This window comes from Corvus hawaiiensis, chromosome 6 (genome assembly GCF_020740725.1).
Source record: "Corvus hawaiiensis isolate bCorHaw1 chromosome 6, bCorHaw1.pri.cur, whole genome shotgun sequence".
Lineage (NCBI taxonomy): Eukaryota > Metazoa > Chordata > Aves > Passeriformes > Corvidae > Corvus > Corvus hawaiiensis.
The window spans coordinates 25,609,739-25,898,096 of NC_063218.1; the positions used below are offsets into that span (position 1 = coordinate 25,609,739).

General features: G+C 40.0%; 5 protein-coding genes and 3 long non-coding RNA genes across 24 annotated transcripts in view; 3 read left to right on the plus strand and 5 right to left on the minus strand.

Moving 5' to 3' along the window:
• Window positions 1–23,465: 23,465 nt before the first annotated feature.
• Window positions 23,466–36,224, minus strand: LOC125326903. Of its 2 annotated transcripts, none has more exons than XR_007204066.1 (3): window positions 36,004–36,224; window positions 25,742–25,859; window positions 23,466–24,967 (listed from the first exon to the last, which is right to left on the minus strand). It is a non-coding gene; the product is annotated as an uncharacterized LOC125326903 (long non-coding RNA). The 2 variants fall into 2 exon arrangements; XR_007204065.1 differs by having other exon boundaries at window positions 25,742–25,862.
• A 1,407-nt stretch (window positions 36,225–37,631) lies between these two features.
• Window positions 37,632–60,416, minus strand: BRMS1L (BRMS1 like transcriptional repressor). Its single transcript, XM_048307630.1, has 10 exons — window positions 60,221–60,416; window positions 54,426–54,516; window positions 50,852–50,979; window positions 48,097–48,176; window positions 44,883–44,979; window positions 44,421–44,504; window positions 42,993–43,057; window positions 41,475–41,514; window positions 40,641–40,767; window positions 37,632–39,177 (listed from the first exon to the last, which is right to left on the minus strand). Exons 1-10 carry the CDS (start codon window positions 60,354–60,356, stop codon window positions 39,054–39,056), a joined length of 972 nt encoding a protein of 323 aa, XP_048163587.1. The 5' UTR covers window positions 60,357–60,416; the 3' UTR covers window positions 37,632–39,053.
• Window positions 47,427–48,685, plus strand: LOC125327758. Its single transcript, XR_007204360.1, has 3 exons — window positions 47,427–47,645; window positions 47,816–47,819; window positions 48,674–48,685. It is a non-coding gene; the product is annotated as an uncharacterized LOC125327758 (long non-coding RNA).
• Window positions 60,417–68,859: 8,443 nt separating the features above from the next.
• Window positions 68,860–199,870, plus strand: RALGAPA1 (Ral GTPase activating protein catalytic subunit alpha 1). 16 transcript variants are annotated; one of them, XM_048307433.1, is made up of 43 exons: window positions 68,860–69,231; window positions 80,364–80,474; window positions 81,003–81,052; window positions 82,477–82,534; window positions 83,180–83,223; window positions 84,113–84,290; window positions 85,865–85,980; window positions 87,896–88,034; window positions 94,106–94,314; window positions 94,670–94,909; window positions 97,101–97,289; window positions 97,755–97,892; window positions 100,163–100,311; window positions 101,544–101,673; window positions 102,370–102,607; window positions 104,816–104,977; window positions 109,119–109,259; window positions 115,405–116,976; window positions 118,901–119,025; window positions 121,105–121,321; window positions 122,469–122,645; window positions 125,904–126,056; window positions 127,556–127,749; window positions 127,874–127,972; window positions 128,086–128,241; window positions 129,685–129,813; window positions 130,807–130,932; window positions 132,120–132,178; window positions 134,198–134,306; window positions 137,699–137,809; window positions 138,787–138,855; window positions 140,130–140,264; window positions 141,013–141,196; window positions 148,902–149,766; window positions 151,203–151,274; window positions 152,224–152,347; window positions 154,002–154,157; window positions 164,650–164,808; window positions 166,713–166,840; window positions 186,742–186,866; window positions 187,497–187,527; window positions 191,403–191,405; window positions 198,510–198,668. In XM_048307433.1, the coding sequence occupies exons 1-41, from the start codon at window positions 69,126–69,128 to the stop codon at window positions 187,502–187,504; spliced, it is 7,650 nt and encodes a 2,549-aa protein (XP_048163390.1). In that variant the 5' UTR covers window positions 68,860–69,125; the 3' UTR covers window positions 187,505–187,527; window positions 191,403–191,405; window positions 198,510–198,668. The 16 variants fall into 16 exon arrangements, with proteins under 16 accessions (XP_048163390.1, XP_048163385.1, XP_048163384.1 ...); XM_048307428.1 differs by lacking the exons at window positions 187,497–187,527; window positions 191,403–191,405 and adding an exon at window positions 187,320–187,322 and having other exon boundaries at window positions 198,510–199,870; XM_048307427.1 differs by lacking the exons at window positions 187,497–187,527; window positions 191,403–191,405 and adding an exon at window positions 196,815–196,929 and having other exon boundaries at window positions 198,510–198,895.
• A 445-nt stretch (window positions 199,871–200,315) lies between these two features.
• INSM2 (INSM transcriptional repressor 2) lies at window positions 200,316–203,341 on the minus strand. The gene has a single exon (XM_048306202.1). It carries the CDS (start codon window positions 203,339–203,341, stop codon window positions 201,971–201,973), a length of 1,371 nt encoding a protein of 456 aa, XP_048162159.1. The 3' UTR covers window positions 200,316–201,970.
• Window positions 203,342–227,509: 24,168 nt separating this feature from the next.
• Window positions 227,510–233,864, minus strand: LOC125327664. The gene is made up of 2 exons (XR_007204341.1): window positions 232,841–233,864; window positions 227,510–231,321 (listed from the first exon to the last, which is right to left on the minus strand). It is a non-coding gene; the product is annotated as an uncharacterized LOC125327664 (long non-coding RNA).
• An 11,164-nt stretch (window positions 233,865–245,028) lies between these two features.
• NFKBIA (NFKB inhibitor alpha) lies at window positions 245,029–248,726 on the plus strand. Its single transcript, XM_048308222.1, has 6 exons — window positions 245,029–245,396; window positions 245,718–245,826; window positions 246,328–246,538; window positions 247,025–247,113; window positions 247,233–247,493; window positions 247,973–248,726. Exons 1-6 carry the CDS (start codon window positions 245,173–245,175, stop codon window positions 248,018–248,020), a joined length of 942 nt encoding a protein of 313 aa, XP_048164179.1. The 5' UTR covers window positions 245,029–245,172; the 3' UTR covers window positions 248,021–248,726.
• A 28,559-nt stretch (window positions 248,727–277,285) lies between these two features.
• Window positions 277,286–288,358, minus strand: part of PSMA6 (proteasome 20S subunit alpha 6) — an 11,160-nt gene continuing 87 nt past the window's right edge. Inside the window, exons 1-7 of the mRNA XM_048307642.1 lie at window positions 288,284–288,358; window positions 284,166–284,260; window positions 283,299–283,380; window positions 282,885–283,040; window positions 279,785–279,963; window positions 279,051–279,145; window positions 277,286–277,492 (exon numbers count right to left, since the gene is read on the minus strand). The exon at window positions 288,284–288,358 is cut by the window's right edge and continues 87 nt beyond it. Coding sequence (XP_048163599.1) covers window positions 277,435–277,492; window positions 279,051–279,145; window positions 279,785–279,963; window positions 282,885–283,040; window positions 283,299–283,380; window positions 284,166–284,260; window positions 288,284–288,358 — 740 coding nt within the window. The 3' untranslated portion in view covers window positions 277,286–277,434. The remainder of the gene's footprint in view (window positions 277,493–279,050; window positions 279,146–279,784; window positions 279,964–282,884; window positions 283,041–283,298; window positions 283,381–284,165; window positions 284,261–288,283) is intronic.

Genomic DNA, 288,358 nt, shown 5'->3' on the forward strand with positions numbered 1-288,358 from the left:
CAAAAACAGCTTCAGGAAAACATAACAGTACCACATGCGACCAGACAGGGGATATATGAGAAAGCATGTTTTCAAATCAAGAAACAAATCTGAAGACTATCAAAAATGCAGATGTAGAAGGAAAGCCAGAAAATCTATGCTCAAATTTAGAAAATCTAATTGAACTTTTTAATAATATCTGACAAGCACATCACAAAATCTCTTACTTGTACAACACAAAAGGCTATAAGCAGAACACCCATTCACACAGTGACCTTGTCAGGGAGTAATGGTGGGTAAAAAAAAAGCACCATTCCCTATCACATTCCCCAACACTGCTATTGCTCTACTACCCTATAGAAATGTCATGCAATTAATAGAGGATAATGCATGTTCAAATGTGTCCCATACATGAAAAAGTATGGGAAAATGTAATTAGTATTAACATGAAGAATATTTTGCACCATAGCTCCACTATTTTAATCCTAGAAAATGAAAAGAAGTATGCCTGCTCTCCCCATCCTTCCTTCAGTTATTAACTATCACCAGTATAATTGCATGCAAGCAGCACTAGATTACACATTTATGTTAAATTGTTGAAGTTTCACAACTAAACACACAACAAACAAATGCATTGTTTAACGCATTCATTTTAGATGGGTATTTAAGAAGAAAATTCTGTCAGCTTTGCTTGAAACTTGAAAGATCTGAATTCTGACAGCAGAAACTATTGCTAAGAGAAAGAGAGCACATTTTTTAAAATATTATAGTCTGAATATTGTTACAAGAACTGACAATTATTTTCCAGTATTTTGTTCCTCAAAAGGAGAGGAGTTATTGTTTATACCTTACTTATATCAGACTCACTTCAGTGGGCCAGCACTTCTGTGACTGTACAAACCAAAAAAACAGCCTCATTTCTGAAGCCCAAAGCAAACTTGTAGGGATAAGTCGCCAAGAAGACAAATTTCTATTTTACCATTCTCAAATGTTTTGAGGAAATATTTCTTCTCCTCATATTAATTTCTTTGTTAAAATAATTTCCAAATTGTATTATCAACTTTAAATACAAAATCATTTTCAAGTATGGTCAAGGTTTACTACCTGCATTTTAACAGCATGAAGAAATTAAGCCTGTGGGTCTTGGATGTTTTATTTAAAATTGCAGAGTAACAGCAGGAACTGAATCCTGCTCTTTCTTTTCACCCAATACTTTCTCTGCAGTAGCCCACGGAAAACAAACCTACACTGATACTATCTCACCTAGACTGATCATGAGGAATTTTTCCATTTTGAGTATTCCTACTCCAGCATAAATGCAGATCCCATTTCTATTCTGGTTTCATGGAACTGTCATTCCAGGAGTTCAATAAGTGAGTTCAGCACATTTCTGCAAATAACTACTTGATTCCACCAGCTGCAAACATACATCCAACATAATCAGAAAGCAATTGGCAGTGGCCATGATGCATCAGACATGACAGTGTGGATGAGAAAAATGTGAAAAGTTCAAGACAGTAATTTTGAAGTCTTATCTTCACTGATACCTGCATTCAATTTGCACCTGAATTTTTGACACAAATTTCTCGAAGCACCTAAACATGGACACTGAAGCACATGCAATGACACCTGAGCTCTGCTCAGGGAGAAGAGAGAATGTTCTCAGAGTCTGTCCAAGTCTCAAATGTCAGGATGTTTATGCAGTGCTCAAGACAGTTCTTCTCTTACACCACAGGCTTACAACCTGACAGGACCATTCAGCCCATTGCCATTGTGCGATATATCCAACACCACCAATATCCACCTCCACGTGGTATTTCCAGCCAGTCCAACTTGCCACAGCAGACGTGCTACTCTTACAGCTGAGCCTGTCCGTCCACACATCATCACATGATGCCACTGCCGTGCCTAATGTTGCCAGACCTCTTATCCTGGAAACAAATGTCAGTACAAGTCCCAGCTCCTTAGGAAGCTGCCTGAGAGGCAGGGCACCCGTTCGAATGAGCTCTGTCATTTTTCAGCTTTCAGAAGTGAATATTCCAGAAAATGCAACAGTACCTGTTCATAAATTTGAAAATAATAGGAGAGCGCTAAGTTCTTGACAGTTCAGTGGTTTTACTCAGTATTTCAGTGGTTGATAGCACCTTTAACAGCCAGCCTTTCCATTTTCTTGCATTTCTCCCATGGCATGAGCTCTAAGGGCTTCATTCTTCCTCATAAATTTAAGTCTTTTTTTTTTCAGCATTCTCAATCGGCAGAGCAAACTCAAACTGTATTTTTCTCAACTTTGCTGTCAGGAGAATCTCATTTTCTCTCGTTGGAAAAAACCCTCAGGGTTTTTCCCTCTCTCTCAGGGACAACTCAGCTAACATTTTGTAGACCTTCCATGTGCCAATTCCAAAGCTGCAGTTTTGTTCATGGTGGGCCTTGACAGAGAAAGAATCATGGTCACATTAGCTTTGAAGATCTGTGAAGACACCAATGTTCTCCAACAAGGCTGTTTTCTGTTCCCACAGAAATCACACATTTAGTGGGAGAAGCCCTTGAAATAAATATTATATTATATTATATTGTATTATATTATATTATATTATATTATATTATATTATATTATATTATATATTCATACAGTAATAAAGGACAAAAACCACCTGGATTACTGTTCTTCTGGTACTATTTTGTAAACATAAAGATACTGAGAATACTTAACTATTCTTTCCTTCCAAATTTTGCTTCACTAAAGCAAAATTAGAGAAACTGTAGAGAAACAGAATTCGCATCCTTTGCTGGATTGTGGAGGTATATCTCTCCCATTTGTCCTTAACCATGCAACACTTATGATGCCATGAAGATTTTTGCCTTTTCTTTTACACCCCTGTTATACCTGTTTACAACTTCTGTATTCCCCGTGCTTTTTGCCTACATTCTTGGACTTGTTTGTCAAGCTAAGAGACTAAACATTTTAGAAGCTTCGCAGCTAGGGATCAGTGTGCCCCAGACCCCAAGGTCCTCTCCAGAACACATTCTGTAAACCAAGATAGAACCATCCAGGAGAAGGTTCCTTGGGGAGGGGGGCTCACTTGAGCCTCTCACTGGGGAATCTTTGATAGATATGCTAATTAGTAAAACCTATAATGTTATACCCAATGCTGGGGGGAGAACTCACACACACACACTCGCCAGGGTGCATCTCGATGCATATGACCTAGACATGTATACCTAAGGATCCTTAAAAATAAATACCGAAGTAAAATCCCTTTTCCCCTTCTAACCATGTATGACTCTTGATATTAAGACCAAGAAAAGGCATCGCTTATTAGGCTCAAGTTTTATATTCTATATCTATTCATTTTTCTTAGCAACATTGAAAATATTTGTAGACCATTACATACATGACAAATGTCTAAAAGAGGATCATTTAATAGAAGGTTTTGGCTGGATTATTATTGACATATTATCGATTCAGAAGTGCTCAGTTATATGACATTTAATCATGCCACCGAAATGACACCAGGTTAGCTTTTATATTGACAATAGGCTGGGATAAAGGATAGCAGAATCAGAGCTTACATATTTAGTTTGAATAAACCATATTTTCTAGGCTGCTTTACATAAAAACAGATATGCTAGATCAAACTAAAAACCAAAAGATTTTTCTCAGCCAGTGGCCTGCAGCTGATGTTAAGAAAAAAAGAACATATGAAAGAGGGAAAGTAGAACAGTAGTTGCCAGCTACTTCTGTTTCAAATCATCCATCTCATGTTTAATAGCTCTTCACAGTCTTTCCTTTACAAAATCGTTTAATCATTTTTTAAACTTATTTGTAATTTTGGTGTCCAATGAAAATGAATCTCAACATGTAATATTGTTATGCAGGAAAGGGCTTTCTTTTGTTTGTTTTAAACCTGCTGCCTAATAGTTTCCTTGGGTACCCCACAGTGAGTAATCACTCCCTATTCAGTTTCTTCATGTCATTCATAATTTGCTATTCCTCCCTCACACCCACATTTTGTTGTCTTTTTTCCAAGCAGAAGAGAACTGCTACACAGTTATATGTCTCACAGAAGTTGTCCCATACCTTTAACCTTCCCTCTCTGCTCTTCTCTCTGCCCTTTCTAGGTCTGTTTGCCTCTACACTTCCACAAATCATTTACTGTGTGTCCATCTCATCGATGTACACATAATCAAGCTTTCTGATGGTTTTTTTTTTAATTGCTATTCTTTCCCAGTGCTTCCTAATATTCTGTTTTGATGGTTGCTGAGATTTGGGCTGATGTCTTACAGGAATTAATCAGAAGAGTTTCAAGATCTTTGCTAATTTAGAGTCCACCACTGTGAGCTTCATCATTAAAACTGTTTTTCCCTCAGGAGGATTACTTAGCATTAATTTAGTCTTTTCTCACCCAACCACTCAACACTAATTCCTTACAAAACTCTTTACAGTAAGATTTGGCTATCCTGAATGATTTCATATCAGCCAAAAATTGTCTCATTATTTGCACCCTTTGCTAGATCAATTAAGAATATATTGAGTGACATACAGCTCCATCCATTCATCTATGAAATCTTTTGGAAAACAATTATCTATCCTATGCTCTTTTTTCCCCCCTGTTTTTTAACCCATTGCTAATTCAGGAAGAAACTTATTCCCTATCCCATTTGTGGAAAGACAGCTGGCAGTAAAATCAGGGGAAACTGAGAAATTATATTCACATCCTAACAGGAGTTACAATGCTATGGAAATTATAGGGTAAAACGTAGCTGCTACTCCCTGGATGGAAAATGGTTGGCATGGTCCACAATGATTCCTGATACAACAGTAAGCACCTGCTAAGGGAGATGGAATGGAAGGTGGAGCAGAGTGGAGACATCGAGGGCCCGGCTCTGTTGGAATCCTTGCAAGGAAGGGAACTCGATGGCACTTTGTAGCTGATAAACTGCTTACCACCTGTCAGCCAAGGGAGACAGGAGATGTCCTGCTGCTGAGCCAACAACTGTGGCGAAATCTCTCTCCTTAGATGCACTTGGTTCATTATAGCCTAACTGTAATGTTAACACACACCTCCACCCCAAAGTTACCCACCCCCAAGGTACAACCGGTACAACCACCCCTCACTGGGCATGGGCTCTATATTGTTTTGACAGTATCTTTAACAGCAAAGCAAGAGAATTTTACACCAATCAGTAACAAAGGTATTTATGACTCAAGTCACTCAAGCTCCACCTAAACATAAAGAAATAGTATAAAAGTAAGTCGAGAATGGGGAAAAAGTTAGGGAAGCCTCCATCGTAACTGCTGGGATCTGTTGATAGGCTGAACCTGTCTTCTCCCCCATGGGGATACCTATTGGGTAACAATCATATTCTATGCATGCAGAATACGTTTACTGGGGATTAGAGCTTCTCTGTATATTGCTTTAAATATGTTTTTGCAGTCAGGTACTATCACTGAAAATCCCCGAACCTTAACCTGTCACAATTTTATATTTACAAACAGTGTTATTCCATAAGCTGTTGGTGGGAGTCCTTCACAGGTGCTGGCAGTCCCTGGCAGGGGGTAACACATGCAAATAAAGAGGAAAACCCACTGAGGGGTCAAAAAGTGGAAAGACCAGCTGAGGGGTCTCCCTTAAGCTGTTGGCGTATTTCCCTGGGCCACCCTCCACTCTGACTTCTGCCCGAAGCCTGCAGCACTGCCTGGCATTATTGTGACCCAAGGGCAGGACTCAGCACTTCACCTTATTACAGCTAACACAGTTGGCCTCAGGCCATGGATTCAGCCTGTCCCGAACCCTTCAGAGCCTTCCATTAACACTCCAGCCCATTAACACTCTCATCCAACTCGGTGTTGTCTATGAACTCGCTGAGCATGCACTCAATCCCCTTCATCCAGATCATCAACAAAGGTATTAAACAGGACTGGCCCTGGGGAACCCTCCTGGTCACCGGCTGCCAACTGGATGTAGTTCCTTTCACCACTGCTCTCTGGGCCCAGCCATCCAGCCAGTTTTTTACCCAGTAGCAGGACAGAGCACCTGTCCAAGCTTCTCCAGGAGAATGCCGTGGGACACAGCATCAAAGGCTTTGCTGGAGTCCAGGTAGACAATATCCACAGCCTTTCCCTCATCTGCTAGGTGGATCAACTGGTTATAGAGGAGCTCAGGCTGATCAAGCAGGACCTGCCTTTTCTAAACCCATTCTGGCTGGGCCTGATCCCCTGCTGCGTATCCCCTGTCCTGTATGTGCCTTGTGAGGTTCTCAAGGTAATCTGCTCCATAGCCTTCCCTGGCACCAAGGTGAGGCTGACAGGCCCATAGTCCCCCAGATCTTCCTTCTTACCCTTCTTGTAGATGAGCATCACACTGCCTAATTTCCAGTCATCTGGGACCTCCCCAGTTAACCAGGTTCACCCAGATCACAATGAAACTGATTCAGGGATACAAATAGGGCTTGATATTTTTTTCTCAATGTCTTTTGTTACCCAGAGTGGCTTTGGGGTCTTTTCCCAGCCCAGTGAGCTCCCTTGAAATAAGATCAGAATGAAGATTTGCTTGTTTAACCCAGAGATAAATTCACTAAGGCTACCCCAGCACAGTGAGGAATAGTCAGTGTGTGGGAGAAGAGGTTCGTATAAATAAACATGTATTGAACAATCTAAAACCACTGTGTCACGAGGCAAATTTTGAACACAATTAAAGGATGAATAAAGGTGACTAAAGACTCTATTTGGGCCTCTTACTTTATTAAGTGAGTATGAAACTAGCAACAATTTCCAGGACTGCCTGAAATTTAAATGATAGGAGCAGAAGAATGTCAGCACTACTGCCAAGAGGAATTTTCCTTCTTGTAATTACATGGATTGCAACCAAAACCCTCTTCTATGCACTTACACTAGAAAAGCAATATTTTTCTTTCAAATACACTTAAAATACAATAAAATATTGCACAAAACCACCTTCTGCAAGAATGTAGAGAAATCAGATTTAGTGACTCTAAGATATAGACAAGCATCCATAAATCTATGGACACAACATTGAAAATAACTTCAACTACATGTAAATCTGTTTTTGAAACAAACTTTCATTAATAGAAAACAAAAAAATCTTTTTTTTCTTTACCATCTTCAAAATTAACACAGTTTTTTCTCCATCTCTCTACACCTTGCTCTGTTGGGATTTTCCTGACATTTTTAGATTTTTTTTTCTCTTCTTCCACATCCCTGTGCATTCTTTTATTTGTCTACCTGACTTTCTTCCTCTTTTTAGCCTCTCTTGATTTATTTCGTTGTGTTCTAACAACAGTGCTACCTGGTACATGACCTCTGCCTAAGCCAACCTCAGCTAATTTACACACATTTCTTTCATAAGAGGGTACCTAGGGAATAAAGGCCCTTCTCCCTGATACCTCAGTATCCAGGTATAATCTTGTCATAGAGTCATCTTAAAGTAGTAAGAATGGGAGACTTAATGGCTTAGGGATCTTTACACCTGCTTGCCTTCACAGAAAACAATAGATATCTTACTGTGATATCTTCTTTCTTCTCTGGTTTTGCATTTGTTTTGTTCAATATTATGTTGTTATAAAAAAAAAATAAAACTGGCTGTCCGTTTTCTCCAAGTGATGCTTCTTATGTCCTCCTCCTGTCTGTACTGGACCACTCATCTGTAACTGAGGTACTTCCCACACAGTGACCAGGAGAACACGGAGCCATGAAAGAAGAATGGAAACCACATTTGTTTTGCAAACCCTATTTTACAATTTCACCACTGAACTTTGTTTGTGGTTCTATGGAATTCATTTTTAAAGAGACAGCCTGTGATGGATATTAAGCCACGTTAACATCACTGAAATGCCTGCAGATGCAATCCTTCACAGAGAAATTCACACAAATACAGACCCAGGTTCCATTTGAGACAAAAGCTGGATAAGTTATCCAGGAATCAAACAATCATTTGCACATCTTTTCTTTCCAACATCATGAGGTTTTCAAGGACAGCACTCCATCCTAGTACTCTTGCCTCTAATTAACTCACATCGTAATTAATGGGATATGTAGCTGTGAAGCTCTGAAGAGATTTTGTCTATAAAACATTAAAATGAAAGTTTTTGTTGTTGAATATACATCTATTCACAGAAGCTAACAGGTGTTTGCTCCACTTTCTGCAATTTAAATGTTTAACCTTCAATTCTATTAAACTCTGTTGATGAGAAGAGGAAGTTCTTTTAACAGAGTGCTAGCAAAGCATTCATGAAGCCTTCTCAATCATACTCTGCCAATTATTTCTCCATGAGGTTCTTGCAAAAAACAATCTGCCTTAGCTTGTGACAAGTTCTGCATCCCAGAAGTACATGAGCTTGAGAAACCCTGCATTTGTCTACATTTAGGTAAAAGTGCTTCTCTTAGCCAAAACCTCACAAATTCACTAATCAGAAAACACATTATAATGTACTCTTTTTAGGGGGTGAAATCACTAGAATATTATAGTTGTCAGTTTATCTAATTTTTAGCATTTTTTTAAAAGATTAAATGAAATTCCTGTAAATATGAGATTTCTTTTTCAGAAATGTTTCAATTAATAACAAAACTAACCATGAATTCTACTGGGAATCACTTCATTGTTGACACTTACTAATAAATCAAGCCATCCAATACATCCATAAAAATAGAATAATTGGCCCAATCTTTTGTTAATAGATTTGTAATCTTCACAAACATCAAAGTCATAACTCAAACTGCAAATGCCATAACAAGATTGGTTGTTAGCCTTTTGGGCAATAAAGTAGTGGATAAACTCCTTGAACAGAGTTCTTCCTTTTATTTTGCCTATTTCTTGGTTTAAGTGTTGGATTGCCACTGATTCCCTTTCTGAATTTTTTTTTTTTTTTTTTGGTGGCCAGGCAGGTTAGGTTATATTTTAATTCTTCTCTGCACACTTATCCAGCTTTTTTAGACTGAAATTCTCTTGCCATTAAGAGTTAGGGAAATAGTATGCACTGCATGGCCTTTATTACTTGTTATTTATGCAGCCATAAATAAAATTCTTTACTACTTGATTAAATAATCACATTTTGTTTCTTTTTAGAGTTCTTGTTATGTTGTCAGAACAGTTTAGTTTTCTTTTGTGTTGATATAATGGGAGTTTTTCAGTTATTTTGGAATACTTTTGGTAAAGAATTGTCCTGACACAGCAGAAAACCCACACAGCTTTACTTTTGCAATAGGCACCTGTACATATTTGCCACATTTCATTGTTCCACCTAGCCTTAATTTCAAATGTGGTCTATTTTCAGTTTTTAGATGCAGTATTTTTGGCTACTCTGCTACTTGCTATGGCATGTTTTTTGTCTAGAGACTCTTCAAGTGAAGCCACATGCCATGACAAAGAAGCAGCAACCATCCTCTGTTCAGGTGCAGCCTAGCACCAGAAAGAAAAGTATATCTTGCTTCCCACAGAGACTTTAATTCTGGATTTATTTTGAGTTTCATGTTTAAAACAAAACTTATTAGGCCTTGGAAGCAGAAGCTACACGTGGAATGTGGCAACATGTTTTCCAATACACTAATAGAAGTTTCTGAAAAATCTTTTGTTAGTTTCTTGTGTTATTTATTACCTATATGCAAAGCTGATTTATGTGGCTATGTGCTTATTATATCCCACCAGACAAGAAAACAGTGATGTACCTAGAAATCCAATAGGATGCAGGAAGAAAGTTGCCCTGGTGAAGAGTGCCAGGACATGCAGAGCTCTGGACCCAGAGAAGGAAGCATCTGCTCCACACAACCATGTGAGGAGGTTCAGTGCTAAATGAGTGAGTGTGAGAGGTAAGACATAGGCAAACCATATCACATCTTACAAAGGCTACTAATAACTACGAGAGGGATCCATGAGCTAAGAAGCACTGTTGGAACATATGTTAGAACTGGCTCACTCAGTAGCAGTGAGGAATGGTTTGATGAGTGTTAATCATTTTTCCCACAAAGAGAGTTGGAAAAGCAATTTGTGCAGCAACGGCTAATATGAAAAAGGATCTGCTAGTCCACTTCAATGCTTACAGGTAGTTTGTCTTGTCTTTTCCTAGTGTTCAAGTACACAGACAGTGGGATCAGAGCAGTGACCATTCTCAGTGCTCAGGAGACCTTGTTTTGACAGACAGGCCAGAAAAAAGGAGACAGCAGATGAAAAGTATGTATCTCCTTTTTAATAAGTCACAAAACAGGCATGGGCAACTTAAGTTGCAGTTAAAATAGAAAATAGAAGATCAACACAAAAACATTCTCAATATCTCCAGAGAAAAAAATAAACTAACAGATCATTTTTAATGTGCATTAGACAGAAAATTGCTCAAAACAAAACTGAATCTCAACAGCATAGTCTAAACAGGCTAATTTTGACAGTTTTAGTAAGGAAGTATCTTTGGGCTGTCCAAAAATCAGAGTTCTAACATGGCATGGTGGGATTAGATAACTATAAGTTTGCTCAAAGTGGCAAAGAGAATATGAAATAGTTGCTCTTTGTCTGAGCATGCCTGTCACCAGAAGGGCTGGAGAGAGGAATCATCATGAAATTGTACTAGACAGAGTATTTAAATACCCTTAACAACTGGCATGGGATCATATTGGTAACTGTTTGTGACAGTGGCACTGCACAGTTTTGCTGATCAGAATAATAACATGCTAGCAACTGCAGATTTTAATTCCCCCCCACCAATCCTGTCAGTGATATTTCCCCTTTCCCTCATCTCCCAAGGTAATGCTGTCACATAACAGAATTGCCAGAGTTGGATGGGAGGTGCTTCTTTTCATTTAGAGAAACTTCAATAATGTAGGTGAAGGCTATCTGGGATGGATGGTGAGATATTTCTTTGGGAAAACACACCCTTTACAAGTTTTGTGATTAAAGGAAATATCCTGAGATGTCCAAATGGAAACAAATTTATTGGCTGAATATTTCCAGAATTATTAAATGCAGATATATCCTTTTTCCATTCCAGTTTGTGTTATAGCAGGTCACTTGCATGAAATCAGAATTCTGCAGGAACACAGAGAACTGAGTTTTACTCCTGTGTCTAGGGCTGTGAAAGAGCCACAAGTCTTGCCAAGGCAAGGCTTTCAATGCAACATGTGACACACCACAGAACCACCAAGCAGAACAAAGAGGATTTGAAGAATGGAAACAACCAGCAGCTCTGCAGCAGCAGGGATGCAAAGGGAGACTTATCTCACCATTCCCCCGCAAAAGCTTTTTTTTTTTTTTTTTTTTTTTTTGGCAAGCCCAAGGACCATTAATGCCATATTTAAAGGTTATAAAAGTGCTTAAAGCACTTCTCAGGATCCTCTGGGATGATATTTCATCTGCTTGCTCTATACAAAGCTCAGAAAAGTGACTGGATTGGAATGGGTGGAAAAAAACAGAACAAAAACCAATTAGTTGGGTTTTCTAGTGGTGAGGAGCAATGTTATTCTATATCTTTCTTCATACTTGTATTGTTCAGTGAAGGATGTAATTATAAGCAAATTGTGTCCCCAAAGCAAACTAAACTTATGCACTGCAGGAAGTGAGTTTCCCAGCTTTGAAGCCAAGATGTGGGATGGACAGATGAGAGGGTTTTAACACTACTGGATCACTTTGCTCCCTCCATCGCATTTGCAGTTACTCAGTGAAAATTAGCCAGCATAACCAACAGTCATCCCTCACTATGGTATCATTTCAAATAGAATAAGTCCAGGTGCAGATAAACACTGCAGATTACTCAAAAAAAAAAAAAAAACCCAAACAAAAAAAAACCAAGATTATCATTCTTATTCTAAAGAAAATATATTTTTATAAGCATATTTTAGTAAACAAGACCATAGCCAGGAAACAGTCTTGTTGTCCTTTTTGGATTTAATCTGAATTGAAATGCAGTTACAAATAACATGCATTTTTAAAAAGACCTTTTCAAACCATACAGCTGTCCTTATGCCTCACACTTAGTTCTTTAATAATTTCCATGAAAAATACTAAGGGCCAGAAAGTGGAGTAGGGCACAGAGGAAAATGAGTTTGAGCTTTACTTTCATTATAATCTCTATTCAGCTAAAGGAAAATACGAATTTGGTTAGGCTGGAAGTCTTTCCTTTCCTGAAGTACAATTTCCATTTCAATTTTTTAAAAACCTCAAGTATGCACCAGAAAATGGTGGTGTTTCTCCAACATTATATTTTCTTTATGCTAATTCGGATAGAAAGCAAACACTGTTTTTCAAGTCAGATAGATGTTTAAGATGTTTATTTTTTTATGTAAATTTTAAGAAATTGCATGCTGTCAGCTTCATGCTTTCTACTCCTTTCTCTAAGTTGATTAATGCAAAAAGTGTATATCTACTTGGTGACATTCCCAATATATAAATGCATACTTTCAACAAAGGCATGTCCTTTCCTAACATTTTTTTGGTTTGCATTTAACAAAATAACCGCAAATGTCAGGTATTAGAAGGGTTGAAACAACCTTTTCTATTTTGTTGTCTTTAGAACTCCATCTTTTATTCATGACTTTTCTCTTAGTGCTGGAAGGGAGGCTGTGTTGCTATAGCAATGCCCTGCATTCCTTGTGGATAGCTTACAGTTTCACTTTTTTTAAGCAACAAAGAGCCATTGATACTACATGTTGCCAAAGGTTACAAAAGTTGAATTCTAAAATGGAAATATTTCTTCTATAAGGCTGCATAGGATATATGCCATGCAAATTCAAATCGTCAAGTAAACATACAGCCCTTTTGTGAATACAGATGAACCTAGGATAATACTGTTTGGCTTCAATACAATATCTGGAAGAAAAGTATTTAAAATATATTTGTTATCTACTCTCTTCAAGACATAAATGTACCAAAATGTATGACCTACTATTACACCTTTCTGACCTGCAGTAGAAATAAAACCTTTCTACATTTTAACAGATCTGGATAATAAAACACAATCTCGTATTCCAATTATGATTTAATAGTAAATACACTTCCAATGTCAGGGAACAGTCACCTTATAGAAGCTTCCCTGCCCACAATGGATATTAAATATAGTTGAGTGTCCTTCAAGACTTCTTCAAGTATGGGGGGTTTTCCTACCCTAATTGATTTCTCTTCTGTCAGATTTGACTCCCACAGATAGATGTTTACATAGTACAAATTCAATAACGGTTCAACAAGTTAAATCAAATAAAGAGTTAGATGGAAAAAATTAGGGTTACAGTCATAAGAAAGAAATTTATACTCGTGATTCAGCAGGCAGCAGCAATTTACTCAGAACAGATCAAAGAGGGTAATATGGGCAAAACATCACCCATGACTACTACAGAGCAGTAAATCAGAGAGGAAATCCAAACTTTCTCACCCTCAAATACCTTCTGTGCTGGTTTTACAGCAGGTATTTACTGCCTCATTCCCACTGCACTGATGGGAGGAACGAAACCATTTCAGGAGGTGTTTCAATTGAGTGATTCAGTTTTCTGTGTAATTGTTCTGACACTGGTGCCTGGCAGCCACAAGGGCCAGGTTCAATTCCCAAACCACTGAAACACTTAAACAAGCCAGACTCTCCTTTCCACAGAAACCTGGCACAGGAAGGCCACCTCTTGACAGATAGGGACAATGCCACATGGAGCCCTTCCTGTGCCTTGCAGGCTCACCCCTGCACTCTCCTTCCTCGCAGTGGCACTGGGGCACTCTGCTGGGGCCAGGCACGAGTGAGCTCAAGAAAACAGCTATTCTGAAACTCAAAACATCTATTTTAGTTTCCAAATCTCAACAGATTTAGAAATGCATGAACAGCTGCTAAAACTACTGCAGGGTAGACTGCAAGGGAATATTCATCAAATATTATCCTGACCATCCTGGACTGTTTGGGTTCTGGACAATCCACCTCCACTATCAAGCAGAGTGGGATGTGCAGAGTTAAACAGGCTTTGTTTAAGTGGAAAAAAAATTGAAAAAAGGAAAAGTAAAAATATATTCACAAGAGCCAGCACCACCTCCCCAATGGAGTCTCTAGCAATTTACCTGACCCTGTCCTCCTCCAGGTGCTTCTGATCCCATGTTCCTTCTGCGAGCGTGGTCTGATGGACCTGGTCCTACTGCTGAGGACCTGGTCTGTTGTGCTGCGCTGCCAACCCACCTTTCACATCAGTCCTGTGCGGCACAGTGGGGCAGTGACATGGCAAATCCACTCAAGGACTTTGTCCCAAGGGGCTTTGGCACCTTTTTTCTTTCCTCTGCAAACCCTGAACTGCAGAATTGGGTTATGGTGGCTCCCTTGTCCCAATGAAAACTAGACTGCTTGAGATTTTCCCAACTTGATTACAACAGTTCTGTTCTTCCTGGTTTTACAGTTTTATTTTGCAGCTTGGAAAAACCCCTTGGAAATTTAAGAAGCTGCCAATAGGGACAGGTTTCACTGCCACATTTTACCAGCCTATGCCAGCCATCGCTTTCCAAAAGAGACTCTCAGAGGGACAGGAGAGCTCTGAACTCAGATTCCCAGAGAAGCGCTGATCTTTGTCCTCCTTTATATCCACAGTCAGGCATATGAGGAAATGTTACCTACCACAAATAAAAGACTAGAGTGCCACAACACTAGCTCATATTCTCCAGACTGCCACAGCACATTTTGTAAAACAAATATGTTAACTATCTTTTTCTTAAGTGATGACAGTGCCACAAAGCTTGCTGCAAGTTCCTTGCTAGACATCTGCAAGAGTGCTGTGTGTGAGCCTGCTCCCCCACCAGAAATGGTCCACAGAAAGAGTCTTTAGGCCATTACTTCATTGCCCCATAGAAACCAGGAGAGTTAGGAGAGCAAACCCTGTTGTACTCCCCCAGACAGTTCCATGCTGCTGTCCTCATGCCCAGGCAGCACCTGTGTGTGAGGCAGAGACTGCCAGCATGGGGATGCAGAAGCCAGAATCCAAGCTTTCTGTGAATCCTGTTTGCCTTATGACGTTTGAAGTTGCATCCTTTTTCTGAAACATTTTATCTTGCAACAAGGGGAAATTATGTGTGCACTGGTGATAGGCCAGGAATGTTGTACTCAGACATGGTGCACATATGTTGCTGTTGAGGTAGGGCCAGGGACAGGCAAAAGAAAATTCACCTTATGCTTCCTCTTGGAAGCTCATCTCAAGGATGTGGTGAAGCCCAGATTTTGTATGTATGTTGGTTGTGACTTATCAGTGATTTTGAATGCAGGCATGGGCTTAACTCTGATGCAAAGACACTCCAACCTCTCCACTGAAATGTGAAGCATCAGTTCCTTTTAGACCCCACAAACTGGCTTAGCACAGCTTTTCTAGAGCTCAAAGTTGTGGGCACTCTGGGCTAATATTTTACCAACAGTTTCCTCTGTCAGATGCCCCTCACAGAAGTACTGTTGGGTAGAAGGGTTTCCAGTGGGATCCATTGCTTTGGCTTCTCACCTGGAGGCATATCATCACAGCACAGATGGCAAAGAAATCCCTGCTTAAAATGAAGTTCTCAGTCTGATACAAGGTGTGCAATACTAAATGCAGCTGACAGACTCTACACATCAGCTCCCCCAAATTATCCTATGCAGCTTTTATTATTTGCACCTCCAAAACCTGGGCCAAGATGTGACCATGAGCCAGAGCTGAGTTGGAATCCAAACAAGTCAGGCTCACAAAGTCTCCAATTGGAAAAAATCCTGCAACTATCACACTAACACATCTGAATCTTTTATGCTTATTATCTAGGGCTCTCCCTACTGGCAGGCTGCCTGTTAAAACCAGCCTTTCTGGGTTACACAAAGCAGCAGTTTGAGGTGATTGGGAAATTTTGTTTTGTGGGTTTTTTGGCAAAAACAATTGCCTTTACCAGCTGTTCAGCATTCATAAGGATTTTTGTTTCATGAATTGTGGGATTTAGTGTTTGAGAAGTTGCTAATTCAGTAACAAATTCATTTGTTGTCTTCCTACTTTAACCAAAATGACAGCTTCTGGGTTAGCCTGCTTGCTCCAGCTTCCACTGTGACAGAACTTGGCATCATAATCTTTTCCCAGTATAGATACCTACATATATCCCTCCCAAATTACCTGCAATACTGATCGCTGCCTGTCCCTTTTCTCAAACCCTCTCTAGTCCTGAGGTCCTAGACCTCACATCGCTAGTCTAACTTTTGACCCTTATTCATCCTTCTTCTCTGACATGTTCTACAAACTTCTTCTTTACCATATGTCTGCTCTCAGAATGCTAAGTCCCACCTCAACATGCTCTTAAAGATGAAGTCTTGGCTTATAACCATAGAACCTTTATGAAAAAAGTACTCTTGGACAACACAAGTTCCATACCAAGATTGGTGCTGAGTAACAAAAAGGTGTCTCAGTCTAGATTTACAAAAGCCTTAGATATAATTGTGTTTGTCTTTAGGGTTTCATGTTGCAAATTATACATAAACCTACATGCATTGGACCTCCCTCTGAGGCAGACATCATTGCTTGTTGACAGATAAAAACTCTGGGAAGGTGGAGCTGAAGTTAAGATGCCTGATGCAATGACTTGGGGTAAAATCATTACAGGGCTGAATTGTAACCATTCTAAAAATCAGATTTATAAACCCCTGGAAAATCAGGGTGAACCACACTTGAAATAAATCCAAATATGTGAAAATATCTAGGGTATTGTTACAAGCCTTTTGTTTTCGTATTGAAGGGCCTTACACACTGGCCTGAAATAACACAAACTAATAATCGTGAGATTCTGATTTGGCAAATATGGTTGTCAAGGCCAAGTTAAGAGACCTGCAGCTATTCCATGGAGTGATATTGAAGATTAGAGTTTTAGTATAGACTTTTGAGAATTTGTTCTTAAATGTGTAACAGTAGATGCTACAGCAGACCATGAGAAAATGAAAAATTTCCACAACTGTAAAGGAGCTCATTGATGGTGAGGGATTTTAATGCTTATATGTCCAGATAAAATCCACTTTTTAAAAAACAATTTTTTTTAATGTTTTCTTGATCTCACAACAGAAGAGGTATTCTTACAGTCATTCACAGAAAAACAAAAGATTTTTTACATTACTCATTTTAAAATTATTTTCAAATTAATTTGCATATTGAAATGCAATATTTTTCAAAAGAAAAGAGCAATCCTGAGTCCATTACATTTTCTGAAGAAAATCTCTGTAGCATTCATACATGAAAGAGGGATTTTTTTCATGTAATTAAGAGGCCTCCAGTGGAGGAGATCCAGGTTGCAACCTCTTTCCTAAATCAAACAACATGGAGATCAGAATGTAGGTTTCTACATTCTTGGTAGGAGTCTTGGTTACTGATTATAAATAGTTTTAGGAGTTTTCTCCTTGGTCTTCCTGTGAATGCTCCCTAACACCTTAAAATTTGTATTCAACCAAAACCAATGGATCAAATTTCACTGGAACGTGCATAGTTTTTCTTTCCACTTTCTACTTTCTTCTCACTTGAAAATTTCAACTGAAAAAATTATCCTATTGGGCATATGCATTATTAACCAAATTAGAGACAGCACCCTCTGTGTTCATTTTCAGCTTTGAGAACCATGGTTAATAACTGAAGAAATATCCAGGTACAAAGAGAGTTCTACTATTTTATAGCAGGATGCTTTACTGTCCGAAGTACTAAAGGATGAAGAGGAATTCTCCTTCATCTCCTATCCTTTTCAGTTATAGCTGATAATAACAACAAAAAAAATCTGACTTAAATCAGCCCCTGGATCCTTCCTTATTCATTGCACAGTTCTAGATTACTGATAACACCATAAGAACAAATATATGCTGGGAATCCCATAGGCCCATTTGATTCTAACTAGGTTTATGGAGTGCCAAGCAGATAAACTGCCCCTCTGGGATTCCAGTAATGTGTGCAGAAGAGATCTCATAACACCCAATACAAAAACCACTTGGCAAGAAGTGAAAAAACCCCATCCTTTCTAAAGGATGGTTTTCCATGTGTCAGGACCCTAATGGAAAAAATCTGTCATGAAGCAGGAAAAAAATTACCAGAAACATTTTTGACAGGTAATTTTATACCACAGTGGTTACAGGAGGCAAGAACGTAACAGAACTGCATGCATAAAACTGGTAATATTTGCAAAGTCACTAGATTTTAAGCAACAAAGTCCCACAATCAATGTATAAAAATAAATTCAAGGTACTTATGGTAGGAAGTCTCGTGAAATCAAAGCCAAGTTTTCAGAAGACTTAGCAGTAGAAGCAATTATTCCTCTAAGATGATGCATGCAGTTGAAGTGCTGTAAGATCCAGGCACGGGAGATGGTAGTGTGCTGCCCCCCAGAGACTGCACTGCTTCTCTTAACACTGACTTTTTTTAGTACTGACAGCAAAATCTTGCCTCCTTGCTTTGCCCTTGGCCCAAACAGCTCTAATCTAGTCAGTTCTGAGCTTTGTATGCTTCAATAGTCATGTGAGGGAAAGGAATCATTTTCTTTACTGCTGCAGCTGAAATTTTATTCTAAAGGCAATAGATAGATGCAGTATCCTCTGCTTTTTGTTACTCTATAACTGAAGGTACCAATTTACCTGCAGTCATTAAAAAAAAAAAAATTTACTGTTTTCTCATACAGAACCACATGCCCCCCATAGTGCTTTTACTGTTTGTGTTTAAAATAATAGCATGAGAGATTTGATGGCATCTTATCTGCTTAGCAATCATCAAAACATACCAAGGTGAGGAAGGCTTCCCACTCATTCTTCCAAAGCTTCTCTTGCTAAGTATTTGTTTGGTCTGGAAAACGCAGTAAATGCTTTTCGCACAACTGCGATGGCACCAAAAGGTGTACAAAGTCATGGATGCTTATGTAGTAGAGGAAATTGTTTTATCACTTAAAAACCAGGGCTAGGATGCAAGACCTCTGGGCTCAAACACAGCTGACACACTGTCTCAGCCATTCCTGCCATTCTACATGTGTTTGTTTTTTCATTAGATCTCTCTAATCTCCTCTGAGAAAAGAAGTCTCAAATGTCTCCTCCTCTGTTTTATCTGTCTCACTGTCTTTATTTTGGTCCCCTTTTCCCTTTGTCTTTTTCAGAAATCTGAAAGGACTTCTTTCCAATTCTTGTCTTTTCTTCCTAGAACTCTCTTCTCATATTGTCAATTTCAAATGTATGTTTCACAGTCCAGAAACCAAAGTCTATTCAAAGTTAATGAAGTGTGGAGTCAGAATGCCCACAGTATTTTTCAACTAAGTTTCACCACTTCAGCATCTTTTTTCCACCTCTACATCCACATTCCTCCCTTTTTCTCTCTGAGGTCTTTAAGGCTAGATCGATTTTGGTAAAACTCAAAAGAAGAAGAAAACCCTGGTAGAGAATATTTGATATTATAAGGTATTATAATATCAAGGGATGAAAATTACTCATTTATTTCCTGTCCTTCATCTTCAGTCAAAATGGAAATTTGATACCAATGAGAGGCTGAGAGCTTGTCATATTATCTGCTGCAGCAGAAAACTCACATGCACCTTGAAGGCAGGAGAAGTGATCTAGAAAAGGCAAGGTTAGCTCCATGGGAGGTGGATTACACCAAGCAAATACACATCATCTGGGTATCAGTTCAGCCCTAAGGGTTTTTTCTGAAGCAAGTGGGAAATGTGGTGCCGGATATGAAATATAAAGAGGCAGGTACATGGTTCCCCCTAGCTGCAGGACATTTATCACCCATACAAATTTTTGAGGGGATATTTTCACAACGTTGAAAGCAAAGATACACATAGGTAAATAGAAGATACGTATCTCCAACCAGTTCATCAAACAAAAAAATTTGACAACTGAACTTTCAACCTCTACTTGGAGTTCAGGATGTTTTTCACAGCTCTGTTAGCTGCTCTAACACAGCTCTGTTAATCTTCAAGGAAAACCATTCTCTCTTGTCCAAAGTAGTACAGGAAGAGCCTGCAAAGATGCAAGGACAGGTATAGTCTTTCATACTGTCCTTATTCCAAGCCAAGGAACAGTTCTCAAGCCACTGATCCAAATCAGACTATCTCAGATGTAGGCCAGTACAGAGCTCAGAGCCACCAACTCCCACCTCCAACTTTTTTCCTTAATTGTTAGAGGAAAAGCTCTCACTACCTGCTGTCCAACTAATGTAACAGAATAGAGAATAGTTTTAACAGTTGTAAATAGCAGCTGGTAATTTCAGCAGACGTAAGCTAGAAGTAAAACAACCACCATGAAATTTTTTAAAACTGTGGTTTGTGATCACCAGCAAAATGCAGTTAAACCCCTCTTTCAGCAGAAGGGATTTTTATATTGAACGTATTTTTTATTTAAGGGAGTGAGAGATACAACACAGTATCTGCCACTTTCCATCTTGAATTCACCAATCTTGGGTGAACATTTGAAAAACATTGCTACCTTTATCAAAATCATACGCACAAATAGCCAGATGAGAGAAATTTCATCCTGTACTTAACTCACTCAGCTGCCTCTGACCTTTCATGTAAGAACAAGTGTGTGTGCACTGTATAGGTGAACAAACAAGAGGGTTATATGCATGCTTAGAAGCAAACTGCAGCAATAATTACTCTGATTGCAAACCTAAGGAGAATGCAAAGCCTGCTGTGAGCAGAGCAAGAGCTCAGTTAGGTGCTCAGAGCTGCCGTGCCAGTGCAGCCCCAAGGCTCGGGTGATGGGCAGAGAGTAGTCCAGGGCACAGCCCCTGCAGGAACGGTGGTCCATGGTGGTAGGCGCCCCCTTTTAGTGGAGCAATCAAACAGGTTTGATTGTCACTATCTGCTTTTGTCCAGCCCTGACCTACACATTGCGCTGAGGGACATCTTTGTCTCACTTCTCTTTGGTCACGGAGTTCATGGAGCTCAATGGGCTGCGGCCGGCAGTCCATTAACGGGGGTGCTGGGCTCAGTGCCGGGCCACCCAGGAGCCCCACTGCATGTTCTCACTGAATGGCTTCACTGGTGGCCCATTCAAATGCGATAATGTCAGAAAAAAGGGTTGAATGGAGGAGCCAATGTACACCATTGCTCAGGCGAAGTGACTGCAGCCTCCAACAAAGCCTCCCCTGTGGCGATGTTAAGCAGAGTTATCAATAGTGCTAAGGCAGAGCAAGAACTAATGCTCCAATCATGTCATCCACAGGTGGCACAGATGGAGCCACTTCAATGCAGAAACCACAGGGCAACATTTCCTGGTAATTCTATCCTCTTTCCAGTGCTAACGTACAGAAAAATGTGCAGATGTCATGCGGATCTCTTGTAGTGTGTCAGACCCCCTTGAACCAAGCTCCAAAAGACGTTTTTGTTTCCTGTTCCTTTTACTATTCACACCAACTGTAGGCAATGTTAAATTCTCATTTTGTGCGAAGCAGAAAACTTGGGTTTTAATGTACACATAAATAAATTCCCATACTTTTTCTGAGCTGCAAGATTGGACCTTGTCAGCAAGAATGGAAACTGCTTTAGTACTCACAACAGTACAGGACACATTATTACACCATTTGATTCATTCTTAGAGGGAACACTAAGTTATTTTGATTATTTAAATAAAAAGAAATTAAATCAAAACATAGTTGCACTCACATCCACTATGAGCACGAATATCTTTTCTTCTCAGCTGAGTACAATGTTCACCTCTAATGTTACAGAGACAAAACAGAACACAATAAAAACAGAGCTTCTAACAATTCTGAATGCAGCATCTATACAAAGTGAATTTGCAAAGCACATCTGAGGCAAAGAACTGCCACAGTTTCTCCTCTAATTAACAACTCATAACTTTGTCTATGAATTTCCATTGCTGTGTTCATAGTAGGTGGTAAATGTGCAGCAGAAGGGAAGTAAACATGTCCACAAAACACATTACTCCTGAACAAGACAGACATCTTCCTTGCTTAGGCCTAAAGACTTGCTTTCATTTTCAAATCCTTCATATGAGACAGAAGGGGAGAAAACAAAAACACTAAAGAAAATTCCTCTGCCTGGGGAAATTCCATCACTCAAAGAGTCTGAGATAGGATTCATTCCAAAAGGGGTTCCCACAATTACAGGCAATCAGTCAGGACAGGCCACAGGTCATAGATGCAGACCACTCACCAGAAAGCTTTTCTCAACTCTAAAACTAACCAAAAACCAAAACCCTGGACCCTGAATCACACAAAGAAATAGAAGAACATACCAGTGTTCTAGGTCTTTGCAGTGAATTGGTTAAGCACAATCCCCAGATGATTTTAGGAAGAAAATTAAGCACAGAACTACAAAGGTGCGAGGAAAACTTCCACAGCAGTCCAACCTGGGTGAAAAAATCTCTTATTTGGACTTTGGCTCTCATTTGAATCACTTGCAGGGGACACCTTCCACTCTATGGAGACAGAAGAGAAACTGTGGACCAGAAACATGAAGTAGGAAGTAGCCAGTTCTGCACAGGAGACAGATTCAACATTTCTCTGCTCCAATGCAAAGCAAATCCACTATAATGACAGAATTGAGAAAGAGTGCTGAGATTAACAAGACACAGGTGGGATATTCCCATTGGCATCACGTGGTCTGGTGCATAGATTTACCATCAGAAGGTGTTTTTTTCCCCGAGCTGCTGTAACTTTTTTCAAAATCCATTATTGCAAATACAGAATTCATTATATCAATGCAATCACTGAACTAATATTTTAGTTTATTTCTATGTTTAACAGTCTGAATATGATTTGCATTACTTACTGATGTGTTCTTCACTTGTGGATAACTAAACTATTACAATCTCAGGCTGATAACATTAAAAATTGTGATACAGAGTGATAACATTTTCAAATCATGATTGTCAACCTGTCTGTGGGATATATGATTACCTATTGAAAGCAGTAGGAAGATCTACTGAACAAAAGGAGGTTTTGCTTTAAATTCTATAAGTATATAGAGAAATCACCATAAGATATAAATGAGCCCTTTATAGACATCTTTCCATTTACATCAGGTTTTCTACAGCCCTTTGCATGAAACTTGACATGTTTGCTTGCTCTCTCTAAGCTTTCAAAAGACATAAAAACAGAAAAGATATCCTGATAAAAAAAAGTTTTCCCTAGTACTTTACTGTTTGCTAATTGATAACACTTGTTTTCCACTTCACATCCAGCATAAAAATGTTCAAGAAAATTTAACAGAAATTTTGTCTAAGAAGATGTCTAACCTGCAGACTTCAAGAACCCCTTAAGCAGTGTTCATCGTCATTACACATTTTGCAATAGCTTCCATTACAGTTGGAGCTTCTCGGAGGTTTTCAATCCAGAAAAAAGTATAATTTTTTTTTTCATGTTTTGGCCTTAAATGCTGCTATACAATTTCAAAGAGATGTCATAAAAGATTCTACTAGAATAACACAAGAAACTTTCTCGAACTAATTTTCCCCAAGGAAAACTCCATTCGCTTAATACAGAATCACCTGCTTTTCATTATTTCTGCCTTCCTTTTGTCTCTATGCCTATGACCATAAAGGCTCTGCAGACCTCTGTGGAACTTTAAATCAGGAAAGAAACTCCTGCTGTTTTGTATGATTTAGTCTTCGATGTCTTTATAAATGTGTACAAAACCACAAACTGCAATAGTTTCACAGCTGGTCTTGTCCTTCCATGTCTCTAATTCTACACTGAGGAGCCTGATACCTCTCCCAGAGGAATGAGCAGGAGGCTTCAGTACTAGCTGGTACAATGGCCCTTTTTACACAACTTTTGGTCTTAATGTATATGCCAAAGTGTTTTACAGGACAACATTTATTTTCTTAATTTATTTTTTTTAGTCTTTCTAAAATTCACAATTAACTAACTAATAGCTCCTACTTGCTTTTCAGAATGTTAGGATTTACAGTGCTGGTTGCTTCTGTTCACCCAGGTCTTCTCACTGTGTTATGTGGCAAGAGAACATATAGTGAGGCCTGGAAGATTGTATGTGTATTGTATCACCCCTACAAACATGCTTAACACTGTCTGTTTACACTTGAAGGAATTCTTCATTTAACTACAGCAGGCTTTGGCTAGAATAATTTTTCTTACACTTTTTAATGTACTTTTAATATATTCAAATATAAAGCCAGATCCCTTCCTACAATACTGGTTGGTACCTTGAGGAGATGAGAAAAAAAAAAATCAAGATTTAATTCTCTCTATATTAATGAAAAAGCAAAGAATATTTGTGTTAAAATATTACAGCTGGCTTACAAATGGCTTCATTTCTACTGGAAAGCAGCATCTTCAGTTCTCCCTAGTGTGAAATTTATCTCTGTGCAATAAAAAATTCTGTGCCTTACAAATTCTATAATAGGCAGGTCAACAACTTAATATCACATCATTCATGTAAACATACACAGCACTTGAGCTTTACATAGATCTCAGATGTTGTCACTTCAAAGGAGCTCAGATTAGAAGCAGAAAGAGAAATTAAGCAGTAAGCGAAAATGTGCTCTTTCTTTAATACAAATGGACTCCTTTTTAAAGAACTGTTTTTAAAAGCCTTCATATCACATTAAAAAAGTTGCATTTTGGCTACCGGAATTAAATGCCTTTACAATTGTCTGATAATTCAAAAATTAAACTCAAAGAGATTGTTCCTAAATTGAAAATGACAACTGGTATCCCTGCTGAAATAACCTCCATTGAAACAGTAGCTGTGACAGAGTTCAGTTCCATTTGGCTTTATTTGCAGGTTGTCTCACGTCGTAAGGATTCAGTCAGCCCACCTGATACAGAGCAAGAAAGTAACCCCTGCCCCAGCATTTGACAATGCAATGTACAATGTTCAATGGTGTACAATATCTGCATTCAATGGGAAAGAAAACAAAACAAAACAACCCCACTCCAACCGTAAAACAATTCTATCCAATGTGACAGTGTCCAGAAAACAAAAGTTTTTTGGCCTTCCAGGATACAAACATGCTGCAGACTGGGGGAAAGGTGCAGTTCTCCCATCAGCACAGACCAGTCAAATCAGGGCTGATCCCATTCTTGAACATTCTGTGATACAAAGGCATGGACAAAAACAAAAAAAAAAACCCTGTTGCAAAGAATGCCTATGGATAACTTGTAGGAAAAACATAAGTGGATTTCTATAATTCACAAAATACTTAAGAAAATGGGCAGACTTTTAAATGGTCACAGATCTCTGTGGGAAAGATGTGATGACCAGAGGGCTTTTCCATGTACTTAGCTAACTGCAAACTGTTAGTATTTTCAGGTTCTAATTCCAGCGCAAACTTGAAACAGGGAGAAGTATTTGACTCCAGCTACTCTGTCCTGAAAGAATTAAATCTGGGAGTGAGTAACAGTTCTTCTACCAATACTAGAGGCAAGCAAGCACTGTCTTAGTTTAGTAAGCCATTGACCCAGTTTCCAGACAGGCAAGGGCTGAGGGCCTTTCACTGCCTCTATAATCTACCAACAGTTCACATAAAACCAGAGAGTGGGAGAATCCCACAGGGATCAAAATTCAGACCAGCATGTAGTAGCAGAGGTCTAAGCCCATAGAGAAGCCATCCCCATCTCTTTTTCTCCCGCTCACACGCAAGAGACTATCAAAATATTCTTCACTAGGCAGGCTGAGAGACAACCAGTAAAGGGAAGGAAACACTGTGGCTGTAGAATGCTTTTTGCAGTGTGATGCTCTTTTCTTTTCACCCCACTTCATCCTAAGGCATCCTGCAACTTCTGTGCCATCCTCTGCTCCAGTGTGCAAAATTCCCTCTGTCATTTCCTCCCGTAGTGGAGCATTGGGGTTATTGGTGATCTTACCTTTTCCTCCTTGTTGGGCAAGGATCTCCTTTTCTGTCACTTCTTTCTCCATCCACACCAGACAGGAACACAGACATGCTCCCATCATCTCTCTTCTTGCAAAGTGCAGCAGTAGCCTCTACTTTAAAGAAAAAGGAACTTGAATCAAACCTCTTTTCTTGCCCTACCCACTTGACAATATGAGCGTCCTGGGTTGCAGTGTATTCCATTACCATCCTCATGAGCTGTTGAAACCAGGTGGGGCAGTGTTTCCTTGCCTCCTCCCTCCGGACTCTCTTCTGTTAATGAGCCGATCAACACCTGGCCTCATGACTCATTATCCCATTGTGAGATGCTCCACCCAGAGGGAGGAACCAAGCATCCCATCCTGGATATAGTCTGAGATTCTGAACACCACAGGCAACCTTTCCACTGGATTCCCAGAGGACAGGAGCTACGTAGCCGCCACTGGACCTTCCGAGGAAGAGCAGACCTCTCTCCAGGATCACCGCTTTGACAGAACCATCGCATCCCGCTCACCGGGAGCCGCCAGCGCCCCTGCCGGCTGCGACAGTAACTACACCAAAGGGGAAAGTGCCTGACAGCCGAGGAGGCTGTCACTGGGTCTGCAGCTCTGTTACTGCCATAGTTGTTGTTTGTTTGCCTTGTTTTATATATATATATATATATATATATATATATCTATATCAGTAAAGAACTGTTATTCCTATTCCTCATATCTCTGCCTGAAAGCCCCTTTCAAAATTATAATTCGGAGGGAAGGGGGTTACATTTTCCATTTCAAGGGTGGCTCCTGCCTTCCTTGACCTGTCTTTCAAACCAAGACAATAGGGCAGAGAAAGGAGAGAGAACAGGACTTCAAGTAGCAACCAAAAGACTGAGATACTGAAATCATGAAATCAAATCAATGAAGTAATGAAATCATGAAAATTCTGGGCTGAAATAGTTTTCAAGAAATTACCTAGCTTAGCAAGGTACATTAAGGAAGAAATCTCTCTGCTGACAATACTGGGGGGGGCTGTTAGTACTACCATTCTAGCCCTGCAACTTCTCATCAGTGTATTGGGTTCTTCATATTTACTCTTTTTCTTTTCCCCCTTTAAATCACACACAGTTTGTGCTATCACTCAGCAAAGCCCCAGATTAATACATATCTCAGAACATGTCACTGGCTTCAGACACACTTTCCTCCTGTATTGCATTTTGATGGGTTTTGGAGACACCTTTGCTCAAGGAATTTCTTCTTCCTGCAAGTCACTCACAGAAGAGAAAGGTTAAGTGAAAGAATAGATGTTTTACTAAGCCCATTGAAATTACATTTGTTACATCCAAATGGATTTTTTTCAAGCAGTGCACTGGATTGCCAAGAAAGCACCTACTCTGCAGAAAACAAGAATGAAAATTAATAGGAGACCAAGGCAAAAGAAAGACTGTGGGTTTTGCTCACCACCATCAAATTGCTGGGATTTAGAAGAGCACCCTTCGATCTCTCCCAGACCAATTACTGCCCTGGGTTTGACTGCTTAGTACATTAGTCGTCCTTCATAGAAAAATGCAACCATTGTAATACTGGAAATAAAAGTGAAAATACAGCATCCAGTAACAAAAAATAGCAAAAGTCCTCTGTCAGAATACCTGTGCCACACAACTTTTTTCAAGTGTTCTTTAGCTGAGTAGCAGCATGTGCACTGACTGTTAAAATGAAATAGTTCTAAAAAGGAAAAGCATGTGTCTAAGAGCAAAATCATACATATTTATTTCTTCATTTTTTTCCAATATGAAGTTGCCACATACTGTTGTTCTAAACTATAAATTGCCAATGTAAGTCCCATGTATGTGGATTTTTTTATATTATAAATTTCTGTACTGCACCCAGGAGTGGGATGTTCATAGAACACATGGCCTTTGCTGCCAGCAGTAAATTGATGAGTAAATTTCAGATACAGTTATGCATAGGCTGTACCTTTAGCTTGTACAGGTAAGGCAAAGGAGGGAGTATGTTCAAACTTTGTTAAGGTAAAAAAGAATAAAAAAAGTGAGATCAACACAACATTAACTTAAACATCCCTTTACCACATTGTACAGCAATACATCATTCAACGTGTTGAAAACAGCACGTCACCAGCAGGCTCCTGTTTTCCTGTTATAGTCATCAGCCAGGGCAGAGATCTGCTGCCCCTTTGGAGCTGGGCACCGTTGCCATTCCACACCTGTCAGAGCATTCACTAGCTCACCTGTGACAAATTCAGACAGCAGCAAAAAGCTCACCATTCCCATTGCCCATATCTCAGGTGGGGGCTCATGTGTCAGCAAAGGCCTGTGTGAAAGGCAAAGCACCACGAGGTACCTGTGGGAAGAGATCTTGGATTTTGCTATGGAGTCACCAAGAAGCACCCAAACTTGTGGTTCTACAGGCAAGCACATCCTGCACCAAGTAACTTTGCTTATGAAATAGTCCTCATAGTAATGTCCTAAACCATCATGCAGTCACAGAAAGAACACTTCATTTCTTGAAATAAGATTATTTTGGAGCTGTAATAAATCTGAACAAATAAACATAGCTTTCCTACACAGATCTTATGCAAAGCATTAAAAGATAAATTATATCTTACACAAAGTCAACAGAAATTTTGATTTGTGCCATAGCTCACACCTGTACCTACCAGCATTGAAGGATATTATCAATAACACAAAGAGTAGCTTTGGTATCACAGCAGTACAGAAGTTCCAAATATAAAATCAGACAGATGGCAGATAGCTCTCCCTCTTTCCTAAACACCAAAAGCCTAATCCTCCAGAAATCACACATCTACAAAAGCCATTTTTATACCTCTGCAGTTCTACTTCCATGTAAGCAAGACCTTCCAGGAATGCAAAGTTCATCCACAGTATTCTCAGGTATGAGAGAATAGGCCTCCTATTTTGACAGTGCCTAATATGTACAGAGCTAAAATAACATCAATAGGCTTATCTACAGCATAAAAAAATAAAAGCTAAATGGTTAGAATTTAATACTAGGCATTCAAAACAACTATAGTAGTACTCCTCTCTACCCTCTGCAAGTCATACTGGCAACACAGACCGGTATCCTTTGAGTTTACATTTCTCTCTCAAAATTAGCGTGCCATTGCTCTGGGCCAAGAGGTCCTGGTTTCTTATGATCCCAATAAGATAGGCACCCAGACACTCTGATTTATCACTTAAAATACCACTCAGCAGAGCTAATACCTTAAAAAAGCTGGGGATAGTATAAAGGATTTTACATCTCTTCAGATACTGGGAATCCTGAGCTGCACAGCATCAGACGGGGATCCAATCGGTGTTCTGTATGCTGCACTGATCTCTACCCCATTTCGGACTTTTAAGCTTTTATGGGCTTTCCTTCAAACATTTCTATTCATTTGTACTGTCAAACAAAAAGAGCATCCACAGGAGAACTTGTTGCCACATTTTCAGGTAAAGACACAGACACCAGGGTGGTGTGATCACTAGTACTGACTGGGAGTTGCCTGCACACTCCATCATCACAGTTCACTGGCAACATTTATCCTGTGGCCAAGGTGCACATGCAGCTCTGAAAGCAAAGCTATAAATGCAGTATGTAAGCTGCTAAAGAGGTGCAGCACAGGCCTGCAGCTCCTCAGGCAAACTCCCATCACTTGGTCAAGCATCACCAAAGCCTGTTTATTTTTCTGCTTTATTAAAGAATTCTTCACAGCACTCAAAAAAACTCAAAGAAAATAATTATCTATTATACACATTTAAACTTCTTGCACCAACCATAAAAACCAAATTTCTAAATACGCTGATGTGCACAGAAAACCCTAAAATACTGCCATAATACTCTTTTTGCAGTTAGATTACTTCCTAGCAGTTTAGAAAAGAATTGATATATTCTGTAGGAACTTTCAGACCACAAGATACCAATAAAACAGCAGGCATACTTTGAGTATTTAGGATTAAATTTATATTTAACGCATAAATCATTATAAAAGTTATGAAAAAAATGCAAAAGGAACAAAACCCTATATCTGACTTCGGTTTCCTTGCTCACTATTTTAGATAATAAATACACATACCTAGTGCAGTTTTCCAAGCAAATGAGCCTGATTCAACTGATTCAACACCTCCTGTTGGTCCATCAGTCCTTTCTCTCTAAAATGTTCTTTATCAGCTTTAATTACATCAGACAAGGCAGCAAGAGGATTCAGGGAAAGCACTTTGCTACAGTGAGTGAGAACATGTGGGTAGGAGGTAACAGCCTACGTTGTTGTTCCCTTTGGAGGCAGTTAGAGGGGACCTGAGGGCTAAGGCTAATGTCATTCTTGCTCCTCTTCCACCAACTACAACATCTTCCACTTCTTGCCTTTAAAGCATCAGGAGTGCTTCTGCTGCCCAGTCCTGGCTAGAGGGTTGTAACCTTAAGGCCAGGGAAGCGGCTTCCCACTCACATTGGAATTGCTCCTTCTGAGGAAGGGATGCCAAATCCCAAAAGCTGGTAATGCTGAAAATTTATCCAAATTATTATCACCAAATATGACTGGTAACATTCTGGTTGTGTATATTTCCAAAGTTAAAATTGGAGATAATGACATTAGCCTGATACTAGGTATCAGGAGATAGCCCTTGCTGTGAAAGCCTTCTTCATAAAATAAAATATGAGTGGGATATGGTCAGTCCTCTGTAACAAAAATCTTTCTTGTATTATAAAGTAGAGTAATAAAGCAACCCACACCCTCAATACTACATAGCAAGGAAAAAAGATTATTCTATACAATTTCAAACAATACTGGGCTATTTATATCCCAGGAAGGGAAAAAACCAAACACCACCACCACCAAACCAACCAACCAACCAGAAACCCACAAAGAATGAGCATTACTTAAAATGAGAAACAAGTTTGTGTGTGAAATTTTTATGATAGAGCCCCATTCAGATGAAGCCTGATTAAAAATGCTCATTTGTAGACAAGTTGGAGTTGGCTGACTACTGCCTAATCATTAGGAATATTTATATGCATCTCAAACTATTTAAAATGCAAACACTGGAACAACTGGGGGAAAAAAAAAAACCAAACAAACAAAAAAACCCCACAAAATAAACCAAAAATGCATTTCATCCCAAAAAGCTTTCCTTTGGTTTCTATTTAGAGATATAATGAATACTCCAGTGATAAAAGCAGCAAGACCACATAATTAGAGAATGAAAGACCCTGGAAAAAGATGAGAATTTAGTAACTGTTGTGCAATTAATAATATATTTTAACACATGTTCTCAAAACTTTTTCCATAGGTGGTGAGTTTTAGGCTGTTCATCACAAGTGAGCTTTGGAGACAGAAATTATACACTCACAAAACAGATTTGTGATTTGATTCTTGCTGCTAAAATGGTAAAAAATTTGAAAAAGTCAGCTATTGTTTACATACCACGCACGGATTTTGCCTTGCTGAAGTTATTCTTTTCTTCAATCCTATAATCATTCCAATAAAATAATCCTTGAGTGACTAAAACTAGATTCTGCTTCACAGTTTCCATGCAAAATAACTTATTTATTATGTTGGGCTCAAAATACATTCTGCGCAATATAACTGTCTGGTTTTGTTAGTTCTAGGATTCCCCACAACCAAATAATCTGATAAATCAATGTCAAACACCTTAAACCTCATGGCTTCCCCACAAGGAAGTCCTATTTTACAAGTGGAGACAGATGAGTGCAGAGGTTAAGAGCCAAACTCTCAATAGTACCTAGGAACCGAGTAGCAACGCCTTACCTAATTTTGAGACAAGAGCAAGGACACAGATGGAGTCATCGCCTGCAGGTGACTACAACACCTCTGATTCAAACACACACCCATTTCTGGACAGGTACTGAAGAGGTGAGGCTGTGTATCCCAGACCTGCAGGGAATGTCATCAGCACCAAACCTCAGGGACTTGTTCAATATGCAAAAGCCCTACATGCTGGTGGTAACCACATACTGAAGCACTTCTAGTAAACATTAATGATAACATATGCAACAACTTCAACAAGTGAAAGTGCAATTTTGCCACTAGACAGCACCCAACACCTTCTGCTGGCTGTCTCCAGCTTCAGAAAGCCTGGCAACAGAGGAAAGAAACAAGCCATGTGGAGTTAGGCAGAAAATAAACAAACAAACAAAAAACCAAACAAACCCCACACGTTTTGGGGATTGAGCCTCCCCTAAATTTCCAATTTCTAGTGCACCACCAGTATTCAGGCAACTTAGCACGGCAGCAGCTGCACTGAGAACAGATTGAGCTGCACAGCTGCTTGAGGCTTGAAAAAGAGGCTGAAAAGAGGCTTGAAAAAGGACCTTCAACTTTGGTCCCCTGGGGGCTGGGGCATGTGCCCTTCCCTACCTCTCATTTTATAAGATTAGAAAGGTTAGAAATTATTTGGTTGGTTAAAACAAAGTCAGGGATCAAAAGAACATTGAAATGTCTCAATTCAACTTTAGGAAGTTGTAGATGGTTTCGGAGTCAAGTAATTTGTAATAACATTAGTAAGCACAAGAACATCAGTGTAGTGTTAGCCACAGAAAGTTAGGCATTTGGTATTTTACAGATCCTGAGCACACTGCTGGAGCACAACATGGTGTTAATATAAGGCAAGAGGTAAATTGTGACAATTTTTCATTACTGTGAGATAATACAAAATTTCTAGTGATAACACTTAAACAGTTTATCATTTACAGTAGGCTTTGTAGTTATGAAAAACTCCAAGCAACTTTGTCTGTTGAAAACCTGAAGAACTGTGCCTTCAGAAGTCTTAGCAGCGGCAGGTATCCTAAAATGTTGCAGATTTAAATGTGCTTAAACACCCCCAACCTAACCTTAGCCTTGCTCCCCCCTCCTCCAAAAAAAGGGGAGGAAAGTCAATGCACTTTTCTAGGGCTTGGGGAGATTTTTTTTTAAACATACTTACACTGATAGGGTTTGTTAGCTGGACTAATGTTTCAGATGCTTTAGAAATCAGTGTAAATATAGCCAAACATAACAACACACTCACCTGAGGATGAGGGGACAGTCTGCTTGAGGAATAAAAGTCAGGCAGATCTCAAATATATTCCTACCCCAGAAAATGCTAAGAATTCAGTCTTCTTCTCCCTTTTCTCTATTTTCCTTTTGGTTTTGAGTGAGGAGGGATGTTGGACACACTTTGCCTCTGCAGCAGAGCTGGCTCTCTGCGTCTGTTCAATGTTTCCTCCTGTTTGTTTCCACCCTGAGGTGCAGAGCCCTGGAAATAGGTGTGCTAAATCAAGGCTGCCACGTCCTCAGCAGGATTGTAAGAAATTATTCATTCCACATAGAAGCCTAGCAAGCAAATGCAGATGCGCCACATAAAGTACTTCCAAGGTCAACATTGTCTGTATAATGTAGATGCTGATATTTTAGCCAGGTTATGGCATAATCACGTGAACTTGAAGTCATACATTGAACTGAGTGCAGGATTTTCTTTTCCTTCTTTTCCTTCACTCTGACCAATAAAGGTAAGAATTATATACCATAATTCTCTATTTTTTTTTTTTTTGGAAGGATGGCGTTGGTAGTGTGAAATACAAAGCTAACCAATTTCCTTCCATCCACCTCCCAGGGCCACACACTGAGATGTGCTAAATAAGAGACCTTACCATGGCAATAAGCCTCCTCGATTTACAGACAGCAGAATGTAGTCACCTTAGGAGTTAAGCTAACAAAGAGAAGTAACAGCCACTGCTACATTTCTGAACTTTAAGCAGTGAAATTTTACGGTAGAAGAATGAAAAAGAGAAGTCCGAGAACTCGAGTTAAACTTTTTTAAGTAAAATAGCGTTTCAAGAGAAACCTCAAAGTGCCCTCTCCTGGCACCTGGCAGTAACTGCGGCTCTGAAACATCCTAAACCCGCAGCACCTACTACCTGACTAAAAGGAAGTTCTTTTGATACACATTTTTTGTTAAGAAATTGTCTCTATTAGCTATAGAGCAAGTGCATGAAACTGTTCAGATAATCTTATAGAATAAGAAGCATTGAAGTGATCTGTTAAAAATTATTTTAAAGTGTAATTAAGCTGTTCATACTGTTTGGCGCTTTTTTTTTTTCCAAAAAAGGCATGTGCTTAAGATTCATTTAATTGTATTATTAGTATCACATAAAATTAATGTTATTAATCTGACACAGTATTGATGTAAATTTTCACTGCATTACTTATTGTTGATTATTATTGACATTCCTTTTTATAGACTCACCCTAGAAAGCAAAACATTTTTGGTTTTAGTTAACCAAACACAAAAAGTACAGTAAGTGAAAATTGCATTAGAAAAATAAACCTGAACCCTCTGGTTATTCCTGGGTTTGGTGTTGCAGGTTAAAACACACATTCCATTGTCCCACCTTTCCTAAGCACTTTCATCAGTGTAAGAGATGTAATATATTTCATTTTGTTTAATTACATATTTTGTTTCTATGGCAACTAGACAGAATCTAATCCATTTCTGTTCCTTCCTAAGCCTTTACATAGCAATTTCCTTTCAGAGTGTAGTAGCAAAAGATAATCCTCCTTTAGAACTCCTAGTACTGTTCTTTCCAAATATACCTTAATTAGTATGCATTAGGATTAAAACCAGTTGTAGTTGTGCCATAACTAAGAGAAACGGTGGAAAAAAATCTAACAGGATCTAGACAGAAAATTCTAAACTACCATTAAGTAACTTCAGCGTAAGTTTACTGCCACCTGCAGGTAGGTTTTCACTGTCACGGATCTCCAGAGCACGGGAGCATGGGGACGAAGGGAAAGCAAATTTCATGCTCGAACTCTGGCCAATTGATTCAGATTTATTTTACGTATAGGAAAAGGAGAATGCACTAATCTTGCCCTGTTTAATTAAATAATACAGATTATTTTAATTTCTGTTGTTCTATTCCAGCTTGCTTCTATTTATGCAGATCGTGGTAATGTCTGAAGATCTTCCTTCTGAATTGACACTGTAATAAAGGACACACATTCTACTGCTGCTAACCACCTCTTGAACAGTGTGCTTTCTGTATTCTTCTATTTTTCAAAGGAATTACTATGTTCTAAAATTTAAGCCAGATTTTTTTAAAAATCTAGCAAGCCAAGTCTTACAAAAATATCATGTCTGTGGTTAAAATACCTGTTCCAGGAAAATTTGGAGATTACTGCCTTACGAAATGGCCTCAGTCCTATACATTTATATTCTTTCATACAGAAAACCAAACTGAAAGAGCAACATTGACACTTGTAAATCTTACAAATATCAAACAAAGTTTACCTACAAGGCCTGTTTTTGAACCCATTACCACCTGAAACAATCCTAACTTACAAAATCATACAGTATTTTCTCCTGTCAGAAACTGATGTTGTCTCAGTGCCTAGGGTAACTAGGGCTAAATTACTCATCTTACCAATTTTTTTTAAATGTTAGTGCTTAAAGCACACTTCATGCCTTCATTTATTCTATTTACCCAACCAATCTTTATACTGCAGTAGGAATTTCTTCCTTTTAACATTGCATTCAGCACCACACTTAACCTCGGGTCCTCTGTCTGCTAGTGAATCTGTCATTATTTCCAGCCTTCAAACCCTTCATGCCACATCCGGTAAAGCTAAATTTCTAGAAGTGAGGTCTGCAGGACTGCCAGCACACTGAAACAGGAGTCAACTCAAAACATCAATTTTCAGCTTTCCAGGCTGGTAGTTCCAGAAAAAAACAGCAATGAGCCTTAAATGGTGAGAGACACATCTGATCCATCACGACCATTTTCCATACAGAGAAACAAAAGCATACATAATGCCATGCAAGTACATTTAGGCTGGCAGGAAATATCAGGTTTACTGAATACATGCTGTGCCTTTGATTCAATTATAGACTGCAAATTCCATTCCAGAGGTAATATACTGGCTACCTGGTCTGAATTGCAGCAGTAACTGTGCCTCTGCCTGAGAATAGCATAGTAAAGAGCTTTCTTAGGAACGATCACATGCCCTCAGAATAGAGCTTCCTTTGCCACATGTAAAGGCTGTTTGGACAGGGCTGTCATCTGTCAATCTGTTATCATAGATTGATAGAAAGGTTTGGGTTAAAAAGGACCTTAAAGATCATCTAAGTTCCATCCCCTCTGCCATGGGCAAGGATACCTTCCACTAGACCAGGTTGCTCAAAGCCTCATATGGATTAAAGCACTGAAGATTTCAGCTATTTAAATGCAAAGTCTATTGAACACATAGTTTCTTTCTCCTTACCTCTCCCTTGTCCTCTAAAAAAGGAGGGGAAAGAAGGCTGTTCTTTCCCACAGCAATATTTGAAGAATTTCTCCAGGAGACGGGAAGCTGTATTAGCACATCTCTCTTTTGATAGAAGTCTAAGCCTGTTTTTTTCTTTCTACTTATAAGAAAAAAAAAAAAAAAGAACAAAACCAAACAAAACCTCGCACAAAACAAACTGAACCTATTGTTGGAAGACAGCACAGGTTTTCAAAATGAATGAAAATTTCAGTACTTAATCATCTCTTACCACTTGATGGGGGTGGCGAACTACTTACGCAGGCCTTGGCTTACAAATATAGAGCAATATGTTCCTGGACTATAAATAGTCAATTTTTATAGTTTAAAAACAAACACACTACAACAAAGTGCCAAAATTCAAATGCATTTGGAAAGTTTAAGACCTGCTTATTATGAAATACCTAAGCTAAATTCCACATTATACTTACACAGTAAGTATTGTCAGGTTAGATCAATTGCATTCCAACTAAATATACCAGATACTTCATTGTGGGAAAGATGAGCAGATCCGTTTGCTGTGTTTACCAAAAACCAAAGCGCATCTCCTCTGAAACATAACTATTGATAGAGAAGCCTTTTCTACACGTGTATAGAAAGTTACTTTTGTCACTAAGTGCCTCTTGTTCTTCATTTCCCTTTTCACGCACTATATATCACAGAATTCCTTTCACCACTTTACAGATCTAAATCCAATTTGTAGGTTAAAGCAATGCTACCAAGGCTTGAAAAGTAGTGGCATAAAAGATGAAACAGATGACAAGAGGCTAACAATGTCTGTACTTCAAAGGACTAAAATCTGTGGAAGACACCCCGTACATTTTATGTTGGATCAAGCAAAACATTAACTATTCAAATATTAAAAAGATACAAAGCATGTACCAAATATTCACCTAATCATGAAACAACTAACCAGTTATAAAGAAAGATCAACCTTACAGCTTTCCCATCACATATGCAGAAATGGTTACATGTCAAAAAGGAAAGCTAAAGCTCAGTTTCCTGTACTTCTAGTAATGGAACAGGTAGGTCCCAGTTGCCTGATCACTAATCCATACTGCTATGATTATTACCTCTCATGTTGATATGAATTATGTTTATTCTGAATTAAGAAACCACACTCACTGAGTGTCAGTCCAAACTGCAGGGCCATACAAAGCAAAGTTCTGCTTCGTACAAGATCAGATCAGCAAAAGCTGCAGGAATAATCAACCGCAGCTAGAGAGATGCAAAATACAGAAGAGGAAAAAGGAAAGGGGTAAATCACAAAAACAGTTTAGAGTGCCCAGCATGGCCTAAATACAAATGATTTCAAGCATGTCAACAGATATGAAATTCTTAACAGTGCTTATGTTCGATTTATAAATGTCACAGAATAAAGCTTCCATAAAGTATTTTGTAAAAGTTTGTAAAAACAAACAGAATCTATACAAACAAACTCTCAAAAATCAAAAGAAAAAAGTGAAGGTCCAAAGTTTTTAAAAAGCTTTAGGCCTTCTGATTATTTAAAAATATTTCCCTGTGCCATTTGGTAGATCAACAATTCCAACAAGACTAGAAAATCAAAAAGCGAAACAACATAAAAGATGTTCACTACCACAGATCATTTATTTATACACTAAGTTAAAAAAATGCAAATATTTAATTACAAAATGTTTATCAAACAACTGTATACATACAGTTCATATTGTTAAAAGCCAACATGTCAATCAATACTTTATGTACATTTGATTTATAATGTCATACAATTGTAGAAAAGCATCACTCAGCAGAAACTGATTTGGCATTTGGAAAGTACTTACCACCCTGCACTAGAAGAGACGATTAATTTATATGTTACAATAAAAGTATTTATTTGCTGTGATCATTTAAAGCAAATTGATGCTTTTTTTTCTCCAAGAAGAATCATCATAAGTGGAGATTAAAGTGCACGTAACCAATGCATTAACAATTCTTCAACAATCCCATCTACCATTCTAGATGCTTGAAGCACATCACAGTAACATCAAGGATTTAGGACTTTCCTCTGTGGCTAAAAGAGCAAGACTTTAAAAGACATTCAGCTTCCTAAGCTGCATGAAATACTTCCGGTGTACAATAAGATGAAATGGGGTACAGAAATTTTGAAAATAATGTTTGGTGAAAAACTCAGTGTAAATTCTCCCAGATATATGATTTCTGGGGAAATATTTTCCTTTTCTAACAAAAATTCATCATATTTCATACAACTGTGGACCAAACATGCAGGCCATGCAACAGCATTTATGTAACCATCCCCGCAGTCGTTCTTTGAGGGCTACATGTAACACAGGTTGGAGCAACACTGTCTACCGTATGCATAAATTTTGCTGGCAATCAAGAAAAAACATCACCAATGATTTGTCTGCTATAGAATAGGGTCCTACACTAGAAGAGTGCTCTTCAAAAAATATAGTTCAAAATATTGGCTTTGTCTCATTACAAGCAATACATTAAACCTTACAAAATATAACACAGTCAGTACTATCAGAGCTGTTGAGGACAATAATTTTAATAAATCAGTACACTTCGGATAAAAGAATGCTTATGCATGTTACAATCTATTCAAAAGCAACAGCTGAGCAGGCTAAATTTACATCCACAAGAGAAGCATGACACAGTCACTGAAAATAAAGTGAGTTGCTGGTAATTATGGTTATCATTTTTTTCACACCAACTGGTCAGCAATGGAAAAAGAAGAATTTTTTTTTTTTCATTTTACAAATATGGTAAGTTTTGAAGCATTATACTTGAAGAGCATACTTCATATCTTAGGCACTGGACCCAATTTAGAGGCAAAATGTCTGTTAACAGGATTTACTCTCCTCAGGTTTCTGAAGGCCGTCCATACGAAGTTTACATACAGCACGACCGATACACATTAGATACTGCTGTATATATATAAGGAATACAAAACACTATTAAATACAATTTTCACCCCATGGCACATCACGCATGGCAACACCACTTGTTTCATATCCGGTGAACAATGGTCAGTTGTGGTTATGCTTTATTGAATATTTTCCTTTCTGTAGCTGAGAAATATACAGCTTAGACTTGCTTCCATCCGGTCTTTTAAACCAAACTTCATCATGGTTAATTGTTGTAATTATGGCACTACAGAAAATGAGGGAAGAAGGGTCAGGGGAAGAAAAACAAGAAGAATTTAGAAAGCTTATAAGCTAAAAATAACCTCAAAACTGCAGCTGTATTTCCACACAGTAAATGAAAATATACATTAGTTCTAAATGCTAGGCCCCAAAGATACTGGCTTCACTCTAAGGATAGTTTTAACAGAATCCCTTGGCAACTGCAAGTGTCTTTAGTGAAGGTAGCTAATGTTTCAGCCATCTATTTTATTCTCTTACAAGAAAACCCTAACATGTACAAATATTTTAATTGTTTAAAAGAACAACAGTCACATAGAGAAAACACAACAATAAACCACCCATAGTAAAAAAACAAGAAAAGCCTTGAAATTACATCGAATATGAAGTACTTGAAAAACAGTTGAACAACCTGAAGCCACAATTTAAAGCACAAAATGTCTTCAACTCTTACTCATTATACCAAGCCCATAAGAAATAAATTGAAAACTGATTTACCAACTCACTGTTAAATGAGCCCTGTTTTTATGCTTCTTGTGGTAACCTTTAACACAAACAGTGAAAAAAACCCCTTCCCCACACCCCACAGAAAAAATATCATTTAAAGTAGATTGATGGGGAAAACAGAAAGGACAAAACCAAAGATTAAAACAGTTCATAGAATAAAGATCTATTGCTTACTGAGCATGACAATTCCCTCTAGTCTTAGAAGTTGCTGGAATCTTGAAAGCCCAGGAAAGCTCCACTGCACGCTTGCCCTGTTAAGCATCAGCTTTTGGCTTTTGTCAGACACTAGATACTAAGATCTTTACTTGGCCCAGTATAACTGCTATGTTCTGCTAAATTAATTCCAAGTTTTTTAAGTTTCAGACACAATCTATAGTTTACTAGAGTACCTTCCTGTTTCAGCCCTGAACAAATACCAAAATCACCAAAATTTGTTCCTCTTCACAACACACAAAGAAAAAGAGAAACAGCCAGTTCTACAGTAAACTACTGATACATGAAATTAAAGTCAAGTTTCCTGAGTACACATGCCTATTTAATCAACACTGGGCTTAGACTTATTTGCCCCATTCAGTAAAAGGTAAGATACACATTTAATTTTAAATACACTCAGACTCTTAGAATTTACAAATATTATCCATATAGAGAAAATACATTTAAATGTTCAACTGAATTTGCACTCTAATATTTAGACTGTTCCCAGGTAGAACCTTTCTTAAGAGAAAGAAATACCATTAAAAAGGTCCAATTCTTTTCTTTCAGACCACTAATCAACAGAAAACAATGCTTATCTTAAACAGTATAAAGTGTTTTTCCATAATTAAGTATGAATTTCCATAATTAAGGTGAACTAGTAAATGTTACTGAGGTGGCAGTATTTCCACATAGGCCTTACTCTTCAATGCCATCATCCTAGTTATTGCTTAACATAAATGTACAGAGCTGCATAAACTAAATAATCTTTACCTTGTAGGACATTCATCTTTCTTATCAATGCATATTGTCTGCCCTCGTCCATACCACTCGCCGTCATAATAGAGTCTTCCTTCTTCAGATCTAGCACTATGTAGATGCTTTTCTAATTTGACAGGTGCTAAATTAAGTAATAAAAGTGATTTAATATTGACTTCACAGAAATCAGTTAGGTGGTTAAATACACTTTCATCACGTTATTTACACAGAATACACATTTTTTCCAACAGTTCGCCTCTTAATAATTGCATGGAAACTGGAAGCAATATACCTTTTTATTTCCAGCCAGATAATTAAAAGTTAGATTTTAATTTTCAAATAGAAACTATCACCTACTTGCCTACTGTCCCTTTTCCTCCTTACTCACCTCCAAATATGTGATTTTACTCAGCACGAACATGCTTCTCACTTCAGTGCCAAATATGAATACCCCTCCTTTCCCATAGCTCTGCTTTTTCAGGGTTGTAGCTTGAAGTCAATTTGAGCATCTTTTGAAATGCACCTCTAAGGTCCAGATGCTCTCAGTTTTCTGCTTAACCTTGTGCAAACATTGGCACAGTTTGCTCATAGGAATTGCTGTAAACCACTGTTGGAAGCCTGAGTTTTTGATGCTAAATTTCTAGAATTTGTGTCAACAGAAACAACAGCAATCAAGCTACAGGTATCAGCACCTGAGAGAGGGGAAAGACAACAGCCACATCTTCCAGCTACTTCACCTCATCCTCCATCACTATACCAGTACTATAATAAACGCAATCTGCCTGGATGCAGTTCGCATCATTCCACATGGCAAGTTCTGTCTTATGAAACCAGACTATATTTACTTACGTTCTGGCTTTACCCTGTGTGGCCCCAGCGTAGCCATTGCCTTGGAACACAAAAGAAAATTAAAGCTAGTCAGCAAGCATAGTCATTTTTTCTTAACTGCCAGCTTTAGCTGTGAAGTAACGTGCAGTGGTATTTACTCTTATATGCAAGTATACACTTGCATTTACATGCAAAAAACACAATGAGAATTCTAAAATAAAAATGTGTTCAATGGTGACTCGGTAGCTAAACAAAAAAGCATTCTGAGGGTGAAAAAAGTCACCTTCTTTAATAAGTTTTGATTTCAAGTAACTCTGAAGTTTTTCTAAATTAAATCCTCAAAATTTCTCTTACGTAATTCTGTCAAGAAAACACAAAATTACATTAACTCATTCTGAAAAACAAAATGCTGCATGAACAATCTAGTCTTTTAATTTATATGTTATAAGCTCACAACTTACTTCATGCAAACTCCAGATCACACATAGACTTGAAAAAAAAAAAAAAGCACTCAGGAGTTTTTGGGGGTTCACTTCTTTGTTTGCTTTTTGGGGTTTTTTTAAATTATTTCCAAAAAAGGCAAAATCCCTAGTAGGTCCTGGGTATGTTGCTCTTGTTTAAAACTATGTAAAACTACGGAAAAGAACACAAGGGAAAGATATTTTATGTCTGTTCCTCTGAAGCAACAGAAAGAGAAAAGTCAGAGAAGTTCTCACGTAAAGGTCACATTTTACTTCTTGTTTAGGAAATAGGTACAAGGTAAAAAACAGGATAGAAACTGACTCAGAGCCAATTCCCCACCAAGTTTTTGAATTCACCTAAGTGGTTTGCTATTCCATAAGCTAGGATGCACCAGGATACTAGGGGAAGCTTTCTGAGTGCAGGTGCCAGGCAAGGATAGCATTTCATTACAGCAAGATCCTTCAAGAGTCTTACAAAGATCTAAAAAAGGTATTACGCAATTAAAAGATGGATGTATTTTTTTCAAATATATCAATTGATCAAACAAATTTCTTTTCCTATAAACCATGATTCTATTACAATCTGAGAAAAACACAGCTTCCCATTTTATGTAAAAATATATAAGAAGAGGTCCAAGGACAGAAATCTTCTTAAAATAGAAAACTTACTATATGAAAACATGCCATATGAGATACATTTTTTAGAATTTTCATATAAAGCAAAATCCTACCAGACTATCCTATAACAGTTTCTATTCAATTAGGCTAGACTATGAGAAAGCAGATCCACTTAACACAGGCTTCAGGCTCGCTTTTTCATGGAAAATTATGGACTCAAGTTTTTAGAGATATCCTCTTGCACACCTTTAATGGATTCCTCTGTATGATTTAGGTAGAAGCAGAAGAAGTAGCAATAATACAGATTAAATTGAAAGGACTAACTGACTACTGAAGAAATAAAAATCTACTTAGTATTTTGATCATGTAAGAAATCCAGTTACATATTTTTAAGTAACAAAAGGACTAGATATGAACCCAACTAAATCCACAGTCATTGGCATTCATCCTTTCATCTTACCTTCCTTATTGTTGTCCAGTCTTCAAGTATATCAAGGTCTTGTAACATATAAACTATATACGGGCGTGGAAATGTTAGGGAAAACTCTTTTAAACAGAAATAATAAAAATATTCTAACTGTAGAAAGATATTAATAGCTCTCTTCTGCCTGTCTTTCACACAAAGAGTACCCACATGAAGTAAAAGCTCAGTGCAAACACATCCATCTTTGAATTATGCAACCTAGAAATGCACTTTAAGAATTATTAAAAGAGGTAATAATAGCATGTAGATATTCAGACTACAGGAGTTCAACAAAGGGATAAGATGAACAACTGAGATATAATCATTCCATTCCTAACAGTTCAAAAATTATTCTATTCACAATAATTCAAATTACAATTAAAATTCATTGCAATTTCAACGTACCACTGCAAAACAGCACCTACACTAGTATCAGCTTAAATGAAATAATTATTTTTACAGTACCCTGCATCATATATCTTAGAGAAAAAAGTATGGTCAGCACCACATATCTGAATATCAAATATCCAAAACACAGGAAGTAGAAAGGCAAAGCCCCCTTCCTTAAACTATCAACTACAAAGTAAAAAATGTGTATTAAGAACAATACATGAACTTCAAATCAAAATTCCATATAGTACAGCTATTCCACTACAACAGTCTTCACTTTTTACTTTGTTTCTCCCCATTTCATCTCTGAAAAACAAGTTTAGAAAAAGGTGCTATGGATGTTTAAAAAAAAAAAAAAAATCTCCTAAAATGGACACCAAGCCTAAACTTAAAATTCCATTTGAAATTTTAAAAATCTTAAACCTCTTTCAAATCTGTTTTTCTCTAAATAGCAAAAAATTACAAATCAAAAGACATGTAAAATGTCTAGGTATTTTCTTTACACAGATCTGACAAGTTCATAACTATTTCTAAACGACAATCAAAAAGAACAAATTCACTTACTTCACGACTGAAAGGATTTTCAGCTTTATAAACTGCGTGAAATTGCTGAGATTTTATACTTAACACTATATTAGTATTTTTGGTTTGGAATATACTCCAAAATAGCAAGGTAGCTCATAATTCACAGAATCCGATGCTATTTATATGGTCAGTTGGTGAAGCTCAAGCGGCCTAACTTAATTCTGCTTTTGTCTTGTAACTCTATTTTTCTTTAAGAGTTAGAAAAATCAACTTTTAGAAACATTTTCTACATAAAACTAGTAGCTAGGTAAGAGAATCTTAATTTCAATTTTCATAATGGGATGTGCCAACATGGTTTCTCTAGTCTGAATTAGAATAATGTCTGCCATGCAAAAATCAGTTTTGATAATTCATTATCACTTCAACTTGATATTAATCACACATGTAATAAAATTAGCTAGAAAACTGCAAACACTACTAGAGAGAACAACGATTTCAGTAAAAGGATATCTGATACAACAACAGGTTTCTTCTTATCTGGGCTAAATGGATCCTTCCTTTTCTTCCTGGACTGGAGCTCATCATTCCATAATTCTGAAAAGATATAATAAGAACATGCTATGAATCAGAAACATTTACATGTTTAGCTCTTTTTATAGCAGAAAACATTGTCCAAAAATGAAAAATAACATATTCTGGTGAGATGCTGCTTCTGAACAGAATAAAGGTGTTACATGATTATGTAGGCATAGATTAATACTCTCAAAACACACAAGGGATGCTGACAATTATTAAAGCAAAGTTTGATTTAAGTTTAAATCCAACCCTCTGCCTGAAGTCTACAGCTGAATAGCATTCTAAAAGATCACCTAAAACTCACCAGACATACTATGTGTACAGTCAACTAATCAGTAGCCAGCAGAAGATTAAAAGCAAACAAATTTTAAAAAAACAAACTGAATTTCCATCCACCTGAGGTAATGTCAATGCTATGTCTGTCTTCTTCAAGTCTTCTAATCTTCTCTTCCAGTTCACTTTGCACAGTATCATACAAGAGAAGCTTCTCACTCTAAAAAAGCAAGATTGCAGATCTTTACATTACTAAGTTCAATAATCTAAATATTGACAATTTAAGGCATCAGTGGAAGATACGTAAGAATAGATTTTCCAGAAGCCACCAAGCATATCACATCTCCCTGTATCCACTTCCTTAGCATGAGATCCTAGCTCCTTAAAGACAGCACACTCGCTTAGCACAAGAGAAAATATAATTACATATTTATCAACTATTGGTACCAAGAATAATTAAGAGCATGCAGCTAGCTCTCCAGAAAAACTGTTTGCATTTTGACACAAACACAGTATTTTTCTTCTGGATAGAAAAGATTTATTCACAACGAGTAACTGTAAAGTAGTGACATCTATGCCACCTTCCATTACAAATTACAAAAGCTAATGTTTTCATGGAAAGCTTTTTATAAAGCTACCTCCTATACTAAATTACACAGTATCTATACAGAACAGTTACTCTTTTAAAGGCAGCATCAAAACCCACTGAATTCTCTAAAAGAGTAACTTGGAATTAAGCTGAGTTTCAAGCCTCAAGGAAATACCTTTACTGCTCTTTCATAAGCTTGCACATTTCCAAAAATATGAGTAGAAAATACAGCCAATTGTTAGATTTTAACATTCAGTGAGCAATGTCTTCAACAACTCTGGAAAACAGAGAGCTTGGACTTACTGAAAAAACAGCATAAGCAGCTCAAGCCACTGCATCCAGATATCTGCTACTGTGTCTCTGTCAGAAGCTGCAGTTCCCTACAGCCAAATGAGCAGATGTCTGCACCTCAACTGCTCTTGCCCACAGCAGAGCACAGTAACAGAAACTTACTTTTACCAGTGTTCAAGCTAGTTTTCTGGAATGAAGCAAATCAGCTGAGGAATGGACAAAGAATCCTATTCCACTAAATGTCTGTCGTGCTTACCATTCTCTTCAAGTTACAAAATATGCAAATTCTAAAAACCTCCTTTCACATATTTTTCAACCCCTCATTATAAAAAACATTTCCCAGGTGAATTTAAAAGGCAGATGCCTCTTTATGTGTATCTGAAGTGCCAAATGAGTGTTATCTCTTCTGAGATCATTTTAAAATTCCATTTTAAAATTAAATAGCATTTGTGTTTAGACGTGTTCTGCTTCAGGTAGCTGGTAACCAATAAGGTGTGAAAAGCTGTTACAGGCATCAGAGGCATTCTTGCTGAATGGTTATACTCCAGTGCAACAGTGATTCTACAAGCAGCATTTCTGACTTAATAGAGCTTTTTCCCCCAAGAGCCTTTTATTGGATGGTGAATATCTGAATTCCGAATGTTTCACATAACAGCAAAACAAGGGACAAAGACCACCTTAAAGAGGAATAATACATAGCCAAAGCAAATCATTCAATCATGGATAAGAGACCCTGCAAGTCTTACAGGATTCTGTCAAGCCTCAGGAGTATCCACAAGAACAAAGACAGCCAATAATGAGTCATCCTTCATAATACCTAATTCTTTCCCAAGGCATCAAGAAAATGGAAAGCTTTTCAGAAGTACACATGCATATTCTTGCTTTATTGGTATAGTAGGAACCAGGAATTCAGGAATATGGTGAACCACTCAGAAGAAAACACCTTTAAGCAACTGTAAGGGGGCTGAGGAGTACTATGATGAAAAACTCAGGATCTAAGCAGCTATGTACAGCATTGGACATACATGTACTTGAGTGTTTGTACTACAGTATCCAGCATTTAGATATGTGAACAGGAATATTTATGTTCAAGGAGAGGAATATTATTTTTATTGTAACTGCTTTTGAAATGACAACTCTATCACTAGCTGTCTAATGCATCTCAAAAAGAATTCTTTGGTTTTGTTATTAAAATGTAAGGTGTTTCTTGCTAAAATGATGTCAGATATTTATTTAATTTCTTGGTAATCTTTTTAAAACAAAGGTTAAAAATCATGTGGGAATCTATTAATAAGAATTTGATAATGAAAAATAAGAAGACTTAGCTATATATATATATATGCAAAGCCAAACTAATAAAAATCTCTCCAACAACTTCATTAACGACTCAGACACGGGACTCAAAGGGGACTAAGCAAGCTTGCCAACAACACTAAATTGGGAGGAACTGCCAACTCCCTCAAAGGCAGAGAGGCCCTGCAGAGAGATTTTGACAAATCAGAAGGCTGGGCAATTGCCAAAAATGAAGTTCAAAAAGGACAACTGCTGGATCCTGCATCTGAAACAGGGTAATCTTGGATGTACAGACAGAATGGGGAATGAGATGCTGGAGAGCAGTGCCATGGAAAGGGACCTGGGGGTCCTGGTCGATGGCAAGTTGAACATGAGTCAGCAGTGCCCTGGCAGCCAGGAGGGCCAAGCGTGTCCTGGGGGGCATCAGGCACAGCATCGCCAGCCTGGCAAGGGAGGGGATTGTCCTGCTCTGCTCTGCACTGGGGCGGCCTCACCTTGAGTCCTGTGTGAAGCTTTGGGTGCCACAATATAGGACAGATATTAAGCTACTAGAGAGTGACCAGAGGAGGGTCACAAGGATGGTGAAGGCTCTGGAGAGGAAGCTGTATGAGGACTGGCTGAGGTCACTTGGTCTGTTCAGCCTGGAGAAGAGGAGACTGAGGGGAGACCTCAGTTTGGTCTCCAATATCCTCACAAGGGGAAGCAGAAGGGCAGTTACCAATCTCTTTACTCTCATAATCAGGGACAGGATTTGAGCAAAAGGCATGAAGCTGAGTCAGGGGAGGTTTAAGTTGGATATCAGGAAAAGGTTCTTCACCCAGAGGGCAGCTGAGCACTAGAACAGGCTCCCCAGAAAAGTGGTCCCAGCTTGTCTGAGTTCAAGAAGTGTTTGGACAACACTCTTAGACACATGGTTTGATTCTTGCATGTCCAGCACAGGGCCAGGAGTAGATGATCTTGATGGGTCCCCTCTAACTCAACATATTCTACGATTCTAATTTTCAGATGCTTTGAATAAACTCTTCCATGGGCTTAAATGTTACATGGCAATTGCACTCAAATAGCAAATAACTAAAATAATAAAAACATGCACTGAACCTGAAAAGCATGACAGACAGTAAAGTTAGATGAGATTAGCTATCAACGTGAAACATCTGGCACAACCTCACAGTGTTGTCGAGAGGCTTGAATTTCACATTCGTATTTGTTCTTCACAGATTCCAGACAAAGCTCTCTATAGATACCTGTAATCAGACAAATTACAGCAATATTACTTTCTTTAGCAAATATCCAACTTCAGAATTCTATTTTAAGACTGCCTGCAAGTCCCAACACATGCACATAGTGGAAAATACAGATATATTACATTAGGCACTTAGAGTGGCTGGCTGCTTTAAAGAATAAAAATAAGAACAAGTAAATCCTTAATCCTGAAGATCTGAGCAAAACTAAATGATATTTTAACTCCTTCTCCCGTCAGTCAAAAAGTACACCAGTAGTCATACTAACTTTAGAAAATATGTCTATTTCATATTTCTGATCGAGCTATCCTGAATATCATCAGTTTCCAAATTTAAGTACTAAATGGCCTCTTCTATTTTCTAATTAGAGTTTAAAATAAGGTTTTGGGGTTTTAAAATAGCTAGAAAACTGATTGAAGGAAAAGGATTTTACAAATTAGTATTTGGAATAATACTTACTTTATAATACATGACCTTAATAAATTAAATTAATTAACAAGACTGATCCATTCTTAAAAATAATCACCTTGTGATACAAAGGATACTGATTCTAAGTATTAGGAGCATTCTTAGACATTTCTGAAAATGTGTCCACTAAACAGCTGAAAAAAATCTGAAACATATCTGAAATGTAATGCCCAGCAAGCATAGATAAAACTTCATTTAATATATTCAATTCATTCAACACAAAATATTTAAATTACTTCAGATTAGAAACATGAGGAGTTAAGTTTGCACACACAGTAGTGGTGTCTTGCAACTGAAGAACTTTCAAAATCAACTTCCCTTATAATTCAACTGACTATAAATGAACACAGTACTAGAGGAACAGTATTACTACCAGCACTTCCTCTGAAAAACAAACCACAAAGTATTACGTCAATCATCTTTCCACAGTGAAGCTATTCTAGAATTCAAAATGTTATTTTCTTACATTGCTGTTATGTTTCTTTTATTTTTTTAATATTTAGGGCTGACTGGCATATTTGGGTCACTGTTTACTTGCCTGAAATTTAACAATATAGGTATCAACAGTTCTAGAAGAAACAGTTGTTTTTGTGACTTGCTATAATAGCCAAGATCCACATTTTGTTTGAATAGTGCCTTAGAGAGCTGAGGAACAGAAGTTTCTTTTCTACCACAGATGTAATTATATCCAAGGTTTAGCTAAATATAGTTTAGTTTGGGGTTTTTTTTCACCACTTCCTCCCCTCTCTCAGGTAACAGTAGGTCCTTATGGGTTACCTGCTGGAACTCAAGTCCTGCTATTACCAACTTCTGTCAAGGCTCTCAAACAGTAAAAGCAAATAAGCCAGTTCTGCAAGCTCTTGCCTTCTCTGGAATAATTTCATCAAGTTTATTCAGTTGGGGACGAAAGGGAAATAACCTCCTGTTTTCTAGTCACAACTTCAAGAAAACTTGAAGCTGGGCTTTTTTTACATTGAAACATGGCTCTTCAATGCTGCTGAAGACCAATCAGGAGAATGTGCAATATGCTGCATATCCCATACCCACCTACATGAAAGCACTGATGGACAGCCACATTTAAAACTTAAAATCAAAAGCCTGGATTAAGGTTGCTTTTATAGCAAACCTTTTTGCAAGTTCAACTGAGATCCTTCTGCAAAGCCCAAGTGGGCTACTTAGGACTAATCATGTAAATTTGGGCTAAGAACTTAAAACCCAGAAATGCTGGGTCAGCAGCTGGGAAAAAGCATTCCAGAGAAGACCTGGAGGGAAAGAAATGCAGTAGATCAAAAGATTTCAAATTCTCAAAGTCAGAAGTACCAATGAAGACATACTGAGTAGTACTGAAAAAGCACTAGTATTATAGAAAGTACAAGTTGGTTTGTCATTTTTCAGTTAGCCTGCACCACATTTCTGCTAAATTTTTTAGAAAAGACACTCGTATAGCTTCTCTGGCTACAGAGATCACAGGTGTCTGTCTTTTGGCTCCCTGACAGCCTATGTTAGGTAACCCTTAGCTGAATCCTCCTAAAGGAGTCAAGCTGTAACATGAAACAAATTTAGGGAAGTAAAGTAGGGAAGTGCAGAACTTTGTCTTCCTATATTACCATTCCATATGGTTATATGGTTGTATACAAGAAGACGAATATTCTTGCTGCCTTCTTCTGAGCACAAAAGCCCGTCTAAACATTAATTTTAATAATTAAAATTGAGCTTAGAGAAAAGCACCAAGGACAAGAGGTTTTTCCTCTTTCCCTAGACAGAACAGAAGGATAGAAGCAGAGGAGTAGAAGAGACACAGACTAGAAGATCAGGAAAAAATGTGATATTAGATAGTAAGCATGTCATGAGATAGCACCAAATATCTCTTCAACAGTGACCATTGTGTAGACCTGATCCCAAACCTTCTGACTAAAAAATCATTAGCTTTTACTCAGTAATTTTGTGCTTACTGCACAAAGACAGGCAGCTGTTAAATGAAAGATAAAAAAAATATCTACTTTTAGCGTGATGTTATCAGGCAACGTATGCACGGAGGTAAGCAACATATTCATTTTGACTTAAAAACCGCCTAATATTTAAAATTATGCTACAGAATTTCTAACTTTAAAACACACTCCTTCAACAATTCTGAAGAAAAGAGAAGATTGACCTTAAAACGCATAGCAAGTTTATACTTTGGAACAGCAATACTCATTTTGCATGCCTACCTGCCACCTTGGTTCGGATTTGCATATTTTCTTGTAAAGCTGCCAATGGTTCTAAATATTCAGGTGCTTTTCCAGCTATGACCTCTTGTAGCTTTGCATCCACTTGGCTTAATCTTTCTTTGTAAAGTCTTAAAATAATAGGAATTATTAGGATTTTATTTAAAATAGAACAGAAGTTAGAATAAATATTTTTAAAATAACTATTTGTCATCCCTTTATTAATGCTATGGAACACTGAAATAAAATGAAGATTTGCTAGCATTTAAATTTTGCAATACATCTTTTCTTTTTGAACAACAACATTATTCATGTCTATTAAGCCTTTCTGAAAAGCAAATGCAAACAACCAGAAGTGCAGAAAGTCAGGATAAAATTAAACATATCTCCATCTCTAAGGAAGAAGAAAAAAAAATTGTACATCTGTTAATAATATGACATAAATCAACATGGAAGAGGACACAAAAAAGTACTACAGTATGTAAGAACAAATTGGGTTATGTCATGAGAGAGAAAGACAAGTTTGTGGATGGAAACAATCAATCATTCACGTTTCTGTTCATGTATCTGCTCCCCTGCTATCATAAACCAAGGAAAAAGAGATGCAGGCACTTAATGAAGCAACTCTCATTTCATCTCCTGTGAAAATCTACCTGTTGCATACGATTATAAATATCATGAGATAATTTCTAACTCACATATTACATTCCTGCCAAAAGGAAGTGTAATTAAAATATTTTTATTTTACCTGAAATTCAGTCATTCCATAAAAGCTGATATTTGCTGGCAGACAATGAAGAAATCTGCCTGCACTTTGAAGAATTTGATGTAATATCAATTACAAACATTTCAATCTCAATAAAGGTCTGCTTACTTGTAACTGATAGTGTTCCATGTTAGAATCATCAATATAACTAACTTTTCCTGTTCTCATTTTTCACTTTGCACCCCACAATCAAAAAGTGTAAAATTAAAGCAAACATGTACAAACTCTGTTACGAACACATCAGATGTTATCTGTTTACACAGACATAAACAGACGTCCTCGGGACAAGGATGCTGCTTTTTACTTATTTAAAGTGCACAGGTTAAGTAATTAATTAGACAAAATAAAGTTCATTTATACTGACACATCAAGACCTCCTTGAGAAATAACTGCCTGTTCATCTTGCCACCACCTTGCTCATCCTCTTACTTTGACTTTAGCTAGGTTAGGTACACACATTTGCACTATAGAGTTGTCATCAGTGATCACTGCCCTCCCTCTTACCTGCAAGAAGTTAAGGGTATGATATGCACAATCTGTCCTGCAGTCAACTGACATAGCCTGCAGCTGATCAAACCCAGTTTGCTGGGCTTAACCCTTGATGAGCATGCCGTGCACATGGTGGTTAACACAGAGCTGCAGCAGAATTATTTAGCTCGAACATAAGCCTGGGTGCACAGTGCACATGACTGGGTCAGTCACTAAAGTTTGATTACATAGCACTAAGTACCAGCTACATAAGAGCAAGCAGCTATGGACTGGGTGCTGTCAGCACTTGGTACCATGCAGCAGCTAACGGACTACAACTATTTATCCAGTACTTTCAAACAATGATTTGTCTAAAGTGAATAAATGCTACCAAACCACTGTAAATGCTACTTACAACATCCAAATTCAGTTTCCCTGAAATGGATGAGGAGGCAGACCCAATCATTACATCATCTCCGCTGTTAGGTGCGACAAAAATCCCATTGTTTATGCATCTTTTTCTACTTCCCAAACATCATCACCTCCCTACTCACAGCTACTTCTCCCTATAATCCTTCTTCCACCATTCTAATGCTCTGTTTCCAGTATTTCCACCAACTGTTCTTCCAGCCCACACAAATACCTCTCTCTCAACTAACCAATGTGTCTACACAACGCCTTCCTCCATATACCACAGCCTTACCACTTCTCAAATACCATTCGTAAGCCCTAAGCCCCCAAAAATACTTGCTTCCTTCCTCTCAAGACCACCCTCTTTCATATTCACTCCTTAAAGATCTGTTTCTACAAATTGTTTTCAGTCATCCAAGCTGTCAAACAGATGGAAGAGTAGGGCTGAACTCAAAAGCTGACAGTTTTCCAAATGCCAAACCAATCAGTGCCAACTGGCTTCAGTACTCATCAGCTGGCTGCATTTCCCAGGTTTTCCCATGCTCAGCCCAAAGAACAGCAGGACAAACAGTCCTCTCTAGACACTACGGCAAGGAATTTCTTGTTGGGCCATTCTTTCCAGACCCTATTATTTCCAGACCTCATAGTGTCCTGTTATGCAAAGCAAGTTATATATCTCTGTTTTGTAGCAGAAAGAAGTATCTCACAATATAAATAAGCATCTGAACCATAATAACAACTGACTAAGTTTTCAATTAAAGCATATGCCCAAGCACAGACCAGGTCTTCTCAAAATTTCACTTAACAGTTACCAAATTGCCACCAATTTAAACCTTGTCTGTGCATGCATGAAAACAAATTTAACTTCACATACATTGCTGGAGCTTGTCCAAAGAAGGACAACGAAGCTGGTGATGGGTCTACAGCACAAGTCCTGTGAGCAGCACCTGAGGGAGCTGGAGTTGTTTAGCCTGGGGAAAAGGAGACTCAAGGGGGATCTTACTGCTCTCTACAACTACCTGAAAGAAGTTTGTAGCGAGGTGGAGGTCAGCCTGTTCTACCTGGTAACAAGAGGCACGACTAGAGGAAATAGCCTCAAGTTGCATCAGGGGAGGTTTAGATTAGATATTAGAAAAAAATTCTTCACAGAACGGGTGTTCAAGCATTGAAACAGGCTGCCCAGGAAAATGGTGGAATCACTGTCCCCAAAAGTATTCAAAAACATGCATAGATGTGGTGCTTAGGGACATGGTTTAGTAATGGACCTGGCACTGTTAGATAAATGGTTGGACTTCATGATTTTAGACGTCTTTTCCAACCTTAATGATTCTATGACACAAACGATAGGCTGTAATACAAACGACAATCACTTTTGAATAACTCTTCTTTTAAGTAGGTCTTTACTAGCTACTTATGCAGGTATTATGGCAAACTACAGACTGAGATAACAGTATTTTCATTTTATCTAGTAGTGGTATCTGGTTTGCAGTAATCACAAGAAACTTTCATTAGTACCAACTATAAAAACTACTGCTGAAAAAAAACCAAACCTAATTTCTTACTTAGCAAAGACAATGCACTTAGGTCTGTCCCACATATATCAAAGTATGAGAATGATATTGAATGAATAAGTAATTAAACAAAATCTCAAATTTCCCTAAAATCACAATTCCTTGGTTCTACTAGTGAGTTTGATGTAATAGACCCAGACTAGCCCTTCACAGGAACAACATTTCAAAACCATCCTTACAGCAAAACAAAAAATACATGAATATATAGAAGTATTCTGCCTGCAAGTAATTTCAGAATTCCCAGTTCCTACTCTTCTCCAAAAGTAGCATCCACATATACGAAAGACAAGAAATACCAGCTGCACGATATTTTCATGGAATGGATCCTCAAATGAGGCACTTGAAACATTAAAATACTTACTGATCTTTAAGGTCTGTAAACTGCTTTTCAAGATTGGACATTTCGTCTAAACATTCCATTCTTCTTCTTTCACAGTCCTCATCATCCATTTCTAAGAATTTTAAAAAAAAAAACGTTAACAATGTAATATATAACCAAATAAACTGGATATTTTGTTTCTAGTGAATGTGAAAGAAACCCAAATTATAGCCATGAGCAGTTTCTCTCATATTATTATTATTCTCACAAAGCAGAATATGAGAAATCACTTGGCACATAAGCTACAAAGTTAGAAACCTCGATATAATTCTAGAATAAACCCCATAAACAGCAATTCTTCTTCCTCAAAACAGGAAACAACAGCACTGTAAGACCTCAAGAGGTGTATTTCATGCCTGATAATACAAAGAATACATAAGAATGCATGAAACAGAAAAACTAAACAATGCATATCACACCAGATGAAAGACACTGTTAAGTGTGAGCTGTTATCAGCCACCACTGAAAATTCAAGTGTATCCTGGGTTAGTACAAACAAAAGCAATCCCTGGAATGCAAGCACGGTTCAGTGTTACATTTGTCATATAAAATTCAAGATTTGTTTTATTAATATTCTTTAAAGAAAAAGTAACACATAATTTTGAAACAGGTTTCATCCTGTCCAGTAGGAAAAGTTCTTTGAAGTTGAAATATTAATGTAAAAATATCTGCTGTTCATTTTAATGACCATTTGAAATTACTCTAATGAAACATTTCTTAACCTGAAAAGTCTAGAACATTGCAGATACTTAACTTTCTATGCTTCTATGCAGCAAGAGTAGTTAATATTAAACTCTTCTCACAGATTTTAATTTATATTCCTGAATTTTTTTCTTAATTTACCTAGGGAAGATAAAGCAACAAAAATATACAATTTTTTGCCAAAACTTTTGACACTGCCATTGAAACATCTGATGTTACTAAGCATCAGTTGTTACCTCCACTGGCCTTTCTTAGACAAGAAAACTGAGAAACTGTGATAAAAAATTCTTGACTCCCAGAAGAAGAGAAAAAAGAGACTTTGTTAAGCCATATTCAAAAGTCAGATACATGAAACTGCTTTATAACAGCAGTATCTGCAGGAATTAGCTCTCTACAGTTACACTACAACTGACCCATTATCAACCAGTAGAAGGCATGCAGAAGGAATGGCCATGCACTCAGAACTGTGACTGAACTGGTGCAAACAGGCCAAATGCTCGAGAGAAAGCACTGTCCTAAGGAGCCCTTACTTACGTAAGCAGTTACTCTGACAAGAAAAACCCTACCTCCTGACAGAAAGGCAAAGTAGGATCCTAAACTGAGCAGGAATCACTCTTTTAGGCTATAAACAACTCTGAGCTTTTTGCTTCCTCCTCACTCACATTTTTCCAACAAACATGTTTAACTGCTTTATGCTGCCTCCTACACCAACTACAGAATGCAGTGTGCAAGTCTCCATTCTTATTGTTTTGCAAAACAGTATGGCAATTTGTAAAGCTCATGAGGTGAAAGGAGTAGCTTCAGGGCCACTAGCTACTTGAAAGGATCTGATTAAATCAGATTGTCAACTCAGACCTCTCAATATTTGAAGCTCTCTGCACTTAACTTCTTCCTGAAATCATCACAAGCTTTTAAGACTAAAAACGACACTAGCCTTCTCTGCCTGGATATGAAAACCAGCAGTCAGCACAGCAAGATCAGTCAGTATTACAATGGCATCTATGAGTCCAAATTAAAGACCCAGTGCAGTCTGTCATACTACTGTTACTACAATCAAAAAAGACAGTGTACAAAGTTTTAAAACACAATATAACCTGGAGTATTTGAAAGCAGAGCAAGAAAATTTAAAGACAGAACTTTAAAAAAATACATTGAATGGGGAGGGTGGGGGAAGAGCATATCAGGCTGTTAAGAGATATTATTTATATTAAAATATTGTTCTCAAAAGTCAGGCAGAACCATAAACCCAAAATAAGGCTGAAAATCATATGAGAGAACAAAGTTTTATTTGACTGCTTAACACAATAACCAAGCCAAAATCGATTTAGCAACTTATAATTTGGCCAGATTTAGGAATGTGGCAATCATATTACTCAGTTGTCTAAAGCATTTCTGTGCTACAAAACTAAAGCCTCTTTAAAATTTGACGGTACCTCCCTGTAAAACCAAACAGGAGCAAGCACTGGGATACCTACAGTTTTTCCCCTTTATTCTCAAACATGTTTCAGATGTGTTCTGCTATGCTTTTGATTCTAAGTATGTTTTAGTAAGGAGTTCATTGATAAGCTTTTCTTAAATTAACGTGGATTTATTTTATTGTTTGTGTATGTTTAGGGAGTACAAAGCAAAGAAAGCTACAACTGTAACCCTGGCTGAGGATCAGTGCACACCCACTGCTGGAGCAGAAGGGGACTGCATCTTACATTTTAACTTGCAACTTGTGTTGCAAGGAAATTGCTATTCATTGGCATCTGAGGGCATAGATGATTTTCTTGTAGATAAAGAAATAACACATAGCTCTCTCCAATCTCCTCTCAGCTGCAAATACCCTCAAAAGTCTTTGATTTTCTGCCTTGCAGTCTACATTCTAGCTATCATTCATACTGAATGTCAATTCACATGCCAAGTTGCTCTTCAATTGTTTCATCTTTATTCTTCCTCCAATAAGATTCATAAAATGATGAAGATTTTCAGAGTCCTGAAACATCTTTAATTCCCCACTTATGGAATTTCTTCATCACGACCTTAAACAATATACAGACTATGTAATATGTATGCATTGCTGAAAAGGTAAAATGTTTTAAGATCAAATCTCATAGCTTTCCAATTGAAAATTTAAATGACAGGAGGTGGAAGATTGCTCATTTCATATTAAAACAGTTGCTGATAGGCCCATCCTGTCTCAAAACTTCAGATTTACCACAAAGTTTCATACTGCAGAAAGTATTTAGGCTACTTTTAAACACTTTCAAAATCACAGTTGTTTTTTCCTACTATACTCAAGCAGTCCAACACAGTAATTAGGGCAACCTGGTTTAAAGATAAAAAAATCCACACAGCAGTTGAAATGTAACAGCACCTAAAATAGCTTTTTTTAATAAGCTGTGGCCTGTACAAAGTGCTTCAAAAAATGGCCAAATTCTCCCCTGGGATGGTAAGCATAACTTGTGGCTTTTTTAATTCATCTCTAACAAACTATTCTATACCCCAGTCAATAAAACACCCGTACTAAATACGTAAGATCAAAATGAACAGGATAGATAGAGTGCCAGCTCTCAAGGACGAGTCATGCTTCCTCTAACTGCACCTTTTGTATTCTCAGGCATCTACTGGAGAAAAAAAAAACAAAAACAGAAGGCTGAATGCAAGTTAAGCAAATGACAAATTTAACCAAAAAAAATCTTTACTAATTTCAGTTATGACTTATTTCTTGGGGTGCTAATCATTTTAAGTCTGTAGGAACAACATGCTTCCAAGGAGTATGTTCATATTGGTCAAGACACTGAGACAAGCATGTAATTTTCTGTAATCATCACATTTTAAGTGCTCCCTTAAAATCATTTCTCCATGGAATGCAAAAGAAATTATCTGGAGAGCTTCCTGTATTGTTTTAAAGAAACACGCACAGACTACATTCACTTAGAACACACTCCTTCCTAATCCCAGAAGAAACCAAGATAAGGACAAAACCATATAAATATTTGCCTTCAATAAAAATCAGCCAAAGTGTCTTAGACGTCAAGTAAACTTCAAAGTTTTCTTTAAAAATAGCAAATAACAGAACTACAAACAGGGAACAAGACAAATTTTGAAAAAGAGCAAACTTCAAGGCTGGAACTAACAGAGACAATTCTCTCTTCACTAGAGCCAGAGAGTTGGGAGAGAAAAAGTTAAGTTTACATATGTTATACCAAACTCACTCCCTCATACAGAAAATTACATTTCCTCAGACATAAATATTGGCTAGAATAAGAAATTAAGAAAGGGCATTCCCACGTGGTATCTAGCTACAATACAAACTGGAAGGCTAAGATCAGGCAAGAAAGTAGTGGATTTTGTTGCAGTGCTGCTCCTGAACCTCATCAAAGAGACCTTTGCAACTCTGTGTCTCACCCACCTACCACCCGTTAAGGTTGTATATTCCTCCTTTTTTCTCTCTCTGTTTTCCCCGAAAGGTGTAACTTCATGTATCAGAACTTCTTGAAAAGCTATCTCCATTAATTTCTTATCCAAAATACAGTATTCCTTTTTCAGGTCCTGTACAATTCTGACAATAGAAGAATTGAAGCATGCTTTCATAAGTCACATCTCAAAGGAATAGCGCAAGTTGCTATGCAAACAAGGACATGTACAAGGATATATCCAAATCAGGTATGCTTTCCCAACACGATTACCTCCAGCTGCTTGCCCTGGTAGCCTCACTCAAGTTCACCTTTTTTTCAGCATAACCACCAGCACACACAGATGCTACCTAGTTTAGGTTTCACCAAAACGAGCCAAGACCATTTGAGCACATCTTTCTGGCCCTGTTTTCCAACAGAATCACTTTGAGAGAATGGGGGTAAAGAAAAACTGATCAGCCTTCCCCAGTACTGGATCTGTAATTGTGTCAGGGGAGGTTCAGGTTGGATATTAGGAAAAGGTTCTTCATCCAGAGGGTTGTTGGGCACTGGAACAGGCTCCTCTGGGAAGTGGTCACAGCACCAAGCCTGACAGAGTTCAACAAGCATTTGGACAAGATTCTCAGGCACATGGTGTGATTCTTGGGGTGTCCTGTGCAGAGTCAGGAGTTCATCTCAATGATCCTTCTAGGTCCCTTCCAACTCAGCATATTCTATGGTTTTAATTTGGTGATATAGGGGCCTCAGCACTAAATCACTACGCTGCCAGAACCACATGTCAGGACTAGGACTGGCCCTGGTCCGCATCCATATCAGGACTTTTCTCACTTCACTAACTCTGTCCACCTTCCTTTCCAACCACCGGCTTGCATCTCATCACTAGTCAAATAAGGCACCACAAACTTCTACCAGTTATCACCTGGAAATATGTTTTACGATCAAAGACAGAAAATAGTAATTGCAAGGAAAGCTTGAACAGATAATAATAACCTTCTTAATAACACAGTGTAAATTGAGCATAGTAAAAGGAATCCTTTTAAAGATCGATTTCAGCTACTAATGTAATTCAAAATCTACAGTCCAGACGAAAGCTACGGAAAAAGGAAGGAACCTTCAGCTGAGCAGAGCCTGAAGTGATCGGCAAAAGAGGCCAGTGGTATTGACAGGGCTTCCAGTATCCCCTCAAAGACAGGTCTCAAAACACCTAATTGAAATTCATGAACTTGCATGGAAATACGTACTTATATGTACGTACACACTTGTTCATGTATGCACACGCCTTTAAGCGCAGACCTCAGCAAGGAGTCCCTCTGCGAGGACGCACTCAAGCCCAGCAGGGCACAACCCACAGCTCTTCCACGGAGCGGAGCACCGCGGCCCAGTCCGCCATGGCCAGTGCCAGCCTGCTGCGGAGCCGGCGGCTCGGGGCTCAGCGGGGCTCCCTGCCCATGCGCCCCGCCCCGTTCCTGCGTCCCAGCCGGCGGCCCGAAGAGGAGCCGCTGAGCCGAAGCAGAGGCTGGGCCGGGGCGGGGTCACGGGGGGGAGGGGAAGGGGGGGTGACACCGACAGCCACCAGAACCGGGGCGGAACCGGTGTGCCCCGGGGCAGCACCGGGCGCTGAGGGAGCCGCCGCGGCGCCCTCTCAGCGGCGCTGCCTGCGGGTGGCCGTGGTACCTGAGCTGTCCCCCTCCTCGGAGACAGACGAGCTCTCGGTCTCCTCCTCCTCAGAGCTGCTGCCCTCGTTCTCTCCGTAGTCCACCTCCATCTCATCGTGATTATTCTCCTTCTTCTCCCGGGAATGGACCGGCATCGTCCCCGCCGCTGCTGTGAAACTCCGAGCCCGCCCTTCCCGCCGCCGCTCCGCCGCTACCACCGGCCGCTCCGCCCCGCCCGGCGCCTGCGCGCCCGCCCATTGGCCGAGTCCCGCCGCCGTCCGGCGTCACCACGCGTGCGGCGTTCTGGGAATTGTGGTCCGCCCGGAGAAAAGAGAGCTGGCGAGGCGCTGCGAGGGGTCGGGCGCGTAGCGGGGGTTCCTCGCGTCCCTCTCCCGTCTCGGGACACTCACAGGACTGCTCGTCACCGGGAGAGGCTTCGTGGCGGCCGAGCAGAGTTCGGAGCGCTTTGTACCTGCCCGCGTCTCGCGCAGGTGGCCGGCCGAGCGAGGCTGTGGCCCTGTGCGGCGCCGGGGTTCGATCGTTGCCGTTCCGGGCCGGAGTAGCGGAGGGACGACGCGGGGCCTCACGTGTGCCCCCACCACCTGCCTGGTTCCTATCGAGGAGGAGCATCCTGGCAAGGCGTCCCTTATGGCTCGGATCTCAGAGGAGAGAGGCCCTTGGGATTATTAAGGGGAAATTCTTTACTGAGGGTGGTGAGGAACTGGAACAGGTTTTCCACAGAAGCTGCGGATGCCTCATCCCTGGAAGTGTTCTAAGCCAGGCTGGATGGGGCTTTGAAAAGCCTGGACCAGTGGAAGGTGTCTCTGTCCATGGCAGGGGGCTTAGAACGAAATGATCTTTAAGGTCCCTTCCAACCCAAACCATTTTATGATTCTATGAATAGTGGCCTCCCCAGCAAAACTTGTTTCTTCCCATTATATGCTGTCCTGTAATCAGTGTGATATGCTTTAAATTAAATCAGACTTAACTAAAGCTGACAGCTGTCCACTGAGAGTGGATAAGAGAAGGGACTAAACAGATACGCTGCAATCTGTGCAGGGTTGGGATAGGTTTTTTTTGGCTTTGAGTATCAGTACTTTTCTGTTCATTTGCCAATTGCTGTTAATTGTGCTACAGAAGATGTACTGAATACAAGTGACACTGGAAAAAGCTGTTTCAACTGTCCCCTTGCTGTGAGGGACTGATTAGCTTCACCTCAGGACATACGCACGTACAAGGAAGTCTGGCAGGGATCCTCAAGTGTCCTGAAATACAGAGCTGGTGGTGGCCTGAAGGTCAATGTGGGTGATATCTTTGGGGCGAAGGTGAGCTTACTTGTACTGCACAGGCTCACTCTGGAAATCTAGGCCAGCACAGTCTGTCTCAGTGATGTGATGTGCTGCTCCAAAGAAGTTCAGGTTGTGCCTGACAGTAGCAGTTCTTCATATTGAGATCCAAATTTGGCCCCTCTCTGCTGTGTGGATGGATGTTATGGAGGCTATATTGTGAAGCAGTTAATAACTTCTGAGTTTCCCTATAGATTTCCACCTCCGTAGCAATAGCTGCCCACCTCAACCACAATAACCATTGCTGTACATTAGTCACTTCTTTTCTTCCACATCTCTGTATATCCAATGCAAATAATTTCCCTGAATCTCCCCCAAGAGCAGTGTATGTAGGTGTGCCACCTCTTCTCCAAGGACACTGAGAGAAATAGTAGACAAAATTAACCTCCCATCCTTCAGTGTGCAAACTCCATCCTTTTTCTTGTCTCCGGCTTTGTAGTCAACCAGGGACACAGCAAAACTTGGCATGCATTCTCCATATCCATTACAATTTTCGTCATTTTTTTCATAGATCCATAGAATGGTTTGGGTTGGAAAGGACCTTAAATATAATCTAGCTCCAACCCCCCTGCCATGGGCAGGGACACCTTCCACTAGTTGCTCAGAGCCCCATCCAACCTGGCCTTGAACACTTCAGGGACGGGGCAGCCACAACTTCTCTGGATAATCCACTACTGTGCCTCACCACCTTCACAGTAAAGAATGTCCTCCTAACATCTAATCTAAACCTACGATTTTTAAAAGAACTGTAGCCCACATGGGAATCCCGAGTCCTTTCCTAGATCCGCAGCAGTGGGCAGCTGCGGAAGGCTTTTCTTTCTTCTGTGTCCACTCCTTCGAGGCACTCCTCCCAGCCCCTCCGCGGGGTCTCTGCTCCCGGCTCCCAGCACGGCGCCGAGGGAAGGGACGGCCCTGCGGCGGTAGCCGCGCATGCTCCGGCCGCCGGGCCGGACCTCGGCGGAAGGGAGCTGGCCCGGCCCAGGGTATTTAAATGTCTCTGGCTACTTGACGGAGCAGCAGCCGCTGACCTTGTCCCCAGGTTTTTCCCGGGGAACTTGTGAGTCCCCGAAGCCTGGGCAAGTGCTGGTTCATATAGCTTTAAAAACTGATAGAGGCAGTTATCAAGGAATATTTTTTCCCTTCCCTCCCCCCCAGGCTGGCATTCTTTTGAGGTAGCCCGGTAATAGTGTTAGTAATGATGGGTGATAGTCAAATGGCTCAAAGGAGCTAGGAGACGGTCTGAAACAAGACCAGAACACATCCCAGAAGAAAACCAGGACATTTCACAAGCTGGATCTGAATTTTTTTTTAAGATATCTAGAGGGATTCAGAAGGGAAAAAACCACAAAACTGGAAATCAAAATGCCTAACAATCCCCAATTCAAGTGCTGCCTTTTGGACTAGCAAGATAAAAAGACTAGAAATCAAAGGTTCTGGACTAGAAAAAAAGCTACTGGAAACAGTTGCCGGGAAAGGAATGGCAGGAAAACAGGAAACCTTTGTCTTGGTTGTCATTTCCTATTCAAACAGTTAGAACTAGGTCTAAAGGAGCTAAAAATAAACCCTAGAAGGAAATCAAAGTTCCCATGCCCTGGTGGAAATCAGCAACCAAGATGACGAGTTAAGCCAGAAACTTTTTTTAATAACACACAATTCTACATGCTTCTCTTCTGTTTATAGCCAGGAGAGGGGGGGATTACCCAGCTCAAGCAATATAGACATCTACTGTTGTGCAGAGAAAAAAAAGCTACTCGTTGAAGTTAACTTGACTGCCCAAATAAAGTGCTAGAAAACCTAAGAGAAAAGGGTACCTCTGGGCACTACATATGGTGGCATAGTGCTAATGGTTGCTTATCATTTTTTTCCAGACTATAAAGTTAATTTATCAGATCACCTATAAGCCCTTAACATATAAAGTGGCAACACCTATCTTAATCAGCTCTCTAGAGGCAAATGCTAGGAGTGGGAAAAGAAGAAATTCTATCCAGCCTTTGAGAGGACTTGCAAATAATTTTGCTTAGTGTGTATACACACATCTATTAATCCAGCCAGCTACCAGAGGACCAGTCTGTAGAATGACTATTTCATCAAGATAAGTGAAAGAAGGTGTTAGGTGCCTACAAAGGTGTTATTTGTTTTGGCTTTTTTTTTTTTTCTGAATCATGATTTATGCCCTTCATTAAAGTAAAATAACCATTAAGAAGGTGATTGTCATCATCCTCACCTGCTCAGCTCTGCATTTAATGGGGAAGTGGGGATTAACAGCGGGGGAGTTTTTTGTGGTATATTCCAACAATTAGAAAGAGACCATTAACAGGGCCAGTTGGCAACAATGTAAAAATTCCAAACTGGAAATTCTGTTGAAAACTGGCATTGAAAAAATTTGGATGCAATAACAATCATTATAAATAAAATGCTGGCTAATACAGATGGTGATATCTCCTTTCCCAATTTGGGACACCTTCAGAAAAAGCTAGGAAGTACAGCTGTAATTTTACACCTAATTTATTGCATAGAGGCAGTGAGTAGAAACATGTATCCCTTTAGAATCTGAAAAGCAGTTACTAACTTTCTGATTATAAACCTGATTGCCAGCTTTTGTTTTAGTGAGTAACTGCATAGTAACTGAGTATTTCTGACAAGAAGAAAATTGTAAAGGGAGAAACCGAAAATATTTATAATGTGAGTCATTAGGATACAGGTATAGATGACATCTTGAGAAGCAGGGATGAAAAAGCTTTTAGCATGTGTTAGAAATACCTTCTCATTAGGAGTCTCTCCCATTTCAAAGATTTAATATGTCTTGGACTGGTCATCACAGGTCTGGTTGCTGGTTTGAGGTCCTCCAAAGGAGACAGAACAGCAACATATTAGCTGAAAAAAGTAGCCCTGGGGTGTTTGGACTCTAGCACACCAGACTATGCCACTTTTTATCACTAAAAAATGATACTCTGAATACTTTATTAACTCTAACTCTTCACCCTCAATTTGAAAGTGCAATATTAGGAGGTAGGTCACAAGAACTCTGAAAATACTATTTTGCATGCAGGTCAAGATCAGCAGCAATTTAAAGTAGCAGTCATGGGGTGCAAGCTATGAGCTATGTTTGAAGGCTATTGGATGATGTTCCTTCCTCAGATCATGTTTTTTTCTAGGCAAAATACTCTGATATGTGCTGCAAAAGGTGTAAAGTTGTACTAATCAAAATAAACGCAAAAAGATATGACCTATTTCTAAAATATCCATTTTACTCCTGCAGGTGACATAACAGGAGAGATCGGGGCAAAATATTTCCTTTGATAGAAAGGAAATAATCTGTACAAAATTGTCTCTCACCTAGAGAGGCTGGCAGACATGCAGGGTTTCTTTTGTGCATTTGCCAATATTGCAAAACTATTTCATAAGTTGGGAAAGAAAAATAAAACATCTCAGTGGTTGAGAGAGTGTTTGAGTACTTCTGGTTAAAAGAAAAGTTGTTGCAACTTCCACTGTATCAGAGTATTCACATTTCAAAAGCTCTTTCATATCAGATATGGGTGCTAGTGCTCACATTAGAACTCAAACATTGTGAGTTGGAGGTGACTTTACATAGCAAAAGTCTAAATTCTCTGGCACTGATGGCCACGAATTAGTAATGATGAATTTAATAACCAGTTTTAAATAACTTCCAAGTGTCCGAAAGTTTCTCATCATGATAGGCCGTATACCCCTTCTGTTCTTTGAGCATGGCTGACACAGTGCTAGCATGCTAAGGAAACAAAGCTTAGGTAATGATTGCGTGGTTGGTTTTGGTGGTTTGATTGGTTGGTTTGGGTTTTGTTGTTTGTTTTTTTTTTTTCAATTGCACTCTCGCTGTTGTTTTTGAAGCCATTGTCTGATTTAGATCTTATATTACATGAGAGCATGAATATTAAAGATGTCTGCATGTTTTGTGAAACAGCATTTGGAACAAATAAAACCTAGTAATGTCCCAGAGAGGGATATGTGTTCACTTAGCTTTTGTCCAAGGGACAACAGCTTGCCAACCCATACGCATGTAGTTAAGACTTAACTGCAGTCCAGCCTCTTACCCATCCCAAATAGGTAGGGGAGGACTAAACAAAGGAAGGCTTATGGTTGTGAAGGGAGGTGGCTCATGGCTTTCAGTGGCTAGAATACAAATTTGGAGGAAATCTGGCTTCATGAGTTCTGTAGTTCTTGGAAGAGTTTATTCAAACCTGGGATTTTTGGTGGTTGGAAAGACTGCAGTGTTCTGACTTTGTATCACACAGAGGTATTAATGCTGATACACTGCTTAACAAAACAAAAGCAGAGTATAAGCTCATGAAAAGCTCCTTCCCTTAAACACAGAAGTTTATAAATTCCAGATTACATCTGTGAGACACAGAGTTGTGCAAATGTAATGGGAAATTATGGGGTTTTTTTCATAGGAAGAGGATTTTGTTGAAGGGACAGCTAGCTGTTCCATGATTCTTATACTAGAAATATATTAGAGCATCCTGATATTTGACTGCTTAGGTGAAAGTAGTAAACATCTCTAGTATCAACACATTACACTAGAGCATTAAATTGTACAGAACTGTGGTTTTGACTATTAAAACTTAAATATCTAATTTTGGGTGCCTTTTTCATAAAGTAAATAGTTGCCAATTAAGTAAAAATTTGTTACTCAGGATGAACAGGAATACTGCTGCACAGGTAAAGCCAGAGGTTCACAGCACACCATTCCAATGGCCACAGCAGAATTTAGAGAGCCTTCTTTCTCAAAAGCAAGACAACCCTCATAGGAAGGACACTGTGAGCTAAATATGAAATTATCAGAAGCAGTGAAACACTTTTTAAAAATTCTTTTAAATTTCTTCTTTTCTCCTGAAGGACCATGTGGGCAAATATCTCTTCAGTGCATGCACTTCAGAGGGGTCAGGTTTAAGATTTATACTAGCTACCTGAAAGATGGGAAATACTTAGTGAAAATCTGAGTAATTTTAATTCACTTTTAATCATGTACACTTATGTGGTTTAAATAATAGTAAGGCAAGAAATCCAGAAACTTAGATATCTGTAGGTGTATGCAAGAATTCAAAACAATGTATCCATTGAACTGTTGGATCAGGCTGCAACTGAAGGGTTTGCACTCTCTAGGATATATTAAAAAATACCTGTATTTTTTTAAGTATTTGGCAACAGCTAAAATCTTAGGAAATCATAAATCCTAGATAAACTGAGAGAAGTTTTTTGATGGTATGAATGTGACCCAATTGCCCCCACTACTTTGACTATCCTATGGGATCCTGTAGAGGTTATAGAATCACAGAATCTGATGAGTTGAATTATCGAGTCCATTTCCTGGCCCTGCTCAGGACCATCCCCAAGAGTCACATCATATGCCTGGGGGTATTACCCAAATGCTTTCTGAATTCTGTCAGGCTTGATAACAGTTAATAGGAGGAGGGAATAAAGTTCTGCAGCACTTAATTGTCTACAGTACTCCTCTAAAAGTTCAGTTAAACTTAGTTATGACAGTCCCCTTGCACCTGGACAAGAATATTTTAAAAGTTCTTTCTTTAAAGTGGAAATGCGAAGAATTTGGCACAGTAATAGCAGCCTGGAATGCAGCAGAACCTAACCTCTGCCTAACTAATCCTGCCATTTTCTAACTTTGTCCGCCATGCATATTCAAAGCAACCGAAGTCACATGCTTCAAAGTCAAGCCTCTGCAAGATCATGGCTTTTCCTGTGCACAGAACATGCCCTTCCTGCCTGGTGTGATCTGCACGAGGAGGTTATCTATAGAAGTCATTATTATCTTGGTTAACACCACTCCCTCCTGTCAGTTAATATTTTCATGATGCCTTACTCTATTATTTTTAATCTCGTCTTGAGTTAAAGATGTAAAAATTAACAGAAAAACAAGCAAATTCTCCAAAGAAAAGGTATCTTTCAAAGTTTTTAAATATGCAAAATTGTGTTTAGAATTAATGAAATTTAGAAAACAAAGCACATAAATCAATGTATCATTGTCAGATCTTACACAGCTAAAATATACTGTGTTATAGTAAACCAAATAATTGTAATACTAGCTATTACCTAACATTGCTAATCTTCAGATCTCATTTACAGAGATGGTAGAATATTAATTTTTGGGGAACAGACCATATAGTCAGGCAGACAACACTGAGTCCCTCACTGATGGCCTGCTGACTAAATCCCACTGCCCTTGTGCTTCTAATACTAACTGTTCTCTGTCATTAATTTAAACACTTGGGTTATGTTATTTATGTGATAGGTCTGTAAATGTTGACAACTCTTGGAATTTTAAAACAAGTCTCAAATAATTAAATATTGCCAATATTAAAAACTCCAGCTGTTGCAATCAGACTCTTAGCTCAGGGAAGCGGATATCCTCAATCCAAAACAGAGCACCACTGACTGTTTAAAAATGTCCAAGCAAAGAGATACTGGAAAGAGTCTTAAATGGTACTACAGCAGATGTCTTTTGGAAAGTCTGAGAATTCTCTGTCTCGTGAATGCAAACAAACATTTAGGAGAAACTTGTGACTTTTCCAATGTTAGTAATTCAGTTCTCAGCAAGAGTTGATATGGCACCTCATCCATTTCCTTGGGTGTTGTGGGCCTCACTGGTGAGGTTGTGCATGGAACTGGAACGAACGTGGTCTCTTGAGCTCATCTGGTTTTGCTGTAGGAGCAGAAGGGACAGGACCGTCCTACAGCACAGAAGAAATGAGGATGCCTTAGACCATGGTGCTGGACCCAGACACGCCTGATGGTTCAGTCTCGATGCCAGCACTGCAGCTGAAGGCGTGGGCAGTGAAATCAGGGAGAAGCAACTTTGGCCAGGAGCTCGGAGTGAGGAGTTGCAGCACTTTGGGGACCAGTGTGGAAAGAGGAACTATGAGACACATCGTTGCTGGTTGCACAACTGAGGCTTGAGTAAAGGTTTGGAGTCGCTGCCGTGGTGAATACGGTCCCCACCTGGATTTTATTTCCTTATTGCTCACAGGATTGCCCCCTTACACTGCAGCGTCTCTGTACAGCCAGAGTAGCTGTGTAATGGGATAACTTTACATTTTACTTACAAACAGTATAAGTACAGTTTCCCACACAGGTACTGTTGCCGAGCTGCTCAGAGGATCCTGCAGCGAGCCCCTAAATGTCCTGCCCTGGGGCCCGCTCTCCATCCTCGGCGAGGGGTTCGAGAGATGGCGCGGCCCCACCCACCACGACTCGGAGGTGCGCTGGGCAGCGCCGCCGTGACGTCGCGACGCGGTTGCCATGGGGACGCCTGGGGTCGTACCTGACGGCTGTCGTGAAGCAGCGGGAGGAAAGCGAGGCGGGAGGAAGGGGGAGTCCAGGCCCAGCCCGGCCCCCCGGCCCGCGGGGAGTTGGCTCCGCGCCGCGCCCCTCCGCCCTCGCCGCATCGCAGTCGGAGTCAGGAGGACGAGGAGGCGGCGCTGCCGCCTCTGGCTATGTAGGGGCCCCAGAGCGGGCAGATCCGGAGGCCGCTGTTCGCCTCTGGAGCGCGGCGCCGGGGCCGGGCCCGGGGCCGGGCCCGGCGGGATGTTTTCCAAGAAGCCGCACGGGGACGTGCGGAAATCCACGCAGAAGGTGCTGGACACCCGCAAGGACCCACTCACCCGACTCAAGCACCTACGCGTCCTCATCGGTGAGGTGGCCGGGAGGGGGGAAGGGAGTGTGCCAGCGGGGGCCGCGGGTGCCGGCGTGGGAAAGACCGGGAATTTGGAGGGACCGGCTGGGCGCTGGGGCGGGAGGCGGACTCGGGTCTCAGCTCCGGCTGGAGACCCCACCCGGCGAGCAGGGGAAGACCCCGCGCCCGGCATGGCGGGGCCGGCGGCGGCGAGACTGCAGCAATGTGCCGGGGGCTGCGGGACCCCGCGGGCGCGGCGCGGGATGCTTCGCTCGTCGCTTTTGTACTGAAACACGGACATTTCCGTCTGAAGGTGGAATTGCTTTGGTAACTGTGGAAGGAGGCGAAAAAGTAGTGTTCTTCGCGTGTGAATTATTCTCTAGAATACACAAACTGCTAAGTTGGTGCGCATGAATAAAAGTGGCTGGTGAGCGCAAATGATGCCTGTAACTCCCGAATCCATTTCCCCTACGTTCTTACAGTAACAATTTATGTTTGGGTACGTTTTCAAGGTAAGAACTACAGCAGTAAGTGCTCACTAGCGTAGATGTGAATGAGCTTCTATAGAGCCAGATTTAAAACACTTTTGTTTTGCCAGTTGGTAAAGGAGGACACACAAGCCCTTACATGCTGCTGCAGTTCTATGTGAGCTGCCATTTAACCTGACCAGTGAATTAGAAATTGTGATTATACAGCATAATTGCCTAATGAAAAAACCAGGGGGAAACAAAAACAAACCTCGAGTTAACCATGCCAAGATATCTGTTAGTTGCATGTGTTTGTTAAAATCTAAGTCATTGTCATCAAGCTGTCCTTGAAAGAAGAAGCTTGCTCTGGAGTCTCTTCTGGGCGCTTCAGTCCTGTAAATGCGTGTGTTGCTTCTGACAGTTTATCAACATGTGAGCAGGGCTGGGTCAAGGGCAACTGCATTCCGTGTTTAGCACAGAATGCTGAATGGATTATTCTGGGTTCTGCCCACAGTCTGGTGGTATTTATGTATCTTGTCCTCCAAAGCTGAATTCTTTCCTTTCAAAGGAAAACGGCTATTTCTCCCTTTTTTTGCCTTGGTGTTTAAAGGAACAGGTGTTCCCATGTTGCACCATCTGCTTCTGCATGAGTTATTTTCTGCAACATAGTAATTATCTAGACTTGAAATGGAGCATAGTTTTGTAGCTAGCTATCTAAGAGACTTCAGTAGTCAGATGCACCCTCTTGCCTCACTCAGAATATACCACTCTTCCTAACTAGCTGTACTGAGCCAGTTGTAGCTTGCTCTGTGTTGATTTTTTGCTACTTCCTCAGTTAGAACTTAAGAGGAAAAAACATTCTAAAGAAGCTAAGTACCTCTGAATTTAGATTTCCTGGCTAAAGTATATTGAATATTTCTAGTTTTGCTTTAGTCTGCAAAACACTCTGAATGATTTTGATCTGATCTGTTCTAGATTTTGTATTTATGTTGCTTGCAATTTATTAACAAGGTTTTTTCCTTCAGCTTTCTTAATAATTGGGTGCCTTCTGTAAGTTGCAAGCCATAAGCAATGTCAAGCGGACATTCTTATCTAATCTAAGGTTTCTGTTTACTGGCTGTAGGACAGACTAAATTTGCTGGGGATGTTTTCATATGATGCCCTACCCCCCCCACCATGTGTATATCTCAGCTGCTGAAGCACGGCTCCCACACATCCTTTCTCCAGGTTTGGGAGAACACAGTGTGTGAGTGACTGCGTAATTAGGCAAAGGTGTAACAGTACTCTTCAGCTTGTCTGTTTTGGATACATCTACAAGATTTTGTCATTATGCAGATATTCTTAGGTTCATGAGGTACAAAACCAGGGGTTTTTTTAGGGCAGAAGAATAAGGTATTTCCATACATATTCCTACTGTAATGCAAGAGAAGTATTTGAAGTCTGTCTTCTGCTGTGATCAGCTCCTTACCTTAATCCTTTCTCTACTGCCTAGAGTGGCTTCCAAAACATAAGATCTATGGCCTTTCTTCTCCAGCTGTTTCTTTGACTAATCTTCAGGACCAGATAAAAAAAATTAAGGTGCCCCCATAAGACAGACTGCTCCCTGAGGTGGCTTTTCATACAGGCACCGTCCCACAGCTTGAGCAGTGAAGTGCTGTGTATCATTTTGTCCTCAGTGACAACTCCCCCAGAAAAATAATTGCCATATTTCCCTGTGTTCAGGGGAGCCAAATTAGCTATTGCCAACAGACTATCTGAGGGGATGGGCAGGAAATCTTAGGTCATGTCTGTTCAGCATCTTCATGAAGGAAAAATGATTTATTTTGTTTATTGCTCTTAGCCTCTGCACACTGGAAACTAAAAGATACCCAGAAGAGAATTTTCTGCGGTTTCACATACAGGAGAAGGAGAGAATTTTCTCTTGTTCTTTAATTTATAATCTTTTCAGTAGGTCTGCAAGGCGTATTGGACCAGAGTTCATTTTTTTTGCTGTACATTTTAGTCTTTGGTTCAGCAACAATAAACAGGTATGGCCTTGGATTCATGGTTAAGACTTGAGGGGAGGAAAGGGAGTTTTAGTTCATTTCCCTGCTATTTTAGCAAGGCATCCAAAGCAGCAGTTCACCAGTAAGCCAAAATAATGGAATAGTCATGAATAGAGGTGAGTGCTCGTGAATTATAGACTGATGGCTGTCCATTAGCCAAAGAGAAATCAAAAAAATTTAATTATGGGAAAACGCTGAGAGTTGCATCCTGCAAGGCAATGGTGCAAGTCAGGCATATCTAAAAATATTTAAATTAGTATAATGCCATTTTTAGTGAGGATCAGAAGAGACTGAACAATATCAAAGAACCCAATACAAAGCTAAGTGGATGGATAGCACAAAGAGCTGTGACTTTTATTTTTAACAAATTAAAAGTAGTGTACATTAGGTGGAATTTTTGAAATGTCTGTTAGAAGATAGCTTAGAATGAAGTGAGTTGTATTCTTTTAAGAAAAAGTATCCTGTCATTGGTGACAACTCAGTTTAAATTTAGTAAAAAATGCAAATGAGTCTGCATAAGGATATATAAAAAACTTTGTGTCTTTTGTAAAGCAGTGGTGTTCCATTGTACCAAATATCATTGCAGCTTTAGGAGCCTTGTTGTTATAGTCAGTGTATAGAAGATTTAGGTATGGGAATGACTTAGATGAGAGTAAAACTTTAATGTGGAAAGACACTGAAAGCTTTACAATTCCTTTGTGTAGGGACAGAGGGTGAAAAATTATATGAAAAAGACTAGGAAATAACATCTATTAAGGCTTATCAAATTTGAAGTTACAAGTTACAGTAAATGATTTTTGTCTTGGGAAGCTCTTGAATGCTAGGCTAGCAATCAGTTATGGGCATACTGGGGGAAAATGCTTTTCTTGTGGTTTGGGTTTTGGTTTTGTTTCTCGGTTTTATTTTTTTTTCTGAAACTCTTTAGTAGATAACTGCTCTTTTCCACTTCAGTCCCGTATCCTGTCTCTGATTCTCTGATCTGCTTCAGTTTGGCTCTATTCAGCCTTTTTTGTCATTCAGGAACCCGAGAAAATTATGTGAAATTCAGGTGACTAATTCAGAATTGATTAAATTATTTGTTAAAGTAAGTACAATATATGATAAATTTATGCATGTCATAGGTATAAGGTTTTTTTAGTAGAAGTTAAAGCCTTTAGGAGACCCCTGAGTAGTAAGAAATATTATTATTGCTAAGAAATGCTAAGAAAAATTGGAAAGATTGAGGTCTCATATCTTGGGACTTAGCAGTATATGAGCAAAGGTAATCTGCTTTTCATTGTTATGTTGCTGCAGTATATTTCTTGAAACAACTGCAGCTATCTGGTTTAATAGATTTTATTCTTCTGAGATGTATTAGTTTCTTCACATAGGGAAGCGTTTACCCCACCCTGCTCCATTTGGTTTTTTCCTTCTCAGTTCTGGGAAGTGCCTTAGAGTCTCATACAGTTCCCCAGTGCTCATTTGGTCAGTGTGTGACTCTTTAACAAACTGTTGTGCTGTCTTGCTCCTGTATGCTGGAAATGCTGTAAGTTTTGTTTGCTGTGTGTGACTGCGGTAGTTAGAGCATCCGAACCTTGGGCGGGAATGGTGGACAGGATTCCCTGGGGGTCTGTGTGGCAGCAGCGAGGCCTTGCTGGAAGGAAGGCTGCCAGCTGCAGTTGGTGCAGGTGTGATCACTGAGGCTTCTCTAGCTGGTGGAAGGGAGGCACATTATGTACCTTACAGAGTTAGGTATTGCCTGTACAATGATTTTCCAGAAAAGATATCTATATATATATGTACATATTTTTAGCAGTCCCCAGTCAATTAGCAGCTGATTGCAATTTTTAGGATCATTGAAGTGGAAATAATATGGCATTATTCTTAAAATGTTGCACTGTTTAATCAGACTTCAACATCAAACTAAAATTCTATGATTTTAAAATGGTCTTTTATAAAAGTTTGTTCTAGTAATCTTTCAAGCATGAGATCTTGGTTTATTTGTCCTTTGCTAAGACAGTGCTTTGAGTTTGAGCATTCTATAAATAATTAAGACAACTAAGTATGTGACCTTTCATAAGATCATACTTTAATAATAGTGACTTTTTGTTTTGATATCACATATGTTGGTGCTGCCTGTTGAATTTGAAGTTTCAGTCAGAATTTGGAAATATATGTATTTTTTTTAAAAGCTAAAACCTCTAAATATTTAATGATTTCTGTGAAATCCTACTGTGCAAGTAAGTCAAATGAATATACTTGGTTTAAAATTTACTTATAGGCCTGAATTTTTAAGATACTTGTTTTCTTGTTGCATGGGTTTTTTTCCCCCTCCTTTTTCACTTTTTTTGTACAGTAGAAGTTACAGGCCTATGATCTGTTAATCCAGAGTAAAGAAAAAAGGAAATACATTGTTTCTCATGAATTATTATATTTGTATCTGATATCTAAAACTATACTGCTTTTATCTCTGAAACCATGGAAAGAATACTTGTAAAATGCAAGAGAACAGAGTATCTAAAGTGTAGGCTGTTTATTTTATTATTTTGTTTTATTATTCTTGGTGGTTGGTTAGTGCTGGACATCTCATGTAAATAGTCTTTGATAGGGAAGAGTCAAATTATATGGGATAGAATGAAATGGACCACATTCAAAGTCAAATGATATACCATTCTGATATATCATTTAATTTTAAACAATATATTTAAACAGAGATTGTATTCATCTAAAGGGATTTTAATTTAAGAAATCTATTTCACTGGCAGTTAGCCCTAATGCTTCAGCTGGATGGCATTCATTGGTGTTGCACATCATCAACATCAGTCATAAATGAAAAATGTTTTATCATTGTTAAAGTGACAGCAAATGAGAAGATGCAACAAAACTAGCTGCCTGGAGTTTCTGTGGATGTGCAAAGATGTATTATTTTTGGCAAGAGTTGTAGACTTTTTTTTCTCTTTCCTGGTTAGTCTAACTACAGAGGTCATGTCACTGCTCATATAACTCACGGATCTGGATGTGGGTTGCATGCAGTGTAAGAAATTGGTCTTTACATTCTGTCACTCTTGACTTAACCCTGAACATGTTATGTTTTGGTCAGGAGCAGAGGGGGAAGATTTACTCTGCTTTAGTATTTTGGTTAATGTTACACTCGACTTGCAGAGTTCAGCAGTGGCCAGGGCTGCTGAATTGCAAGGCTAAGGGCTGGAGCCAGATCAAAGCCCCAGGATAGACAAAAGGGAGGCTCTGACCACTTGGTTGCAAAGGAAAGGTCTGTGTGGGTTTAGCTCTGACAGTTTGGAATGAAGGTAAGTACATTACTATGGAAGTGTCTGAAGCTGCTCAAATAAAAGCTGAAGTTCTGGAACACATGTGAATTGTTGTGGAAGTATTTCTTAAAAGTTTGCTAGTGTAACTCTCAGACTCTGCAAGCACCCTTAGAGAATTAGCTTGGAAAGCTGGCAGCTGCTTCTGCTCGTTCCTGTAGAGCACTGTTATAGTAAGAGTTTGTATGCAGATGATGTTCATTGGTGCTGTTAACCTGCTTATTCATTTGTGATTTTTTTTTCATTTGTATCTAGAAGATTGTGATCAGGAGTTCAGACTTGTCGGATGCAAAATAGAAGTCCATTAGAAGATTTCTTTAAGTCATGTTCCTTTTTCAGTACCAAAACCTTCAAGAATATTTTCTTTGACAGAATTACCTTTTAAAAAAAAAAATGGTTTTGCTAAATAGCTTGTAGTTAGATGTGAAACAGTAAGGGCTAACGTGAAGCCTTTGTTTAATAGATTTGCATTTGTGGTCTGTTATCAGGGCTCTTTCACTTTGACAGTCTGTTAACTATGCCAAAGCTACCAGTTAGTTCCCGAGGTTTTCCACTTAACCTTTCTCAGTTACATGCTTTTCTATTCGAGACAGTCCCTATGTAACCAAATCTCTCTACTGTTCTGCTGTAAAGAAACAGTATTGGTCTAAAAGTCTGTCCATCAATTCAGGTTCAACCCACTACACCCTTAAATTTTTCAGCTTGGAGAATTAAGAATGAATAAGTTTGATTATCCATTGAGGACATGGAAACCTTTGCTTTCTAGTGGCACCAGTTTGTTACAGGGATTAATACTGACCTTGTCAGTTCATAGCAGGCCTCTGCTTTACAGAAATAGATCCAGAAGTCTGGCCATCTTCCAGGTCATTGTTTGCTGCAGTTGTCAGTTTGGTTTGTGGTAAGGGCAAGGGAAAGTGACTTAAAAGCCAGTAAGTCTTGGAAGGAGGCAGGATAATATTTTCATTATACTACCTGCTCTGACAATTTTATGTATAAACATAGTATTAAATTCTAAAACTCTTAAAATAGAGCATGAAATTAACCACAACTTAATCTGTAATCATACAGACTATTTTCTTAATTCCTGCGATGCGGTGTGAACTGATGAAAGTTCTCTTCAGAATAGTTAAAATATATGTCTAAAATCTGTTTTGGTGGGGTTTGCTTTGTTTTAAGGAAAAAGTTGCGTTTAAGCACAAAGAAACAGCATACTGTGTGACATTAAAATATTATAAAGCAAATAAGCTAGTACTTTTCTGCACAGGACAGAACTTTAAAGGTAAACAATTGAAATACTGAACTTAAAACAAAATGGACCCTGCCAAAACAGATTTGGGCTTTTTCTTTTAACAAAAAATAGCACCACCGAACACAGAGTTAGTGTGGAGATCAGATTGGTACCAGTTTCTAAGTTACAGAAAATTATTAAGGAAAAAACTGCAAAGATCCATGTTTATTGCTGTTGTGAAGAAAACTGCATTTTCTTGACAACCAGCTTTCATAAAATGCTGAAAATCTGGATTTTAGTGTACTGAAACTATGCTTTGTACAGTAGAAACTTTAGTTTTTACATCCCTTTGGAATACACTAGTATCCCATTTTTCCCTCTCACATTCTGAGGAACTTTTCCAACTATTTCATATGATGCCAGCTCTATTTCTGAGTCCTTCTCTCCTCCCAATCCAGATTTAGAAGCAAGAACAGAAGGAATACTTTAGTTTGTGTTAGTTACATGACCTGTGGTGGAAGAATGTAAAGTTCTTTTGTTTAAAAAAGAGGAATGCATGGGAAGTTGTAGAGAAAAGCCTCTTTCTGTTTAATTACACTTTACATTAAAAAAAAGCTGTCTCTCTTCTTAAAAAGCCAGAAAATATTTAGCTAGTCAAAGCAGACAAGCAACTTCCTGCAAATTCCTGGTTCAAGGCTGTCTGAAAAGGTTATGCTGCTTGTAGAAGAAATGATTTTTACCTGTATGCAATATGCATGATACTTTAAGAGAGCATAGAGAAGAGACAGTGACTTGGTGTTGGAGAAAATGGTTTATGATGTGAGAGTTGAGGAGCTGTTCCTTTAGCTGATGACAAGGTTAGAGGTAAACTGAAAATTTTAGAGACATTAGGAAAAAGATCAAATCCTTGATTAAGGAAGAAAGCTGTAGCAGCAGCATATAACTGGAAGTTTTAATGGTACAGCAATCAAGGAGAGCAGTAGTCTCTCCATACATGTATTAGTCTTATGGGTTGTGTTCAGTGTAGAGGTAGCTGTGAAATGGAATGATGTTTACAGGTGGCCATATCAAGCTCTCTTAAGGTCTACATTGTTATCTCCATGCTGTATCTGCTATTTTCCCCCTCCTTCTTCTTGCCATAATTCATGTCAGGGTATTCTTAATGACTTCCAAACTTCTTGACCAATGCAAGGTTCCAAATTTCTGCACTAGCAGCTGATTGAATCACTACAGGTGTCTTTTGATGATGAGCAGATGTTCTCTTTTGCTGTAGGTGGCAAGCCTGTCAGATGAATAACTGTGTTTTCCCTCCCTTAGGAGGAAAGCTGTTTTTCAGCATTAACAGAAATAGTTAGTGAGTTTTTAAAAAAGTATTATTTTCACGTAATAAAAGAATAAAATTCCCATTAAATAAAATGTTACATTTTCTTCCATCTGAAGCAATAGTATTTATTGCAAGAATTCAGTTATTAACTGGTTTCAATTTAAAAAACTTGCTTTTGATTATGCTCTCAAGTGTGTTCTTAGGAAGGAATCAGAGTAAAGTGCATTTGCTATAGAAATTGCAAAGTCAAGGAATTTTTTACTCTCCTCCTACTCTTGCAAGCTCTAACTGTATTCTGAGGGTATGCTTTTAATGTTAATTGGGTGTTAGTGGTAGTAATACAGGTCTACCACTGCTCCTTCAAGCATTTTTTGAGATGATTGACACCATATTATTCTTAAATAAGTAGAAAACAAACAAAAAATTTAAAAAGACAATTTTCTGAAATTCCTCCTCATCCCGCACCCCAAAGATGGAATGCCTTACCACAGTACCAGTTGTACATATGCACTTATGTGGTAAAATGATAGTCAGTGTTCAGCTGGTTATGTAGACAAGTCTTCAGTTTGTTGCCTGAAGAATTTAGGAATAGCATCTCCAAAAATACTGACTCTTGTGTTAAGATTGAGTGTTTAAAGAATACATTTGGTTTAGGCATTCGGGTTTTTTCTTTTGGTCTGCTTCAGAGCTGACCCATGTCTGAGGAAAGAATGAGGGCCTATTTCAGGAAATGAAACATTTAACATGCCTGCAAAAATGCAGCATTTCTGTGTTTTGACTGGAAGGGACCCTGTTTAACTGCTTCCTATCCCTTTAGCATTTGGAACTAGTGTTTTCTGCACCTTTGCATTGAGTGAACCATTCCACTGCTTTCTACGTGCAATTCCTATACAGTCCTATAAACATATGGACTACAAGATATCTTCTGTCACCCTTCTTTCTCCTGAAGGTCTCAATCATTGCTTTCTCTTTTTTTTTTGTTTAATCCATCCATCTCAAACTCTTTATTTTCCTTCCAGTATTTACTTGTCCCTAGCCTAGGACTGACTTAAGGCTCTGCCCACGAGCGGAAATGGTTGTAGTTGTTGTGCTTATGCTCTAGTCATAGCTCCATTTCGTGTGCATTTCCCTGATCAACTGAAAATACTCATTCAGCTTGTTTCAAGTGGAATTGGTTTTTGTTGTCATTTAGCATTTGTGTCTCTAAACTGTAGCAGCTGAGCTGCTGATCTGTAGGTGATGTGGCAGTTTCTGCAAACCCGGGGGTTTGGTAAGCTTGTAGATGGTCAGGCGCACGCTTGCTGCTCTGGACCGCTGTTTATTCCTAGCTGAGCTGCCTTGCTTGAGTTGATCTTGGTTGCTGATATAGCCCTACTGTTCCAAGAGCACCCTGGCTCTACTACGCTCATTATGCAAGATGTTGGCAGAATGCTGTGATACAGCAAAAATTAAATCTGTACTGGAAACTTTTATGGCAAAATTTGTGTTAAAATTGAGTTAATAATCCTCTAGAGCTACATAAGAAAACATAACTGAAAATATGCCATGCTTTTGGCCATCCTTTCAGTTGATTGTTCCTGTCTTTATACTCTGCCATTTTTGTATATCCAGTCGTGTGAGATGCTACAGATTGATGTAATTCTAAAACAGGTTAAAAACCCTGTGATCCAACACAGAAGGAGCTGTTTAGAAGATATATCTACAGTGAAAGAGGATGTCTCAGTGTATACAGCTGGTGAAAGGGTATAAAAGTTTTGTTTGCCTCACTTTTCTTCATGTTTTGCTTTTGTTTGGTTTTGTTTGTTTCCCATGAGTATTCTGAAAAAGAGGAGAGTTTTGCCACTTGAAATGCTGTCTTCCTGTTCCTCTGTGCTTCCATGGTATTGTTTTGTCCACCTAGTTTCTCAAGTCTTATGTAGTTGAATAACAGGAGAGGGAATGTCTTTTGTTTCAGTGTGTACTAAGGCTTGATTGTTTAAAATGATCACTTTAAAATTAATCAAGATAAGTCACTGTGTATTTCTTTACTGGGAATTTGCAGAAAACCATCTAGAGAGTTGTGGGAAGAGAGTCTGGAAACCTTCCTGGGGTACACAAGAAAGCACATTCCTCTATACATACAGTGATACCTGATGGTATCCCTGAGGTCCCATCTTCTGATCTCCTGAGAGCACACAATGAAAGGAGGGTGGGGGACTGAGCCAGACTACAAAGTAAAGTGCGTGTTGGAAGTTGGAAGGGAATAAGGAAGCAACAGTGGGAATCCAGTGCTGCTGTTTGTGTCCTCCCAGCTTGTTTCTCTACAGAGCAGATGTGTTCCTCACTTAACATCCTTCTTCCACGTTCTTTAAGCTTAGTTGTGTTTAGTAATTACTGTTGGGGATTGTGATGGTCTTTCTGTTGTAGAGTTTGGGCAGTGTCACTAGCTTTAGTTCTATTAAATTGACAATTAAAACCAAATTGATCTGTACAGTGCTAGTCTTGATGGAATTAGGGTTCATGGCAGGCGTTTGTTTGCATTACTGTCATGCAGACAATGGGTGTACAAGAAGATGCTGCTTTCTGCTTTAAAATTCACTAGGCGCTTACAGCATGCCATACTGAATTTCATTAGCCTCAGTGTAAAGAATGAAAACGTCAATAGTTTCTTTAATTATTTAGTGATTTAATTATTTAAAAACCAGTATTTTTTCTTTTAAATATTTCAGTTCTTACCACTGGATAATGGTTGACTCTGAATATTTGAAAGAAATATAAATAGTGCTCTGTTCTGTTTTTCAGAGAATGCAGAGTCAATTGATCTCAAACAGTTTTTTGACCTACATTTTTCACATATATATTATGTGTTCTTTGAAAACTTTGTGACTATTGAAGTGAACCTTAAACAAAAAGGTAAGTGTTTCAGATAGAACTCTTTTTGTCTTGATGCTTGTGTTTTTGTTACAAAATAAAGCAGGATGCTATAAATAAAGCTCTGTTTGGTCACAAATGATAACATTAGCTATGCAGAAATATGTCTAAGAACTAACTTTGCAAATAAAGGCAGAGCAATGAGATGTGCATTCAGTGGAGGTGAGGAAGAAGTGTTTATTCTCTGATGACTCTGTTTGCCCTTTTGCAAAGTGAGGGTTCTTAAGGTGTTATACTTTGTGTTCTGCGGAATTATTCTTTAACAAGATACTGTGTAACTTAATCTCTCCCACCTGTAGATGCCATAATAGGAAGTTATACAAATTGTAGCTGCTATAAACTTGTATTTGTGGAGTATAATTTTTATTTGCAGAAGCAGTGCAAAGTTATGGTTGTATAAATGCAGGTTTTCATTTTACACATTTAAGGGTCTTTGTTTTGATAGAGAAAGTGCATCTTCTGATTATTTTTAACTATTTAACTATTTTAATTATTTATTTTTGCAACTAGGTCACAAGTCTCAGAGAGAAGAATTAGATTCTATTCTTTTTATTTTTGAGGTAAGATATTTTGAATTTTTTTGCTTTAAGTCCTGTTATTCTACAGTTGTCTGTAAATACACTTTGCATTTAACTGCATTCCTTCTCCCTTTTGCATAGAGCTGCATTTATGTGCTTTGTGTGAAAAATAAAAATTTGACTTGCAGTTTTGCAAGAAGATATCTTAACTGAAAAAAGATGTTTCTGTGTCTCTAGATAGTTGATTAGTCTTTGGTGGTGGTATTTCTGCATAATGTATTATACCCATTGAAATTCTTAGAAAGGTGATATCTGTTTAATCATTTTATTTTTGACCTTTTGATTGCATATTATCTCTGATTTCTCTCATAATAGATTGCTACTGCACATTTTTTTTCTAGATCCTTTCTGAAAAATATTCCTTATTTTAAAAAATATTCATTACTTGAAAATTGCATCTCACAATATTGTTTCTTAAAGCATATCTTAATCAAGATTAATTAGATACTAATGAAATAATTTAGCAAAATTAGAACATTTCTAAGCAGACACTGTAGTTTAGAAACAGCTTATATTTGTCCAGTTTTCATCTTTCCTTTTTGATGGAGGCTTCTATAATTATAGAACAAGCATTGTGCTTTTTAAAAATCTGCAAAACTAAAAGCTTATTGATGTTTATCACATGGTTGAATATGAATTCAGTTATTATTTATTTGTTAGTGAGGTACATTGCTGAATCTGAAAGAGAGCTAGTTCATTTGTTCATTAGTTCCTGCATAAAGGAGTATTAGGTGATCTGTGCTTTGGAAGCATTTGCACAGTGTGCTGGAGGGCCACAGCCAGAAATTCATTTGGGAAATCGGGTTATTTACAAGTTGCAAATGCGTCTAGTGTAAATGTTGCAAGTCCTACACGATAGATTTTTAATTACTAACTGTGCTCTGTTTCTTGTCTCTGGAAATGATCATTCTATTTGTAGAGGTCTTGTCTTCATTGTTTTGCTGTAGCTCACTACCCCTTGGTTGAGAAGGCTGAAGCAAATGTTTGCTTGTGCCACAGAGGCAAGTTGACAGCTGAACATCCTAGCTGAAGCCATTAGAAAGGTGGAATAACTTAATGCAATCTGTTATGAACCAGGGCAACTGAGACAGGCACTCATCCCATTCCATCCCATTCCCTCTGCTGTAAGCAGCAGTATCCATCAGAGAGGCAGTGGAGCCAAATGACCTGCAGTAACATCTGAAGTCTCCAATGCAGGACTCAGAGACAGTCTGTCAGAGCCTTTGGGCTTCTTAGCTTTAGGAATGGGATCATCTTGAAAGGACAATAATGCTTCCAAGGAAAACATTGTGGGAATTTTCTAAGTTGATGCTTCAGCTTCTGATCTGTAGCCTTTGTGAAAGGGCTGTTTGGTCTTTCAAGAGTGATATCTACAACATACGTCCTTGGGTTCTGGTTTTTTATAGAAAATTTTACAACTCCTCCCTGAAAGGATTCATCAGAGATGGCAATTTCATAGTATTGGTAAGTTGATTTTTGCTTTCTCCCTCTCTCTTTCCCTCTTTTTTTCATTTTACTTTTTGTTTATAGCTACTAATTAGTGGCTACTATGCCATTCATTTCCTTAAAGTGGCTTAACAGGGGTTATGGTCTTGAAAAAAGCTGGGTGAAGGAAAATAAAAAAGAAAATAAGAGAAACAGACAAAAAACCTCACCGATGTAGTGAATACTCTTCTAGATAGATTTAAATCTGGGAATATAGAAATAGAAGAGTGGCTGAGAAAGAACAGGTGAAAAGTTTAAAGTTTTAATTATTATGTTTTTCCTTATTTTTTTTCTCTTAGTAATACATTTCAGAATTCACATGAGGTATTTGTAAATAGGGAATGCTGATTCTATGCGTAGTGATGACTTACTTTTAATGTGCACATCTCAAAAATCTTTGGGGAAAGATATTATATGAGGAAGCTATGAAAGGTGATATTTGGTTATTTTTCCTTCTGGCATTGAGTCAATTGCTTGAAGGTATCAAGGTCACCAAGATTAAATTGGAGATTGCCAAGGACTTGTTTAAAAGTGACTATCAAGTCTGACCGAGAACTCTGACATCTTACTTAATATAAAAAGAAAGAACAAAAGCAAATTTTTTTCTCTTTTTTTTTTTTTTAGGGTTGATTTTAAAGAAGCTTCTTCACACTGGAAATTCATTAAAGGTATTGCAAAAAATTGCATGGTCTTTTACCTACAATACTTAAAAATACAAATAAGAACATAAGGACAAATTTTCACAGTAAAAGCATAGGAGTGAGAATCAGATCATGACTTGTGTGTCATGAAAGAATGACTTCAAATCATCAGCTTTATCTCAGTAAAACTACTCACAGTAGTAAAGTGTTTATATAGAGTAGCCAGTGGTTTAAAGGATTTTGCATTAACAAAATAGTAAGCCTTAACTGTTCATTGTTAGAGGCAAAGAAGCTGATGCTAGGGCTCAGGCTACCTTGGAATTGGAAGATTATCTATGCCAGGGAGACCTGCTGGTGGGTAGAGTAATTTAAATGGTTGACCATGGGACAAAACAGCTGTACAGCTCCTCTGTAAACCACCTGCAGGCTCCTCTGGTACTGAAATTCTCCAGTGTGAGAGGCAGGAAGGGAATGCTCTAGGAGTCCATTACCTTTTTTTTGAAGGAGAAATGGAAGAAGGTAGAATTGGTCCTTCTGATACAGAAAGCTCACTCTGTTGTTATAATTCATGAACACTTTTAGAAATTTTATGTTGACCTTTGTATTTTCTGAAAAATTAATGTGGCATCTCGCAGTGCTGTAGTCAAGCAAGTGATTAGATATGTGTTGGTTTTCTTTCTCTTCTTTCAGAGAAACCCCTGTGAAAAATTCTTTGAGGCAAACAGCAGTGAAGGTGCCAGGCTTGCCCTTGCATTTCATCAGGAGCAGCAGATATGTTAGTTTGGCTCTGCTGATTGCTGGGGGTCATACTGTCTGTTCTCATTTTTTTATTGCTCCCTTTCTCCCTCCAGGACAAATGGAAATGCTTTTGTTTGTTCTAGGACAAGATAACTTATTCCATGCTTTTTCCTTTAAGATACGTCGAGAGGGTGTGCGTCTCTTTCTTTTGTGGCTGCAAGCACTTCAGAATAACTGTAGTAAAGAACAATTATGGATGTTTTCTTGCTTGATTCCTGGATTTTCATCACCACAGTCTGAATATGGACCCAGAACACTAGATAATCTCATTAACCCTCCCCTTAATGTCCAAGAAAGTAAGTAATTCGGAAATATTACTCAATTCTTGACATAATTCAAATCTTGTCACAGACAACGCAAGTTGAAGTAACTGACATGCATATGTACCCAGGGAGGTGATGGAGCTGAGATGAGTTTCTTAGCAGTTTGTCAGATCTTCGTTCTGCAGCAATTTCTATCTTTTCTGTTGTTTTTCAGCAGGAGTTGTTTTTTGTGGTTGTTGGGGTTTTTCCCCCCAGGTAGGCTATTGTAGCTTAACACATAGTGGTGAAAATAAACTGACCAGTTGTGTGTAATTCTTAAGAATTGCAAGAGGATCCTGCATCTACTGCAAACTTGCACAGGTGAATTCTGCTTGTGTCGAACATTTGCACTGGCTTTGTTCATACTCCAGGGAGCAGGCTGTGCAAAGCAGTTTCTGGTGTGGCCTTCAAGAGAGTGAGTGGTTGTTAGGGCAATGTGTAAGGACAAATGCGTCTGTGTATGACCAGGCAATTAAGGCTGTCCTATTCTTGCAACCTGGAATCTTTGAAAATAATCAGACCTTGTAAATTGCAAAACTTGAGGTGCTAAAGGTTTGCATCAGTGGAAAAGCTTGAGCATGCTGAAATGAGGTTTTTATACTTTCTGATGTTTTTTTCTTAATGGTAAGGTCATTATCTTGGCCCTAATCAATAGAGTGAGGATGATTTTTCTCTTAAGATGATTCTTAGGACAGTTTTTCCTTTGTTCACTCTAGTATTAAGTGCTTCCTAACTCAATTTATTCTTGATAGTGGGATTTGAAACTCATTTATTAATGAATTGCAGTTAGATGGGGTCTTTGAATGTAAGTGCAAACTGTGCACTCACATAAATGGGAATAAGAACTTGAACGCTTTTTCCCCTGAATGTTGTACTGTTGCCTTCTTTCCATCTTCTCTTAGTATTTGAGTGTTTTATTGCTTGTAGAGGAAAGCAGTGTCTCCATGACTAGCAATTAAATTTGCTGAAACACAGCAGACAAATTTCATGGCAGGATAGCTCTGCAAGTAAAATTTTGCTATCTACTTAAGCCCTTTTTTATTATTATCTTGTGAAATTCAAAGTGCAAGGAATTATATGTGAACATCTAACTACAGGAACAGGAGAAAAATCAACTCTGAACTAGCTTCACTGTCGTGGCAAAGAAGGATACAGCTAGTAAAACTTAAAGGAAATGTAACTGATCAACTGCTAAATGGGAAAATGGTAAAAGATGTAAATAAAGATTTGGCATTTGTGTACCATAAGTGTTACACTGTTGTTTGCATAAATTCCAGAAGAAATTAATTACACCTTTTGGAAAAATTTGGGTTTGGCAGGTAGATTCCAAAAGTGCATAGAGAAAACCTACTTACTGTCTGCTGTGCTTTTTATATGTGTAAGAAATTAGTTCCATGGTGGTTTATTAGTCAAAATTTCCTGATTTTCATTAATCTGTGGGTGGACTGTTTTACCTGTAACTGTCTCTGCTTGCTGCAGTGCATTTCTACTTTCATAACTTGGTAGATGTTTATGCATGAGAAGAAATGGTCTAAATGTTAGATGTACTTCTGTTTTTCTTTAAATAGCTCAAGTAACTATAGAAGAAATCACTCCACTTGTTCCTCCACAATCAGGAGATAAAGGACAAGAAGATTTAACAAGCTATTTTTTAGAAGCACTTTTGAAATACATGGTAATTCAGGTATGTTCTATAGTTTTCAAGCAAACAAGTATGAAACAAGTAACACCTCTTTGTCCTTTATAGTAAGTTTTTTACTTGTAGCACTGCAAATGTATATAAAAATATTTTAAAGATTTCCTCCTTGCCGCTCCCTTTTTTGTAAAAAGCAAATTCTTCTAGAAGAATGTTCCCCTGTCTTCTGTGTGAAGATTCCTAGATCTGTTACCACAGGATCTTCTATCAGACTGTGGCATAGAGACAAAACAAGACCTTTCAGTCACTTCTAGCAATGCTGATTTCAGCTCCCCTCTAATTTTCATCTCCCCTTCCCTGTCCTGTTGTCTTCAACCAACAGTTGGATCAACTGTGTGCAGAAAATGAAGAGTTGAATGAGTATTTAGTCCATGGTGTGCAACTCAGACACACACGCTGTTCTTCCCTTTGAAGTTTGACAATTCCATGATCTCAGTCAGTACAAGGCATAGCAAAAGCTTCTGTCAAAAACTGTGGCCCAGCTGTTATATGTTATGTAATTGATTTGCTGGCCAATTAGCATGTGCTGCTTCTGAGCCTGCTGTGCTGTTATGTGCTGCATGACATGGTAGGTATTCCTGCATACTTCCTTCTGGGTCAGACTTGTCCCACAGAACCCAGTCGGCTATCTGTAAGTTTTTCTTCACACTTTTGCAGGTTTTACTAGAGAAGATGGACAGTGTACATGTATGACAAATGTTAAACATTTCATGGCTTCCCTTTATCTATCTTTCTCTGTGAACTTGCCATGCTGGAATAATTTTCAACCTCATTTTATTGCTTCCAGCATCTCCCACTTTGAACAGAGGTCTTCATACTTGTGATCTGTAGGGTAAGCTTAATGCTGGCTATTTACTTTGAAGAAAAATAGCCCTTATATTTTTGAAGATTTTTCTGTAATAAACTGTTAGTATTATATTTAAATGCAGGTAAGTCATTGAGATAGGTGTCATAGAGCTTGTTCACTATGTGAGTTCTGAAGTTGTTTGCTGAAGTCCCTTTAGAGGCACTGATATTTGCTAGCTCCTTTGATACAAAGTTCTGCTAAAGGACTTTGTGTCACTGAATGATATGTATCACCCGTTGTACTGAGTTACTCATTGCCTTGAAAATGGATCATAATAGAACTGTGGCCTTTGAGTAAGAAATGGGGAAGTAGAGGGGAAAGGGAAAAAAAAAGAGAGAGGGAAGTCTTCCTTTATATTATTTATGATAGACTTGGCAGGTCACTTAGCTCTGCAGGCAGATGGATTCTCAGGAACAAAGATGGAAACTGCATGTTGGATTTCTTGAGGAGAACTTACCATGCTTGGTAGTACTTACCATGTAGGAAAACACTTCATAATGGGGAATGTTTAGCAATCACAATCCTTGAAAGGACATTTGTGTAACTCAACTTTAGAGTTGTATCTTCTGCTGCTTGTGGTTGAAAAATTTGTCTGTTTTGTGTTGCCAATTACACGAATGGATCCAAGTACCTATTATAACGACTATATGGACACTTGTTAGTCAAATTGTCTTAGAAAAAGTTGTTGAAGAACTATTTGGAATTATTTATTTGGTAATTATTCTTTTTCATAAAACTTTTTGAAGTATAAAAACAGTTTTGTTAAAAACAGTCAATTTGGGCTTACTCCCTGATTTGGCAAGATGTCTGCAAAAGCGAATGTATTTCTGTTGGTTTCAGTATTTTATGTGCTCATTTTCAAACAGTATTTTGGAAGAGAACAGTCTTTGTTTCATTGACATTTCCCAGCTAGTTTCTGTTTCATTTTTCTAAAACTGTTTATTAAAATATATATATGATTTTGTTTCAAAGAAATACCTTATAAAGAGGACATTTTATCAGTTACCTGTCTCTTCTATTTGTAGATATTTACTTTGTCCAAATTCTTTTTTTAAGGTTAAGAGTTTAGAATGGAAGAACAAGGAAAACCAGGAAAAGGGATTTTCATTTTTATTCTCAAATTTTAAGAAGTACTACTTACCTTCTATTTTCCCAAACATCTGTAAGGAGACCAGCTTGTATAACCCTATACTTGGTAAGTGTTAACACAGCTGATAAGATCATTACATTTTATCTGATAGTGATGTTATGATCTGATTAGTGAGAGATGCCTCTACCCAACCTAGGGTGCCAACAAGACCAAATGCTGGTTCAACAGTACTGACACTAAGTGCATGAGGAAAGAAAAGACAGAGGGAGAGGGAGAGTGGGAAAAGGAGAGAGAGAGAGTGTGAGCAGAAGCTAGTCACCGCCCATGGATCCAGCAGTGTCTTGTTGGTCCTTCTACACCCTGGGCTTGGTGGTGGGGTGCAGGTCCTGGTTTGTTCATCTGTTAGTAAGTTCTGTGCTGAAAGGTGTGCTGGGTCCACAAGGTTTGCCGCTGACTATTAAATCTTTTCACTATTTATACATTTTAGCAAACAAAGGAATTAATACTTATTGGCTACAAGTAATATAGTTCTCTTATTAATTAGTATTCCATCTGCTGTTGGTTAAATGCAGCTCATGTAGTTAGTCTGCATGTTCAGTCTCTCTCTTCTTCTGAGATGGTGGGTTTCTTGTGTTGGTGAGTCAGTGGTCGCAATCTCCCCCAGCGAAATTACCTTTTACCCAATTGGATCTGATTTCAGCAGAATTGCTGAGATGGTTTTAATAATTTCTTCCTTACCTTCTGGCAAATGTCCTTGTGGCCCCTAAATTCTGTATTCTATGTATCCACTATCAGTAATACATTGTTCTTCCTAAGCTTTGTTAACCTCTCCCTAGATCCTAACACAGTACATCTTGTACTGTGTTTATACAGCCCAAATTCTGGGTGTCCATGGAGGCATATTCAGGGGAGCTTTGGTGGCCATTGGTGGCCACAGATGCCACCTGTCCTATAACTTGGGATGATGCTTTTTTGACTGGTGATATGCGTATAAGCAGGTGCTTCATTTCTCACAGTCTGTTACAGTTGGAAGTGTGTTAACCAGGATGTGCTAACCAGATCTTGCCTCTGTCAGGCCTGGAATTAGCAACTTCCTGTAACAAATTCCTCCCTTCTGTGGCCTTAACAATGTTTGAGACCGGTAATTGTGCTCTCTAACTCCTAACAAGACAATATAGCAAAGCAGTTTTTAGCTTGAGTCATGTTGCCCATGAAGGGTATTCTCCAAAAGTATTTGTCATGAAAGAACATGTTAAGGTTCCTGTTTGTGGTTTTCAGTTCTTTGTTTGTGGAAGCCTCTGACCCTTTCATTAGAGTCAATCTTGCTATATTGGCCTCAATGAGGTAACTTAAATGTTCTTGTAAAATTGCTCTTTAATGGGACCTATATTGTTGATCTCAGTTGTGCTCTGAAGAGAAGCTACTGCTGCTGAAATAAAAGGTGTTAGTGTGCTGTTCTTTGGGTGTGTTGGCTTTATCTGTACAAATCCCAGTGTTTGGATTACATGGTGCTTGCTCACAGTTCTGACAGGGCAAAGTTACATTTTTGTGCCAACTGCATTTTATCAGGAGCTTGCAGAAGGATAAGGAAGCTAGGGTTTAGCACACTCTTCAAAGCTGATGGTGCTAGAATGTATCTTTCCATATAGAGAGTGGAATGTTAGGTTTTGTCTAAGCAAACCTGAGTTTTACTTAGAGTTTTTAGCTCATTTTAAACCAGAATGTTGTTTGCAAATCTTGATTTTTTTTTTTTTTTTTTATCTAAGGTTTGCATGCATTCATGCACATGTTGGTTGTAGGCCAACAGAGTTCAAGACTCTGCAAAGCAATACCTTGTACACAGGCTTTAAATTATTATTTCGTCACTTGAGTAATACAGTCACATCACCATTCCTCTTACCTGTTGATGCAGCATCTCAAAGGAACTAGTAGCGATCTCCAGACACAGTTCCATAATCTAAAATCAGGCCGTTGGGGAAGTTTGTTGAAAAGGTCTTAGTTTCTTCCAGTCCATGTATATTTATTTAGATTTCAGATTATTTATTTATTTTAGATTTCAGAGATGGTTGTGTCAAAATCGTGTTCTCTTGGGAAAGACAAACAGTGGGCCTTCTCATCTAGGGGAGAAGAGCCAGTATAAATACAGCCATAAGTAACAGTAGAATAAGAGTTATTGGGCAGATGCTGAAGAGGTTCAGCGATAAAATAGCTACACGAGGGATAGTAAGCAGTGCTGAGAAAAACCTACCATTGCTTGATGCTCCAGAACAAGAAATATGGAAATGCTATTTTTCTCTTTCTGTGAAGATCTTGATTGAGTCTTCCATAGAAGTGTTACTCTAGTCCTCTGTTTTTCTGTGAACTGTAAACAAGAAACTTCCAAGGCCTTAGTAAAGAAGAGGACAATGAGAAACAGGAAGAAATGTGCACAGATCTCCAAAAGTACTGTGAGTGCCTTATAACTGTGCACAGTGAGCAACTATAATGAGGATTTTTGGAACAATACAGTGATGAAAAGAAGAGAAGCACGGTAAGTTGAATAATTTTTTTCTCCTCTAAGATGTTCTCTGGCATGCATCTTCCCAGCCTATTTGGAAATAATCCTGTGCTTGTTCTTAATTTACAGCCTTGAGGCTGAAAGCAGGGCAAACTTGGGCACTGAGCCTGCTACTGAGAACAGTTCTCATGCTACTGGTGTAATGTTTAATTTAGGAGAAGTCATGAGGTACAAATCAGAACAGTAGTTTTAATAAGCAAGCATTGATACAAGGCTTTACTGGAGATAGTATATTGGACTGAGATTTCTTTCCTTCTTTCCTGATAAATATGTTGGTTACAGCAACAATCACCAAGCATTCCAGTTACAAGAAAGCTAGTATGTGCCTCCTTCAAATTCTGGCTTTAGTATTACAGACTTAGAAGAGGAATACATCATTAGAAAAGCCCATGAGATAGTTTTTTGAGGGGGTTGGTTTGTTTGTTTTTGTTTCGTTTGGTTTGGTTTTGTTTAGAGTTTTTTGCTTTATTATGTTTTGGTTTGGGGTTTTTTTTTTTGCCTTAGTGTTTACTTTGATTGTAATGTCTTTGTTAAATATCTGTTGAGATTGAGTTAAAAGCTGTTTAGGAAGAACTATAGATCTGGCAGTAATATTCCGGGGCGTTGCTTCTTCCATCATAGCCGTTTCTGAGCCATTTAGATGGGCTCCTTCATTTACAGGGAAACACTAAAGTGGGCTGTCCTACAGCTGTCTTCAGCTCTTCATTCCTTATGAACCCTTTATTGTCTTAAAAATTAAGCATGGTCAAAGCTTACAGGTGTTCACTGTGTTTTTGCTAGCTTGTTAATTTTCTACCATGTGTATGTCTTCCACCACCTGCAGCTTCCTGCCCTTTTTGCCATCAGCTCACATCAGGTTCCCAGAGGGGGAAGGGCAGGGGGTGGGGAAAGCCCAAAACACAGTAGAAAGAAAAAATGAAAAGTTGAGGGAAGGGAATATTTCCTCTTGTACTGTTTGAGTCCATCTAACAAGCTCTGTTTTGCTTTGGTTTTATGTCTGTGGTCTCATCTGAAGCCTTGATACCTTCTTCCAAGATGGACAGAAATGTGAAAATACGAGAAGCAGCTGGAAGGAGGATACATTTGAGAAGCAGCTGCAGCACATAGTGCAGTTGAAACAAATTATAGAAAGAGGATGTTCTGAGAGGTTATCATGAAACAAGAAGGAGACAGTGTGCTGCAAAAATGTGTTTACTGCATGTTTAGTCCTTCTGAAAATACTGCCAGTATTGCAGTCTTTGTGCTCTGCTGAATGCTAGTAGATACCAGAGAGCACTGATTTTTGCATATTTAAATGCTGTGCTACCAGGCATTTGCTTCCTTTTTCGCAGATTGTACTGTTATACGTGCTTGTTTAAGATATCTTAGTTTTTAATTTTGTTATTAACGTGCTCCTTTCCACAGAATGTAAACAATATACTGGGGTTTTATCATTTGCAGTAAATAAACCATTTGTAAACTTGTCAAAGAGTATTCTGTGCATTTGTTACTTACGTAGGTAGATGGTATGCAAGAATCATGTGGATTTTTTCCTCTAATAATAATGCTTCCATTGAAAAGTGTGGATGTGGTTTTGAAGTCTGTAGAGGAAACATTCCTCGGTTTAGCAGCAATGTGATGGGTTTATCACTACTTACGTGTGTGGCTTTTGAAATGACACCAAGATAGACCAGCATGGATATCTTCAGTGCAGGTGCTGGATTTTGTGTATTTGTAGTGATAACAAGGAAATCTTTACAGCAGTCTGGCAGGTTGGCTGGTTTCACTTTAGATGTCTTAAAAAGGCTATCATAGTATAATTGCCTAGACAAAAGTTGATTATTTCTTCACTGCTGTCCAGATTTGTCCCTCTTGGATTCTAACACCATAAACTGGCAAAGTTACGCAGGATCCTTTAAAACAACTCTTGACTTTGCATTAGGAAGATATAGTCAGGGAATAATTTTATATTGTTCAGTGTGACTTTTTAAAATCTTTTTTGACTTTCACCATTAGTATCCTTGAACTGCCTTCTGGCTGGCCTGTAAAACCATGGAACTTCTATCTTGCTCATGTACTGCAGGCTGTAGAAGAGTTGAGGTGCCTACATACCATCTCTGTCCAATCTGTCACTCTCTGTATATGGATAGGACCATTATTTTCCATGCTTCCTTCTTTTTGTTAGTTGGTTTTTTGGTTTGGATTTTTGTTCATTTTGTGTTTGTTTTGGTTTGAGTTTCTTGGGGTTTTTTTTGCTCTCACTAGATGAAAATCATGGTACTAAAACATCAGCCAGCATCAGGGTGTCCTGACAGCACATACCATAATCAGTACTCACACAAATCTTCATCTTCTTTTTGTTTTGGAGCACATCTCATATTTGCCCTTTTAGAACAAGGAGTAGAGTTGGTTGCCATGCCGCTTGCACAGAAATGTCATTTGCACATGAAAGTACCGTTGCTGCTTCAGGTTGATGATTGGTAATGCAGAACTATTCTGCACCATGTCTTGGGTTGTAAAACCCAGAAATAACATTTTGTACTGTTAAGTCACAAAAAAATGCCCAATTTAAAAATGAGATCCATGTGTATTCCCATCTTTGTAATGTTTTTAACACACATGTTCATTCCATCCACACCAAGTTACTAAGTACTGTCATGGGGTTTTTTTCTGAAGTAGAGTCAGGAGTACTGATGACTCTAGCACAGTAGAGAACCAGAAAAGCTAAACAGTTCTGAACCATCATGTAGAACATGGAATGGCAAAAATTGAGTTGTCAGTTACAGTCCCCAAACAACCACAGTTCCTGCCAGCTGATGTGCCTCTGAGCATCCTTCATTACACTCCCTACAAGCCAGTACAGAAGCTACTGCCACAGAGTCATCTTGCGGCTAAATCATAGGAGAATGTATGTGCCTGTGGTCTGGCAGCAAAGTCCAGCAAAATTAGCCAGTGCAGATGGGGCGCTAGGTGAAGCTGCAAAGCTCATGTGGCTTCGGAGCAGGATTTCTCTGTTCTATTAATCTTTCGCCTTTTGCTGGGCCAGAAGAGGCTGTGTTTATTGCATTTGCATTTTGGAATTATATATCTCCCATTGTAGCCATGATGAAATTTGACAATATATTAATTTTATATGAAAGTAGTTTTCTTGTATAGGTCATAGTCTAGTTAACAGTTATTTTGCTACTCGGAACTTTGTAGTTTTCAGTAAAAATTTGAAGTAGTGAGTTTGCTGAAGTTTATCTTTAAATATTGAGTATGATGTAGCTTAAAAGAACCTGAAAATAATGAAATATGTTTACTTACATAGAAAAGAAATGCAAGCAAAAATGTGAGGCTGTAGAAATCACTTTCAGATAAAAAAATTAAAGGTTCTTCATAACAGATACAGGTGTCTGTCTTTTGGATCAACAGTGTTGTCTCCCTTCAGGAGAAAATGCAACTGTTTTGATGTCTTACAATTCTTGACATTTTCTCTGTTGCATCCATTCCAGCGCATCTTGGAATGAGTGGTGCAACAGTGAATGCAACAAAACTACAGCTCTGAAAGTTCATATGTATTGGTTATGGTTTTAGGATTTCTTTCTTAAGCAGATCTTTCTCTCTGCACATATTTTTGAGATGTTTTATTTTCTTACAGATATACCACAAATGAGACCAAAGCCACACTACGTAATAGTTAAGAAAGATGCTGAAACCAATGAGGCAATATATTGCACAAAGGAACCTTTCATCAAGGCTCGTGTTATTGTCATTAGATGGTTGGTGTCTTTCTGGCTTGAGCCAAAACCTCATACAGGACCTCATATTCCTGGGATGGAAGGTGAAAATGTGCCAAAGAATATTCAGGTAAAACTAAATACACAAAAATGTATTTGTTTTCATGTTTTTGGCTTAATTGTTATGTCAGCAGTATGCTTTCCTCCAATAATTACAACTAATGAAAAGTTTTTAAAAAAAGGAATTTCTAAACAAAGTGTATATTTGTGAATTCACTTTGAAAAGACCTGCAATGCTGCTTTCTTTTCTCAAATTCTGCTATTTGTTTTTAATCAACTAGCCATTAGAAGCCTTAAAATGCAGTAAATCCTTTTGTTTGTTTGTTTTCTTTAATTCTTTGTGCTGTTTTAAATTCTACTTAAATTGTACTGTTATATTGCTGTACTAAAAATGAACTGTGGAATATTTTAAAATTTTGTTTCAGAGAGCAGCTGCCAGCATGGCTTCAAGGGAGGACAGCAAAAATGACAGTACTGATAAGCAGGATAGAAATGCAGAACCAGAACAATCTCATTCTAACACAAGCACTCTAACAGAGAGAGAACCAAGTTCTTCTAGCCTCTGCAGTATTGATGAAGAGCATTTAACTGATATTGAAATTGTCCGGAAAGTCTTTTCTTCTAAAAGAAGCAATGTTAATTTTCTAACTGAGATTTTTCGACAGGTAAAAAACTCTATTTTAAATGCGAGAATCTTGACTGTTGTATTGTAAGTTTTCATTATGTCATGGTTTTCTTTCTAGAGCACTTGTTAAGCAGAACATTATACCAAATTACAGGTTTCTTCTGTCATCTTGCCTTCAGAAATTGAAAAACTAAAATTCTGAAATATTTTCTGTGTAGAATATCCCCAGTTCCTGATTTTTCTAATTTTATATGTTTAATAACCAGTTTAACAACATTTAAGTTGGACTTCACAGTTCCCCATAGACGGGAATGTTTAATCTTTTCATATGTCAAAGCTGTAAGTATTAGAACTCACAACCAACCATATTAACATAAGCCTCCTGTGGGCGTCTGCAGCTGTTAAAGAGCTGTTTTAGGAGCATCTAAATGTCCTTACCTTGACAGTGTTCATCAGAAGAGTAGGACAGGTGGCTGTAGAAGGTAGCAGCTTCTGTTTCTGCCTTTACTGCAACCAGAAATGTTAGCTGAGCATACTCAAAATAGTGTTTCTCTACTGGAAACTATTGAACAAATTTAAACTGAGAACATATGCCAGAATATGGAGTCTTTATTAATAGTAACTTTGAGTTCAATATGGGAGAATAGAACAAGATAAACTTTCTTTATGCCCCATGCTATAGATCAAGAGAGTTTTCTGAATAATAGTAAAGAAAAATACACTAAGTTTCAAGTTAAATGCACAACACTCATTGTTCTAATCAGCAGAAAGTGGAACATTTTAAAAATCTTTTATCTGGATGAAATAGGTATTTTTGAATGAGGCAAATAAATGTCAGAAACTTATCCACATCCCTTGTATTAAAGAGCTTGGACACATTACTGAAGGACATGGCAGAGTTACCAGAATTCAGCTGACACTCAAGAGTTTACAGAGTCTGAGGCATTGAATGTAGAGTCTAAATTATCAATGGTCTATATAGAAACTGTCCCCACAGTGAAAAGAAGCAAGGGCAGTTTTCTTCATTCTTTTCACAAGTCACTCCATGAATTTATGTAGATTATTTTGTTTTCATGTGCAAGTATGAGATCTTATTTACATCAATATTTAGCCAGGAGTTTTCAGTGTAAATTAATTTCTAATATACAAGGTGTTTGTAATGTTTGTAAAACACTAGGGCTAAGTTATTCCAGTCAAGAGAAGGTTTCAGTGGTACTGAGTGATGGAAAGATTGTCTGTAGAGAACAAGTTCTATCCATTTTAGACTTGAGGGTACAAAAAAGTGTATATGGGCTTGCAGAAGAATGTTAGACTTGATGAGCAAGTATATGACTGAGCTTGTCAGTTGAAGCTGAATTCTTTTTAGTGTGAAAATGGTATGAAATGTCTGTTTCCAGAGGGAACATACTACTGGTGTTAAGTGGGCCCTCCTTAAAGATATGGGCAACTAGTTTTCAACAGTCACAGCATGGACCCAGTAAAGTTGTGTGTTAGTGTAGTTTGTCTGTTCTTCTAAAAATATAATTAGGGCATCATGGTCTTTGGTAAGTGTATTTATAGGTAGTTAAAATCTGACTAATGTTAAAAGTTTCTGGTCTATGACTAGTTGTTACCAGTACAGCCAATACAGAAAACCTTCTGAAGAGGGCACTGATCAGCCATCACACCGACTCAAATGCATGATTTTTAGAAACAGTAATTCTGAAATCTTTTCAGGGAGACATTTACTTTAAGGATACTGTTTTGTAAAATTTTACTTAGCTAAAAATAAGATAGATGACTACCAGTATTGTGTGTCACTTGAATTTTTCTTAGTCGTTTAGAATTGGTTTAACTCCATTCTTCCAAATCCTCTGAATGGAAGATGTTGTAATGGGAGCTTCTGCTCATTCATTTTGCATATTTTGATGAGTGTATGGGTCTTAAGTTCAGCAGGCTACGTGCTAAGCAGTTAAGCCTGCATGGATTCTCATCTCTCTCTCTCTCTTTGGCAATTAAGTTTTCAAAGTATTTCTTGGTAAGTTTTCTTGTTTAAATGTGGAGGTTTTTTCATGTTTTCAGTTTACATATGAACAAAGTGAGCAAACATTTAGGTTTAGCAATAATTTGTATGTTAGGATCCTACAGTGGCTGTATTTTTCCACCCTTTTCTCTTAGAACTTACACATTATAGAGCCCAACTTATTTCAAGTATTGTAACTGTGTTTTGTTTTTTTTTCTTCTACTTGCAGGCATTTCTGTTGCCGATATGTGAAGCAGCTGCCATGAGGAAGGTGGTGAAGGTGTATCAGGAATGGATTCAGCAAGAAGACAAACCTTTATTTATGAAAGAACCTGAAGAAATAATGCAGTGCACAACTGTAGATTGTGATGAAAATGTTGACCATAATTCATCAGAGAAAGGAAAAGAAAGAGAAGAGGTAAAATATTGTTGGTTAATATTTGTGCATTAATATGCCAGTAGACAGAGAAGTGGCTTCCTTGATAGTTTACGTGGTTTACTTTGATGTCAGAGCATTTCTGGGGAAAATCAATGGTAAAACACTGTATGAATGAGCTACCAATTTTATCCATTTTCTGTAGCTTTTTAATGGGCTTAGTTCAATTTAAAATTTTATATCATTTTATGAACTATTTTCGAGATGTGGATTATACAGTATGCCACCTTTCAACTGTGTAAAAATTATATACAAATAAAAGGCTGACAAAAATAGTACTTACTTGATTCAGGTACTTTAAGATAATTGCTACAAGCCTCATGAGATATTGTTGTGTCTTAGGTGCATTTGCCTGGCGTTGTCTATTATTATATCCTTTTTCCTTTAATATAAAGCCAAAATTCTTGTCTAAATATCTGTGGAATTTTAAGAAAAAATATTTTTCAGGAAAAAGGGATGAACTCCAGTCATGTTCGAAATTCAAACTGGACAAGAAATGGGTGTTATGAAGACACTTTGCATAAAACATCTGAAATTGATACTGAAGAGCAAAATGTACGAGCTGGAGTGCAGTCAATATTGCAGGTATGAAACAGATTTGATACCTAATTTTTTCTAAATTATCTATCTAAAATTACCTAAAATACGTGTTATCAGCACATAAAGAGTGGAATGTAGTGCAATACTTCTGCCAGGGAATCCCATGCATCGCTAAAGCATCTCTAAATTTTAAAATTATTTTCTAAAATGTAACAATTATGATGATAAATGTTAGACTAATGACAGTGGTTCACTAAATCTTTATTGACCTTAAGTAGGACAATGTATAGACCAGTATTGGATAACACACACACACAAAAAAAAAAAATCTGCTAATTTTGCATCAGAACATGCATTCTGCTCTGCATTATATTACAGAAAAAATAATCCTTATGTGACTTCAATATCTTCAAATAATTCTAATTAAGTGTTTTGTAAGAATGTTTAGAGGCTTTTTTCTTTTACACTACTAGTCACAAAACCCAAAACATCCGATCCTGTAGTTTTTGTAGTCTGATTAATAAGGTGTACAGGGATATTTTTTCATCTTTTTCTGAATTTGCAGCACGGTTGAAAAATTTGATGAGACACCATAACTCTGCAGTGATATCATTAAGGAAAGCAAGAGTTGGAGTTGTACCCTAACAGAAGTTTTTTCATTGCTTCTAAGCAGTTTGACAGGGTAGAAATTGTGTTAATTTCAAATGTTTAGCAAAATGCTTCACTGATGTTGAGGCTATAGAAAATCAAGAGGGTATAATTTGAGGGTATTTGAAATGCTCTTACGGTTAAATGAAGTGTGTGCATTTTATGTATATGTGTGTGTACGTGCATTCATATAGGTGCATATATGACTCTAGCCCCCATAATACTCTTTTATGCAGCAGAAAATTGATTCTGAACTAAATAAAATAGACATGTGCATTTGCCACTTTATTGTGTGCACTTGCCACTTTATTGTGTGCACTTCTGCTGTGTGTGACCATGCTAAGTAAAACTCATTTTTACTACAGCTTGAATGATTTTCTGAATAGGGTTTTCTTTTGTGCTGTACGCTGTTACATATATAAATTAACTTTGTAATTGACATCACTTTTAAATTCAAATATGTTACAATAACTTAAGCTTCATAATCTTTGTTTTCAACAACTTTTTAGAATATAAAGTGTTACTGGGAAAAGAAATACGAGGTGTCTTGGTTTGCAGTATACTACTAAGGCTTACGCTTCTGACAATGTCTTGAAGACTATTCACGTTGAAGTTTTTTTAGACAAAGGTTCATTTGACTACCAAATATCTTTTTTTTTTTTTAGCCTGAAACAGAGTCAAGACATCATTCTAAGACAGTACCATGTCTCAGTTTGAGAGATTTCCTGACCTGGAACCACGTTTGATTTTTCTCTGTGAATCAATAATCCAAGACTTCTGTCTTGAGTTTTTTTCCCATTTAATGCTTGCATAGACTTATTTCTAGGCACTTAGTGTAGGTTAGGTTCATTAGTTGAGGCTAGTGAATGTAAACCTGCCTACTAATAGCTTTTAATTATTAAAAATCCAAGGCTGTCAGTAGAGGGAAATTATGACTTTAGTACCAATGACTTCCTGTACATGTAGATTAGAAAAGACACAAAAATACTTGAAAATCTAGACCTGAGATTCAAGTGCTTTCTAAACTTTTTTCATATTTCATAAAAATATAGTAACACTTCAGTAGCTGCTTCTCTAGCTCCTACAATGTCCTTGCCTACTTTTTTTTTTTCCATAATTTTCATTCTGAAGGCCCTAATTCACTGTCCACTGAAGTCAGTCACTTTGGGGAATGTGTCCTGTTTCCTGCTTTTGGTAAGCCTCACTGATCCCAGTGGGATGAATGCTTTAGTTTCTCAGAACATAATACAGGCCGTGTCATGCTGAAACACATGCTGTGTACCAGGAGTATTTCAAGTAGTTCAGCATATATTGTACTAGTCAGTTCCTGGCTTACAGGTGGAACTTTTGTGCAGTGGATTTCTTACTGGGACATTTTTGTCCATCATATTAAACTAATCATATTGAGTAGTCTGTTGTACCATCTGTCTATGAGAACAAAAATATACAAATAGATTTTGTAGAAAAAATGGGAAAAAGATCAGTCTCTTTGTTGCTTAATCATACTGCAAACTAACATATTTAAACATACACTTCCATGTGCATACACAACCTTTTCTGATAAAGATTTTCTGTTATAGATTTTTTTCTTCCTGTTTCTGTCAACTGAATTGCTGAAAACATCAAAGTGCTTCAGTCTCATAACATCCACTCTTTTCTGCTTGCAGGTTTTTATAATAAATTCTTCAAATATATTTTTTCTTGAACCTGCAAATGAATTTAAAGCTCTGCTGGATGAACACACTGATATGTGCAAACGCATTCTCAATATCTACCGCCACATGGTAGTCCAAGTGACTATGGACAAGAAGACATGGTAAAATGATAATGCTTTTATCTTAGATTATTAGTTCACAACACAAATGTGAAAATTTACTTGGTAGTAAACACAGTAGAGCAGTACTGGTTATATGAACCAGTTCCTCTAAATCAGGAAGTACATGAACTTGAACATCACAGACAACTTAGCACAGGGGAGGTTATCTGCTTTCTTAAAGCCTCTAGTAAGCTCCTAGTTAATTTGTGGCAGCTTAGCCCTCAGTGCAAAAAGGACTAAGCTGGGGATATATAGGCTGCTATTAAGGAGCTACTGATGATTTTTTCCAGGGCATTTTACCCATGTATCAAAGCATTAAAATATGAAAACATACGAAGTTTCACAGCCTTATTTAAAAATAAACAAAAAAACCCAGATAAGCATGGATAACTATTACAATCAGGCGTGTGTTGTTCTTGACCTGTAACTGTATACAGGAGTCTGTGTACTGTGTAACTGTGTTGTTCCTTTCCAGTGCTTACAGTGCCTAGCAGGTACAAGGGACCCTGCTTTAAAGGAATTTCTATCATTTCCCACTCTTCTAAATAGTAGTCTGTAATCAGGTGGTATTTGCCACCATTCTCCATTACAAGGAAGAAGTAGCAAGGGGGTTTCAAATGTCCGACTTATTCAATTTTAACTTGACTTGCATTCAATCTGTCAGTAGTATTTCCTGAACTCTGGGTAAGTACAACTGGCACCATGTGTCATGTGAAGCTTGTCTCCTCTTCTGAGGAGCCAGTCAAGCTAGCCACTGGGAAATTTGGGAGTGATAATAGAAAACAGATTCTACTAGATTGGTATTTTCTTTCTCAGTTTCACATCAGTGTAAAGAGGTGACTCTAGACCACGATGGAAAAGATTGTGCCACACGAAATAATTGATGATGTTAATGATAATGTAAAATTGCCAAAACCTGTAATACATAGGAGGAAAAAGCTCAGATTGAAAATACATTTAAAACTTTGCCTCTAATTTCAGGCCATTGAAGATGGTAGCAGTTGAATGACTTGGAAGAGGGTATTAGAGGGCCACAGGGATTCCTCACTCTTAAGTGTGAAAAAAGATTGGAATAATTTCTTTTGCAAGAACCAAGTTAGGCCCTTTGTAATCATTATTTCCTTTTTGGAATGTGTTTGAGCAAATCAGGCTTGATTATTACCTTTAAAAATACCTTGGTATATACAGAAGAATAACAAAATTATAACTCTAAGTTTAATACTGTTTTGCAGGGAACAGATGCTACTTGTGCTGCTCAGGGTAACCGAATCTGTGCTGAAAATACCACCCCAAACTTTCTTGCAATATCAAGGAAGAAAAAACTCCACTTTAGCTGGAAGACTTGCAGGACCTCTTTTCCAGGCAAGTAAACATAAATTCACTTTAATTAATTCAGCCTAATTTTCATGAATACATTAGATACAGCAACCACTGTTGGCTGATACATTACCCAGATAATGTGAGTGGTGTGGGTCAAAGAGCTGGTTACATTTGTTACTTTCTGTCCTATATTTTAGTGACACTGTGACTACAGTATTTGAGGTACTGTAAAATTCAATAATTGCTGTCCTTTAGTTGAGTTGGAGTAACTGGAAAGGATAACTGGCAGTGTGTGCAGTTTTAGCTTGCTTCCGTAGCAAAATTAGCTCAAGTCGGCATGAAGTCTTCTGTGGAATCCCTGCCTAATCGATGGATTTTTTTTATTTCTTAGAGAACTCTGTAATTCCTCACAAAAAGCTGTAGCAAATCCTTTCAAAGCTTTTAGTTGCAAAGTGCCGTTTGGTGGGTTCTCAGTGACTAGGATCTGTAGAGCCTCCAGTTTCTTTAGTGGAACAAAAAAGAATACAGAAGATAATGAGTCAAAGCAGTTGTTCTGTATGTAAGTCAGAACCCTGTGTTAACACTTGATAATTCATTAAAAATCTGTGTGTACTGGTGAGGAAAAGAATGTTGGGACTACAATGAAATTTCTGTGGCAGTTTGACGTTTCCTTTTAAATAGTAACATTTGAATGTTGTCAACTTATGTTCACAATCCAACTTTTCTCTGTTCTTTTAGACTCTTATAGTAGCTTGGATCAAAGCAAATCTAAATGTGTACATTTCTCGAGAACTTTGGGATGACTTGCTGTCTGTAATGTCATCCCTGACGTACTGGGAAGAGCTGGCCACTGAGTGGTCACTGACAATGGAGACACTTACTAAAGTATTAGCTAGAAACTTGTATAGCCTGGACCTCAGTGACCTGCCATTGGATAAATTAAGTGAGCAGAAGCAGAAAAAACACAAAGGCAAAGGTAAGACAACACTGTATAGACATAATTTGAATTTGAGCTGGTGTAATGAGGTGTTGGGCCCAGGATAATTTTGGTCTTAGCTTTTTTTGTATACCTAATTAGGCATCTATATCACCTGAAACAGCCCTGTTTCTTTAAGGTAAAGCTGCTTTTTAGAACTACCACAAAATCATCACGTTAAGATTCATTTCTGCAAATTGGTGCATATGAAATATAGTTCTTGAAAGTGTGTTGAATTTAAACTAAAATGTTGCACTGTAGTGGGTTATACCTTTATCCTTTTATCAAAGCAATTAAATAGTTGAGTCCCAATCATAACTTCTTGAAAATAAAAAAGGCTATTCATCTGGTGAAAATGAAGCCATTGCAAGCACAATTGGAATATTGGTCGTGAAATGTTAGAAGATTAAATGTGAGGTGAACATAGTTTTGTTTGGCACTAATTGATCACTAGCCCATTGTGAAGACAGTTTTTATTAAGATAACCTTGTGGACTACTGAAGAGAAAGTATAGTTTTAATAATCCATATGAGTGGTACCTGTTTTTGAAATGATTCCTAAAAAATGCATAAAATAGTCTGTAAGACAGAATATGGGGAGAGGAAGTGGCTTATAATGGTGCAGTTCTGGAATTGTTAAGGCACAGGAAGTTTGTCCTCCTTGATAGAGGACTGGATTGAAAATTGCAAAACCTGGATTCTTTTCTCAGTTTGGAGACAGACCTTCTGCATGTGACCATTAGAAGTCACTTTGGTTCCACTTTTGTAAAACATGGATAATGATAATATTCTACTTTAAAAAGTGCATTGCGATCTAATAATGAGAGGCAGGATTATATTTAGGGTGAGTAATAAAGATGTAAAACCATGTAATTTTTAGTCTACTTTTTATCTCTCTCTGTTCTGATTGATGTGGTTCTCCAATCAAACCTGAGGGAAGGTAATTCCTAGTGCTATCATAGGGTTTGTCATGGAGAAGTAACGTATATGGATTCCTTCTCTTAAAGAGGATGTTGCTACAAGCTTTTTTTTTGCTAAAACATTTCACATGCTTCTGTGCCTCATCTTAAGCAGTCATCATTCACAGTTTTGGTTTGGTTTTTTGCTGTGTGACAACTGGAAATACATTTCTCTGTAGTCAACCTTGAGAGGTTGTTCCAGACCATGCATTATTTGTTTTCCTGTACTACACAGCTTTCTTCTTTTTCTTACTAAAAAAACACAGGTTAAACAAAACAAAAAACCCAAACAAACAAAAAACCCAACAAAAATGAAACAAAAAATGGCAGTCTGATATAGGATAAGAATGTGTAGTAAGAACGTGTACAGTTATTTGAATATATGCTTTAAAAAGCATGTTGAATCATCTGAGCCAAATGAGAAAAGTTTATGTTAACCTTCAGTGACAGAGTTTCAGAGAAAGCCTCCATTGCTAAATGTGAGTTGCAGAGTCAAGTCCAGCTTTAGAATTAATAGATATCATACAAATTATGCCGAATTTCTTTGTCCTTGTTTGTTTGCTAATAATAATGAACATGTTGGACTAGGGCTCTCTTTTTCCAAAAAGATGCCCCTTTAATGATTGTAATTGTGTCAGTTTGGATTATTAATGAGCTTAGTCTGGATAAGGAAATACATTGCAAATATTCTTCACTTCTTTTTTTGTGTCTAGCTGTTTTTGATAGCTTCTCATATGAGCTTTACTTACTTCAATGTAAATGTCAAATCTGATTTGTTCCATCTTAATCTTACTATAGGATTTTCTGTCAATTTCTGAAGAGCCCTGTTCTCTGAGCCCATCGTCAAATTTTTTTTGCTTTTGCATTTTGTGTGAAATTATGCTATCATTATTTCATATTCCTCAATGTTGCAAAATTATTTGGAAACCCCCCCACAATATTAATGTTTTGAAATGTATGACTTTGTGTGTCTTATCTGGTAGGAACAGCAAAGAAAAAGTTACATATATTATCAGACTACAACCTTTGTAAGCCCCTTTTTTCAGAAAAGAAAATTACAGTGGTTTAATAGCACCAACATTTCTGAAAAAGTTTGGGTATCCCTCAGTGTTAGTGCTGGCTTAGCTTTTGAATTCATGCTCACTTTGGTAACTTAATTTAAAGCTTTAAAATTGTTTGGAAGAGCACATCTACAATCATCTGGTGATAGCAGAATAGAAGTGAATAGATTTGCAATTTTATTTTTGCAGGAGTTGGGCATGAATTCCCAAAGTCTTCTGTTGATAAGTCCTTTTCTAGAGGCTGGAGCCGTGATCAGCCTGGACAAGCACCAATGAGACAACGCAGTGCTACAACCACTGGCTCTCCAGGAACAGAAAAGGCAAGGAGCATAGTACGGCAGAAAACAGTTGGTAAGTATCTGTAAGAGCTGATAAAAATTACATTTGAGAAAGGGTAAGGAATTGATAACTGATTTCTATAGCAGTATGGATAGCTTCTTTCCACAATGGTATACTATCTATAATGATTTACACATTAGTTAAATGTGTAAATTATGCAGCCCTATGTGCTTTGAGGGTAGCTGAATAGCTTGTGGTTACTAGAATTACAGTTACTGCAAATGAAAGTAATGCAGTTGCTGTATTAATTCTTAATGAGTTTGATCACGTGCTTAAGCTGGATTGGGAAATAATACTGTTGTGTATATATGAAGGAGAAAAAAGCTGGAATGGTTTGAGCAATGGTGCTGATAGGTGGGTAAGAGAAGGTTTCTTAAGTATGTGTTTTCATAAACTGCAGAAGATGGGTTGAGTATTCTCAAACTATGCAAAGGAAACTGGGAAAAATATGTGTAAGTCTGCATAGGTTGTAAAATGTGCTGTCTTTTACTATACCCTGAATATTGCAATAATGAAAGATTGACACAGATGTGTGCAATTCTCCATTTCTGAAGTCACCTGTTTCTGAATTTTATTACTTGCAGATACTCTTTGCTGTGTTATAAATGAGTTATGCTGAACAATGCTTTAGGTGAACTCCTCAAAAGAAGACTCATTTATGTTCATATGATTTTCTTAGACTATGTTAACAGGAACTGAACTACAAATTTCTTTACTCTGTTGTCTCATCTTGATGATCTCAGTGCTATTGCTTATGTGAAGGAAAATTAAGCTGATTCTAATTTTGTATTTAAAAGAAGAACCTTCTAAGGAATATCTCTTACATTTTTACTATCTTTATGGTAGTAGTAGCTTTGGTCATTGTGTGTTGTGTGTTCACTGATACTTCTTGGAAGTAGGTACATTCTGACACAGTTTTAAAAATTTGGGATGTATATTGGCAGTTGAATATGTAATTGTGCTAGCGTTTCAGAAACTGACATTTTCCTTCTTTTTCCAAAAATATTTGAAGATAATTTTTCTAAGTCACAGAGGTTATTTAGACAAAGTTTTTATTTGAATATGCCTCAAAATTCTCCATTTTAAAAAGTTTTTCTCTCCCAAGGCTCCTGTTGATTTGGGAGAATTAATTGTCCTCTAAGGCATACAGAAATGAGAAAAAATGAAGTCCCGATTCCAAAATTTCCTGGGTTTTTTGCACATTCAAATGCTACACAGCTTCTCCTGTATCTCATGCTGACAGCACCCAGTTTTCCTGATGGATCACTGATCCTTTAAATGTAATTTCTGCTTCTCTGTAGATAGTCTGTGATTAACAGTAATGGTGGTTTTGTTTTAAATCTTAATTGTCTTTAAAAGATAAAGCTTATGTTAAAATTTCTCCTTTACAAATTGTTAATATTTCAGATATTCAGAAGGTTATGTTGTTTGGTCAATTTATTAATGATTTTGTTTTGCTGCAATGGAAAAGATGGCTATTTATATGATGTTAGCCTTAAAATGACTGGAATTTATCCTAATCAAGCTTTCTATTGACCTGGTTAGCAGCAAAGTAATCTGATTTTAGTTTCACTGCACTTTAGCTTCCATGGTTTTGTTTCTTTCCTCCAATTATCTTACATATTTGATATTAATAAGCCAAGTTTGCATCACTGCAACCAGTTAAAATTTCAACTGTCTTTGTGTTGCAAAATACCAACTGTGGACAAGCATCCCAGCATTGCTAGGATGATTTTAAAAGACGATAAATCCAAAAAGAGTTGCCAGAACTAGAATCCCAAACTTCAGGTTTTTTAAATGTTAATGAGTAAAATGTTACAAAATGTTACATATATCTTAACTGCCTGAAAACGGTTGTTTGTTATTGCCTCTCAGGTCTGCCAAGAGGGCTGTTCAGCTGCTTCTTAATCTGTGCCATTAATTCTGGGTCAAATTACAAAAAAATAGCCACAATAAGTAAAATCTAGAGCATTTTGCTGGTCAGATCTTCTCCTTCAGTTTATCGCTAGGTCTGCAAGCTAAGTCTGGAATTGAGTCAGACCTTAAATATGTTGCATGATACGTGATATGTATTACATTCCCTTTGATTATGAGTAACATATACTCTTAATATCTGAGTAAGGGGGATGTGCATGTTGAATATTTTATGGTAAGAAAAAGCTGGAGTTTCTTTTTCATCTGTTTTATGTTGTACACATTTTGTGTACATCTTTGCACCTCTATTTTTTGAGTCATCATCATGCCAGCACACATTTATTGCTGCACCAAATATGTGTGTGTGCGTGTTACTCAAATAAAAATCACAGCTTTTTTGATATGCAGTGTGTACATTTTTAGCCTGAACTTATGTAAAGTGATTTTTTGGAAAGGGCCTTTAAACATAGTATGCATATGGGTTGAAAAATCTGTAAGGTTAGATAGAGGAGTTTAGGCAGGTTCTAGTCCTATAAAAATACTGTATCAGAAAGAATTTACTTACCTATTATTCTGCTTTTGTATAGACAGTAGTGGAAGATTATAAACTATCAAATATCTACGTGTTCTGATATTGTCTGCCTCCACTCAACTGTTTAATTGAATGTAATATGGTGTAAAAAAAATCTAGTCAAATTAAAAGGGACACTTTATGTTAAGATTTATAATCAACACAGTATCCAATATCAAGAACTTGATTTATTTAGGATAATTTAGGCTGGAAAAGTTCCTCAACATTTACTATGTAGTTTTTATTTTTTCTCTTGCCTTCATTCACTGTAAGATTCCCAGTGATGAATGTAATGCATCTAACTATAACTGTATCCTGAATTTTATTACTGTATCTCTTAAACTGACTCTAAAGCTTTACACGTAACTGCCTTTTTTAAAAAAATAGTTTCTGTCATATAAAGTTTACTAGAGCATTGCTTCAGTCTTAAAAGATCTGTCTTTCTGAATTGTTTTTTCAAACTGAATTTAAGACTCCACTTAAGTTGTGCTGCATTTGTCAAATGTATTTTCTGCTCTGTGTGACCTCCAGGTTATCTGCATGTGTTTATTAGCAACAATTCTTTAACCTGGTTTAGAAGTGTGATGTGCTCAACTTTCACTGCACTCTATTCACATACATTTGATTGCCATGCAGATCAGGAGCACTAAGATTCTAAGTCTATATTCCATGTTGTTTTGAAAATACACATATAGAGAGAAAAGTTCAGACTAATTAAGTATTGCACTGAAAATATTTATGTAAGATACTCTGAAATTTCCTTAAAGAATTTTATCAACAATAATTTTATCACCAATAATTTTTTTAAAAGTTAGCAAATTTACAGCAGTTTGAAAGGAAGCTGCTTGAAGCAACGAATATTACTTTTTGAAGACCTTCAGTGTACCTTGAGGCTGAATGCAGTATCAGTATAACCTTGATTGTAATACCACAATTCTTATGTATGTTTTGTATTCTGTAGGAATGTTGGCAGGATGTGAGATATGAAAAGGTGAATTAACCTTAGTTTAGCAAGATTTACCCAGTATCAATTAAAAGCCAGGCCCCATGGATAAAACAATTTAATGCTTTTCATTGTCAAACCATTTCACTTCAGTCATTTCATTTTTAATGTGGAGCTATAACAAGCTTTATTGCAAATTTCTCTACACAGAACTGATCATTTTCTCCTTATGATTTTGAATCTCTTCTGGAGAAGATGAATTCAAGAGTATGGGTATTTCTATAATACAGAGATGCATTTTCAGGATAAAATCAAAGGAAATTAGAAAAATGCAAATGTAGTACAAGTTACTTTTTCTGTTTAAAAAAAATCAAATCTAGAGTGCGTGCGGAGTAACTTTAACTTTGATTTTTCAACCCCTGATGCAGTAGGAAAATGTGTTAATTACCTTATTGATTTCAAATGCAAAATCTCTGTAATCCTCATAATAAAGGCATTGTTGCTGCTTTACATAAAAGTTGAAAACTCAGAATGTCTTATGTGTCCACTGATTTTTTTCTTTCTTACAGCTCTGCCAATATCTGCCGTGCTGAAACGTTTTAATTTTTGAATTTTCTTCCTTTTTATCTTTGTTTTCTCTGTTGCTGCTTTTTCTGTGACACAAGCCTTTCATTATAGTCACTCTTCTTTTTTCCTTCCCCACTTCTTTCTTTTCCTTTTTAAAGCCATGAGAAGCCGATCCATTGGTGAATGTGCTCTGCCATCGGCCTATATACGCAGTGCTAAAAGTGCTCCTGTTCTGATCCATACTTCCAAACCCTTCTTGCCTGATATTGTTCTCACTCCCCTTTCTGATGAGCTTTCAGGTAGTGCCACCTCTGCTAATTTCTGCACCCCCTTTATCACTTTTTTAAACCTTCTGCTTTCAAATTCTGCTAAACCATTAAATTTTTCAAAGTAAAAATACTTTGGGGATGGTGGGAGAGGGGAAGAGATAAAGAATTAATATTTTGAGTTTTGTAAGATACCATGCTATTTTACAATTCATTCTGGAACTGTTAGAAGTTAGTGCTGTGCCAATGTTTACTATCATAAAAGAGAAAATTTGAGAAATTTCTTCACTTTTCCAATTTATTGGTAAGCAGCAATATAATATCTACCAGAGAGTACAACTAATCTAAAATTTTTATTTTTGATGAGGGAGGGAGGGAAAGGAAGAACTTAATTTTACTTTAGTTTGCCACTTACATATTTCTGTGTAAATTTTTTAATTCAGTGTCATAGACGTGGTGTGAACAACCATGATGATACACTTTAGCTCCAATGAAAAAAGAATATGGTATCATATAATATGCTTTGGAGTGTGACTGGTTTTCATTACTATATAAAACCATGAAAAAATCTGTAGTGTGGAATTCTCAAGTGTGGTGTTTTGGTATTATTTTCCAAATGATCCATTTTTTAGGATTGTGGCTTTCCTCAACATTCTCTTTCATCCAGCAGGGTGTTTGGCTACAAGTTGGACAGTAGCTTACTTTGGATACTTTTATTTGAACAAATAGATTCAAAAATTAGAATTAGCACAGACTTTAAAAATGCATGTTTTCAGATAATGTAATTTTTCCAAGTATTACATAGGTATAAATTAGTAATGTGTTAAGGCTGACAATCATGTTCTGCCTTTTTATCAATGAGTGGAAAAAAAAAATTAAAGCACAGTGGGAGGACATAGTCAAAATGGCATACAAATATAAGGACTTCATGACAGTATTTGTTTTATGAAAGATTTTTTTTTCTGTCTCTCCTGCCTGCCTTTGTTACCTGAGAAGTGCCAAGAACTGTATCTTCATAATTGTATTTAGTCATGTGTCATGTGTGACAGAATTCTTGTTGTGAAACAGAAATTTGGTGCCTTAGTATTCAGTCTGAAAACATTAATGGACAATCATGAAAGAACCCACTCTAGAGAGACCAGACTTTCACAATGAACAGTTACGAAATATTTGAATGCAATTCTTGACACCACAAACAAAATTTAATAAAAATAATATGTAATAAATTAATAAAAGTATGAGTGCAAAGAGTATCTCTTCTGAGATACAAGTGATTATAACTTAGAGATTTTTCTAGGAATGATACGTGAACAACCTTTTAGAAAATGGGTCCTACCTGGCCATAGCATTGTTGGAAACAGTCAATGCTTAATGGAGACCTTAAGAACACCTACAGAAGGGTTATGAGCTTTCACAGTGGACTATTATTTCATCACATAATTGCTGATACTTAATTATCTTCTCTTAAACAAGGCAAAAGTGCTTTTGTAGTCAGTTTTATCATCCATGTTTCTGAAAAGTCCTGGCTTGCATATTACTTCTAATGTGTCCCAGACCTGATGGCTCTCTTGCTATTATCCTTTATGTTGATAGTCATCCAATAGAAAAACTGTATGACAAATGTAATTATAAAAGTAAAGTGACGTTACAGACCTTTGCACTTCTGACATAGAAAAAGTCCTAGGCCCTTCCTGGTTTTGATGTCTTCTCAAACAGATGGGTGTTGCAGCAGCTTCATGATGTGCCCAAGAATCTTGAACATTGCCAGAAAATTAAAAACCTCTAGTGAAGAAAAGCAAGCTGTTAAGAGTGTTGATGGGGAGGTAGCAGAGAAAGGGAAACACTGTCCACTGGATCAGAGTGCACTTTGCTCTTTTAATTTTCCACATTTTAAATTGTGCTCTCTTTCTTCTTCCTTTTTTTTTTAAACATGAAGCTTTTTCATTTTCCTTGTCTTTTCTTCTTACATTAAATAATATTATTTTCTGAAAGCCTTCTGTTTCCAGATGTACAGCATGTAATTTGGAAAGTAATCAAATTGTTTCTATCGTAAGTGCGTTCTAGGTAATGAATGATGTTTAGCTAGTTGTGACAGCCCGTCATCTTATTACAGGGTTATATGAATATCCCTGTTATCCAAAATGACTTTACGATCCAACACAGCTTGAAGGAGAGGACATTTCAAATTATTCCAGAATAATAGGATGACTAATATTAAGTTTTTGGAAGTAGTATTCAGCTCCTTTTTAGCTGTAAAACTCATAATTGAAAGGTGGACCCACTGAACACTCATGAATCTGGACAGGTAGTCTAACAGAAAGCATTCATGACCAAACTTTTACTTTATGTACTGTATATTAATTTTCAAGAGTAAGGCAGAAAACCTGACTATAATTTGTGAGACATAGTGTTTCTGCTTGAAGATCAATCAGTAGGTTGATAAAATATATTGCAAAAGTTCAATATTGACATCCAGTCATCTAGTGTCATAGAGGATGCTTTTGCTAAGATTGTAATTCCTTCATGTCGTTTCTGTAACGTTGTATTTCCATGTGCAGAATATTTGCAACTTTTCAAGTAGTATCCAGAAAGTGAAAGTGATTTATGCTTTAAGGTGTTTAGTTAGTAAAGTGATTTGTTACAGTATATTTGTTGCAAATCTGAAATATTTCTAAAAAGAATTTCCTCCAGTCCTACACATGTACAAGATAACTAGTAAAATGATGGTTCATTCTGGAACTGTTGGGGGTTTTCAGGTACAAGACCTGAAATAAAGTGTCAATGAGATGTAGGCAAGATTCCTAGAAGCAGTGGGCAAACTAATTAATTGCAGGTGGGAGATTTTTCCTTATCCACTGGGACTAAAAGAATCAAATATTAACCTGAAAGGGAGATCCATATTATGCCTTTACAACCTTGTTCCCAAATCATTAAGTAATCATTAAGATGAAATATAAAGAAATCATAATTGTAATGTCAGTATGGTTGTAATTATTCTTTAATCTCAGAAACTCACAGAATGCCTGTGTTCTTTTAAAAAATCCCCAACAAACTATTGAAAACTCAGAAGCAAAATGTTATTTTTTCTCCACTTCCCAAATTGACTTTGCATGATGAAATAAAAACCTGTCCCAGCATTACACAGGGATCTTCTATTAGCACTCATGCTGTCTTGTCAGAATGTGTCTCTCCATGGGTCTGTATTTTAGCATATTTATCTCACACTTGATGCTGAAAAGCTGCCTTCTCTTTCTGCCTTCTAGCAGCAAAAGGAGAGGCAAGGTTGATTTAGGAAAGTTGTGATTGGCTGAGATTGGCCAGATGTACCTATAGCTTTTCCTTACTGTACCATATGAGGAACCGCGGCAATTTTTCTCCTAAGGGTGCGCAGGGTCAGATACCCAGGGTCAGCCTGCTGGCACACAGTTGCAATGTACAAACTCCTTGAGAGTTTATGGTGTCCCAGTCTGACTGTAATACCTGTGTGCAAGGGTGAGCCCTGATTGTAAAAGAAGCAGTTCATTTGGGTTTTTAAGTATTGTCTGTGTTTTCAGTGCTGGTGTTGCAGTAACGTTTTTCATTTCCTTCGTTTCCTCCTGTTCTACAAAAAAGAAATCTTCATTGGCACAAGCACATGTTAGTTTGAAGATGTGTACTTGTATGCGCTTGTCATGAATGTGTGAGCACCTAAAATTAATTCTGGATCAACATTGAAATAAATCTAGCTGAATTTATTTCAATGTGTGGAGCTGCTTTCTGTGTATTCTGAGTTCTCTGTCCAATTGTTTTTAACATCCTAGAAGGTCATGATCACTGCATGCATGCACAGCATGGGATTTCTAGGCTGCTGCTTTAGATAAGGTTGAGTTTATAATAGATACAAAAAATGCATACTGAGGGCTCAATCTGAGATCATTGTATCATAGTTGCATGTATTAATCTCATATATATCATCATGCACACTTTTGACCAAATTCTGTGGTCCTTTCTTTGCAGCTGTAAGAAATAGCTTGAGACTATGTTAGCATAAAATCTCTGCCTAAGTCAGTAGGGAGTTTGAAATAACAGTTCCAACTAGAGAGAGACACCATTCGTTTCAGAGGGTGGTAGTTCGTGTAGTTAGTAATAAGTTGAACAAGAGCAATGATGGGACATTTGTTGTTTATCAAAGCTGAAGAGAAAAGGAATAATAGATTGTGTTGTATTCGATGATTTTTCAGTTCATGTTTATTTTCTGAGATAGCTTGGATGTCATTCTCTTTTTCCAATATAGATCTCTCAATTTCCTGTCTAATAGCTTCTTTACAGTTCAGTAAACTTTGCATGAGGTAAAACTTTTACTTCCAAATTTTATCAAATTTTTCTTTGAAAAATTGAGCATGGAAATAGCATTTTTCATTATCTTGGAACACATATGTTTAGTTAAGTACAACATATCTCATTCCTCTGGTTTATATGTTTTGTTGAGAAGGAGGATATGAGAAAATGCAGCTCCATCTCTAACATTCTCAGAAAACTGTAAGCAGTTCAAACAGGTTTTAAGGGGACTTCAGATTATATATAGAGAGAGATCAATGTAGTAATAATTTGAAATACTTAGTAATATTTGTATATAATATTTAGTAATAATAGAAATATTTTAAAATGTAATTATGCACATAGTTATTTTAGCTGTAACACATAAAAGTTAGGGGAGGGAAAGGGGCTTAAACTTTGTTCTGATATTAAGTAAATTCACCATTGCACTCATGAAGTTAAACCTTCTAGATAGAACAACAAGGTAAGTCTGTTTATTGTGGCAAATAACTCTTGCTGGTGTTCATTTAAGCTATTTACTGTTATTCCTGAGTTTGAAAGCATCTCTACAACTTTTTAAGTAGCAGGTAGTAAAAAATTAGTCTGGGGAATAAAGGATTCTATCAAAAAGAAAGCAACAGAAAATTGAGTAAACTGGTTTCACCTTGCTGTTTAAGTGCTTATCTCATAAAAGGACTACAAGGGATAGCAGTTAGTTGACTTGTCTGTAAGGGGTATTTAGTCTTGCCTGCACTGGTGATTTGATAGTATATAGTATTCCTATAACGTAGTAGGAAATCTGAAGAGATGCATGAAGTTTCTTTATTTTTGTGGATAATGTGAAATCAGCTGATACTTCCATACAATTTGTAGGTGATCCATGTTGGAACTGCAGCTTTCATTACAGTTAACTCTGGTATGTACTGACACTAACATAGGAAGAGTCTCAACAGAGACAAGGAATCACTAATTTAAATGGTAATAACAAATTCTGGTCTTTTCATAAACAAAAGTGTCTTTACTCTAATGTTAACTGTTGTGAGGCTGCAGGATGTTTTTTGGTATCAGAGTACTTAATTCTGTAATTCTCATAAATGTTACATTTGGCTGAGTAGAACTGGAAGAAGAGGGAGAGGTAAGCCTTCATTAAGTATTTAGTTTCATATTTTGAAGACGAGAGACAAAACATCCTTCTAGGGAAGAAGGGTATATCTTTAAATTGTCCATTTTGTACAGTCATCTTTTCTGTATAGGACCTGCTCTTCCTTGTAATTGAAAAGCTTTAGTCTTTAGGTATACACTATATTGCATATCCCAAAATATTTATAATGGTATGATAGTATTCTTTTTATTTAAGTAATTTGTATATATACATATATATATGTTTTTTAATTAATGGTTTGCAACTTCAATAAACAACCCTAATTTTCCAAAAAACATCCTTATTCTCTTTGGAGTTGCCCATTTTTCTGAAGATGTAAATTCCACAAAGGGAATACTACTGTTAAGCTAATTTGTATTCCAGTAACCATTTCCTGAACAAGCTAGCTGGAATAATATTGGTTGAATTATTGAACTTATTGGCACAGCTCTAGCTTTAACTGTATTTCCAAACGTTCCATGACCTCACTGTTTGTTCTCATGCATGTTAACATTTAAAACTGTGTTCTGATAGTCTAACTCCTATTACATTCTGTACTGGATATTATGTGCGTGTGTTTTTAACACTCTAGTATTGGAAAAAGTGTTTTTGTTGTACCTAAGAAAACAAGGCTCTGGATTTTTCTGGCTTTTAAAGTCACATAATTAGGATGTAGTGGTAAATACATATTGTCTCTATTCGTAAATTTTTGTGCATGTTACATATACTTTTTTCCTACAGACATTGACGATACTCAAATTCTTCCACGTCCGCCTCGAGTCAGACATTTTTCTCAGAGTGAGGATGCTCCAAGTGAAGTTTTTGGTGCATTAAATGAAGAACAGCCACTGCCACGAAGCAGCAGCACCTCTGACATCCTGGAACCATTCGCAGTTGAACGAGCCAAAGGTGCAGTTCCTGTCATTGACAGTTCATCCCATCATGCTCCAAGCTTACAGAGTTCCACTGAGACCTCTTCAATGCATAGATCCACTGAAAGCCATATCACTGATACAAATAGCAGAGAGTCCTCCTTGGAAGTTGGGGATAGTATTTATGACCATCTTTGTCATTTAATAGGGCCGGTAGAATTTCCAAACACTGCCTTTGAACAAAGCCAATATGTTGACCTTGAAGGTGAAGATGATCTCCTTTCCTCTCTGAGAGAATATCTTATTAAAGAAAAAGAAGAACTTTGCGGTAACGTTGAGATAGATAAATGTGAGGCTTCTGCTCATGAAGTTGATACATCAGTAAGTAGGAACGATAGATTACCCCTGGATGGATTAGAAAAGAGAGATCAGACTGGTCAATGCACAACTAGCATCACTGTTACAGAAAGAGCCAATAACACAGAGCTGCACCTAGAACAAAACCCAAGTGGCTTCATAAGTAATATTGCACCTACTCAAGTAGACTTTTTTACAAGAAATCAAGCGCTTAATAAAGCCAGACAATTAGATATTGATAAACAATATGAAAGCATGTTTGATCATGGGTCAAGTAGTCCTAGCAGTAAAGAAGGGAAGAGATGTCTGTACAGGCAAGCAGCCACTGAAGCTGATGTAGATTTAGTTGTGGAAGCAGCAGTAGCTGAAAAGAATAAAAGTGCCCAGTTTAATGAAAAAGCGACCAACTCGTGTATTGTCCATGCAAAGAAAATTCTTCCTAAACCACAAGTTGATCCTCAAATGCCTCACATCACAGGCACGAGCAAACTGGCACCAACTAAAAGAAGTATATCTGAAACCGTAACTCATAGGGCCAAAATCATGAAAATAACAACTAAAAAAAGAAACAGCGTTCATGTTACTTTTAGGCCATCTACAGAATCGGTTCAATTTTACAATCCCCTTGAGAACAAAGAGGCTGCTTGGAAAGCAAGACTTCGTAAACTTGGTGGCTTCAGTAGTAGCAGTAGTGGTAGCAGCAACAACAGTACCAGTGCAAGCACTAGCTCATCAGCTGCCACAGAGCTGGTTAGACCTGGAATATATAGACATCTAGATGCAATCAATGCTGCTTCGGCTGGCAGCAAGCAAGTTAAGGAACCTACAGAAACTCAAGCAGCTGTGTTGCAGAAAGAAAGTCTTGCAGTTAGTCAGTTCCAATCTCGTAGTGCCTTTAGAGCATCAGGTCAGGAGTCGGCACAACAGCAGGGCTCCCTGGGTGGTGTTTATAAAACTGTTGTACATGCTCTTTCGAAGCCGAAGGCAAATGTTTCCCCACAGAGGCAGAACAGAATGCCAGCAGAGGCTCCACTGAGGGATCTGTACAGTCATGTAATGGGCTATTTTGGAAGGAAAGCTGCAGGTGAGCACTAACAGTGTGCAGAGCGCAAAAGGAGAAAGGCAGCACCAGTTTGGCTTAATGCAACTGAAGCAAGCTCTGATAAGCAATCAAAAGGCTTTGGGATGATCACTGCTTTCCCTGTTTGGTTATGCATGCGCCTATAGCCAGCTGATATTTCTCCCAGCATAAGTTACATTTACATACTTTAAATTACTAATTTTTCTTTTCAAGATACTTAGTTGAACCTCTTTGCTGCTGAAGATCATCAGGTTAGGGAAGAGGAAGAGACAGTAAATGACCTAATAAAGGATTAAGCCTTGAGACTTTAGAATTTTCATCTACCATGCAGAGTCTTCAAATTAAGCCTACTGAATGATTGGCATTGCATATTTTATCAGAGTGTGGTATTCCACTCTAAGTGTAGTTTTTTTGTCAGAAGGACCTGGCTCTCAACCAACTAGGTTGAACTAATTGTATTTCTGGTTCATTTAGTGTGTTTTCTTCTTCCTCCTCATTCTCTTCCTCCTTTTCCTCCTCCAAAACAAAAACAAAAACAAAAAAAGCCCCTCAAATTTACATTTGGAGGTCATTTTAGATGGTTTTAAAAAAATAGTCTGAAATAGCAATCTGCTGTTACTGGAATGATTTCATTACAGCAGTTCTCTGAGTCTAATCATAAGGTTTTGTTTGAGTCTTTTTCAAAACATATCATAGGCCTTCCTATATTCATTCATCAAAATGGCTGCAGTTACATCTTGGCAACATCTTCCATTGCTTTCTTTTTTTCTTGGAATCATGGATGTTCATGAAGGTCTTGTGATAGTCTTTTTCCTGCTAACTGTGAGACCTCTGTGGACTGATCAAAAAAGAAGGCTGTGACTAATATACATTGTCATAGTTCACATAACCTTAATTGAACAATAAATTAACTTTCAGCAGTAATGCAGGTTTTCCTTTTTTCCCATTGTTATGCTGGCATGATTAACAGAGGAGTCTGCAATGCATCCTGCACTGAGATGTTAATGCCACCTGAGGGCAGTCTCTGTAAGCACAGCACCTGAGAGCGGTACTGTCATGGGTCTCACAAAAATGATTTGCTGCTCTTCAGAAACTAGACTTCTGAAAAAGAGATATCTAGGAAGCACCAATTTTAGAAGTACCTGTTATTTAAAATCCAGCATTTAACAGAGCCTCATTGTTAGAGTAAACTAAACTGTGGTCTCATGAGAGATGATGTTGAGGGAAAAATTTGTATCAAGAGAACATGAACTGGAATAGCTTGAAGACTTTAAAGGCGGATATCATAAAGTGAGGTGTAACAGCCACAGCTAAATATGAACAGTGTAGCTATATCAAAAATATAGCACTAATAAAGGAGTGAACTTCATTAATTGTTCATAACCATTGATCGTCTAGAGTTAGAACTTTCATTCCATTTACTAGCATGTAATTTTATTATGTAACATTTTCTTTGCACTATTTATACTAACTGTATACAGTGCCACATTGCCATTTGTCATTAGTATATATTACAACCTAGTTTACTTTTTCCACAACATTGCTTTTCATCAGGAATGCAATGAAGAAGGAGCCTGAAGGAGTCACATAATTTTTTAAGAATTTGTTACTTACTTGTGATATGGAGGAAGAACATATGCTTTATCCTTAAAGCAAGCATTAACAACTTTGAGTAGTGCTTACCTATAAGCTTCCTGCTCTTAAAGGTGGAATTGGAAATCAACTAACCCCTGCTTAGTGGGAAGAAGAAGCCATACTAATTCTGAAAGTAGAATCTGCTTTAAAAGAGGGACATTCTTAAAATGCATGTTTGGCAATTTTGATTTTTTAATTTCTGTTAATTAGCAGATTTTTTCATTTGTTACATTTTGTTTTGAAAATGTCTTGATGCATTCTTTACTATAAATGGTTGTTCATTTGCTTTTAGCTAATAGAGAGGACATGAGTCAGAAGTTGCACCCTATTGATAGTGATATTGGCAGTAGCAATACAAATGTTCCTGACCTCATGGATGAATTTATAGCTGAGAGGCTCCGCAGTGGTAATGCACTGGTAAGCCTTTAAACTTGCTACATTTCAATACTTAGGTCTCCATTATGTGTGAACTTGTCAATGACATGATAAATCAGTTCACTAAAAAGTATTTCTCTGGCTTTTATGAATCAGAATTAAGAATATTGCTTAATTATGCTTTGCCTTTGACATAGATTCATGCCATTTTATACCATTTGTGTTTTCGTATTTATTAAATCTTCATCATGGAAGCAATGCAGAAGTTACTGTCTGATGAATAGTCTCATGGAATTAAACAGCCTTAATTGCACCTGCAAAGATATCTGTACATAGAATACTGTATTTTCAGAGTACTAGTTTAAATGTAAATTTGCATGGTAAGTAATTGAATAACATGCTGTAGTACAGTACTGTTTTCTACAGGTAGAGTCAATGCAACACACTACAAAACTACTCAAATATATTTTATTTTTTTATTTCACTTGCAAGTGTTGAATAATTTCCTGTAAATAGTGCTCTGTTAATTGAACCAACTTTTCATATGCTTTCTTCCTACACTTTTCCAGAAGTGTCGTGTTGTTTGGAATTGCATTCATAATAAGAAATTTTAATCAATTTTAAGTCAAGAATTTTTGGTTACTGTTGAATGTTTACAAAAGGAGACAACTGATTTGAAGAGATAAGTGCTTATTAAGGAGTAACAAAAGGGAAAAGACTAAAAAAAAGTTTCAAATTAAGAACAGAATGGGTAACAATTTAAAGATAGTGTTTCAAAATTGTTTAGTTCTTTTTTCTTAGAAGTTTTTAAGGTCATTTTAAGACATGCTCCTATAAGACATACTCCTATAGAAAATTGTCAGTAAGGAGTTGGTGATAATAAGGGGCAGAAGAAGATTCTTCTAAGTTATTAAAAAAATTGTTTATTTATCATCACCTTTTAAAAATGGCAAGAGAGGATCTATAGATGTATATAGATATGTGTACTTTTGTCTTTTGTATTGAACTCGTTTATGAAACTTGATTGTTGGCACAGAGTATTCTTGTTAGTAAGTCTTGAGTTACATGGCAAAATGCTAACTTGTAGTCTATGAAAAAGGTTAACTTAGTCTGAAAATTAATGAAACAGAAGTCATCACGGCTGGCTCTAGAAGAGAGAAAGGGAGGGATTACTCTTTGTTTTGAGAATTGGTACTTTCCTCAGGTAGCAGGAAAAAGCTGAGATAAATTTGAGTAAATACTCTGAAACTACCACTCATTTTTTTAATTAGTGCACAAGAATAGATATGCCTTCTTTAAACAGTACCAACTTACTAAGATTAGTTTTAGGTTGCTATATCTATTGAATGCTAAAACCGTATCATGAAAAGCTTGTAAGTCTGAGTTAACTTCTAATTAGTAGTAGAGTAGTAAAAGAATGCAGAACTGACTGGGCCTAGTGTAAAAGGAAGGCATCTTTAGTCTCATAATGCATACAAACTTCAAGCCATTTCATAAAATGGCTTTTCTACTTTGATATCTCTTCCCTTTCAAGCGAACAGTCTTATCTGTGGAAAAATGCACCTTAAAGAAAGACTTCAAATAGACCACCACCTTACTTGTACATGAGTAAATCTGCATGCCTTACCTTTGTTATATGTGGTCTTTTGTGTTTTAATCATAAGAGGAATAATGCATGAATTAGTATGTTAATTTTCTCCTTTTATAAATTAAGTTTTTGATTATAGCATGGTGGCCTATAGGCTGGAAAAGACATTGTGTCTGAAACCAAGGTAAACAAGTTTTCTTTAGTTATTTGGATGTAATATACTTAACTAGTTTTCTCTCTCACATCTTACCTACCATGAGGCCGGTACTAGTCTGAATCCTAGCCTTTTGCGATATGTGTCCAAAAGTCCACTGCGCAAATAAAATTTGTAGTTATGAAATTCTGTGACTGCGTGGGTTCTTCATGTGGGGATATGGAAAGTCTTGGTATTTAGTATGATGGCAATTTCTGGCTTAGGTACTTAAGAACTGTTTGTTGCTTCTGACTTCAGCAAATGTGGAATTGCTTTTTTCCATTTTATATAAATAAGCCATCCAAGATTTTAAGATTATTTATGTATCTTCAATGTGTAGAATGTGACAAGAAGAGGAAGCAGTCCTGGCAGCTTGGAAGTTCCTAAAGACCTACCTGATATATTGAACAAGCAGAACCAAATGCGTCCTGTAGATGACCCAGGCGTGCCGTCCGAGTGGACGTCACCTGCCAGCGCAGGCAGCAGTGACCTCATCAGCTCAGACAGCCACTCTGACTCCTTCAGCGCCTTCCAGTACGAGAGCCGCAAATTTGAAAGCAAGTATATTTTTCCAAAAGTAATAGCATTTTTGATTAATGTATTGCAAATTTCCTTTGTTTTGTTTGTTGTCTTATTTTTTTCCCCTGGATAAAGTTGTATGCCAGCAGTTTTCTGTAGAGAGAGATTGTTTTGATTTTCCATTGAAATCATTAGCAAGTTAATGGAGCAAGAATAGCTCTTATGAGAGGCTATTTTTTTTTAGTATACTGAAAAAAAAGAGCCCTGGAATACTACTATGCAAAGAGCAGAACATAATTGAACAGAAGTTAGAAAGCAATATTGTCTCTCTGTGGAGCGTATCCATCTGTTTTGCACCAAATATAAAAATTAAAGCTTGGAAATTATTTTAACTCTTTTGAAAATACTTAGGTAAAACGTAAAAGAAGGGCTTCTGATATTTTTACTGTGGTCTTTATGTAGCTATAGATTACTCAAGATATTAAGTGTAATATCATGGTAAAATTAGTATGCTTTGTTAAAATTACTGTGTTTTATTTAATAACATAATGCTTTTCCTTCATTTTATTTATCCATTCCCACTCTTGTTTAACAGAAGGGGTCATTATGGTTGCTAGGAATTATAACATCATGTATTATGTAAGATAAAAATAATGTTAATATAGTATAATTTTTTGAAGAAATTACAATTTTTATATATGTCTCCATTATGCAAATAAGTTATGGTATTTAAACCTACATTTCAGCCTGACATTTTCTTCATTAGTGTTGAAAGTAATGTTTGTTAGAGTACCATTTGCTGTAATATTTTTATTTTGAAGTTAGTGCTTTTACAACAAGCTTGAATATTTCTTCCAGCCTGTAAATAAATTCCTTAATGTATGAGTCTATTATTTTTGCTTTATTCGTATGTAGCTGCACTTAACAGCAACTAAGAACACAGACATGCGACAGGAATGTCTTCTGCAGATGTGAAGTCATGGGTTAATGACAGGAAAGAGAATATTCATAATAGTCAATACTTTCTGCTGTTGCATTTTATTTAAATTTTGCAACAGTGTGCTAGTAGCACAGAAGATGCACATACAAGGTTTCTGTTTGGTTTGGAGATCCTGGGCCTCTGGGGTTTTTACGTATTAGTGGTGGGTTTGTGTTGTAAATTAATACAATGCTTTCCTCATACAGATTTCAGCTTTGGCACTGAGGCAGGGACGCCAGCTTCTACTGACATTGATGCAATTTCAGGACAGCAACAGAGTGCTGAGGAACAAGAAGTGGCCAGTCTAACTACACTCCACATAGACTCAGAAACAAGTAGTCTCAATCAGCAACCATTGTCTGCTGAAGCTGCAACTATCACTGGTAAAGTAGATTTAAAAAAAAAAAAAAAGTATTTATTTCAGGAATTTTTCACCCATCCTGAAGAATGCAACTTCCAGCTTCTGCCAAGAATCTATATTCTATTTTAAATGATTCTTTTATTTCAATTATTTTTGATTGCTATTGAAAAGTAGTATGTGAAATAATGTAAGTGGAAAACCTTTGTCTGACTTAGTTACTCATGGTCCTAAATGTATTTGAAACCCTTCATGAGAAAATCTATACAATTACCAAGGAGAAACTCTTACCACATAATGTATGCTAGATCTCTTACAAGTGTCCTTCTATTACTGGTAGTTAAATAATTAATTTTCAGGAAATGTTTTTGCTTTGGATGGTTTTCACAGTGCTTGTTCAAACCAGCGTATCACACTGAAGTATCTTGGGATTCTTTTTATATGCATCCATCTTAATATCTCTTTATATTGTCTGTTGTGTAACTGAGAGCTTTTATTATTCAAAATGTTAGTTATTTGGCCATGTAACATCACTTTCCATTTGTATAACTGAAAAGTGATGCAGTTAACTGAAATTGAATGGGCTCCTGTCTCAAAGAGAGAATGCTTCTCTATGAGGATGATTTGAAAGAATGGTCTCTTGCCAGGTTTTGTACATGAGAAGTAAAGATGTCCATAGTCATTTTCATACTCCTTGTTCCATAGCTGTTATACATTACCATTCCTGTTACAACCCTAGCTGTAACAAGTAGCAACAAGTATCTATATTTCTGTGAAAGCTTATACCTCCATATTGTATCTTGTTCGCTGTTAGAAATCAACCTCTGCATTTTCAGAGACATGGAAAGACATCTTTACTTCCTCTGCCATAATTTTCAGTTTTTAAAAGTGCCCTTCCACTGAAAGAACCATGGTATTAGCTTTCATGGACATTGTTGTTCAGCTTGTTCGACAATGTTCAGCTTGTGTTCTCTTCATTTTTCTCTTTGCTGTGTGCTTGTTGAAAGTCCTTGCTGTAGATCTGTTCTTTTTCTGTTTGTTTGTATGTTTTTATATGTTAATAATTTCATTACTGTTTGGTATTTTTGTCCAAGTTTGCACTATAATTGAATTGATAAGATTGCAATTAGTGACTGAGTTGTCCATTGAGAGATTCTGTGGTTATCTCTTCTTGCTTGGACCACCGTTTTAAAGAGGCAGCTCTTGTGTGTCACATGCATTTAGCTGGGTTTCCTGAGGAAGCAATACTTGTGCAATTGTATTGTCTGTCTCTGACTGTTCCACACTCCAGCAATATTGGAGCCTATTGTCTAGTTTTTGCTAAATTGACATATAAGAAAACAGAAGGATGTTATTTTCTTTGATGTTTTATGAAAGATAGGCAGCTATCTAGTGAAAATTTTATGTATGCAGACTCTCATGATGGAAGCTGCAATGTGAATTTCACTGTATTAGATGCTGGCAAATCAATGCAGAAACTCAACCTTGAAACACACTCATAATAAACAAGTTTTCAGTGGTTCTGCTGATCAGAAAACTACTCTTTCTAAATCTGAAGGGTTTTGGAAGGAAAATTTCTTTTTGGTATATGGTCATTACTTCATATTCTAAGTAAATGATAAAGTTGACTATTGACTGCTGTTTACTAGTTCTAGAACAAGTTGTACCCTTGGAAGTCTCAGTCAAAGTCAGATCCTCATATGCTGGAGTATCGTTTAATGACAGACTCCTGTAGTTCTGCAAATTTTCCATGATTGTTTCTGTCCATTCTCTTCATCATATGAAGATCTCTTTCCCTTCTTCCTTTGCTCCCTGCCTTCCCTGCCTGTCTTCTTTTCCATCTCATTCAATTTCTTTCCCTCTCTATCCCACTCTCCCTCACTTTCTCTCTTCCCTATCATTCTTTCTTGCTGCTTTTTTTGAACTACTTTTATCTGTCCCCAACTAATGAGCAGAATGAAAATGAAGTAAGAAAATACTTCTTTGAACATCTTTGAAGGGTGTATTTACATTATCCTTGTAAGCGTGTGGAAAACTACTGGTCAGTAGCAAGAGAGGATTGTTACCTGTCGTGTGAAGCAATAGTCTGTATGTGAAGCAGTAGTGTCCCTCTCTCCTGAATAGAAATGTTGATTTAAATTGATAGTAAAAGCTTCATTGTCTTAGTCATTTAAAGGAGATAGAGACCTTTGCAGTTTAACTATGTAATAAAGATTGTTTACTGCAATTTCTGTTCTGATAACACCGATAACATTTTCTGTCAAGTTCTTTAAACAATTTGTTCTTTTTATAAGAAAGAACATTCCTCTCAAATGAGAAGTGTTCTTCAATTATTCTCACAGTAATTTGGGAAAATTACTATTTTAAAAGACTCACTTTTCAATTGCTGTCCCTAAAGTTCACTTTATCACTAATACTGAACTTCACACATAATATTTTTGTGTCCTTGTTACATTTATCTAAGAATTGAAATTAATAGGAATTCTTCCATTTTAACATGTGCTGATGTGTAGAAAAGTCTGTGGTGAATATTTGTTCTCTTTTTGTCTGCCATGTGACTGTTCTGGCTAAACACAGCTATTTATAAGGATCTTTAGACAAATTCAGGATGTGAAACATAAGATAGTATAGAAGAAAAATGCAAGTACCTAGTCCCTCTCCACAGATTACTCAGTAAAGACCACGTAATTGCCTAGAGAGGTTGCTCAGAGACAATCACAGAAAAATGCCTTTGTAGCACTGCTTTAGAGGAAATAACACTCCTCTGGCTATACAGAACTTTCCCATCATATGGATCTTCTCAGCTTAATCAGTAGATAAACATCAAAGATTATCCGTTACTGGTTTCGGTTTTTATTTATAAATTAACTTGCATGCATCTATAATCCTGGAAAAGGATTTGTTCCAGGAAAATTTTTGCTTAAACATTTTGCTGGAGAGAAATTTAGGTGAGGGAATGTGATGAGAGATTTGGCTGTTTCAGAACACTGAATGTGCTGCAAAACAAACACATTTAGAATTATTTGGACCTAAAATAGAGGTCTGCTAATCCACTTACCTGTCCGATTTTGATGTTCATCTTTCAGCTTTTCTGCATGTACTTTGTTTTCTTTCAGAACACCATTCACAAGGAGATCTGCTTACTGTTTTATATCTTTTCTTGGCCCAATTTGATACATAAAAGCAGTTCAGTTTTCTGTTAATGCTGTATTTAGACAACATTTCAATAGCTCAAGAAAATAGAAAAGGCTTTTAAGGTAACTGTTAAAAATTGCATTTGCAGGCTCTGAAAGTGCTTCTCCAATCCAATCTGCTCTTGGATCCCGATCACAGACACCCTCTCCTGCCACTCTTCATGCAGATCATATTGAGCAGAAGGATCTGCAGCTGGATGAGAAGCTCCACCACTCTGTTTTACAGACGCCAGATGACCTAGGCAATATCTGGAACAGAAAATACAAACCTGTTCTTTCTTTCTTTCTTTCTAATGCAATATAATGAAGTAGCTAGTATCACATGAATTGTAAACAATCCTGTACATGGCTATTTCATCTGCACTTCAAAGAATATTTAATTATAGTGCTTTCTTTTAAAAGCAAACAAAAACCTTTTGCATTTTAACCTGGATCTCATTGGAATTTTTAGCAGTGGATTAATAGTCCACATATTTATATTTATTCTTTTAGTTGCTTAGAATTGTGGCAGCTTAATTGTGGTCCTGCCATGGACTGTTTTATCATTGATGTACAAATAATAAGACAATTTCAGTAATCTTATCATTTCTCCTTGTAAGTTTGGTTTGTTTCCTTTTCATTTTTAAACGAATTTGTAATTACGTCAACTATCTTAGCTATCGAATTCTAAGATTCATTCTCTTTGTAAATACGATGTGCACATTTCTCCGGCATTTGGTCTCTTGGAAACATAAGAGTGTCTGATATGCATTTCAGACCCTATTTCCTTAAGTAGCCTATTGATGGACAGAAATACTATCATTTTGCTTTGTACTTTAAAATCTACATCCTAGAAACCAATAGTGTCTCTGCCACAGTGGCCCAGAAGTTCAAAAGAAGAGGCTATGTGATTAGGCCGAATTCAGATTTAATTTTGATTTGGTATGCCTATGGGAGCTACGAGATTTTCAGAAGATCCCAGCGAATTACCCATCTGAGGGGGTGGAAAGAAGATTCTGAATGCCTGCTGCTTTAAAACTGGCTCATTATCTATTTTTTTGTGGCTATTTAGGTAGTTAAGCATGACCTGAGTAGACTTGAGACATCATAATCTATTGAAGGTTTCTTTATGTGGACAGTCTAGATTAATCATCTCCCACCTAAAAAAAGAATGTTTATTCATATAGCACTGATGTGTGGCAAGAGCTAGGTGGGTGTTAGGACTGTGGTGCCAAATTACTGAATGTTGCCTCTCCACTCATACAAATTTACTGTTTAAAGGATAGTAGCTAGAGACAAGTTTACTTATACTTTTCTCTTCCATTTGCAATAACATGCTTTCCTGGTAGATTCTAAGAAAAATAGTCTTCATGTTTTATTAGGAAAAATGCAAAGTTGAAAGGGAATTTTACTTGAAAGCAGGCAAGTGGAGTTCTGGAGATTCATTGACTCAAAGAATGTAAGAAAAGACTTACAAAAGGAGTGGCCTTACTGGGTCCATCAGATCTGTATTAGAGCTCCAGTAGTGACCTTAAATGTTACTTAATGAAAGAATAAGAAACTGGACAATTCTTCCTCTACAGAATTTATAAAAGACAAACCTTATCACATACAGTGCTGAGGTGGCTGAATGGGTAAAAAATAGCTTATTCCAAAAGCCCGATCTTTTAGTTTTAAGAAGACTCTGTATTTAATAGTTGTATCAGAACTTTTCCTTTTCTGAAGAGATATATCTCACTATACTTTTTCTCTTCTGTTACAGAAACTAGTGAATTCCCCTCAGAATGTTGCAGTGTGATGGCGGGGGGAACACTTACAGGATGGCACGCAGATGTTGCTACTGTGATGTGGAGGAGGATGCTAGGAATTCTGGGAGATGTCAACAGCATCATGGATCCAGAGATTCATGCCCAGGTTTTTGATTATCTGTGTGAACTGTGGCAGAATCTGGCCAAGGTAAAAGAACGGAACCTTTTCTCCAACCTGACCTGTTTGGGCAGGATTTTCAAAAAGGAAAAACCACCACCTTACATATTTCCCTTAATTAATTCTCTTTTTGTTTTGTTTTTAATAATCGCAGATAAGAGACAATCTTGGTATTTCAACAGATAACCTAACTTCACCATCTCCCCCAGTTTTAATTCCACCACTGAGAATTCTAACACCATGGCTCTTCAAGGTAAATTTGAGCACTAAACTGTGAAACAGAAATAAAAGTTAACGTAAACATAGAAGAGTGTTTACTGTCATTTTTTAAATTTATGAATAATAAAAATTGTTCTAAAACTGTAGGCAACAATGTTGACTGATAAATACAAACAAGGAAAACTACATGCTTATAAGCTTATTTGTAAGACAATGAAACGAAGACAAGATGTTTCTCCGAACAGGGATTTTTTAACTCATTTCTACAATATAATGCACTGTGGACTTCTTCATGTTGATCAAGTAAGTTAATTATGAAATTCAAGATAATATAAATGTTATGACTGAAAATAAAATTCTCTTCTCAAAAATAGTCAATGTATTTTCATCTGGATAATTTAACTTCGTTTTTGAAATTAGTGATGTGACTGATACTTTTTCTAAAAAGAAAACTTTGATAAATGATCCTCATGTTCTTGGTTGTATTCAGAAATGCTTTTTTTGTAGTCCATTTCAAGCAACTATGAGGGCAGAAAACGTATTCTCTCATTTTTTATTGGTTGTATGTTACAGATTGAAGTATGCAAGAAAGAGAAGGAAGCAGATCTCTCTAAAGTCTACTGTTCTTCTTACTTGCTCCCTGATGCAACAGTTTAGCTAGTAAATTGCGCTCACTACATTGGAGGACTTTGTTTCTACAGCAAGTATAGGAACCAGTAAATTGAGACGTACTGAGCGTATCTAATCAGTGGGAGTAGACCTTTTTCATAGGTTTTGATATTAAGAAGTCTGAAAATATTGTATGGCTTAAATACTTTTTAAAGGTTTGCATCAGAAGTGTAAAAAGGTTGGGTTTGTGAACTTTTTTGAGGAATGATGATAGGCATGGGGAGATCAAAGGTTCAAACAACCCAGTTTTCTCTAACTGGGAGGAATAGAATTAGTCCAAAAGTATTCCACAGATGACTATGCATAGGACAGATCTCCAACTTCTGTCCTCTAACAACCATTAATGCTGCTTTTCTTGCTGGATTGAAGATCTTCCTATGACATACTGCCATTTAGTTGGATATTACTACTAGTGGAGAATTATTCAAAGGAGAAAAGGAGGGGGGTGCCTGTCTGTAAACTTGGGATGTTTTTAACAATTAAAACATACTACACTTTTTCAAGTGCTTTTGAAAAAATTGCGTCATGTACAATAACTTTAAAAAGTGCCTTACTAAGTCTACCAGAACATAATATACTGCGCTGATTAACTAGATACCAGAAATGTTACTAAAGATTTTATTATCTTTCTTTAAATTTTGGTTCCATATGGGTATGTAAGAGGCTAATGCCTTTTTTAAAGTTATAGTCAGGCAATACTTGTTGGAGAGGATTAAGCAATTGTTAAGGTATAATAGCTGTTTATCTTACTCTGTCTCTTCTGTACCTATCCAAATGAATGGTTAATCAGTTACAGAACTCTTAAAAGCTGACTGTAAATTAATATATGAACTATTGTCAAAGCTTAAATTGATCTCTAAAGTATACCACAGTTTACTTATGTTAATATGAGTATACTTAAGGAATTCCATCTTTTTGTGCTACTCTGCACTCACTAATGAGTGTCTTACTGGCCACAATGAGTTTTCTTTCTCATGTTTTTACTTTCTACCTTTGTTAAATACCTGCTTTCTTTCATTCATTTTTCATCTTGATTCGTGTTGATACTCTTCCTTTTTTTCCTTTTCTTTCTGCGAGGATATTGTCAATACAATCATCAAGCACTGCTCTCCTCAGTTCTTTTCACTTGGTTTGCCTGGTGCTACCATGCTTATTATGGATTTCATTGTAGCAGCAGGAAGAGTGGCTGCTTCTTCTTTCCTCAATGTAAGTATTCATCAGTTAACTCTCATTTATGGGTGAGGAAGAATTTGAGAGAATACTGAGCAGTTTATTTTTCCTTGACTAGGGTGTTAAATTGATCCCAAAATTCAATCTAATAGTTATCAAATACAGATAATGTTAGTGATTTGTTCTAGAGCACTACACATGCCTCTCCAGAAAATATGTGAAGAATGCAAAAATTACTGTTGAAGCAGAGAATCTTTCATTCTAGAGTTACAAAAATTGAGACTGCCATTTTTTTGTGCTTGAGGATGTTTTAAAGTAAATGTCCACTTTGACTGTGATTTCATTTTAAAAACGTACTTATTCCTCCATCTCTCTGCTATGCAATGACTTTTATGATCATGCTTGAGAACTCAAATCTGCTAGTGTTTGCACTATTTGGAATTTTTTTCACGTTTCTGATTTTCTTACTCAGGCAAGTTTAGACTTATACAGTAATACTGATGTGATTACCTAGGTGCTGTTGGCCTTGCATATTGTACTCTCTCAAATCCCCCACAATCTCCTCCAACTGTCTGTGAATTTTGACTGTTTCTCCCATCAATCCCCCTCTAACCAGTTACAAAAACCAGCCCTCCCTCAAGGTACTGTCTGAAGCCTCTGTCAGCTTCTTACACTGTAGCCTTTCCTGTTCAGCAATGCCTCATGTCACATTTAGTAGTTTTCCATATTCTGGTCAATTAGCTGAAGCTTAGACCTCAGCCTAGTTAGCAGCTCAGTCTGTCTGTAGTTCTAACAATTCCTCTGCCTCCTTTTGACTGTCTTGGAAAATGAGAGCAGGGATGTGCATGAGTAGCAATCCAAGGGTCTGTGGTCTCTGTTTACTCAGCTCTGCAGGAGCTCAGAATTTGCAGGAGAAAGAAAATAGCTCTATACCGTTTCAGCCATTGTTCTCTTTTAAGGCAGTTAGAAGTGTCAGCTTCCTGATACCAGTAAGAATATATATTTCTCTCCACCTTCTTGTTTTTTTAGGCACCAAGAGTTGAAGCACAGGTTCTTTTAGGATCTCTAGTCTGTTTTCCCAATTTGTATCGTGAACTACCAGCTCTTCACCCAAATATTCCTGACATTGCTGTGTCTCAGTTTACAGATGTTAAGGTAGGAATTTTAAGAATATATGGGTAGTATTCTGTTACCAAATACATGTTTAATATTGTGCTTTCCCAGAAAATACTAAGATTTTTAAGATCCTAAAATTTTTCAAAAGTAATTTCAAATAGATTATAAGACTCAAGATCCCATAAGGTCTTGTCAAACTTTATACTTCTAAACATACTTTATAATTGCTGTTAAATTAATAATTAAGTGTTTTCTTATGTTTTTAGAAGGAAATAATACATTATCTCACCCTTTCAAGCCTCCTCTCACTAGGGCTATTTGCAGGTATCACAGATTTAAGTAGCTGAGATGAGAAGATTGAGAGGCTTAAGATTCATTATTTAATTTATTAAGACTTCACAACTGGTGAAATCTTCCTGTGTTCCTAGAGGCTTTAAAAAATTTCTGTACAGCAGTGCTTTTAGCTAAAAGGCAAATATTAATGGAGTCGTTTCCTTGTCTATCATAACACAGAATTAGGTAGTGTGACAGTATACTGAAATGGCACAGAGCTCAGTTTGTGTGTCTAAGAAAGGCTCCCCTTAAGTTTTCCAAACTGTTTCAATTTAGGGAGAAATAATGACTTGAGAGCTGCTTTATACCTTGCTCCCTTTTGGAGAATGATTTTGCATTCCTTCTTATTTCTATTGTAGAATGGCTGTTTATTTGAATTTTATTAAGGGCAGCCTACAGCTTTAGGGACATTTCACTGTAGTTCAGTCAAAATTCTTCTTGACAGCGTTCTTAGGGCACTGGAGGCACTTATTCTGCAACTAGTTGAAAATACCTTTTAAATCGATTAATTTTTTAAAAAATGCTTGTTTAAACCTCAAAGTAAAAGATTCTTTCTGTCATAGCCTTCAGCACTATTCACAGAGCTAGCTTCAGGGAGTCCTTTGCTGTTTCTTCTTTTACCCTTGATATTTTATGGAAGTGTTTTGACAAGAATTGGATAAATGGCTCATCAGCAGAAATTAGGACAGTAACTTGTAGGATATTCTTGGGGTAGTTCAGTAATGATTATCTGGGACAGGCTAGATGTTTAGAGTAGTGGTAAGCAGACAATTCACCTGACCACAACCTAGAGACTCAGCTAAGCAGTATGCCTGTGTGCACTATAATAATATTCTGATGCTTTATGTGATTGAGTTACCTGTAAATCAGTGAGTGTTTCCTCTTCATTTTAGGAACTCATAATTAAAACTGTGTTAAGTTCGGCAAGAGAGGAGCCATCTGGTCCTGCACGGTAGGTCATACAAAAAGAGCTTCTACATTAATAGATTCTTTTCTTTATTAGACTGTTTTGAGGTGAATATATTAGAGAGCTTAAAGTAAAAGTTTGTTGCATTTTATTAATGGTTTTCTTCACCACTATCGAAACTGTGGTCCATGATGTGAATTGGAAATGATTTGTAATAGAGATATTAAAAGAACAGACTGGGCTGGTCTAGTCCAGTGTTCTTTCTGTGGTAGTGGCTGATGGGAAAGGGTGTAAATATGGGTAAGAGAATAAGCTTTCCCAGCTTACCCTGCTGTTCAGCTCAGGGATTTTCTGGACTAGAGAGGCATGTTTTACTTTGATTAGGACAAGATTATTTATGAGGGAGGGGTAGTTATTTTTTATTGGATCACATTATTTAATTTGAAAAACAGAAACAGTCCAGTGTTCATGAGCCCTTCTTTATGGTATGGACAAGAAGCAGAAAAAACTGAGCTAAGCATTAAACTGGGAATGGTTGCTCTGATGCTTAAACCCAAGCATCTTCATCAAATAAATGATTTCAGAGAGGATAGTTACCAGTTTTCTCTTCTGTTTCTTGATTTGCTTAGGATTTTGTTCCTCCATACTCATCTTCAGAGGCATTCAGTTACACAGTCCTGTGTATGGGATTGGAACAGGAATCCCTAATGCCCACCAAGGAAGAGCACATTTGTGTGCTTTATATATCCGGAAAGAATATATATGTCCAACTAATATATTGTCACTTAAAAATACTAGAACTACATACCTGAAAAACTACAAACCTGGAAAGATCAGCTTATTGAACCTTTAAACATTTTGTTGGAAAACCAAGAGCAGTTTTCATCAGTCCACTTACCTCTGGCTTCACTTGAGCTGATAATATTGTCAACACAGGAAAAGGAGGGAATATCCTGAGATCACATTAATTTAATTTTTCATGTTACAAAACTGATTTCTAAAAGGCATAACACTCTCCATTTTTCAGTTATTCTTTCAGTGACAATGTACAAAATAGGGTGGTTTTACACTATAATGTACAATTAAGTCTTGTATGTATTTTTGCTATCTGTAAGCATTTTCGTGATTCTGTGTAGCCTTAAAATCCTTTTTCTACAGCACAGGCTTCATAGCTACTTCTGTTTCTATTCTAGCCTACAATTTTTCCTTCCCAGATGTAATGCATTGCAGGTCACATGACCAGCTTTCTTCTTGTCAATTTTGGATTGCACTCCAATTTTATCTAGGATTTTGAATTTCAAAGTTGTTTCCAAAATATTTATAGATTGTGTTCCCAAAGAAAATGACTAATGACTCAGAGATTGCTTAAGCTAGCTCCTTAACATTTCTGAACAAATTTAATCCACCTGCTGATTTGAACGCATATATCTAAATACTCTTTACCTTTGCACTTCTTTTCTATTTCCTGATTTTAAATGAAGAAACAACAAAAGTTGATGTGCTTAGTCACGATACATATACTGTCTATAGGATACATGTACCCCTCCTCTATTCATCCTTGTTTATTGTCAATCTAAAGCAATGGGAATGTCTGTGAGAGAGTAACATTCCCCTCTAATCTCTGTGTCTCAGAAGCTCTAAATATGAGCAATCTCTTGTGTTGGGAAGGACGAAGCTCCCACCCCAGTTTTTAGTTTGTCTTAAGAAAATATAAGAATTTCCCATACGTTGATTTCAGGTAATATTTTTAATCAAAACACACATAGAGATGCAGGAGTTCTTGATGTCTTTTGGATTTTTCAGATGGGTGCTTCCTCTGCTACTTCCTCTGCCCTTTCCTCTGCCCTTTCGTCTGCCCTTTCCTCTGCCTTCACCAGCATACTTTGGATTTCTTGCTCATTTTTAAATAAGTTATAGCACTGTAAAGGTCTTCATGGAGTTGTTTTAGAAATATTAAAGGCATATTTGTTGTTATATGTCTTTAGCAAGACATAATGAGTCATAAAAATTGCATATTCTTGTAAGATGTTTCTCAACCATTTGCCCTCCAACATTATTTTACAGATGTGTTGCTCTTTGCAGCCTTGGTATTTGGATCTGTGAGGAGCTAGTTCATGAATCACATCATCCTCAGATCAAGGAAGCATTGAATGTGATTTGTGTTTCTTTAAAGGTGAGAGAATTAAATTTTTACAATGTGTATTGCCTTTATATGTAAAGATACTTTGCATTTTCAAAGTCATGATGACATTTTAGTGTCCTTACTTCGCAGTTTCATTTACCATCCTTAAAAAAGAGAGAACTCAGTTTAATGAGTGGGTCTCTGAAATGTCCAAAGTTCTTTACCCTTCTTTAAGTTTGGAGGGAATGGTGTGCTGGGAGATAAGATAGTGGATCTTTATCTTACTATGTATCCCTAGCCGCTCTAACCTACCATGGTATTCTCGCAACATTCTCTGTGTGTTCACTTCTGAGATCGAGTCATTGCATTATGCAGTATTGCTTCTTAGGTATGGCTAGATATTTAGAGAGGAATGCAAGGTACTTACACTGTATGCATGGAAGCACTGGGGGATGTTTAATTTGCTGTGGCAGAGTCCTTTTCTATGCTTATTCTAGGAGCTGCATCTGTTTGGCTTTTTTTTCCTTGATGAGTGCTTTTGCTTTCCTACTATTATAAATCTTTTTGCATTTGTTCTTATTTTATAGAATAATTAGAATATTAGTAAAAACATCTTGTTTTTAAGCAGTTTTCAAATTTGCATGTTTGTGAGCAATAGCTTCAAGTTTTTAAATGTTTTCCAGTTTATCTTCAGAACCTTTCTATATGCTTTTTGTCTGCATCAAAATTCTATGAATAGTCTTTCTGTATATACACATTGATAAAAATTGGAGTGTACACCTGTTACATATGACTTCTGTTGGATGTTGGGGATTATTATTTTCTTTTAAGCAATGGGAATCTGAAAAATATCTTCGCAGATCAGCTGCTCACATCCGGTGAAGCAGGATTTGAGTCTCTATATAAGCTAGCTGCAGGGCTTTTAGTATTAGACTCTAAATTGCAATTTCCTGTTTTGCAAAGTCACATTCATTCTTTGCAGCTCCACTAATACCCTCTTCCAGGTTTTTCCCCATGGTTTTTAATAACACTTAACTTTTGCATTTTATCAAGTTCCTGTGCAAGTTTGGTACGAGGCAAATGAGGTTTTTATCTTGCTGCTTCAATTTATCAATATTTGAGCTATTTTTAATCCTGAAATTCATAGTGGTTTATCTTCTTTTTCTCTGACATATTTATTAAACCAATTATTTGTATCTCATTTATATTAAACATAAATTACTTTTTGAATGAGAAAACAAAGATCTTTGTATTTCTGCTTTGCTTTGCTTTGTGTGGCAAAACCATCCTGTGCACATTGTCTTTTTTTCCAGTTCTGAGCAATGGTATACATTCACAATTGAGTTTAATAATGAAATGAAAAGTTCATTACTGTGTCATGGGAGAAATAAATTAGCTCTAATTTGTTACCTAAGCAATCTCCTGGCTACCAAGTAGTCAGAGGTTTGAATTCCCAGAATGGATTATTTTCTTATTTTCAGGAGAAATGAATGGGTAGGGATCTATAGGCCTAGTCCAACTTACTGATAAGTTCAATTGAGCAAATAACATTGAATAGAAATGTTAGCAGCAATTATATGCTTATTTTTGAAATACCAGTAGCGTATTCAGAACTGCAGTTCAGCAGCTTGCTTTGGACATAGCTAGTGCTTCTCCCAGCTGTATGGCAATACCACTCTGTCTGCATCAACCTCCGCTGAAGCTTGAGCACAAAGGATCCTAACCAGCCGTCCAGACTTATGATTTTATTATGCTTCTCTCAAAAATGCTGCAGATACATCACAAAATTATGTTGTACAGACTTAGTTGAATGATTGCTAAATATAGGTTATTTTCAAGTATGCACAAGTTTAAATTCCCGATTTAACATCCAGAAGGAATGGATCCTTGCAAAGATGGTAAGACTACCTTTCCAATAAAAACCCTAAGAGCTGGGAAAGTGCCAGTTCATTGGTACCTTTTTTTCCCCCCATCAAGTAACTGTTCCAAAATTATGTCCACAATTTACACTACTAAATATAAAAGTAGTGAATTCTTATGCTTTATAACATATGGCATTTTCCAGAGACAAAGAATGGCAGGTGGAATGTTTATGGCATCACACAGGTGTTTACATGCCACCTCTGAAAGTTCTTGGAAAAGTCAGAACCAAATTGACTGGGGTGAATAGTTTCACTATCTGGCACATACTCAGTGTCGTTACTTGAGTTCAGGAAAATGTCCTTCCAGAACCCACAGCTCTCGTAACTGTCTGTTGTAAAGTGTCTGAGTGTTTGTCATGGTTTAAACCCAGCTGGAAATTAAGCACCACACAGCCACTCGCTCAATCTCCTTTCTTCCCACCCACTGCAGTGAAATGGTGAGGAGAACCAAGGCAAAACTTTTATTTTGAGATGAGAACAGTTTAATAGTCAAAACCAAAGTAAAACAGGGTAAAAATGGTAAATGATAATAATGATAATAAAAAGAGAATGGAAGAAAAGAACCCAAGTGATGCACAATACATTTGCTCACCACCTGCTGACCAATACTCCCTTCCCGACCCAGACTGACCCCCTTTCCAGGTAACTCCCCCCAGTTTATGTACTGGGCATGATGTTCTATGATGTGGAATATCCCTTTGGTCAGTTTGGGTCACCCATCCCAGCTATGCTCCCATCCAGTTTCTTTTGCTCACCTTCTCACAGGCACAGCGTGAGACAAAAAAAAAAATCCTTTACTTCAGATAAACACAGCCCAGCAAAAACCAAAACATCAGTGTGTCATCAACACCATTTTCTTTCCGAATCCAAACCACAACACTACAACAGCTTCTGAGAGGAAATTAACTCTACCCTAGCAACAGCATTCTTTTGAAATGTGATATATTGACCATGCTAGGACAGCTTTCTGAAGCAGATGAAGGGTCCGATCTATTTCACCAACCCCCATATTCTTGATCAAAACTTCCTCCCTGATGGCAAATAGCAGAACAGTTAATCTCCTGTTTAGTACTACAGGCTGCATTTTGGGCATGTGGCTCTTCACCTGCCTTGATTCTCAGCAAAGACCTCTGTTTTCAGAGTTAGATCCTTGAGGGGTTTTGCAGTGATTCATTAATATTAATAATCATAAAGGTAACAAAAAATTGATTCTTTCTTCCTGGCTTCGTGATATTGTACTAACCAGTCTGAAGTTAGTTAGGCAACACCTCTCCCCTTTCCGGTGTGCAACTCACTTGGATGTCTGTCCCAAAACTTTGGTGTTAGCTGCTAACATTTGTTTATGAATATAAAATAGTTCCTTTTAAGTTTGTAAAATTTAATTCTGTTCCTCTGGTAAATAGGTACTTAAGGAACTATATGTATAAAACTACCTGTGAAATTTGTGACCATCCTACCACCTAATGTACTCTTACATTAAATAATTTTCTCATTGTTACTGTGCTGTGTTCTCTTTTCTAGTTTCCAAATAAAACAGTAGCCCAAGTTGCCTGCAGTATGCTGAACATGCTGATACATTATGTGCATAGACTTCAACTGTATCAAGCTGATTCACCTTTAAGAATTATTCAAGTAAGTAATTTCTTTTTAAATTTGAAATTTTCAATTATTTTAAATGAAATACTACAATGTATTACTCTAAACACCTGTATATTGAGAATCATGTTTTGCAAAACATTGAATTAGTATAAACAGTCTTACTTAACACTAGCGGTAGGGAATTGCAGCACACTTAACTTCCTCACTCCAGTAATTGACATGTAATGTGTCTATATCATGCCTGCTTTTTCTCCGAGAAAAAATGTCATGAGAATGTTGCCAATAAAGTACAATTTTTTTTTAATATTAGATACCTTCAGACATATTTATTTATGTTCAGAGAGAAAAATGATTGCCTAAAATATGGATCTGCAGTTGTATTTTGCATATCCATGAAAGAGTTTTAGTATAAAGCAAAAATAATATTTTGAATATGCTACCCATAACAGGAGGTAGACTCTGAGTCTGAACCTCTCTGAGTCTGAACCACAGAGAAAAGACACAAGTCTCCCAGGTTCTTTTCATGTAAAAGATTCTTAAGAGATACAGGAAGCATTTCTGTGCTCCTCTGCAGTCATATTTTTGATCAAGTAGAGATAGGGTATATACAAGTAGTATAGTATATAGTACATATTAGTAGTTCTAAGAAATAATGTAGCTCAGATAGCACCCTACGCAAAGCAGTATCAGATTTCTTCCCGCATCCTACAAGTGTGTTGAGTCATGTTCTCTTCATGCCTGAATATTTGGGGCAGCTGTGTAATTTCACTGTCCTTCAGGCACCTACATCAGTCAAAGAGAACATAGTCCTTCTATGTATTTTGCAAAACTCAATTAAAAGTGTTTTTATTTTTAAAAAAATTGTCAAGGAATACTGTAACTTGTCTCAAAATAATTGTAATGGAATTTAACCGAGAAGCTAGTATTATGTCAGATTTACCTGCTTAAAAATTATTTTAAACTTAAATATTTAGGTTACGTTTTAAAAGAAATATGGTATATTTCCCCAGATTCTGATAGCAACTATTACACATCTGCTACCCAGTACAGAAGCTTCCTCTTATGAGCAGGACAAGAGGGTAAGTATTTTTCATTTCTATGAAATTTCTATTTTTGCCTCCTGAAAGCTGTGTCTCTTCTGAATTAGCTTTGCTCTTGGGCTCATTGGATCATTTAAATTTGGGCACTTTGGTGCAGTTTGTTGCTGACAGCTCCATCATTCGGGGCTACCTTTCTCACAAGGAGCTGGAGATCATCTGTTGCTCATTTTGGCCTTCAGAGCTCTGTTTCATCTCCTGTTTCTGTTTGCAAGAAGTCATGGGCTGTTGTAGACTACACTCATATGCCAAGCTAGCCACTTTTTCACTTGAGGATGCTTTCCATAATTGACCACATTTCCCCATGAACTACTGTGGATCATTGGACATCAAATATCATGTAAAAAATTGTCTTTGCTATTTTGACAAATGTAGTCCTAATGGGTTTCTTAAAAATTGGTTAAAAATAAAAAGTGCCCTTCAATTCCCTTCATCGTTAGGTTTATTATACTTTTGAGAGACAAACTTGTAGTGCATTATGTGAAATGAGTAAATTAGGTAAATGGATTTCTTTTTAAAGACATCTATTTAACTTGAGAAATATTTTAGAGAATCTTGCCGCTATTTATCTGAATCATCTTCTCTTCACAGCTGAGTTTTAAAAATCAAAAATAATTATTTGGTCAATAAGTTATTAATAATTTGGTGTGGATGTGTGTCTTAATCTAATTCTGTTCTAGAGTCTTTCAAGACATCCCGAGAGGGAGTTGATTCTTTTGCTAACTGAATACCTTACAATACAGAAAGCAGTTGGATTTCTTTCAGATGATACCTGGTGCTGCATAACTTTCTTGATATGTTGTAAAAAACATTCTGTGTTATTTATAAAGGACTAAATACAGATTAAAGAGTTCCATTTTGTGTAATCCTTGATTCACTTTACAGTGAAATTTATGTACAGAATGGCGCATCAGCCTTATTTGGACCTGTGTTATCTGTCATTTTAAAAACAACACTCTACAATCGATTTTGAAAACTCTGGGTATCCTCCTAAGTATAGTATCTGCTCACAGTCTTACCCTGATGAGAAACTGTTGAATGGATGACCTTTGTTAAATACCTCAGTAGCCTAAGTTTTCACTGATGCCATAGGTTTTGAAGATACAGTGGTTAACAAGTGAGACCTGCCATTACTGCAGAAAGTTGACTTTACTGAATTGAAAAAAGAAAGCAAAACAGAGAAATAAAATAAAGTGATAAATATGAAGTAGCAGGTGCTGGCTTAATTGATTTGTAATGGAAAGTGTTTTTTCCAGTTGGTGGTTTCTTTACTTCTGTGCTTATTGGACTGGATAATGGCCTTGCCATTAAAGACTCTGCTGCAGCCTCTTCACACTACAGGAGCAGAAAATGATAAGACTGAAAGATCTGTTCTTAATTGTATATATAAGGTACATGTTTCTTTACTCACTTATTAAGAATTTCTGTGTATGGAGATAGTCAGTTTTCATGGAAATGAAGGCAAAAGTTTTCTGTAAGCTGAGCTCCATTCTGCTCCTGAAATATGGAGTGCTGGCTCAGTTCTTGCATGTTTCACTGTAACAGCTTGACCTTTGGTGTATTTGGAATAGTAGATTTTGTTTTACGTTTTGGATGGTTAACCAAGCCCTTTTTTTGTATGTCATGGATTGCAAATGCTTGTATTGTAGAAGACTAGCTATACATTTAATACAAAAGGATGTAACTTTTATATATCAAGCAATTTCATTTAGCAACAAGCAAAGCAAAAAGCAATAAGTTATAATTAGTGTCTTTAGGAACACAGAAGAAAGATAGGGGTTTTTATCTTTTTTTGCAAGGGAAGGGGATTAAAACCTCTAGCAGCTTAGACCTAGCATATGTAATTAAAGAAGATAGGAGATCTAAAAATAAAGGTAGTGTAATGATTTTTTGTAAGTTTTGTTTCTTTATTGTTAAATTCCACTTTGGTGTAGACTCTGTTTTAATAATTTTCTTTGCAGACCAGAGTTCGTTTCTGTAAACATTAAACATCTAAAATTTTCCAACGTTTTGTCATGTTCCTTCTAACAAATCAATTTTTAAAATGTAAAGAAAAATAAACTTCATTTCTTGTGAAACTATCAAGTATAAATTTCAGTAGTTAATGTAAATTCTGATGAAATTCTGGTTTTGTTCTAGGTTCTACATGGATGTGTCTATGGGTCTCAGTGTTTTAGCAACCCTAAATATTTTCCTCTAAGCCTTTCTGATCTGGCATGTATGGATTATGATCCTTTTATGCATTTAGAAAGCTTAAAGGAACCAGAACCACTGCATTCTCCAGACTCGGAGAGGTCTTCTAAACTTCAGCCAGTCACTGAAGGTTTGTCTAATTGCCTAAGCACATTTTCTTTCAAAAAGATTTTATCTTGGTTTTCAGTATTGAAGTGTTGGTCTAAAGCACAGGTTTTTGGCTACATGTAGACACTAGGTAAGAACCATTAGTATGGAATGAGCAAACGTAATTTTGAGCTATTACCATTTGATTAACTGAAATAAGTATGTTCTGAACAACACCAAGATCAATATGATATGGATTCTTCCGTGCTCTGTGTATCACCAGAAGTGTTAAGTACTGCAACCTGGATAAATGTTGCTTTTCATTTTACTTTCAGTAAATTAATTTGATTTTTTCTTAATTTTGCTTTTTTTTTTTCAAAATAGGAGTATTTTGGATTTTTGTTCCTGTTTGACATTGCAATATTGAATGCTTTCTGTGATTTTTTTTAGGCTATCATAATCTGTTGTTGATCTCTTTTTACACTACTTAAAACCACAGATTTGTCTAAAAAGAGAGAAATTTTCTCTCGTCTGGTTAGAACCTTAGGAGAGCTGGGAATTAACGTTTTCTTCACAACTCAAAAATAAAAATAAAGAATCAAGAATCTCAGCTACAGAGGACGGTCATGTATTATGCAGTGTATCTAGCAAATATCAAATGGCTACCAAGGGAAGAAAATTGAAAAATATGAGATTAAGATACAAGGAACTCTTGTGTAGTGCTATTCTGCCTCTGTATTAAGTTGTTCCATTTAGGCTTTTTTAAGGGTATTAAGAACCAGATAAATGCAGCAGTTCTTTGTAGCAGCTGTGTGCTAACAGCAGGTGATTCTGTGGTTTGTAGTGACTACGTGCTGTTTTTTATGTAGAGAAAATGGCTAATCATTGTGCCCTTGTCTAAGGCATGCTTCATCATCCTCAAGTACTTTTTTGGCCAAAGAATTCTAAATATAGAGCTGTCCCCTAATAAGCTCAGTATTGGATTGAACAAGTCTGATCTGAGAACTACTGGCAGGAGGAGCTGTAATTATTAAATTTACTGAAGAATGAAGCAAGGTACTATAGTTGGCTTTTCGTCAAACGGCTGTGGCCTTATTAGTAAAAAGTAATCATCTGCAGGGTCAGAATGAAAGAGGCTTCGGAGGATTCATTCTGTCCTAATTACAGTCTCACCTATACGTATTATGTAAAGCTAATATTTAAAGCATTTGCCAAAATTTACTTCCACTGCATGTTCTATTACAGTGTAGTGAATTGTAGTAGCTTTTTATGCCTGGCATCTTTTGTATTCCATAATAATCTGTAATTATGGGTTAGAAGCAAATGCTGTGTGGCTTTTTTAATCTGACAATCTGAAAAGACAACCCTGAATAGATTTCTCTTTAAATGAATACGGTTGCACAAAGCCCTAGCATCAATATCTTCATTTTGCATTTCCAACCATGATCTTTCCTTTTATGATTTCTTGTTAAATTTCTTAATAAAAGTAATTTCAGATGTTCCTTTTATCTCTCCAGATAAATTAAGTTTCAGGGCTCTGGAATTGTAAGTTAGACTGTGAAATTTAATTGGCAGACTACAGCATTATAATGCAACCCTGGTCCTCCAACCTTGGCATTTCTAGTCCCCATTGCCAGGCAGAGAATAAAATTGGCAGTGCTTAACCAATTGCACAGCATCTGTTCGCCCTGGCATTGTTGGAGGAGTGAGAGGAGTAAAACTAGTGGATAACAACCAGTCTGGGTCTCTATCAAGACAGAGGGTCAATTAGTACAAGCTACCAGCAGAACAGTATGCCAATGGGTCAACATCTTTCAGTAGAGTAAAAGGGCTATCATAGTATCTTTTTTGAAGGAATGGAAATGAGTAGGGCAGGAGCTGTAGGGAAATCAGAGAAGTCCTACAAAGACAGGGTAGGAATTGCAAGACTCTTTCCTTAGGTCACAAGCAAAGCTGAAAGTACTGAAATGACAGAATTCTTAAGACAAGGTGCTTTAACAGATGTAATTGATTTACCCTGTTACACTTCCCATTGTTCAAGGTCAGATCCAGCGCAAGTTTTGTGGATACTTAGCCACAGCGTAATGTGGTATGAGACCAAGAAGATACAGGACTTAGAGTGACACAGCTCTGTAGTGGGGACAGGATCTACTGGGAGGTTTGGAGCAAGCCATTCAATGAACAGCAGGGCAAAGATTCCTTAAATCCTCTGGGAACAGGTGTTGAGAAAGATGATTACTGGCTTCTGTTTTTCAGTAACTTTCCAAGTTCTGTCTCTCACATGGAAGCTCTTAACTTAGGATTATCTGTAAAATTGTCTTTGTTCTCCTCTCTGTAGCTTGGAAGTGGTAGGTTTTAGTATGAGATATACAAAGAATAATTTTGAAATTAGGGATTAAGCATATTAAACTGTTACATTTAAACCAGAATGAACTTTTAGCAGCTCTCAGTAAGGACAGCAGTAGGAAGCTTTTATTGCACCACCAGAACATGCAGACAGCAAGTCTGTGATGCTTTCATACATCTAAAGAATTACCAGGCTTGTCTGTGTGAAGGCTGATTAACTGTTCCTCTAGCTAGTGTTGGCAACAACCTGCTCTAGCTATAGTACTGGCATACAAGTGTTGTCGGTGGTGGTTTGACCCTGGCTGGGTGCCAGCTGCCCACCAGTGCCGCTCTGTTATTTGCCTCATCTGCACAGGGGAGAGAAAATATAACAAAAGGCTCCTGGGTTGAGATAAAGACAGGAAGAGATCACTCACCAATCACTATCATGGGCAAAACAGATTTGACTTGGGGAAATTAATTGAATTTATTACCAAACAAATCAGGATAGGATAATGAGAAATAAAACCAAGTCTTCAAAACACCATACCCCTACCCCTTCCTCCTTCCCAGGTTTAACTTCATTGTGAATCTCTACCTCCTCCTTGCCTCCAGTGGTGCAGGTGGATGGGGACTGGGGCACTGCAGTCAATGCACCACACATTGTCTCTGCTGCTCCTTCGTCCACAGGGGAAGGACTCCTCATGCTCTTCCCCTGCTCCAGCATGGGGGCCCTCACACAGGAGACTTCTACAACATGAGTCCTTCCCACGGACTGCCGTTCTTCATGAACTGCTCCACTCTGGGTCCCCTCCATGGGGCTCAGTCCTGTAGGCCCAGGCTGCTCTAGCATGGGTCCCCCCCATTGGGTCACAAGTCCTCCCAGCAAACCAGCTCCAGCATGGGCTCCTCTCTCCACAGCACCACAGTTCCTGCCAGGAGCCTGGTACAGTGTGAGCTTTCCACAGGATCACAGCCTCCTTTGGGCCTCCACCTGCTCCAGCATGGGGTCCTCCAGGGGCTGCAAGTGGATATCTGTTCCACTGTGAAGCTCCATGGGCTGCAGGGGCACATCCTGTCTCACCGTGGTCTGTACCACAGGCTGCAGGGAATCTCTGCTCTGGTGCCTGGGGCACCTCCTGCCCCTCCTTCACTGACCTTGGTGTCTGTGGAGTTGTTGTTTTCACATATTCTCACTCTGCTCTTCTCTGGCTGCAATTTCCTTCTGCCCAATAATTTTTTTCCTTCTTAACTCTTATTCCAGAGGCATTACTTCCACCGCTTATCAGCTCAGCCTTGGCGAGCAGCAGGTCCATCTTGGAGCTGGCTGACATTGTCTTCATCAGACACAGGGGAAGCTTCTAGCAGCTCTTCAGAGAAGCCACCCCTGTAACCCCCACACTACCAAAACCTTGCCACACAAACCCACTGTTCTAATTAACTGCACCTAACTAGCCAGCTTAGATTTTCACAAGCCAACCTGGACTGCATAGTGCCACTATCTGCTAACTTCTGAACTTTTCCATTTCATTTCAGGAGCATAAACATATATGAAGGAGAATTTTTTTTGCAATTATAGACAAAAACATTTGGAAAGCTGTTCTTCGTAGATCACAAATATGTTAGAGATAGTTGTGATTGGAAGGTACTAGTAACATTACATAGATACAGTGGCCTATCAGTTATTGATTTGATTGATTTTTTTCCCCCATTCCTCATATTTCTCCAAACATATTTTAAACTCTTTTGCATAGATTGATCATTTTTTTCTAATATTTTTCAATTTCTAATGAAAAAGTTTTCCCTGCCTGATGTTTAGTTTTAGCTTTTGTTTAAAAAGTAGAAATATAAAGTACTTTTCTTTTAAAGCTTTGCTGTTTGCCATTTTACTGAAAGGACACAAAATGCACACTTTAAAAAAATACTTTATACGTAGTGCATCCAGATTAACACAGTTTGTGTTTTGTGGGGAATATTCTAGAGATGGGTTCTCTGTACCTGCATGTCTATATAGCTGAAGATTAAAATTAGAAAGGAATGAGACTTGCTTAAACTAATGTAAAATACAGGAAACTAAGCTAAGAGGAGCACTCTTAGGCTCTCTCTGAATGTAATGAAGGAAAAAGATTTTTTAGAGAGCGATTCATCCCATTGCTCCAATTTGAGATTAATCAGTCTGTACAGGTCATCATTCTTTAGACAGCTAAAAGGATGAGGAGAGTTAAACTCCACTCTCAGTCATTATTTTTTACTTCTACTACATAACCATAGTTGTTTAAAACTGTTCAGCCAAAGTTGAATTAAAATTTAACAACACATCTGAAGGAAATTCAGGAATCCTTCATTCATGCCACAGATACAGATTAGTAGTGATGGACCTTCAGCCTTTCCATAAAAGAGGTAATTTCAAGACTGAGAAAAATAAATAGTGTAACATGCTTCTAGTAAATAACCAGATGATCATGTACATGTCTAAATTACATTGCCCAAGCCAGAGACAGTACCATTGTAAAGAAAGCAGCGATGTGTTCTCTCAGAGAGACAGGTCAACAAACAGTGAGCTGGACTGTCTTAATGTGTAATGATAGACTTAGTTTGTAGAATTTGTGGTAAAGCTGTGATGGCTTGCATTATTACATATTTTCATTTGCCCTCCAGAAACAAAGAGCATGGTTTAGATACTCATGTTTTAAGATTTTAATATATTGAATGTCCAGTTATGCCTGATTGAGGAAATGTGCTTCAAGGAATAAATTAAGTTGCAAAATTAATTTAAAATTTTCATAATTTCAAAATGCATTACTAGTCTTGGGATTGTTTTTTTTCTCTTTTTTAATTCCTGAGGAAACCATCACCAAAATCTGATTTTCTGTGTGGCAAAAATGTTTCAAGATTGCTTTATTTTATTTCAACGTAACAGGTTGCATCTTGTAGTTTGCTTTTCAGTATACTTCTCTTGATACTTCTACTTTAAGTTTTCTGTGTCATTTTTAGATCAACATCACTGTATTCTGAGTGAAGACTCAGACAAGTGTTTGCATTTTATAAAAGAAACAATGACAGATTCATGATTTTAATTCAAGTGCAAAGTTTTCAGGGAAAGGCTGTATTAGAGAATGGATCTTCCAAATTTAAATTAATGTTCCCCTCTTTGTACTACTGTGTCACCTTTTCCATATGTCCCTTGGGCTCCTGAGGGAGTAAATTCACACACAGAGGCACAAAACAACCATGGTCAAGTTTGAGGTCTTTAGGGTTTGCCACACAACAGCAATAGTAATAACTTACATGCTAGAAGGTCCTTCTTATTACTTCAGGTTTCTCAGCAGAACTTAACAGGGGACATTTAACCTTTATAGAGTGGGACTTCAGGTATCTGGAAAGCTTGTATGTCTCTGCTCCTCAGAACCTGAGAAAAGTATTACCTTATTTATCTGTGCAGTGGCAAGTGCTAAATACTTGGTATAAATATTCTGACAAAGATGGGCCACCCCCTGCATTGTCCAGGTGCTAGTCAATAATGTGCTGATAAATGATTCTTTGAGCACCCAGCTTATTTTCTCTTTGTTTTGTATAAAATCTGCTTCCAGCTCCTTCTTGTATTTCAGCAGATGGCGCTATAACTTAATTTCCTTGTATGCTGCCATTATCTGGACACTTAATTCTGCATCACTGAATGTTTTTGTATTTGTAAATTTTAAACTTCAAGAAGGCTATAGACAATAAAAATATAATCTCTAATTTTCTTACATTAGTTGTCAAGGCATTAATTTATTAAAATACTTGAGTTGACATGAGTTTTGGAATTGTGTAAATATTATGTTGATTTTGCCACCTATTAACTGGATGAAATGTTTCCCTTTTCGGATGTAGTGCTTCCTAAAGGAAGACAATAGCCAGAATCCCAAACATCTCTTACATGCTGTACCCAAACCTTTTGGGAAAAAAAAAGGCAAATATATACTACCTGTTTATTTTTGCAGATGCTGAATGCATCCATCTTCAGAAACTGAAGATCTATAATGGTAGTCAGTACACGGCACAAATTTGCCTTTATTTTTCCAGTTAAGCCAATTAAGACATCTGAAACTGCAAAAAGAAATTTGTTTACTAAACATTAGGTTTTGCAGGTTATAAATATCCAACATAAAGAGAGATGGTTTCATTATACCTTACTTCTGTGTCCAAGAGGTTGCATATTCTCAGTAAATACTGAATGAAAAAGTAACGTTGTTCAGAACATTCTGGTTTGATGGATTTTTAGTGAGAAAGAAGATAGGAAGCATTTGCAGCAGTTTTCAATGTTTAATGTAATTTAAAATACGTCATGTAACCCTGAGGAATACAGTATTTTATCTTCTCTTTGTAAATCCCAAATTCAGGGCATCCTTGCCCAGTTACAAGAGAGAGGATACAGAAAACAGGTACTCTGTCATTTTGATTTTGTTCCCTCTTCTAGCAGTCTTATTCTGTAGTGTAATATTTTTGGGTATGGGTTCTTCAGTGGGTCCCCTGAACCAGTTGACAGTTCTCTGCCTGAGAGAGTCACTTTGTCCTGCTCATGTACATCCTGTAGACTGGACTTGATAAAAATAATTCAATAACAATATAGTACTGGGTTAGCAGGATGTGATATAAACATTAGAAATATCTTTTGTGAATTTAGATGACATAATGTGCAAGTGAAAGGTATGCAGCAAAGAAGGAGGTGGCAAAAACCATACTGAAATACCAGTGCATCTCACAGGATGAATTTCACATAAGATGGGCACAACTAACTCCTCTTTCTCCCTCCCAAGGTTTTCTAACCTGAAACTTCTTAAAATGCAGTTGTGGCATGAGATTTCCTTTTTGAATATTTTGATAATGTTAGATTGTGTTCAATATAGACAGCCCGGTTTTTGATTTTGTACTTTAAAATTATCCAGTGTTATTCTCAAGCTAACCTACAGCTATATGCTCCCCAGGGAAATTAAGATGGATTAGGCCTTTTGTGCATCTATCTTCCTTTGTATTTGTCAATGTAATGATGTGTATAAATATAAAAATACAGTGCAGTTGGAATGGACATCTAGCAACACAGTTATGATCTCTACTTCAACAGCAGTTCAAGATTTATTTTCACTAGATAAGAAATAGTATATTTTAGAAGAACAATGCTGATAACAAAGCTACAGCAAAGGAAGTATGATTGGCTATAAAATAATGAAGATTCTTCTTTAACTGTTTCAGGATTTTTCATCCTATTTATATACAAGAGAACGATCATCAAAATACATATTTTCCCTTACTGAATTGCATGTATCCTCAGCTTGCACTGCTCATTCTCTGTTTAAAACTCAGTAAGAGACCAAAAGAAATACATAAATCTCAGTGTTGTTTTCTGAACTCTTCGTTTGAAACCTGTGCTCTTTCTCTTGCAGTGAAAACTCACATGCAGCAAGGATTAATTTCTGTTGCTGCTCGCACTGTGATAACACATCTAGTCAACCACTTAGGCCACTATCCTATGAGTGGAGGTCCTGCTATGCTGACCAGTCAAGTGTGTGAAAACAACGACAATCCATACAGTGAAAGTCCTGAGCTTTCTCCTGAACTTTTTGAGAACCCAAATCTTCAATTCTTTGTATTAAACAATACTTCCCTGGTGTCTTGCATACAAATCCAAGCAGAAGACGACATGCCTGGGGGAGGACTGTCTGCTGGACTTGCGTCTGCTAATTCAAATGTTAGAATTATAGTGCGTGATCTGTCTGGCAAATACTCGTGGGATTCGGCCATTTTGTATGGACCATCATCTTTGTGTGGATCTTCACAACAAACGTCTTTTGCACTTCCATTATCTCAGCAAGATAAACCAGAAGATGCTCTTTCATCTTTTGAGCATGTGGAGGATGTATCAGCAAGAGATGGAATTACACTCCAAGTTAAAAGGAAATTTAGAGACACTGTACCAACATGGGATACAATTAGGGATGAAGAAGATGCTCTTGATGAGCTACTGCAGTATTTAGGTGTTACAAGCCCTGAATGCTTACAGAGAACTGGTGTTTCACTCAACATCCCTGCTCCTCAACCAGTCTGCATCTCAGAAAAGCAGGAGAACGATGTCATCAATGCAATTCTGAAACAGCACACAGAAGAGAAAGAGTTTGTTGAAAAGCATTTCAATGATGTAAATATGAGGGCTATGGAGCAGGATGAGCCAACCTCACAAAAGCCACAGTCAGCATTTTACTACTGTAGATTACTTCTCAGTATCCTGGGAATGAATTCATGGGATAAAAGGTAAAACGACTCATATTTTAAGAACTTTTTTTAAGGAATTGTTCTATTCTTACCTTGATCATAGAGTTTGTTAAGCCAAAAATATTCCAGGCCAGCTAACAAAAGAGAGCGGATGTGCAACTAGGGGCAAAATAGCAGCTTTCTTCTGCTTTTCAGCCTGTTGTTTAGAGAGACAGAAAGGAGGAATCTGTTGCATTTATTGTAATTCATATTCTTTCCTTAGAAAGTGTTTGAAGGCAAATTGAAGGAGTGATGTATTTTCTTTGCTTCCCATGTATGTTGCTGCAAAAATTGTTACCTTTCTATGTCAGAATAATACTCAGAAAGTGTCCTATTCTCAGCTATTGTGTCGCTGGACAGTGTCCTGCTGCTTTGTCTGCTAAAAGCATGCTTGCATGCAGCCTCAAAGCATTGCATGTGTGTTAGCTAATGAGAAAGATGTGTCCTCTAGTGTTTATTTCAACACTGGCTGTGCTTGAGTATTGTTTGAATATGGTTTAGAACAACAGGAGAGAAGCCATGTTCAATTACAGAAATAATGTCTCTTTACATTATTATTTTTGTGTGGGTGTCGTTAAGTGCATGTCTGCATATACATGTGGATATGTACAAATATTAGCATCCTAGCATTTGTGGGTCTTTCTGAACTTTTTTGCCATTGCTGTCAAATTCCATATTAGAATCATTGATATATTTTCCTACTATGAAGGGAAATGGATATTCTGTAAAACAAAACTAATCTGTGTCACTGAGATATCACTGGAATCAGACAAAATGTTGGTGTTACTGCCCTTCTTATTTGGGTCTTTCATTCCTCAAGGCAGTCTGGTTTTGGACAGGACTGCTCTTAATTCCACAGCATTTTGTGGGAAACATCTTAAGCACAGTTGAAAAGAAATGAAAACTGTCTTTCTTGCTCTAACATATTGGTTTTGTCTTTTCTTTAATTGTTACAGCTGGCTGGGTGATCACTGAGCTAAGTTCTGCTGTGCAGTTCAGGATAGCAGAAGTTCTGTGTTGAATGCACCAACTCCCTACAACAGTAGATTAATGGGAGTGTCTTTTGTCACTAAGCATATATACTATGGTCTAGTAAAGTGTGAGGCTTATGTATGCATCAAAGGGAGTTCTGTTCTTCTGCAGAGAAGAAATGGATCCTAGTCAGATCCAACAGGTTGACAGAAGAAAGTGGAGTGAAGCAGAAGTTATACTCAGGGCTGTAATGAATATAGAAGATTTGCTGGAGTAAGAAAAATTGCTTGTATATTTTTTTAAAGATGTCTTAATTTTTAAATATTAACAAAGGACTGTTGAAAAGGCAGAAGCATTTGTTGACTGTTCCTGAGTGGACCTGGATATGTTCTTGTACTGTTCTTGTACTGTTCTGTATCCATCAGTGAACAGGTGATAAAAGAGTTACAAATTTCTCTGTTTAGAAGGAGCTTTCATCTCCTGAAGAAAAATGAGAAGTTACTTCGAGAACTCAGAAATTTGGACTCAAGACAATGGTAAATTATTTTAATGACTGCCTACTTACTTGTTTTAAGTGTGCTTTTACTCAAATGGCACTAATTGCATAGATGTGAGAGTTGAGCTGACTTTTGTAATAGTTTTTTTAATTATTAATGTATTTTGCATTGTATTGTAGTTTTTTCTGTTATATTGAAGTTGCATTGGTTTTATTTGTAGGGTCGAATTCTGCATGTAGAATACTATGAGATAAACAAATTTCAAAATAACATAAAATTATGAGCATTTTTATATGCATAACATTGAATTGTTTTAAAACTTTGATATATCAAAGTCTCCACGTTTTAAGCTTTGGTTGATTGTTTGGCTTTTTCAAATGGTCCCGGTATTTGAAGACACAGACCTCTAGTGGGAATTGTAGCACAGAATTAAAAATTGACTTGTTTTTGTAGAAGTTGAAACAAAACCCCGTGGAGGTTTTAGAAATGTGAGAAACCACCTCCACTTGTTCCAATGTCTAACAGCAACCTGTCAATAGAGGACATTTAAATGATGATGATCTTTAAAAGAAATGTAAAGATTCTTCATTCAGTTGCACAAGTTGCATTTTCACAGTGTTCAGAAGCCATTGTTAATGGGCAGTGCGGTGTGTATAATGCCCATGTGACAGGTTTTGCCCATGTCAAAAGCCCAGCTATTCCATTAGCAATTGGTACAGCCAGCACCATCCTGGATCTTAGAAGTGGTGAAAGGGGTAAATGCTGCTCATGTATAGCAAAACTTAAGGCCCTAGAGAAGAGGACACTAGAAAAGACAGAATGAGAATATGAAAATATAGAGGGCGTCCAAAAAGAAGCCATATAGTTGTACTGTAATTCCACTATGCATTTTCTATGCTTTGAAAGCCATGCTCTGTGTGTACTGTTTGCATATTTTCATTTCATATTAGTTAAGGCACTGTCATGCAATAACCATTCTGTTTTACAGCCGAGAGACACACAAGATTGCAGTGTTTTATGTTGCTGAAGGACAGGAAGATAAACACTCCATTCTTACGAATACTGGGGGAAGTCAAGCCTATGAGGATTTTGTAGCTGGTCTTGGCTGGGAGGTATTTATTAAAATGTTTTTATCCTAGGTTTTTTTACAAAGAAAATTACGGATCCCTTTATATATTACAAGTCTTTGGCTCTTCAGCATTACTCACAAGCACTGAAATACAGTGGTTTAAAAATGAGATTCAGAGAAGAATTCCTGTTTTAGTTTCATTAGCAATACTAGCCATTTAAATTTAAGCTTTTAACAATTGAAGAAAGTTTGTGCAGGCAAAGATAATTCTTTAATGTGCAGTCCTGTACTTGGCTTTCATGGACTGATTAGGAGGCATCTTGATTTCCCTGTTAGCTTGTAAAGTGTTAAGTCCATTGAAGTTTGAACTTTGCTCAGATTTGGGACTTCAAAAAGTACAGACAAGCAGCTTCTGACATACTCTCTTCTTCCTGCCTTCCACTGCAGGCATGTATCAGTTCACACACTCCACTCTACTTCTCTTCCAGCAGTCAGAAATATTGTGATGTACCCCATTATCTGTGTGGGCCTGCAGCTCTTTAGTCACTTGTTCGATACTGTTACAAGGATTTCCTTTTTTTCATCTTTCTTTCCGATGCACAGGATTAATTACTACTGTAAAGTTCAATTTGGCACTGAATGGCTTCTGGTCCTGGTTGGGTGTATAAGAAGCTGCAGGTTTTTTGTTCCTCTTGTGACTTGTGCTCATCAGGAGTGTCCACATGAGTGTCTATCTTATTTGTTCTTTGTGTTTCTTTACTCCTTAGGTATAAAAGGGCACTATTAGATTAACTGTGTGGATAATGACTGACTTTTCCACAGGAACAGAGGAAAATAGCTACAAGTCTGCTGACTTTCATGAACATAGATGTTTATTTCCCACATTCAGGAGAAAAAACCTCACATTAGTACCATCAAATATCCTTCTTTAGTGGTTTAATTCTCTTGGGCATTATTAGTTAGTTTAAAGAGTTGCTAATTTGGATTAATATTCTATAATGAGACAACTAGTATTTTAACATCTTAACATTAAATTCTGCATCTTTTAGTATCAAAAACCCGAATATATCCCATGTGGGCAGAGATTAAATGTATTCACATCTGAAATACAACTTTCTGTAGTCACTGTTTTAAAGGTGAAGCAGCACATTAAACATGCTTACTTACTTCAGTGTGAGACTATTTTCCATATATCTAAGACTTACAAACTTACTTACAAATTAATCAGTTAGTTTCATGTGAATTTTTTTTTCATATTCACATAATGAAAATTTCTCAAAAAAATATATGGAAGGCAATAAATTACCTGGCTCTTACACAGAGTTTTTCCAAAGCTCAGGGCAAGGTTGATGTAGTATCAGAGAATTTTAAAAAATACAAAAAGCACATGTAAGTGACCGCACTCAAATGGTCAGGGAATAATGCAGTAAATATTATTTGCACAACCTTTCCTTTCCTCTAACCTCATCCTTCCAGTAGCTTCTGTTGTGACCACAGAATATAGAATGCTAGTGCACTGCAGTTGATTTCCATTCTAGTCAGCAAGTCTGAGCTCTTTTAGAAAAAAAGCGTAACTATACTGTTGTGAAAAGGATCTTCACTTTTAAAGTTCAGTTGAAAGTGCATTTTAACATATAAAGGGTTTATTTATTACCTGATAATTTTTTCTTGTAAAGTTTCCTGGTCTTTATTTCTAGGTAAATCTCACAAACCATTGTGGCTTTATGGGAGGACTGCAAAAAAACAAAAGCACTGGATTGACCACTCCATATTTTGCTACCTCAACAGTAGAAGTAATGTTCCATGTGTCAACAAGAATGCCTTCTGATTCAGATGACTCTTTAACAAAAAAGGTAGATGTCTCCGAATAAATAGTGTTCTCTTGGTAGTAAACCTAGACAAATTAGAGTCAAAGGAAATCCAATAACTTTAAAAAAAAAAATCCAACTCAACAACAAAACACCATAAAATATCATAACATCCTTACCTGCTAAGTTGGTATATTCTCTACCAATTTCTGATTTTACCATACTGGTGATTTGTACCATCATTGCAACTGTTGGCAGGAACATAGTGTAAAGTGGGGAAAAGTGCAGGGAAGTAACGGTTGGTGTAGAAGAAAAAGTATTACATCCCAATGATATCTTAGTACTTTTGAAACCTGGGATGCCCGTTAAGGTATATGTGGTGAGTACTTTCTGAGATGACTTTTTATGTACTTACGGGTCGTGTGCTGGTTATTAACATAATCTTCCCTTTAAAAAAAAAAAAAAGTTAAAAATACGAAAACAATGTTTATTGTATATAAGGTGTTTTGTCTTGGAGGAGGCACAGACGCTCAACAGTGATATGATCTCTTATAGCTGCATGAAGAAAAAAATGGGTTTCTGTATTGGTATTTTTTTTCTTTAGAATTTAATAAATTCCACATTAGTAATAACAAGTTACAGTCTTGAACATGTGTCCTATTATAAATGAACAATTAGCCATCCTTAGACTGTGCCCCCATCCTGCATACATACATCTTCAGATGTGCTAATCCATTCACTAGACACGTTAATGAGCACTGGTTGAAGTGTAATATTGGAGGAACTGAAGCTGGTTGACCTCAGCATGGACTTTAATACTTGTAATTAAATTAGATGGTAGACATTTAGTAAAGAGAGAAATAGCCATGCCTCTGGCAAGCTTCAATTATTAATGACTTCTTTTTCTTTGTGTTCAACTTGAAGAAAAAATATTATTGTTCTTATTATAGACTGACTATGAATTCTAACTTCTCACTGTTCATCTCAGGTTGGTTTGGTTGGTGTGGGGTGTTTGAATTAAAAATGCTTTTGCTTGTATGCCTATGATGCTGCATCCTTTCTGTTCTTTATTTCCTGAAGTAGAGTCAGGGTAATACTTAGGTTATTAAATTATTTATAAAAGTGGTTAATAGCAAAAATAACTAATTTAAAAATTCAATTATTGCTACTGTTTTAGTATAGAACATTGGTGGGGGGTTTAAGTTGACTGGCTTCTATATTTTTTAAACAAAAACCTGGTTTTATAAAATACAGCTTGTAATTAACCTCACAATGTTTGTTTGTAATCTGTTTGAATTAGACCATTACAGAGTGTTGAAAAGGGGGAAGATGGGCCACAGTGAAAAATAATTAAAAGTGAATAATTTGATAATGCAATGGACTTCAGCAGAACACAGAGACAAGGTCTTCTGTCTGTTTCTAGGAGCATATAGTGAATGAGTGTTTTAGGTACCTCAAAGAATGACCAGCAAAGGCATTAGCAAAAGCAGGTTTAATATTCAAATAAAAGTGTGACACAGTTCATTGGCAAGGTTTGGTCTACTGCCTACTGGATGGTTAAAGCACACAGAGAAAAGTCAGACTAAAATGTAAAATCAATCAATCTAAAACTAAAATGAACCAAGTATGATCTATGTGGAGGCTGGGGATGAAAAAAGGGTAAGGATGGGAAAGGGTAAGGATAAAAAGCAATGAGGAAGATCCTCCAAATGAGTCACAAGGTTTGGACTGGACTCCCTTGCTAAGCTTAGCCCCAGACTTGAATGATGGTTTAGGCTTAAAGCTTTTACCAGCATGTAAACTTAACAGCACCTAACATCGATAGCTTAATTTAAACAATTTAACAAAAGATTCTATAGAATTTACTATAGCACAACACTAACTCACTTACAGGCCTAACTTACTTGCAAATCTAAAGTACTTAATCCAAGAGCAACATTCATAGTACAGTTGGTATAGCACATTTGCACTTGCATGCACACAGATCTAAAGGACTATGTAGAAGGTATATACCTGTAAAAAATTCCCCTTGAGTTCAGTGAACTACTCATGTCAGATGCCTTTGCATCTTCTCAACAAGTGAAGGGGTTGATCCTCGAGCAGTGGGGGTTATCAGCCCAGGCTCCAATGGTCCTCTGAGTACAGCAAACTTGAGAGTTTGCTGCCTCTGAGAGGTGTGTCACTCAGAGGGAGATTGCTGGCTGCAGCTGACTGGTGGTCCAGGAGAGCTCAAAGGGTCTCACTTCCCACCGCTGTTTATAGGGCTGCAAGGGAGTTGAATTTAGTCATAGTAATTTTCCATTCTGTCCACAATTTGGGTTGGTAACTTTCTTTGAAAGTTCGATTACAACTTCAGTTACCAGTTCCACTTGGGCTGTTATTCATGCAAGAAAAATAAGTTTCCAAGGTTGTTCATTAAAAAACAGAAGCTCATTAGATAGCACAAGTTCCTGGGACTAGACAGTGATTTCTGTTTCTGATCAGCTCAAGAGGAGCTTAGCCCAGGTGGTTTGTCAAGGCCAAGGCCTAACGAGCATTTCTAAAATGACAGTGCAGTCCAAGGGGGTAGGGAGGAATACACCACCACAGAGCACCCTGCATCTACGTATAGTTGTTCTTGCCAGGCAAGGTTCAGTGCTGGTCCAGGCTTCCTGTGACTCAGCTTGTGAAAATTGTGTCAGCTGGGCTTCTTAACAATTCCAGTGTGCCCCAGGCCTGTTTCTCTCCTACTTTACCAACAATCTCACTTGTCAGTAATTTGAAATATCTGTATGGATAAGTGTATCAATAAGTGGATATGATATGAATTGAAGTGGATAAGTGATATCAATTGATATGGATATCAATACGTGTATCAATAGATTGAGATTATATTTGTGGCTCAGCAACTGATTGACTGTTTAATCAAGCTACTTTATTTCTCTGTGGCTTTCTTTTCTGTTCTTCCTCAGTATGTTGGTTTTGTTATTTTTAAGCACATTTTCCCAAGAACAGGGGCTTGGGAGCCTCTCTCTCTTTCTCTCCTCCCTTCCCTAATAGTTTTTGGCCCATTCCAATCAAATCTAATAGAAACATGTTTCAAAGGTGTTCATTTTGTGTATGTTTAATGATGATAGGCTAAGTAAAGGAGATAGAGTGGGTGGGACTTTCAGTGCTCCTACTCTGCAAGTAAAGACTTCGTGAGAAGAAGCATTAGATATCAAAGAACCAGCAGCAAAGAGAGATGTTAAGAAATTCATGCTAAACTTGAGAGAAACATCAGCTGAAGTTTACATCTTGGGATAAACTAGCAAGTTCTATCAGGAGACATGAGTAACAAAACAGTCTCAATTCATTTACTATTTCTGCAACTACTCATGCTGCTTGGACTCACAACATCAGCAAAAGGATTGTATTTTATGACATACTGTTCAGCTCACACACACTATCAAAATTATTTGAGAGCCATGTAAGTGCTAACAGTTCTAATTGTTTTGAATGCATGTACTGTTCATGACCTTCAGAGAAATTCGAGATTTGAGCTTCTCTCCAGGTCTTCAGTGTGATTTTTTTGTCTTTTTTTTCAATGGGAGAAAAACAAGCAAACTTGCAGTAGTTGGCTTTGGCTGCTGGTTTTTATATTGTAAATGTGCCTAGAGGTACATGATAGTTCCTCTTATAAATGGAAATTAAATTAAATTAAAACAAAACTTCTTCCTGCCAGTTGAGCCACTGCAAAATCAAGATTCTGCTGTTTCAGGGGCTAAGCCATTTTTAAACTGATTTTCCATCACTCTTAGAGAGTAGTAAATTCAACTTTTAAGTGTTTTGATACACTTAACAAGCATTTGTTTCTGAAGATGTGAACAAGAGCAAAAAAAGACATGAATTCAAGAACCAATAAAAAACTTCTGATTGTGAAAAGGAACTTAACATTGAAATACATATATAAAATATTTAATTTGCAAATACTAAATCAAAGGTTTAATGCTGATAATGCAATTTGTTCTGGTTTTCTTACAATTAAAGGTTAGAGTAAAAAGTATTTACACTAAGCTTACAAGAGCAAGCTTGCAGAGAATATCAGGACTAAATAATGTGAAGACTCAGTTCACAGAATGAGAAAGGTTGTAGAGGCACATAAATGAGCAATCACCTGTCTAATTCCTCCTTCCTTAGGAGGAACTTTCTAAAGAAGCGAAGGCATTGTAAGTGAGAATATTATACACACAGTATGTAAATAAAAAGTAGTAATGTTAATGATTGAATACTAATTCATCTTGAGCTTTTGGTGTATTACACGATTCTAAGTTGTGCATGACATGATCCTAACCACATAAAATCATTACAGCTCCCAGTACTTATGGCTTTTTATTGTGTTGCTAACATGTATTGGGTACCTGAAGGTTTATAGATGTGAATTACTAGTACAGTATTTTTTTGAGTTACAATTATATACACATATTGCTAAAAAACCAAACCAAACAAAATACCCAAACACACCATAGTTATTGAGACAAAGTTTTGTGAAAAATTCATCTGGATGGTACATGACTGTAGACAGTAGTACTGTTAATATCTAATGGGCAAAACTAGCTGCATAAAGCCATTACTTCATATATCTCTGCTGCTTTTGTTCTTTTTGTAATAAACACTTCCATTTTTGAAGAAGAAAGAAGTTGAGGCTAGCTGTTCTATCAGAAGAAAATATAATAGCTTTTTTTCTCCCTCCTTTAGGTAAGTGGGTATTAGAAATTACAGTAATTTTGGCAAGAGTTCAAGGGTTAATGTAACAGATAAATAAAAGGAATTTTCTGTAAATTGAGCCCTGCATTATTTCACTTGTCTTGCCTTTCCAAACCTAACTCATTTAATTTTAAAAAGTAAATACTTAAATTCTTCCTGACAGTGTGCTTTGCTTTTACTATCGTTTATTACTTCAATTATACTTGGTATCGCTTAGAACAATCTGCCATTTGGAAATTTCAGTATAGCCTGCAGCTTAGTTTAAAGTCTGGCTGCTATTGTAACATGTACAGCATATGACACTAATGTATCAAAATTAGATTTGATCATCCCTCCTGGTTATATTTATTTCACATTTCTTTTGTATTCAGTTAACATAAATGTATTAGGAGAGCTGACACATGATGATGGTTATAGAGTAAGAATATTTTAAAGTATTTTGAGTTAAATTTGAAATTTCAGGTAACCTAACAGTCGGTCATTTTTATATATTTGTTCTAATGGAGTAGAGTTTCAAACCAAGCCTGAAAAAAAAAATCTGTTTTCTCTTTTATCTCCTCAGGGCTGTCTTCCCGACAGCTCAGGTTTAAAATGGCTAAAACAGAGCTCTTAATCTATTTCTCATTGCCACCTTTCCAGATCATCACAGATAACATGACCATTGTGCCTGTCACTTGTGCCCATAGCCTGAAATAATCTTTAATTTGGTCCACTTTCTGGATTCTTACATTCATTCTGTGCTTACAAGTCTTCTTTTTCCCACTTAATATTTTTTCCAACATAGCCTTTCCATACACACAGTTAAAATTTATTCTCTATATCGTAAAGTGTTGTTTTGGTTGCTGAACCTTCCTTTCTCTGGTCTTGACACTTTCATTCTTGAAGAATGCTGATATAAATGACATTTTCGTAATCTTTAACACCTTTTACAGCTTCTTTGCATTTGTCCATCTCCATTTTGTGTCATGTCTTGTGCTTAGGTAATAAACTCTCTAGGGCAGTTTGATCTGCATTTAGAGTGTTAGGATACTGGTGTGTAACCTATAGTTCCAGGTGTTTCCAGTGTATTATCAGTAGCTCAAAGTATAACATTATTTTAGGACTTTTTATTATTTATGTTACTGCAGTGACTTATGTCTCTGCTACTGATTTGCCCTTTGTTAGGCTTACTGTGATGTATGTACATAAGAAGTTGTAAATTCAGGAAAGCAAGGTCAGGAAATAAGTGTGAAGACAACTGGTGGTGAGTTTTGAATAACCATTAACACAGAACTCAGTCTTGACAGCTGTCTATTCTGTGTGCACTAAATCCTATTCTGTTAGATAACACTGGGACCACACCTTCTTGGGAAATCATGGTTTTGTCTGTCCTTAAGGTTTCAATGAGCAGAGGTGGTTGTAGCTCAGTATCTTTGTCCTACTTGTGTCCAGGGCACTGAATTCTGGGATGCTTCCAATTCAATACAAAGAAATAAAGAATCCAGGTTAAAGTTGAAAGAGGTCAGGCCCTGGCTCTCATATGGTGTAATAATTACAGTGAATGATGGATTCTCAAAGTGTTTGCTGTGCTTGTAGGAGATCTTGGTTGTTTAGCGCTGCTGAATTTCAAGGTCCTCAAGTGAAAAATTGAGAAGAAATTTGAAATTCTTCTTTCTAAAAAGTTTATGCAAAACTTAGCAGATGAAGTAAGCCAGGAAAGCTTTTCAAGTCAATTTCAGGTATCAGATCTCTTCCATGAATCGAGTGTTGTTGATGAGTCAAGTTACCACCATTCATGCTTTTTCAGAAGCTTTGTTTGCTGACTGAGGCGAGGACATCTGAAAGAAGCAGTAAGGAGTACTGTGTTAGTAGTGTCAGAGCTGATTCTGATCTAATCTTGAAAAAAGAACAGAATGACTTATCTAGAACTTAGTTATTCTCCAAACATAAATATTAAATCAGCAACACACAACCTTGGTTTTTTGTCTTATTATTTTTTCAGTCATCTGACCACCTATAATAGAAGCAAGGTTTTGATCCTGAGTACTTTTCATTTTGTTATATACCACCATTCATACTTTATACCATCATCCGCCTACTTGCACCCTCTGATTTTGACTCTTAATCCACTACATGTCACAGAGATGCCATTCTACATTTGACTCAAACTGGGTCTTTGCCAGATCATTCTGGATAGTAATCATGAGGTGAAATACATTTGACAAGACTTGGAACTCTGAAATAATCTGATTCATTTTCTTTTTCCTCTGAAGAAGTTTCTGGTTTTAGCCTGGAATGTATTCTCACACATATATATGAGTATTAAGTAGACTTTGAAATTGGAAAGAAAAGTTGCTGATGGCTTTGGTACACTTGGCATCCAAAAATATGTGTCCCTTGTCAGTAATCCTGCTGAAATAACCACACAGTACACTTTTATCACAGCAAAATCTGTATCAGTCTAATGTGAAAGCATGCATCAGTAGTGCTGCTCCATCTGGGTAGCTTTCACAGAAGTGCAAGAACTCGTGTCCTATCTGATTAACTGCAGGTATCAGTAACAGGTACACAGGGGCAACCTCTGATAAATTCAATTCAGAGGTAGTGATGCCCTCAAGAAGCTGCAATATCTAAACTCTCTATATGTTCTGGAGTTAAAAGCTATTTATTTGGCATGTACATTGTCACCATCACTTGTTTCTAACGGTCTATGAGTTTATTGTCTCTGAGTCCAAAGATGGCAAGTAAAGGAGGAATAATTACTTTAGTAAATAGTTCAATACTGCTGAATTATGAATGGTGCAGTGCAGTGATGGTGTATTGGTGCCAGTTCTGCTTTTTGGCAGTTGGTTCAATGAGTTCAGTCCGTGCTCCAGATGGCCATCCCTCAAGATCATGTGGGTTTTTTACATTCCACAACACTTCATGTCCAAACTGATTTGCCTCATGCTTTCTCTTTGGCTAGGCAGCCTCGTTCTCCTTGAGCTTTTTGCTTGCTCTGAGTGCAAGCCAGTCAATCCCTGATACCTTATCATTGTCGTATTTCAACAGCTATTTTGACCATCACTTCGCTGAGGAAGCAAAATGGGAATTTTTTTTTTAATCTGAGGTGCAATTCCTCACTGACTTCTCTGGTGATAAAACCAGTTTGAGATGTGACAACCCTGCTTTCCACTCCTGTCATGCTTTAAAAAAAGGTGCCAACAAGTTGTTTTCTTGGGCTATGTTTGAGACCAGTACAGTGAAATGAGCTGAATTTAAAACAAAAACCTGGCATGTATTTCCCCCACTTGGATCACATCTGTGATCCATTTGAAAAATTATCTCATGCCTGAAGAGAGAAATTGGTTAACTGTGGCCAAAGGAGAGGAGGCCAAGGATAACAATTTATTAGACAGCAATGCTGGAGGAGACTGAAGTGAAGCTGAGCTTTGTGTAAACTTAAAAGATAGAACTCTACCCTGATGAAAATCAATGGATGAGGCTGTTCTGGTGTCACAGTGCAAGGTTTCTTTAATTAATGTTTTGCTACAAAATGAAAAGGTTAGAAGGCAAAGTTGCTTTTCTGGTGATTTTGGGGGGTTGGAGGGTTTTTTTGTTGTGTATTTTGAAGTTTATCTTATCAAGTCCTCCAAGCTATAGCCAGGAAAGAAAAAAACAACTAAGTGTGCTTCATATCACTCTCTTACTGTACTTATTGACTTTATTGCTTTCTACAGTTACAGGAAAAGAGGTTGTAGTGATGTGGAGGTCAGTCTCCTCTCCCAAGTAACAAGAGACAGGATGAGGAAATGGCCTCAAGTTACACTAGGGGCAGTTTAGACTGGGTATTAGGAAAAACTTCTTAAGAGTTGTCAAATATTGGAACAGGCTACCCAGGGAAGTGGTGGAGTTGTCATCCCTTAAGTTATTTAAAAGATAATATTGATGTGGTGCTTAGTGACATGGTTTAGTGATGGACTTAGCAGTGTTAGATTAACAGATGGACTTTATGATTTTGGAGGTCTTTTCCAGCCTAAATGATTCTATGATTCTAAGGTAGGAGAGGTTCAATTTTGCAGTTAATTTTCTTTTATGATGTTTGTCATTGTTAAGTATTATCCAAGGTTCCTGCAGCTGCTGTTTGCATGTTGCACATCAGCCATTCAGGTTGCTGTCTGGCTTTATTCTAATCTAGTAGAATAAAGCTCAGTGTAGTGACTGTTGTTATAACCTATTCTTTTGCTGAGTTTGGTTTAAGTGTTGGTGCAGGAGCATCCCTAACTAAGTGTTGTTCAAAATAATTCAGCCATCTACACAAGATGCAAGAACAGCTGACTTCAAAGGCACCACAGCCATTGTAGTGTAGGTGTATGTACAATCTGGTCCAGGCAAAACAAATGACTTGTTGAGCATCAAAGAAGAGATAGGGTTTTGAAGCCACCTGTCCTTTGCCTAGTCCAACATGGAAGAAAATCCTTTTTTTGTAGAAATACAACCCCGTTCTTCAGTCTGATACAATTTAAAGCTAACAGAGAAGAGCCGAGACAGCTTCTTTTTCCCTTTTTTCATTTTTTTTGTTTTTTTTAAGTCTGCTACTGACAACTGGTGTAAGCTTTCCGATAAGACAAAGGTAGCATTCCAGGAGGTTTCGTAAAATAAACAAGTGAATAATTGCAATTAAATTTCTCTGAAGACTGTGCATGTGTTTTGCTTTTATTTAAAGTGCAGTTGTGTTCTGAAAGTGCTATGGCAAATTGTTGGCTTTTTATATAGAATAGCTTCTTGTATGTGCTCAGATTGGAATTTTATGTTACCTGTTAGCAGCAGTTCACAGTGCAGTCCTTTGAATAATATCAAGGCAATTGTTTGACAAATTCCACCTGCCTAAAGCTGTGGAAACAAGCTGAAAACTGAGGGTGAAGACATTTGTCAATAACTAGTGATGCACTAGGAGATACAAAAGATATTCAAGTTTGAATTTTCAGAAGTAACCCTTACTGGAAAGAATCTCCCATTTAAATAATCTGAATGTATTTGATCAGTATACATAAAGCCTCTCTCCATGATGTGAACATTTGTTGTCAGATGATAATGTTTATCAGAAGGAGTGTTTTGGATCTTCAATGCAGATAATTCCAGAGTGTTCAAGGAATTCCTTAATCTGGTTATATGATTACATCTGAGGATACAGCATGGATTTTGAGGAACCCATTCAGCCATTCTGAGCCAGATCAAGAGCCATTCTGTAGTTTGTGGGGGAGCAGGGTGTTATTTTACAAAAGTATACAGATTTCATTGAAAAGGAGCATTTATCTTAGTTATTCTGGGGGCTATGGAGAATGCAGTAGCTATTCTCCTTTAAAAGCTTTTTGTTTGTGGTAGGCACTTTGGAATTTGGCTAGAATGATGAGGTTAACTTCTCAGATATGTAGCTTTTAAACAGATGTTCATTCGTATACTTTAGAAGTTCATACAGAATTTAATAGTTTTCTGCCTATCAGTGATGGCAATCTTGAACACATTTTAGTAAATCAGGTTGAACCACTCTGCATTCTTGAGATAGTATCAACAAAATGTTAGCTTTCAGCAGAAAATGGATATTCACATATATGTTAAATTAAAGGGAAATTAACACCAGTGTATAAAAATCTGTAGCACAAACCAGTACTCTCAACTAATACACTGAAATTGTAAAAGAACTGTACTGTACTTTGCTTATTTTACTCATTTTTCTTCATGTGTTTTTAGTGGGTTTGTCCTTTTAAAATATGTACATTTAATATAGCTGTGTGGCTATAGAATATTAATTAAGAATATTTAAATTGATGGCATTTTATCCCTGGTTTTCCAGCTAAGACATTTAGGAAATGATGAAGTACACATTGTCTGGTCAGAACATACTCGAGATTATAGAAGAGGAATAATTCCAACAGAATTTGGTGATGTTCTTATAGTTATCTATCCCATGAAAAACCATATGTTCAGTATCCAGATCATGAAAAAGCCTGAGGTAAGAGTTTGTTTTCTTTTGTGTTCCTTTCATGTGTTTAACATGAACTGAGTTTTGTTTAGAATCGGAGGTTTTGATATAATAGATTGATCCAACAAGGTGATAGACAGTTGCAGTGGTGGTAGGAGGGAAAAGGAAGAGCTGAGTGAGTACAGTGCATAGTAAAATACGTAACTTGAAATTGCAAAGGCCTGATGCTGTAAAGTATATCTGCTACCAACATATTCTGGAAACAAAGCTAGAATATTCTGCATAATAATTTAAATATTACAGTAAACTTGTCAAATCTTTTATCAAATTTGATACATAACTGAGGTAGTTGAATAATGGCCTGTTCCAACTTCCTCCATCCACATCATATTCCCCCTTTTTTCCTCTCAAACCTATTTTTTACTTTCTTCTTAACTCCACACAAGAATTTGGAGATGAGTTCAGTAAAGCAAGACCATTCAGCCCTTAGGCATATGAACACACATTCTTTCTAATGACTGTTCCTCAAATGTCAGTGCTGACCCTCTTCTTAAAACAGTGGTTTAGGGTAGTGAACACTGACTGAGTAAAAGTAGTCATGAGTATTTTGTACTACCTAACTTCTGTGTGTGCTATCACTTGCCATGAATTTCTATACTTTAAATATTAAAACTGTTACTACAAGCACTAATATTAATAAATGAGGTATGACATAAATAGGATTACCTCTTTATGATGATTGCCTCTATCTATTGATAGGCCCGAAATGATAATCAGTCTTGTTACTGTTGGATTACTTACATTTTTAACTAATAAGTATATTCTTTCTTTTACTACTTTAAGTACAAATAGTTCTATTATTGGGAGCATGCAGGTTAAGAAGGAAAGCAAAAACTGCTGAAAACAGGGATTATTATTAGTCCAAAAATAAGTCCTTGTATGTGAAAAAAGTGCCTTCCATTAGATTTCAGTATTCTCAAAACTACGTTAAATGACTAATGGCAAAAATAATACAGGGGTCTAAAATTCCTTTGCAGCATTTGTTTCCTCTTAGCAGGAAGAATATTGAGTGTACACTCTGCTCCCTTTGCTGAGCTGATGCACAAATTTTGGTGCTCTTCTCCTGCTTTACGTCAGCAGCTTCAGAACTTTATTCACATGTACAGGAAATGAAGATACTTAATACTGAATGCTTTTTTGGTTTTTTTTTTTAATTGCAAAATGATGATTGATTAGAGAGAAATGTGATGCCAAAACATAAGATCTATCTGTTCTGTTCACCTTTTGGGGGCTAGCTATACTAAATATTGAGGTTTTCCACTGATCTCACGAATAAGGTTTTACAGTTAGTCCTCAGAGAGGTTAAACATTCACCACGGATTTCTTCTCTAAAGGGCTTTTATAGTCTTTTTGTTTAGGTAATGTAGAAAGGAAGAAGAACAGATAGAAGAAAAAAAGAGAAAATAGGAGGTGAGGGTCAATACACCAATAATTGTATGTAAGTTGGTCCTTTTAGACATGTTAAGAACTAGAGCCATGATAAAAATTTTTTTAAGATTTGAATTATTTCTTTTGCTTCCTACCATCTACAATATTATCATCTAGCCTTTCAACTTCATACACATCATATGCACGACTGTTCCTAGGACTTTTGCAGCAGATGTTGGAAATGATCTTTGATGAGACATAGTATTCAAATAGTTGCTTAATTTTTTTCAAATGCTGTGTTATCTGTTGCCAAGGATATCAAGCGGTTATATGGCTGTATATTTCCACAAGAGAAAAGGTCTGACTTGCAACACAATAACTGGTTTGATTATCTAGCAATGAGGAGGGAAAAAGACATATATTTGAGTGCTCTATTGTTAATGTTGATTGCTAATTGTTATAGCTACGATCTTACTTTATGCTGAACTTCTTAATTTTTTATTCAGGTTCCATTTTTTGGTCCACTCTTTGATGGTGCTATTGTGAATGGAAAAATTCTGCCTATTATGGTTCGTGCAACAGCTATAAATGCAAGCCGTGCATTGAAATCATTAATCCCATTATACCAAAACTTGTATCCTTTCACTCAAATGGTTTCCAAGACATATACATTCCCTTGCAGTTCTACAGATATTATCTTCATGTTTTCTTTTTTTTTTTTAGATTAATATAGGGAAAATATTTTATTTAAATTGTGATGGTGCCCTTAGGGAACTTAAACCCATAGAAGAGCATTCAGATGAAGACCACCTTTTTAAAATTAAATAAATAATAGATTAAGTGTTGAATAATTGCCTGTTCCTAATGTTTTATAACATGAACTTGTCACTTTTTGTTAACAAAATTATTTTTTTGTGAGTAGTCTTTCTAAAATAGCAATATCATGATGTTAATAATCCTTCTTTCCTTAAGATATTAGGTATTTATCCAGTATTAGTGTGACTTAGTTTTATTTTCGAGTTCCAAGAATGCTGCTTTCCTTCAAGGCGAGAAGTTTATTAAACTTCTGTCATACAGGTTTTGTTACTCAGCTCAGAATACAAAGTTGATGTCGAAATCATGTTAGTGTCTTTGTAAATGTGTCAGAAAAGGCTGTCTCGTTGTTGTTGTAACTGTATTTTTGGAGGGGCTGCTCTTGGAAGAATAGATTTATCAACCATAAATTAAAAAACATAAGGTAAGTCAGTCACTTATACCCTTTTCCCTATTTAAGATTGAGTTCTGTTATATACCTATTAGTTAAATCAACAAGAAGTTTTTGTATTTCATAAATTGAAAGATAAGTTTAAATTTTGATCCAAAAGAATTCTGTGCTTATTTTCCAACCAAGCTGTAAATACTAATACTTGTCATGTGATAGATTGTTGCTAAAATACTGTTTTTTCTATTGGTGACTGTTAATACTTGCAGAGTTTTGGATTAGATATGATGAAATGGATTTACAGATGAATGATGGATGTGTTTCATGTGATCACATTAAGTGACGTTTTTGCCATTTCTGTAGATGACACATGTTGATTCATTGTATTTTCATGTTTGGAAAGGTCCGATCTTTCTGTCATTACTCAAGTAGCTCAGTCAAAGAATTTAAAATGTATTATCATCATCAACAACCATCAAAAGTGATGGTTTAGAGCATTATATTGATGTATAGTGATGAGCAATTGGAAAACTATTTACTTTGAAACAGTAAACTTGCAGTACCAAAAGAACCCCACAGACTTGTAGGTTTAAACTTCACAGAATATGAAAGGTTTGTTAAATTCCTTGGATGTAGCTTGCCGACTCAATGTCTAGGAATCAGCCAGTTCCAGAGAACTGTGCACTGCGTTTTTAATTCAGTTTTCCAAACTGCACTTCTTAATATGCATCAAAGCACAGTATGTCATTTATGACATAGTGTGGCCTCCATTAAAATGCTGATATGTCTCCTAGTATGGTTAGCATGGTAAGTGGAAAGCATTATGTGTATCTGATTTTGGGTAGCATTGGTTGGTGGGTTTCATGTCATCACTTGGTAAGCCTACGAAGTACCAGTTGGCTGGGCACTGATACTAAAGGGTGGCTTTGTTGAGTCGTCAGTGGAATTCTTTTTCCACCTGGCTTGGAGAATCTTAGATTTACTGTTTGGTGTAATAATTTAAAAATTAAAATGGGGTTGTGGGAAGTTCTTTAAAAGCTGTTTGCTTGGTGTGAAATTAGAAAAAACCTCAAACTTTCCTGGCTTGAATTAGGCTCTGGTGGAGTCAGTTGTGTCACTGGAGAACAGCAAAAAATGCTAACTTCAAAGTCTGGCCTAAGTCTCAGTAGTTTAAAAACCTCTTGATTAAAAATGTCATGGACATGCTCTTGGTGTTCAGCCTATGGCCAGACTTGAGGCCAAGAAGGAATTTCCCTCATACAAGTATGGCTAAGACTGGTGGATGTTTCCTGTAACATGGACATAGTCTGTTATCTAGGAACATTTGAAAGTTGAATCTAATTATGTTCCTGCGATAGCACAGAGCTGAAGACGTCAAGGACTGTCTTCATTGTCCCCTGCTTTTTTCCTCCGGGATATTTTAGCTATGGCTGCAGCAGTTCACCACTGGCTTTTAAGTTTGTAGTCGACTAAAGGGTGTGGGGAACAGGCGTATTTTATGGTCTGTGGTTAAATAGCTTTTCTGGAGACACTACTGGAATTAATGTCTCTTGCAGAAGACAGACAGGATTCACTAATCAAGGTGGCCTTTCCTCATGTTGGAGTATTGCCAGAGCAAAGAAAAAGAGCTCTCAGAGTGATGAAAACAATACATTTGAAGAGGGAGGGAAAAGGGAACAAAAAAGCTATGTTTCAAAAGGTACATGAAATGGAAAACTGAAGCTGATGATCAAGGATTTGCACAAGTCCAGGACCATAACAGTGTCAGTGAAAGAGAATCTGGACATGATGTTCTTGAAACTGATCTTCATTTACTTACTTATGAGTGTCTAATATACTGAGCAGTGTTAGTTTATTAGGAACTCAGATGATGATATCCAGTTGAATGTGGATGTTAAGGGCACAAGAGTACTTGAGACTTGTCAAACAAAACAGATGTCAGGCACTACATTTCTGTATTAGCTCTTCTTATTACAGTAGTAGACCAGCAGAAATAGTTAATTTGAAAGCCAGCATCAGTGTACGGATATCTCTCTGTCTGCAGGTATGTGGTTTGTTTTATGGTGCTGTGTAATACATGGTGGGCACTTTTTAACGTAGTACAGACTTAAAGATATATATGTAGGCCTGTGCTTATCCACTTTTGAAGAATGTTTATAGTATCACATTGTAGATCTTGTGGTGACAGATCACTGTAAACTCTTAATTAAAGACTGTGTTGATTTGCTTGCGTATGGGATGGGAAAAAATTGGCACTGAGGTTGGCCCTCCTGCTTCCAAGGAGAGCTTATCTACCGTCCGAAACAGTGCATTTTCTAAGTGCAGACCTGACTGAAAAAATCATCTGTCATTTGTAATCAGCAGGGATATTCAGACCTCTTCACGTAACCTGATTGCAACTTTTTCCTTAATGCGCTGGTCTGTTAATCACAATGTGGCAATGGTAGTATGTGTGAATGGTATAATAATGGTTGCATGGATACCAGAAATTCTGCTCATCTCCCTCTTACTGCCATCTCCAACTTTGAGTATGTGTTGTACAGTCTGAAGTAGCTTTCTGAGACTGACATATTCTGTCAATCAGCTTCCTCTTTCTGACATGATTTTGACATTTCTGGTAGGATACTTAGATAGCAAAACACTTTGAAGGTTTGATTTGGTTAATGATTTTTAAAGGTTTTATCTGCTCTGTGGTTTTATTGTTTGCTCAGAATACTATAATATGTTTCCGTATGGTCATGTTCTAAGATTAAAAATTTACTAATTCTTTGGCAAACATTAGTCATGCATGGCAGGTGTCCTTCTTTATTTGGTTCTTGACACGCTCACTGCTGCAGCTGTGTGAAAAGAATATTGCTATTTTGGGTGGAGTTTTTGCTTTGGTGTGTAGAATTTGCTTTAGTTTCTGCTTCAGGGGTTCTCTGGTCCCCCAATAATTTTTGGTGGCCTGGCTCTCTTATACTAGTAGCCCCTCAGGAACAGGTGGCACACATGCACACAGAAGGAGGTGACAAAGACAAAATACTTGTGGTGTCTTGCTAGTGAAGCAGCAGTAACCCCCCTCCCTGTCTCATAGCTGATGTGTTTCTTCTTCTCATTGCATTTACCATTGTCTTAAGAAGTGCATGCTTATCTCCTGAGTATGCTCCAGCTGCATATATGCTAGGAAAACTTCTACCACTCATAAATGCAGGTGCAATAATGGAACTAAATGTTGAGAACAATCACATTTTCATTAAGATGGAGAAGAAGACCAATATTTAGGGATTGTTAAATATTCTTTATTTACTACATTGCATTGAAATTCTTGTATGAATAGTTTTATTCATGGCTTATGTCTCAGAGCAAGCACTTTGTCACATTCTGAATTCAGAATCAACCATGTGTGGGAAATGGATCAATACTAAATATTTGGAACATTAGAAATTGTGGCTTCATGTAAAATTTTATTTGAACTTCCTGAATAAACAGCAGATGTCAGCCAGATGCCAAGAGGTACATCTTGACATGGTAGGCACCTTCAATGATTCAGCTTTTTACAATTATTGCAACAAAGCAGGACAAATACTAGAAACCTTGTGGGAGTGAAATTGCAATTGTGAAACAATTAGTGTCACTTTTTTCATTGTACACAAATTCTGGAGTGTTAACAATTATTCCAAACTATCTACACTTCAGATAGTGTAATTCAGACACTGTGCTTTCTGTCTTAGTTAGTATTCCCCTATTACAGAGGCTACCTAAGACACATAGTAAGAAGCTAGACACACAGTAAGAAATCCTCTTTAACATCTTTTAAATGTGAAATGTATAGACATTTTAGAATACCTGGAAAATGCATGACTGTTTTATCCTTAATCATCATAGCATAATTTTCACTTCTTTCTAATAATCTGCAGCCTTTGACCTATTGCCAAGAACTGGTGTTTCTTTTTGGAGATTTTTTTTTGGTCACATGAAACCAATTAATTTAAATAGCAAAAAAAAAAAAAATAATGCTGCTTTAATTATTCCATCTAAAAAATCTTATAGAGTAAATCTTAATCTGAATGATTAGATAAATTAATCTTTGTTATCAAAACTGAAAATTTGACATCCTTCTAACTTTCTTGATATTGTATGACTTATCAGTTGGTACTTGATGTATTGTAACTAATCTTTTGACAGTTGTCTTCCAGAGAAAGGGAAGGTATTAATCCCATGTGGTGTCTGACAAGGCAGTAACTTATTTATGAATAATATCTATGAGTGGTTTGTTAAAAGTTTGCTCTGTATTAGAAACTGATTGCTCAGAAAAAGCTTTTTTTCTTGAGGTGATACTCAACTGCCCCAAGAAAGGGTTTTATTAGAACTGGTAGTGTCGCTGTCTGTTGTGCCTGCTTGACCATCTCCTGCCTCAAGATAGAATTGCAGGCACTGGAAAAGTGAAGAAAGTGTTCTTTATTAATGACATGCAGTGAGAAAAGGGTATTCTTCAGATTTCTGGCAACATTTGTTTCACTTAATTAAGAATATTTGTTTTATTTGCATTTTCAAACTGTAACTTATGAGGATTTTGAAGATTTCTCACTAGTACAGAAACTTAGAAGTTAAAACTGGATAGCACTGATTTTGGCAGTGCCAGTTTCCCTTCTTCCAATAAGTTTTCTATCTTAAAGCTCCATGAGCATCTGTAAGAAAAAAAGTGAATAGAGTGATACTGCATCAATGACAACTGTGTATCAAAGGGGAGGGGCATAAGGATTGCTCACTCTTGTAGTTTTGGTGTAATGAAAGGAATAATGCATGAAATTATAGTTGCTCTTCTAGTATTTTCTGGTTTAGAATTTTTTTCATCTGCCATATGCCAAGACTGCAAAGTTTGCTGTATTTCTGGTGATATATTTTTGATACAGGACATTTAATAAGGTTTTAACATAGCTGTTCCTCATTTTTTTTTCTGTCATCACAGCTGAGAAGATAACATTAAAATAACACTTGATAAACTTTTTAAAAACTACTTCATGTATTTTATACAAATAATTTAAAATTTCAGAATTTCAGTGAATATTTATTCCATCCCTGATGCCTGCCATTGTAGCCTTATCTGATATGATTTCAAGTAAGAGCCATGGATGAGTTCATCATATGACCCCTGCTGTTTTTTCCACAAGAAAATACAGTTATTTCTGAAACCTATTTTACTGCTTAGCAGTGGAAATTGTTTTCCTAGTTCAAGCAAGAATCATAAGGTACAGAATATGATTTTCAGTCTTTCCTGTACTTCAAATTGCTCAGTTGTGCTGTTCTCCCAAATCCTAGTTCCGCTGACAACTTATTTGATATTTTAGTAATTATAAATGTGATTGATAAATAAAATGCCTGCATACAATGATGTAACATGAAAAACCAAAGATTTCCAAGACGTGTACGAGTATATGATTGTTTAAATGGACTGTTCAGGTATTTCAGTTTCAAGGAGTCATGTAACAATTTTTCTGCACGTGATAAGAAACCTAAATATAAGAGGAAAGTCTTGTATCTGTATATATCTCTATAGAATTGTGTTTGTGTGTGTCTGTGTGTCTCCTTGCAATGCCTGTAATAGCTATATCTTTATTACCTTTACACTACCTTTCCTCTGAAGTAATACAGCAAATTAATGTATTTTCCTGTGTTTTCACTAGTATTTTTGAACAAAAAGAGACTGTTTTAAGGAAAATTGCTGGGAAAATACCAGGAAGATATAATACCAGGTTACTTGTGTGACCATGAATGGCTAAAGTGCTCAGAATGGCAAACCACTAATGCCAAAAAAAGCAAAATGCACAGTAGTTAAATAACTGCTGCATTTAAGAATGTTCACACTCAAGATTAATGTTTTAATATGTTATACAGAAAATTAGTACCGTTTGAAATATCTTATCTAAAAGAATTGTATACACAATGACAATGCAGTGTAATAGGATAATCTAAAATAATTTTTGTATGGATAACATCACGTTGAAGTTTGCCCAATTAAAAAAAGGCTAAATGAAAAAAGAGCTAAGATTCCAAAGCATAAATTGTGCTATTTATGTTCATTAAGTATGGTTTGAAATCCTGTCTTAGGGACATCTTGCCTAACTATATATCTCATGCTGCTCAGTAAATGAGAAGAGTATTGATTGGCATATGCTGCTTAAATCGATCACCTTGACAGCCAGAATTACAGTAATCTGTCAGTATTAATGACTGTCTTTCAAGCCTTGATACCTCTCCTTTTGCTTGTCTCGTCTTGCCTCAGTTCTGTTTGAAGTGCATTTTCTTGAAACCTCTGGTTTTGTCAGGGTAGGTACTTTTGTAGGGTTTTTTGTCCCCTGAGTCCAATTTATTGGCTTGATCATGCAATTAGAGTTAAAATGCAACACCAGGGAGCAAAAGTAGGCAGTGTTCTGAGTAACAATTGGACCTCAGAGGTAGTGCAAGCCTGTTCTCAGCCATCATTTATTAGTTACCTGTTGAAAGAATAGGATTGTTTTGCAATGAATAATTCCAAAGCATCACTTTAAATGCCTTTGATTTTAGCCACTAGAGACAACTGATTGAGCCAGCATTTGTGATAGGCTTTTAAACTCTTGCCTTAGTGTTTGTCATATAGACACTTCAAATAACTGCTGGAGAAATACTTGCAGATGTGTGTACCAAGCTGCTGCGTTTGCTACATTTTCATGTAGTGAACATAATTTCACAAAATTTCACTTGGTTTTCATGCATTTTTAATTTGAGGAGTGAGTGGAAGCGTGACATTGTATTGTTGGTCACAACTCTTTGAGTGTGATCATCCAGACAATTCCTGATCCACCAAGTGGTCCATCCATCAGATCCATGTCTCTCAAATTTAGAGACAAGGATATCATGTCAGACAGTGTCAGATGCTTTGCACAAATCCAGGTAGATGACATCAGTTGCTCTTGCCTCATGCACCAGTGCTGTAACACTGTAGTAGAAGGCCACTAAATTTGTACATGATTAGTCCTTAGGACAGCCATGTTGGCTGTCTCAAATCACCACCTTATTTCCCATGTGTCTTAGTATAGCTTCCAGAAAGATCTGCTCCATGACCTTGACGGGCACTGAGGTGAAACTGCCTGGCCTGAAGCACATGTTAAAGAGGTGCAGTTTAAGCGCATGGGTTTAATAATGCTGTTGTTATCACAAGATATCTACAACATATTTTAATTAGTAGTACCACTTTATTTATTAGCTACTCTTCCCTAATGAAATGCATGAGACTTTCCTCAAAGTGGTAAAAACACAAAATACCAAGTATGCAAAACTGATTGACTGTAGTAATGTAGTTTTATACTATTAATTGCACTTATAAAGACCTGAGTGCTCTGTTAATGTTGTGGACAGTTGTGGGGGAGACTCAAATATTTTTGTACTGTTTGGAAAAATACATTCTAGATTCTTTTACTTCTACATTCTTTCATAAATATAATTTATCCAACTGAAGGAGAAATATTGGTTCTACTGATTTCTCTACAAAATATGCTGGTGGCATTCTCCTTTAGCATAGAAGGAGGACAGTGAGCTATCCTGAAAAGCAGTGATGTGCTTTATCAGCCTCCTAGAACTTCTGAGTCTGGATATGTCAGTACAGATCACTTGACAGAAGGGAATTTTTCTTTGTTACAACATATTTTTAAGGGAGAAAATTTTTGTATACTGTAAGCTGAAAGTTAGTAGTGAAATTGCTCATTATAAAATGTGTTTTAGAAGTCTATAAATCCCTTTCTTAAACAAAAATTTGCAGAGAGAAGGCTACAAGTTCTTAAACTGGAATGAAAAAGATAAACTAATCCATTGTTACACGGAGTTGATTGCCTTGTGTGTAACACAAAGTGACAGGTTTTTTGTTAATACCTACTTAACCTTATTAATTAATTAAATATTTGGGGTAACAAAAGCCCTTTGTTAAAATGTTATGGCTCTTGCCCCCTTAAGGTGTTAAAATTCATACAGATTTATTTGATGCCTCTCAGAAGTCTGTGAATAAAAGCCTGGAAGATTAAACAATTTTTCCTGATATTTCTAAGATGTAAAGAAAGAAATGTTTTTAAACTATTTAAGCCCTGTTTTTACATTGCAAAAAACCGGCATTGTGTATTGATTTAATCCTTTCTTGTTATAAATTCTCATAATAGATAAGGGATGTGCAAACAACTTGCAATATTTGTATGTTAAAACACAAAAACCCATGTATATATAAAAATAAGTATATGGCATTGCATTTGGTTGATTCTGATATTTAAATTGGTAGGAAATGTGGGAGATTATTTATAACAATCAAAACTGGCAAAACCGTAATGGACGTGAGATAGAGTAATGTTTTCAGATGAGTTGAATAAGATATTGGCAAACTGTTTCTGCATCATTCTGCATATGGTAATCAAAACAGTTGGGGCATGCTTTCCAGTGCCAACAGAGAGATTAGAAGATGATAGGTACCAAAAAAAAATAGATTAGTAGAAACTAGCACATTGGTTGGCTTTGTCCTCCTACAGGTCTGTTATTTCAGTTACTGAAAAAAGGGCTTGTATATAATACCTGGTGGTATGTGGAAATATCTAGCTGGAGATTGAATGTACTTCATGTAAAAATATTCACCAGGGTCAAAATTATAACACCAAAGGTTATAGTTTATTCCGTATGTGCCACAGACGTAGTAGGAAAATGGAATAAGCTAACATAAAGCAAGGATTAAAAGTTAGTGTTACAGTAATTGGAATTACCATATGGCAGTCTGAAGGACATGAGTCCTAATCATAGTCTGGCCAATCAAATTAATCTCAATATACTTTCTAGACATTGAAAAAATAGTTTAATTGCCGATTAACTGCATCTGAATAGATACATGGGTCACAAATACATCTCTCTCCTTCTGAATGCTTCTCCTCCCAAACACAGAAGAATGCATGCTATTAGAAAATCACTTAATTTCGGCTTGCTAAACCATAGTTACCATCCATCTGTTCATGCCAATTGTGGAAAAAGGTCAGTTTTCCGCAAAGCCATGCATTTCACAGAAGGTATGTGAAGTGAAATTTCACAGGGGACACGATGGATCCTGATTCTTAGTGATAAACCTTAGGGGCCAGCAGGGTTGGCATATGGTTCAGCATGATATGAAGGCTTGGGTTCCCTGGCTTCACTTCTTTGGTGTGGAACTGATAAAACCTGGCTCTTAAGTATTGTTTCACTGGACACCAATCATGGGCAGCAGGAACTGCCCACTTAACTCTCTGTGGGAAGGAAGCCCAGGCTGTGTTCACAATAGTACCATTGTAGTGCTGCAGACTGCTCTCAACAGCTTGACAGCATTTGGGAGGAGGGCGAAGGGGCTGCTTTGCTAATTGCTGTTCAAAATAGAAAAAGAGAGAAATATCTGAAAATTCGTATTTGTTTTCTCTATTTAAATAGAAGCCTGACTTTGAGTTTTAAAAATGATTTTTAAACTTGACTTTGCTGCCCTCCATAGAGACTTGTAAGTAGATTATCTGCTATTGGTACTGCAGCAACCCAAGGTAAAGAGAAAACCTTCTCATTAACTATAAAATTTTAAAAAGGTAGTTGTAAAGTTCATTAAAGGACATATTGGAATTAATGACAGAATTTCTCATTAGAGAAGTTTCTTTTGTTACTAGTAGTGTGGAATGGCAAATGAACATGTACCTGTATGTGCAGTTTTTTTACTGGACAGTATTTAATACTAATATAATTTTTGTGTAATTTTGTAGTTTGTAGTGATTTCTTCATGAAAAGACACTTGCTGTTTTTCTCATCAATTAATATGTCTATATTTGCAGAGAAGGTATTTAAAGTAGAAATTTAAATATTTGAATGCATGAAAACAGTAAGCTTAAGCATTCATGCTAATACCAGAGAGAAGAGAACTAGTTTTGCTTCCGTGTTCTTTACACCTATCAACCTTAATTACTTGAGTTAAAACTGACGTAATGCCAGATGTCAAAATGAGGATAAATCCCTCTCCCAACATCAGGAGTTAGTTTGTGTGATTGCAGTTCCCCTCTGGCCTGTAGTATTCCATGTTTGTTGCAGTTATCACTTCAGCCCACACCTTAACATCTCTCGTTGGTCTGTTTGGTACAACAGCTTTAATAAACTTCAGTCCCATGGCTGGTGGCCCTGTGCCTCCCCTACTGCCTCCTGCAAACCCACAGCTGCCAGGTGAGCGCTTCTGTCTGACCACAGGATCAGCGCTCCATCACTCCAGAGAGAGCCTGAAGCAGTGGCAGCTGTAATGGGCTTCAAAACAATTAGCACAACATACCTTATAGATTCATTGATTCCCATCTTGGATACATTAGTAAGACAAATCCTCCCTCTAAGTCGGGATGGGAATTCTGCCTACATATGGGCTTCAGCATGGTTTTCTTCACTGCTTTGTTTTCATGTCCTTAGCCTGTTACTAAAACATGGACAAGTGGAGTATTTTTAAATACTGTCATCATTCATCTAGCCACCCAGCCAGAGTTATAGTGTTGTCCTTCCAATCCTGCTAGCCATTTGATCTTCCTTTTTAACTCCATGTTAAAATGCAGTTCATGGTTTGTAGAACCAACAATACACTGTAAATGGTACCGAAACTGGTACTTTCTGCTATATGTTTGTATTAGTATGCTCCTGCTATATTTCAAACAGATAATTCATTGAATGCCCATTCTTCCTCTTACTGCAGAGTAGATTATATTTAAGTCGAGATTAATGGATAGATTCTGATGTTAAAACCCAGTCTCTGAGCCTGTCATTCCCTAGAGGCATATAGTGCATTAGTTTAAGCCAATGTGCTGCTTATCATAGATACTCTGACACTGTCTTAAATGACAGTTTACTGTACTTTGTAGCTGCTTACTCTGGTAATAAAATCACTATATTGTGTTCTTGATAATTACAATATTAAATAGAAACTTAATTGGATTACTGCACATTTAGATACAGATAGTTCTTAAGTAATTGTCCACTGTAAAATTTCTGATACTCATTTTTTCTCTCATGCAGTGTGTTCTGTCAGAGTCTAAGCTTAATATGTAGTTCAGTCACTTTAGATGAAAAACTGCTGAAAAGAAATCTGCAGTGGGATGTTTCGGTGCAAAGGCGTATCTTCTGTCATACAGGTTTTCACTTGAACTTCTTGGTTTTTAAATCCTTCCATAAGATGCTTTCGTTTGCCAAAGTCCTTAAAATAAAATAACTTCTGGGTTCTACAGAGTTGAAGAATTTGATAAGTAGTATTTATTTTGATTTTTTTTCCCCTTAACTTTGAAATTGCTAGAAGTCTGAGCATAATTTTTGTCATTTTTGCTGCCTAATCAGATGAAGAGAATTATAATTAATTCAGTATTTCTTTTTATATGATTATCTTAAAAAGAACCCCAACTTTTTTAATAATTGGTTTTTATATAGTTCATATTCTAAAGAATATACTGAAATTAAAATTTATTTTAAGTTCAGCTCACTTGCACTTTAATTCTACATATCTTTATAAGCCTTCTGTAAAGGAGCTTGGTGCAGAGTGGTTACATTTTTCATTTCATAATTGAGTGTTTTAAGTGGTTAAGCACAATCCAAATTTTATCCAATTCCAGCTTGTGTTAATGGTGCTCCACTCACACTGCCTTAGCACCTGTTATGGATTTTGAGTCATCTGGCAGCCCGTGGGACTTAGATAAAGAAGTACCAGGTGTCCTGCCTGTCTCTTAATTGAGACGCAATGTAAACAATATAGACTTGGCAATATGGTTATAGAAATGGATTAAAGCCCAGCTTTGTCTGCACTGATGAATCACAGCTTTTTCTTCCTAGAAGATGTTATAAACCACTGATTAATTTAGCAAGCTGTAAGATCTGGTGGAACAACATAAAAGTAAACAATGCAAGGATTTTCCTAGAAGGACAGTGTTGCAGAATGTTAAATGTTTTTTAATGAAAATGCAAGCATCAATTAGAATTTCTTGCAGTAATTTAGCAATTTTGAAACTGCCCACACTGTAAAAATGAAGATTCTTACATAAATTCAAATAAAGTCAAGGCCTTTCAATATGTAGTGTGTTAGTAAACTAGGCAGAAAACAGTACCATTGACTTGGAAACACTCAATGGCTGCAACTTTATCTAGCCTACACTTACCTTGCAGGACTTTTAACCATATAACCATGGAGTAGATATAATGTAAATTATCTCCTTTAACTACGAGATAAATAATCTTAAACAAAAAACTCCTCCAAATGGCAAAAGTGCCTGATAATACTTAATTTATCACAGATTTATTTAACTGTTTAGTAGTGTAAAAAATTAGAAGTAATTTTCATTATATTTATTCAAAGAATGATGCAACTATGTTTTGGAAACAAATTGCAATATCTGGAATGATGGGATTAGTTTGTATAGATTTATCTATTATATATTCCCTTATTCTCTTCATGAAGAAATATACCTCAGAAATTGCTTCAAAAAGCCCTTCGCAGTTACAACTGGAGTTGAAAAAGAATGTCATTTAATATACTAGATAATACATTTTAGGCTTGCTTAAATTCTACAGTCTTGGTCTGTTACTTGTTTTCCATATACATTCTCATTTTATTAGAGAGATATCTGCACTAATTAGTAGATTGTAACATATACATTACTTACTAAATTACTGATTTTGGATAATTAGTAGAGCCCCTTGTGAAGTTTTAAAATGTTTTCACCAAATGCAACAAGTTTACTTTTGAAATACACCTTTCATTTCTCTGAGGTTTATCTCATATTTTTATGAGTAAGAAAATATATTGTTACATTTTATTGCAAAAGAGCTGTCTTGAAAATATGGTTCAGTTGGAAAAAATCACCTTAAAAGACTGTAAAATTTTTAATTCTTTCACCTGTTTAGTAGTGTCAAGCATAGTAATTTTTTTTTCTCTTTAACCTAAATAACTTGCATGAGAGATTAAGAGAATTAACTGAATTCTGTCTTATGAATCATTCATGCTGTGGCTAAGTCGAGTTGTATGTGCAGAAGCTTCTTTCATTTAGAGCATAGCTGCCTAAACAGATGTACCTAGCTAAATACTTACTTGCCATTTTCAATATTGGTAGTAGTTAAGAAAAAAAAGAACCCAGACTGACTTTGAGATATCAAGGTGACTTGAGTAAACAGAAGATACAGCTGGAAGAAAAAAACCCTCTTTATTTGTATACTGTGCAAACTAGATGTGGAAATTACTGAAATGCAATAAATGGGAAACACCATGATACCACTTCTACAGAGTAACTTTTCAGAATATAAGAGAACTTTAACTGTTCCTCTCGGTGTGGCCAGTTGATACTCATCACCCACCTACATACAAAACGCAGCTACTTGCAGGGCTTCCAGCACTGGATCAATAGCAGCCCAACTTACATCCTTAACTCTGAGAGCCAACAAAGACTACAAATTGCTGTGACTCAGTATGAGTTCAGCTGGTTTGACAACCACTGCACAGTCTCTTCTTTTAGAGTGAGATTTCCCAGAAAAAAATTCCATTTCTGTGATGTGTGGGTTTTGTCCAGTGTTCCTGTAGAAGTCAAATTCTGCTGGGGCTAAGTTTTCCTTTCAGCTTAAAATCTTGATCCTAACCTGTATTTGTTATTTTTATAGGGGAGGCAATTCTCCTTTCACACTTTGATGTCAGGAATTGAAATTTACTAGGAAAAATGTGCCAAATAAAATAAATTCTGAGGTTTGCACACCTTTTTGGGCCAGAGAGCAAAAAATTTAAAATCTCTTACCGACATATGCTATTCACTGTGCTTTACTGTTTCTTTTTTTACTTTGGTCCCTATTATCCCAGGAGCACTTTTGTATGTTGACAATACTACAGATTTGGTGGTTTTTTTCTATAAAAAATGATGTGTGCTTCTAAATTTGCTGAAGGGGAAAATGTAGTAAATAAGAGAGTTCCTTTTTACGTAGCTTTTCTTAAAATATTGTTAAACTCTTTTATATAAATTGTGTATATGTGCAATTAAAAACCTGTTGCAGGTGTCCATTGATCCTACAAGAAAGTATCTCTAGGTGCAGGATTTTCATTTTCCAGATAAGGATGGAGCAGCAGTTCAGTTTCTGCTTGTCTTAAATTATTTTCCAAATGCCTGGCTGACAAAGTCATACTCTCCACAATCATATCAATATATATTGACTTCTTAGATGATTTTGCTAACAGTTGGAACTGCCAGGGATGCAGCTGCACATGTATTTCTGAGAGTAGTTTGTAATTTAACCTGAAAAAATCCATCTTGCTATTTAGAATTATGTGTTCTAGCTTTTTTTGTAAGATCAGGACAATCATTAAAACCTTGTCATTTTTTCCTAGCTCTGGAACCAAAGCATCTACATACCAATATACAGTAATATTATGGTATACTGCGCATGTATACTGCACACATATACAAATACGCAAGTATGAGGAGGGAAGATTTATGAATAAAGCTTTCATGAAAGTGTCTTACTTTGACACTGCTGAAAGGGTTGTTTCATAAAGTAAGATTTCTTCTGAATCACAGGAAAAGTGCTCATCTATGTAGTCTAATCATTATGATACTTTTCTGGGAGAGAAGAGTCCCCAGATTCCAGTCCATGCTCAGGAAGCATTTGTTGTCAAATGGTTTTTGGAGCAGGCAGTAGAATTTCTTCTCCAGCCCATTTGGGAATCTAACACTTAGTAGTTGTGGTAATAGATTACATTGTTGTGAAGTGCTATATCCTTGAATAAAGTCTTGGAAATTTTATTCTATGTTTAAACTATTTTTTTTTCTTCATTTTTTCCAGCCTCAGGTTAATGTCATTTTAGGATTGGTATTCCATCAATGACTGTAGCAGTAATCATGCATCCACTCCTTAACTAAAAAATACTAGATAGATTTATTGTAATGCATTTTAGTCAGCTCTAAAACTGAGAAGTGTAAAGAAGAATGGAAAGAAAATTTGTAGTCAAAATGACACAGTAAATTGTAAAAAATCAATAATCATAGCAAAGGGAGAGTTTGTGGAGGGGATTGTTTGTGGACACTTGCAGAGACCTGATGCCACACGTAAGAAGACACATAGAAGAAAGTGCAAAAGTGCCTTTCCAAAAATGTCAAGATTGGTGAGAGTGACTGCATTAAGTGACTGGAGGCAAGTGGTTTTGGTAAAATTGATGGAATAGGTGTGGGCTATCAAGTTCAAATCAGTAGCCTGCATTTGTGCTAGGGAGTGGCAGACTGGTGGCAATATATGAGAGAATGCACCATCTAAGTAGTATATCCAGAAAGTGGATTCTGCAGTTCTCTGAGTAGGTTATAAAAGGATTAAAAATGCATTTATTTAGGCCAGAGAAAAGGATATGGCAGTAACTTAGATGTGAGGTGAGAGCCTAGGTAATTTGTTCAGGTAGATGGCTAGATGCAGATGTATTTTGCCATAGGAATCTTGGAAGTGATACAATCAACAGAGATGGAGAGCTATTAGGTGAAGACATGAGATGAAGTTTTTCAGAAAGATTAGGCAGAAGTAGGTGATCTGACAGCCAGGCTTTCAGTGCTTGTTCCCAAGTGGAAGTCAACAGGTCTAATAATGGAAAGTACAGTATTTTCAGATAATAGATCTTTTCAGATAATTATTAATATAAATTATTACAGATTTAGAGAATAAGTAAAAGGGATCATAATGCAAATTAAATATTAGCTGGAGTGACTACAACCTGAGTGACCTGTAAAGATATGATTCCTAATTCCTTCTGGTACTGATTCTATTTTTCAGAATAGTTTCTTCTGAGAAAGTATAATGAAGTAATTAGATTTTTTTTGTTATGCTTTTTGCAGTTATGAATCTGCAAGTTTTTAGCTGACACATTTGGGCAAGTGCCTGTATAATTAACGTGTATCTTACATTTTTATCCATTCTGTTTTGTTCCAGTTAGCACCTTCTTCAGAAGCAAAATACTCACTGTTGTTTAAGTGTTTTGTCACTCTCTGTGCCAGTCTTTCTCCATTGGTTTGTCTATGCATCCTTCCCATTCCATCTTAATTGCTGATGCCAGTGGCAACATGCACTCGAAGTAAGGATACAGCTTGCATTGTGCTGTTATTACTAGCCATTGGGTTTGTGTGTGCCACTCAATCGGTAAGTGCTAATAAGTCTTTCCTAGAGAGCAGTGTTTTAAAGAAATAAATGTCTAGCCTATTAGAAGTAATGTAGAAATTAGCTACAGTGGGTTTATGGTCACTCTTGCAGACAGTTGCATTCAAATACAGTGTAGCCCTAGATTATCTCAGCTAGAAAAGCATACAGAATTGGAGTTTCAAAATTACTAGGATGTTCTCAAAATATAAATGTATAGAACATAAAAGTATCTCATCTATGCAGTCTCTAATACAGAAACAGTTCTTCCGAGGAGAGTGTGTAATTTCTTAGTGCAGAATAGAGCAAGCTTTGGACTTAGCATTTGCCTCAGATTTTTGTTTTGTTTTTAAGGTGGGTTTTGTTTTTAACAAGCTGCAGATGGTTTTGTGGATTGTTAGGATGAGCAGCAACCCAGCTAGCTGAATTACTTTACTCTGGGTGTACTAAGTGTGCATTTGAATTAGACTTCTAGAACTGATACAAGCATATCCTCTTCACTGGGTAACAAAAACATCATTATTGTCCTCAGTCAGCATCTATCTCAAGACTTCTGTATTTGGTTAGGAGATATATACCAAGGCTGGAGAATGAGAATGTCCTTGTCATGTTCAAAGCAGTAACTTTCCTTCATTTTGCCTTATTTGTGTATAAGCTTTGGATATAATAGGATAAACTAAAAGGTTTCCTTTAGAGACCTCTGAAAGTAGAGCATTTTAAAAGCAAGTAGGTGTCTCTACCCTACTTTTTCATGAAACATTTTACCCATTCAAGCAGACTTTTAAAAACAGCTTGTTTTGATAGCAGCCTGTTCTCCTGTGGGCCTTCAGCCTTTGCTTCCTGGCAGCACCTTTGGTGCGAAAAGAGAGTGATCAATTGGGAGACTATCAGTGCCAGCATGCATAGAGTGATAAGTTAACACACCACTGGGAATTTCTAGGGCCCACCAAGATACTTCACTTCTAATGTGCTAACAAGCTCATTTTTCTACCTCTTGCCTCTTCAGTTATTTTTTTTTCTCAGAAGAGCTTAGAAGTTGAGTGCATCAGGCATAATGAAAAGCTCTGTAGGAGGGAGAAGCAATAACCCCATTTTTCCCTTTTCAGCCAAATAGAAAATTAGTTTCTGGTAATACACAAAGGCCAGTATTTTTTGTGCAAGGGGCACTGCTGTGAATCAAAGGACTCTATTAACTGCAGAAAATTCAGCAGCTGTGAATCTCCCCCAATGAAAAAAAAAGTGCTTTTCAACAAGTTGTGAGATACGTAGTATTATTTGGACTTCAACCATCAGTTTCATCCTCTACCACTTATACATAGCCTCTTAAAAACTGTGCTACATTACTGTCCTCTGTTCAGGCTCAATACTGTGTTTATCCCCCAACCTAAGAATCGATACAATGGGAGATTTTTATATTTTCTCTTGTCCCGGTGCTTCTATTAAAGCTTCTCCAAACTGAGGCTTCTGCTGTGGTTTAGCTGTCTCTGGATTCAGAAATAATTCAGAGCATGGATTTTGGAGGGAAAACTGTTTCCCGGTTTCACTATGTAACCAAGTTATGGTCTAAGGAAATATGACAGAAATAATTTTATTCACTGGAACTTTTTTCCAGATAATATAGTCTCTGTTTTTTTTCATATTTAGATAGACTGTAAAATCTACAGTAAATATTGTACAGAAAAAACTGCAAAAAATTTAGTAGGAAAAGTTCTGTAATTGTAGAAGTGTAGTTTTGTAAGATAATATGAAGATTATTGTTTCCAGCTTTAATTTGGTGTTGGGAATTTAATTGCTTATCATAACTGAAAATGGTGTCATTATTTATTTTAAACGTTATCACTAGTAATTAAAAGTGTTTATCACATGTAATACAGTTTTTATGTTTGGATTGCTAAAAAATATGTGCAAGATGAGTATTATCTCCATTTCACAGGTGGTGAAATTGAGTCAGAAAGGTAGTTTCCTCACTCTCCCTGATTCCCCCAAAAAGAGCAGCAGACCTGAAATCAAACCCCAGAACTTTAAAGAAACCTATTTTGAGTGCATTCCTCCACAGCATGCTGATTTGTTTGGGGTATTTTTCCAGAAAACAGAACTATGTAAGGAGAAAATTATCTCACTATCTGCAAATAAAATATGGGAAAAAAAGTGGGCACAAGTGTAAATGTCAGGGGAAATTTCTGATCATTCTGTGTTTCTGTAAGATAACTGGAGATGGTTTCCCTCATTCAACATACTGAGTCCAGCTGGAGGACTCTGAAAGTTGTGTGAGAAAAGGTTAACTGATTTCTCAGTTGAGCAACTATACAACATGAAGTCAGCATGGTGGTTTTTCTTGATAATTGTATGTTGCTGCCTGCTGCTCTACATTTTGACAGCCATTTCCATAGTTGCTTTCATGAACAGCAGAAATATTCTCTCTTTTTCTCACTCTCTCTGTGCTAACAGCACAATTGGGCCTGCTGGAACAAGAAGCCTGGAGAGGGTTCTTCAAAAACAACACTTCAAGATACCAGTCTCTTGTCAGTCATATTAGAGGGGGAGAACACAGGAAAAAAGAAGTACAGTATTTTACTGTCAGTACCCTGCCAACACCCTGTTAACCAGTATTTAAGGGTCCTGTGGATTCTTTACAGATATTCTTGCTTGTTTTAATGACATAATTGACAAGGTGTTTTTCCCAATACTGAAATTTCACTATATTTATCTTAAAAGTGTGTGTGCGTGTTTAGGGATTATGAAAGCTGTTTATTATGGAAAAGTGCAAAGTCATTTATTTTGTTAATGCTAAGGTATGTTTCATGCTACACCTCCTAAAAATTGAAATGTTTTTATATTTAGTTGTGACCAGAGTACAGGCAAATTAGTTACTTAAGAGAGTATTTAAGTTGCTGTTGTTTGTAAACAATTTCAGGAAATTTTGCATCAGACATGAAAAAAAGTACAGTTGAATCAAAAGGTTTACATTAATCATGTTTATCTTACACTTAATATTATGTCAATGCATCAGACAATATCACAGTCATGTAAAGAATTAAAAATAACTGTGTACAGTTGCTGAAATGCATGATATATATTTAACAAAAACAAGAATTCTGAATTACTAGATACTGATATTTAGCAGTTACAGTACATGGTATAAATTCATCCTTAATTCTTGGCTAAATCAGTTATGAGGAGAGAGCACGATACCTGCAAACAATTGTTCAACATCATCTAGAGCCTACGACATTTGAAGATTTTGCTGCTCAGGTTTTCTGTCCAGCACCTTATCACCATTTGCCCTCAGAGACGGGTAAGAAATAACAAACAGTTCTTATACAATCTTGCTTGAAATGCAGTATCCTTACTTATAAAGACTAAAAATTCAGACCTTTGCACATCATGAAGAGTTACCATTAGTTGGAAAGAACATACATGCTTGAGAATGTGGGCAAAGTTGACTTTAAATCTTTATTCTATTTTCTGGCATCATGAGCCAATGCTTGGCATTAAGATTTGGCAAGATGCTTTAATATAGCAACCGGATCCTGTATTTTTGCAGCAAATTTTATCACAATCCCCTGTATAAAATCTGCATGGAAACGTTGGTACTCTTGCATTTAGGCTAGTTCAGGTAGAAACATTTTAGGTACACCGTCCTCATAAGAAAGTTTCAAGGCTCGCTACATGTTTAGAATGTAAGGTTTTAAACTGAAAATATGAGCCTCGCAATCTTAATTTTGTTCCCAGGTTATTAGTCACAAAGTTGGTTTTAGGGTAATTTTTACTTTCCAGTAAAATACCTGTTTTATAAGAGGATACTGCATTTTTTGTTACTAATAAGAAAATCGGTAAAAGAAAATGAGTAACTCAAGGCCTTCCTGTTCTGACATTTCTTGAACTCCTTATGATTATTTCATTATTTTATTTCCCCTCTTTTTAGATCATTAAATATCAGTTCTGTTTATCTGAAGGTAAGACAAAGTGTCCAAAAAAACCCTTTGTTCCTCTTACTTTTACTAGAGCACTAAGCTTGTAACCAAATTGTATGCAAACTTTCCTTGTTGCCCTTGTTCACACTAAAAAGAATTTCACACTGATTGAAAAATGACCACTACATCATCTAAAAGTTTTAGTCTTTTACTAACCTCAGGTCTGCATGAAGCACTAACACTGGTTCTGGGATTAAGGTAACTAATGATAGAGACAGTTGTTGAATGAGTAACACTTTATTGTGTTGGCCTTTGTTTCTCAGCATGAACAAGTAGTACTGGATGGCAGTGGTGTGTTTTGTACCCTGTACTGTCTTTCATTCATGTTGTAAGACATTCTGCAGTGATAACCTAGGAGAGATGGAGAAGAAAAATGTGTAACACTTGAAATTCCCTGTTCAGAAAAACCTTATTTAATGATAATCAAAGTGCTTCCATGGAAAAACTGTAAATCTAAATTAAATAAATTTTGTAAGAATAATTTGGCAAGTTGTTATCTGAAAATTTGTTTTTCAATTCCAAAATTATATACAGAAATCAATTCTAAATTATACAAGAATTATTATAGGACTACAGAAAGAAGACTGAGAGATATTAAAATGTTGAGGCTCCTTTACTTTAAAGTATAAACAATAACTAGAAATGAGGTGCAGTTTCAAAGTATAGTAAGTGGTATAATTATGCTAGTGGAAATAGCTGAGACCAAAGGAAAACAAAATTAAAAGTAAGTAATTTAACTAAAGCAGTATAAAAATTAGTTACATAATTTAAAGTATGAAAACATTTGAATATGAAAAATCTGTAACTAGAAACATTAAAAACAAATAAACATTAAAAACAAATAAACATTAAAAACAATAACCAGGGATACCAGTCCTTGCCACATTTCCTGCCTAATGGACCTAGTGAATATTCAGCACCAGACATTTTTGTATGGCTTTTTTGTATAGTATATATTCTATATTCTAGTGCACTTGTAGAAGTTCTGTCTATTCATTTTCAGAAGTCTCATTCCAAGCCAAGTCGTTCTGCCCTCTTCCTCTAACTCATTTTTTCAGGGTGAAGCAAAGCTGCTTTTCTGTGCTAGTTTGGTGCACCAGAGTACACTGCTCTACAGTGGCAATTCTTGTATTCTTTTAAATTTGGTATTTTCTAGCATGATCTGAAATGAGGTTATGATTTTTTAGAAACTTGATTTTAACTTAACCTTTCTATCAAAGTTAATAAATTTTCTGTAGGAATCTCATTAATAGGAGCTTGTGATATGTTTCACATCTGCACACTTGCATGTGTGTCTGCATACCATGAAACACGATGTCCTGTCCTGGGAGCCACATTCTTCTGGACCTTGCATTGTGCAGTGGAACTGACCGAGACATCAGTGTCAGGAGCAGCCAGCAGCTTCCTAGGACAGACATGCCAGCATAGTGTGACCCAGCATCAGATTCAACCTGGCCCCGCATCTGCCTGACTCTCAGCTTTCATTTCAGCCCGGGGAAGCTGGAGGTGCTCTGGCACCTGTTCCATCTGGGGCTCCTGGAACTCTGATACTGAGCTCCAGACAGAGTGCCTGGAGTAGCACGGAGCCATCTGCCTCCAAGCTGATTCTAGAGGGCACAAATTCTAAAGCTTGAGGCAGGTATAAAATAACACTGCAGTCACCTGCCAGAAAGGTTACCCCAGGGCTTGGGGTTAGCCTGGAAACCACTGGTTTCCAGTTCTAGCAGAGGCAGATCTGTGAGCTACGTTGCTGCAGATGACCCACATTTCTGATGGACCAATGATCACAAGAAGAGTCCACCAGCAGTGCTGTTAAAAAATAGATACCCCTAAATTTCCAGGGCCCCTGCAACAGGTGAATTTCTTGAAGGAGGTACAGAGCACTGAACCATGCCAGGATTACACATAGGAGTGGTCCTGTAGTCCTGCCTGGGAACTCACATGCATTCATCACCCTCAAGATGACTCAGACAAAACTGTGCAAGCTTCCTACCAGATGTGTCCATGTCATCTGAAAATTTCTAACCAACTTCTAAGAATACTTTACATTTTTTTTAAATACAAAATATTTCATTTATTTATGGGGCTTCTTTTAATAAAAAATAATTGACCAGAAGAGACTAAGAAAAAAAAAAATCTACATTTTAGATATTACAGACTTAATTCTTTTATTGGATCATGATCTCCAAGATTACAACTGCTGAATATGTTTAATTTTATAAAATATTCTATACCTTTTTTCATCTGAGGTAGGTCTTAGAAACTATGAGGCTGCTACAGCCCATCACCAGGTGTTATCATTTTGTTGTTGTTGTTGTGACCCATTGGCCTTTTTTTTTCATTTGAGCTATGAGAATTAGAGCAAATAGAGAACATGCCATTCAGTAACAAACTGTATTTTCTCAGATGGACTTATTTTATCAAAGGCTCAGACATCAGCAAAGGCTGTTCCTTTTTTCTGTGACTACCGTTCAGTACAATGTGATTGTGGCAGCTGCTGTTTTATCTAGAAGCTTAGTTTGCTTCTGACAAATCTACCTTCCCATGTTTGGGAACCTGACCAATGTAGTGAATGTGTACATTTAAAGAAATTGAGATTTACCTGTACTTAATCACAGAATGCAATTCAGTTGCCTCTGTGTTTTTTACCTTGTGCTGTTCCTGTTAAATTGAGTAACTGCAAATACTCTGCTAAATAGAGTAACTCGTCCTATGCAGATATTGAGTGAACCAGATCTCTGTGACACCAGAATAGGTTGAGGGAACTGTCAATGATAAGCTCAATTATATTGAAGAACATATTGACCTCATGATGCTAAGATTCTGATCTTTAAAATGTCTTGGGTTTGTTTTTTCTGTCTTCTTTTGTTCCCTTTCTTCCTACTAAGACTAGTACCTTTTTACAGTAAATTTTCTAAAGAAGAGGCCCTTCTACATTAATCATAGTATTTTCCTTGTGACAAAAGCATCAGGCTTTTTGGCCCCAACAATCATCCCTGTATTTTCAAGCCTGCATTCAGAACAGTTCTGCTGCCCCACTCCCAAAGTAAGTGGGGTTGCCACCATACAGGCAGGGAAGCAGGAGAATGTAGAGGTAATGATGCTTTAGCATTGCACAATTAAAGATCAAGTTCAACAGCTTGCATTTTCTTCCGCTGCTTCCTTGGTGCAAAATGGTGAAACTAATAATCCTTTTGTCCCTGTACTACCCCTTCGCAGATGAGAATGATGGTGCTTTTGTCACTGTAGAAGGATCTGAGTAACGCTTGGTGGTGGTGGTTTGTGATTGGAAGTGGAGCTGAAATACAGAAGTGAGGGTTCTGTGCCTGGCAGGGTTGGAAGAATTTCTCATTATCTCTTCTCCAGTCCAAACTTAAGAAGGCCTTTTTTTTATTCCAAATCAGAGCAAAAGCTCAAAACTTACTGACATTTTCCACAGAATTTGTATTGGAACAGCTGAAGCATTTCTGAACTATTGTCCTAAAGTCAACTACTTGGGTGAAGGTCCACTCAGCATTTTGAGACAGTAAATTCGGTGTGGACTGCTAGAAACCCAAACAGATCAACTTCCTACGTTTAATGAAATGGATCTACTGAAAAAAAAAAGAGTAGGATTGTTCAATTAAAGAGCATCCCATGCATACACACAAGGGGACAAAACTAAATTTTAATCCTGACTTTTCCTAGTTTTTGAATTTTTGACTTTATTTTCTTGTGACATTTGCCTTGTGTAATTACTTCCATTTTTGTTATAAAGTATAGGGCAAAACAAATTCTGTAACACTGATTAACAGGATACATAAGCAAACTGCAACCTCTAGCACCACCACCTCCTGCAGACTGAGGTAGGACAGTAGTTGGTAGGAATGGTAAGCTCTCTTAGCTCTGCCTGAATTTCTGTAGTGGAAAGACTGGGAATTTTGCCAGTGGGTTTCACTGTAGGCTGACAGAGGGAAATAGGCTTACCTAACACACATGGTTCAGTCTAGGTTCTGAAGAGCATTATTCACTGGCCTTGGACTTGGCTGCTGTTTTGCCATAAACTTAGTCTTTTTTGCTGGGTTCTTTCTCATGCCTCTTAGTTCTTTCTCTTCTACCCAGTTCTGGTCTCTCAGGCCTTTAGACCATCTCTTCCTGACCTTTTTGCCTTGCTTTGCAGCTGCTTTTGCAGTCTTTCTAAATCTGCTCTCACTTCCTTTCCTCATTTCACAAAATTAGTGAGAGACTTGATTGACTTGACTCTAGCAAAGCTGCTGAGCATGACAGACAACCTGGCCAGATTTGGACTGAAATTTGTAAGAGTGGTGAAGGGCATAAGCTGTACAAAAATAATTGCCTTCTTCCTGAAGGTCAGATGGGACGTGGTGAAGTATCTTAGAAGACCATCAAAATTTACCAACATGCACAAACTGTATTTTACTCTGTGGTCATTTTCAGAGACAGCACTCAGGACTGCACTGATCGAGACAACAATGTGTGATAAAGCTGGAAGTGCTTAGAGTAGTTTTACCATGCAGCAACCTGTCAGGCTTCTCCTTGGTGAATTTTTCACCTTGGAAAGTCAGCACTGATGAGCGAGATTAGTCATGGCAGTGCATATGTTATGATACCTCCAGATTCCTCCATCTCATCTCACTTCTAATTTAATCTTTGTATAGTTAGGATTCCATTTTAAATAGTTAATTTCTGAGTCAAATAACCGACATACTATCATTAAAAGATTCTAAAATTTTTCAAATGGAGTGTGAAAAATGTTGCATTTCAACTTTGTTGACCCACCTCCTAGTTTAGAAGCAATTGAAGTAGCTTTGCATTATGGCCCCAAAATATCATAGCTCATCAGACTATGGTATTTGTCACTTGTCAAACCTAAGAGGAGAAAAATACGGATCACTTCCTAATGTTTTTCAGCCTCTTAAGAATCCACAGATATCTATTTTATTTTTTTAATAGAACTTTCTGGCTTCACATCATTTGTCCATAAAGCCTTCATATATAACCCTATGTTTATATTTTAGATAACTAAGTATTTTGTTGTTGTGGTTTAAGAATGGTATTTTCCAATTCAGTGTTCCCACTGAAACCACTCCAAACCATGTGCCACTTGATCACTCCCCCTCTCCCTCTCCTCGGTGGGCTGGAGAGGAGAACTGGAGTCATAAAAGGCATGGGATGAGATAACAACAATTTACTGGAAACAGCAATGAGATAAGAAAATGAACAGCAGCAGAAGGTACAAGAAAGAGGCAAACAATTCACATGGGCACAGACATACCCCATCTCTAACAATACCCGACTGTTCCCTCTGCCATGCTACACTGATCTGGAAGCGAGCCCTTCCCCCATACCTGGAAAAAGGTATCTAGAATAACCTGTGTGTCCTGGCTATGCCCCCTTCTGGCTACTGCAAAAATCAACCCTGTCCTGGCCAGAACCAGGACATTTTTCACCCCTTACTCTATACCATCTCCATCATCCTTTGCTGATACACAGATCCTACACCTTCCAGCTATATGCGTAAGCATGAGTATCATTTCCATAGTCAATGACCATCCCTCCAAGGTGTCTGTTGACTTCCATTAGTCAATGACTGTGGGTTCAATCTGTCCTAGATATCTTCCAGGGCAGGAGGGCTGGTGTGCTGTCAGGTGGTATTTGTCACTTGTCAATAAGCAAGCTGCACCAGGAGCTCACAATTGGTGCAGTTCATACTCATTGTCCATGGTAGTTCTGGCATACGGTGGCAGTGTCATTCAGCAACCACTTTTGTACAATTCAATATTACAGACTGTTCTAACCCAAAAATCAAACTCCCTGGAGGTACACATTGTGTTTCCCTGTTCCACTGCATCACCCATCAAGTGCACCCAGGTCCTTGAGCAAAAACAATCCCATGGATGGGTTTGCCTTTGCTTGAGGCAGGACTAATCCAAACTGTCTTCCCTAACACATTTCTCATGTGCTCCACAGGGAGGTACAGGGAGGTTTTGATTGGGCAGGGCCAGCAAGGTAGATCCTCTAGTGTTAACTAACCAGGGGGCCTGTGCTGAAGGCAGATCCCAGTGTTTGAAGGTCACACCACCCGTTGCTTTCAATGTGGTTTTTAATAGTCCATTGTACTGTTTCATTTTCCCAGAGACTGGCGCAGGATACAGAATGTGATGTACCCATTCAGTATCATGCTGGCCCAGGTGTCGATGAGGATATTTTTGAAATGAGTCCCATTGTCGAACTCAATTCTTTTGGGGGTGCTATGTCACCACATTAGCTGTTCTTCAAGGATGGTGTTCTGGCCAGTGATATGAGGCACAGGGTGCGTCTCCAGCCATCCAGTGGTTGCCTCCACCATTGTCAGCACATGGCGCTTGCCTAGGCAGATTTGTGGGAGTACGATGTAATCAATCTGCCAGGCCTCATCACATTTATATTTCAACCATCGTCCCCCACACCAAAGAGGCTTTACCCATTTAGCCTGGCTGATTGCAGTGCATGTTTCACAGTTACGGATAACCTAGGATATAGTGTCCACCACTCAATCACAAGCCCATGACCTGAGGTGTTATGGGCCCACCAAGTCAGAAATAATTCACCCTTATGTTGCCAGTCCAGATCCACCTGAGACACTTTAATCTTGGCAACCTGATCCACCTGTCCATTGTTGCAGCATTCTTCAGTAGCCCAACTCCAACCCCCCCATATTATCAGCTACCAGAAAATGAAAAAGGATACACTCTCTTCATTGATGGTTCCTAGCATTTTGTAGGGATACATCGAAAATGGAAGGGTGATGTATGGAGTCCTACATGGCGAGTCACAGAAGATATTGAGGGACAAGGTGGATCAAGTCAGGGTGCAGAGCTGAAAGCCATCCAGCTGGCTTCACATGTCACTGAACAAGAGGAATGGCCAGCATTCTGCCTCTACACTGACTCATGGATGGTGGCAAATGCTCTGTGGGGTGGCTAGAACGATGGAAAAAGAGCGATTGGCAGTGCAAAAGGAAACCATCTGAGCGACTGAACTATGGCAAGACATCACTGCCCGGGTAGAGAAGTTGGCTGTAAAAGTACATCATGTAGATGCAAATATTCTGTCACTTTATCAGGGTCATGCAGGTGAACTGCCAAACCATTGGAGCAAAGAATTTTCCCCAAAACTGGGGACATTTTCTCCAAGTTCCATCCACTCATGACTATCCACCCTCAGGGCAGATCTCTGAATGACCTCCCTAGAAATCTCTGACTCCTGACCTACTCTAAACACGGTGTAGACTGCACTGAGGAGATATGGCAGACTTAGCAACAAGAACATGCTTTCCTTAACATCCAGCAGGAATTCTAAATTCTCAAAAGCTGTTTTAACAGGTCTGAAGGAGAAAAAGGAGGTGAAAAGCTGGGGAAAGTCATCCCCCCTGTTCTTCCCACAGACTGGGTTTGATTGTTAATGGACTCCCAGAGCTAGTGCCTGAGTAAGGATAGGAGAGCAATGCTGAATACACATCCCAAATTACCCTCATTGCCCTTTATCTTACCATGTCATGAACTGATACCCCATAGCGCAGCAACAAAGCAATCCTGATTCCTCTCCCTGCTCTATGAGCACATAGTGCATATACAGAAACATGCACAGGGTTAGGTACCGCACCCACATGAGCAGACCAAGCAACACTGTGACCAGTAGATCTAGATCTAATACAACAAATCAAATCAGATTAGATAAAATTTGTTTTCAACTCACTGTGGGCAGATCTGTTGTTATCTCAACCCTTTGTGCCTCACACTGGGCACCAAAGAAGGCTGTTGTGTTTTAGGAATGGTATTCTCCGATTCAGTGTTCCCACTGAAACCACTCCAAACCATGTGCTGCTCCATCACTCCCACTCCCCTTCCCCTCAGCAGGCTGGAGAGGAGAATTGGAGGCATAAAAGGTAAAGCTCGAGAGATAAGAACTATCTTTACTGGAAACAGCAATGAGATGAGAAAACATACAGTAACAACAACAGTGCTAATGACAGAGGGTACAAGAAAGAAGTGAACAATTTGATGTAGGAAGCAAACACCCCTCCCAGTAATACCCAACCACTTCCTGCACCACACTGCACTGACCCAGAAGTGAGCCCTTCCCCAGAAAATGACACAAGGTGGTACAGAATAACCTCCAGGTCCCAGCCATACCTCCTCCTGGCTACTGCAAAAATTAACCCTGTCCTGACCAGAACCAGGACAATTGTGGAGAGAGATAAAGATAATAGCATTTTAGAGTGAAAATTTTAAAACTCTGAAGGGGAAGCAAAACCTGCAAAATTTTTATATACCATGTTTAATATCCACATGTGTGTATGAGCGTATGTATGTATATATATGCTTATCTAAAATCCAAAGAAATTTAGTTACTAATTAATCTGTTAATTTCTGTCAGACTTTAAATATATTTTAAGTACTGTTATTCTTCACTCTTCTGGTGTGGTATGTTCAGATGTGAAAATCACTTTACATGACTTCTGTTCTTCAATGGCTCTAAGTTTCTTTAAAAAAATGTGGTTAAATGTGAATTTGTGCTTTTGTCTGCAGGAATCAGAAACAAAATTTTAAGGTACGACTGGAATAATACTTTAATTGAAATAATAGGGCAGACTGAGGTTTTCTTTATCCAACAACACATGATAAAATTTCACACTAGGGTTTAACCCTTCAATGCAGACTAACTAGCTTAAAACTAGCTGCTTTTTCTTCTTTACATGATTCCAGGAGTCTCATGTTAAGACTGGCTATAATTTTAAAATATTTGGTGAAACAGCTGGGGAGCAGAAGCCATATATCAAGTTGCCATTTGTTTTTCCTTCTCAACTGTGTGTATGTGTGTGAGTATTTAGCTGTTTTCACAGATGTTAAGCAAGCATTTCAGACAGTGTTTAGGATGTATCTCAGTTGCTATTAATAAGGTTGCTGGATCTGGATAATGTTATAGAATTCTTTTCTTTCTCTCTCCCTTTTTTTTCTTGTAATGCTTAGTTGGTAAGTATGATGCTGGATTTCAGAGCTGTTGCTTCATTGCACATAACTAACTCATCACTCTCTTTAACCTGTAGCATGAGCAGCAATTGCATAATGAAATTCGAAATTCCGTTTTCTGTGCTCATCTGTTAATACCCTTCAATCTCTGCGGTTCGTGTCTCATGTCTCACACCTGTTATCTTTTATCTTTTCTCCTCCCCCTTCCTCACTTCTTTCCACTCCTCCTTCCTCATCACTTCTTCATTCTCAACAAAGAAAGAAATGCTGTGATATTTCTTCTCCTTCCAAAACCTCCACTAGAAAGCATTGGCCACATCAAGGTAAAGGGCAAAGGCTTGAAACGGAAGGTCTTTCACGCTAGCTGTGAATGGTATGCTGTGCAAAACAACAACGGTTATTTTCTATTCTCTAATTTCCACCATTTGAAATGCTTTAATTTCTTGTAAAATCAGAACAAGATAGAATTTCAGAAAATGCAAATGCATGTTTCCCTGCTTGCCTTTTTCTATAAGGCGCAGTGAGTCAGGCATTATCATGCTTTTCCAGATTGTTTGGCAGTGAAGTACCTAGTTCATGAACAAAATTACTGTCACCAGCTGGGGAACAAATAACAGCCCTTTCTCTCCCCTGTCAATCTGATGGGTCGTGTCAGTTTGAAGATAGAAAGTACCATGCTGTTGCTCTGGAGCAGGCAGGTGAGGGACCAGGTGAGGAAAACAGCCAGGTTGCTAAATACCACAGGTTTATAACAATCTTTTAAATGTGCTCCTAGACTTCTTACCTTATGACCTCATTCGATTTTAGAGGACTTTTTCAAAATAAATCATGACCAGGTTTGAATGACTTTTGCACCCTTTGTATGTGAAACGTATACTGAGGCAGAGAGACCTTCAGTTCTGATTATTGCATTATTATTTTAAAAAAATTACCAGTTAATAGCATGATGTGGAAGAAATAGCAAGTGATTTCTGGCTTACTTCAGTCCACAGGGGTTTCCCCATTGACACCTGCAGGACTAGGCTTCTGTCTCTAATTTATATGGGTCAGAAGCCTTCAGAGTCAACTGAGGTAGTTGAGTTCAATCACACTGTCAGTTTCTGTAAATGGCTAATGAAAATGCAGTTTAGTTTTATGGATGGGAATTCATAGTATTAATTTTCTGTGTTATGGGAAGGAGAATGTAATTTTGATTTCATATTTTCTCCTTTTCCTTTTGTACTTCTGTGGAAGAAGATTTGGAGACAGGCTGTTTGTAGGAAAGAGCCTTGTCCCCTTGCAATGAGGACTCTGGGGCCACTGGAGTGTAGCTCACTGGACTAATGAATTACACATCATTGTCTCAAATTCATCTTGTTCCTTTTACAAAGAAACGTTAACGTATAGTGCATCCACTTAGTACAATCTGTTCAAGCTTCTGCCTTGTGGGCCCTGTAGAAATTTGTCTTTTGAAGCACCAACTAAAGTTGGGATGGGAGAAGATGTTTTGCTCTCTCAGTTGGCCCCCAATTCACTCCACCTCTTCAGCAGCATTCCTAGAGCTCCCTTCATGTGCAATGAGCTGTTAACCTTCGTGTTCTCATTAAAGACTGGATTCTTCTGGGTTGTGGTTTGACTAATGATTCCCCATCCCTGCAAGGGAACTGGAGCTGTTTGTTTTCCTGGTTAGCGGGAGAACGTTTCCCACTTCAGTGCTGCCTCAGTTGCTCAGAGCCGAGGGGGTTCTGCAGTCCCATAGCTCAGTGGTTTCTGGAGTCATCTTTTCTCTAGAGGTAGATTTGTAGCATTTGCTAATTCCATGAGCAATATCATCAACCACAGCTGGTAAAGGGCTAGGAGATGCTGTGGCAGTGACAGCAGCACTGAAATTCCTCTCTGCTCCTTGCTAAGAGATCCTGTGCTGCAAATGCAGAAGGCAGCACTGACCCGTCTGGTTCTTGCTGTCCTCTGCAGGCTTCTGCCCAGAGACTCAGCTGGGAGAAACTCCAGCAGCAGCAACAGCACAGGTGGATGGAACAGACTTAGCCTCTCCAATGTCTCCTCGGACTAGCAAGAGCCGCATGTCCATGAAACTGCGCCGCTCCTCTGGCTCAGCCAACAAGTCCTAAGTGGCAAGATGCCTGCAGCTTTCTAGTGAACAGCAACTGGCCACCCTCCTCGCAGTGACTCACCGCCTTTCGGGTTTTTTTACTGCTCACACCTTTCATGCAAGGATAATGTGTCTCATGTGTGTGCGCCCATGCCCTGCATACTCCTTTTCTGTATGTTTATTTTAAACAGTGACACTGGAATTTTACTTTAATATCTTAGCTTTGGTTTTTTTATCAAACTCCAGTTTGCCTTTTTTTTCTCTGCAGTGCAGTTTGTATCCTGCACCTTTTACCTTCTTGGATGATCATGGATGATTAACTTTGGGTTTTAACTCTGGTTGATCTTGAGTCAGTATGGAATTGGAGACTGCAGTTGGATTACAGTATATTTATTGTGCCCCATTGCAATTTTCTGTGTAAGAAAGAAAGAAATATGTACAATTTGAAAATGAATGTACAATTTTAAATTGAAGTTGCATTTGTAAAGTCTTTGTCAGATGTCACAATGTTAATGTCACAAGATGTGTACAGATTATTTATGTTGAGAATAAAATAGTTCCATGGCCTTTCAAGCATTACAGAATCCAAATGAAATAATTCGCTCATAGCACCAACTCTTTCATCATAAAGCGATGTTATCATTTCATAACTCTGCAGATAATCTATGCCAGAAAAAAAAATCACTGTGCTGAAATCCTACTTATGCTTGGCTTCCAAATATTTTTGCAAAGTTTGCTTTTCCAAGTGGTATCGACAGTAAATGCCATTGAGTTTCATGAGTTTTAGCCGTTATCATTAGGCTGCTCCATCTAGATGTATATTCTTTTTTCTTACATTAAAAAAAAATTTAAAACAAACACTTTCCTGATAGAAATTCATTGCTGTGATGATGGGTACTAAGGAAGAAAAGGGAACATGCTCCGGGAGCCTGGCCTGAAATGTTAATAATTTCAACCTTCTGAGCGCAGATTAGTACACGAGTTCCACCCACCTAGAGGTATTTTCCTACAGAAAATGAAATGCTCACATTTTGAATCTAGTAAACAACAAAACGCTGTTAACAAAATGTAGCATGGCATCGGTACTAACTGCATGTGTAAATATATCATACGGGCAACAAAAAAGAAATTATGTATTGTCATTCATGTAGTATCTACAAATTTGTAATGGTTGAAGAGAAGACATGCTATTTAATAATCCAATAAAATTATTCTTACCACCTTTTGTATATTAGTCATTCACCTCACTGATTAGATTCTTAGTCCAGTTTATAGAAGAATTGTGTATTACATGCACATGGACCAGTTAAATGCAATACACAGTTTTCATTTGTATTAAAAAGTACACACAATTTTGCAAGAATGCACAACTGAAAGCTTTCCCCCAGATCTAGCAGATACATTGCACGTAGCTCTGCAGGTAATACAAAGCACAGGCCGTTCCCTCCTGCAGGCTGGTTGTTCAAGTGCTAATTGTTGGAGCAGTTAATAATCACCACGTTTGTGTGGTCTGGAGCCCTTCATCTTGGACTACACAAGGGGAGAAAGAGGAACCATGATTTTAAAAAAAAAGCATAGTGACTTTCTCCAGGGGCAAACTCATTTAATTGTATAAACAGGCATTTTTACCTAAGTCTCTTTTGCCAACAATCGATGGAAAAATGCACAGCTTAAAATAACATGCTTTATTTTTGGCATATTAGTGAGTTGCAAGTTTAGCCTCCTTTGTCAGAAACCAAATCTTGGCTGCATTAGGTTATATTGTATTCACTCATTTGTCCAGGTTCTGGAACTAAAATGACAAAGTCCGTGAAGCACATTTAACATAAATCACTTACCGCTTGCTTGCAGCCTTTGGGCATGATACATCTTTTGTTGTGTGTAGCAAAATATGAAACTACAGAAATAATTGCTTTAGATGATGCTAATCAAGAGGTTGAAATATTTTGTGTGCTCATTTGAGAGAGTGTTAGAACAAAGACTATGACTGGGATCAATTTGGTTCTTCAGAAATCACCAGCTGACCCACTTTGCCCTGCTGAATTCAAGAAAGGCATGAGCTTTGTTTTAAATCTTTTATTGAATTTTCTTGCCCTTATTTTTAGCCTCATCTGCAATCACATTTAGAAACAAGCACTCATGGAGAAATTAAATAAGTAAATAAATAAACAAACAAATACTGGCTGAGGTGTCAGTAGCTGGTAAATTCAAAGCATTTCAAAGCATTTGGCCAGAGCACTGTCAAAGCCAGAAGAATACACACCGCGGGTCGCTTTGCTAAAAGTAGGTGTCATTAGGGAGAAGGAAGGTAGCCTGTCACCTGCGCTTTAGGAACATGTCTAAAGACTGCTTCATGTCCTAATTTCAGCTGTTCACAAGACTCGGAGGAGCTCACATCGAAAGCGCAGCTCACAGGAGAGGGGTTGGAGGCCGGCTGAAAAGGCGAGCTGCACACAGGGTCCTTTTCGCCTGCCTGCGATGCAGGGGCTGGCAGAGCCACACGCTGCCCAGCCTGGTGAGACTGAACTGCCCTTCTGGCTACTGTCGGTGCCGCACTAACAAGCCACTAACAGAGCGGAGCAGCTTTTGGAACGGCCAGCTGCCAGAGATGTGTGTTTTGCCTACCTCACGGTTGCTAGAGTACAGAGACACAGAGTAAGCAGGAGAAGCCATAGAAGATCAACACCTCGTATTTCAATTAAGCAGACAGCACGATTAATTTCCCGTACGTTTTGCTAGCTATTATATGACTTGACACTGACAGTATGAACATTTACCTTCTCGGCTATCTTAGTACAGAGTACAGCAAACAAAACACCTCACGAATGTTGAAGCTCGGGGGCTAAGGCTACTAAAACAAGGTCACTAGATCAGGCTCCTTTTCTCACGAAAAATAATTCCTCTCTTTAGATACCCTATATACAGCTGAACTTACATCCGTCGCTACGGAAGATGTACTGGCGGTGGACCGCCACCCGACGCCTCGGCATTGCTCGCCTCCCGGCAGACGCTGGCGGGGCTCCTCGCCTGCTGCCGCCAGCCCGGGGCCGTGCCGGCGGCCGCCCCGGTGTCAGGGGGGCTGCGCGGCGCTCCCTCCATCGCGGGGCTCGGCGAGAGCGCTGCCGGCAGTGCCGCCCGTGGGCTGAACACGCCGCCGTGCCCGCGTCGCTACCCACCGGCCGGGGAAGGCGGGCGGGAGTCACCGGGCGGCTCCTCCGACGTCGTAGCCGTGAGAGCCGCGACTTTCCATAGGAATTACAGCGTGGCCAGGGCTCGCTCGGCTAGCCCGGGCTCTCGGAGCAGTCCCACCGGGGCGGCCGCGGGCCTAGCAGCCCGGCCGGACGGGCACCTGGAGCAGCAGGACCTGCCTGCTCTCCGGCGGGTGGCACTTGCTGGCGTGCCGCGCCAGCCCGGGCGCGCTGAAGAAGGTGGCGGGGCAGTGCTTGCAAGGGAAGCCCTGCCGCTCGCCGCCCGCCGCGCCGCTCTCGGGCACCCCGGCGGGCGGCGGCGGCAGCAGCAGCTCCTCCCGCACGGCGTGCCACAGCCGGTGCTTGTCCCTGATGTCCGCCGAGGGAAAGCGGGCGCCGCAGAGGTGGCAGGCGAAGGTGAGGGGCCCGCGCTCCGGCGGGCCGAAGGCGGCAGGCCGCGCTGCCCCGTGGGTGCCCAGGTGCTTGCGGAGGTAAGCCTGCCGCCGGAACCGCTTTTGGCAGCAGGGGCAGGCGAACGCCTCCCCGCCGGGGCCGCCACCCGGACCGGGAGCACCGCGGTGAGCTAGGCCGGGGCCGGAGCCGGGGGCGGCCGGAGCGCCGCCGGCGCTGTCCGCGCCGCCGCGGTGCTGACGAGTCGGCGGCGGTGGCTGGGGTGCGGCGGGGCCGCGGGGCCGCCGCTCGGGGCTGTTCTCCTTGCCCGGCGGGGCGGAGGCGGCGCCTTCGGTGCTGGGGCCGGGACGTGGCTTGTGCCAGCGGCGGTGCGAGGCCAGGTTGGCGGGACAACTGAAGATCTTGTGGCACTCGGGACAGCGGTACTCGACGCGCACGATGCGGGAGCAGCGGTGCTGGGCCAGCGCCAGCGGGTCCGCGTACTGCTCCTTGCACAGCTGGCAGATGAACTCGCCCAGCGGCGTGCGCCCCGGCGGCGGCCCCGGCCGGCCCTCGGGCCCCTCCTCTTTGATGCGCAGCCCCAGCACAGGCGAGGTGGTCACCTCGTCGGCGAAGCTCAGCTTCCGCGTGGCCTTGCCCTTCTTGGCCGGCGCCTTGGCCCGAGACGGCCGCTTCAGCGCGGGCACCGACGGCAGAAGCGGGGCGGGCAGCGGCGTGCGCGGCTGCAGCAGCAGCTTCTCGGCGGGCGGGAAGGACGCGGCCAGGGGGAAGGACTCGGCGGAGGCGGGGGAGCTGAGACACCGCTCGAAGAGAGCCGCCCGCGGCCCCGCCGCGCTGCACGGCCCCGTCGCCCCCCAGGCGGCCGGACCCTCCGGCGGGGTAAGCCCGGAGCTGCCACAGCCGCCGCCGGGGGGCCACGTCGCGGGGCAAGCGGCGACGGCTCCCTTCTCCTCCTCTACCTGTCTAGCGGCGGGGCTGTCCCCGCCAGCGGGCGGCGGGGCGGGCGGAGGGTCCCGGTCCCGGTCCCGCTCCCTCGGGCGCGCCCGGTAGGAGCCGCCGGGGCGCCGGCTGCGCTTGACGAGGAAGCCGCGCGGCATCGCGGGGCAGCGGGAGCACGGCACCGCCAGCCCGCCCGGCCTTTATACCCCCGGCACCCGCTCCCGCCCGGGCGTCATCCGCCCTCCGGCGGCCGCGGCCAATGAGGAGTTGGGGCCGGCGCTGGCGGCGGGGGGCGGTGGCCGGAGCGGGCCGGGGTTCCGCCGCCGGGGCGGCCGCGCTCGGGCTGCGGGGACGGGCGGGGTGTCTCGGAGAGTGCACACCACGACGCCCTGCGGGACTGGGTGAGATGTGGGGCCGGGAATGGCTCCGAGATGGGGGAGACCCCGAGCTGTGTCACGGGCTCTGCCCGTCGGCCGAGGCGCCGGACGGGGCTCGGGCAGGAGCGTCTGTCGTGGGTGTTCGTGCCGGTGCCTTCATCCGCCGCCGGAGCCGCACGGACCGCCCCGCACGCCCTTCTGCTGAAGGGAGCCAGAGCTGGGAACTGGCCCCGTCCTTCTGCACAGCCACATCAGGAGTTTTCCCAGAAGTAGCCAGAAAACTCCGATATTGCGGCGCGCTCCCAATGCAAGATCAGGGCTGCCACCGCCGCATAAAATGCTAAATCACGGCTCTGCGTAGTGGCCATGACTGGTTCCTCGGCAGCCTCACCCGCGGGCAGCCTCCCGAGCCCGGGGGAGGCAAGACTGAGGTGTGGTACAGCAAACTGCAAAAGCGCCCGAGCCTCCCCTCACCCCGCCCCGATGCACCTCCCGGCCCGTTCAAGGGTGCCATGAGCCTGGTGGCAGCTGGTGCGCCCCTGGAGCACGGCAGGAGTCGTGTTGGCTAAAGCACTGATCGCCTTTTTAGGAGAATGAAGCGCGCTAGCAGCGGGGTCTCAACAGCCCCTCCGGCCCCACGGCGCGGTACCAGCATCTCCTGTTGGACCGCCCATGAGCCCGAGCCTGGGTTTGGGGGCAGGACGGTGCTGTCCCGCCCGCAGACCTGCTGCCCGCGGTACACACGGGATGGCGTGCCATTGGAAATGACCGCGCTAAAGGCTCGCTCCATTCCTGCCCAGAGACAGACAGCCCTTGCCACAGTAGGACGGTCGGACTCACCCTGCTGGAAACATCGCCTGGCCGGAGGAAGTAGACAGCACCAGGAGAAAGGGAGAAACATCACCTCTGGTTCGAGGGGCTTTCCAGAAGTGGAAGAAAGGTATGAAGCCCTCATGCAAGACCAGAACTCGCCCCACCTGCTCAAAACACTCAACCACTTCTCTGTGTAAGTGCTCTGATTATATTTGCTTAGCAAAGTCTTAATCATGTTTTACATTACTCTCCCATTTTCCTCCATTTTCATGGTTGCACTGAATCTCAGATTAGATTATAGACTCTGCAGGCTAGAGATCACCTTTTGTTAGTACAAACCACTGTAATTGGGACCAATGAGCCATGCTTTCATGCAGTTAGGTCACTCCACTGGCTGCTTGATTTTTGCCCAACATTTTTTACCTTTGTAGCTGGACTTCCCAGCTACATTTCTCACTGAATAACTGGATCTCTCGTTACAGATCAACTGTTCCTCAAAGCAATATGGAAATAGTTCTTTCAGTTTCCCCTTGTAATGTTCCCATTAACCTTTCATTTGCTTTTGCCACATTGCAAAAATAGTTTGTAGTAGGAATGTCCGGTTCTGGAATGTCCAGTTCAGTTCCTAGTCCTAAGAGGTGAGGAATCCAACAATGCCTTTTCCTACACAGGAGTAGTGGGAGGTAGAGTGCCAGTTGGAAAGCAGGTGTACTGAGTGCTGAAACTCCAAACATTTTTCCAGTAAAAGCCGTAGGCTGGAGTTGCATCAGGGAGTTTCTCCAGGCCCCCAGTGTCATCATCTGACGTGGCCCAGACATCATGGGAAGGCTTGGGGAGTAGCCTACAGTCACAGACATGGAATTGCTGCTCCATCTCCTCAGCTGCTGTCCCTCCTGCTGTCCCTTCTTGGCTCTTCCCTGTGATTTGGGGCCCGTCTGTGCCTCCCCTTTGCTCACAGTGCCCTCCAGCACAGCCCTCTTGTAGCTTTCTAAACTTGCCTCTAGTTTATGATCAGTTTCTAAGGTGGGACCTAGCTGTAGAACCCATCATTCCGTGCTTGGTCTTGCTGCAGCATGTGCCAGTGCCCACAGATGTCTGACAAAAAACCCCAGCAAAATTGGTGGATTCAAGTCAGTTCAGCCACCTTTTGACTCATTTCTCTCAATAAACATACTGGTTGTCCCAGGGTGTCTCTGTGCCAGTGCTGACTCCCAGTGCCCTGGCTCCCACTCAGAAGGGTCATTATTCTGTGGTTACGGATTATTTCCCCTCCATCCCACATTTACAAGAGAATGTAACCGTAGTGACTGGCATTACACCTGACTCTCACAGCTTCTAAGCTTTCCAAACTGTTACATGGGTTTATCTTCTTGCCATCATCCTTTACTCCTACCAGAAATTTTACAATTAGAAAATTCAGATAATTTATAAGAATAGCTAACAGTTTTGTGGACACACCCCCAAATCCTCTGTAAATTTGCTGGATTTTTTTTTACTCTCTCTTATTACATTCCATTAGTCCCATCACATAGCTGAGAGTACAGCACCTCACCCTCCTGGACATGATACTACAGGGGAACTTTATTTAAGGTCAAAGCTTTTCTAAGCAAGGAGCTGAACGATGTTGTTGCTTCTGTCCTTACGCTGTGTTCTCCACAGTCTGCTAAAATCAGGTTGGCCTTGATTCAACGTTGGCTGCTTACATGAGAGTCATCCTTGTATGACCTGAGATTAACCAAAGGGTTAATCCCGCAGTAAATAGGAAATCAAACTTCTAGTGGAAAAATGCAGTAGCTAGTGGGGAACTGGCAGGGTGAAAACAAAAGGAGCCAGTTCCTCCTCTGACATCTTTTGCTTCCTCAGTCCATTCCCTCCTCTCTGGATGAGGCTGAATGTTGGTGTGCTAGGGAATGGAAGCAAGAGTAGTACAGCACCACTGCTCTGCCCCCCTTTCTGCCAAAGTTTCTCATTTTGTGTGAAGGGACTTGTACCTTATTCATAACTTTGCTGCTGAAATAAGCCTGAGGGCCCCATTCAACCTTGTCAAGATTCAGCAATCAGAATCAGTGATGGCTGGGCCAACCTCTTGGGGACCCTCCAAAGTGAGGACAATCTTCAGATTCCTCTAGATACCTTTCCCTGTTGGTGCCTTCTTTTAGGGACATGGTTTAGTGGTGGGCTTGTCAGTGCTGGGTTAATGGTTGAACTCTTAAAGGTCTTTTTCAACATAATCGATTCCATGATTGTGTGACTCTGGAGGATGCTCCATCTGATTGCCCAGGATGCTCCAGAGTTTGGCACTAGAAGCTCATCGCCCAGGTCCTTGTACATCCCAGCTGTCCAGGGACTGACATTTCTACCTGTGAGGCAGGGATCCCATTGCTTTCAGCCCCAGCCATGTCCATGTCTCCAGCAGCTCCTGGACACCTGGAGTGCAGACACTGAAGAGGAGGTCTGCACCTCAATGGTCCACGAATGACACATTGTCAAGCAAGTGGGCAGCTGCATTTATGTTTCTGAACAGTCTTGGGGCATAAACAGCAAGAGGAATGTATGACAGAAATGCCAGCTGGCAGAGAGAAGGTCTTGGGTGAGGTCTGGTTCTCAGAGAAAACCCTAAAAACTCTTCTGGGGGCTGAGCTGACAGAAAGAAAAAGAGAAATCCCTTTTGCCACTTAGTAAAAGAAAAAAATAACCACAATTTAAATAAGAGTTAAAAATAAAATAGAAAAGAACTATAAGCAAAGGATTAAAGAGCATTTCTCTCCTTCATGTTTCCTCTCCCCACCACAAAAAGAAATGGTTGTGGTTGAGTTTTTATATTGCAGGATTTCAAATAAAGTTGACTTTTAAATCTTGCCCTGACATCTGGTTTGTAATTAATGGAGCAGTAAATAGGAGAGAGACAGAAGCTGCCTCAGAAGCCTGTCCTTGATACATGACTCTCCAGCAATACAGCTAGATGAGCGATACCACCCCCAGGCTCCAGCACTTAAACAAAATCCAGGCTGGTTTTGGTGGCAACACAAGTCATTTCATCTTCCCCCTAGAACAAGGCTGCCAATTATCTTGCTGTGGTTGGAGATTTGATGCTGGTGACAGACGTTGAAGGAAATACCTGCATTATGAGGATATGGATTGTCTAATATAACTGACCTTCCTAGTATCTTAATTGTGTTTTGTTTTACCTAAGGACAATCTGCTTCAAGAGGAAAATGATGCTAACAGCTGCTATGTTTTCTTCATTGCTCAAATATTAACAAAAACCTTTCTGTAAGGGAAAGTAGAAAACACTGTTCTGTGAAGGTACTTGGGTTAGAGGGATTTGAAGGGTTTTGAAGACACTATGAAAACATTTAACCTTCCTCTTTTTCCGCAAATGAAGTGCTGCTGTGAACTGGTCACATCACATCACCCATCACTACGGTGATACTGGGAGGACAGTGGTGCCACAGCTCCTGTCCCTACTCCGTAAGTGAGCAGCTGCGTAAGGGCCAAAGGAACAATCTCACGGTTTGGTTCTTCCCCACCTCCACCTGCATTAGCCCATTGCAGGGAAACCAGGTCCTCTCCAGGGAGCAGATTGACGGTCCCAAACCTATAAAAGTTACAGGAGACTCAATGGGACCATTATGACATCTGTTACTTCATTACAGATTTCAGCTCATTTCAGCTCATACCCCACAGGCTGAAGCCATTCGCCATTTGCCAAATTTGCCTGCAATGGAGTTACGTATTGATCTGACCATGTCATAAATAGGAAGATTTGGCTTCTTTTGGCATGAGATGCTCAGCAGTCTGTTCCCTACAAGCATCATTATATGTTGCAACTCATTGAAAAAAAGATCTCCTAGTCCAGAAAGCAGTGGTTATTAATTACGTGGATATCAGTAGTGGCTTTCAGGGAGGCCGAGTCCCAGCTGCGCTCGGTGCAGGTGTGTGTGCTGACAGGTGGATGGTTCTGTAGGCAAAGAGAGCAACAACTGAAGAGACCAGAAGACAAGACAGCAGGAGGGTGGGAGAAATGAAGTTTCTGAGGGATGCCTCTGCTGCATGCTGGGCTGGGAAACTCCATGCCTGCCTCCAGTAAAGTTTAGGCAGGACAGAGAAACATGCTGGTTGCCTAATTTCCCAAAAGGGCCCAATCTAGGAAGCTTTCAGAGAGCAGAGATCAGCACCAGATGAATCACAGCCACAAATACTTAATTTTGTTACGGTCACACTTCATCTTGCTCTTGTTCTAGCACTGGAGCATATTTAGTTCTGCAGGGATGTGGTGCAGGGAGCTGAGCCCTCAGGAAAATATTTACCTTCTTTTCTTTCCCCCCCAACCCCAATAATTCTTTCATGCCCCTGCTCTAAGGCCCCCTTATTCAATAAAGTTCCTCTGACTCAGAGGTGCAACAGGCAATTCCCCAGAGTTTTCTGCCATCCCTACTCCATGATACCCTATTTCTCCCTCCATTTTCTTCAGTCACACCAAATTCCCAGGTCCTTTTCCTGCCAGAAGTGGAGGCACTTCCTGACAGAAGTATGCTACTGCGTCTTTGCTTGCCTGTGCAAAGGAATGGCAGGATTTGTTGTGGAATACGGTGCAGGTATGGCCTGGCCACTGCAAAGCAGATAGATGGCAGTGCAGGAGCCACCACTGCCAGCAACAGTTGCCAAGGGGCAGATGGAGCATGGGAGATGCTGATAGAGAAAACCAGTGGCGGGGGTGGGAGAAGACAAGCAAACCAACAAAGAAAGCTGCCTAGAAACAGCTGGGCAGAGCAGCACCCAGAAGAAGCAAGCTGGAAAATTGCATTACAGGGAAATAAACCACATCTGAGCTGGGTGCCTGCATCTCAGAAAAGCAACAAGGAGGATGATAGCTCCCAAAAGGAAATAGCAATCCATCTCTTTGCAGGGATTGTGACAGAGAAGGGCAAAGGAAAGGCAGCACTGAGCCAGAGACCTGCTGCCCTTTCCTGACAGGGCACCTCCAGCTTGTGAGCCCAGCCACCTTGTTCATCCACAAATGAGACCTGGCAAATGCCCGCTGTGCACGAAGGTTCAGAGAGGCGAGGTTGCAGCGCTGGCTCTTGGCAGGTGTGTCAGGATGGAGACTCTCCCCTTTTGTTTTTTGTGGGTGAACACCCATGGGCAACCCTGCAGGGCAATGACAAAATGCTCTGCTGGCTGATGAGGTAGGAAAAGGGAAAATGCATCACTGCTTCAGGATGATCCACAGCCAAAGCTCCTCTTCAGCTTCCCTCCCCTCTCTGGGTGCCAGTGCCTGCATAGAAGGCAAGGGCAGTGGTGACTGGAGGATGTCTCCAGCAGAACCCAGGGGAAAAGCAGCACCAAGCCAAAATCATCGAGCATGTATCTCATTGTTTTGAAAATATTTTTTCCATTTAGGACTTAGCCCTCTTTACACCAAAGCCAGGAGAGGGGACTTAAAACCAGCATCAGGCTCCAAGTACCGCTAACATAATGATCCCTAGCAGCTGCCATGCAGGATTCTCCACTTACATTTGTTGTGCTTCTTTTGTGACATTTGATTAAAGTCTTTCTATCCTAAATATTAATTAAAGTGCTTGGAGGCAAGGCCTAAATTTCACTTTGCCTCCCAAGTTCACCAGCTCTGTTCTCCTCCTCCTCCTCCAAATATGTTTTGCTATAAATTACTGGCACTGTTTCTGTTGATAGTCAACATAATCAAACATTTGTAAGCATGCTGTCTCTTCAATCTGTTCAGTTGATGCACTTTACCTGATCTTTCATTAAAGTAATCAAAACACTTGCTGTGCCACGTCCAATGAATGTTGCATGTATGATTAAGTACTTTCATTCATATTGCAAGTTTGATTTAATGTAATCTGCCTTTCAGACAGCCATTAGCCTAGCTCCTGCGTGAATTCGATTAATTGGCTGAATTCTTCCAGATGTCCTTTAAGTATTACAGGAATTTCTATGTAAAAACAGCAGGGACCATCTAGCAGAGAAGCAAACAATGATACGTTATATTGCTGCCATGACTTACAAAAAGCTGGATTCATTTTCATTAATAAAACATCTGTACTGCTGCACAGCTATGCATCAAGATGCATTTATTTTATATGTTTATTCCTCTTACGACTATAAATAGACAGTTAAACAGAAGCATGATATGTTCAGTTGAAAGAGACAAACAGAACTGTATCAGAAATGAAAATCTAAACAAAGAATGTCAGAGTTAGGACTTATAAAATAAGTATTGTGTGTTGTAACAAACATGGCAGCGACTCCCATGGCTAGGTGGTATTTCTTAGGATAAAGGCATTTTTCTTAGAGCATGATGAATCTGAAAACAGTTGGTTCCTGGGTTGAAATGTCCTATGTCCGGTTTATGCTTATATGGCCTATTGTACCTTTAAGTGGGAGGAAAAATGTAGCTTGGCATTTTTAAGTGGTATGCAGTAAAGAGAAAAAGTGTCATTAAAATAAACAGTTTTTCTTAATTCTCAAAATGAGAATTATTTTCTTTTTTTTCCCCATGAAGTTACACATCAGAAAGGGATCACCCTTTCCTAAAAAGCAAAGTCCCCAGAAGCCAGTTGGTGTTTTAGTGCCTACTGTACCCAGCCCATGCAGGACATGGTGCTGTTTCACGGCATGGGGAGGATGCTTCCACAACCCAAAGTAGCTCCCTTCACTTTCTGCTGACCTTGCTAGATCCAAGAGCATCTTTCAAAGAAGGATGTGAGATCTCAGAACCTTCTTGCCCCTTTTGTCCTCTCTCCCCCTGCCTACCCTTCTCATCCTCAGGAATGAGCCCATTGGGCAGACTGGAGAAGTCTGGCAGGAGTTTGACACTGACCCTGCGGCCCTGAGCTCAGCACAGCTTAATTTTCCTGGATGTGTGGCACTTCTCCTCCAAGTCCGAGAGCTGCAGGGCTCTGCCCATTGCTGCTCAGTTTCACCAGGCTCTGCCAAGTCAGGAACTGAGGAAGGGAGAGGAGCTGCAGCAGTGCAGCAGTGTTGCCACTCTCCCCAGCAGTGCTCGGTCAAGTGGCTCCGTCTCACCTGGGGAGCAGCCAGGTCACACTCTTCCTTCTCCTCCCTGGCTCCCTCTTTCTCAACTGCTGCACAGCCTTACAAGTGTGTTTGGTCCTTGAGGTACCTCTCCCGTGCTAGGCAAATTATTGCCACTTTGCACCACGTCAGGACTTTACTGACTGCCCTGTCAAAATAGCAGGAGCTCGTACTAGCCAGTTCCTTCTCAAGGGCTGTTGTAATAGATGATGGATTTGCCGGAGACATCTGAAATAATATTGTTTAGCAGAACTTAAGTTGTACAATGAAAGGGATTGAGACCTGCTGAACTGTAACTCCTTTTTTTCCCAACATAGTCACTGCACTGGCCAACAGCTTGCTTCTTTAGGTACACATTCTCCTATGCTTTCACTTCTTTCACTCTTTCTTGCTTTTGTTCCTGTGTTGTCTATTATCCTCCTATAACAAAGGTACCCATAAAAATTCTGTAATTATATTATATTATATTATATTATATTATCAGTATTATCTGTATCTTGCTATGAAAAACACTTTAAGACCGATTTTCTACCACAGCTGTGCTGTGAGACTTTGCTCCAGTACCCACATAATCTCATAAAAGCCTGGCCCTGTTGTATTGTGCCTAAATCGTTACACTACCCCATTGCAAGGTTCTCCTGCCCACGACAGGGAAAGCAAAACACAGAGAGCTGATTGACTTCCTAGATGCCTGTTCCAGCTGGATTTTCTTAGCAGGGAGAGCACTGGGTTGTCTGGAGAAGTGGAGCGTCCGTGGGAGCGAGTGGTGAGCAGGAAGGAGGTGAGGCGGGCTTTCCTCGGCAAGCTGCAGGAGCCTCGGCACAGCTGCAGGAGAAGCACTTTCCCCTTTGAGACATATCAGAAACCTCACTCTCAAAGCAACAAAAACAGTTTCTAGATTTTTGCAGAGAAAAAAATTGTGTAAATATCACCTATAGGTGACCAGTCTAAAAATGAAATGTAACAGAGTAAAGCAAGCCTTTTCTAGTTTCCAGTGCTGTGTGTTTTTCAAGGCAAATGTGGAAAAGTCACATCTTCTTTTGAAGCCCGTGAGACTGAAAAATTAAATTGGGGGCTTTGTTATGGATGTTTTTCTAATACAAATGTTTTGAAATCCCTGCCTTTCATGTGTCTCTTACAAATAAGCAGAAATGTGTGATGAGTCATCTTTACTTTTAATTCCTTTAATAGATTCTTACCTCACCCACTAACGTCTAAACAATTCTCGTTTCTGTAACAATCCCTTCGTCAGTGGTAAATATTGCTCTCAGACAACATCTTTTTTGGAGGTTCATTATATTCATTCTGTGGCTGAGACTCATTATACTCATTTATTTAAAAGAACAAAATGACAGCAAATGCCTGCATGTATCATGTCTCCCCTTACACATGTATTACATATACTTCAGCAACAAGGCCCAGCACTCTTACAGTTTTGAAAAAAAAAGATGGCCTTCCTTCCTTGCCATCACTCCTCGAGAAAGGAATACTGAGAGGCGATGGTAGAGTCTAACCTTGCCTGCTTAATGACATTCCACTGACGCTAATGGGAGATTTGGCAAAGACAGGAAAATAATTTATGAACTATTTGAATATTTCCAATTGTAAAATAAAAAAAAAAAACAAACAAACCTTGGAGAATGATTAAGAAGGAGGAAGCAAATGAAAATGCCACTATAAGGCATGGTGAAATGGTATATGTGGAACCAGTCCAAGAAATAATTTTGATACCTAACGACAGGTTTGAGTCTTCCTGAAGTACCAAAGTATCACCCATCTCACTGAAGAGCTTGCAAAAAAAAAAGGGTTCACAACCTTTACAGAGGAGGAAGTCCTCAGCCATTTAAACTAACATTTCACTAATCCAACATTCATGGCTTCTGTTCGTGTTCTTCTAAACCAAACCCCAAGTCTAAAAGCAGCACCCCCTTCTGTTCACATCTAACTACATCTGCCCCTCAAAAGAGAGGTTCTAACTGGCGCACAGTCATAGCAAAAGGGTTTTGAGATTATAATCAGCATAATTCTAAAAATGGAGTGAAGTTTGGCCTCAGTGAGCTGTAAAATACATTTTTAACTAGGCCATTGATAGAGTAGAGACAAGATGAAAAACAAGAGAGGAGGGCAAAGGTTTGGCTATGTGGCCATTCTGGGAAATGACTGAAAAACAAGAACAAAGCTATTCAGAGCAGGTTGTTAAAGAAAAAAAAAAAATGTCTTAAACAAGCCTAAAAGATAGGAAATAGAAATATGACATGGCCACTTACAAAGCAGAGGTCAAAAAGACATCAGTAATTAATGATGAAAAGATAAAGAACCAAGCACTTAATTTCAAAGAAATAGTCAGGAAAGGCATAATGGCACCGCGAACAGGAAAAAAGACTTTGCAGAAGTAAATGGAAATGAATAAGATCTCAATAGGGGGAAAATGGATAATTGAAAAAGTAGAACTGCAAATTGCTGCAGAAATTCACCTGGAACATAAACCAGTTATTTAGGACTAAGGGTGAAATATAGTTTTGAATGGATCCATTTTTTTCAAAGGGACCTCCAGGCACACACTGCTAATTTTGCTCTGATATTTTTCCACTGCAGTTTTTGTGCACGGAAAATACAGGTGAAAATGTCTACCATGCTTGAAAGTTTAAAGACTACTTTCTGAAATACAGACCAGTGGATTTTACTTCTGTTTTGTCAAGAGATTCTGGAATGAAAGGGGCGGGAAGCAGAAGCCAAGAAAAATGGAGAACAGCAGATGTTTTGAAACAGCAGTTTCAACACTAGTAGCATCTTCCCTTGTTTTCTCTGTTGTTTTCTGAGCTTCAGCTCAGATGAGCAAAACTAGATAATCATGGAGTCCTAGAATGGCCTGGGTTGGAAATGACCTTAAATATCACCTCGTTGCAAACCCCGTGCCACAGGCAGGGACACCTTCCACTGCACCAGGTTGCTCAGAGCTCCATCCAACCTGGCCTTGAACACTTCCAAAGATGGGGCACCCACTATTTCTTTGGGCAATGTGTTCCAGTGCCTCACCACTCTCACAGTACAGAATTATTCCTAATGTCTAATCTAAATCCACTCTCTTTTAGTTTGAGGTCATTCCTTCTTGCCCTGTCATCACATGCCCTTGTACAAAGTCTCTCTCCATCTTTCTTGTAGGCTCCCTTCAGGTACTGGAAGGCCACAGTTAGGTCACCCCAAAGCCTTCTCTTTTCCTGGCTGAACAATTCCAATTCTCTCAGACTTTCATTAATAGGAGAGGTGTTCCATCCCTGAAATCGTCTTGGTGGCCTTCTCTGGACTTGCTGCAGCAGGTCCATATCCTTCCTGTGCTGAGACCCCAGAGCTGGATGCAGCACTGCAGGTGGGGTCTCACCTGAGCAGAGCAGAGGGGCAGAATCCCCTCCCTCTCCCTGCTGCCCACGCTGCTCTGGATGCAGCCCAGGACACACTTGGCTCTCTGGGCTGCCAGTGCCCATGGCTGGCTCATGTCCAGCCTCTCACCCAGCAGCATCCCCAAGTCCTTCTGGGCAGGGCTGCTCTCCATCTGTTCATCCCCAGCCTGGGTTGATATCAGGGGTTGCCCCAACCCAGGCGCAGCACCTTGCACTTGCTCTTGTTAAACCTTATGAGATCTCCCCTGAGATTCGCTTCTTGAGTTTGTCCAGGTCCCTCTGGATGGCATCCCATCCTTCAGGTGCTTTAGCAGCAGCACTCAGCTGTTAATTGTTAATAACACACATCTGTGAATTGGCTGAGGGTGCACTTGAACCCGTCATCTCTGTCATTAATGAAGATATTAAATAACACTGGTCCCAATACAGACCCTTGAGAGACACCACTTGTCACTGATGTCCACTGTGACTCTGAGCTGTTGAATGCAGAGTGTAAGACAGCAGTGGACAGCCTAAATCATACAGCCTCAGTTACACTCTGGAGATGAACGGAACAAGTTCATCTCAATGAAAAAGAAGATGAAGTGAAGGTATAACTTTCTCGTAGTCACTGGTGCAGGAGGTTGTCCCACGACTTCCACCTGAAGAAGATGAGAAAGAGGAAATAATCTATATTACAGAACTGTTTCAGTTAATTTCCCAGTTAAGCTCTTCTTTTTTTTTTTTTCTCCAAGGTCTTTATGAGAAGACTCCTTTACAAAAGCCTACAGTTGTGTTAAGCAGATCACATGTTTCAGAATAACCAAGCCTAACCTTCTCCACCGTTGCTTGAGTCCCCTGATGCTGGTAAGCAGACCCCTGGTGTGTGGAATGACAGAGCCCTGCACAGAGGCACATGGGGCACTGAAAAATTTATCTCCTCTTCTAAGAAGCTGCCACACCAGAGGTTTGATGTATTATGTAGGGATGCACAAGCCCTCCCACCAGTCAGTGACTGCTCCAGCCCCATCAGAAGGACTGATAACCCCATCACCCCTGCAGTGCAGAGCCTGCTCAGACACTAATTCCCAAGGGCTGGACCACAACACTGAACTTTTATATGAAGAAGGAACCTGAAGTGCTGTGGACTGTAAAATACAGTGAGGCTGTTCTGGGAGAGGATTGGTGACACATCTACCTGGTATAGCTGTGGGTCTCAGGCAGTGAAGGAGAACACAGATGGTAGCTGCTCTGCATAAAGGTGACCAAGTTTAGCAGAGAAGACATGATGCCATGTCTCAAATACTGCTTTTTAGGAGCACACCTGTGTGTGGATCCAGGGAAAGAGAGATCATGATGATCTGCATTTCAACAGGATATGGGGAAATTAAGAGTATCTGTCCTGACATTTCCAGAAACCAGGCAGAACGAGAGGGCACAGTCTCAAGCTGCGTCAAGGGAAATATAGGTTGGATACTAGGAAAAAGTTTTTTACAGAAAGGGTGATAAAGTGCTGAAATGGACTGCCTGGGGAGGTGGTAGAATCACCATCCCTGGATGTGTTTAAAAAAAGACTGGATATGGCACTCGATGCCATGATCTAGTTGAGGTACTAGGGCATGGGTTGGACTCGATGATCTTGAACGTCTCTTCCAACCCAGACATTCTGTGAATTCTGTGAAAAGAAATCCTAACAGCTGTAGGTGTTCAGTGAAGGCATAAAGCCCTTAAACACCGCGAGTCAGTCCGGGTGCATCCCTCTCTGGATGCTGAACCATAATCCCTAAGTGCCCAGCACTTGCAGAGGCTTAATCCTTTTCAACAATGGGATGAGCTGGAGGCTATATCCTTTCAAGATTTACATAACACCCCAGCACACATGTCTTTTGGGAGGATAAGAGCTGCTTGGTATGTCCTGCATTCACATTTGTACAGCCATTCAGTTTACATCCATGTCTCTCTCCCCAGTGAGAAAGCCCAAGCTGATGACATTGCCCTCGACCCACCACCATGCTGGTTATGGGCTTCCCAGCTGGCTCAGCCCAGCAGAAAGCATTTCTGCATCCCATATCCTGGGTGCAGCCCTTGCCCTGTCACACAATGCAACTTGTTGGCAACCCCCCCCAACCACACACAGGTTCTGTGTCCTCTGAAGATACAGCAGCAGAAACGTGTAAGAAGATGAGGACTGGGGCGGTTGTGTGGGGAAGGACAATGGCTAACTGGTATCTCGTGAAAAGCGAGCCACAGCATCCTGGTGTGAGCCAGGCACACAATGTTATTAACCTTGCCTCACCCTTTTGGTCTTTCTATTTGCAATTCTTGTGCTGTATCCTTACCTTAAGGGTGATCACCACAGAGCTCTACAGTTCTGCTCCATTGCTACAGGACTACAATAAGCTGTGTTTCAGTTGGGTCAGTTGGATACTGCATCCACTGGAATGAAGTTTGCTTTCAAACAAAACTGTTTTCTGGTGAACTTTGTAGTTCTTTTGAAAGGGAGAAGCAATCCTGACATCAGCCTTCCTCACTTTAATTACTCTGAGTGTTTTCTTCATGCCAGCAATCTCCCATGGATGCAACAATCAATTGTCAGGACAAGGATAGGTGAGCAACTAACGCATCTGAACCGAAAAGGGAAAAAAGGTATGAAACAGAGATAAAAAACTACAGTGAAAATTAGCCCAGTCTTTAGTTTTCAGCTGGTATCCTTGCATTTTCCTTTTCCCATCAGCTGTGTTTCCTTGCTTTTCTTTTGCAAGCCCTATAGCAGCTTCACCTGCAAACTGGCAGTTCCACAGCGTTCCCTTGGCTCTTGTTCAGCAGCACAAGGCACTTGTGTCTAGCTGCAAAGACTTTCTGTTATTTTGCCGGAGACACATTTCAACATTATTAACTGTGGTGTTTTCAACATAAGGTTTAGCCTCATGATGCTTTTACAAACCTACAGTAGCAACCCTGTAAAGTCCACACACATACGGATCATCCCCTAACCCCCTACTTGGGGAACAGGATTGTAACAAGGAACTGAGGAAGAAACTTGGGAATATAACAACATACAAGCCAGACTGGACATTATTGAAGTCTGTCCCAAAAATATAATTATCTTGCCTTGTCCATTTCTTTCTATAATGTGCATATAATATTATCCATTGCATCACAATGTACAAAAATCTGTAAGAATTACAGATTAAGGAGTGGCTTGTTGTCTTTCTCTGCCTGCTTTAGTTACTGTTTAAGCAATTACTTCTGCCTCTGAGAATGGTGCTGAAAATACAAATCTGGCACTTGCATGATAAATACATGATACTGCAATGATGAAAGTCCCCTAGATCTGTCACCAGAGCCATTGCATAAAACTCATTCAACCAACAGAGGAGGAGTGCAGGCACACCTTAACAGCTAGCCTTGGCCACTTATTGTGTTTATGCAAACCTGGGGGACACATACAGAGTTATACAGAGCTCAGCACAGAAACACAGCCAGGAAACGAGAACAAACATGAATATACAATGGGTTTGTTTATCATTTTAAAATGCTGCCATAGAAAAAGGCACCCAAAAGAAGGCAGGTATTATTTGTCCCCAGCATTCCCCTCTGCCAAAGAAAAGGGGAGTGTTGGCTGACAAACAATCTTTCAGATTTCGATTTTGATTTTTTTTTTTGAGGCGGGGGAGAGGGCAAGGCAGGTAAGCAAACCAAAACACAAATAAATACAAATTTGTATTTATTTGTCTATGTATTTTTGTGTTCCATAATACTTTCCATTAACCTTAAAATTAGAACAACAAAAAAACCAAAGAACCCACTGATAAAATAAGAGCTGCTGGGATTACTAGGAAGAATTTTGTGACAGGCGGCTTCCTGCTAATAGCCCCTTACACACAATGTTGTGGAAGAGAGAGAGGTGAAAAAAACACTGCTATAAGCACTAAGGCCATTTAATCCTTAACATGGGAATGTATTTCTGCTCTTTTTCCCTCCCTAGATTCATTTTATGTTCCCATCAGAAGGTTAATTGTGTTAACAGGAGTTACAGCCACAGGGGAAACATGTGATTGAATGCTGAGTGCAGTTTTAGCTGATAACCTCCGAGTGAGTGAAAGGGCACAAAAAGGGGGTGATCTCCTCTAAAGAGGTTGTCAGTCATTCAGGAAAGTGCAGCTGTGGGAGAAACAGCCTTATCTCCCAGGACACGAAGAAGAGAAGCTATCAAAATAATCACAAAGCTACACTCATCCCAGGCTCTGTGTCTGTGCCTGCGGCTCTGACACTGGAGTTAAATGAGAACAACTGGCTTTTTCATGTATATGAACAAGCAGACCCTGACTTGATGCACATTCTTGGAGACTGATTAGATTCCATGAATATGTAGAATTAACAACAGACCGCAACTAATGATACCTCCAAAAAGGTGGCATGAAATCTTGACATCTTTTAGCTTAATAGCACAACTCCTGTTGGCTGGATTGAGGATATGACTGCATGCCAAAGTTTTAGGTAAGACTATCTGTGGAATCTTTCACACACATTTACACTTAATCAAAAAGGCCCATAAGAGGGTCTTCACAAAAAACAAGGAATTCTCTCTCCTTCATCATTTCAGCCCATGTCTGAACTCATCCTGCAAAATTGCCTAGGATTTACAGGAAGTAGCTTGGAGAAGAAGGGCTAGCATTTTTGAAGATTAAATATTTCCATAAGCTGTAGTTGATGAGAGTGGGCATTTGTGGAAATGTTTGCACCCACAGAGACAGGACAAAGGACCAAGGTATATGTCAATGCTAGAATACAAACCGAGAAGTTTGTATCTGATTTCTCAAAGGTGCACTGGAGATTCCAGAAACAGAAAGCCTTCTCCTCCTTTGCACTCCAAGACCACCTTAGAAATGTCCTGTGAGCGCTCCAGAAATGGTTTTAGCTGCTGTTACCAGCTGAATTGCTGTTGTCCTTTTCTACCTTGTCAATGGAAGGGATGCTAAATCTCCAGAAACTGGCACTCACTTCTGTTTAGACTGTGGTTCTGCTGCCTCTATAATTAAGATCCTTTTCTCACATGCAGAGCTAAAAATACAACTGCTTGTCCAGTTACAGCCGTAATACAACAATGCAGTCTTGCAAGAGAGAAATAAGAAGATGGAAAAAAAATGCTTCAATTTTTGTTTAAAATGCCCAAATATAAACCTGGCAATCTTTTCCCCCAAAGCATTTAAGTGCAAAAAAAGTTCTGTAATATTAACATCTACAGTGCAACTTGAACAAAACAACTAAAAGGCTTATTGACTTGGTAGCAGGGAAAGCCAGTTTGAAATATTTGATCCTATCACCAGCTAAGCAAGTATGTGTAAAGTGTAAAGCCTGCACTTGTTGATTTCTGAGGTAAAAATCAATAAAACTGTCCATAACCTATAACTCTTTGGTTTACCTCTCCATAGAGATCAAAAGAGAGTAATTAGATTTCTGCCTGAGTAGCAGGGGTAGAAAACTGTTTCATTTTGGATCAAAACCTTCCCAGTGGATTACACCTTCTATCCACTGCCTATCAACACTTAACAATTGCTTCTGTATTTGACTTTGACAGAACTACCAGAATGTTACTATCTAATTTTCAGAGTAGTTGATAGAGGGCTTGGATGCTTTATTCTAGTGTCAGATTATAAAATTAATTCTTCTCACTTTGTATTTTACATTTTTACTCTGCATGGTGCTTTGTAAAAGCCAGCTTTGCTAATGTGATAAATAATTAAAACACAAAACTACAATGCCCATCCTACCTCTAATTTACAACAAGCAAAAATCTTTATCTATTATTGATGATCCAGCCTTTGTATCCAGATATCACTCTAAACAAGTAGTTGTCTGCCTTGGATTGTCTTTGCATTTCATATTCAAATGAGTGGACGCTGTTGCATATATTTTCATTTGATGACATTTTAATATCACCAGACGCTATTGCCTGCCTAGGAGATAACTGTTTCAAATACAGCCTTTTCCCTCCTCTAAGCACAGTGATATTAAGAGATGAGCAGGAAGCAGGTCATGCTTTAAAATAACATTTTATACTTGTTACTATCATGGTATTCTTGCATTTTAACAGTCCAGGTGTCTCTATAATAATGGTTTTTTTAAAGAGAAATGTCACTCTGAATTTTGGTCTTTCTTAACTAAGCAGCTTTTTGAACAGGCTGAGAGCATCAAATATCAAATAACAAATAGCACTCACAACAACTTCATGTCCTAGATAGAGATTAATATGTTGGAAAATATGTGACAGTTGATGTTCCGTATAATGAGCTGTGGTGATGGACAGATGCAATAAATTCATGCCTTGATGCAGAGGGCTTTGTCAGATGAAGCCCAGATCACAGATGGCCACCTGAAGCCTTCCAACACCTCCAAGTTTACTCAGAGTAAGCATTTGGGGGCATTTTGCTTATTAATTTGCTTACAAGATCAACAAACCTCCCCATTCTCACAGCTCTGAGCCTTTAGAAAACAAAAACTAATGTCATTTTTAAAAAAGAACTGAAGCTTGCAGTATTTGAACCTGGCCACAATGTATACTTGTACAAAAGTGTTACATAAGGTTTGACCTTACCCTAAGCGTGTGGATTTAGACTGAAACTCCCAGGAGCTGGAACATTTTTCACTGTATCTTGAGCAGGATAAAGCACCCTAACTTCTAAAAAGGAATGTATAACTAATAGTTACATTTTTTTGCTACCCGTGGTTTCTCTGTCCCTGCACAATTCCTGCACACAGAGAGTTGTGTGCAGTCTTGGAGGGCTTTTTTGTGGAACTATGTCCTGACACCAAGAAAATCTTCAAATGGTGGCAGAAGGCTGGAGTTAAGGTGGGTGCATTCTGCCCCTCTTCTCCCAGTGATCACTATAGGGAAATCTATGAAAACTTGTATGGAAACAGACTGGTTGAGTAGAGTCCCACCAGGCTGCAGGACTCCTCTCTCCTCTGTGAAGGGAATTGAGAAGGGTGGTGGAGTCAACCGGCTAGTCCAGAATATGTCTTGGCATGCCCCAAGACCTTCCAGGTCTGAATTATGAAATCTCTTGCTTGATCAAAGCAGTTAAAAAGAGCAAGTGTCACATCAGGGTTCACCTAGACCAGAGCACAAGGCAGAGACCCCAAGCTTCAGACCTTAAATCTACATTGCATGACAGGTTGGTATTTTGTTCATGTTCAGAAGCAAAATGGACATTTTCCTCTCCCTGAAAGACAAGTTAGAGCACAGACTCATGCTGATACAGCTATACTACTGCACTTCAGCTGATTCATATGGCCCTGGCTCAGGCAGATTTGGCACTGTACTCCCCAGTGTGGGATTAATAGATCCAGGACAGCCCCACCATCTCTACTGAAGAAGTTCTTTCCACTGCAAAATTTTGGGGTGTTTCCACAGGGATAGTTTGGATGCATGCTCTCTGCAATGCCTGAAATGGGGACAAATGTCAGTGCTCGCCCCCAAAGGCAGAAAAAGGGTTACACTCTGTGCTTGGTGATAATTGTGCTCAGCATGCCAAGTAACATCACCAAGCAGCAGGGAAGTGCTCTGGGTTTGCAAATTCATACACAAGATGGTACAAATTGCCCCACCTGCTTTGTCCCTGCCCACACTCACATCTGATCTCCAAATCGCAGCAGTTTTCACTGCAGAGACCAGTCAACACAATGTCTGCAGTACATGCCAAAGTGCTGTTCATACACCTGAGCAGTGGGTTCTGGTGGCTTTGAATAGAGATGTGATTGTTTGTAATTCGGCAGTAAATACTGTTAACTTAAACACACACATTCGAGAGCCTTTTTTTAACCTCAGTGTTGTCAACTGCTTTTCCTCCACTCTTCTCCATTTTAAATCAAATTCAATTCTATCTGTGGTTTTATTTTTCCTTTAGCAAAACATTTATTTATCCAATCTTTATCCTTCATCAGTTTCCATTAAATCCTGACTCTATGCACTGGCATTAAAAAGACTCATGCTATATGCTGTGCTATTTATATGCTATATCCATTGAAGAGTTACATAGGTGGAAACAACTTCATGTGCAGGTCCACAGAACAATTTCCAAGTGATAAAGCTGATTTAAGGTAGTCCCACCCTTCATGATGCAATTCACTAGTTTCATCCACTGGAATGACAAAACTACTAAAAGAAATGTGCATTAAATTGCTCCTGTAAAAACAAACAAACAAACAAAAACTACATAGGTCTCAAAAATGATATTTTTAGAGAGTTATTGCATTATCTTAAATATTGTACTGTCAGAATGGCTCAGACGGTTAAACTGAACAAGGAACTCTTCGTCTATGTTCACCACTTAAGAAATCATTATACATTTTGATGCAATGTAAATGTGCCAGGGGGATCCAGTCCTCAACTGCACCCAAACCCCAAGTCTTCATTCTGACCTTTTGAAGGGCATAAAATAGATACTTGAGGATGGGGGAAAGACAAAGTACTTGTCCTTATGACTAGTTTTAAGCAGTAGCTTCCATGTTTTGTTGAATTGGGACCAGTGACTTAATTGTGAAATTATTTGTATTTGAAGACAGTAATTTCATAAGGTAACCTTAGCACCTGAGGAGGACAGCTAGGTTAGAAGTGGCACTATATTAGCAAAAAGCCATTGTTCACCTGACATCTCGAAAGGTGTTTGGGCACTTCGTGTTCTCTCCATTGATTCCAGTTTTGCTGGTGAGAGGACTGTTCTGGTCTTCATCATTGCCCCGTTTTTCCCCTGCCTCATTCTGCTTTCTGCTCTGGGAAGGAGGAAGCTTTCTGTCTTTAATAAAGTCATACCAGTCAAGAAGTACTCCCTTGACATAACAGGCTGCAACATAACAGACTTGGAAGAGTTAGCAATTGCACCTTGTTCTACGGTGCACCTTGCTCTCCACTCTCCCTTTGGCCAGCGGCTCATTGTGTGATGGGTACACTCTGTTCCTTTTCCATGGGTACCCAGGCTGGTGCAGCTCTCTGTCTGCCTCAGCCTCGCAGGCATAGGAATTGCACACAGCTATTTCCAGGCAGGCAGTGTTCTTAGACCTTTCTCTATAGATGCCAATTAGAAGATTAGCGTCTTTTCTCTCCCCCTCTTTGCTATTAAATAGTCACACAAAAGCTGAGCTGACAAATTGCTCTCTCTATGGTGTGGGACAAAGACAGACAATAGATCAACATCATTTACTATACTCAAATCCTATTAATCACAGATTAATGAGAACATGTCTGGGGGGGGGAGAAATTACCAGAATGTGGGCATATTGTCTTGTTACTCATGTAACATCTGCTGTGGCTTTACCTTTAGTGTCATGTCATCCTTTATCACATTGAAATAATGTTTGTTCCAGAAACATAATTATGATAATGGGTCCTTCCTTTAACAATTACCAAGGTACAGTAGGATTATATTTCTTAGCCACTTGGTTTAAAAAAAATATATCTCTTAACTACTTTCTGAATGCTTCTATTAGTCATTATCTGATTAAGGAAGATGTGTTTATAGGCATTAATAGAAATTTGTTATTCTCTTTATTATTATTAATTATAATTCTATTCATTACTTCTCTGAAAAATCACACGTGCAGAAGTAAAGCTAGAGTTCAGCTTTTCGTTTTTACACTTAGAGAATTATTTCTCTTTTGGCTTTCTCTTAAACTACTGCTAATTTTTCATTAATTCACATTACAACAGTATTGGACCACGATCTTTGTTTTGAAAAATGTGCACTTTTCTAGGTATCTTCTTAAAATAATTCTATAGCTGAATTGCTTATCAATTTGTTCCCACATTTTCTCTTCTACTGTTGCCATTGGTAAGGAATATTGTTCAGGGCAGCAGCTTAGCATGTATAATTGCCTCAGAGCATTTCACTGCTCAGCCTGGATGGAAATTTAAAGTTTTGGCTTTAACTAATTAGAATTCTTCACAACGATTCCTAATGTTGTTATCCTCAATATGGAACAAGATGCTTCACAGATAAATAGCAAAGCAATTACAGCTATAATCAGCCGGCAAATAAAAAGAGACTGCAGTCTACACGTGTGACGGTGTATTTTAAAAAGTTACTTGGCCCTTGTTCATCACGTCCCGAGTACTTGCTGGTCCCTGCTGGGGAGCCGTGGTGAGCAGGGCAGGGGCCGGCCCGGGATGAGCTGGCACTGAGGCCTTTGCGAGTGTTTCAGCACCGCGGGGCGGGACAGCTCCACCGGGCAGCCGCGGGCTGCGCCGCCGCCTCCGCCCCTGACTCGGACACGGCAGCGGCCCCGCTCCGGCATCGCCATCGCCATCGCCATCGCCATCGCCATCGCCATCGCCATCGGCCCAGCCGCCCCCGTCCCTCCCCGCCCTGCTCCGCCGCCCTTCCCCGAGTTCCTCTCGCCATCCCACCAAGGCCGGCGGCGCGGGTCCCACTGCCCTGGCTGTTCCCCCTCCAGAGGGAAGGAGATGACCAGAGCGCTGGAGAGCGGGGCAGACCCGGCGGGTGGGCCCGCCATCCCGCTAGATATACGCGATCTGTATCTTGCAGTGCCGAAATGACTTTTGAATGTGCTTCTTAATTAATCCCGGCGCACCCGGGAACTGCTGGTGCCACCACCGTGCAGGCTGCCCGCTGCAGTGCCCAGCCCACAGGCGCCAGCTTTCCCTGGCAGGTGCCACAGCCCTCACCTGAGCGCCCAGCATCACCTGCAGAGCCGAGGACTATTCGCGGCTGGGTTCACAGCTGCTGTCACAGGGAGCAGGGACACACCTAAGGGGGCCAATGAACATTGTAGTAGCTGCTACATGGTAACCTCCAACCTTCCTTAGGACTTGGGCATGCTGGCACTGCGTTGCACGTAAGTGCCATTGCTCACTTTTGATTCAGAGACCTACGTCCTCTTCTTAAGCTAGGCTTGTTAGCCATGTACTTGGAAAAACAAAAAAGGGATTATGAGCTTCTGTAATGCATTACACCATATTTTACACCCTCATACAACAGTTTATCACATGCACCCAAGACACAGAAAAGCAGACCCAATTCTTTTATCTGTCCAAGGAGTGTCCACACATCCCCTTTCTAAGTGTCCCTCACCATCTGATGAGAGTTAGTTGTATTGGGGCACTCTCCAATCCTTCTGTATGAAAGAAGTCACTGCTCTTGAATTATTAAAATACTCACAGAGAAGGGGGAAGAGAGTGATCAGCTTTGTTGCCTGGTGTCTGAGACAACCAGAGGAAAATCTAACCACCTGTTCCAGTCCCTGCTCCAAGAATGGCTCATACAACTTCATTCAACAGATGTTCTGTACAGTACCCTACAGCTTGGCTGCCTACTGGAATATTTTACCCAGACTACAAGGAATCTAGCATGAAGCCCCACATTTCTTACCCATCTCTGAGGAAACAAGCTCAGCAGAGTGGCTTGATTCCACCAAAGTGGATGGCATGTGGAAACAGGTGATGCACTGCATCTTCACCAGGCCTCAGTGAAATTAACCAATCTTAGTAAACTGGGAAGTCCTACTTTTTAGCTCTTGGCATGGGGACTTAACTGAAAGCATGCACAGACAGACCTGAATCCTCCCAAATGGCCTGCTGCTCTCTCACCTACATCCTGCATGACGGATCTATTCATTCAATGACCAAATAAGCCCAGTGATAAGGCTGCCAGAGCTTTCTGTATCTGACTAAAGAGAAAGAAAAAAAAAGTGACACCAGTGGTGTTGAATGTGAAATCTGTCTTGAGGATTTCAGCGCACTCTAAGTACATGGTGGCAGATTCAGCCTGCTGTGGAGAGAATCCTGCTGAGGCCACTTTCTGACAGAGCAAAGCTTAGAACAGGTAGCTGCTATGACCTGACAAGATCAGGGTCCATCAATGTATGGGCAAAAAAAAATCTTCGGGTATGTGGGATCCACAAGAGAGCTACCTTCAAAGTAGGGAGACTTTAAGTAGCAGCTGCTCAAAATGGTCTTAAGGATTACATTGGGATTTAGGCACCTTATTTCTGTCCAAATTCTGCGTCCTTTTGTAGCTTTGGTCTGTAAAATGGGGATATATAGCCTTTCCAAGTGACTGTGAGGATAAAAGTATTCATGGTTTTGAGGTAATGGTGCTAAAATTCTGGTAATGGGGATCCAGAGATAGCTGAGGGCTGCTTACTCACACTGTGCTTCCTTTCTCAATAACTAATAGCATGTCTAGGCTTTGATGTTGATGAGTAGGCAGAAGAGTGGTCTTGATTAAAAGCATTAATTTACCTCTTGCAGATAACAGATTCATATACACAGGTCTAAATCAGGAGTAACTGCATCAAAATAAACAGCCCTTGGGTAAAACAGGTGTAAAACAGAAGAGAACCAGACCCTGCATCTAGCAGACATATGACAAGGTAAATGGGAAAACACAAGAAAAGTGAATTATTGTTATTATATGTGCACGTTACATTCAGTACCATTAAAATCTAATGCTACGAAAAAAATACCTTTCAAGCTTGCAAAGTATACGCAATAGGGGCTGTCAAGAGCTCATCAGAACCTGTGAATGTTTCCTTTGTATATGTTGCTTTCATTGCAGCATTGATATAAATCAGGAGTAGCTTCATTTGCAGAAAACTGGCAGAAAAAAAAAAAATAGGTCCTTTAGCTTTAAGGAAATTAACTGAGATCCATTGACTCAAGAAAACGTTTAAAAGTTTTGAATTACATCTTAAATGAACATTTAATTTTATAATTTGTCAACTTAGATAATAATGTTAAGAGATCTATGCTGATACAAACAATTGTGTTAATTACAGTAAAAGCCATCAAATTAAATTCAATTCCTGGAATCAATAGCATTTCTTCAAGTACCATTTCTAATTATGGCCATACCTTCCATTTGGACTTTTATTAATGCATATGTTATATCTGTCACCTTCTTCAGTTGTGAGAAAACTCACTGTATGTTAATTCACACCTGATAACAATCGTTTTTCTGGTATTTACCTTCTAAACCTGATGATAGGATGTGTCAACACCTATACGATTTTTTGTTTTCTTTGAGGACTTTGTGAAAGTTACATTCTTTTTATTTTAAATTTGCTGCTAAATGACAGTTTCCAATTTTAATTATAAAAATGGACAATAAAAATGAAGAGTAAAAGACTACTCTCTTTGATGCAGTCTCTACTGTAACCTCTAGACATGTTGGGAAGTAACAAAATCTGAGCAGATTACACTTCAGATGCTGTTACTTTAGAAATATCTCTTTTCACTTCAAGGGGAAGTTCTCTCATGCTTCCACACCGATAAAGGATGCCAACAGTTATTTAGTCACATTTCCCCCCACCCCTAATAATCTGTTTATATTAAGTTTAGACCAAATACTCTAGAAAATTCCCCATCATACCTGCTCTCCTGTTCATTGCACATTTTCACGCGGTGTATCACAGTCAAAGCATCACCTCCTTCAATAGCTTCTCTCATGACAAACTGCCAGGACACACTAAAGACTGATGTAAGTACATAATACCTCATGCTAATTTCCAGCACATTTCATCTCCACAGCCTTGCCTCCCTTTACCCACCATGTCACCAATGAACTCCTCCAAAGTGACATAACCTTAATTATATTTTAACCGCATCCCGGAGGAAAGTGATACTTTCATTAACTGTTGGGAGGCAATTTTCAGGCTGAGTTGCAGGTGTATTTTTTCACAGATTGGTGTTCTCAGGCAAGGCACAACTGTGACAATGTGTTAGAAAAATACAGTCTTTTCCTTAACTCTCAGTCATCCTTTAATAGGTTATGAAAACAGTTAGGTTTTTGTTGCTTGGAGTTTTTTGGGGAAAAAAGCACCTTTCATGTGACAATAACTTTCAGGGGCAATTCACCATAGCCTGGAGACATTTTGGACAGCTTTTTTTGGTCTCTCTGTGGTCCTTGAACAACTCAGCCCAAGCAGGACAAACCCATCCTTAGTCTCTGATTTTTTCCACATCATCAGTGTCCCTAAGGAAACTCCTAGTTTTACTGCGGGCCAAGAATTCTGTACAGGCATAGTGACATTTGGCATTCCTAACACAGCCCTAAGCCCTAACGTCACCCCAAAGAACAACAGTGCCACTAGTGAGGAAATGCGACCTGAGCAGAAGAGATGGAGATGGGAAATGCTGACAAACATGATCAATAGAAAAAAAGTTACATTTGAGGCAGAAAGGCAACTGCTAAGGCAAGTGGAAGCGTTACCAGAGTCAAAGAAAGAACTGAAAAAATTATGAGAGATAACAGGAAGAAAAAAACATTGTGGCTCATGAAAATTTGGGGGTTAAGGAAGAGCAGATTCCACTTTCAAGTGCCTAAGTCTGCAAGAGCATCTGCCCAGCAGGCCAGGGAGGTCCTGGGCAGAGGGATTACCCATCACTGCTCATTGTTGCAGTATTACACACCACAAATACTGCTCATTTGTTAGAGGACAGACCATCTTTGTATCAGTTGTTGTCTGCTCAGGTTTATCAGGTTACCAGCATGACAAGCTATCTGTATATGCATATCTGATCACAGCAGAAAAATTCTTATACTAAAACATCCAATTTTCACCCTTTACATGTACTTGCATGTAAAGCATCAGATAACTTCCTGGTTATTGGTGCTGTTGGTATCAAAACACTTGTTCTCATGTTATTTTTATAGTAAAGTACCTAACTACAAATGTCTGCATGGACACTGCCATAAAAAAAATACATTCTTTGAAGTATGTACCTATGTATACTATGAGCTAAACCTGCTTCTGGTGAAAAGAAAATTTAGAACTAGGCCCTGACATAGAAATTTCACCAGTAATAAGTGGGGCTGTCAGACATGCACAGCTTTAGCTCACCGGAGGTGAGGTGGGACAAACATTTCTACAGCTAAGCACCAAGTGCCCTCAGTCAGCACCCAGAACAAGCAGCCATGTAAACCCTCTGTTGAAAAATGTGATTTCACTGAAGACATCCAACAGCACACTGGCATGCCCTCAGGGGCACTGGGTGACCATCTCATGGCACTTGGTGACCATTGTCAGTGTTCACCAGCAGCTCCTCTCTCTGCCCATGAGCTCCTGCAGGCAGAAGGAGGAGGTAGGACTCTGCATGCTACTCTCTCCTTCACTCTGTGCTCTTATTCAATGCTAGTCACCCTCCACACTGTGATATAAACCAGGGAGGAAGCCTAATAAAAATAGAGTATTACTGTGTAAAGCAAGTCTATCTCCGAATACACACAGCAGGGCATCACACTGGGAATTTTCAAAGAATTACAATCCTAAGAGTACAAGTCCCTTTGTTTTGGCACTTTCTTCCTTCTAAGTGCTTAACTTTGCAACCTTAATGTTATTCTCATTTTCATTACTTTATTACTGGTTAATTTTAAGCTTTCTCATACAACTGGAGTCAGTGCCCAAAACTCATTCACAAAAAACTTGCAATTTTGTAAAATGCTATCAAGACAGCACAGAAAAGGCCTGTGTACCTTTGTAAATATACATGCATTTTATATTTTATAATTCATATTTCATAGATATATATTTTTATAAAAATATCCTTTTTACTTGTTGAAAGTCAATCTAATCTTGTATTTTGTCTCCTACAGTGGCCAAAAACAGCTGCTTGGAGAAAAATATAGAAACAGGAGAGCATAAAGTGGTACTGTCTCTAAATGTTCTCTCAACAGCCCTCTTTGGCTCAGGCAATTCCTGAGTGGTGTCATTTTATTTAATAGATTTAATATATTGGCCTTTCCATTCATTCACTTTTGAACTCTTGCAAACATTCAGCATCTTCAGGAGATTGTGAAAGACGGTGAAGAAATAGGAGTGCTCGCCTGGAGAGCAGGACATCCAGGGCTTCAGGCCAAGCTCCAATGAAAGTTTATCTTTCCCATGAAATAGCCACTGAGTAGCTGTGTCCAGGGACTGGAGCTGACACCACGTCTTCTGCATAAATCTTTCCCCAGTTGCTCCTTTTTCCACAACAAAAGAAACTTTGAAGAGCCTACACGAAGCAGCACCTTGCCAAAGGTGTGTGATGAGCGGCTCACTGGCCTAGCTGCTTCCAAGAGACATTGGAAGGGAGGGATGCAACCCAGGTCCTCAGTGCGATAGCCACTGACCTGCTGAAAAAAGGAGAGCAGAGGTTGTTTCCAAGGAAATCACCAGTATACCAAGCCCACTCCAGCCAGGCCCTGTAGGATAATGGGCTGAAGATCCCCAGAACCATGGGTCTGCATGGGGGCTGAAACACTGGACACACTGCAGCTGAAGTTCCTCACCACATGGAAGTGTAGCATTCACAGACTTCAGGCCGGGGTCAGATAATCATTATGGGGCAGCTTTCATCATCACAGCTTTGAACTGAAGTGTCTGAGTCCTGCCCAAGCCCCATGATTGTATCCCACCCAGAGCTGGATGCACATCCACAGTCACTGCTCTGCCGTTCCCAGTGCTAGTGCTTTGCCTTAACTAAAAGCCAATGAAGAACCTTTAAAGCTGTTCCTACAAGACAATACAATAATCATAATAATATTTAAAAGGCATAATATTATTGATATTAATATTATGAATTAACTATTAACATTGCTACTTGAACACACTAATAACATTTTAAAGCATCCTTAATATAAGCTTATTCATTTTAAGGGCAATAATCAGAAGAATCACCTGTTTCCCCTACCAGATGTCAAGGAACAAAACAACATTTCCTTTTCTCATTACAAGACCCACTTACGATGAGAAGAGTGCAGCCCTGTAATGGCTTCTAGCAGCTGCTGCTGAAGGGACTGAGAGGGAGGAAGATAACAGGTTAGCAGGAAATACAAGCAGCAAGCAAGGCCAATGGCCGTGCTGGAGAATGCAAGTGGTATTGCCAGTATGCAGGTGCCAAGATGGTCAAATGAGGGTCAACAACAGGTGGCATTGCCTCAACAGTCTTGCCTGTCTCAGAAGAGAATGTGGTCGGACTGAGCAAGGGGAGAGAGGTTTACTCTGAAACACAGTGACATAGAGGCACAAGGTAATGATGCAATGCAGACACACCTGAAGGCTTGGGTCAGCAGGTCCTGCACCTTGCTCCTCCCAAGGGTTTGGTTTGGTTAATGGTGAACAGGACAAGTTAAAAACATCTGCATTGAGCTTTCTAGCATTCCCAGTGAATAGGCAGTGAGGAGCAGGCATGATGTTTGCTCAGAGTAACTCCAAACTTCTCAGGAAGGTGGGCATAGGGTACCCCATCCTTGGGCAGGACACCCTGCAGGCAGGACACCCCACCCTTGGGCTCAAGCCAGCATGCTCTGTATTGCTCTGAGCTGTTGCCATTCAGGATCTCTGCAATTCACTCACTGATGCCATTTATATTAGATCTACGAGGAGCTGGAGGATTTAGCTATCCACCTGCAACTGCCTTGAGACATGGGATATTTTTCAAAGAATATGAAAATCCCTTACCCAGAACATCTTGAGAAAACTTGAAGGCCCTGCAAGTAGCTGTGGAGAAGGAGATTACTGTATGTTTATGCAGTGGCTAGAGATTAAGAGTTGGACTCAACGATCCTTGTGGGTCACTTCCAACTCAGAATATTCTGTGATAAACTGTGAGTATCTCTGAAGAGTTTCCTGTCCATACAAGGCTTTTTACCTCAGTTCTCATATGTTTAATGCTTTGTTTTCTGAAGACTTAAAGTGTGGTTATTTTCAACAATTCTATTGTTATTTTTACCAATTTCTGCCTGTTGCTTGTAATACCAGATAGCAGCAAATCACTGAGAGAGTCACACAACCTGACAGGGACTTCCCCAAAGAGGCATCAGGTGACCAGGAACAAGCTTGATGCTTCAGCATCCTAACTCATCCGGATACAGATTCCTGGAAACAAGCTTTTTAGCTGTGCCATGAATGCTGCGCCAAATGCCAGCAGACTTGGACTGCACCAAACAGTGTCGTTATCGAACAAGAAAGCAACAAGAACGCTGACTTTACATGGTCAAGGAGAGAAGAAGCGTCTTTCGTAAAGACATACCTTGGGAGCTTAATGGAGGAAACACGGCTGTACCGTTTTTGCTATAAAGCCAGAGCTGTTCGCCTGAAGACATATCCCCATCTTCATGGATCGGGTACCTCTGGAAAGGTGAGCTCGGCGAGCTCCTAACCCGGCCACTCCTGCCAAGCAGCGACGGCCTCTTGGACGGGACACTGCATCCCTCTGCAGAGCTCAGGCACCACTAGAGGGAAACCCAGCACCGCCCTCAGCCCTCCCCTGAGCTTCGCAAGGGAAGGGGCTAGCGGCGGGGACAGCGGCGGCGAGAGCAGCGCTGCGCCGGCCGGACGAGCTCCTCCCGCCGGGCTGCGGCGGCGGGGGGGAGGCGCTTTCCCCTTCTCCTGCCCCTTTCCCTTTTCCCCTTCCCCTTCGCCTTCCTCTTTTCCCCCACTCCGCCACCGGGGGAGGAGCGAGACGGAGAGGGGTCCTGCACTAAAACCCTGGGGGGAGTAACCAGGAAAGGACGAGGGGGAAGTAATGATAAACTAAACTAAACTAAACTAAGCGAAACGAAACGAAAAGAAACGAAAATGTGTTAATTAAAATTAAATGCCATCATAATAAACTGAGGAGTGGATGCTGGGAGGGATGCTAGAGTTTCTGAGGGTCCCTCATCTCTCCCAGACCAGTAGTCACAGCTCCTAATTTTAATTTAATATTGGCCAAAAATGGCTTCCTCCTGGTTCTCTTCATCTTACCAGTACAGAAACCTCTCCTGCTGGCAGAAACCCCTTGACACATTTAGCTCCTAAGAAGGTAGTACTGTTCCAAACAGCTACTGAACTGTTTGCTAGCAACAAGATAACTATCAAAGGACAGAGCAGTGACAAATAAGGTTATGAGAATTATCACTACCGTAATCATCACTGTAACACACTTCACTTAGCTTATGTAACAGCATGTTTCCTCCCCCAGATCTTGTCTTTAAAGAAAACAATGCTAAGTCGTTTACCACATCCATAAATGATCTAAGTAAAAGAAGAGAAAGGCAAAGCAGCAAAGGCTGCAGTTGATGCAGAATTATTCAGAAAAGATTAAACTACAGCTAAAAAGTACAGACATTTCATAATGTCATGTAGCACAGCAATAAGAAGTTAGATTTTGCATTAAATTCCACATGAACAAATACACTATACAAAACCTGAGGGGGAAAATCTATATGTGCCACAGACTTTAAATGAACTGGTTTCACTAGGAAATTAATTTCAGAGCCATGACAGATACCTGAGATGAAGGCTCCATAGTGGGCAAAACACCAGAAAGAATTATCAGAATTAATATGACTAAACAGAGAAAAAAACAGAAAACATCGCTTTAGCTTTCTGTAAATCCTTCTTAACTACAGTTTGCACTCTGTATTAAAATGATAGCCAGAAAAAAAAAAAAAAAATTGGGTCTGTAAAAGGTAACTAGGTATGGAAATGTTCTCATTTGAGAAAAAAATAACCAGGATAGAAGCAGGACAAGCTGAAGCTTGGAAAGGAGACAGCAGAGGGTGGTGACAGCTCAGTCACATCACAGGTGCCCTAAAAAGGTGATGAACAAAATCTCATTCCCTGTTTCACTGAACAGAAGTATTGAATTTTCTCAATTAAAATACCACCTACTAGTTTTAAAACAAACACCAAGGATTTTTGGTGCAGTTTTCTGTTCAGCATCATTGTCACAGGATGTCATGGAGATCAAAGATGTGGCAAAGTCCAGCAAGGGATTAGAGAAATTCACTGCAGCTTCTAAACAAAGGTACATGGAAAGCTCCTAAAGCTCTGGAAGCTAGATGCACAGTCCAGGACTGGGACCATTACATATTTGCTTATATTTTTCTTCTCTGAGTGTCTTCAGTTGGCCAGTGTCGGGGAGGGAGCGCTGGACTACGTGACCTAGCATGGTGTAGACAAGCGGGAAAGCAGGATCACAGCATGGCTGCGATTTTCTGAAGCTCATATGAAATTTAGGTTGGAGCTGGGAACTGACTTCACACCTACAAACCATCATACCAGGAATACAGCAATATATAACCACAGGGCCAGTTTCCCTGCACAAATGTGTGCCAGCGTTTCACTTGCTGGTCTGGAAATGAGCCAGGCAGTAAAAGCGATTAGCAGTGGAAAGACACTAGACAGCTGTAATTATCTAAATGCCTTCCTATTAACCATGTGAGAAACCAAATCCTCACAATCACATTCATTAGTAAATGCTAAGGACAAACTAACTACATGAAGTTTCATTTGATTAGGCAGAAGAATTCTACTCCAATATGATTATGTTACACAGAATGACCTAAAAAAAAAAATTAACCAAGACTGTTTCAGAGAGCAAATGAATGTTAATACTAGCAAACAAGCAAAGAAGCCCTGTCCTTGTGGTACAAGGGCTGCTCCTAAAAACAGCATAGCCAGACTCCCTCAGCTGATGGCAAAGGTTCCCAGCTCCCTGGAATGGCTCCTGTTCCCACTGCTAGACCTGTGGATGGTGAGTGCAAGAGGGACAGAGCCAAACCTGCTGCAGCACATTGTAGTGATTCACCTGCCTGTTAGCCCCACTTAGAAAACCCTTCAATGCCAGAGTGAGAACAGATAGCAGGCAGCAGGAGAAATTCACCTTGTTGGTGCCTGCACTGCTTTTCACCTGAGGCAAAAGTGTGGTTCAGTGGACAGAGCATCAGCGTGAGCGGCATGAGCACAGCCTGACAGCTGCCCACCTCAGAGGTGCTGGGTTTTAGCCGCCATGTTGCAAAAGTGCATCACTGATCCCTATGCCAGACACACTCACTCCTTCCTGCCTTTGCAGAGCAGGAGGACAGCTAAACGTAACAATTTCTACAGCCATGTGAAAATAGTATAACAGGCATCAGTTTTCAGGGCAGGCTGCTTTCTTGGTACCTTTGCTGATTTCGTTCTTGAAATACTAATAAAGAGCAAACTTTTCTGAATGAATCTCTTCCAAGAACTTACAAGTATGGACTAAGAAGGGTTGGTGTGCTGGCAGTGGGGATGGAGGAGCTCACTGCACCTTTAAGGGAAGCGTGAGGGCAATTCCAGCACCAAGCTGAATCCCACTGGATCTATAACATCCATAATTTCTAGATACTGCGGTGGCAAGCATCATACCAATGTCTAGACACAACAAAACAACATCTATGCATAATAAAATGAACAATGATCACAGTCCATCCAGAACATGAAGCACTTCAGGGAAGACCTGTGTGCCTCCAGAGCCTAGGTACCAGTGACGAGGTCAGGAGGAGAGAGTAAAAACCTGAGCCAGAGGGTCAGTTTCCAACATGAATTACAAGTTCTTGACTGAAACTGTAATTGTCATTTTTAAGCATGAGTTCCCTCCATACCCCTTTGTTCCCAGGCAGACAACATGGATATCTGGTGGTTGTGTGACTTTGTCCAGTCACCCAGTTTAGGAAATTCAGACCCCTGTGAGACCCTTAAGGCAAGGAGGCAGAAAGGAGAATGTAGCCTCTCCTGAGAGGCTTCACCACATTTCTGTGTGGGCATAAGTCTCTCTGAAGTCCAAGAAAGCTGCCTGCCCAGATGATGTACCTAGACATCATCTAAGCACTCTTCTACTGCTCTGCAGACTAAGCAGGGGACACTGCTATGTGCTGTTGCCAGGTTGGGGATCACACATTCACAGAGTCCACAGGGTAGACAGGTGACCAAGCATCTGGCTGGTCTGCTACCCTATCCTGTCCAAACACTGCAGGTCAATTCTTTATACATAATCAAATAAACCAGAAAGTTATTAGATTTGAATTAGCATTCATTAACACAATTGATTGTGTTGATTTAGTCATTGAAATGGTCAATGCTAGGACGTTTGGATAATTATTGCTGTTTAGTGATATTTCCTCAGCTAATTGTTTTTATTGAATGACTCACTTTGATGATGCAGCTGAAACTAATGTGCAGTTGGGCTCCCAAGGAGAAGGCTTTTATCTGCCCAATCCACCTCCCAGGGGCTCCATCCTTCCTGTAAGACAATGCATTTTGGTGCCTCTGGATGGTCCTTAGGGAAGACACCATTTGGGAAATATTCCTGCCTCTGCCAATGCATGCTTGATCATATGTGGTGTGATTTCTCACAGCAGCTCACCCCAAAAGGATTAAAAAAACCTGAGCTAAACTGAGCTGAAAGGGGTTCCTTCCAAACTCCACTTGAGTGGGTGCCACCTTGTGAGGGCAGCAGTGCAACAGCCCAGTAAGCTATTTCCTACTCCACCCTCTTAAGCACACTCCACCCTTGCCCCATGAGCTAAGACCCTGCTCATGCTACCCTCCTGCCCCTCCTCCACAGAGAGGCTCACCCCACTCTCCCAAAGCCAGGCTGAGCCCCTGCCCTGCAACAGTGCCTGCCTACATGGGAGGGCTCATGCAGTGGTGAAGCTCTGGGCTTGATCATGGGTGTCTTCCCACAGTGTCCTTCACCACATTCAAAAGGTCACAGGTAAGGTTCTGCCTGTACAGCACCATGACAATGTAGAGAGATCAGAACTGATGTTAAAGTTTTCCCACCTGGAGCTCTCTGGAAAAGCCCAAATGGGCAGACCACTGTTCCAGCAGCAAGAGTTCCTGCAGGCTCCTGGGACCCAAGGGCACTTTGACTGTGATGATTTCTATCTCCCAGGTCTGCAGGGCCAAAGAACTGCCAGCTGGTAGGTGCAATAGTGGGATGCTGGGCTTTGGGAGGCAGAGGATGCAGACAAGAAAAGGGTTTGCGTCTGTGAGGTCAGGAAGAAGAATTAAAGAGTGTGACAGTCAAACAGTTGTTTCAAAGAGAGGCTGATGGAGATTTTCTTTAGTGCTCTGGGGAAAATCACTCCCTCCCACCTCACTTCCCTTGCTGACTTTCCCACAAATGTGTTTCAGAGCCTCCACAACTCTTCCTGACTTAAGCATAAAACCAAGCCCATGACCCTAAGCCTGTTACCAGAGGTCAGTGTTTTCCCAAGCAAGTTGTATTTTTGCCTGCTCAGTCATTTGGTCTGGGAAGAGCTCGAGGACTAGTTTCCACCATTTATACAGGATTGCTGAACATCTAGGGATGGCCAGCACCATGTGCCCTCAGGGCTATGCCATGGGCAGGCCCTCCAGATGTCACCACAACATGCGCACAGGATGGGGGATTAATAGAAGAACTGACTTTACTGCAATGCATGAACTATCTTTCCAAGAAAGGCAGGAGCTTATCCTGGAGAGATATTTCTGTCTGGGAAATACTACAACCATAAGTTAGTAAATAACTTCCATGAAATCCAAAGAAATCAGAGCCCTAAAAGGCATATGCTAAATTAAAAGTTACCCCAGAAATGGATATGGCCTTGGAGAGAGATAAATTTAAACTCCTTAGAGGCTAGAAAATCTGCATTGCAATCTCCATCTGCTCCCTCTTCCTTCCCAATACAGCTTCAATAATGAACCACTGATCCCAGCCCACTCTGTAAGATGCAGTGTTACTTCCAGTTCCCCTTTTCTACATGCAGCTCGGGTACCACAGGACCGGCAGAAACAGCCACCTTCTGACCACTGCCTGGGCAGCAGAAGTGAAGCAGTACCACAGGATGGCACAGCTCATTTCCTGGCTCCCACATGTGATGGTGGCCCCGAAATTGCTGCCAGTCATCACCTGCCCTGGGAGAGGTCATGCTCAGAGTAAACAGTTGGCTGCATGAAAATGAGAGGGAATGAGAGCTGTGCAAGAAAATTAGGATTTTTTTATAACCTGGTTTAGAGAACCTCTGTCCTGGGACTGCAGGCAATACTCGGAGCATGCAGAACATGGGACATATTTAACCTCTCTCAGCCTGCCTTTAGCCTCTCTGTGTGTAAATCAGACCACCTAACACTTCTTTAAATGCAGTCTAGCTCTTTGCTCTCCTTTGAAGATTTTCTCCCAGCTTGCTCTCCTGCAAAGAATAGCTCTGATACCCCACATGCTGCAGTCCCACTCTCTTCAACAGCCATTTGTTCGCCTAGAAGAAGGATGGACTGGACCAGGACATGGCACCAGAAGCACATCCAGCCCTTGGACAATGCTGCATGCTCCCTGATGACACAGCCAATGATCCAGCTCTGAGCACAGCTCACAACTATGCCAGAAAAAACTTAGGTTAAAACCTTGGGAACTTCCCGAGCAGAGCACCAGAACACCCAGATGGGTGTTTTGCACTGAGATATCTAACAGCCAAGCCCCTCTTAAGAGCTATCTCAGCAGCAGCTGCTGCCGACACCCCTTGCCAGCCTCAGGCAATTCGTGGATGGTAGATTGGGGATACCACACCCGGAGCCATGCAGTCTGCCAGGCTGTGCGACTCCAGAGGACTTTCACCAACAGAAGGCAGAGAGAGCAAAAAGCCTGCCTTCCTCCAAAGAGGGTGTGCACAGGAGGAGCTGACCTCGACAGTCCCTTGGCTGGCAGTCCCTGGGTTTTTTCAGGAAGCACACAGCCCAAAGTTCATCTTCTGTTGTTGTGGGTTTTTCCTCTCAGGGTTATGCCGTTAGTATTGTCTAGTGTTTCCTGCTTCCTCTCCTGGCAGCTCCCCTGCTAGCTCAGACACACAGCTACAGCACTCAGTTCATTAGCCCCTGTGTTTGCCACATCCGTCCCCAGGGAAATCCCTGGGCCCACATGCAGTTCGGCTTCTAATTGAGGCTTGCCGTGTGCCCATCTGCTGCACTGGGCTCCCACTGTGCACAGAGGAGCAGTGTGCTGGCTTTTTATGTTTATCCAGGATTATTTGCACCCACCAACTTTAGGCACAGAGGCTGCACAGGAGCATTAGGGGTTCAGAGCAAACCACATGCTGAAACAGACAGCTCTCACTGCCCACACGCAGCCAGGCTCTGACAGTCCTGGAGTAACTCTGTTAAGGTCCCTAGTTTGCTCAAAATACCATCTAGTACCACAGAGAAATTTATATCCAGATCCAGTTTTGACTTTCTCTGTAATCCAAACAGAAAGGAAAGTAGCTCTCCCCTCTGCACAACCTTGACCACTCTGCCAGGTGAATGCCACTTAGCTATCCCTCCCAAATGCTCACCAGCTCAGTTTTCTGCATGGTCCCACTGTTCTGCCCTCTCCACCTTTGCAATGTCCCCACTTTCTGGGAAGAACTAGAGACTGTAACATTACCAAATGTCACAGCTGTCTGCAGAGGGAAAGTCCCTTTTTAATTATTAGCATGGTCCCAGTTCATATTTTCCACATCAGGTGCTTCCACTCTGTCTGCAAACCACATAGGGAGCTGTACTGATGGGGAGCAATGTTATTGCTGGAGGGGAAGTAGTAAAACAAGCTCAAGAGACCTGCCTTTACTTCTCTTCTCCCTCCCCAAGATTCTTTTCTCCTACATGAAACGTGTGGCAGCAAGCTTTGCTGCATCAGGCAGTGAGCATCGGCTTAAAGCTTTTTGAGCAACATGCTTTAACAAAGCTTCCGCATGAAAAATGGGAATGATGCCAGAGAAAACTTGTCTTCCAAGTGGTAGCAAATTTCAAATTACTTGACTTATATTTACCCTTAAGGCATAACAACAAAAGCAGTTTAAATTGATATAGTATATCACATCCCTAAGTATCCCCAGAAATGCCAACTGATAAGCAAACAGCCCACAGTTCACACAGAGAAATACAGACCTTCCCAAGGATGCAATATGTCAGTTTAAGACATGCCAAAAATAAGCTGCAGCCAAAAAATAAAAACAGACTAGTGTAGACAACCAGAACTCTAGATCCATTAGACTCTGGTCAGGACACTGCAGCTAACTCTATTTTTGTGTCCATGGCACATGGGTAGGACTTTAAATGCCCTAATTTGGACCTTGGCTTTACAGGCCAAAAATTACCCTGTGCACTATTTGCTTAGATATTATATCAGCTTAAATAAGGTGCAGAAATTCTTCCTACTGCATCCACCATTCTGTTCTTTGGAGTATATGACCATCCCATAATAACCTCTGATAAAAATGTTTGAGGAGGTAGGGATACAGGCCACATGGCACATGTGGCTACCTTTGGCCCTCATCCTGGCTGACAAAAATGGACTTTGCAAAACTTTCTGTTCTCTCATTTGACTGGTTTTTTCAAAGCTTTCAAATTAGTTACTTATATTATTATTAGAAAGCAGGAGGGAAATACATTTTCCTTATTTACCACCAGACTAATTGTTTGGAGCTGACTGTAGCAGCTGTAAATGGGAAACTGAGATATGTGGATTTTAACTGCAAAATATTATCAGAATGACAATGTCAAGTGTCCCCTGGCTTCCCTTGCACTAGCAGAGTCCATAGACTTTTGAAGCAACAAACCAGAGTCCTATTCCAAGGCGTATCTTCATGTGCACATACATGTACAGACAGCAGGTCTACTTCACTGATTTGCTTTGCTTTTGGCTTTAACATCCTGGGCCAAGACCTTGCTGGATGCTGTTTCCCTGGTACATTTACTGGGAGCCATGTACAATCTTCGAGATTAAATGAGAGGAAACAGTTAATGGGTATCTGCAGCAGCAATCACGAAAGGATGAAGTTGAGGGACCAACTCTGGTAAATCAACAGCACTAGACGGTTGTCATGATTAGCGTGGCAATCAGAAAATTACAATTTAATGTGTTTGCTGGAGGAAGCAGCACAAGAATTCTTCACGTACTTTTAAAACTGATTAAAACCCTACTGCCCATTTTCAGTATTCAGACACTTGAGGCTGCTTCTAGGAGCCCTGCCAGTTGCTTTCTGCAAGGTAGAATAAAAACAAACATGACATCCCTGCAGCAGCACAGCCTTGCCAATTGAGTGCTCAAGGACTTAAAGTGGAGGAGACTTTTGCAAAACCTAGCTCTTAGGTATCAGGTGCAAAACCACCTCCCATGGTTACAGTCTTTTACATTGTTAAAGTAACTTTTAGGTAGTCCATTGGCCTTGAAGTGCCTGCTGGACCAGGCAGCAGAGACTGTTAACATAATCCCAAATTAAAAATGCAGAGAATGATAATCTCCTCTCAAGATGGTAAGCACAGAAAACACTCTTGTGAAATTAATGCAGACATAGCAGAGGTATTAAACCAGAATACACAAGCAGACAAAGAAGGTTCAGGTTGGCACAGATGACTGCAGTGTTCATGAAATTTTGCTCCTGTTTCAGCAGGGCCAACCCCTGTCCCTGGATAGGTACAGCTGCTCCATGCCCTGGGAGGCATGTCTGAGCTTCCCAGAACTGCAACACTTAGGTGAGAGGCCACACAGGAAACTAGGGTTGTGATAGGCTCCACCCTATACCCCAAAATCTGGGTTTGTTTCTTTCTATTTTTTTCCTCTTGTGGACCATATAGAAAATTGTACAGAAAAAGTGCTAGAATGTGATGGTTTTCAAAAAAAAAAAGAAAAAGGACAGTACTTCAACAGCACAAAGCAGCACCAATGACCTTCACCACTCCAAAACCTTTGCTTTATGCTGTCTTCTATACGTCATACCTTCAGGCAAATATTGTACAACGACTATGCTAACTATGAGGAGTTGCAGAGAAGAAAGCAGCTTTATTTGCTTTATCATTATGAGGGCTCCATTTGCCCCTGCATCTGCAGCTGGCTGCTGCTTTACTTATGGTTTTAGGGCTAAATCCCTTCTTGAGCTGTGCTTTTGGCTGCCTAACACCCAGGGTTACTGGCCCATGTCTTGGCCCCCCCATGATGCCTAGGGCCAGGCTGCAGAGCAACAGCATCTCCCTGGGGCAGGAAGTGGGCTGGCCTCAGCATGACTTTCCATCCAGAAAACATTTTCCATCACCTTTCTGCCACCTACAACTGGCTGCAGTACTGCCAAGTTAAAACACACACAAAATAAAAGCATCTCATGTGCCTCTGAAAAGAGGCTGCTGCTGGCAAATGCTTGCTAAAAATAGTCCTGTGATGGCCTGTGAGAGCAGCTGGAGGTCACTTATAGAAGGAGGCAAAGAATACCTTTTGCTGAACTCAATTTCCAGCCATCACAGCTAGGACAGAAGTTTCCAAGTTCAACATCTGTGTGGTTCTAGCAAAATCCCAACTGCAGACAGCAAGGTCCTTGCTGGGCTCATTCCCCTGCTAGGCAGAGCAGGAGCTTGCTTTTCAACTCACATTGTCGTTTTTTGCAGAGAAGCAGATAGGAGGAGATTAATTTGTTAATTAAATTTCCCCTGCCAATTTACATTAAAAACGGGGAACTGTTTCAAAAAGCTTACAAAACTTTCATAACCTTTAACTTAAAAAAGAAAGACTTGTATGGCTTTTTTCTAAAACTGCCCAAAAGCACCACTGGGTTGTCCCAGGCCAAGTGATGAACACTGAAAAGAAGCCCAGGAATGGCACAGCTGGGCTGAAAATTAGAAACATCTGCTCACAGAAAGCCAGGCATTCTTCCTCTCCTCTGGCTCTTCCTTTCATCTTTGGATTTTCTCATAAGTTCTTGTTCAAAGGGATGCCATCCCATGGGAAAATGACAAAAGGAAAAAAAGCACAGACACTGTTACTCAGCGAGGCCAGCAACAGTTGCAAGAGAAGAAAAATTCTTCCTGGGAATCCCCTACATCTGAGAAGCAGAAGCAAAAATTCACCAGGAAAAAATTCAGTGCTGTCAGCTCTGCAGACAGACAATGCCTTTTATCCATGTGGGATCCTGCATTTATCCAGTCTTTATTTCCCACAGATGGCATGACAGCAGTAAAAAAAAGGCAGAGAAGCGTCACTAGGAACGGCCAGAGAAAGTAAGAATAATGGCTGAAGATGTAATTTCTTCTTTAAAACATTTGTTCTGTTACAGATATGTACCCTTTGAAAGAGGCTTGTCCAGTCCTGGACCAGAACTGGATATACAGGAGTGGCTCAGAATTCTCACAGTACTGGTCCCACAGCACTGAAACAGAGCGAAAACTTACACACCAGAGATGCAAAATCCTCTAAATGCTCAGGCAACACCTGTACACTTGCAGGCGTTGTGGCAGCGTAACATCCATCATGTGCAATACTGCCTGAATCTCTCCAAGTGACACTCCCCGCCAAGCAGGGCAGACACAGTGTACTGATGCAGTAGCAGCCTCAACTTCGCTCTGGTGGTATTTGATTCCCTGACATTTTAGAAGGACTTCGCTGCCCTGGGCTTGTTATAAAGCTTGTTTCTAATGAGTGCTGCTTAATGACTCCTAAGGTGGTCCCTCTCATCAGACTTCAAAATGATCCTCACAAGCTCAGGGATCTGTCATTGTGCAGATTGTGGAAGAAAGAGGTGGTGTGCTACACTGCACCTCGTGGGTGATGAAGCTTCTAAGAGTGTTAATGCTTACGGCCTGGCCCTCTGGCCAGAGACACCTGTAAGGACCATACTGGGGCCTTGCAGTGCTTGAAAGCAGTCTATAAAAACAGATGGGGACAGGCTTTGTAGCTGGGCCTGTTGCCATAAGACAAGGGTTTAATCAGAAGGAAGGTCAATTTAGATTAGATATAAGGAAGAAGATTTTTTACAACGAGGGTGGTGAAACACTGTTACAGATTGCCCAGAAAGGTGGTGGATGCCCCATCCCTGGAAAAATTAAAGGTCAGGTTGGATGGGGCATCCAGTTGAAGATGTCCCTGCTCATGGCAGGCTGGTTGGTCTAGACGGGCCTTTATTTTCTCCTAAATTCTTGTTCAAAGGAATGCCATCCCATGGGAAAATGACCAAAGCAGGAAAAACGCGCAGACACTCAGTGAGGCCAGAAACAGTTGCAAGACAGGAAAAAAAAATCTTCTTTATAGGACCCTTCCAACCCAAATTATTCTGATTCTGTGATCCTGCAGCCCCTCTTACGAAATTGACAGAATGTCGGGGGAATGCAGGGTGCAATCAGGGCCAGCAGTGCCCAGCACTGAGGCGCTCCTCGGCCTTCGAGGGGCCCCGCAGCGCGCAAGGACCCGAGGTGGAGTGGGACCCCGCCGGGGAGAAGGCATCGGGAGCCCCAGGACCGGGCAGGGCAGGGAAAACCCCCCGGGGCGCGGCAGGGAAGTACCGACGGGCACGCCGGGGAAGCGAGTACTTCCCGCCTGGAAAAACGCCAAGTTCTCTCCCGGCCTGACCTCTTCCCGCCCCTCCGACGCCCCTTCTGGGCGGCCCGAGCCGCTCCGCCCTCCCTGCCAGCGCCCTCGGCGCCGAGCAGGACTAGACCCGTCGGTCGGGCTTTGACTGGCTGGAAATTCCCGTCCTCGGCGGCTCCACCCCCGCAGAAATCCCCCGGCCGCGCTGTATATGCGAGGCGCCGCCGCCGCCGCCGCTCACTCGCAGTGCCCGCCGCTCCGCCGCCATGATCAGCGCTCGCCGCGCCGCCGAGCCGCCCGCCATGGACGGCTACGAGCACCCCAAGAAGGAGCGTCAGGGCGCCTTCCCACTCGACGACCGCCACGACAGTGGCCTGGACTCCATGAAGGAGGAGGAGTACCGGCAGCTGGTGAAGGAGCTGGAGGACATACGGCTGCAGCCCCGCGAGCCGCCCGCCTGGGCACAGCAGCTGACGGAGGACGGGGACACGTAAGTGAGGGTCGAAGACGGGGCACGGGTGGCTTGGACACGGTTGGGAACTCGGCACGACCAGTCCGGGACAGGATGTGCTGCCGGCGGGGCGGCGCCGGGCTGGGCCGCGCCGGGAGGGAAGGGAGGGGGTGCGGAAAGTCCCTGGAGCGGCGCCAGGCAGAGGCGGCTCCCGCGGCCGCGGAAAGCCCCGGCCGCGCCGAAAGCCCCGGCTTGCGACAGCCGCGCGTGACCCGGCCCGGCCCGCCGCGCGCGGGGCTGAACGCAGCGTCGGGGGGGTTAACGCGTGTCGCTTCATTACTCCTTTTCTCCCCCCTGCAGTTTTCTCCACTTGGCCATTATTCACGAGGAAAAAGCCCTGAGCCTGGAGGTGATCCAGCAGGCAGCCGGTGACCGGGCTTTCCTGAACTTCCAGAATAACCTCAGCCAGGTACTTTCACCTCGATAGCCCCAAATCCGGATCAGCCCCTGCCACACCCACACAGTCCCTCTGGGGAATTCCCCCCAAAAAGTCCCTTTAATTTTTTTTTTTGTTTTATTGATGGAATCAATTGAATCAAAGCCTGCGTTCGGGAAAGTCCCCAGCTGGCTCCAGCCGGTGTTGGTACAATGCTTCCTCTCCCCCGAGAGAGTGGCATTTAACGCCCACATTTTTCAAATATGATGCAATGGGTTGCATCCCTCTTTATGGAGATATTAATGATACCCTTCATACCAATTGACTGTTGGTTTATCCAGAGAGCCCGAAGTGCATCACTTCCAGATGAATGGGCAACTATACAACAGCTTGGGAAGCACAAAGAACTGAGATTATGGGGCATGCTTTCGTGATTTGGCACAAATCACCAAGTGGTCAAGAGGTGTGCTGTCTAGATGTTGCTGCCAAGTTCGTGGTGTAACTTACAGTCTGCTTTTGCTCTTATGCTTGCAGACTCCTCTTCACCTGGCAGTGATAACTGATCAGCCTGAAATTGCTGAGCATCTTCTGAAGGCCGGATGCGACCTGGAAATCAGGGACTTCCGAGGAAACACCCCCCTGCACATTGCCTGCCAGCAGGGCTCCCTCAGGAGCGTCAGCGTGCTCACGCAGTACTGCCAGCCACACCACCTCCTCGCTGTCCTGCAGGCAACCAACTACAACGGTATGGGCACACTCCTGAACAGTTCATCTTGGTGTGCTGTGCTGAGGATAGGGTTGGTCTCTGGTAGATCTCAAAGGTCCCTGGAGAGGTGGAGAAGGATTATTATGCCCCATTTGAGAGTTGAGGAGCCCAAAGCATACAGCAGTGTCTGACTCTTCTAAAATGCCATTGTCTTGTAGGCCTTCTCACTGTTGATCATAGTCTCTCATGGCTTTAAATTTTGCATTTTTAGTGAGTGCCTTTGCCCTGCTCCTCCTTTTTTTGGTTGTAATAAGTTGCACTCAAACACTGGAATAAAGCCTTCAAGAAATCTTCTCAAAATCCAGCCCTTTTATTCATACTGAAAGCTGGAAAGTTCTTCTGGAAAACACCCTTTTGCTGTGAATGAATTGCAAATTTAGATACCATCCTGGCCTATCATCTTGACTTTTAAATACTGATGAGGCATTGAGTTAGAGTTACTGAAGTTTTCCCTTTGTGTTTCAGGACATACATGTCTTCATTTGGCATCTATTCAAGGATACTTGGGTATTGTTGAGTATCTGCTGTCCTTGGGAGCCGATGTAAATGCACAGGTATGTAACTTTTACCATGAATTTAACTGAGTGGTGCTTTGTAGTCTTAAGAATCAATGATGATCTGACAGTGGCTCTGCCTCTCCTAACATGCCGAACCTTACGCTATTTTCACACAGGAGCCATGCAATGGCAGAACAGCACTACATTTGGCAGTTGATCTGCAGAATTCAGACCTAGTGTCGCTTTTGGTGAAACATGGGGCAGATGTGAACAAAGTGACCTATCAGGGCTATTCCCCCTATCAACTCACATGGGGAAGAGACAACTCAAGCATACAGGAACAGCTGAAGCAGCTGACCACAGCTGACCTGCAGATGTTGCCAGAAAGCGAGGATGAAGAGAGCAGTGAATCGGAGCCGGAGTTCACAGAGGATGAAGTAAGTAGCAGTTCTCATCTTTACAAGAGAATGGGAAAATCTTGTCCTGTGCAGGGTATTTTTTGGTGTCACTCTGATAGCACGCCCCTCTGGCTGTATAACAGACAGGTATACAAAAGATTATGCTATCAACAATCAGCAAAATGGCAGATGGAGCAAGCATATAAACAGAGTAGGAATAAAATGTAAAAAATAACATGAGGGAATGGAGTTAACTTCATGCGACATGGTTCTCTGGACACCATTCTGTGGCTGACACAGAAATTCATCAGAGAAAATTCAAGTTAGTGGGTGGTTTTCTCCTCCCTAGAATTTGTTTTTCTGAGTTCTGCATTAAATGGCATATGTAACCATTTTGGTGTAGAAATTTTATACACTGCTGAAGTCTGGGCATGCAGAATTTGGCTGTTATCCCAGAGTGGATATGATACTTTAAGTAATATTTTTGCATTAACTGTGTTTTGGGGTTTTTTTTGCAGCTTATATATGATGATTGCCTTATTGGAGGACGACAGCTGACATTTTAAAGCAGAGCTTTCTCTGAAAAGAAGTGACTGTATACATGTATATGTATAGAAGAAGAACTGACTTTCTTCATTTAAAAAGAAAGTCACAATGTGGAGAGAAAAAAGAGGAGGGAAGTACTACGCTGCCCAGCAAGGAGAAGGAGCACATGATTCTAACAGGACAGTTCCAGGATCTGCCTTGTGTTTAAATAGAGGAGTGGGATGTGTAACATCAGTACAGACCTGTGATTATTCACACCACCTGATAAAGAGCCACATAGCCAATCTTCTCAGCCCTGTGAAGGTAACAGACTGCACATCCAACCTGCTCATTACAGGAGGCTCTCTTGTGGCATTAAGTACTACATGGAGCAAGTGTCCTTTCATGGCAAGGTGGACTCATGCCAACACCCCTTTTCAGAGACTCTGCATTCATTTGCATTGGGCTGGTGGCAGTCCCTGTCCTTTCTGACTGACCTCAGCTGCTCTCAGTGGGCCATCCCAGGTGGAGGAGTCAGACCAAGGGACTGATGTCCTCTTGGCTCTTAGGCAAAAGTAGCAATAATGTTAACTGTGGGCATTGGAAAAGTGTGTTTCACACCATGTGTGTCATAATTGCTACACTTTTTAGCAACTGTATATTGTGTAAATACTGTACATTTTTTGTTTATAATTATTTTGGTACATGTGAGATATGTATTTATTAAAAAAAAGTCAGATTACCATACCTAGTCTGTGAAATGGTTCATTGCCTACCTCCCTGAGATTGTGGGAATCTATCTGGTTTGCTTTTTAAGAAACGTTTAACACCTAGTAGCCAATTGGGATCACAGTCTCAGGGGTTTTAGGTGATTCACTTTAGCAGTGGTAAGACACTTAAGCAGCTTGTAGCTCTCAGCCCTTCTGCTGCAGCTAATTTTGGAAGCAGACGTAGGTGGTGTTTCCTGCACCCGCTGCAGCAGGGGGATCGTGGGGCTGGGATTCCCCCTCTCTTCCAGCACCAGGCTGACCACCCACTAGAGAGGGGGTTTTAGGCTGTTTTTGGCAGCACCCACCCACCTGCCCTCATGGCACCTTTTGTTCCAGCTCCAATACTTCACAACTCTTGCCGGGGGAGGTTGGAGGCTTGCAGCACAGCCCTGTGTCTGCTCACCTCTTGTTCATCACCTGGCCCAGCTTTGGTTTGAACTCTGACTCCTTTGGAATTTCCAGAGGGGATTTCTGTGAGAAGAGGGAACACGTCCTGTGAAACCGTGCTGCTGCCTCGCACCCCTGAAATTTAGGCGGGGGGTGTCCCCACTGCAGGAGCTACAGCTCTTGTCCAGTTCATAGCAATGAAGGTGTGGCTTTAACTGCTTCAGTTACTCGTCAAGTTTCTCTCCAGCATTCAGGCAAACAGAATCACTTTGCCCAAATCGTCTGCTCCACCTCATTATCTGGTGGCAGTGCATCACAGTGCTGGACTACTTTTAGCCACAGACTTTTTAGCCTGTTCTGTGTCTGTGTAAAGGGTGGGTTGTGTAAAAGGTGACCATGCCCTGTGTGTGCCATACCTCCTGGATGGAGACAGGGAGCAGCAAAGCTGCTGACGCAGGATGATGGAGCTCTGCCAGGAGTGTTGGCCAGGGGAATTCTGTGCTGCTGGCACCTGGCCCAGCTCAGGCTGTTGGAGAACACTGTGGCCCCAGGTTGCACAGGGACACCCATTCCTTTTTCTGCCCTGCTCCTCCCAAGGGGCTCTTGGCGCACAACCTGCTCTAAGGAGGGTTTGCTGGTATGAGGAAGAACACCCCAGCTGCCTGTGTGTTTCCTAATTTGCATGGGAGCCAAAAGCCACTGTGGAAAGGATTATATAAAATTGTCATCCTGAGTAATTTTTATTTCACTTCCACTCTCATTGCATGAGCATACCCCAGGTATATGCACTGAAACTTCCTTCTGGCAGACTTGGCCACATGTGCATTGCAAACCTGCATTTTCCAGGTGTGGGGCTGGATGAGAATCTGCCAAAGCTTTTTTCTTGTTGGGAACTCACCTTGCACTCTGACCAACCATTAAACCTAAGCTGGGAGCAGTGACTGTGGGAGTTTGCTCACTTGCTGCTACAGGTTTTTCACCAGCAAAGAATACAAAGTGCTTCCACGGCTGGAAATAGAAACTGCAGTGTTAGCCTTGCTACATTTCAGTTTCCCCTTGCAGAACAAGAGCTGGAAATGCTGTCAAGGCCCAGCAGAGGCATTCACCAGCTATAGCTATCAGTGGTCTAAAAGTCCTTGGGTACACAGCTGGACCAGGTATGCAAATATTTAAATAGATACCATCTGAAGGCAAATACTTCTCATTTGAAGGCCAGAGGGATGGAGAAAAATGCAGTTATCAGTAGTACCAGGCTGGCTGAGTAGTTTCAGAGGCAGTGGTACATTCTCTGCTGCCCATTGCAGTATTTAGACAAAGTATCTAGAAAGGCACTGCTATAATCTTACAAGAATTCTTCAATGACTTAATAAATTAAGCAAATGTTCTACTGTACGAGGAAGTTTGCAGCTAAACAAATCATTGCCGAAATACCACATGCTGGTTTTGCTACTGTTTGCCTCCACCCGTCATGCAAAAGTAACCATGTAACATAACGCAGAGGAACATGAGCAGAGCAAGTAGGACAGAGATCAATGTGAGAACGTGTGTTTGTTAGCAAAATAGGTTGGGACATGTTGTGTATTTGTGCATTGCTAATGCAGGATTACTCATTGGAGAGCTTTGCCTGTCCACTAGATGATATGGGACTACTGTCCACTTTAGGACAGCCCCCTGGCACCCCCAGTTTTGAACATGTGCCCTTAACTGCTGCATGTCCACCCTGCCTCTGCCCTTTCCACACCCATGCCTTTAGAAAGATCTTCTGAGAGTGGTTTTGGTGATGACCTGCCTTCATACTGTCTTCTTGGCATTCTGGCAGATACGTTGCATGGTCTCATTTGTAGGAGACAGAGCAAGAGCTCCTTATGCATTTGTTCTTCCAGTATCACTTTTTCCTTATTCAGCATGGCTCCTATTTGCAGAGCCCACTAGCTTGTTCTTGTTTCTACCAGTGCCGCCTCACACTGGTACAGGGTTCAAAATTCACATTCAGCACCTTTGCCATGTGCCCTGTGTGGCTCTGCAAGCTTCAAGAGCATCCATGCTGCTGCAGATCGAGGTCCTGTGAAGTTCAGATTTAGTTTCCTAACTGGCCCTCTCTCCATTAGCCTCCTCACTTTTGTCAGCCCATGCCATGCCTGTGTCCTCTGCTTTTATTGCCTTTGGCACTCATATCTGCCTCTGCCTGTTCTTTCTTCCCTTCCTCCCTTTCCGCATGCCCCCCCCCACCCTTTTCACCTGCAACACCAGCTCATTCACCCGTCATTACATTACACAGCATGAAGTTACATTTTGTTTCCAGCCTTTCCCTGCTGCCCATTCTTGTAAATCTCTTTGATAATCCCACAGGGATATTCCCATACTTCCTTGTATTACAGACAAAGAACAAAACTCCTCATTTCCTCCCACACCCTCCTCTTCCTCCTTGCATTCCTGCTCACTGAAGGCCTTTCTCATCCAAACCACAACCAAGATGCCACCTTCCATGCCTTTCAACCTTCTCAGCATCAGCCCTGGACTTGTCAAGAACCTTATGGTGGTGACAGATAAAATATGGACTGCCAGGGTGGTGATGTTGGACAGCAGAGCCCAAGGCCTGATTTTTCCCCCAGTAATTTGGAGCCTTTCTCTTCCATTCCCTGCAGCTTTGGAAAGTGTAAAAAGCGAGGGCAAAAGGCAACCCCACACCTAGGGAGGCTTCGTGCTGGCTCCAGCACCAGCCTATCTGCAGTCATGAGCAGACCCCTTTCACCATCCTTTCCCACCTGCTTGTTCTGCCACTCTTGGGTTATAGTGCAGCACGCTCCTTGCACCCAGCTTGGGCTGTGTGAGCTGTTTGACGTGTAGACGTTGGTGTGTCTGCTCCCTAAACAGAGAGAGGTCTAACTTAGAGGCCTTAGCCTTACTGTCTTCTTCTCCTCCTTCAGCCTTTTGACATTAGGAAGGGGTCCCTATTGACTGCTTAGCATTTTACACACCAAGAACTATAGGTTAAGGCAGGGGCCAACAGACAGTGTTTATCAACCATGTGTCCTGCATGCAGCTGGTAGAGACATCTAACTGTCTTCCTGCAAGGACCTGATGCACCAGAAGGCAGTGAGGCCACCAGGACCCTTAGCTTATGCCTAAGAGTGGCAGCCTCACTGCTGCTGACTTTGTCCCACAGCTTCCATTCAGATTTGGGCGAGCAAAATGGTTGGGTGAGTAAAGGAAAAGGTGAATCCAGAAGAAAAAACCAAGGAAAGACACTGTGATCTCCAGGGGGGAGGACAAGTATCATTTGTGATTTGTTTTAATGGGAAATCTTCAATGATGAGGGACTCTGGGCCAGGCAGAGGCCCAGCACATATCAAGAATCACATATTTTTCTTTGGAAGCTGAACTGTGAAAATAATTAAGCATCTGGTTGTTCCTAGAAGTGAGAATTGCAAAAGAAGAGAGTGCAGGTGTGGCAGGAAAGAATCTCTCCCCGGACAAATGGCTACCCTCACTTCAGGGGGGGTGGAGGAAGGGCTTTTTCCAGCATTGCTGTGCTCCCAGCACCAGCGCTTTGCTGAAGAGTGGGAACTGCACAATATCCCGAGAGATGAGGGAAGAGGAAAGTCCTGTCCCCTCATGCCAGCTGGGACAGAAAATGTGAGCTGGACAGCTGCTGCACAGCCTCTTCCCTTCTGCAGCAACTGCCTGTCACAGCTCTGGCATCACTCACCTCCTTGTCCCTTCTTTGAAGTATTAACAGGAACAAAAGGTTTCCTTTAAATACTGACACATTTATCAGGCCATAAGGCAAGAAGTTTAAGTCCAGAGAGATTGAAACAGAAACTCCCCCTGATACACTGGAGGTTTGATTGCCTGCCCTTCCATGATCCAGTGCTCAAATTTTCCCAGGACTGTCTCCTCATCCAATTTTCCAAACAGGACTTTCCAGTCCTGTCAGAAGAGAGCTGGGATTTTCCCCGTTCACTCCTTTCTGCAGTTTTCCCCTGTTACAGTGGCCATGAACCACAGCACCGGGCTCCACTGCCTCTCTAGCTGCAGAAATGCAGCCTCTTACCTGCCCACCACCAGCCCCAGGGGCTTCCTTGCTCTGAAGGAACAAGCCTGCACCCCTTTAAATTAAATCCTTTTCCCATTCACAGTTTTAGCTACTTCAGATTAATTGTCCTGTGCATCTTTCAAGGGAAGCTTGTCATCTCTCCAGCTGAAAGCACAATGTGAGCACATGTATGGTTCAAGAAAGAGCCTTAAAACACAAATATTTTTTAACATGCATGCACACCTTGAAGGGCACACAGCTACAATTACAGTGCAACACTTAGCTTGGTTAATTATTACTCCTGGATTTCAGTAGCTTGAAGGAGGGAGTTTCCCAAGGCCCTACAGAAGACTCTGAGTGCTGCTGCTCTGCTTCAGCAACGCTTTGTTCTCATCAGGGAGTGCCCGGGGTCAAGTGAGAGGCAGCCCCCCCGAGGAGCACGGACGAGTGGGAAAAGAGAGCCGGGCCACGGTGTTTGCTCCTGCAGCCTGGGAGGACCCGTGTGGTGTTTTTCCTCTCTGCTTCGGCGAAGGACACACCACGTCTCAGTCAAAGCTCTACATGCATAGTGAGCTGAGGAGGACTGAAAGTCGGTAAGGATGGCTGCCCAGCCTGTGCAGCACACAGAATAAAAGCACTCTTTTCTTTCCTTTTTTTCTAAGTGAATGGGTTTCCATTCCAGTGTGCGTCAAGGCTGATGTTTCTGGATTTCTTCCAAAAACTTAGATCTGACCCCTGGCAGCACCTTCTCTGAGACGTTTTACCCTAGCAAACAAACAAACAAGCCCTCCCCCAAGCTGCATGGAGGCTCCTTACCCCAGGCTGTGCCAAGCATAGCTTGGGGAAAACACTCCCAAGGCAGGGGATTCAAACGCCCTCTGACCCTTGAGCACACTTGATCTCCACCTCTTCTCTAACAGTCTATGAACTAGGCTGCTAGAATAAAACAGAAAATCAGTAGAGTACCCAACACCTTCTGTCTGTCCATCCACCCCAGACCTCTTCATGCTCCTGCCTGTGCAGTAGCAAGCTGAAGCACCTGGTGCTGGTCTGCTGGACTACCCCACCATGGGAGGGGATAGCTCTCAAACCGCCATGTCTCCTGCCTTGATAACCACTCTTGCAGACAGCACTCAGACCTATGGAAACTGGAATAACGAGGTGGAAACAGGGTTAGCCCTATAGCTGTGTGGGAGGCTGGTAGGCTTCAGCTGCAGTCAGCCAGGTTCAAACAGGCAATCAAACAAAACAAGGGCATGTTCAGCAACTAAAATGGCAAGAAGGCAGCAGTGCCACCAGGGTGCAAAAGCTAGGTGGGACACCACCAACAACAGCAGATAAGGTCCACTGTTGAGGCAGTCTCATTCCCTTCACAGCCTAGATCAACCATAGCACTTTTCATGCAGAAATGCTTCAGGTGATGCCTTTTCTTGATCTTAAAATCAAGAATCAAACACGGTTAGAAAGGTAAAAGGGATTTTACCTTGGTACTTATTTCAAGGATCCTTAGGTGCACCACGCCCAGGTGGAATGCACCGAAATGCACCCTGCAATGCACACACCCGATAGATCGGCTAGAACCTTATAGGTCTTATTAATTAGCATATCTATCAAAGATTCCCCAGTGAGAGGCTCCAGTGAGCCCCCCTCCCCGAGGAACCTTCCCCTGGATGGTTCTATCTTAGTTTACAAAATGTGTTCTGGAGAGGACCTTGGTGTCTGGGGCTTTCTGATCCCTAACTACAAGGCTTCTAAGATGTTTAGTCTCCTAGCTTGACAAATAAGTCTAAGAATGTAGGCTAAAAACCACTAAGAATACAAAAAATTATAAAAAGGTATATAAAAGGGGTATAAAAGAAAAGGCAAAACGTCATCATGGCCTCAAAGGTTTCCCCACAGCGTCCTCTCCTCTTACTCTGTCCCAGAGGAAGGGAGGTGAGCTGGTGCAGGGAAGGCCAGGACTCCAGGACTGCCTTCCTGCCCTGGGTGATGACACAAAAAGCCAGTTTCTCTTCTCCACACAGCTGGACTGCCAAGGTGACCAGATCACCCACTTCCCTCCACAAGACACTCCTGTATCTGAGGGACTCATAAAGTAAGGAACCGATAATTCTGTTTCCTTTTTCAGAGAAGTCCACACAAAGCAGAAGAGGGAAACCAGGCCATTTACTTGGCAGTTGGGTTCCTTCCATGAGCAGTTCCAGGCATATGGTGGCATGACCAAGCAAGCCTACCTAGACATGGTGCTCTGGGAAGCCTCTCCCTAAAAACAGCTGTACTGAGGGGCAGAAGGCTGAGGACTGAGCTGCATCCATGCATCGTACAAAATTAGAGCATCTCTTTAGAGCACATGGCAGCTCCATGCCACAAGTAGGACCATAGACATTTCTTCCAAAGACGTGTGTGTATGTGTAGAAGATGCGAGCGCAGCTGAATCCCGGGAACGAGTGTCAATATCTCCAGATTTTCTGCTCAAAATCAGAAGAACAAGTAGAATGATTCAAAATAGCCTTTTTTTATTCTGTTTTGCAAAGAAAATCACAGAACCACAGAATATGCTGAATTGGAAGGGACCCATAAGGATCATCAACTCCTGGCCCTGTACAGGAACATCCCCAAGAGTCACACTGTTGTCCAAACACTTCTTGAACTCTATCAGGCTTGGTGCTGTGACCACTGCCCTGGGGAGCCTGTTCCAGTGCTGCTTTTGCCATTATCATATTTGAAAATCTGTTTTTATTGTCCCCCACAGTTCTGGCTTCAACTCCAGTTGAGCTTTGGCTGCATGAATTTTCTCCCTATGGTGGCAAGCAATATCTCTGTATTCTTCCCATGTCACTTGACCTTGCTTCCACTGGGCATTCACCTTCCTTTTTTTCCCTTATTTCCAAGGGAAGATTCCTGTTCAGCCAAGCTGGACTTCTGCCTTACCTCCTTAACTTCTGCTATTGCCTGCCCCTGTGCCCTTAGGAGGTAGTGCTTAAAAAGTGACCAGCACTGATGGACCCCAGCACCTGCAAAAACATTTTCCATGGGGACCTTGCTTGCTAATTCCCTGACCAGCCTGAAGTCTGCTCTCCTCATGTTGAGGTTTTGCTGGCACTTTTCCTCCTGTCAGATGTTTTGCTCTTTGTTTCAGTTAGAAACAATGAATTTTTTAAAAAATATGTAAGACTAAAACCATATTGAGAACTTGTAAAGTGAAAGAGATTACTTCTTTACACTCAGAAAACAAGAATTTATTTCATTTTTTTTCCTTATTCATTGGAAACTTCAGATGTTTGTTTTCTCACTCACCTGAAAAATGTTTTCTCCTAAGCTTTTGCGATTGTGACATAGCAGAATTTCCGTCCTCTCCCACTCTTTTCCTGAGTCATGTGAACTGGGCATACCTCCATCCTGGGGCTTACCATGCCATCTCTGAAAAGCCAACCCTCAAATTTGCATCCAATTACCATCTATATAATAGCTATTAAACTCCTCATGCTTGCAATGGGGCAGATCTTCATTTCGCCTTAGAGCTAGCAGCCTTCCATCAGGTCTGCTTGGCTCTGCTTTCTCTCACCCTCACAGCATCTAGCCCCCTTCACACATGTTCATCCTATTCCCTCTAACCATTGACTCTACCTTTTGGCTGCTCTAAATATACCAGGAAGAAAACTCAGCTCATTGGAGGTGATATTTTCAAAATTGATCCTGAGGACACTTTTATGCTGAAGGTTTTGGGGCTGCAAAGCAATCTGTGTCAAGTGTACAGACTTTGGATGGTAAACTGATGCTGATTCTGACACCAACCAGTGTCCTGCCGCCAGATATTTTGCCCATGACAGACCATATCTGGAGACCGATGGTGTGATGCCAATGTACATCACCTAGGGAGTGTTAGGTATTTCCCATGTGGATGCTTTCATTCAGCAACAAAGCATGTGCAGCTCAGTGTGTCCTCTTCCTGGAGGCAAGTCCCTGGTGTTGTAAGCACATTCGTCATGAAACACCACCACAGATGGCTTCTCAACATCACTGTAAGAAAAATGTTGTCTCTGTAGCTACTCTGCTTCACTGAATTTACGGCTGGGCCCTTGAATGCTGTCAATAGAAATTGCATGTTCCTTGTAAGCACAGGATAAAGGCAGGTCTGTGTAGACTTATGAATAATTTTGCTAAATGGCACATGAAGTATCATCTTCATCTCCAGTCCCCAGAGGTTCTGAGTCCTGTCTCCGAAGACACCAAGAAAACAACTTGGGAGCAGCCTCCCTTTAGGCCATGGCTGGCCTTCTGCCTGAGCTGAGGTGTGCAGGTGAATAAGTGAGGATGCTGCTGCTGGGCAGGGTGCTGGCAATGGTGCAAATGATCCTGCCTCTCAGTGTCCCCTCCTTCCCCCATGCCTGCCTGTTGGTGCTGCAGGGAGATGGAGGGCTTTTAACTCAGGCTGGGTCTGGACCTGGCCCAGCCAGAGGAGAGAATGGATGCATACTGCTGCATGCCGTCACAAAGAGGTATTTTCAGGGTGAAATGAAAAGCAAATATGCCCGAATGACAGGACAGACGTTTTATCACATTTCAGTAACTACTTAGCCCAAAGAGCAGTGCTATGACACATGCTTCACTGAATTTGCAGCTGGGCCCAGTTGCTGTTTGCTCCTGGTGGCAGCTGAGTCTGCATACAGGACCAGCCATTGGATACAAGTGCTCCTGACATCAAAGCCCGTGGTCAGGGCAGGCAGTCCCCTCCAGTACCTGGCACTCCAAGCTGTATTCCACTAGCCATAGAGGAGTGGCCTCAGTAAACCACAGTAGGAAGTCAAAGACAAGATGTGTGAGATCCGTGAAATGTGTAGAGTATGGTCCCAATGAACCTCATCAGTCTGTCACTGGAGGGTGGAAATCCAGATTTCAGGGCACGACCCACATAGTGGATGTATGCAGTCATGACATTCAGAAGCAAGCAAGCTTCAAAATGAGAGCAAGCACTGCAAAATGTCCCCTTTAAAGGGTTAAAGCAGAGACGATCCTCCTGCTTTTAATCTCCAGTGAATGGAGCAGCTCACCTCCCCTGAACTGAGCCTCCAAGAGCTCTTCAGAAAGGAAAGTGCAAGCTGGCATAGTGATGGGGCTGCTTTGCATGGAATTTCATTTTAACTTTTTTTATGAAGCAGAGGTTAGAAAAAGAAGCAGTGGTGATACATGCAAATATCTGCAAGGCATCAAAGCTTCAGCAGGGAACCTGCTTAGCCCTGTGGTCCCTGAAATGTATGGTTATGACTTATGATTGATGTGAATTTTGCTGCAATGGCTGACTGCTCCCCTGGCTGCAAAGTGAAGTGCCTTTATCCCATCAAAGCTAGCTGGCTTTTTTTTGACTCCTGCTCAGACAGGATCAAAATACGTACTGAAGATCTGCCCTTGAAAGTGAGAGCTTGACACACATGGCTGCCTTACAAGAAGTGCAGAAGGAAGAGGAAATTGTTTGAACTGTGTGTCTGTGGCATGGGCTGCATCAAGCTGCAGATGGTATGATTCTTCTCCTATGCAGTGCAGCAGCTACATCAGTATCTCTCTCCCTCTTACAGCTGATAGCTAAATCATTTCTTGCAGAGCTGTAATCATATCCCTAATGAACTTTCTCCTGCATAAATCCAGAGCATCTCCCTTTTGCTAACTGGCAACCTGCTGGGCCCTCTGTCTGTAGGCAGCACCTCACAGAACTCATGTACAATGCCAGACACGCTGCTGGCACAGTTTTGAGAGTCCCCAGAAGGGGCCTCCGTGAGAGCTGTATGCTTCCAGCATCTGCCAACTGGGGCTGCAGATGTCTTGAGAGAAAACCTCCCTTTGAGAAGCCAGGACAGATCAGGCTGATCAATACCAAAGGAATGAGGGAGAGGGAAAGAAATGTTTTTGCTAGCAAACAGCCAGTAATGTAAATTAGGAATTGCGATAACAGCAGAGTCTGACCGAATGTGGTGTTAGCCATTTAAAATACTCACAGTACAAATGTTCTAAGTCTCCAATGGGAAAAATGAGGTACAGCTAGTTGGTGATTTATGCTGCAGCATAGGATGACTCTGTCTGCTCCTTAAAAGCACTGAGGACAATGAGAAAGTAAAATATCACCTTTTCTCCAAAGCACCTTCTAGTAACAAGTGGCACAGACAGGGTCTGGCTCCATCTCTGCTGTTCATTGTGTGTGTGACTGGGTAAAGCCACTGCCACCCCATCCAGCTCGGCTGCTCCTCACCCAGGCAGGCTACATGTGCACCTTGGGGCACCACAAACCAGCAGACACAGAATGTTGCTGTAGGACATGGAGTCACAGCCCACACAAGCTTCTGGCCTGCAGCTTCTCTGCCCAAGCTTTGGGCTGCAAGCTCCCCAGGGCAGGGACTGCCTTTAAATAGATGTTTGCAGAGCAAGTGTTCCCCAGGGCAGATGCTGCCTGGAGCATATGCGCTGCCTGTCCTCTCCTCTGCAGAGCCATGAGGAATATGAGCTGGTAAAGCCATCAGCTACAGTGTTAAAGCAGCTGCAAACATACCCACTCTGACTTTTGCTGGGACTGGCAAGATTTGGGCTGTTGTCTGTGCACTGGGCCTCCCTCACACGCTTTAGGCTCTACTAAATTAGCAGACTTCCTCCAGTGGTGTGCAGTAAGGTAAGGTAAAAGGCTGTGGACTCCAGTAACCAGAGGTATGTGGAAATTCAGGAGGATTTCTTGCTGGCAGGGGCCCTGCGGTATGACAGGTTTCACCTTTGCTCAGCTTTGCTGGCAGAGGCACCCCATGCAAATGCTGTTCTCGAAGCTTTCACACATGGGACTTTCAAAGGGTTCATGCTCTTCAGAAAAAAATGTATAGGATCAAATTTTCCTATGGCCCCCCAAGTAATTTTATTAATCACCGGGACAAATCTCGAATGTCTTTCAACATTGAGAAATTCCACTTAATCACAATCTGCCCTGCTACAACCTTCTCGGCATCAGATGGAGAAAGAAATGATGCAGCAAGGACCTTAGTCACACTGATGCTGCTTCAAGGCTGAGCTGGGGAATGGGACGTGAATCATCTTTGCCTTTTCTTTCTTTTAAGGGAAGTACAGAAGACTGCTGCTCTGAGAGTGAAACACATAAAGCAGTGACAGGTCTTCCTGTTTCCTTTCCATCTCAGGTCCCTGCTGTGCTCTCCTTCCCTGCACTTAGCTATATCTACTGAAAAAGCCCACCTCTCTTTCAAGCTACTCCTTGGAGAATTGTTTACCACATCTTAGCAAGTGCAGAGCCACACAGAGAAGTTGTCCAGAACCAGCTGGCAGAGCGAATCGCAGGATATTTTCCAGACAATCCAGTTCCTCCTTACAGAGAACTTCTCTGTGTGTACAGAGGCAAAAGGGCAATGGGATGTTGAGCTGGGTGATAAAAGACCAGCTCCTTGGAAAGGTGTAAGCATGGCAATGATAAGCATTGCATCACCTCACTTTTGTGTACCTGCCAGCTTGCAGGAGTCCACTGAGCACATCTGCTGCCCAGAATATAGAGCAAGGGGCTGCCACACAAGCAAAGGGAAATGTCAAGGCCAGAGGTGCACATCCAGCCTCAGGCTGGCCAGCACAGCAGGGCAAAGGAGGTTACTCAGGATCAGAGGTCATGAGAGATCTGTTCTGTGAAGAATGTTTTCCGTGGCCTCTGCTTTTGTCCCCCTGATCTGAGGCACGCAGAAAGAAGCACACCCTAGGACAGCAGACTGTCCCTTTCCCGTAACAGAATAACTGAGCAAGGCTTGCTCCAAGGTACTGTAATACAGGGAGCAGAAACCCATACTGCATAGAAGGACAGAGAGCAGGGGGAAGCAGCTGGAATATTTTGACCCTCTCTCATCTACTAGAAAATGCATAACCACAACTCTCCATGCATGCAGCCCCTTAGGAGAGGAATAGATATCTTGCTAGAAGAATCCAGCATTTTTAATCTAGATGTGCTTTGAGCAAGGCTTAGGTGACACTGGCATGAAGAGCTGGAGTTGAACTCTACACTAACACTCCCCCCACCACTTCAGCCTGCTCCTGCCTGACTAAACGTGAAGATCTTCTAGGGCAGGCTGCCCAGCATGTCAGCCATGGCTCCCTGCCAAAGCATCCGGGAGCTGCAGCCCTTGCCCCCGCAGCTGGCAGCCAGGCAAGCTGCTGGGCCTGCCTCTGCACGCTGCCTGAAAAGGTGGATCGAGTACAAGGCTCGGGCTCTGCGGCCAGGCAAAGCATGTGACTGGGTCATAGTTTGTTGCAAAAAGCCCACAGTGCATTGCTAGGGAGAAATCCCAGCAAGGGGCTTGGGCAGGCAGGGGTTGCCCTATTTCTGTTTGGGGTTTCCTGGCCTGACAGAAAGGTTGCCGTGCTGGGAGAAGCTGCATGCATGTGGTAAGCTTGGCAGGTTACAGTCTTGGGACCTCCAGCACATGAGGGGACAGTCTGCCCAGTACAGCCAGGGCACATCCGCTGCACTTTCTGCAATCAAGAGTCCAGGATTTCCAAACACTCAGGTGACTGGACACAGCTGCTGTTTTGCTGGGGTTGCTCAATGTCAGCTCAGGGTTACTGGTCTGTGCTCAGTGGATCTCGTCCAGGGAAAAGGTCAGAGGAATCCTCCCCTGCACATAGCCTGCCAAGGATGGACTGAGCCCTGGTTTGGATAGAAATTTTCGACTAATTCAGCAGGGTGGTCTGTGTGTGGAATAGCTTGTCATTAACTTTGGCACAGCTTTCTTTGTTGTCAAAAATTTGCAGCCATCCAAACTCAAATGACATGAAAAGCTGGGAATTCCCCTGCCCCTGAACCTTTCTATCACCAGAATAAAGTCACCTCCTCCCGACACCACAGACTGTCGGGCTAGTTACAGCTCTTGGAACACCTGTAGGGACACACTCCAGCCACACAGTAATGCTTGGAGACAGGCATCCATCCAGCCTGCGGAGTTACCTAGAAGGAGACACAGCTCCCAGGGTATGCTTTTGCTGTTTCAATCCCAGTGATCTCCCTCTTTCTCCCAGCCTTCTGACAGCTGGCACTCTGATCACACAAGTTCCTGTGCAAAGTAGGTTTCTCAGCTCACTGAACTCTTGTGTTTTGTTTGATCAAATTTAACAACTTGGAGGTGATAAACTGGTCTGTTCCTAGAAGCCTTGCCACAGGAGCTGGCAGCCTCTACTGGCCACCAGAGACCGCTCTGCAGGAAGGGGCTGCCAGGAGTTACACAAGCAGGGAAGCCCCTGGCAGGAGATATTACAACATCCTCAGCATCCAGGATGTGGTGACAGGTTCCAAGGTCGCTCACCTCCGTCAACCCCAGCACGTTTACCTGTCGGGCACTGCAGCAGCTGCACATGTTCTCTGAATGCTTGCTCAACGTGAGAATCAAAGCTGTGCTTGTGGCCATCTGAGCTCCTGTGATTATACTGCAAAACAGAGGCCTCATCCTCAGAGTTGAGCAAACCCATAATTAATGCCAGGAATGATCAACCTTGGGCCCACATGGAGCCACTGAAGGAGCTGCTCACATTGCTCTCTGTGCTGCAATCGATTTGCCAGACAGGCTATTGCAAGCTGTGTCAGGGTTACATGAAGAAAACAACTCACTGAGCAACAGGCTGAGTTTGACACTTAGTAAGGCCACCCCAGTCACCAGCCCAGAGGTCTTTCCAGGCTGGTGTGTTGTCTTCAGCCATGACCAGTGCTGGAAAGGCAGGGATATAAATAACCTCACCATCGCTTGGGCTCTTAGGCAACTAGTAGTTCAGGCCTGTGCAGGGCGATGCTTCTGCCCATGTTGGTGTCTATCTTAACTACCCAACAGCAGGAGAACTAGGAACAATATAATCCAGTCCCATCCGGGGCTCATGCTGCAGGGCCTCCGGAAGTGCATTCTAAAGTGCCACAGGAATACAGCAGCTATTTCATCCCAGCTTCAAGAAGAATTACTTTCTGTCCAGTAGTGGAAATCAGCACTTGAGCATGGATCCCAAGAGAGGTTTAAAACCCTACATTGGGATGCTGATAGGCTGTGAAAGCCTCTATCCAAAGCCTGTATCCAAAGCCAGCACCTGGAAAGCCTGTGCTCAGCAGCTCCATAGCTCCTGCAGTGTGTACAACTCACTAGTGGCTTCTCTCTTGGCTTGGAAGCCCCTGAACAGCCAGGGATCTGCGTGGATGCATGCCTCACCCAAGGGCAGGACCTTTCAATGGGCCCACTCAAGGACTGCTGGATCTTTATTCCCTCCTGGCCAAGCAACTTAATCCCACACTCTTGCACTCTGTCCCTGACCCTATGCCACTGTCCTGAATCTCTGGCATTAGAGAAGAAAAGGAGACTGCATGGCCCCTCTTCCCACTCTCCTGTCTGGGGGTCAGGCCTCATTTGCATGGAAATGTGCCTGGCAGCCTTTGCACTGCAGGACAAGAAAAACCCCTTTCTCATGTGGATTCCCTAGCTGGAAATTTATTATGTTCACCTGGCAGAGTGTTACCTTTGGCATATTTCAGGAGGAAAAGAGGAAGGCTGTGAAAGCCAGTGCTGTTCACACCAGACCTGAGGAAACAGCCAGCTCCAGCCGACTCAGGAGTCTGGATGTTAGGATAGGCAGATATTTTAGCAGAACCTGTGGCTAGTGCTTCCAGCCAACCTCCTTAGCTAACCAGCTGAGCACCTCTGCTTAGCACAGAGCTGGGCTGGTTTTGGCCCCGTTTGGAGAAGTGCAACACAGGACATGGCTTGCTCAGCCCCAGCTTTGCAGGTGGAAGAGCTGACAACCCTGGTCTGCCTGGCTGCCACAGCACTCATATCACAGCTGGCAGAGAGGATTGCATGAGCTTTCCCCTAGTTCGGTTCAGACAGAACCAGCCAGGGCGCCTTAATTTAAATTAACCTGTATAATTTTGCCCAAAGCAAGCACAGGGAATTTCACTCTAATTACTCCACCAGCCATCTGAGGGGGATCAACCTCCAGTGGGAGGTGTAAGTGAGAGCAGGGAGACTGAAAACCTCTTCCAGAGCTGGGTCTAGAAGAATAAAAGTCCTTGTGGCCCAAACCATGAAAGAAAACCCTCCTAGAAATCCACCAAATTGCCAGGGCAGGCAGGAGCAGCAAGTCTTCCTAGCAGCAGGCAAAGAGGCTTTTGCTGAGCCTAGAGGAAAGGAGAGGTAGAGTTTGTGCAATTTCGATCTAAAAAGACAGAGAGGGCCTTGAAGGCTTATCATGGGAATGAGCAAGAGAAGCCAGTAGGATTACTTGGGAGCACAGAGCAGGTTGGAGGTAGGAGAGGGGCCCCCTCCAGTGAGCAATCAAGGTCAGGAGGACACCAGGGAAATAGATGTTGCCCATGCTGGGACATGGGGCTGCCATGAGAAACTGTAAGGGAAAATGGCAACTTGCACGACCAAGTGTATGCCCTATTGAAATACAGAAGATCAAAAGAATGAGAAGAGTCTGCTGCCTCTCAGTGCTTTACCATGGCAAATGGAAGAATCAATTTTCAGCCCCCTGCAGGCCCTGGGGCCACCCAGCATCAGGGAGGAGAGGAGAGGGGAGGAGCAGCACAGCTGTCTCAGTGCACAGGTGTTACCCCTACTCACATACAAGGGCTCACCTTGAAAACAGGCCTGGCTCCAGGTAGGCAGGCACTGAGCTCCAGGGCTGGCTGTGAGCCAGAGGAGCCACAGCTGCCCTCAGCCTGCAAGGAAGCAAGGCTGGAGAGGAGGAGGTGGGGCACTGGAAAGGATGCCAGCTGCTTGACGGAAATGCAGTCACTTAAACCTGCTGCTCTTACCTTGGGAAATTCCATGTTCCTTCCACAAATGAAATGTTCCTTTTGCAAGCTTGTTTTGGTGGGGTTCCTGCCTCCACCCAGGCTGTATAAACAAAACCAGTGCTGAAAGTAAAAGTACCTGTCCTGCATTATATGCAGGGCTCCCTTCACTTCTTATGTTAACTGTGGTGTGACAGCCACCTTCCATTTCCTCAGTAACTTGTGCACAGTTAAATCTTTGCAATGTGAGCAGCACGTGCCATCCCACGTGGGCCCTCTGAGAGACAGCTGACATGTCCCAAATCACCTGCTGACAGGTAGGTGTCTTGGTGACTCAGCTCTCATGACTTCTTGCTGCTCATCAAGGAGAGCTTCACCACTTCCACTCTATCTAAGCCAGCAAGGGAGGTGTTTGAGCTGATTGTTCTTCTCTGCTTCATGGACGCTTTATGTCACATCTGAGCGGACAGTCCCTTCTTTATTCCATTTCCTTTGAACGCAGAGAGCTTCGGGGTGGATTTGCCGTGAAGTCGCTGTAACTGGTAACATGCTGCACTGAACACAGGCACAGCAGAAGAGCTATGAGGAGAAAGATCCAAATACTGAAATGGGAAAGGATCCCACTTTGAAGGACCAAAATCAAATGCCATTGTGGAGTTGCCATGAAGCAGCCAGACAAAACCTGGTTTTGAAATTTACTACATGACATTGCCCACAACAGCTATGAGAACACAGAAAAGCTTCTCAGTGAGGGTCAGGGTTGGGGGCAGAAACACAGAAACTGAACATGGGGAAAGGCAATTGTCAGGCAGCCAAAGAAGATCAGGGCAGAGAGGGACAGACAAAGACTTTGCCTGAAATAACTATCATCACAGCAAAATTACACCTGGATCAAGCTGATGCAATTTCTACCTGGATGTACTGTATTTCAGTGTAAATGGGTGTGCCACACAGATAATTAAATTTTTTTTTAAAGTTTTTTGTTTGTTTGCTTGCTTTTAGGTGTTTGGGTTTTTTTTCTCAGAAAGTGGAGTGTTTCCCATGGTAACTTGCAATGAAAAACTCCTGTTCCTGGGTTTGGAAGGAAGAGACTGGGGAGAATTTCTGACCTCACTCTCTTTTTCTTTTTTTTTTGCTTTGTGTGTGCCTGGCTGCTGCAGGAAATGGGAGAGCTGCTGTTGCAGCTCCCATGGAAGACTACAGCAGCAGAGCCGTGCCAGAGCCGGTGCCAAGCCACTCATTTGGCCTGGACTGTGGTTTTCTGGGGAATCATCCAGACCAAAGAAAACACAGTGCACCTGATGGCTCTTATTGAAGAGTTTCTCACTTCCCTAGTGCAAGCAGGCAGTGTCCTCCACTGCTCTCAGTCCAAGCTGGGACCAAGCTGCCTGGCCAGGAGGAGGATTCTCCCATGCCCACTGCACTGAGGTGTCTCCAGGCGTGTGAGGGGAAAATCACTCACAGCTTAATAGGGCACATAAAGTGCCTTATGCCATTTTCTGGTTCATATGAACTTCTCTAAGGCTATTCTCACCCACTTTCATAGTGATTAAAGTGGAAAACACTGTTGGGGCCTGAGTTCTACTGAGTGTACAGCCTCCGAGGGCCACATGCTGATTGGAAGGTCAGTGACAATCAGCTGTGCTCCCCATCCTAGTCCCCTTTAACACCCCTGTAGCACTCTGCTGCTCTGAAGCACTGCAGAAGCAGAAGGTTTGGTCTATGAGCTGAGCTGAGCTGTCTTCCCCTAGTCCAAGTGTCAGTTGGGATCTCCCCCGCTCATTTGCCTGGAGGAGGAAACATTTGAGGATGTTTCCAACAAGCCTGCAGGACCTGGGTGGAAAACACACACATCTGTAAGTTGGATTGGTTATTTAGGAAAAAAGGATGAAAACCAATCCCATGGGAACTATAGGATGGATGGTCTGCAGTCCTTATGTGAAAACAAGGCACATTCCTCCCATTTTTTCAGCCAGCTTTGCCTTGCAGCTGAACACAGCAAGAGACCTTGGTAACATAACATTTCCCTGGGCATGTTTCTCCTCCCTTCCTTTTTTTAAATCTTTTTTTTGTCCTTTTTTTCTTCTGATTGGTTGTATGTGGCAACAGCTGCTTTAGGAGGAAAGTATTGCCACGGCCTCAGCATCCACTGGTTCAGCTTACTCAGCTTCTCCTCAGGGGGATTTCTAGAGGAAGGTAATCGGCACTGTGGCTAAAGCAGATGCCTTCAGCAGTGAGCAAATAATCCCTGACCTCTAGAAGAGGGGCAAATGCACTTTGCTAGAATGAACTATTTCACACAGTCCACAGTAATGCCTTGTCCCTGTCCTGCTGAAAGCAGGGGGAGGAGAACCAAGGATTCTAGTCCTAATTCTCCAGATCCCGCAGATGACTAATCAGGCTTGAGGGGTTTTGTGGTATTTAAAGGGATTTTCCTCTATGTGAAAATAATATTTCTACTAAAGTTTAAAATGCTGTTAAGTGCTGGTTGTACAGCACCTCTTCTCCATTTACATGCTGAGTTTGTTTTCCCTTGCTCCTTATCTGCCTAAAACCAAGAACATTTTGGCCCAAAAAGTTTGAAATTTTGTGGGTTTTACAAGCTGCTTGTGCCCAGAGGCACTGTCTGTTGTCCTGACAGAGTGGTGGAGGATAAAAGGAGGATTTCTCCCTCCTCCTCATACCAGAAGGGTCTGCCGGGGAGGCGAGTCTGCAGAGGCTATCGTGAATGGAGCCGCACCGAGTGCTCTCCCTTTTTGTTGCTCAGAGGACACTGTGTGGTTGTGAGATGACAAAGGCACTGCGTTTCAGGAAGAAGAAAAGCGGAAGGAAACTGTGCAAGACAGGGGGTTCCCAGCCTATGACACTGCCTTTAAACACGGTACTTTTGAATGGAGGAGAAGTCTGGGAACAGGGAAACCAGGAGGGGGTTTTGGTACCTTTACTTCTCCTTGCTGAGCCAGTAGTTGAGATCCCAGTTGAGGCTGTGGCCACGTCCCCACCGTGGGCAGCCCACGGCAATCACCGGGCAGGCCCTCACAAGCCAGGTGGGATCCTGTAAGCTGCAAGAGGCACACAAACCATCTCCTGCCTCATTTGCTTCTGGGCCACTCATATCATCTGCAGGGAATTTTGCCATTATCTGCACTGTGGTATTTGAAATGCAATTAGGTTTGAGCTACAGATGGAAAGATGTCACTGCCCATCTGCCCACAAGAGGTAAAAGCATAGACCAGACCAGTCTAGTCCTATCAGAGGAAACCCCATTATTCACTGTATGGAAGGGAAAAAAAACCAAGGAAACCACACTGTCCCAAGGCAGCCGCAAAGGCCATGGTAGTTCTCTGTGCTGAGCAGATACAGCTTGGCTGGGCTGCAGGAGAGTCACAGGCACCAGCATAGAAAATCTTCAGAGGGGGAAGGACTCTGAAAAGGCCATGCATGTTCGTGGAGATTTCCACTGTATTTACAGGATCTGGAATCAAGCTCAACCCGGAGCTAGTTGAATGTTTGCTGGCATGCTGCGAAGTGCAATTACCAAGCGTGGGAATTCCCTCCAGGGTGGAGCCTGGTGCCGTAGGTGTGTATGAATAAAAACAAGCCCAGGTTCTCCCTGCTTCTTTCAGGGTGGGCCTCAGAGCAACTGGGGGTGGGGAAAATTACCTTAAAATGTTTCTCCCCAGGTTGGTAGAGGAGTAATTAACTGCTAAGTATATGGAAGTTGGAGGGGACAGGATTAGGACTAGCAGTGATTTAACAAATTTCAAATTATCCTTATCCTGGTTTTTGTAATTTACTTCCAGCAGAACTTCTCATCATTTTTGTCTCCAGAAAAGAGAACTGATCCGTTCTCTCAGATCTTAAAACATGCCTGTGACCCGAGCATGAAAGGTTTTTAAAGACAACTGAAAATTGTTTATAGAAGTTGGCCAGTTTGCAGAGTCCACTCCCTAAACATGTTAAAAAATGGTTGGAATAATCGTAATTTAAAATTAAGAAGAGAAAAGAATGAAGGGTAGCAATATTTCTCACTGTTAACAGTGGCAGAAGGTCTTCAGAAACCAGCAGAGATGAGAGGCTGTAGCTGTAGGGGAGTTAACAAACCACCAAGTCCTGTGGACCCACCTGCCCCAGGGTGAGCAGCCAGGACTCAGGGGCTGGTGGAGACATGTCCACTCCACTGCTATTATTGGTGAGACTGCACCATGCAAGGACATTTTCAATGAAAATTTCAAAGCACAAATCCAGGAGAAACTAGCCAGGCAGGTTCTGCTGCAACTATATTTAATGCTGTTCTGAATCCTCTCCCACAGCCCGTGGCAGAAGGCTTGTGAGAGCACAGCAGTGCTTGGGTTGGCTTCCTTTCTAGCTCAGCTATCCTCACATGACCCTGCTTACTGAGGACAATGCTGTTTTCTTTCCCAGCTCTTAGAAACCAAGAGATGTGCAAAACTGAGTGCCCAGGTTTTGTTCAGTTATTGTAAATACTAGTTGTGTTAGATGCCTATCTTTCAGCATAGATGTACAATACAATACAATACAGTTTTGCTGTATTTCATTTATTTATTTTCAACAGACCTTAAGGTACATCCGAGTCAGAACATTATGGGAGAGCAGAAAACAACACACTAGGCAGCACAACTAACCTGTCTCAGCAGCTCCACAGTATTTGTCAAGACCAAAGGGAGGGAGCTGGAGACTTTCACCAGCTGGAGCAATTCCAGGCAGCAACCACAGCTCTTAAATGCAGCCCTTTCAAAACACCGGTTTTTCGCAAACTGAACGAAGCACATGCATAAGGAGTTTCACGCTCTTTGTATGGCTGTGAATGGGGCGGCACCTACAGAGTGGCTGAAGGACCATCTGGAGGGTTGTGCTTTAGTGCTGGAGAGTGCCCTGAGCTAGTGATGTGCGTGATGTTGGCAAAAAGCAATTGTTTATTCTCCTAGGAAACAATCCATCTGAAAATGTTTCAAATACCAACACAATATAACTGTAGCAACCCACAGTATGTGGCACAACCAAATCGAGGGGTGTGCTTTTTGCACTCAGACAGGATGATAAAACAGCAGCCTGTGCTAACTGGGTCCTACCCTCCCTGTTTCCTCAAGATCTTATCCCTCTCTGTTCTAAAAGCATTGGAGCCCATGCAACTGTGTGATGAGCCAGTGAGCTGAGCTGAGACAAAAGTTAATCCTGCAGCAAAGGGATGAGTACTGGCCCAGAAGGGCCTCCTGAGCAGTGTCAGCTTGCATTCACATGGATGCCAGTGCTAGCACAAAGGGAGTGTGGGACCAAGCAGCGGCTGAAGGCAGCTGTTTCTGACTCTGTGGACCTGTGCCCTGCTCACACCAAGAGCCTAATGTCATGCACCTGAGTCTAGAAGCTCAAACAAGGCTCTTTGCCCACTCTGCACTTGCAGCACATCTTGGTCTTTCCAGCACCTTTGAAAGCTCCCTGTTCCCAGCAGAGCTGGATTACAGCAGGTATCTATCCACACATGTTGATTCTTGTTACAAAGCACAAGTGTCCGTGTAATGTTGTGGTATGTGTTTTGATTTGCTACCAAAGTGGGAAAGCATCACACACTCGTTATTATCTGCATTTGAAATAAAGAGTGTAACATCATTTTGCAAATATGTACTTCATCAACAGAAGCAGTTTCTCAATTGCCCTGCTGATGCATTGCACATGCTTTTATTTATCAATATGTTCAGCATCAGTGAGCAGAAAAATCCATTCTATTCTCTTTTTCTCTATTAGTAACTAAATTCCCCTCTTGAAATTGGCCTTTGCTACTTCATTCATGTAATACAGACCACTTGTAATGCTACTTATCATTAATTTCTTTTGTTATCTTCCTTTTTTCAACAACCTTGTTCTCTTTTCCTTACCTGCATACCAGGACATTCACACCATCTGGGTTTGGTTTTTTTCTTCCCCATCCAGACTTACTTTGCAGCCCACCTCTGTAACTCCTGACTTTGAACTTGCAGAGCATTAAGGCACTTCATACAGATGTCCCCTGATGAACTACCTACCTACACAAGAGCCCAGGTCTGTTTCCTGCATTGGAGTGAGAAAGATGTAGGTGTCAGTGCAAGGTACTCTAAGTAGGAAAAAAAGTTTAAAAAATTACTTCCTGGTAAGTACTCTTGTCACCCATGGGATATAACTATTTTTGCACCTCCAAAGCCAATTCTACACTATTTTGTACTTTATTTACTTGCTTGGTTACTAGGTAAGCGAGGTTAGTAATAGAAACTTCTCCTGGAGACAGAAATGGGGAACATCATCACCTAATCTTTTAATAAGCATTCAACAAACATTTCATGCATGCAGACACCCACCAGGCGCAGCAACCTGGAGCTGCAGGCTGAAAAATATCCACTGGAGATTGAGGTTTCAGGCAACTTGCCACTACCTTGTGGCAAGTCAGGCAGCCTTCCTGATCATCACTGAAAATCCTCCCTTCTCTCCCATCCTTTCTGCTAACAGCTTTGACTCCAGCAATCCTCAGCCTGCTTCCTGTTACCTTCAGGGGCAGTGAATAACTAAGCTAACGTGGTAGCCTATTTTCAAGGTTCACCACATCCTTAGATGAGAAACATTTTTTGGTTTTTTTTTCTGTCAGCAGGCATTTTCAAATACTGTTAACTGAAACTAGGCTAACATTCAATCCAAATACATTTCTTCACAATGCCCTAAAGGTATGCAAGGCTACAAGTGGTTTAAGGGACAGCGACAGAAAAGGAAAATAAAGAAAGGCTGCCCTTCCTATTTGTGCTAAAACCCAATGCAAGGCAGCTGCTGTCCCCTCTGGCAGCCAGCTTGCTGCAGGTTTTCTTGATACCTTGTTGAAAGTTCTGGCTTCCTAAATGACCTAACGGTGCACTGCCCAGAGAGAACCCCTGCCTAGCCAACCATCTCAGCTTCCAGTTAGATTTCATGAAGGAGGTTTCTATGGATTCTGAGAACTAATATCCCATCTTTCCCCGAAGAAAATATTTACTTACAAGGCAGAATTTTGACTGTCACTCCTACCAGGTGTGCCACCATTTTAACCAGACCCTGCTTATGGATCCTGTGCTGCACTGCCCCCTGTGCTGGTACTATTATTGCAGGACCGGTATCAAGGTTAAATCAGTGTCCACACTGAGCTATTGCTCCGGCTCAGTTTTGTTGTTTTGTTTCTTTTAAACATGAGCTTGTTTCCATATCAGGTTCCCTGGGTAACCCTGGAAATTTCTGGGCTACACAGTTGTTACAGAAACAGAGGAACTGAGAAGGAGCTGCTGTAACAGCACTGTCCCCAGAGAAACCTTCCTCAGAGGAAATGGGAGTAGTCTTGATGCTGCCCAAGTGAAGGCTCGAGTCACCTGCTGACAAAGGCAAACACAGCTCTGGTGAGCCAGGTGTCATCATATAGGTTTAAGTCAAAGACTAGCCAGGGGGATTACGAGCTATGGAAACTCCTGTTCCTTTGGTGATGCAGGCTGTGGTTTCTCAGTGGCTTAACACAGAGGCAGTGCAATCCCATTTCCCTTTTCCTTCTTTTACACCTGCACTACAGCCAATTTGATCCCAGAGCAAGACGATTCAGGTCACTTATGCAACAGAGAATTGAACGAAAATACCCAATGTTTCCCATCAGTTAAGTAAAGAGAATGGCTCTTTACAAATGTAAATAAGCACCAGTGCTTGCTGAAGGAAGAGCTGGAAAAAAAAACCAAACAACAGGGAGATTGAGCACACCTGCAAGCGTCACAGCAACATGAGACGCCACTGAATGGCATCCCTATTCATGCTCATGCAATCCCAGTCCATGCACATTCATGCCATTTTCCTCCATCAGCTAGCAAATTTGACTCTCTAACTTGAGAGAGGCTTGCCTTCTAGTCTAAGGAATCTCATAAAGGATTAATACCTTATGTTCACAACTCTCTATGCCACTGGGTGTCACAAGAGTCAGTTTTCTGGAAGAGGAAACAAACACAATTCGCTGGCAAAAAAAATGAAGTCTGGGCTTGCGTATGCTAATCTGCACTGCATACTATGCTGCTAAAGACTCCGATAGAAAACTTCATTCCAGAGGCTTGTGGTTCAATGAACGTATCAGCTAAGCCACAATGACAGGTAGAAGATGGCCATGTAGTGCATCTGCAGTGCCAGGAAGATCAGCCAGGGCTGGCAGGTTCTAAAAAGAACCAGGAGAAAAGCACTAACCCCAAAAAGTGGAAGCACACACTACTTGGAAGATGACTCAATTCTGCCAAGCAGTTAGCTGGATTTTGACTTAGTGATATGCTGGCTCTATTTATTCATCAGGTTTATAGCGAAGTACATTAGAGCTGCCATTTTTAACATTGCAGCACAGAATTTTCATAGAAGATGGTGACATGGGTAAGACTATCACTACAGAAAAGATGACTGCTAAGAAAATCCGAGTGAAGAGGAGCAAATACTGCTAATAACTGAGGGTTTTGACAGTCACTTAAAAATGCAAGTTTATCTATATAGATATACTACAAAGGACAGGTTAAAATGTTTCATGGGGTTTTCTAAAATATGAGAACCACAATAAAAAAACAGAGTCCAGACTATTTTAAACAGCTTTGCATAAGCATGTGATGATACTTGTTTTAGTTTGGGCATGAGAGCTTCACTGTTCCAACAGATCCTGAACCACAGGATGTCTTGCATTGTTTCCAAGTTGTTTGGGTTACAGCAAAACAACAGAACAGAACAAATTGTTACTAGCAAGAACTGGCTGGAACAAGTAAAAATTCCCATCTGAAAAAGCAAAAATCCACTGATTACAAAATGAAAAGCAATGCCCCTACCATTACTACCCTGATAGTGTAGCCTTTTTCCTAGAAGAAAACATGAATACTGTCATGAATATGCTTTACAAAACTTGGTCTCATGACCCAGTAAGGCTGCTGTTTTACAGAACTCAAAATAGCAGGCTTTGCTTCTGTGTCAGGGGAAAAACATGAGAAAGTTTTGTACTTTTTTCTTCAGATGCTAGAAAATGACAGACCTAGTTCTTTCATCTTACTTTCAACAATGTGTGCTGAACCAAAATATTTCTTATTTGATAAACCTGGACATTGATTTAATGCAAAACAGGACAGAGAAGGTAGAGAAGAATGCTGCGTATTATTCCATGTCATTAAAATTGTTTTATCTATATGTACTCGCTCCATGTGAACTCCCCATCTACCCGTCCTTAGACTGTCATCAGCTTTACAGTGAAAAGATACGGCAAAACATTGTGCATTACACAGGACCACATATGCTCTTAAGACATATCTGAAATCCCACAGAGGTTCACTACTGCCTGCCTTAACAGGATTGTTGTGTGTTAAGAGAGGGTCTTATGAGTGGAGATTGGCCACAGTGACCATGAAGCAACAGAGTCTAAAATCTGTGTTGACATGAGGAGAAGTGCCAGCAAACTTAAACTCTAGACATGAGGAGAGCAGATGTCAGGCTGCTCAGAAAACTAGTTAGTAAGGTCCCCTGGGAAAACGCTTTTGAACACCTAAAGGACACAGTCACTGGTCACAGCCAACACAGCTTCATGAGAGGAAAGTCCTGCTTGTCACACCTGATTTCCTTTTATGACAAGGTGACTCACCCAGTTGATCAGGGGAAGCCAGGTGATATAATTCTTTTGGATTTCAGTAAAGCTTTCGATACTGCCTGTCACAGGATCCTTCTGGACAAAATGTCCAGCACACAGCTGGACAAACATATCCTGGGATGGGTGAGCAGCTGGCTCCCCATTGAGCTACTTCTGTTTATAATACATACCATTACTGTCTTTGAGGCCCCACTTGCGTGGGGGGAGGGAGGTTACTCATAAGAAATCCAGATGATTTTCAGACTTCAGTAAATACTGATTTACCTAAGATGACTGCATGTACCTGGCATTTGCATGTTTACACTACACCACAGATAAAGAACACTGGTATTGTAATGTGGACAGTTACCAGGCTGTGCAGAGCCAGTTCAAATTTAGTACAGGTAACACTGACGTGGGTCTGGTATGCAAATAAAACTTGATCCTATTCCTGTTTAACTACTTACTTGTGCGTTCACACTGGAACTGCATCTGTCAGTTTTCCGCACTGGCACAACAAACCACAAATACCTGGAGCAATCCCAAGTCTGGTATCACTCTTGATAAGCTCTACCCAAACTAGAAGCACCATGACCATACCACACATACTCCAGTTTCTTTGGAAGTGCCAGGTTTGGAAAAGCAGGTGATACCAGGTACAGCTCAGCACCGGCCACAGCTGTACAGCTTGGTTGCAGGTGATATCTGCTCCAGGGAGTGAAGAATGTAATTATGTGTTATGTGTGACACACGGGGGTTTCCCATTCAGTCAGGTATGCCCAGCTGCATTGCAGCCGTCTCTTCAGTAACAAAAAGCTTTGACTTTTCTCCATTCTTAATATGAAAAGAGAACCATGAATTTTCTCTACAGGGCAAAATACTAGCAAAAATGCCATTTCAATTGCTGTGACTTTAACTTTCCTTATAAAAAAAGGCAACGCTCACCATCAATATATTGTAGACAGCTTATTTCATCATCTCTGAACTCAAGACAGGATGTTCTGCGTTGCAAAACAGGCAAGGTATGAACAAACACTCACTGCTCTCAGAACCACCACTTGTGTTATACAACCCCATACAAGCTCCAAAATTTAGAATTAAAGGACTTGCAGGGAATTTTGATACTGAATACTATGCAAATATGCTCTAGTCATATGGATCACCGATTACCATCTTCCCTTTAATTTTTGTTCAAGAAGTCATTAGTGAAGTATTCTATACATTATTAAAGCTGATCAAGAACAAACTACCAGTGGATGGTATTTTGTGGCAGACTAAACCATGACCTAAGCCTACTCAAGTTCCAGGTTGTTATACAACTGGAGTATTAGGAAGAAAGGCCCTACAGGTTTTCAGAAACACAGCCATCACTGGCAGCTGAAACAACACAGATCTTACTGAATGTGCCATTAGTTGCACAAATGTGCCAACTGTTGCACAAACCCACACAGAATTCTCAGATAACCAACCCAAAACCAGAAGCAGGGGTGCTTATCTTACCATCTACACTACACTATCTGACATGAGGGAAGATGAAATTTGGAGGCACGAATAGAAACCCAAGTAGCTTTGTGAAGTCAACAATCCACTATACATCCAAATCTCCTCAACTCAGTTATCACATAAGGTTAGCATTATCTTTTATTAAAGCCACCAAACACAGAATTGCATCTTCTTTGCTACAATGAACTTGAAAAATACACTTTCAAGGGGCTTTAACTGTAAAGCACAAAGAAAAAAATTAACCAGTTTCTGACAACTTACAAGGCCTTTCCCAAATGCATTGAAAAAAATCAGAGAATTTTGGAATAATTAAAGCCAATATGGGAAAAGCACAGCAGAGGAATGAAGGTAAGAAGTTACATTAGCTTGGCATTCTTTCAAGGAGACTCGTGTGCAACAGCTAAAACTACCTGGTAATCTTCCCCTTCTCCTCAGTGCCTCCTCCCTCACAACTTCATCATCTCCCTATTTACTGCTGAGGCTGGAACCTCTTCAACTGAAGCAAAACAAAAAGGCATTTTTCTTCACTGCAGTTTTTGCAGTCTCATCTCCAAACCCAAAACCTCTGCAGGAGCAAGGGGAGTTGCTTCCCAGCATCAACATTGCCATTGATGGACTTTGTCTTGGCCCCATCTAGCCCAAACATTGTTTCTGGCACTGCCCAAAGCCTCAAAACCTGGTAGGTGACTAACAGCCAAAATCCCAAAGTACACTACATATAGAATATTTTCCCTAAATAAATGTCAGGTTAGAGCTGTTTAATTATAGAAGACATCTCTTAAATGCACTACATGCACTCCCAATAAATTAGTCCAAAGGACTAGGACTCACAGCTCAAGCTTTTTCCTTCAGCTTTTGCACTATATCCTCATACAAACCTGAGCAAGTAAGGTCTTCCTAACCTCCCCGCAATTAAACCAGTAATGTTGTAAGGCTTTCAACATCAGGCCATGGAGAGAATGAATGTGAATGTAAGAATTATCTCAAGACACACACACCACAAAACCTGATATTAATTCTACATGAGAAGCCAAATAGATGAAAAATACAGATCAGAGTATAAAATTTCGTTAAAAATACAATTAAAAGGCAAGCAAGTATCGCAGAAACACTAAAAGTCATCAAGCATTTTTATGACAATTTCATAGAATTGGAAGTTTAAAAAATAACATTAAAAGAAGACACCAAGAATTTCAAAAACCTCTGTTTTATTTGTACAGAGTAAAATACATCATATAGCGAACACTGTTTTCCACCCATAATCTAAAACCATTATTAAATGTTTTCTTTTCACCAAACATCCTGGCCAGAAGCACAGACAATGGAAACAGGAACGCTAATTAGTCTCTCTCTGCCAGAGCTACAAGGTGCACATCAATCTCTGCTTCTGTAAGGATCCTGAAAGAACAAAAAGAAATCTTGAATAGCTTAAATGATTCTTTCCCTTAAGCTCCAATATTACAACCTAATATCTATACAAATAAGTTTTACAGCAATGCATCTTTCTGCCCTTTAAAGCCCTGCTGCCAGGGCCACAGGCTGACATTCCAATTCTTTTGAAAAATAAAGGAAGAATCAAAGGCACTAGAGATTAAGGAGGTAACAAATGATAGAAAATGAACAAATAATTCTTTGTGAGTAATGCATTTGCAAGTTGAGACCTAGTGAGAAGGTAGCACTTGACCCTTGAGTGGCAGTAGGAAAGGGGTCATGCAGCTCCTGTGTGCTTTCTCACAAACACTGAGCTGTTCTGTTGTCCTCAGCACACACCACCAAATGCAAAACCAGCCATCACCACCGTGTCAACCTTAAAAACGTTAGGAAGGAAGCACTTAAAAGATTGAACCTGTGGACCCCAAATGCTTGAAGCCTCTCTTCAATCCCCACTTACCAAGTAGTTAGACTACACTAACAGAGGACTCTGTCCCCCATTTAACTGTTCCTCTCTTTCTTTAAAAAAAAAAAAAAAACAAACAATAAAAGACTAAAGCAGAAATAACTGAATCCCTCTGCAGCAAGCCAGACTTACCTAAACTTTAGGTAAGCCAGACTTGGAGGGTTCTTTTGCATTATAAAAAATCCCCCAAACTTTTTCTCCCACATTTAATTCATACTTCTGCAGCTATAGACTGTTGTGAGAAGGCTGCCAAGTACGCTGTATCCCATGTGAAGCCTTCCTGCCCTCAGCAGGAAGCCTTCCAGGTATCTTGATACACTGACAAAGCAATTTTGGTGCACACAGTGCACTGCAGGCAATAATGGAGGAGGGAAGAAATAGCAGGTGCCTTGCTTTCATGCTAGATGGGAATGCAGCATACTCAGAAAGTAAATAGTTCAGCCATTTTCAAATCACTAGTGATTTTTTAAATCCATGATCTTTTAATCTTACCAAATTTAAATGCAGTATTTCAAAACCATACAAATCCATGATCTACTGACTACATTTTAGATGTTCAGAAATGCTAGCAATTAAAAGATGAGCAAGAATAATTTAAAGATTCGATTTAGAAAAGGATTAAAGAATTTAAGTGACTTGTAAATATTCCATAATATAAACCAGACTTTACTGCATTAGTTAGCATTACTATGATTTGGGAGTGGACTCCAGATACCAATACTACAAACAATTTTTATGCTTCTAAGCATGAAAACACTTCTACACCAGATGTAACTACATTTCAATCACCAGAGGAAACAATATCCTTTTAAGAAATGAAAGAGAACACTTTTCTCTACTAAATCCTTTACCCGTGTCACACATTTTAAAACTGTGGGGGTTTTTTTAGACAATGTTTTCCACCCCTACACATTTTGAAGAGTTACAAGTGAAAAACCCTTCAAAATTTCAACCTCTGAAATTTATCTCTTTTTCTCAATTTACAGTTACACAAGAAGGTAAAACTAATTGCACATAACCAGAGAAACACACCAAATTTTATCAACACTGACCACTTACCTGAACTTAGGATTTTCCACTGTGACTACACCAACTTCTATTTCTGAAGGCTTGAAATCAATGGATAGTACAGTAGACAGGCATGTTATTGCTGTCTGAAAGATGACAAAACCCCCTATCATTAAAAAGAAAGCACTAAGGCTTTTTTTTCTTAATAGACATAGCATTAACAACTACCCTTCCTTCTGGTTTAAAGTTATTTCCTTTCACTTCAAAATCTCAGCTTAGAAGTTCCAAATAGTTTCCCCTTGCTACAGAATACAGTCCCTCTCCAGCCGTTTCCCTAAAAGGCCCAATCTACAAAAAGCAAAGGGACATGTTTTCATAGCAGAAAAAACACAACGAAACCAAATCATTTTATCATGCAAAGATACTGTCTGAAATGCCTTCTAATACGAAGATTGTTTTAAATGTTACTAAAAGTTAAGTCATACTGGTATCCTCAAAATCAAGCACTGTAGTAACCAAACACTAGCTATAGTGGGAGTGCTACAATTATAGAATCTGCTTCAGCTAACCTAAAGCAAAAAAAGCAGATTAGATGACTATTCAAACACTTGGAGAATACTTTCAAGCGATTTTCTGGTCGGAATAGCTATATTTGCTCTGGCAGCAATACAGAACTGTAGGAAAAGAGGAAATGCCTAACTGCATTTCTCTACATTGCAAGCCTACATGCAGCATATTCATTAAAAATACTTTTAACAAATTTTCATTTCCTTCTGCTGGCCTACCTCTACTGTTTGTTCATATGTCCAGTCAAATTTCTTCTTTACTTTCTTTTCAAGAAAGCTGGTTGACTCTGTCTGTTTAACTCCTGCAGCTGTGGCCTTGAATCCACAATAGTAACCTGCTGGATCACACTTGTATACCTGAGGGCCGTGTTCTTCATCAATACCAATCAAAATCATACCTTGAAGAGAAAATTTGTTAATTTATTTATTTCCCCAACTTTAGCAATTTAATTCAACTGAAGAACAGAATGGATACCGCTCTCTGCGAAAAAACATGCAGGCACAGCAGTTCATCTTTGGGAATCAGTCCCATACCTGGAGCTGTGATTTCCTTTTTATCCCTAATTTGCCATTTCTTACCAACATCACATTACCAGGTGTGCAACTCCTTTTAGCAGACCCTGTGTTTCCGTCATTCCCAAAGAAGGCTATTCACTAAACATACAAATGTTTTTGCCATGCTCAGTGTGTAGAGAACCACAAAGTCAGGAAATACAACAGTTTAATCCTGATACAAAGTTTACCCAGCCACAGCTCACATCACATTGTGTTATATGACACAAAAGTGTAAACAGTAGTTCTATTACCATGTCTTTTTCTAGAAAGGAACTTCACAAACATGCTGAAACTAATAGAAATATTAAAAGACCAAATTTATCTTTCTTGTTTGTAATCCTGAAAAACACTGCATTGCATACCTTTTCCTCTTTAAATTAAAAAAAATCTGAAATGAAAACTGGAAACATCAGGACATAACTGAGTCTTTGAAGACCATCTGACTAAGTGCTTGGAAGCTGGATAGTTTTCAAGTAACACAAACTGACCACGTCACTGAGATGCACCTATGTTCACCCTCACTTCTTGATTTACAGCTGCATTGTCTCAATATGCATATTAAAAAAATAAGTCAAAAGCAATACTTGCAATGAAAACCCAAAACAGAACAAAGTAATGGTTTTCAATTATTTACACTTGTGTAACTTTTAACTAGTAGTTAGAGCTGATAAACTTCTGAGCAGCAATACAATAGAAAAAAAATCCCCTCATATTTTCAAAAAAGGCTAAGGGAAGTTAAGAAAAATATATTTTTATTCATGTATTTTAAAAAAGAAATTTCCAGTAGTATCAAGGCATGGGAAATGCCAAGGGAAGAAAAAAACAATCCTTCCTGAAAACTACAAGCACACAAGCATAGGAAAATTGCCCCATCATGGAAACTGTGGTGCAACCCTGAATGTTGCTTCTTTAGTCACAAGTCTTAGGGCCTACTATGATTACAAGAAGTGATTCATCAATTCTGAAACTATTCTCCTTAAAAGGAAAAAAAAAAAATCACCAAAATCCAACCAACCAAAAAGAAACCCAGACAGAATGTTTAATGAAAAAGTAATTGAGGAAACCTGTTAAGTCTTTTACCTCAGTTCCTGAACAGCCTAACAGCACAGTTATAATTTGCTTACAGCCAAACATAAGAGAAAAAACAACTCAGAACCAACCGCAGAACACACAGATGACCAGGAATATCTACAAAAAATGACTCAACACACAACTTTTTTTTAAGCTTGCTATAAAACAAGACATGTAGAAATATTTGCAAGGGAAATATTTTTAGGCACTTTTTCTCTACATTATATATATGATGGCTAAGTTAGGATCAAAAATTATGCAGATCTGTCCTATACATACTACTTAGATAAAAAAGCCACAAAACCTGCACAAGGATAATTGCACTCTGCATCTCTCTTTTAACAGTGATGTTTACCCAATGTATTGGGCTTGCATGGCAAGGTCTTGGTAGTGAGAGGACTACAGGGCTGGCTTCTGTGAGAAGCTGCCAGAAGCTTCCCCTATGTCCAAAGGAGCCAAAGCCAGCTGGCTCCAAGGCCAACCTGCTGCTGGCTGAGGCTAAGCACATCCACAATGGTGATAGTGCCTCCAGGATAATGTATTTAAGAAATAAAAAAGAAGGAGATTGCAGACAAAGAAGAGAGGAGTGAGAACATGTGAAAGGAACAACTCTGCAGACACTGAGGCAAATGAAGGAGGGAAGGAACCGCCAGAGCTGAGATTCCCCTGCAGCCTGTGGAGAAGACCATAGTGAGGCAGCTCTGCTCCTGAAGCCTACAGACATCCATGGTGGAGATACATCCACCTGCAGCCCCTGGAGGAGCCCATGCTGGAGCACGTGGATGCCTGAAGGAGGCTGTGGCCCCATGTGAAACCTGTGTGGTGCTGTGGAGAAAGGAGCCCACATTGGAGCAGCCTGTTCCTGAAGGACTGCACCCCACGTAAGGTGGACTCCTTCCTGGAGCAGTCTGAAAACACAACTGCAGCCTATGGGAAGGACTCGCTTTGGAGAAGTTCATGGAGGACTGTCTCCCGTGGGAGACACATTGGAGCAGGGGAAGAGTGTGAGGAGTCCTCCCTCTGAGGAGGAAGTAGCAGCAGAAACAATGTGCTACAAACTGACCACAGACCCCATTCCCATCTCCCTGTGCTACTGCGAGAGAGCTAGACAATCAGGAAAAAAGTTAAATCTGTGAAGGAGGCAGCAGGAAGTTGTTTTGAAGATCTGGTTTTACTGCTCAGTATCCTATTTTTATTTGCTTGTTAATAAATGCAATTAATTTCCCCAAGGCAAGTCTGTTTCGCCCATGGTGGTAATTGGTGAGTGATCCCTCCCTGCCCTTATCTTGACCCACAAGCCTTTCATGGTATTTTTTCTCTTCCATGTCCAGCTGAGGAAGAGAGCGATGGAGAGGCTTTGGCAGACACTTGGCATCCATCCAGGGTCAAACCACCACAAACAGACAGGGTTATAAAGATCATCTCCCGCTCACAGACATCACTGCAGTGTGAACAGATCAGTCCCCAAAGACTAATGTGAAATAGTGTCAGAGAGGCTACATCATCTCAAATGCTGAGTCAATGGTAACATCATTGCTCCAATTCAAGACTTAAAACACTGCTTTCTCATTCACCTGTTCAGCCCTCTTACTCCCTCAGTTATTCATTTTGAAAATGGGTGAGAATTTCTTATATACAAATTTGCAAACTTAGACAAGAAACAGAAAAGATGATTTTCATACACTATACTTACAGCAACCAAGGGGCCTCATTTCAGCATTCTGTGTATAGACCTGAGAAATATCTGCAATCCTTTTACACAGCATATCCACAGGGATGTCATATCCATACTTGTACTTCCAGTTAGCAGCCTCATAGCGGGCTCTCTGCACCTGGGATCTGCTGTCAGCTAGACAGAAAGAACTAATATTAATTTCACTGAACATGTACCATGTTTATTTCTAGCATTGCCTGAGAATATAAATTCCAGGTCCAACTTTACATTGTCTTTAAATATATCCATTAGAAGTAGGTAAGTTCTCCAAAACCAGACTGAGTGGAACACATCTCCTAGAGCACTTATTTATTTTATATGATGTAATGCTGGTAAACTACATAAAAAATCTGACATATTTTAGATACTTAAAAAAGATGGTGAATTAAATACCTGTCATTCCTGTCATCACACAGCCAATATTTTCAGTAATCTTGAATAAATGAGTCACTGTGCTGGAATCCAATAACTTGTCCTAAAGAGGAAACAGAAATAATGTAATAGCAAACACTGTCCTTGAAGTAAAAAGAAAAAAGACAAAAAAGAAAAAAAAAAAGAAAAAAAACACCAAGACAAACTCTGAATGCTCTGTTTTTTACGGAAAGGCCCAAAAGGACCCATAGCAGCTAAAAACTGTCTTTCAGGCTTTCCACTTTTTACTGCTGTAGGCATGAGAAGGAAGACATTGGAGAACGGGGAAGATTAAAACCACAGTATCTGGAGAAGGATAAGATCAAGAACATGATCAACAGCACAGTCCTCTTCTCTCTGAAGAAACTTTGAGAACCCACATACAAAAGCTTGCTCTCTTATTGCATGCTGGCCTTCAAACATAAAAGAATTTCCCCACTTTATCAACAGTACATCATCACTGAGCTGAAACACTCATTAAAACCTGTTCTACATGCTATTGGTATAACATTTTCTCAGCAGGAATTAAAGAAATCAGGGAACTGGTTATGGACAGCTCAGCGCTTACAAGCCAGAGCAATGAATGCACGCTCAATTCAGCAGGAGCAACTTCTATTTTAGCTTTACCCCTTCAACAACTACAGAGAAAAGCAATATTGCAGCACTTCGTGAGAAAATGTACAGTTGAGCACTACATGGAGCTAGAACTCGTAAAAAGCAGAATGATAATTAGATATTCAGTTCAAACAGCTATATATGTCAGTGCTAATAATATCAGTATTGCTGAGTCTCACCCCCACCTTTTTTTTCCTCTCCTTCCAGACTTCCCCTCAAAAACAGACTACTTACAGGTACTTTCTTCTGTGTTACAATTACTGCAGAATCTTTCCCACGAACAGCTACAGATGTAAGTCCACCTTGGTTTATGGCCTTAAACGCATATTCTAGAAAAATATATAAATGTTAGTAAAAAACTTGTGTCAGAGACACTAGTAAAATAAACTCTGACACACCTTCCCCCAACACATGAATCTCACCAACTTATGGCCTTTTTAATACTTTAATACTTGTGCAATACTTTGTATCCTTACGGTCTTTAGTACAACGTGCATTGACTCTCTTCACAAAACCACTGCCACTGCTTCCTTCAAATGTTTCTTATAATTTGATTTTTTGTTCAGTTCAAGCTTAACAATAACAGAATAACTTTTAGAACAAAAAGGCTATTCTGAACTTGATCAAAATTGTCCAACCTTAATGTACAGTAAGCATAAATTCTTACAGAATTTTTGGCATGGAGTTTAGTATTTTAAAGGATATAAACTTCTCTTCTAATCTACTGATATAGATGGAAACTGATATGATGACACAGGAGGCAAAGGAGACAGGTTTTAACCTTACTAGCATATTTTCTGACTTGACATTCAAACACTACAATGCTTTTATTTGCTTTTTATAATGAAAGCTACACAGATGCCAACTAAACAGTGTTTTATTCATGTAAATACAATGGATTAAGAAGCAAACACTGAGGTAATGATCATGAAATGATCCATGAAAAAAATTTCCCTTGATTAATGATTTCAAAAGCCTTAGGAACAACAACTTTAAAAACTGTTTGTCTGGCGATATTTGATAAACATTCAGAACTTCCTAAGTGAGTGGCAAGTTTCAGACAGCAGCTAGGTGAATTTTTTTGTTAGCTATGCATGTGAACCCAGAATTTAGAACATGTCTACACAAACAGCATAGCAAATTGCTAAAACTATCTTAAAATAATGGGAGCAAGAAACTTGTCTGCTTTCAAAGCTGCACTCAGATCTATGGAAGGGATTGCACAACAGAAGAGTAATAATCTGAAGATGAAAAAAAGTCAAATCTTTCATCTTAATATTCAATCTGCTGAGTCAGTGTTAAGGAAGGGCTCATTGTTCTGTATTTATGGCACAGTATTTACTACTCTCAGACATCAGAGCATTTACTGGTTACCCAAACGTGCCATAAAGGATGGTCTCCCTTTCCCTCTGTAGAACTCTGCTCACCTGGGATGATCAGTGCCAGACTACAGCAAAGCACAAAACCCAGTGAGGCATGAGCCAGCACTGCCCACAAACTGGTCATGCTTGAAGCCCCAAGCCCGGGCTTTGCAACACTTGTCTATTTGTCTGTACAAACACCTGAAAGGAGGGTGTAAAGCACATGGACAGAGCCAGCCTTTTTTCAGTGATGCCCAGTGACAGGACCGATTCAGAGGCGATTGGAACAAACTGCAACACAGGAGGGTCCACCTAAACACCTGAAAATATGTTTTTACTGTGATGGTGACTGAGCACTGGCACAGGTTGCCTGTACTACTCACAACCCATCTGGATGCAGTCCTGGGCATCCAGCTCTGGGTGGGCCTCCTTGGGCAGGGGCTTGGGGCCTGCTAATCTCCAGAGGTCCGTCCTAATCTCAGCCATTCTGTGGTTCTGTGACACTTAGGTGGCAGCAGGAAGAGGTGCCCTCACAAACTAGTTTTTGCTCACAACTATCAACAACCAGGCTTGCTAAACTGCAGTCCCTTCTGGCCATTAGGTACTATTATCACCTCGTTTTCAAAGAAACATGCCAAAAGGTGAAGTGGCTCTTACAATGTAACAAGTCCAAGTTGCTACTGCTGTTTTAAGTCTGTTTACTGCTATGTAAGTATTTCAGTAGCACTGCAGACGATCTCTCCCAAAACAGCAGCCCCTTGCAGTTCCCTGAATACATCACAACAGTCAGAAATTTGACTGCAGTAATTTTCTTCACCTCCCAAAACTCCACTTAGAAGAAACATCACCTTTGAAAATAGAAACTAACAGGTAGCAGGAGAACACTGATGCTCTGAGGGATTTTAACCACAGTAATGTGAAATAACTGTTAAGTTTTCTAATATGAGATCACTTCAAAGGCACATGAGTTTTCTGAGCTTTGAAAGCAGAAGATAGACCTAGGACAAAGTATAGGCATTTCAGTCCAATATCACTATGCTGGAAATCTCTGTTCCCATACTGCCAAATTCCAGAAATTCCAGAATTACCTCAAGTTTTAAGGCAGTCTTAAAGCAGCACATGTCCATGCTCATCCTTGAGAGCCCCCAGCTAATCTTAATCCAGCACAGGGACAAAGATAAAACAAAACCACCTAGACCTGGACATTTGATTGCAAGCAAACATGAGATTTCTGCCTGAGGCTAGATGCTGAGAAACAGCAACACCCATGTGGCACCACGTCCGAGTTACCAGCCTGGCTGCAGGCAAAGTGAGCTCATTCTTGCTTGAAGTTAACTATGCACATCTACATATTTTTCTTCCTATAGCACATAGGTACTTAAAATAGCTTTAAGACAGCTTCAGACTGTGTGCAGAAGCTCTCAAATACACATGCAGATACTTGTTTCTACGACACTATTGAGAGGTATGGAGGTACTACACACTTCTCATACATTAACCTAATGGCTAAATATATCCCAGAGGTAGAAAACCAAGGCTTGGTTTCCTCTCTGCTACAGAATGCAGAAACCATTCCCAACGAGTAGTACAGTGACAGAGACAGCGAAAAGTGATGCAGACCAACCAGCCTGTTTTAATGGCAGCGGAAGGTTGGAGACCTGGCCTCTTCTGTGACAGAACCACTGACACCCTGTGTGAGGAAGGGCTGTCCCTACCACCCCTATGTATAAGGCTCACCATGCAAGCTGCTTGCAAGCATTATACATGCTCCAGATATATGACAGCACCCATATGCAGGTATCTAGTACAGGTAACTTTCTGTCTGTGTACAGACACCTACACACAGGTACTTTCCTAATTCTTCCTTGCAGAAAGGACTGCTCCAGACTGGGCCACCTGTCCACGAGGCCTAATCCACACAGGCTTCTTCCTGAGAAAAACTCAAGGGCAGTCACAGAAAAACTATATGGCTGCCACGGGCAATTCATGCAATCCGGTCCCAGCAAAAAAGATCTCTCCTTTCCTGGAGAACAAACAGATGTAAGGACATAGCATGCAGTGGATGTGCAGTGAAGCCACTGCAGCTGGGGAAGACAGCATCTGGATGATGCTGCAAAACAGTTCATCTGTCCCTGTTGTGAGGATCCTCCAGAAACACTCTCAAACTACTGTCCTGCCAGACTGTGAGCTGAACTGTGCTGTCATCAAGCATTCTACACAAGGAGCACCAGGATGTGCTTCCGTACAACCTGGTGCACTGCAAAAACAGGAATAACAGAGGCCTACAGAAGGAGCTGAAGCTTGACTTTAGATTTTTCCAAGGAACCTGAAAACAAAGGATGCTTGCTGCTATCTCACAGGCCACAGTGCACAGAAGACACGGCATTCAGGTCTAACAAGAAAGCGCATGAGTTACATCCAAGAACTGACTTTGTCACTCTGGCATGCAGGGTTTGAGGCAGTTCAAATCCCATTTCAAACAGCTATCATAGTTCCCAGATCCCAAAACACAGCGCTCCGAGGCCTGGCAAGATTCACTGAAAGAAACACGTAAGGGGGAATAAACGCCTCTGGATAGCTGCAAGTTTGGTCTCCAAGCATCTGAAATCAAACACCGAGGACTCAGAGGAGGTCGCTCCCCGTGGCGGGGGACACTTGAGGGAGCCCACCACGGCTCTAAGTTTTCCTTATCTCATGCGAGGACCCCTTCCCCGGGCCCCACGCCGGCACGACCGGGACCGCCGCTGCTCCACGCTCCCACCAGGCTTCTCCCACACACCGCGGGACCAGGCCAGGTGGGAACCGAGACTCCCGAGCCACGGGAGGCGCCGCGTCTCCCCCCTCCGCACAGGCTGCCGGGCTCGGCGGAGCTTTCCCGAGCTGGCCACAGCCCCGCTCGGCGGGGAGCGGCGGGGGCGCGGGCCGGGGCGCGGGCAGGCCGGGCCCGTGACGGGGCAATTCGGCGGCGGCCCCGCGGGCCCGGACACGCACCGACTTGGTAGAGGCGGCCCTCGGGCGAGAAGATGGTGATGTGCCGGTCGAACCCGGCGCTGGAGCCGCGGGACA

Bases quoted from the DNA above. Each gene is read 5' to 3' on its own strand.
- BRMS1L (XM_048307630.1), bottom strand. From the start codon at position 60,356: ATGCCGGTCCATTCCCGGGAGAAGAAGGAGAATAATCACGATGAGATG. The intron at 54,517-60,220 runs GTACCACGGCCA...TAAAATTCTTAG, and splicing joins CGAGGAGGGGGACAGCTCAG to AAATGGATGATGAGGACTGT. The intron at 41,515-42,992 runs GTAAGATGAAAG...TTGTGTTCCAAG, and splicing joins ACTGGACAACAATAAGGAAG to GCAATGGCTACGCTGGGGCC.
- RALGAPA1 (XM_048307427.1), top strand. From the start codon at position 69,126: ATGTTTTCCAAGAAGCCGCACGGGGACGTGCGGAAATCCACGCAGAAG. The intron at 119,026-121,104 runs GTAAGCCTTTAA...TTCAATGTGTAG, and splicing joins TCCGCAGTGGTAATGCACTG to AATGTGACAAGAAGAGGAAG. The intron at 138,856-140,129 runs GTAAGTATTTTT...TGTTTTTTCCAG, and splicing joins CTTATGAGCAGGACAAGAGG to TTGGTGGTTTCTTTACTTCT.
- INSM2 (XM_048306202.1), bottom strand. From the start codon at position 203,341: ATGCCGCGCGGCTTCCTCGTCAAGCGCAGCCGGCGCCCCGGCGGCTCC.
- NFKBIA (XM_048308222.1), top strand. From the start codon at position 245,173: ATGATCAGCGCTCGCCGCGCCGCCGAGCCGCCCGCCATGGACGGCTAC. The intron at 245,827-246,327 runs GTACTTTCACCT...TTATGCTTGCAG, and splicing joins TCCAGAATAACCTCAGCCAG to ACTCCTCTTCACCTGGCAGT. The intron at 246,539-247,024 runs GTATGGGCACAC...TTTGTGTTTCAG, and splicing joins GCAGGCAACCAACTACAACG to GACATACATGTCTTCATTTG.